Source organism: Pinus tabuliformis, chromosome 9, assembly GCF_031772625.1.
Source record: "Pinus tabuliformis cultivar Carrire ecotype Pingquan chromosome 9, CPIR1, whole genome shotgun sequence".
Taxonomy (NCBI): domain Eukaryota; kingdom Viridiplantae; phylum Streptophyta; class Pinopsida; order Pinales; family Pinaceae; genus Pinus; species Pinus tabuliformis.
Genome location: NC_142307.1, coordinates 1135775944 through 1136064301, shown reverse-complemented (window position 1 = coordinate 1136064301; position 288358 = coordinate 1135775944). Strand labels below are relative to the sequence as shown.

The 288358-nt window shown below is 38.4% G+C and overlaps 1 protein-coding gene across 2 annotated transcripts; it reads right to left on the bottom strand.

Moving 5' to 3' along the window:
* Window positions 1–63387: 63387 nt before the first annotated feature.
* On the bottom strand, window positions 63388–217782 carry LOC149152637 (uncharacterized). Of its 2 annotated transcripts, XR_016262543.1 has the most exons (5): window positions 216241–217782; window positions 194220–194369; window positions 69741–69926; window positions 63902–64133; window positions 63388–63790 (listed from the first exon to the last, which is right to left on the bottom strand). XR_016262543.1 is itself a non-coding variant. In XM_089439506.1 (4 exons), the coding sequence occupies exons 1-4, from the start codon at window positions 217369–217371 to the stop codon at window positions 64041–64043; spliced, it is 1560 nt and encodes a 519-aa protein (XP_089295632.1). In that variant the 5' UTR covers window positions 217372–217782; the 3' UTR covers window positions 63388–64040. The 2 variants fall into 2 exon arrangements, 1 of the variants encoding a protein (XP_089295632.1); XM_089439506.1 differs by having other exon boundaries at window positions 63388–64133.
* Between the last annotated feature and the right edge of the window lie 70576 nt (window positions 217783–288358).

Genomic DNA, 288358 nt, shown 5'->3' with positions numbered 1-288358 from the left:
ATTTTCAGAATGACATATTTTTCCATTCACACGATCTTTGTGAAACATACGATTTGCTTTGAATTGTATGGTCATGCTACTTCATTTTCATTACCAACTAATGTCTTATATACATTATGCCCATAATATATACACTCCACTCTACTAACATGGGCATAGCATGTGCATAGAGTGAGCAAGTGAGAGAATCATTATTTCAGTTCCATGCATTATGATTTATCATTGTGATGTTACTTATTCTTTTGAGCTTCATGCATTGCCTAAAAATAAAAATGGGAACATAGATATGAATCAAAGGATAATTACATGCAGCCAATAAATACCATCATTAGTAGATGAAGGAAAAATTAGAAACATAGATATGAATCACAGGGAAAATTGAAAACATAGATATGAATCATAGGATGATATGATGATAGTGAGCAAATGAAAGAAATTTTGGAAACATAGATATGAATCATAGGATGATAGTTACATACAACAAATAAAATACCATCATGAGTAGATGAAGTAAAAATTGGAAATACCATCATGAGTGAATGAAGTAAAAATTGGAAACATACATATGAATCACAGGATGATGGTAAAATGAAATCAATAAAATATTATCATGAGCAGATGATAGTTATTGGAAAAATAAATATGAATCACATGGTGATAGCTATTGGAAATATAAATATGAATCATACGATGATAGTTCCATGTAGTCAATAAAACACCATCATGAGAAGATGAAGGAAAAATTGGAAACATAGCTGAGTGAGATTAAATTATTGAAAAACAGAAAACCTAGTAATATAGTGTTGGCATTATGACTCAGGTTTGGCGCTATGGCACAGGTGTTGTCCTTGATGGCAACTCACTCAAGTGGCAAATCATTATTCAAGCTCTCAAAATAATAGAAAATGAGATACCCGCAGGTGTGCCTAACAAAAGTTGTGGACTTGCAGGTGCCCCGAACAAGAAGTGCGGACATACCCGCAGGATCTCCGAACAAAAGGTGTAGATGTCAAATTCACTCACTTCCATGTAGAAAAGAGCGCACACGTGGGAAATTTTATGATTGATCCATGCTATTTAGTCTATAGTTTTTGATCCTATGGTTTTGGTCTGTGGTATTGCATTCAAAAGAGTTGAACCCAAGTATTGAGTCCTTGGTATTGTTTCTCAATGGTTTTGGTCCATGGTTTGAGAAAGGCCTAGACTATAAAAAGGGAAGGAGATCATTTGGCCCATACACTTGTGAACATTGAATATCTTAAGATTTGAAATTTTGTTGATCAGTTTGTGAAGCTAGATCTGAATCAAGGAGAAAACCATGAATTAACAAGCAGATCTACTGATAGGTCGAGGTCTCTTTGGCGCATGATCAGATCTGTGAATTTGACAGACTGGGTTACAATTGAGGACTGTTAAAGTGTTTATATCTAGAGGTCCGCAAGCGAGATACGGCTCAAGTGCGGAGGTACGCAATCTAGTAGACGACGCAGGTGCAGAGGTGTGCAGTCCAGTAGATGGCGCAGGTGCGGAGATACGTAGTCCAATAGACGGCGCAGGTGTGGAGGTATGCAGTCCAGTGGACAGCGCAAGTGCGGAGGTGCACAGTCCAGTAGACGGTGCAGGTGTGGAGGTGTGCAGTCTAGTAGATGGATCACATGCGAAGGTGCGCAGTCCAGTAGACGTATCAGGTGCAGAGGTGCGTTGTCAAGTAGACAGAGCAGGTGCAGGGCTACGCAGGCCAGACACAACAGAAGTGCAAATATTCGCAAGTCTCTATTAGTGAAGTTGCGGATTTTTCTTGAAATATATGTTGGCTACCTTTTGTCTATTGCTGCAAAGTTCTGGGTTTAGAATCTGTGTCTGATTACTAGTATTGCTTTTCCGGTTACTGAATTCTGAGAAGCTATTGGTTGATTCATTAGTTGATTGTAAAAGGAGATTGGTTGATTCACATGTACTTGATGATTATTTGATGTTCATGGATCCAGTCTAAAAATTTATGAAACGTGGTCCTTGGAGGAAAAGAAGTAGGTTAGCACCAGGGAAAATTTTAAGAACCCCCCCTAAATTTACATGTATAATAAATGGGCGAATCTCCATGGTATATAGGAAAAATGGAAGGCGATTTTATCAATAATATGATATGTATATATAATTTCTTAGCGAATCTCTCACCAGGCATGGCGAATATTTTACTCAATTATAAAATCTTGTGTTTATTGAATACACAAATGAAATCATTGCATTTCTTTAAAATATCTTTTGAAATCAAAATTATCGAAATTACATATCGATAACCTAGTGGGTGTAGGATAAAATTCACCCGTGCCATTCACAGAAAGAATGAGAAAAAACCTAATACTATATATAAAACCAAGAAAAATTCAAATTCATCACTTCTAGAGACCTCATAACCACCCTGCCAATACACAAATATGTTCCTGTTTGCAATTAGAAAAATTACCCAAATTACAATCTGTTTACTCCACTTCTAGGGACCTCGTAACCACCCTGCCAATACACAAGTATGTTCCCATTTGCAATTAGAAAAATTACCCAAATTACAATCTGTTTACTCCAGCATATGTTGGAAAGTTATAGAAGGATGACTAGTGCAATCAATCCATTCCTTTTAGCCCTGGATTTGTTTCAATTTAAAACAGAATTATACAAATATACTTGTCCAATGTCTATGCTTTAACCATTCACCTTAAGATGTTTTTACAATATAATTTCCTAGGTCTATTTAATATCTTCATTATCATAAAAACCAACCTATATCCATCTTAACTCCACATTTACCACTCTTAGGGGGATGAAATCTATTTATCCCTCTGAGCACTTGGTAGACCCAGAATTAAGATGGATCTAAGATATAATTTCCCCTTTAAATAGTCTATGCTCACATGAATACCATGGGTTATGATAAACCTGGAGCTTAAAAATTACTATTAGTAATTTTAAAAATTAATAAAATTAATAGTTGATTTTTTTTTTATTTTTTTTTTAACCAAACTAAAATGTTTAACATACATTAAATTACAACATCCATTTTTACTCTTGATCGGATCAAATATTTTTTCACTCTATGCTAGTTTGCATATCACGATATTTGATATCTCTTGGGGGTTAGTAGATCCAGAGTAAAGATGGATCTATGATGGTTTAATTTCCCCATTTAAATAGGCTACATTCCAAGTGAATACCATGGGTCAATACCATGTGCCATTTTGGTGAATACCATGGGTCAATACCATGTGCCATTTTTATTTTTATTAATACTAATATTAGGGTTAATAATGTTTTTTTGCATGGTATTAATAACAATCTAGTCCATGGTATTTGTCCCATAGTATAAATATAAGGTGACTTATGGAGTAAATATAAAAAAATGTTTTATTTGTTTACCATACCTCTCGTTTATTTATATTTTTATTAATTTACCATACCATTCATAAATACAAGGTGACTTATGGAGTAAATATAGAAAAATGTTTTATTTTTTTACCATACCTCTCGCTTATTTATATTTTTATTAATTTACCATACCTCTTTTACAAATATGGTATTTGACCCATAGGATTCACTTAAATAAAACCTCTTTCTTGAGCCTTCATAAATAGAACGAGGGTTATGGACTAAATACAAAAAGAGGTTTTTATTTATTTACCATGCGTCTAGTTTATTTATATTTGTATTTATTTACCATACCTTTTGAGTAAGTATAAAAATATGTTTTATTTATTTACCATACCTCCACTTATATTTTTATTTGTTTACACCCTTGCATGTATATAAGGTGACTTATGGAGTAAATATAAAAAATGCTTTATTTATTTACCATACCTCTTTTATAAATATGGTATTTGGGCCTTTGGCCCATAGGATTCACTTAAATAAAACCTATTCTTGAAAATGGGCGAATGGATTCACTTAAATAAAACCTATTCTTGAAAATGGGCGAATGGATTCACTTAAATAAAACCTATTCTTGAAAATGGGCGAATGGAAGGTTGTAACTCCTAATTTCAAGGGCTAAATTTACCTTTTTTACCCTCTCCCTTAAAATAAGGTGGGCTATTTGAGGTGATTTGTAAAAATGTACTATGATACAAAATATTCGCCCACTAAAAATTTAAAACCCCTTAATTTCGCCAAAGGGCAAACATTGGCCCCTAAAATCACCCCTAGTTAGCACCCACGTACCAGTAGCTCAGCTAGTACAAGAGCTAAGGGGGTTGTAGCTCCCTTCTAAGAGAGTCTGGAAAACGAGAGAGGGTTGTAGCTCTCTACAGGTTGCAGCCTGCTTACTGGTAAAGGACTGCACCAGTACAAAATCATTGTAAAAAGAAGTTTCTAATTGAAATAATATAGAGACATATTGCAGCAGGTGGTTTTCACCCACATTGGGTTTCCACCTTATATCTAGTGTCCTTTCGTGTGACTATCTATTTTTCTTGTTCTTTTTCATTATTATATGGTACTGACATACAAATTAATGGTCAACATCTGAAGAATAAATTGAATTATAAATCTGGAAGGTATAGTGAAAAGAATTTGATAATACTGATTCACCACCCCCCCCCCTCTCAGTATTATTTCCGACAATTGGAATCAAAGCAGGTCCTTCTGAAGAAGCTTGATCACTTGAAGGAAGATCCATCATCATGAGCAACTACGAGAGAGAAGCATCAATCGGGCCACCAATTTTTGATGAGACCAACTTCTTCTATTGGAAGGTAAGAGTCACAACATATCTTCAATCTCTTGGTACAGAAGTCTGGGATATCATAGATACAGGGTACATTTTTCCATCCACAACTCCTACAGATTCGGCTGGTAAGAAGCAATATGAAACAAATGCAAAGGCTGTCAATACTCTATTGGGATGTCTATCTCAATCAGAATTCGTCAAAGTTATGCAGTATAAATCCACAAAAGAAATATGGGACAAGGTTGTTTTGAGCTATGAAGGAGATGAACAGGTAAAACGAGCAAAACTTCAAACCCTCATAATTTAGTATGAAAATCTCATAATGCACAATGATGAAAGTGTGGCTAACTATTTCCTTCGTGTATATGAGATTGTTAATTGTATGAAAAACTTGGGTGAAGAAATAAAAGAGGCTATTGTGGTTGAAAAGGTTCTAAGATCTTTGTCCCCTAAGTTTTAATCTAAAGTTTCTGCAATAGAAGAAAAAGAGAATCTACGAAACCTTACCATGTCATTGCTGCACGGAATTCTGACTACTTACAAAATGAGGAAAGGAGGACCATCAGATAGAAGAGAAGTTGCATTCAAGGCTTCAGGCAAAGGAGATTACTATGAGTCAGGACATCTATCAGAAAAAGACGAAGAATCAAATTTTGTCAAGAACCTTTAACGGGGTGCTAGAAGATTCAGAGGTAAGTTACCTTTCAAATGCTTTTCTTGTGGAAGAGTCGATCACTATGCTGCAAAGTGTCCTCATAAAGATAATCTGCATAAAGGTAAGGAACCTGTCATATGGAACAAGAAACAGAATGTAAATAAGAAAAGCTATTACACTCATGAAGACAGTGATGGACTCTCAAATAGTGATGAAGATGAACTAGGTAACAATTATAGACTTTTAATGCTTTTGAAGATGATGATTTCATGGTTGCTATAGATGAAGAAGGTCTATATTAAGAGATTTCTACACTCAAAATTTGTTTAGAAGAGAAAAATATGATTATTGATACTCTGCAATTCCAATTGGCTGAAAAAGAAAATCTTCATGAAAAATTAGAATGTGAAATTGTTGGTCTTAGAAAAGAGATTGAGAAAACAAAAGCTCTTAATCTTTGATTTGTTAAAGGATCTGAAACTCTAGATGAGATTATCAATGTGCAGTGTTCTCCACTAATCAAGACAGGTCTAGGATATAATGAAGAATCATCTCAAGCACAACAACCATCCACTTCCAAAAGTTATCTTGATGCAGCAAGGAGGAATGAGCAAAGGTCAAATAGAAATCACCAGGTAAATCAGGGACAATTTACCTCAAGAATGAAAAAAGACTACCAAGTAAATCAGGGGCAATCCACCTTAAGGATGAACAGAAGCTACAACTAGCCACAGGTAAAATCTTCCCAATTTGCCTCAAGAATGGATGTCAGTAGAAACTACAATCGGTTGGTTGGTAGATTTGATAAACGCAGGAGTTTATTCAATGGGCAATGTTTTTCTTGTCATAAATTTGGTCACAAAGTAGCTCAATGTGTTGCCTATAAGACAATCATGACTAGAGAAGCTCAAAAACAGAGAAGTATGATTGGGATCAAGAAAAGAACCTACAATAACTTTTCTGCCATTGAGAATGAAATTGAATGTTCTATTTGTAACAACTTCGGTCATGAAGATTCTGAATGCAGGAGCAGGTTTCGGCAAACAAAGGAACAAGCCTCAAATGCCAAAACATGGAGAATGAAAGACCACAACCAAAAAGATGTGGTATAGCCTTATATACAGAAGGGCAAGAAAATCAATGGTACATCGACAGTGGATGTTTGAAACCTATGACGGGTGATAAAGAAAACCTTCAGTCATATAGTGCCTTAGAGAAGGAGAAGAAGGTTTCATTTGGAAATGACACCCCTGCGCTCATAAAAGGTAAAGGTTATGTTCAGTTGAAAGAAAAGGTCAAAGCTAGAAATGTTATGTATGTTGATGGGTTAAAGCATAATTTATTGAGTGTCAGTCAGATGTGTGATCAAGGAACGAAGGCAATATTTCGATCAAATGGACGTAGTGTTCGTGATCTTGATACAGGAAAAATAGTGATCAAAGGCATAAGGACTCCAAATAATTTATACATATTCAAAGAAGGACAACATCAATGCTATCTAAGCAAGAACGATGAACACTACTTATGGCACAAAATATTGGGGCATCTTAGCTTCTCACAGATAAGGAAAGCATGTAAATACCAGGCAGTTCGTGGTCTTCCAAACATCAAAATTCCAGACAATACAATTTGCAAATCATGTCAGTTTGGTAAGCAAGCCAGAACTAACTTCCCTGAGAAGGAAGGATCAGCTAGCAGGCCACTTGAACTTGTCCATACTGATGTATGTGGCCCATCTAGGAAAAGGTCACCTCGAGGAGAAGAATATTTCATATTATTCATTGATGACTTTTCCAGGATGTGTTGGATATGACTTATGAAGCACAAAGACAAAGCCTTTGAAAAGTTCAAATCATTCAAAGCCTTGGTGGAGAATGAATCAAATCACAAAATCAAATGCCTCAGGTCTGATAGAGGTGGGGAGTTTACCTCGGATGAATTTTTCAATTTTTGTGAAGAACATGGAATAAGAAGGGAATTTTCTACAGCTAAGACTCCTCAGCAAAATGGAGTAGTGGAAAGGATGAACAGAATGGTTCAACAAATGGCTCGTGCTATGCTTGATGAGTTTGGAACTCCCGCAACCTTCTGGGGTGAAGCTGCATTTGTTGCAGTTGTTATTCTCAACAAGACAAATATCCGGGTGAATAGCACTCAAACTCCTCATGAGCTCTGGTATGGTGATACTCCTTCAGTAAAACATTTCAAAATTTTTGGAAGCAAATGATATATTAAAAATAATGATGAAAATCTTGGCAAGTTTGAACCTAGAGCAGATGAAGGCATTCTCCTTGGTTATTCTCCTCACAGCAAAGCATACAAATGTTACAATAAAAGGCTGGGAAGAATTATCAACAGCATTGATGTAGTGGTGGATGAAAAAGAAAACACTCCCAGGCAGGTAAGATCTGAAGACTTCGAAGATGATGAGGACTATCCATCAACATCAAATCAGATTCATGATGAAGAAGAAACCCATGAGACCCTAGAAGAATAGATAAGGATAGAAGATAAGACTCCATCCAGGTACGTTCAGAAGAATCATCCAGAATCTCAAATTTTGGGGCAGAAAGAGGCAGGTATACAAACAAGAAGAACAATTGCAGAAGCTTCAAGCTATTTGGCATTACTCTCCTCCACTGAACCACAAAATGTAAGAGAGGCATGCAAAGATGAATGTTGGTTCAAGGCAACGGATGAAGAACTTGAACAAATTGAAAGGAATAACACTTGGGAATTGGTTCCTAGACCAAAAGATAAGAATGTCATAGGGACAAAGTGCATTTTCAAAAATAAACTAAATGAAAATGGAGATGCGGTTAGAAACAAGGCAAGACTTGTTTGTAAAGGATATGCGCAATAAGAGGGCATATACTTTGAAGAAACCTTTGCACTAGTTGCTAGACTTGAAGCTATAAGAATGTTCCTTTCTCTCTCTAGCTTTCAGAAGTTCAAAGTATTTCAAATGGACGTAAAATCTTCCTTTCTGAATGGAGACTTGAATGAAGAAGTGTACATTGAACAACCAGATGGGTTCATCCTTGGAAATGATCCAAATCTTGTATGCAGGCTCAAAAAGGCTCTCTATGGTCTTAAACAGGCTCCTAGGGGGTGGTACTATCAGTTGGATAAATATCTTCATCAACAAGGTTTTATAAAAGGATCAACTGACAACAATCTATATATAAAGGTTGATAATGAAAAGTTGCTAATACTTGTTGTGTATGTAGATGATATCATCTTTGACAGCAATGAAGAAGACATGAGTCAAAAGTTTGCCTTGGTGATGCAAAAGGAGTTTGAAATGTCCATGCTTGGTGAGCTCACATATTTCCTTGGCTTGCAAGTCCAACAAAACAAAGACAGTATTTTTCTATCACAAACCAAGTATCTCAAGCAGATCTTGAAGAAATATGGGATGGAGGATTCGAAACCAGTATGTACCCCTATGGTGACAGGATGCAGCCTCAGCGCAAATGATGAATCAACAGTAGTACATCAACCAACCTATAGATCCATGATTGGTAGTCTTCTCTATCTAACAGGTACCCGACCAGACATTATGCATGCAATGGGAATAGTTGGAAGGTTTTAGGCAAATCCAAAGAAAACTCATCTTCAGGCAGTTAAGAGAATCTTCAAGTATCTTCAAGGAACTCAAAACTATGGCTTATGGTATCCTAATAGTACATACCTCACACTTCATCCATACATAGATGCGGATTGGGCAGGGAGCGTGGATGACAGGAAAAGCACTAGTGGTGGTCAGGGAAAATTTTAAGAACCAAATTTATAAATATAATAAATGAATCTCCATTGTATATAGGAAAAATGGAAGGCGATTCTATCAATAATATAATATGTATATATAATTTTTTGGCGAATCTCTCACCAGGCATGGCGAATATTTTACTAAATTATAAAATCTTGTAAGATCTTGGCGAGTCTTTCACTAAATAATAAAACTTTGTAAAGTCCTAGTGAATCTTAGCATAGGCTACATGCTGGTTTAATTCCCCCATTTAAATAGGCTACATTCCAGGTGAATACCATGGGTCAATACCATGTGCCATTTTGGTGAATACCATGGGTCAATACCATGTGCCATTTTTATTTTTATTTATTAATTAATAATGGTTTTTTGCATGGTATTAATAACAATCTAGTCCATGGTATTTGTCCCATAGTATTTTGGCCATAGGTTTCACCTAAATATAACCCATTTTTTGAGTGTTCGTAAATATAATGTGACTTATGGAGTAAATATAAAAAAATGTTTTATTTGTTTACCATACCTCTCGTTTATTTATATTTTTATTAATTTACCATACCTCTTTTACAAATATGGTATTTGGCCCATAGGATTCACTTAAATAAAACCTCTTTCTTGAGCCTTCATAAATAGAACGAGGGTTATGGACTAAATATAAAAAGAGGTTTTATTTATTTACGATACGTCTAGTTTATTTATATTTTTATTTATTTACCATACCTTTTGAGTAAGTATAAAAAGACATTTTATTTATTTACCATACCTCCACTTTACTTATATTTTTATTTGTTTACACCCTAACATGTATATAAGGTGACTTATAGAGTAAATATAAAAAAATGTTTTATTTATTTACCATACCTCTCATTTATTTATATTTTTATTAATTTACCATACCTCTTTTATAAATATGGTATTTGGCCCATAGGATTCACTTAAATAAAACCTATTCTTGAAAATGGGCGAATGGATTCACTTAAATAAAACCTATTCTTGAAAATGGGCGAATGGAAGGTTGTAAGTCCTAATTTCAAGGGCTAAATTTACCTTTTTTACCCTCTCCCTTAAAATAAGGTGTGCTATTTGAGGTTATTTGTAAAAATGTACTATGATACAAAATATTCGCCCACTAAAAATTTAAAACCCCTTAATTTCGCCAAAGGGCGAACATTCGCCCCTAAAATTATCCTTGGTGGTGGTGCATTCTTCATGGGTCCTAGATTAGTATCTTGGTTCAGCAAGAAACAAAGCTCTATTGCATTATCTACAGCTGAAGCAGAATATGTAGTTGTTGCATCTTGCTGCACACAACTCCTTTGGATGATGCAAACATTGCAAGACATGCAAATCACTTGTACTCCACCTATATCCATCTTCTGTGATAATACAAGTGCAATCAGTATTTCAAAGAATCTTGTCATGCATTCAAAGACCAAGCACATACCAATCAAGTATCATTTTCTTCGGGAACAAGTGCTTGAACAAAAGGTCAAGTTGGAGTATGTTCCCTCTAAGGAACAAGTTGCTTATATTCTCACCAAACCTCTGCCCAGGGAGACCTTTGAATACCTCAGACAAAAGTTGGGGGTAGTTGATGCATCATCTTGTTGTTGAATATTATCTGTTTCAAAAATTGTTGGTTGTACAAGAGTTTCATATGGAGTATACGCATACATTCGTTGGTTTATGGATTGGTCAAAGAACAAATGGCATAGGTTCAGGGGGAGCATATATTCTTCTAATAATGCATTGTTGACATTATTGTAGAAGATCTTGGAGGAGCAAGTACAAAAGGATAACATGGATGCTGATATGAATATTGATGCTAATGTTTTGTCTTTGTCTCATATTTCTTTTGTCAAGGTCATGTAACGGCCTATATCTGGGATGAATGATATAATGTACTTGGTTGTCATATGTAAATTTCTGATGTAACCCCACTTGGTTGGGTGGATGATCCCCACTTGGTTGGGTGATGAATGTATGTATAGAGACTTTTGGTGATAGGAAGGTCATTTATGATGTATGGTGGATTATGGTTCTTCTTTTGCAGATTTTGCCTATAGTCAGGAAGAGCACGATCCCTACAACAGAGCAGAGTTTTCAGCATGTTCTCAGGGGGAGCATAACCCTTTGCCCTTAATGAAAAAGGGGGAGAATGTCTTTAAGGATCTTGGGGTTGCCATCAAGTCCAAAGGGGGAGATTGTTGGCATTATGACTCAGGTTTGGCACTATCACACAGGTGTTGTCCTTGATGGCAACTCACTCAAGTGGCAAATCACTGTTCAAGCTCTCAAAATAATAGAAAATGAGATACTCGCAGGTGCGCCTAATAAAAGTTGTGGACCCACAGGTGTGTTATAGACATTTTTGTGCCTTACAGCTCTAAGCATGAAATGTCCATAAACCAAGGGATCCTAAGTCCCTAAAAGTGTTGTTCCGACACCTAAAGGAACAAGGTCAACAAATTACAGCTTCTCCCAGAAGTTCTCCACCAGAAATTGCTCAGAATCAGTCAAATCAGGATCATTTCAGTTGCTCTACTAGCTAGCTGCGTTGCATAGCACCCAAGTACACTAGCTAGGTGCGTTGCAATGCACCTAAATGCACTACCAGGGTGCATTGAGCGGGAAATGACAAATAGCAGTGTCATTCCGCGAGGTGGACAGACAATGGAAGCTTCCAGAATCTTCCCCAATGACACTTGCCTCACTGAGTTCGACCAAGGATGAGTAAGAGGCTCTCAGTCTCCAAGTGGAAGCAAGAACTGACAGAGAGAAGACACTAGTCAGATCATAAGCTGACTCATCCTCTTTGCATACATCTATATATGGATCCCTCATCCCAGAGATCCAGGGGCTGGAATTTTGTACATTGCAGAGAATTGTTGTTGGTTTTTAGATAGATATCAGAGTATTGGGTGATTTATGCTTTGTTGGAGGTGAAGAGGGGCTTCTTTGCTGGGAGGTTGATGCTAGATCAGGAATCATCGGTTGTAACTCCTCCTGGATCTTCTTGTTATATCAATAAAACTATTTGAGTTTCTCCTACATGCTTGTGTATCATTGATGTTTGTTACATTTGTATGTTTAGCTTAAATCTGATCCTAAGCTATTTATGAATATAAATCCATGTCTTTGTGTAGTTTTCTTCTTTTGTGATCTTACAGGAACTCGGTGAAGCTGGGCAAGTAAGGGAGCAGATAGCTGGAAGCTGTCAAAGAGGAGAGAGATTGGATCAAAGGACTAGCGCAAGACACAGGTTGGTTCATCCTATTCCTCTTCGTTTGTAGTTCATAAAGAAGAATACAAAAGTAGTTTTCTCTGTTTGTTTCTAAGGTCACTATCACACCTTAGTGGGATAGGGTCGTTCTGAATAGACACTTTTCCCGTTAACAAAATGGCAACTCCACTGGGGAACGTGTCTAGTTAGTTTTTTTGTGTTTCTCTTGTTGTTTGTTTCATAAACATAGAATTAGCAATCGAACTGCATTTGCCATTAACAAATGCAAAGTAGACATCTGCTACTTCAATCCATTCACTGGATCTGTTTATGATCTGAACAGTTGATTCACAAATGATCTGATTACCCTTTGTGATAGCTCTTAGACCTCCTTTAAATCTACCCTCTGATTGTGCATTACTGATTGCTTTTACTCGGCCAAAAACCATAGATTAAACTGCAAACCGTGACCCAGAACCGGGATAGAATCCTCGTTTCTGCCCCAGCGCAGGCTCTGTGAAGAGATTTTGCATTTCAACGCAGTTCCCGAGAGGGCTACCTACGCTGCAATCCAGTTTCTCTGTGTAACAGGTGCGCTGATCAACCTAGCCTTGTGCAGCTGAGGTTCTTTGCTTCATTTTTTCAGTTTTGTCTCTGATTTTTGCAGCCTGTGATCAGTGTATGTGTCTGTTTAAAAACCCCTTTTTTTTGCCTTAATTCCGCCTCCTTTGTACAAAAAGATTGTATATGTTTTTGTGTGTTTGTTACAACATTTACAGTTTTCCATTGAAAAATTAGAATAGTCATACTGTCGTCCTTTGATTTAGATCTGTCGTAAGTGTCGATTTTGATCTTAGGAGAAAGTTTATTTGCTGTTGACAGTTGATTATGCTTTTACTTTTGCCTTTGGTTTGAATTTGTGACTTTCTAGTGTCGAAACGAGTATTTATTTCAAAATCATAAAGTGTCGTAATCATCTCTACCTTTTGATTTCGAAAAGAAGCTTGTTTGTGTTTGTCACTTGAAAGCAAATTCAGATTTGTACATCAACTTTCTTTTTAGGCATCAATATTAAGAAAGTGAAAAACAAATACATGCACATGTGCATTTGCATATTGACAGTCTGTTTGGCTTGATTTAGGAAAAATGCATTTACAGTGTGCTCTTTGCTCTTTGAGAAAAGATTGTGTCTTTCTTTTCCCCTTGTAGCTAGGATTTTCATTGCTGAAAAGAGATAAAAGTTTGCTTATCATCTTTAGATTGCATTTTAGGAATTACATCTACATCTCGTGGTGAACCCAAAAGGCAAACTTCATAAGAAAGATCAACTTAAAATAAATTGAATGAATCTAACAACGCTTTGGAACTTAACGCAAAACATTTAGAGGTCTAGGCTAGAGATGTATTCCGGCGTCGTAAAGCCTGGTAACTGTTGTCCTCACTGATGGTTGGGTGATTCCTCCACTTTGAGACGATAAGTGCAAGTACGGACTTGTGCTCCCACGTACCGTCGAGTATATATTGGGAGACCCCTATAGGCTTAAAACCTTTTATCCATAGGAAGCCGTGTCGACCGCCCTACTGATCGCAATGCACCGAACACAGCATTCGGGAAGATTGACTGTCGTACCGTAAAAAGTATTATGCAGTTTTGCGATTGGTTTGGTACTCCCTCTACCTAGATCTCCAGAGCAATCCCTTTCGTTCCTTTTCAGACTCCTTAACGGAAAAGGTCCATCTGAGCACTTGTCACTTCAGGCTCATTAAAAATCGAAGGAGACTAGAGTCATCTTTTGTTTTTTCTCGACTCTTAAAAATTGAAAAAACAAGTTGTGTCAAAGCGTCTAAAAATTTATTTTAAACGAAATATTCATACCTTTTCCTACGTTGATCTTAGGTTGAGAAAATGAAGTCTACCAACCAAGGAATTCCCCTTGGTGGAAATCCTAGTCCCTTCTCCTCTTGGGGAGATTTTGGTGCACCCCATATGGCCACATTGTCGCTTCCAGGACTGACAATTGGCTTGCCAGTCTGGCTCTTCTCAACCAATGTCGTTCAGAACACCACCATTCCTGAACAATCGAATCAGCAATTAGACGAGTCCAGAGTTGCCCACCAACCTTCTACTTCCTCTAATTCTTCCTCTCCTCCTTCCTCTTCGCTTGATGGGGCTGGCAAAGCCAAAAGTCAAGTTCCTAAGGAGAAGAAGGAGAAGAAGAAGAAGGAGCCAAAGGCGAATGGGGGAAAACGAGTGTCGTCTAACGAAAATCCACACACTGCACCGACCAGGCCTAAATCGCCATGTGTCATTTGCAAAGGAGACCACTTTCACAGAGATTGTCCTTGCATCCCTCGGATACTAAGGGACTGGTCTCCTCGTTTGCACAATCCGGTGTCATCAACCTCTGATGATCATGTTGAAAGCACACCGTCAACTAGCGAAAGTGAAGCCCCAGGACAAAAAGCGAAAGCTAGATTTCCTTGTAAATTGTGTGAAGGCAATCATGCCGTCCACTGTTGTCCCTTCTTAGACGAAGCGAAAAGAGTTTTGGATGATCGTCCAGTTTCACCGTTACGACTTCCTCCTGGATATAAAAAACTCTTGCTGAGTCCGTCGCTAGTTGAGAATCCAGCTGGCCCGCTCAAGTGGTCGGCTGAAGCGCCTATCATCGAAGATAAACCATCTGAATCCATACCAGACGAAAGTCAAAAGGTCGAGGCGGCAGTTGACCCGGTCTTGCCTTCAGAGGTTTTATCTTCGGATGATACAGTCACTGAAGAGAACAAGGATAACACCGTCCAAATTCTCTTCATCAACACAGACTCCGACGAACATGGGGGCAATCTACCCATTCCCTTACCGCAGGAGGGAAGTTCGTCAGAGCCATACCCGGCCGTCTACTCAGTCCCACCTCCAAGCAACCTAGTTGTCTCCTTCGACTGGAATCAACTAGGCAGACCCCATTTACCAGCAAGTGTACCATTCCGAATTATCGTTCAAATATATAGAATGGTCATGGCTGGTACCATCATAGATGAGGGGGCTTCTGTGAGTATCCTTTCCTATATTGCTTGGAAAGCGCTTGGTTCGCCATCACTGTTGCCTGAGATGAGAAATCTAACAGGCTTTGATAAAGGAACCAGTCGACCTTTAGGGATCCTTCCCGATGTGCCCATAACATTGAGAGGGAAGACAGTTCGCATGAACGTAATGGTAGTTCAAGGACCCTTGGATTATAACCTACTCCTTGGACGAGACTATATTTATTGCATGGGAGCCATCGTCTCCTCACTCTTTAGAGTAATGTGTTTTCCGCACGAAGGAAGAGTGGTCAAGCTCGTGGACCAGCTTTCATTTCCCGAATCACGCATAGCAAATAGTCATATACCATCCCTAAATGGTCTCTTCACGCAAGAAATGTCTCAACCCCCAGTTCGTCCTCCCGATGAGCGCGAGTGATTCGGAGGGATATGACTAAAACCCAGGGGGCATGCGTCCTAGTCTGCTTCGGCAGGAAAACTTCGGGTATAGGGTAGGTTTCCGCGGGAGAATATGACTAGTCTGTACCCCGTCCGTCGGTGGAAGAGGGGTTATTCTAGAATAAGATTCTCTTGTCAAAGTTATGTGAGTTGGCGGACGTCGTCACTCACCTTTGTTTATCTCGGTAGACATCGCCGAAGAAGTGTTTTGTTTGCACCGCGAATAGAACAATCTTTGGGTAACCTGTAAGAGGTAGGCCTTTCCTGATAGAACAAATGTTTTGTCTACAAATTGAGGGGTAACTTTGAAACCATATTTTATACCTGGGGGCATGCAAACCTTTTGGAGTGCAAGCAAGGGGCGGCTATTTATTTTTTTAATTTTTAGGACCTCTAACCCTTTAAACTCGTAGGATTATTCGTCACCTAACTTGCATAAAGAAAGGATGTGGGGCAAAAATCTAAAAGTTGTCGTTTTATATGAGACATTCTTATCATATGACTGGATTAATCGAGCAGTTTTAGCACATAGTTCAAGCTCGTTAAAAAATAAACATAAGACATGAGCAAATGTTTCCACCCGCGTTTAAGCTCGTTAAAAAATGAACTATTCCCCGGTAAATAACCACCGTGAATGAAGCATTTCAGCCATTAAAGCCTTGGTCGTGTTTGCACCGTCACCTCCACTTTTCCATTGGCCGATCATTCACCTCCATTTGATTGTTTACCCATTTTGAGGAACAGCTGCGAAGAGTGATTTCACTAGCCATCCTTGTGACACTGCCGTGATTGGAAAATTCCAAACCTTACCTGGAATCAGCTGCTACCCATTTTATCACTCGTTCCTCAAAAGACGAGTCTTCTTTAAGCTCTTTTCAACTGACTCGTAAAATATGAAAAGATTGCCGAGTTTTGGCCTTCCAGCTCGTTAAAGCGACCGGAAGTGTTATCCCTCCTCTAGATTTTAATCTTTTTGGACCTGAGGGATTATTGCACAAAAAGATCGAGCGCTTGTTTTGTTCGGCTCGTTAAAACTATCGAAAATTCATCCCTTCTGTATTGTTTTATACTTTTTCAGACTTAAGGGATTAGATGACGAAAAAGGAATTTTGGAGTTACCTTTACGTACCTTTTCAGACTCTCTAAAAATGAAAAGGACCGAGTTATCTTTGTCGTTAGACTCGTTAAAAAGATTAATAGCGACAAACTTGTCTTTAGACGAGAACGAGTTTCACTATCGCTAGACTCGTTAAAACATAGCGATGGGTTTGCCCGAAGGGCAAATTATAGAACAAGCATATGTTATCCTCCTCAAGCTTGACAAAAATAAAGAGGTACTGGTCAGCAATGACTCGGGAAAAATTGGGAAGAAAACTCAAAGAATCTTTATTGGTAGCAAGTCGCTCTTGAACAGGACACTTCCACTCCGTGTCCGAATCGAGTTGGGTTGTTTCATTCACCGGTCACATCACCATGGTCACGCCATACCATCCACATTTGGGGTAAATGCTACCAATCCATCACATAAGTGTCGCCGACATGTTCAAGAGAAGTCATCCAGAGAAGTCACCCGTGTCCCATCCACTACCATACATTATACTTCATTCTTTCATGACCGCCATCCTGAACCATATATCATCAGATCGTTTTCACCTCCATCAAAATCATTTGCTCCGTTCCGTGTCATTGATGTGGGATTCATTAAGGCCCTCCTTTGACGAATCGCTTCTTGTCGACATCAGCTCATTATCCAAGAAGTTGATCTAGGAACAACCCCTTCAGTACTTTGAAGCTTGCATGCCTCAATGGCAAGTTTCTCACTTCCGGCGACAGGTATACATCAATGACCTTCGACCGAAAGATTTTGCGTGGTGTTCGACGCCAAGTCCTTTATTCACACCACGTAAATTGTACTGCAGTACCTTGAGGGTCATCATCATTATCGGTGATTCCTCTCGCGCTTGTTAACAGTTTACATCATTGACTGGTAATCAAGCGATGTCTTTCCATGTTCGACTTCAAAACATTTCTCACATGGATCGACTTGTACTTCGAGTGAAGATCGGACGAGATTGAAGACCCCAGATCTAGTTTCATCCATCCGGGCTGCGATATATATTCAGGAAAATAAAGACATTGAAATGTACAGCACTACAGCACAGATAATCATCCTACCAAAAGGATGATGGCTCTATCAGAATCATCAGTCTACCATCAGACGATTGTCTGTCCTATGTACATGAAAATGAATTTATAAAGTTGAGCATGGGAATGCCCGCCTCAGCTAGATCATGAAAACAGTATGAAGATAATGTATTGTATTGTATCTTATTACGGGTCTCCTCCCAGCATTGAAAGAACTTCGGATCCTCCTAATAAAGCATTTCACCCGATAAACGGCCTCATACTTTAGGGGGCAACTGTTATACACATTTTTGTGCCTTACAGCTCTAAGCATGAAATGTCCATAAACCAAGGGATCCTAAGTCCCTAAAAGTGTTGTTCCGACCCCTAAAGGAACAAGGTCAACAAATTACAGCTTCTCCCAGAAGTTCTCCACCAGAAATTGCTCAGAATCAGTCAAATCAGGATCATTTCAGCTGCTCCACTAGCTAGTTGCGTTGCATAGCACCCAAGTACACTAGCTAGGTGCGTTGCAACGCACCTAAATGCACTACCAGGGTGCGTTGAGTGGGAAATGACAAATGGCAGTGTCATTCCGCGAGGTGGAAAGACAATGGAAGCTTCCAGAATCTTCCCCACTAGTCAGATCATAAGCTGACTCATCCTCTTTGCATACATCTATATATGGATCCCTCATCCCAGAGATCCAGGGGCTAGAATTTTGTACATTGCAGAGAATTTTTGTTGGCTTTGAGATAGATATCAGAGTATTGGGTGATTTATGCTTTGTTGGAGGTGAAGAGGGGCTTCTTTGCTGGGAGGTTGATGCTGGATCAGGAATCATCGGTTGTAACTCCTCCTGGATCTTCTTGTTATATCAATAAAACTATTTGAGTTTCTCCTACATGCTTGTGTATCATTGATGTTTGTTACATATGTATGTTTAGCTTAAATCTGATCCTAAGCTATTTATGAATATAAATCCATGTCTTTGTGTATTTTTCTTCTTCTGTGATCTTACAGAAACTCGGTGAAGCTGGGCAAGTAAGGGAGCAGGTAGCTGGAAGCTGTCAAAGAGGAGAGAGATTGGATCAAAGAACTAGCACAAGACACAGGTTGGTTCATCCTATTCCTCTTCGTTTGTAGTTCATAAAGAAGAATACAAAAGTAGTTTTCTCTATTTGTTTCTAAGGTCACTGTCACACCTTAGTGGGATAGGGTCGTTCTGAATAGACACTTTTCCCGTTAACAAGGTGCCTCAAACAAGAAGTGTGGACATACCTGCAGGTTCTCCGAACAAAAGGTGCGAACGTCAAATTCACTCACTTCCATGCAGAAAAGCGCGTGCATGTGGGAAATTTTATGATTGATCCATGGTATTTAGTCTGCAGTTTTTGATCCTATGGTTTTGGTCTGTGGTATTACATTCAAAAGAGTTAAACCCAAGTATTGAGTCCTTGGTATTGTTTCTCAATGGTTTTGGTCTATGGTTTGAGAAAGGCCTAGACTATAAAAAGGGAAGGAGATCATTTGGCCCATACACTTGTGAACATTGAATATCTTAAGATCTGAAATTTTGGTGATCGGTTTGTGAAGCTAGATCTGAATCAAGGAGAAAACCCTGAATTAACAGGCGGATCTACTGATAGATCGAGATCTCTTTGGCGCATGATCATATCTGTGAATTCGACAAACTGGGTTCCATTGAGGACTGTTAAAGTGTTTATATCTGGAGGTCCATAGGTGAGATACAGCTCAAGTGCGGAGGTACACAGTCCAGTAGACGACACAGGTGCGGAGGTACGTAGTCAATAGATGGCACAGGTGTGGAGATACGCAGTCTAGTAGACGGCACAGGTGCAGAGGTACACAGTCCAGTAGACGACGCAAGTGCAGAGGTGCGCAGTCCGGTAGACGGCGCAAGTGCGGAGGTGCACAGTCTAGTAGATGGATCATGTGTGGAGGTGCGTAGTCCAGTAAACAGATCAGGTGCAGAGGCACGTTGTCAAGTAGATAGAGCAGGTGCAGGGCTACGCAGGCCAGACACAGCAAAAGTGCGGATATTCGCAGGTCTCTATTGGTGAAGTTGCGAATTTTTCTTGAAATATATGTTGGCTACCTTTTATCTATTGCTGCAGAGTTCTGGGTTTAGAATCTGTGTCTAATTACTGGTATTGCTTTTTTGGTTACTGCGTTCTTAGAAGCTATTGGTTGATTCATTAGTTGATTGTAAAAGGAGATTGGTTGATTCACATGTACTTGATGATTATTTGATGTTCATGGATCCAGTTTGAAAATTTATGAAACGTGGTCCCTGGAGGAAAAGAAGTATTTCAACACCTACGTACTAGTAGCTCAGCTAGTACAAGAGCTAAGGGGGTTGTAGCTCCCTTCTAGGAGAGTCTGGAAAACGAGAGAGGGTTGTAGCTCTCTGCAGATGGCAACTTACGTACTAGTAAAGGACTGCACCAGTACAGAATCATTGTAAAAAGAAGTTTCTAATTGAAAGAAGATAGAGACATATTGCAGCATGTCTTTTTCACCCACATTGAGTTTCCACCTTATATCTGGTGTTCTTTGGTGTGACTATCTATTTTTCTTGTTCTTGTTCATTATTATATGGTACTGACATACAAATTAATGGTCAACATCTAAAGAATAAATTGAATTATAAATCTGGAAGGTATAGTGAAAAGAATTTGATAATACTGATTCACACCCCCCCCTCTCAGCGTTATTTCCAACATATAGGTTCCAAGAAAAGTTAATTGTTTCAACATAACGACAGATCCTTGACTATTAGGAGGTGAATTAAGGGCTGCCACCAAAGGCTTATCAAACTAAGTACATATGTTCACAAAGAAAAATGATAAATTAATTTTATGAAACAAAAATTGAGTAATGAAATTGGAAGCATGATCCGTTCAGTACAGAATAGCCTAGTGTAATAAATAAATAAAAACACTCAAAAGATTGTCTCTATATCAAAACTTTATCAAGAAGAGCCCAAGGTTTATTCAGAAACATCCATGTAAAGAGAAAATAGTGTAAACATATCATCTAAAAGTGTACCAGACACCAAAAGAAAGAGGATATAAGATCCAAATTCATCATTTTGGACATGAAATTCAGCAATAATACAACACAATTTCTTGGACCATTTAACCAGCAAAGTTCCATGGTTTGGAATCATGATTCCAAATTAATACACTTTAGGAAAATGTAAATTCCAATGCAACCATTTTGAAAATCAATGCTAAAATCAGGATTGACCACCCTGACTTGTACCCTTCTTGATTAAAAATAACATCTTGACATAATACTATTCTCAACAGCTAGCTTTTATGTAATAGTAATGTGGGGTAGATATGTGCTTCCAAGTTCCACCATATATGTTGGCACATAAGACCGAGTTTGAATTAGATACAATTTGCATAAGAAAGAATGGAAGAGGCCTGGATTAGAAATCAAAGTCATGATCCCTCCAAAGCACCCCTATTTTTTAATAATTATTTTCATATTGTTATACATGCATACATACATCCCATTCATTTTCCACTAGTTGGATACTTAAATGACATGAGTGAACCAAAGTGAGCGAGAAAAAAATAAATTGTATTAACTATAATCTAGTTCAAGTAGAACATGCCCAAGTCAAACAAAAGTACATTAACTATATTACAAAAGAAAAATTGGATTCTATAATATCTTAAAGAAGTTGGCCTGGAAAAGAGATAGGCATTTTATACATAATTTTTAATTGATCTGTATAAGGAATGGAACATTCTAGCTATTACATTTTTTATTTGTTACTTGAATGGGAGTAAAAAAAAAAAAAATACACACTAGAACATAAAACTGATTAAAATTTAAAAATTATCTACAACAACGATGAGCGCAAACTTCTAGTGTCCTTAATAGTCTTGAATAATGAGATAGACTTCCCAAGTTATCGACTTCAGAATGACATGAAGAGAACAAATAAAGGAATTAGACATATGCAGGTCAAAGTTGCTATTATAAAACTTCGCAAAAATGTGGCCATATTTTCATTCATAAGTACTCAGCATCTCAGAAAACTCAGCTCCAAGACTCAGATAATAGAAAAAAAAGGAGGAAATTTCATGTAGAGAAAATAACATTGGCATTTCCAGTCCCATAAAATATATATACTAAATAGCAGTTCTTCTATCAAGTCATCTCATGAAATGTGAATATGATAATCAAAAAGTTAAACTTGTAGTTAGTCAAAAATGTCTAAAGGATAAACCTGAAGGTTGACACGTAAATCATGACATATAACTTCACATGGGTCAGTTACACCCACATGTAACTTTAGTTAAGTAACACTGAGATTATTTGGTGCATTGTCGACAATGTCCCAAGACATTCCACACTATCATTGGGTAGTAATTGATTATTCTCAAATAATAGGAAAATTTCATATGTAATAACTCAACATCTAGCCAAGTGGAACCACCTTTCTTTTCTTGTTTGTGCACTTTATTCCCTTTGAATCTAGCAGTGTAAGCTTTTAGGGGAGAAAAAATACTCAATAGCATTTATAGTTGTGTTGTTTACCCCTGGTTTATCGAGTGATTCAGCAACACTATCTTTTCTAGATATCTTGTTCATCTCGCTTTAGCATTTACAGCTGTCCAGTTTAGCTATTCTTTATTTGTATAGTTCAGAGGAACTTCCTTTTCTATATGTCTCATTCATCCTCATTTTTTCAAGAGTTTCAGTGGCACCTCCCCCAGCTTGAGGAGGAAGTTACAATTAATTAGATACACCATATTTCTTAGCTAACAAAACCCCTAATTCAACCCAAAGCCATTGAAACCCCTTTTCTCATTCCCAGTTGGGGGAAAGCACTAAAGGGAGGGTATTACCTAAATTACAATTTAACTCATGTTGTTATTCTTTTTGTGCATGAAACAATCTATCTGTTAGTGCAAGAAAATATCAATCCCTCTCCCTGTATAAGACATTACAGGGGGAAATCATGCAAATGAAGTAAGATTTAGATTATGTTTTACTAAAATGGTCATTGATTTTTACCAATGGAAGGTACCTCTCAGATTCCATTAGCTCTGGAAGATCCAACTAGTCATAGCTTGAAGTTGAGGCTCATTTTCACGGCACGACTAATTAGTTTCAGATTGAAGTTGAGGCTCATTGTCACAGAACTTTTAGGAACATTGGTAGGATGTTACATCGACATTTCCTCCCCTTGAAATATTGGTATATAAAATAAGCATAACATGGGTTATTCTAATGAGTTAAAGAGGATCATTTATGTACCTACAAGTCCTCGAGGAGCTGAGACATTTCCTCCAGCAATTATGAGGGTCGAGACTAATTTGTATCTTAGGAGACTCTGTAGCGATCCAAGCCAAAACCTTTCTACATGGAAGGTGAAAAAATATTTGGCAGTATTTATAGTTGGAATTCAACAAAAGGACACTATGAATGAATGTGTTTCCCTTTTTTTAGAAAAAAAACATGATTATGATCTTCCATTATGATAGGAAGAGCATTGATTGGGACCATGAATTCGAGTGGTCAATGTAATCCATTCATGTGAGTGTGATGAAATAGACCAAGTGGTTGTTTTCCAAGTATTTTTTGCATTCAGACATGGAGGTTTCATATGAATATGCTTTTATCTAGGATGACAACCTAGGTCTCAAGCATTTCAATGCAGAAGAATATATCAAAATCATGACTTGATGAGAAAGAGGATACTCCCCATTTTGTGATGGAAAATAGATGAGATCCAACGAATGAGAGGCAATGTCAAACTTCACTAAAATAAAATAAAAGGAGAGTTAAAAGAAAACATTCAAATTCAATGGTCCATAGGTCTTAAGGGTTGAATCTCATCTCTGATACTAAGTGTAGGGACTGCACCAATAAAGTTATTTACCCACAATATTTGTTTTTAATGAAATAGGGAGAGACAATGCTAAGATATCGTGTTACCAAGAAGGAGACAAATTAAGAATTTCCATTGGCATTCATGATCCATGAACAATAAGTGAATCACATAAATAAACCATGCATCAATATTAAATATACATAACAATTTAAGGTCAATTCATCAATAATTCAATTATACATTTGAATGCAATACAATAAAAATATAGTAGAAATTTATGTAATCTGAAGTATTGTTCACCAAATGGATGGAGACTCGACTCGAATTTGTTTATTATCACACTCCCTTGTGGTTTTCCACCTATGGGTTTCAAGGATATAGTGTCCCTTGGTGAATGTTGCCAACTCACTGGTTTACCTCCCATCCTACTCCTTGGTTACGCTTCTTCCCCTCGTAGCCTCAAGCTACAATGGAGTTGTAAGATAGTGGAGAAATGCTAGATACTATAGGAGAACACTCTTGTCTCAAGATTCCCCCTCTCAAAATAAAACCTCCACTATACTGAACTCACTATAGTCGTATTCACTGTCAAACTAGCATTATCTATTTCATCCAACAATAGGGAAAAAAATTCCCTCTCCCATAGCTTGCCCCTTATTTTATAGAAGGCTTCATAGGTGACACTTGGCACTTCATGCATGATTAATTATTTTTACTAATCCCAGATTTTTATTATTCATACACCCATGTGTCACCCTCTCACAAAGGATCTCCAAGATTATTTACTTAAATTTTAATTCAAGAATAATATTTTCCTCACCCTAACATGACCCTTTATTTCTTCTCCTAGTTGTCTCTTTATTCCCCCTTTATGTTCCTTGATTTGAGTCCATCATTGAAGTCAACTGGTAGGTCTCAAATTCTTTCCCCCAACTACACCCTAGTTTAACTCAATTTGACTTTTAGATGGAAATCCTTGTGTTGGCTCTTGCCACATAGAGGTTCTCTCATGAAACTAAATTCTCTAATTTAATTTATTATTCCTTATTTTCATTCACCACCATTTTTTCTTGATGAGGTTAAACTATTTTAGGATTTATATTTTTAATTAAATCTATGTCCCTTTCCCCCCCTTTTCTTATTATATCACTTATGCACTTTATGTACCTAAGGTTTCCCAAACACGAGAACGGTAGAGTTTTTAATTGGTCCAATATTTTATTTCTTCCTATTCTCCTTTACCCAAATTTTTATTCTTGATTAGATGGTTTTGTTCTAAAACCTCATTTACCACATTATGTGAATTAGTACTATTATCATATCTTAATTATATTTCAATAGTTTCTTCATGATGCCTAAGACACCAAGTCAGTCATTCCCTTCAAGAACTTCTCTTTGAAGTTCCAAGGGTGCCATGCCAATCAGTTTCATCTTGATTCCAAGGGTACCAATTTGATCATTCCCTTTAAGGACTTCCCTTGAAGTTTCAAGGGTGTCACATTGGTTTCCCTTCAAGCATCCAATGACTACGAGGGGAAGATACAAGTGCAATGATAGATACCTTTATCCTATCATATGTTGCCCTCTATAGTGAGACTAATGGTGCCAAGGATCGAGGAATGTCTCAATGCGCATCCCCAGTAAAATCATTGTGAGATACCCAATCTGAGGCCTACCCCCATGGCATCATGATATTCAAGGTGAAGGTATCCCACACCTTCCATCCCAATTAACGGTAGTAGTGCTAGCGAGTGAAATCAAAGACATTATCCCACCCCTCCCATGAAGTTCCATCTATTTATACAACCCCATCAACCATGTGTGAGTCGTTCGGCCAAGCAACTAACTTGTGCATGTAGCCACTATCATGTCATTAGAATTCACAACAAAATTTTAACTTTAAAAATTTCTTGAGACAATAGTATGTAAATAAAAAAAACTTGAGGTTGTCAACTCATCATATGCAAGTGCATCTAGGTGGTGTCCTACCACACTCAATGATCATCAATAATATTTGCTTATGTTATGAAACCAACTCACAAAAAGATAGAAAAGATAGATCAATGCCTTAGAATTCAGCCTCTTTGAGGGGGAAACCTCCTTTACATTACACAAATGAATGATTCTTGGATGATTCAAATGACAAAACCACCTTTATATATATAGGAGTCTAAGGAGTCACAATATAACCCAGCCGACCTAACAATAATAATATAAAGGCACAAAAATAACAGTAGAGGGATTCTATGGGGCATAGTAATAACAATATGGGGACAATAGGGGCACAACAATATTAATAAGGGATAAAACTACAATAGTAATGAGGTAATCACTAGTATTATAGGGACCTAACATGTCCCTCTCCTTCAAAAAGGTGTTGTCCTCAATGCTTGAGTAGTTTTGGATGCTTCTATATAAAATTCTCATCCTCCCATGTGGAATCTTCAACGGATAAGTTCTTCCACTTGATGAGATACTCTGAAATTGATTGATTTTGTAGTTGTCTAGTTCTTGTTTCTATGATTGCTTCCGGTTCCAATATAATTTTTCCTTCCTCGTCAAGTTCTGGCAATATTGTTTGAACTGGGAGCTTTCGTTTATAACCTTCTTTAAACATGAAACATGGAAAACTGGGTGCACTCGAGAAGCTGCAGGAAGCTCCAATTTGTACGTCATAGTACCAATCTTTTGCAACACCTTGTATGGACCAAAATACTTTGGTGATAATTTATTATCCTTCTTAGCTTGCTTGAGGGACATTTGTTTATATGGTTGTAGCCATAGGAATACCCAATCACCTACATCAAAACTTCTTTCGATACAATGTTGAACTGCCTATTGTTTCAATTTATTTTGCACCAACACAAGGTTATCCTTTAAGAGTTGGAGGACCTGTTGTTGATGCTCGATGTGATGTTCCACTGCTTGAACCTTAGAATTTTCTCTTAAATATGATGTGATGGATGGTGGCTGATATCCATAAAGTGCCATAAATGCGGTCATTTTTTTTGTTTTATGGAAGGAAGTGTTATACCACCATTCAACCAGAGGCAACCATTTGACCCATTGTGTCTGTTTATCAAATACAAAGCAACAAAGATATCCTTCCAAAAATTTGTTTACTATCTCAGTTTGCCCATCATATTGAGGATGATAAGATGATCTATGAGCTAACTAAGTACCGAGACAAGAAAATAAGTATGTCCAAAAATTTCTAGTGAAAATGGGATGTCTGTCACTTATAATAATCTTTGGGTTTCTATGTAGCTTTTGAATTGTTTCCATAAATGCAGTAGAAACTGTACTAGCTTTAAATGGATGTGATAATGCACAAAAGTGTGCATACTTGGTAAGTCTGTCAACTACCACCATGATGACACTCTTTCCCTCAGACTTGGGTAAACCTATGATAAAATCCATTGAAACCTCCTCCCAACGTTGACTTGGAATGGATAAAGGTTGTAATAGACCTAGGGTCTTAATTGTTTCAACTTTATTTTGTTGGCAAAGCAAACATTCCACCACAAACTTTTGGATATCTGATTTAAGGCCATCCCAAAAAAATTCCTTCTTAACCCTGTGGTAAGTTTTTAAAAATCCTAAGTGCCCTCCTAAGGGAGAAGTGTGCAATTCCATAAGAATATTTTGTTTGAGTTGGGAATTCTTACAGAGGTATAAGCGATCTTTATACCATAACGAATCATTTTGCTAGCTAAATGTATCAGATGTACTGGAATCTTGTTGTAACTTTCGAATAAGTGCCCACACTTCTTCATCATTTTTCCATTCATCCCTTGCTTCATTTATCCAATCTATTTGGATAATAGAAATGGCACACAACAATGCTTCCACATCCTCATCCTTTCTTGAGAGTGCATCTGCCACCACATTTTGCTTCCCTTTTTGTAGATGATTTCAAAGTCATAACCCAACATCTTTGTGACCCACTTTGGTTGCTCTTCAGAGGATAATATTTGTTCTAAAAAGTATTTAAGGCTATCATGATCTGTTTTTACCTTGAAGTGTCTTTCCATTAGGTAGGGTCGCCATTTCTTAAGTGCATGCAGTATTGCCAAAATTTCCTTATCATAAATAACTTTGTGTAAAAACTTTCCCTTGATTGGAAAACATTCATAAGCAATGGGTCTTTCATCTTGCATTAAGACAGCACCAATTCCATTTCCTGAAGCATCAAATTCCACAATAAAGGTTTTTGTGAAGTCTGGTGTAGCTAAGACCGATGCTTGGCACATGGCCTCTTTAAGATGTTCGAAGGCCTTTGTTGCTTCTGGAGTCCATGAAAATGCATCTTTCTTCAATAATGTTGTTAGAGGTGTTGCTATTTTCCCATAATTCTTAACAAACTTGCGATAATACCCTGTCAACCCGAGAAATCCTCACAGATGCTTTATGGATGTGGGGATTTTCCATTCCTTAATGGCTTTAATTTTGCTAGGGTCTACCTTAACTCCTTCATGAGATACAATATGACCCAGATATTCCACCTCTTGTACTCCAAAGAAAAATTTGGATCATTTTGCATATAATTGTTTCTCCTCCAATAGTTAGTACCTTGTCAACATGTTCAACATGATCCTTCCAAGACTTGCTGTAGATTAGTATATCATCAAAAAATACTAAAACAAATTTTCTAAGGAAGGGTTTGAAAATGGAATTCATCAAACTTTGAAATGTAGAAGGTGCATTGGTAAGGCCAAAAGGCATGACCAAAAATTCATAATGACCTTCGTGAGTTCTAAATGTTGTTTTTGAAATGTCTTCAGTCTTCATTCTGATTTGATGATATCCTGAACGAAGATCCAACTTGGTGAAGTAAATTGATCCATGCAATTCATCCAGTAATTCATCAATGACAGGAATGGGAAACTTATTTTTAATAATCAGCTTGTTGAGCTCCTTATAATCCAGACACATGTGCCATGATCCATCCTTCTTGTGCACCAATACTACTAGAGCAGAGAAAGAACTTTGACTAGGTTGAATTATAGCAGCCTCTAGCATTTCTGCAACCATACGTTCAATTTCACTCTTTTGGGCATAAGGATATCTGTATGACCTGATGTTTGGAGGAACACTTCTTGGAATCAGATGAATAGCATGATCATGATCACGAATAGGTGGTAGACCTTTCGAAGTCTCAAATACCTTGGAATGATTGTCCAAGACTCTTTGGAGATCTGGAGAAATAGATGATTTCAATGTGGAAACATCTAGCGAACATAATTGTGCAATTACGCCTCTTTGTTCATTTTTTAGAAGTTTTATCATACCATTAGAGCTGATTATCTTTCCCAGTTTCCCTATAATACCCCTTAATTCAAATTCCTTTCCTTCCGTAGAAAATTTCATGAAAAGTTCTTGAAAATTGAAAGCTATTGTACCCAAGGATTGTAGCCATTGGACTCCTAGTACAACATCAGCACCTCCCATTGGAATGGAAAGCATTGGGCTAGTCAATACATATTCCCCATGGATAGCTTGATATTATGGCACTTTCTAGAGCAATTTATCATTCCTCCATTTGCAACCATCACTTGACACTCTAGTGCTAGATATAGGAAGTAATTCAATTCTTTTGCTATCTTACAATGAATAAAATTGTGGGTACTTCCTGAATCAATCAACACTATTACCAAATGTTATGAAACCAGCTCACAAAAAGATAAAAGATAGATCAACGCCTTAGAATTCAGCCTCTTTGAGGGGGAAACCTCCTTTACATTACACAAATGAATGATTCTTGGATGATTCAAATGATAAAACCTCCTTTCTATATATAGGAGTCTAAGGAGTCATAATATAACCCATCTGACCTAACAATAATAATATAAAGGCACAAAAATAACAATAGAGGGATTCTATGGGGCATAGTAATAACAATATGGGGACAATAGGGGCACAACAATATTAATAAGGGATACAACTACAATAGTAATGGGGTAATCACTAGTATTATAGGGACCTAACAGCTTCATAATATTAGTCACCAATATAATTTTGTATGTTAAATCATCACCATGACATAATCATCAACATATTTGTAATTGTGAGCAAGAATTAATGTAAACAGACACATAATGAATCCATCATATGATTAGATCTAGTCCTAAAACACATCCATCATAATTATTATCATAACATCAAACTAGAAAAATAATTATTATCACATCCATTCATAGTGAGAGACAAATATTCAGATCCTCAACCTTAAGTCATAATAATGTATCAAGGCTAATGTCAGGGTCCCTCAACCAGAGTAAGGCACTACATAATTTTATTTACCGAAAATATATTTTTTTAAATGAAGTAGAGAGATACAATCCTAAGATATTGTATTACCAGGGATGAGGCAAATCAAGAATTTCCGTTGACATTCATTTGTCCATGAATAGTAACTATAAGTGAATCACATAAATAAACCATGCATCAATATGCAATACACATAAAACTTTAAAGTAAATCCATCCATAATTCAAGTATACATTTTAATGCAATACAATAAACATGTAGTGTAAATATATGTAACCCAAAGTATTGTTCACCGAAGGAATGGAGACTCAACTCAAATTTGTTGATTCTTTCACTCCCTTGTCGTTTTCCATGCACATATGTGAAGGATGTAACATCCCTGGTCGAAAGTTGCCAACTCACCAGTTTACCTTGCATCCTATTCATTGGGTACTCTTCTTCCCCATAAACCCTCGAGATGCCATGGGATTGTAAGATAGCAAAAAGGTGCTAGTCAGTGGAGAAAAGCACTCTTTTCTTAAGATTCCCCCTCTCAAAAGAAAACCTCCACTATACCAAACTCATTATATTCATATCCACTTTCAAACTACCATTATCTAGTTCATCCAACAATAGGACAAAAAGTCCATTTTCCCATAGTTTTCCACATCATTTATAGGAGGCGTCATAGGTGACACATGTCACTTTATACATAATTAATTATATTTATTAATCCAAAATTTTGATTATTCACCCACCCATGTGTCACCCACTCACCAAGGCTCTCCAAAATTGTTTACTCAAATTTTAATTCAAAAATAATATTTTTCCCACCCCAACATGCCCTCCTATTCCTTCTCCTAGTTGTCTCTTGATTCCCCCTTTATGTTCCTTTATTTGATTTCATCACTGAAGTCAACTAGTAGGTCTCAAATTTGGTCCTCTAACTACACCTTAGTTTAACTCAATTTGACTCTTAGATGGAGATCCTCATGTTAAATCTTGCCACATAGAGGATCTCTCAAGAAATTAGTTTCTCTAATTTAATTTATTATTCCTTATTTTCATTCACCACCCACTTTTCATAATGAGGTTAAACTATTTTAGGATTTATATTTCTAATTAACTCTATGTCCCTTTTCACACCGTTGCTTATTAAAACACTTATGCACATTACCTACCTAATATTTTTCAAATCAGTCCTGATGATGAGTCTTGGTCAAGACTCGAAACATCGACAAATTAAAAATCAAAACTGTGGAATATATGAATTCATTGTCTCAAAAACCACACCACAAAAATCTGTAAACCATAAAGGGTAGAGTTTTTAATTGGTCCAATATTTTATTTTTTCCTACTCTCCCTTTACCCCAAGTTTTATTCTTGATTAGATGGCTTGGTTTTAGAATCTCATTTACCACATTATATGAATTAGTATGATTATCATATCTTAATTATATTTCAATAGTTTCTTCATGATGCCCAAGGTGCCAGGTTAGTGATGCCCCTCAATAATTTCCCTTTGAATTTCCAAGGGTTCCATGTCAATCAGTTTCTTATTGACACCAAGGGTGCCAAGTCGATCGTGCCCTTCAAGAACTTCTCTTGAATTTCCAAGGGTGCTACATCTCTTATCCTTCAAGCACCTAGTGAATACTAGGGGGAGATCTATGTGCAATGATGGAGACCTCTATCCTCTCATATGTCGCCCTCTATAGTGATACTAATGGTGTTGGGGATAAAGGAATCCACCTCAATGCATTCCCCTTAGTAAAATCCTCATCAACGACCCAATCTAGGCCCTTCCCCCTTGGCATTGTGATCTTCAAGGAAAAGGTATCCCATACTTTCCAGCCCAAGTCACAACGGGAATGCTAGCAAGTGAAATCAGGGACATTGTCCCACCCCTCCCATGAATTTCCAATTATCTGTATAGCCCCATCACCCATGTGTAAGTAGTTTCCCAAGCAACTAACCTGTGCTTGTAGCCACTATCATGTCATTAGAATTCGCAACATAATTTTAAATTGAAATTTAAAAATATTCTTGAGACAATAGTATGTAATTCAAATCAAGCTAAAAGGTTTATGAAGCATCACATGCAAGTGTGTCTAGGTCGTGTCCTGCCACACTTGATCATCAACAATATTTTCTTCCTAATATTAGTCACCAATATAATTTTGTATGCTAAATCATCATAATGACATAATCATAAACATCTTTGTAACTGTGAGTAAGAAACAATGTAAACAGACACATAATGAATTCATCATATCATTAGATGTAGACATGAAACACTTCCATCACAATTATCATCACCATAACATCAAACTGGAAAAATGATTATTATCACATCCATTCATAGTGAGAGTCAAATATTCAGATCCTCAACCTAAGGTCCTCAAATAATAATGTATCAAATCTAATGTCATATCAAGGTCCATCATCCAGGACAGGCACTACAAGATACCTCGTTCAGGCCTGAGACTAAAGAATCTCAAGGGCCCAAGTCTTGCCCATGGAATACATGCAGTAACTTTGTGATGATAAATTTTCCCATAGGATATAGATCCCGTTATAGATAATCTCATGGAGTATACATTAAAAGAAGGGGTTCTCGAATGATGATATCATGAAGAATAGTGACCTGTAGCCATAAGCATTGAGAGGAAAATAGCATGTAAATAAGAACTTCCAAGCTTATTTCAAAAGGGATAAACCTCCACAAAATAACTTTAGAGTGAAATTTGTGCACATTATATACTTTTATGCAGACACAACAATGTAACCTAGAGGGATATGAAACTTGTATAAAGAAAGAATTCTATGGAAAGTTTAACCAAGTTACAACCTTGACATATAAATCTTGTCTAATAGAAGTAAGCTTGATTTTGGGACATAAAGTACACAGAGTTCAAAAATAGCACATAGAAAGGGAGTTTGCAGGGGATCGAGGTTTACCTTGTGAAATTCCAAAGTAATCAAACACTACATTTTTTACTTACATTCCATAATCATGAAGAAATAAAATTCATACCTTATTTTTTTGAGCCCTTGTGTAGTAATGAATCGGTTGTGTCAATTTCTATAGCTTAAAATTCTTGGTGTTTCCTCTCCATAGCTTTTATGGATGATTCTCAACTCACAAAAAACCACAACTACTATCAAATTCCCAAGAGTATCCAAAGTATGCATTGTGTAGTGGCCCATATATAAATTAATGTTTAGATTCAATATTGCTCATGAAATTTACTAAATCACAAGACTTGAAGCAACTTTGCTGATCTACGAAAGTTAATTCACCATATATAACAAGAATCATAGAGATGAAAAAGGAAACATCACACATTCAAAGATATTTATCTATGGGAAAGAAACTTCTCAAAACCTCTTACTATCTATATTGCATTAATCAAAGAATAGAGATGAAATACATATGCTTGCTCAAGCATGATCACACCTTGAGAGTGTATAGTTTATCCCTCTGCCTAACTGACTAACTGAATCTAGCCAACACAACCAATTTTCAAGCCCTCCAAGCTCCTATTTCCTTGTTATGTTCCCTTGAGAAATTGGCCCCTATTTTTTTAGGAATTTCCCACCATGAAATTGCGCAATTGCCTAATTTCTTTCCTCTGAATGGATGCACCATCTGTACACATTGGAATATGTTACAACCAATAGTACATTACCTTGGAATATCCATCTCAACAGGGTAACTCAAATTCTCTACATGCAACAATTATTTTTGATTGATTGATCAGTTAACTAGTTGATAATTGAGTGTGGTTGAAGTTCCACTTCCACAACTTGACCTCCACTACTTCTTCTAACAGTTAGAACTAGTTAAAATGTCAATAAATCAAATTAACTGAAATATATTGCTAAAAATTAGAAATAAAACATACTGAATTGAACTCAATCTTCCCCAACTTGAATTAACTGAGTTAACTAAGTGACAAGTGCCATGTCACCTCAGTTAATTACCTCCAAGATTTCTGCTAAAATAGAAATTTGAATTTTCTCTAGTTTGACAAAGGTAGAGTCAAACTAAGATTTTCTTGTTGAATTTTCAACACTCCCTCTCAGTAAGAAAGGGATTATAAACCACCTCTATCTTGCACCTATGGAACTCGAACTTCCCTCTTAACAAGGCCTTTGTTAAAATATCAGCGTCTTGTTCCTCTGTCAGAATGTACTGCAACAACATAATCTGCCTCTACATGCAATCTTGTAGATGGTGATATCAAATATCAATATGCTTGGATCGATCATGAAAAACATGATTCTTAAAGAGTTTGATGCAATAATGATTATCACAGTAAATAACAGTAGCATCCATCATCTGACCAAACAATCCAACAAGTATCTTTCTCATCTAGATCACCTCACATGTTGCTTGACTTGTAGACATGTATTCTTCTTTTGTTGAGTTGAGTGCCACAAAACTTTTCTTCCTGTTGTACCAAGAAATCATTAAGGACCCAACACTATAAATTCCACTTGACGTACTCTTCCAATCTAATGGACTCCTCACCCAATATGCATCTATGAATCCACACTTCTTCACTCCCTTTTTCCATCTATACCATAGTCCAAACTGGGTAGTGCCTCTAAGGTACCGTAAAACATGCTTAGTTTCCCTCCAAAATAGTTTGGTTGGCCTAACCATAGCTTGACTCAGTTCGTTGGTTGCAAAGCACATGTTTGGTCATGTGTTCACAAGATACATGAGTAAACCCACCAATTACAGGTAAATAGTGGCTTCCACTTCCTCACCTAAAGTGGAATCCTCTTTCCTTTAGTTGGTCACTAGAGGATTATCCATGGGTTTGCACCTTTCCATGCAGAACATCTAAAGTATATCATTCGCATGCTTGCCCTGAGATAAAAATAGTTACCCATCACCTTTCCATACTTCCAATCCAAGGAAGTAGTGAATGAGACCCATGTCATTTGTCTCAAAATCTCTTGCAAGATCTGATCAGCTACTCATCACCAGTTAAGATCAAGTCATCAACATATATAACAATAACCAACAATTTTCCTTCTACCAAAATATGATAGAGGTTTTCATCCGCTTCACTTACGGTGAAGACCAACCTAGTGAGATAGTTATCAATCCTAGTGTACCAAGAACAGGGTTCTTGCTTGAGATCACACAATGCTCACTTGAGTCTGCACACACGAGACTCTCGATCAAAATTCTCGAAGCCTTATGGTTGTGTTGCATAGTATTTTTTCACACTTCCCGCACTTCCCTATGACATACCCTGAAGTGCCTAAAACATGACCATGATGCAGTGTACTCATCCAAATATGTAGCTCATATCCTCCCTAAAACACTTATTGTAAAATGCCTTGAGCTTCCCTTGAAGGAAATGACTCTAAAACCCTAATTTTAGTATCATCGATCTGCTGATACTGAAGATCGTGATGGTCGCTAGTTGCACTATACTAGCCCCGCGATGCCATTGTACTTTTGGCTTGGATACCAGTGATGATCCCTAAAAGGAAATTTTCCTAAAGAGGACAAGAATATTTGTGATCTAGAGGCTTCGGGAACGATGAGTTGGAGGTTGTTTAGTGTGGATGAGGTTGAGTTATCTCAACTTGGAATTTTGGTCTTATCCCTATGAGCTACCTCCTTGAGATGAGGGCCTTCTCCTACCTTTGGAGAGATCCTAACTCCCTTTCCCTGTCTATATATTCATCCTCTCCCATTTCCAAATGGTTTGTTTTTGGCTATTTGCACCCTTATGTTGAGATTGTGCCTACATGCTACTCATTTGGCTTGGAGAAGGAGTGCTTAGGGAGCTTGATCTTGGACTTGGACATTCACTCAAGGAGAGCTTATTGACATCAAGGCTTGGTTGTATTCTTCCTCCTTTATTCTATTAATATATACAACTACTGGATCATTTTCCATAAATGTGTATGTTGATGTATCATTGATCTTAACGCTCCTTGATCTGTTAAGTAGGTTACTTTTGATTATGCTATTTGTACTTGTATGATTTGTTGTGTATTGATATCTTCTGCAGACATCTAAATGATGTGAGTAATAGGACCGAGCCCGTGACGCAAGTGATTCAAGGTATTCAACAAAGAAGGACATTATAGCATCAGAATGAGGTAGGCCATCTTCCTCGTCTCTTATTTCAATTGTAACTTAGGAAAGTTTCCAATATGATGTCACGTGGGTTGCTAGTCCCACCCATTGGACTAGAGGGATCATCTCTGTCCACCGAATGAGGTAGGTCATCTTCCTCGTCTCTTATTTCAATTGTAACTTAGGAAAGTTTCCAATATGTTGTCACGTGGGTTGCTAGTCCCACCCATTGGGCTAGAGGGATCATCTCTGTCCACCGAGAGGATTTCCTAGACAATAAGTTGCTCAATACACCTCAATAACTCGATTGAGGAATGTTTTTTCACATCCATCTGGTGGATCTTTCACCCCATCTATGCAACAAAATAAAGGATTGGTCTTATGGATGAGTACCTTGCTACAAGAGCAAAGGTCTTCTCATAGTCAATCCCCTCCACCTGACAATACCCCTTGGCCACAAATTTGGCCTTGTACTTTTCTATGCTTTTGTCTGTTGTCTACTTCACCTTGAAGATCCATCTCAAACCCATAACTAATTTGTCTACTGGTCTTGGGACCACTTCCCAAGCATTGTTCTTCACAATGGATTTGTAATCCTCCACCATTGCATCAAACCATACAGGTTTATCTACTGCTTCCTCGAAATAGGATGGCTCAGTATCTAATATCTCAGTCAATATAGCCATCTAGCCAATGTACCGATTTGGTGACCTTATCTGATTGCACTAATTTGAACGAGCACCCACATTATCTCTCTCATCCTGCACAAGTATCTTAGCTTCTCTGGTTCTCTTCTTGCATTCTCTGGATGGTTCTACTTTAATGATTATCTCCACCCTCTACTCCTCAATGTTTCACTGCTCCAAAACATCCTGGCGTTCCTCTTTTGGAGCTAAAAGAATTTCCTCTTGTGGGATCTTAAGCTCCCTCTCAAGAAAGAATTGCATGGCTTTGTCTTCGTCAAATTTGACATCCCGTTGCACAGCTATCATTCTAAGGGATGGAAAATACACATGGTAGTTGCAGGTAGTTTATGTGTAACACACAAATATTCCCAACCCTATTTTTGGCTCTATCTTCATCCTCGATTCTTTTTGGACATGGAGATAAACAGAGGCTTTAAAGATCTTGAAGTGCAACACATCTGACTTCCTCCCCAAAAAATACTCCTCTACTGTGATGATGCCAAGAACCTGATGAGGACTCCTCTTCTGTAAATAGACCGTTGCATTTTATGCTTTAGTCCACAAATGCAAAGGTAGGCTTTGGTCATGCAACATTGCTCGTGTTGCTCCCATAATGCTTCGGTTCTTCCTCTCAACCACCCCATTATGATGTGGGTTGTGAGGTGTCTCATCAAATGCCTTCTTTTGCATAAAAAAAATTAAACTCATTCGACACATACTCACCTCCATTATCACTCCTGAAAGCCTTCACCTTATTTCATGTTTCTTTCTCCACTAGTGCCTTGAAATCTAAGAACTTGGAGAAGGTCTCATACTTCTTCTGCATGAAGAAGATCCTGCACTTTCGCAAGTATTCATCAATAAAGATGAAAAAATACTTTTTCCTAGCAGTGGAGGATATCGAGAAAGGTCCATAAACATCAAAGTCGATCCTTTCAAGGACTACATGTGCTCTATTGTCTTGATCATGGAAAGTGGATTTTGTATACTTCCGCAAGGTACACCCTTTGCATGTGTCATTCTGCTCTAATGCTCATTTGGGAAGGCTTGTGGTAATATTCAAAGCACAATGATGAGACCAAGTTTTCTATGCCAAAGTTCACTTACATCATGGCTCTACACCTTCTTTGCCTTTGTGCCCAATTCAACATAATCCTCCACATATAACTTGTAGAGGTTCTTCACACGGACCCTAATCTACTTCACCTTTCCTGTGGTTATGTGTCTCAGGAATTCATTTCATTTTTCTAAGATCACATCATAACCACGGTCTTCCAAAACCGCAACGAAGACAATATTATTCTTTAGACTTGGAACAAACATCACATTCTTAAGCCTAAGAGGGGATCCTGACTCCCTCTTAAAGGTAATTGTACCAATCTTGATTGCATTTTACCTTCCATCGTCTCCCATATCGATGTGCATCTAGAGATCCTTCTTCTTCAGGGACATTAACACCAATCCATCCAATTTCATCACGACACTGTGTAAACCTGCTCAGATACTACAAAATTTTGTCATTCTTCTGCATCTTGAAACTTTGAATATTTTCCTTGAGTACTAACTTCTTGTGGTCACTATTATTCTCGAACAATTCTATCAATGCTTTCCACATTGTGAATGGAGTCTCTTTTCCATGGAGATTCAACGCAATATGATCCATTACTCCCTCCAATATGATTCTCCTCGCTTTGGCCACACCTTTCTTCCACATAAATATTTTGGACATCATATGTTTGGGTTTTTCTACATCTGTCTTGATGTATTCTAGCAGCCCATTTTCATCCAATAGTGCCTCCATGCAGTCCTTCCATGCAACAAAGTTTGAGGTGCCTTCCAAGCCATACTCAAGCCTGAGTCCATTGAAATACATCCTCTCAGTCCTAAATAAAAGATGCAACACTGATCTTCAAATTCGAACCTCCTACAATGTCAACTTCGAAATATTTGTTCTATAGTGATTCCATCTCTGATACCATGCAGAAATTAATGTGTAGATTCAATACTACTCATGAAATTTACTAAATCAAAATACTTGAAGCTACTCTATTGATATGCGGAAGTTAATTCACCATCTAGAAAAAGAATCATAGACATGTAAAAGGAAACATCACACATGCACAAAAATTTATCTAGGGGAAAGAAACTACTCAAACCCCCTTACTATCTATATTGCATTAATCAAAGAATAGAGATGAAATACACATGCTTGCTTAAGCCTGAGCACACCCTGCAAGTGTATAGTTTATCCATCTACCTTACTGATTGACTCTAGCCAATATTTGGCCAATTTTAAAGCCCTCCAAGCTCCTTTTTCCTTGTGTTATTCCCTTGAGAAATTGGCCCCAATTTTTTTAGGAATTCCCCACCATGTAATTGTGCAATTTCCTTACGTCCTTCCTCTCACTGCATGAACAACCTATGCACAATAGAATATGCTACAATTGATAGTACACTACCTTGGATTCTCCATCCCAACTGGGTAACTCGAATTCTATGCATGAAACAATTATTTTGGGTTGATGATCAATTAACTAGTTGATCACTGAGTTTGATTGAAGTTCCACCTCCACAACTTGACCTCCACTAGTTCTTATGACAGTTAGAACTAACTAAATTGACAATAACTCAAGTTAATTGAAATAGATTACTAGAGATTCACAATCAAACATACTGAACTGATCTCAAGCTCCCCCAACTCGAATTAACTAAGTTAACTGAGTGACAAGTGCCATGTCACCTCAGTTAAATACCTACAAGATTTCTGTTGAAATATAAATTCGAATTTTCTCTAGTTTAACCAAGACAAAGTCAAACTAATATTTTCTTGTTGCATTTTCAACAACCTATAACTCGGAACGACACTATGCGCATTTATTTCCTAAAATGACAAGTCATTAATCCAAAGTACCCTACTAACTACCACAGGACATGTCAGGATATAATGTCTTTCATATGAAACATGCACTAGGGTAAACTGTGTTTACCACATTATGACTCGTGACTATCAATTGGTCCAATGAATACATAAACCTCAACATGTAAGTAGGACCATATTTCCATGTAATCCTCAGTTATAGTTTTCTAGGATGAGTTCATTAACTGCTTAGCTACACACCGTCAATGGGGTGATATTATGATCTCAATTGAGTTGATGTGTATTAAAAACCCTAGCTCATACTTAATAGGTTTCAAGATGGTATGTTCAATCAAATATATCATATACTATAGCCAAAGATAATAACACGTGTGGATCTCAAAACAAATATGTATTTCTTACATGTATTTTTGTGCATTCCTAAAGTACTAATAAATTATGGTTTTTAGCATCGTTTAGGGCTTTGAAATACTTGGCAACAATGCTTAGTACCTTTGGATAATCAGGAGTGGGACCATTATTGCAATGTGGACAATAGCTTACTCCATCAAACTTTCATATGATAATAACTTTTGTGCATGTGTACGAAGACCTATGGGTATAGATTTCAAGTGATAACCCCTCTTTTTATTACATTTCTAAAGTAAACTTTTTAAAGGAGATTGTAATTTACTTTGTTGTCCTTTATTTTAACACGAATCCCATTTGAGTACAACCATCTATAATCAAAACTTTGTTAATGTAAAGAATAATTTTCCATTTGAATAATGCTCTTACAATCCATTGTCACACAGGAAGGCTTGAGATTTTGATATTTCTTTGCAACTTATATCAATCATTAGGGCTAGGGACTAAACTTACCATTTGTTTTGATTTTATATTATATATTTTAGTTGAAATTTTGTTCTTCTAGGAGAGAATTAACTAGTCACACAATGGCTTGCGAAATGTGGAATTAATGTGTGTGAAGAATACCCCAGTTTCTCCTCAACTATTCATCATTTCAAACCCTACAACAGTTTAGTTTCTTCATTTTTTCCACCACAGCCATAACCAAATCCCTCTTCATTAGCATAATTTTTTCCTTCATGGAATATCAAGTCTCCTTAGTACATTGGAATGGAATTCTAGTGAGCATTAGGGACCTTTGTGACTACTACATGAGAGTACATAATCATGTAGTATCCTATAGAAATCCTACAACCTCAATTTCTAAAATAGAAAAATAACTCTTAAAGAAGACCACATCCTCTAGTAAATGTCAGCAACTCTAGATCAACAACATCAACAAGTCACTCACTCCATCTTTAAAAAAATGCCTAAGTAGCTACAGGATTGTTTGTTCACCAACAAAACCTTGAGAACACTTGAAAATGAACAAATCTTATGCTCAAGTTCCATGAAAGGTAAGCATCAGGTATGAAATTCTTTGATACTCACCTTGTGATTCATTCAAAGCATATAAAATCATTGTTTATGCAAAAATGGAATGGTTTAATAGCCAACCAAACTAGTAGAAGTCTCAAACAATTTAGCCAACAACTCCAATTTGTCTAAAGTTGTTCCCATGCATGGGAGGGAAAATGAGACAAATTGGATATATTTTGAAATGTGGATGTTGTTTCCTATTGATGATGGGATGAGGTGGATATACAATTTGCATGAAGTTCAATGAGGATAGGTGGGCCATCTTAGTGTGCCTTCCTCCTCCACCACTTGATATCATCTCCAATTAAACAAAATTTGCCTTGATCTTACCACCTATTTCCATTTAACATTTTACATGAAAAAAAGTATTGAGAAGCACACGATGAATTTTCCATTGCTACATGAAGTTATGGGCTATCAGACTCAAAATTACAGAGCGACATGATACCGACCGCAGGTAGATATAGGAGAGATAAAGGGTTTGCTACAGTAGTGAAAATAACCATTTATATCACTCAAAAATACCTATGATTAGGATAAAAGAGATTTTTTTTCTCAAAAAAATTGCATCTAAATTATTGCCATCGCCCTGCTCATATTTGGCATTAGGCTTGTTGCTTAATTGTGGGAAATTATTAGTCCATTCATCAAATTTCTTGTGCAAAAAATGTAAATTAAGGGAAGAGGAACATTCCATGATTTTTTTATCAGTCTTCATACATATCTAATTATGGAGAGATAAGGATAAGTTATGTTGTTTCTTCAATCTTAGTTAAAGACTGTGCATTTTTAGAAATTGCAAAAAACCAGAGTCCTATAGAAACACAAGAATAATATTCTTCCCTGCATAAAAAATTACCCAAATTTTTGAAATCTAATCCTAGACCTTTGAAAACTTTTTTGTACACCATGGGGGTGGATTTAACATAAGAGAACCAATTGATACAACTAGAATTCATCAGAATATTGAGGTTGTTGTTATCCTAGAAAATTATCAATGGTTAGGCTTATTTTAATTGCTCACAAGATTCAATGATGAAGTTCCTTTAGAATTTCCACTGAACTTGCAAAACCTCGGAGGCCAAGAATTTATCACTATAGTAAAGGGACTAGTAATATATGTTAATGAAGATTCCATTAGTAGGGTCACTAGTCTACCTAAGGGGGTACATTGGATCAAATAGAGAGACAAGAGGCTATCAATGCCAAGAGAGGATTCTTCCTCCCTAGTGAATTTCTAGATGAGGATAAGAATGGAATTAGAAGAGAGATCATGCCTTAAACTTGGGATGAGATAGAATATCATATTCTCAAATACATTTCCTATGAGGGTAGGCTAAGCATAGTGTAATCCTACCAATTTAGAATCCTTTATTAGCAAATATTTCAAGCTAACCTTCCAACTCATTAAATTTTGAGTATGCCATACTTCCTCCTTTAATCTATTAAGGATATGAGCACCAGATTCAAGCAAGGTAAGAAGAATTACTTGACCTAACACTACCTGATTAAATTTCTTGTCATAGATGCATTAGAAAATCTTTAGCATCCCATTCCTAGATGGATTTTGTAGATATGGAAAAATATGCCTTCTTAGAGGCCCAGAAAGAATTTGAAAAACTTCAGAAGACTTCAAACAAGAAGAGGAAAGGGAAGGAAGTCGCTAGCATTGTACAATAGAAAAAGGAGGAAACCCTCGAGGAAGAGGAGAATAAAATTGCAGCCACACTCACAGGCCTTAGCACTTGACCCACCAAGCCAAAAACAAGTAGGTCTTCTCAACAAAATTTTTACACCAAAAAGGAAAAGCACAAAGATAAGGTAAAGTAGCAAGTCAAAACCCCCTTCTACTCCTATTATTATTGAGGAAACTCCTAATCTAGAAAAGGAAATGCTACTGAATGTAAAAGAGCAAGAGCTACAAGAACCAGAGGTGCAACTAGAAGAAATGAAAGCACCCCTTGAAGAAAAAAACTAGTATGTACAGTAACAGGGGAAAGCTTCCCATCTACAAGAACATGCTTCCCTATTACATGAGTAGTTTACATAATTATAGGAAACTAAAAAGGAAGCCAAGAAACTAGCCCCAAGGAGGCATGCTTCCTTTTTCTCTTGGTTTGTTATAGGAACATCAGGAAGAGAACTTTCTAAGAACCTAGTGCCCCACTTACTACTCAAGGTGAATAAATAAAAAGTAGAGACTCATTAGTGGAAGATAATATTCCAATCTAAACCAGTAGCTAATATTGTTGAAATGGAGGATGCTATGAACAGAATGAGGGAAATAATGGCTTTCTTAAGGCTTGATGAAGCAAATAGGATGGAATATCTTGAGAAAAATAACAAACAACTAAGAATCTAGCTACAATAAGCACAATTGTTGCTACAATAAAATGAAACTTAGATTTCATCCTTGGAAACAACTTTAGAGACTATGGGACACATCTCCTTAGAGGAAATTAACTGCAAACATCCTTCAAGGGCTTACTCATTATTTTTTAAAGGATAATGATGTTGATTTTATAGAAACCATATTTGAATAAAAATGGGGCATCCCTCTTCAAGAAACAAGAGAATTCATTGATTTTTTCCTACAATGCAATATGGAGGACAAAGCCAAGGTTGTTGAATTCTACCTTCACAACCTTGTGCTAACATATTTGATTATATGGGATCCAAACCCATATCTAGGGGATGCATAATTATTGGCCCTAGCATATTAATTAAGGAATGAGGAGATTAGAGTTGAAGACATAAATAATATCATGGATGAGGAGCTAAAAGATCCATGCGGATCAGGCCTGAGCACCCAATTCCATCCATCCTCATCTCAACTCATGTTATTCATGCAGAAGACTTTAAGGTAGTGGAAATTTACCAGTAGAGACAAGTGGATACCATCCTCCAATTTGAATAAACCTTTAGATTGCTAGGAGAGGAAAGCTCACAAGCTTTCCAAAGGAGATGGAAAGCATTTTCCCATAGCATGAAAATCAGAGAATACCATTCTCATGACCAGTTACAAGCTACACTTGCCAAGACTCCATTGTACTAAAGGATTATTCAGAGGCTGGAAGTCTATTTGGTTGGATTTAGATTCAATCCACACCTACTGTGGGAGCTACAAGAATATCATGATCAGGAAGAGGAACCCAACGAATAGAATTCCATTAAAGAAAATGTAGGTTTTCACCAAATAAACATAACCACCTCTAGCTCAGCATGGGATGTTAGGCAATTTGTCAGGGAGATGAATCAGAAAGTGAAAAGGGTGGAAGAAGAGTATTTTCTCAAAGGGTGAGCAAAAATTCCAGTAGGGGAGTATCACATGCCTCCCAAATAGGTCAAACATAGGGCCCACCTAACCATTCCTAGGTAGATTAAGGCTATATTAAACCTACCTCTTTGCACTTAATGAAACTTTCCTATCTTAATGAGTTCTTAAGAGAGTCAAAGAGATTTTTATACCTTAGATGCGTAACATGAATATTATGCAAGATTTTGAAAGGATTTTGCATAGATTTTGAGGAGATCTAGCTATAGATATCTATCTGCCCTACTCCCTACTATAGAAGGATCTCAACTAAGCTATCTAATGGAAATAAATACTCCTTCTTGTTATTGTGTACTGACCCAAGAAACAAGATCCACTTTTCTAGTGATTTTTGGAGGGAAAGTAGTCCTCCCCTCAAGGAGGCTACCCCCTACTCATTTTTTTAAATAAGAGGCTCAAGTAGCCCAATAGGTAGTATAAGAAAAGAATAAAAGAGAATGTGAAGAATAGGACAAGTATAAATTAGTGATCTAAGCAAGCTTTGTAACTTTGTCACGTACAAGAAAATTTTCAATTAATGGAAGTGATATTTGATTTCAACTCTTAGTCTATTTTTCTTCTAAGGGTTTTGATATTCCTTGGTTTAGGTCCTATCCTAGCTAGTTGAGATACCACTTGTATCATTTATTTTCATGCAATTTTTTATTTCTACAAAGTAGTTCTGAAAATTAATTTCATGCATGGTTAATTAGATGGTTTTATGAGCAGTGTTTTCTTACATGTTATCTTAGAATTTTGTGATGATAGTTGAAGCGGTTATATTATTAAATAAAATTTTCACTTTGGATTTATTTACTTCTATTTATTTGTTGTTAATTGCACACTATTCATTGTTTCTTACACTGTACTTTTTTTGTAGCTACATGAAACCCTACAACCTTGCATTTTGCTAGGTTAACCTTATCACAAGTTGTTGTGATGACTAGGACAACTGTATTTTTTCATTTTCCAACTTCTCCTTGTATTCCTTGATCTCCAATCTCACACATAGCACATTCACCTACTCGTTGGATTGTCTCTTCTAGCAACATAGGGACTCCTATAGAAATTTGCAACCCACCTTCTAAACTTCTTATATTTGCACTAAACTCATGATTTAATTCCTTAATGTATTACAACACTCCTAGAACCCTAATATTAGAACTTGGAGGTAGAGATACCTTGTATATGCCTTCATTTGGTTTTTTGTATAAATCGTTGCTTTCTAGAAGATTAGGGTTTATTGTTTGCAAGCTTTCATTTTAGCAGTGTGTTTTCTTTCCTTGCAAGATAGAATAGTGTGTTTTCATTTCACTAAAGATAGTGTAGTTTTCCTTTCTTTATTAAAAATAGTCTAGGTGTTGCATTCTATCTTTCTTTCAGTCATTTATTTCCCACAATATTAGTTTTCTTATACCATAGATTAGTCAAATTGGTCTTTATACATTTGGATTTAAGTTTATTATTCCTGCCTACATAAAAGTTAGTAAAGGGAAGAGATAGTTCCTACTATATGATAGTGTCGGCCCCTCTTAATTATGTTTGAACTCCAGGTTGACAATTAAAGTTGAGAGCCTTGGGTGTTGCAACTTTGTTGCTACAATATTGAGGGCCATCAAAAATCATCACCATAACTAGTAGTGACACATAAAAAATTAAATGGAAACAATAAGGAATAGGTCATTCTCCTAGTTTAGGCACTATATTTGAATTTCCTATCTCTCTTTGGGTAAAACTCTTCATCTATAATAAACCGCTACATATAATTTGGTCAATCATTACAGTATATTACTTTCTATTTTTTTCTAGAAAGTATATAATTAAATTAATGTATTAAAATAAGATATTCAGTTGCTTTCTTTGGATCATCATTGAAAAAACTCTAGTGAAACTTGTCCTTTAAATTGTCTCAAACTGTCATGAAACCTTTCAACAATATTGAGTTGCACAAATTTTTTGTTGAATATACTCCATCTAGTTATCAAGTGAAATTATTGTTGTTTTTAATTGGAAACCATTCTTCAAATAAAAAACTCTCCATCTCTTTCATCTATAGGAAACCCCATCACATCATATTTCTCGTTGAATAAAACATTATAAATTTTTTTTTAAATGGGAGTGGGTTTTATTCATAGGGATCATATAGATACCTATAGGATCTACCAAATACTATAAGTGGTTGATATTTTTGAAAGGAACCATTGGATAGACTATTTAAATAAGATGATGGGATATGATGATGAGGTGACCATTAATTTGCTATGAACTTCCAAAATATTGGAGAAAATTAGTATGTCATTATTATAAGAGGCGTAGAAATATTTCTGAATGAAGAGATTATTAGTAGTGTCTAAAATCCCAATAAGTCTACCTTCGGGAAAAGATGAGGGGCAATAGACCACTATTACTAAGAACAATTTCTTCCTTGAACATGAGGAGTGCTTGGAAGATTAAAATAGAGTAAAAAGAGACAACTTACCTTCCCCTTGGAATTAAGTGGTTGCTATATTCAAAATATATTTCATGTGAAGGTAGATTGAATGTGGTATATTCTTATCAATTTATGATTCTCTACCAACTACGACATAAACACCAACTATAGATCTAGTTTGGATAATTATATTGTTTTTCATCCATATTGATCCTTTCAGAATGGAAAAAGTGGAGAAATCGACTCACAGGACCATTTTTACACACAAGACCCAGTTTGGAAAATCGTGGTCTCCAACCTTTTGTGAGCATTTTTAGGAATAAAATGGAATTTTTTTGGGGTAAAAATTTTACGCTTTAGGATAGCACATTTTTTCCATATTCTACCCACAAATACCTTTCCAATGGTAGAATAATTGTGTTAATCAGAATCTGTATGAAAATAGTATTCCACTCAGAAGTTGACCTTCCTGTTTTCACCACCATAATTTGAGACGATGCCAAGTCAGCCCCATTGTTGATGGAAAATGGGATAGCCACATGATTATTATGAATAATACTCTATAATATTCCATATTGTAGCTCTGGTTAAGAGTTTAGGTAGTCAAACCTAACCACGGGTAGGCTATCGAGTTGTGTTATATCCGAACCACTAGATAGAAAAAGGGGTTCCATTATTTTGAGTGCATTTATTCCATAAATGAGAAAAAAAGTCGAGATGGATAGGATATAGAGAAAACAGAAAGGGTTTGTGCATTTTAGTAACCCATGAGCCATAGGCCATACTTCTTCATACTCACAACCATTTTCTATTTAGAGAAAGAGAGCAGAGTGGCCTCACCTTCCAATTGGATTTTTCTCGTGAAAGGGTTTCCTGAGTCATATCTTGTGTCAATCGTGGTTTGTGAATTTTTATTAATTATTCTCTATTTCCTACATAATTTTAATTTTCACGCACACACAATTAACAGTAATGTATAGATCCAAAAATATAAAGAGAAATAAACCCTAATAATGTAGATTTAATATTTTTAAATATAGTTTTACCAAATATGTTGTGACGAATTGTCCAATGGAATATCCACGTAAGATTACAGATCATTTAGTATGCACAAACTCTCAATGTACCATATTTCTTACTACAAACATTGAATGAGATGAGTACCAAAGTAAAGGGAGGAAAATAAGAAGCATTATCCCATCACAGTCTCATCTAGCTAATAGTCTACCACACAATGTAAAAATATAGAACATAAAGTCCCATGGTCTGATTTTAGGTACATGGACAAGTAGGACTTATTGGAAACCTAGGAGGTCACAACAGCATAATAAATCATAGTAGAAGAAAGGGAAAACTTAACAGCCTAAGTCCTAAAAAAAATCTAAGAAAAAAGGTTAAAACAGAGCCTTCAAAAAAGGAAGTAGCTACCACCTTGGTTAAAGTAAGAACAATCCAAAGCAAAAGAGAAGCACGCTAATTATATATTTGGGCACCCAAATATATAAGATAAAGAGGACTAGATACCAATGAGCCTCTAAGAAAATAAATTCACCCTCCATTACAGTGATACATATTAAGGATCCACCCAGATCTATAAAATCACCTACAACAAAATAGGAAGTACCTAAACAAGACAAGGCACCATAGGTAGGAAAATATCCAATGGTAGTAGCAAGAATTTCAGGAACAGGGAGAATTACACTAATGTTTCTCCTACCCCGCACCATGTTTGGAACTTAAGAAATACAAAATTGAAGCACATAATTGGAGAAGAGCAACAACAAACAAAGGGATAGGAGATTATATGAAGCTACATGAATAGTTAAAACAACTAAAAGAAGATATGATGGTTTTGAAATTGGAAGAAGAAAGCAAATAAGGACAACCAAGCACTCAAGTAGGAATTATAGGAGGTTAAAATGAAGTAACTATCATAGATAATAGAATTAGAGAATTGGAAGCTTTCCTAAGGACAATGGCTCTTTTAGTTATGGAAATGGTAAAATATAGGTCACCTTTTAAGACAAGTGCCTTGTTCCTTAAAGAGAAGTGGTACAAGAACCAAATTTCCAACCTAGCACAACAAGGAGACTTTAACTTTTAAACACCACAAACATTAATTCAGACATATTAGAATAGTAGTGTGGAGGAAAATGAAAGATTGTGAATTCTACTGTCACAATTTTATCCTTTCTCATCCATTCACTTGGGATCCTAATCCCGTGAATAATTAAAGGCTGAGGAAATGAAATTTTTTAGGGAATAATAACTATCCAACTCACTTTAGATAAGAGTTGAGCCCCATAAACTATAGATAATCATCGCAATTCATGAGAAATTATCTTTTGATTAAGTAGTGGCTCCCATTTGGAGAAGTAAATAAGAAGAGGTTATTTCACATTTGGAAGCTACACTTAGGCTATTAGGAAATGAGGTCACCCTATCTTGCAAAATAAGTTAGTAATATATTCCTTATAGCCTTCAAATAAGAGAACCTCACTCCCTTACTAATACCAAAGTTGTTATAACAAGGAAAACACTATAAAATAAATCAATATGGACTATGGGTAAAAGTAGGGTTGGACTAAAGTTCAACCCACCTCTCTTGCTTAGGCCAAAATCATACTTTTATCAAAAGAAGGAAGAGTAGAAATAGAAAGGAATTGAAGAATCAGTACGTTTATACCGTTAGGGAGACTTCACTAGGTACATGGATTGGGAAATCAGGAAAGAATGCAAAGAGTAGCATGACTAGGAACAACAATAAAGGGGACAATAGGACTAGAAGGTATAGTTTCCAAAGGGTGTGTAAAACTCTAAGTGAGGGGGTATGATGGTCCCTTTCAACGAGTACTTTGTGGGCCCATCTACAATTCCATTTTCACACACACACACACACACTGTTATGAAACCAGCTCAAGAAAAGATAGAGAAGATAAATCCACGCCTTAGAGTTCAGCCTCTTCGAGGGGGCAACCTCCTTTACATTACATAAATGAACAATTCTTGGATGATACAAATGACAAAACCTCCTTTCTATATATAGGAGTCTAAGGAGTCACAATATAATCCAGCCGACGTAACAATAATAATATAAAGCCACAAAAATAACAATAGAGGGATTCTATGGGGCACAGAAATAACAATATGGGGGTAATAGGGGCACAACAATATAAATAGGGGGTATAACTACAATAGTAATGGGGTAATCACTAGTATTATAGGGACCCAACATGCCCCTCTCCTTCAAAAAAAGTGTTGTCATCAACGCTTGAGCAGTTCTGGATACTTCTGCATAAAATTCTCATCCTCCCATGTGGAATCTTCAGCGGATAAGTTCTTCCACTTGATAAGATACTCTGAAATTGATCGATTTCGTAGCTGTTGAGTTCTTGTTTCTGTGATTGCTTCCGGTTCCAATATAATTTTTCCTTCCTCGTCAAGTTCTGGCAATATTGTTTGAATTGGGAGCTTGTCACCTATAACCTTCTTTAAACATGAAACATGGAAAACTGGGTGCAATCGAGAAGCTGCAGGAAGCTCCAATTTGTATGCCATAGTACCAATCTTTTCCAACACCTTGTACGGACCATAATACTTTGGTGATAATTTATTATCCTTCTTACCTTGCTTTAGGGACATTTGCTTATATGGTTGTAGCCGTAGGAATACCCAATCACCTACATCAAAACTTCTTTCACTGCGATGTTGATCTGCCTGTTGTTTCATTCTATTTTGTGCCAACACGAGGTTATCCTTTAAGAGTTGGAGGACTTGTTGTTGATGTTCGATGTGATGTTCCACTGCCTGAACCTTAGAATTTTCTCTTAAATATGATGTGATGGATGGTGGTTGATACCCATAAAGTGCCATAAATGGGGTCATTTTTGTTGTTGTATGGAAGGAAGTGTTATACCACCATTCAGCTAGAGGCAACCATTTGACCCATTGTGTCTGTTTATCAGATACAAAGCAACGAAGATATCCTTCCAAACATTTGTTTACTATCTCAGTTTGCCCATCAGATTGAGGATGATAAGATGAGCTATGAGCTAACTGAGTACCAAGACAAGAAAATAATTCTGTCCAAAAATTTCCAGTGAAAATGGGATCTCTGTCACTTACAATAATCTTTGGGTTTCCATGTAGCTTTTGAACTGTTTCAATAAATGCAGTAGAAACTGTACTGGCTTTAAATGGATGTGATAATGCACAAAAGTGTGCATACTTGGTAAGTCTGTCAACTACCACCATGATGACACTCTTTCCCTCAGACTTGGGTAAACCTGTGATAAAATCCATTGAAACCTCCTCCCAACGTTGGCTTGGAATGGATAAAGGTTGTAATAGACCTGGTGTCTTAATTGTTTCAACTTTATTTTGCTGGCAAACCAAACATTCCGCCACAAACTTTTGAATATCTGATTTAAGGCCATCCAAAAAAATTCCTTCTTAACCCTGTGGTAAGTTTTTAAAAATCCTGAGTGCCCTCCTAAGGGAGAAGTGTGCAATTCCATAAGAATCTTTTGTTTTAGCTGGGAATTCTTACAGAGGTATAAGCGATCTTTGTACCATAACGAATCATTTTGCCAGCTAAATGTATCAGAAGTACTGGAATCTTGTTGTAGCTTTTGAATAAGTGCCCACACTTCTTCGTCGTTCTTCCATTCCTCCCTTGCTTCGTTTATCCAATCTGGTTGGATAATAGAAATGGCACACAACAATGCTTCCACATCCTCATCCTTTCTTGAGAGTGCATCTGCCACCACATTTTGCTTCCCTTTTTTGTAGATGATTTCAAAGTCATAACCCAACATCTTTGTGACCCACTTTTGTTGCTCTTCAGAGGATAATCTTTGTTCTAAAAAGTATTTAAGGCTATCATGATCCGTTTTTACCTTGAAGTGTCTTCCCATTAGGTAGGGTCGCCATTTCTTAAGTGCATGGAGTATTGCCAACATTTCCTTCTCATAAATAGCTTTGTTTAAAAACTTTCCCTTGATTGGACGACTTTCAAAAGCAATGGGTCTTTCATCTTGCATTAGAACAGCACCAATTCCATTTCCTGAAGCATCACATTCCACAATAAAGGTTTTTGTGAAGTCCGGCGTAGCTAAGACCGGTGCTTGGCACATTGCCTCTTTAAGATGTTCAAAGGCCTTTGTTGCTTCCGAAGTCCATGAAAATGAATCTTTCTTCAATAATGTTGTTAGAGGTGCTGCTATTCTCCCATAATTCTTAACAAACTTGCGATAATACCCTGTCAACCCAAGAAATCCTCGCAGATGCTTTATGGATGTGGGGATTTTCCATTCCTTAATGGCTTTAATTTTGCTAGGGTCTACCTTAACTCCTTCATGAGATACAATATGACCCAAATATTCCACCTCCTGGACTCCAAAGAAACATTTGGATCTTTTTGCATATAATTGTTTCTCCTCCAATAGTTGTAACACCCTGTCAACATGTTCAACATGATCCTTCCAAGACTTGCTGTAGATTAGTATATCATCAAAAAATACTAACACAAATTTTCTAAGGAATGGTTTGAAAATTGAATTCATCAAACCTTGAAATGTTGAAGGTGCATTGGTAAGGCCAAAAGGCATGACCAAAAATTCATAATGACCCTCATGAGTTCTAAATGTTGTTTTCGGAATGTCTTCAATCTTCATTCTAATTTGATGATATCCCGAACGAAGATCCAACTTGGTGAAGTAAATTGATCCATGCAATTCATCCAGTAATTCATCAATAACAGGAATGGGAACTTATCTTTAATAGTGAGCTTGTTGAGCTCCCTATAATCTGGACACATGCGCCATGATCCATCCTTCTTGTGCACCAATACTACTGGAGCTGAGAAAGAACTTTGACTCGGTTGAATTATACCAGCCTCTAGCATTTCTGCAACCATACGTTCAATTTCACTTTTTTGGACATATGGATATCTGTACGGCCTGATGTTTGGAGGAACACTTCCTGGAATCAGATGAATAGCATGATCATGATCACGCATAGGTGGGAGACCTTTGGGAGTCTCAAATACCTTGGAATGATTGTCCAGGACTTTTTGGAGATCTGGAGAAATAGATGATTCCAATGTGGAAACATCTAGCGAACATAATTGTGCAATTACACCTCTTTGCTCCTTTTTTAGAAGCTTTGTCATGCCATTAGAGCTGATTATCTTTCCTGGTTTCCCTGCAATACCCCTTAATTCAACTTCCTTTCCTTCCACAGAAAATTTCATGAAAAGTTCTTGAAAATTAAAAGCTATTGTACCCAAGGATTGTAGCCATTGGACTCCTAGTACAACATCAGCACCTCCCATTGGAATGGAAAGCATTGGGCTAGTCAATACATATTCTCCCATGGATAGCTTGATATTATGGCACTTTCCAGAACAATTTATTGTTCCTCCATTTGCAATCATCACTTGACACTCTGGTGCTGGATATAGGAAGCAATTCAATTCTTTTGCTACCCTACAATGAATAAAATTGTGGGTGCTTCCTGAATCAATCAACACTATTACCTTTTTCTTCTTGATTTGTCCTTCTATCTTGATGGTTTGAGGAGTGGTAATTCCCGCCAATGCATTACAAGATATGGTCGGATTTATTTGTTCTTCATCTAGGCTTTGTTCCTGGAATATATTCTCTTCTTTTGACCTTTCTTGCTCCTTTTCTTCTTCCTCTTCACAATCTATGTAGAATAATTTCTTCTCAGCACACTTATGACCTTTTGTGTATTTGCTATCACAATTGTAACAAAGCCCTTTTGCTCTTTTTTTCTTCCAATTGTTGTGGTGTCAACCTTGTAGGTTGTGGAAGACTATGGGCAACAACACTTCCGTCTTTATAGTTGTGAACGGTATGCTTCCTAGTTGCCATAATTTTGCTTTCCATTTTTCTTGCTAACCTGAATGCCTTCTCTAATGAATCAGGTTCCCAAAGGCGCACATCATGTTGGATATTATTTTTTAAAGACCCTATGAACACATCAATCCTATGCTCCTCTGGAATATCTTTTACCCTTATGTTCAATTTTTGGAACTCCTCAATGTGCTCCATTATTGAACCCTTTTGTTTGAGACTTATCAATTGGCTAAAAAAAGTGTTGCTTTTTGTATCCTCATAATGTGCTATCAATTCTTCCGTAAAAATTGCCCAAGTGATAAATTGTTTACGAAAACAAAGCCATTGATACCATACAAACTGATTTGGTTCCAAATATAAAGTTGCCATACGTACCTTTTGTGTGTTTTGCACATTATTGAGATCGAAGAATTGCTCCATCTGTAATATCCATGTGGCGGGATCCTTGCCATCAAACTTCCTCATATCGATTTTTGGAACATGGTGAGTCTTCGATCCAACATTAGAGTCTATGGAATCATGATTAACATTTCTTTTATTCTCATCATGAGTTTCCTTTACTACCTTTTCACCATTAGTGACCCTTTCTTGTAGCAACTTCTTCAATTCATCCATCTTATCATCCATGCCATCAATTTTAGCGTCCATGCCATTCACCTTAGCTTCCATGCCATCCATCTTAGCTTCCATGCCCTTTATCTTAGATTCCACGCCATTTACCTTAGATTCCACGCCACTTATCTTAGCTTCTGTTAGCTTTTGTGAGCGTGACATTTGTTGCACTTGTTCTTGTAATTTTGATATATCATGTAGCATTTCTTCCTCTTCTTCATGAGTCATGCTAGAGCTTTCAGGTTCCTTACTAGGTGTTTGCATTTTCTTTCCTCGGGGCATCAGTTACCGATAATAATGTTTTACTATACCCTTTAATTCCGTTAAACCAAGCTTACACAAAAATTTAAAAAAAACTACACACCTTTTTTCACTTTATAGAAGCCTGATATTGAATCTGATGTATCTCTGTAATTTTGGATCATCCAATTCTGAAATTGCTACCTGCAGTAGCCTTCTGCGTCCTCTTTCCAATGCCACAATTCTGAGCCAAATTGGATTCTCCAAGGAAGAGTTATGTGAAATCTCCCACAGTGACTTGCTTTTAGACTGGTTCAGTAGAGCGAACTTGTACGACGTGCCACGAGTCACTGTTTCAACCTTTGAATCTGAAACACACATACAAGAAACTACAGTCCGTCCTCTTTCTGTACCTTTTTACGAAATTTCAATCCGATCCTCCGAGAGAGAGTTATGACGATTTTCCCTAGGTCACCTGTTTTGAATGTAATTCAGGAGTCTGCAAAAAGGCCAACTTCCTCAGATCATATCTCCGAAAATATCGCGCGAAAAGCTCTGAAATTCGGACCCAAGGTTCACCGCCAATTCTTCTCAAATGGGTTTTTTTTGCGACTTCTGAAACGTCACAGAAAAAAAGTTATAGCGAAAATGCCACGATGACCTGTTTGGAGCAGCGAAACCCTAGAATCCAAAGCTCTGATACCAAATGTTATGAAACCAGCTCAAGAAAAGATAGAGAAGATAAATCCACGCCTTAGAGTTCAGCCTCTTCGAGGGGCAACCTCCTTTACATTACATAAATGAACAATTCTTGGATGATACAAATGACAAAACCTCCTTTCTATATATAGGAGTCTAAGGAGTCACAATATAATCCAGCCGACGTAACAATAATAATATAAAGCCACAAAAATAACGATAGAGGGATTCTATGGGGCACAGAAATAACAATATGGGGGTAATAGGGGCACAACAATATAAATAGGGGGTATAACTACAATAGTAATAGGGTAATCACTAGTATTATAGGGACCCAACACACACACACACATATATATATATATATACAACCTTTTTTTATGTGCATTTTGATGTTAAATGATGAATTCAAGTAATTTTCTCAGTTAGTATGGCCATGCTCATGATTTTGTTTCTTTGGGTAAAAGTAGGGCATTGAATATGGAAAGATACTATGTGTTGTGTAATTTAATTGTTGGTTAAGTTACTTGCATTATATTATTAATCCAGGGTTCATTTTCTTGTAAAGTATACTTGCACTATATATGCTAGGCTATTTAATTTCAATTGAGAAGAAGACTAACTAAATTATGGAAATGATTGCGAGATTAAAATAAAACATATTTATGAAGATATCCAAATGAGAACACACATTTTCTTTCCTAAAGACTATATCTAACGGAGCATCAAATTCATATCTTGAAAAGTAAAGGAATTCAAAACAAATCTACTCTAAGTCTATACTATGAAGCTTTCAAATTCTAGTCTATTGAAAAATAAACAAAACTTATTCTATTGATATTTGAAAATAAATTTGAGTTATTAAACTTTTGAAACAAATATAATCTATTAAACTTGGAAAGAAATTTATTCTATTGAACTTGAAAGAAAATCTGACCTATTATACTTTGGAAGTAAATCTTGGACCAATAGTCTCTTCAAGACAAGCTAGCTATTCACATTCAATTTACTTTTGTTTTTCTTGGTAATACCAAGTAACATTCCCCACAATCTGATTGATGCACTGATATTTTTTGTCAAAACCCCATCCTGGATTCCTCTGTAAAACATTTAGAAAGCATTACATCAATAATTTATAAATCCAAATTAATGGCTATATATAAAAAAGCAGCAGATCAACCACAATGAAATAAGCTTTCCCACCATGTTTTCGATATGCCAGAGCATGGGAGCGGGGAAATGTACATGGGGCATGTATGGAGACAGCCCACAAATTTTAGCGATGGGGGAGAGGGAGATGTCAGGATCCCTAAAATAGTCGGGCCCATCTCTAAAAGTAGAGAAATGGAAAATAAATATCCAAACAATAACAATTCGTCCCATATAAATTCATCACAGTGCAATGCAAATACTAAATTCAAATTTGTAAATGATATAAACACAATTTGGATTCATAAATAAAATACATTGATTCAGATTCATGGTATCTCACTCTTCTCATAGAAAACACAAAATGACTGCAAATGAAGTATTAGAGAGAGCACTGGGTATTAGAAGGCTTTATGCCCTTGGAGGTGGGCCACTCCCTGTTTTGGGAGGGAGCCAGGGGCCAGGTTTTTTGATGCGGGTCACCCAGGTGCTCCTGCTTCAGGGGGCACCCAAGCGTCCAGCTTTTTGAAGGGAAATGCCCAGGCGCCCCATTTTCATGTGTGCTTCCACTGCTGGGCAAATAAGGGACAGACTTTCTGAAGGAGAACAGGACCTTGACGCTGAATTTGATGCTAGAATATCCTCTGAGAATTCGCTGAAGGAATTAGGTCAATTTTAGGCAGCAGTGAATTACAGGGCCCCAGGAGCCACAGTCAAAACTCTCTGGTTCTTTTGTGAATCCTCCTGATACAGAACAATGCCATTTTCTGAAGCAGTCCGAAGTTCTGAGCATATATCCTTGAGGCTGTTTCGGGTGGTTTGACTTGAGATTTGGCAGACCGAATCTCTTGGAATAATGGCAGGCTCTGAGACAGATTTAGAATAAGATTTCCTGAGGCAATGAGAAGATGGAATTAGCAGAATTGACTAGCAACCTGAGGAGTTTATCCGTGATCAGTGACCCTTGGTTAATCTCCTTGTAGCAAACTCGGCCTGAGGATATTCACCATTTCTGCTGCCCAGAATCTGCAATGGTTCACTAGCTGGGCACTATTTTGTCTGTGAACTTGTATACACCGTCCAGGTCAATATTAGATAGGGCATAATATTTCATTGGTTACATTCTGTTGGAATTGGAAACGGTTATTGATTGACTGAACTACAAAAACTATTGATGAACTATTGCATTATCTGTGGTCAAAAGAGTAGTGATATTGTTGTGATTCATATCATCTGTACTGCTAAAGAATTGTTGTGTCAATACTCAATGGGAAAAAAATGTTTATTGAGAAACCCTAGCTATTTGAGAGAAAACCCTAGCGCGAAAACTGCCCTAGAATATTACATAGAGTATACTTCAAATTAGTTTACATTATAGTGTATTGCATATAATATATGCTAACATTGTTCGGCATCTGCTGTTAATTGTGCCACCTGCTTTAATTTATTACCAATTTACCAACAAACAGTACATATACTGGAAAAACGATCCATTTAAGTTCTTCAAATACAACACCCTTTGATCATAACTTTTTTCTATTTTTCATTTGAATATGACCTCTGATGCATAGTAATGACCTCTAATGCATGGCAATTTTATGTACGTGCAAGTATAACCATATATATAATATATACATATAAACTTTAAAGGAGGCAATCTAAACTTCCAACTTAATTCCTAGGCTATCCTAGGTTTTCCAACAGCATAGCATTCCGGGGAGCACAAGTAAATTGTAGTGGACTCATTAAATGTCTGTTCATTTAATAATTTGTAGTATATTGATACATACAATTCCATACCTAGAATTTGAACAATCTGGCTAGGGAAAAAGTAGAAGTTGACTGCATAGTACTAAAATATACAGGGTAAAGTCTCAAACAATTTTCTGTGGGTGGCTGTAAGATTCCTATTTAGAAAAAACCTTCCAACTTTTGATAAATTTCTGAGTTTGCAATTAAAACTGCATAGACAAATTTCTTCAAACAGTTTACATGTGCAGTGCTGTAGATGCCTTTTCATACATTCAACTTCTGTAGGACTGTATTAGGAACAGTGGGCCCTCAGAATAACTCTCAATGGATTCATTAAATATCTCTTGACTCGGAAATTTCATTTAGGACAGAAATATGAAAACTCCTCACAATAAGAACACAACAGCAACCATTTTCTTTTTCATTAATCACTGTGTCAATACATTCTACATGCAATGGATTAGAGGAACCTTTTAATGTAGCTCCAGTGAAGTGGACTGCAATTTGCCAGCTGTCCTCATAAGAAAACAGCTCCACATATCAACTCATATTTGACTCGTTTAGCAGCAATAATTTCCCTTCAAGTGGTCCTCATTCAAACAGAACTTGCACCAGTAACTCCTACGCTCAGCTAGACAAATTTAATAACTGATATTCACTGTGCTTCTGCCTCAGAGTTGATTGCTGTTTGCATGGGTTAACAATAGGCACGTTCTAGACCTTTCCCAGTTGATATACAGTCACCACGTCCTCAACACATTGGAAAACCAGTGATAAACCTCTGCTCCTAAGCAAATACACAGCAAAGCATGCAGTGCTGGTCTCCTAGACTTATGTCCGCCAACTTAGTATTATTTCATGACCCCCACAGAGTAAGAGTAATCTCCATGCATTAGTGTAATCTCAGTTACATTTCACAAAGGTAATACGCCTGATCAAAGTCACAAACAATGCTCACGGACTTCCCCTAAATTTGATTATTTGGCATCTATGCACAAGGGTAGGCCCCACGTCCAGCAGAAAGGTGTACGACCTGGGTATGACAGAGAATGGGTCCCACAAATAGCTTATTCAGTCCAGGCTCCTACACTCAGTCCACAAGAAATTCGTTCAGTAGATGAAATAGCTCGTGGGTTTAGCCAAGTCCCTTTTTGTGGCTTCAGAAACAAATTTTCTTAGAAATATTGGCTTCCATGCTTATTGAAACAGCAATCTTGTATACCAACTGGCATTAGTAAAATTGCATTCTTCTACTAATGGTATTAATAATTAATGTTCTGTACATGATCATTAAATTTGTTTGGATGATTTTAGTAGTTGCCCAAGTGTGCATTTTAGAATGCTTGACAATGTTCAAATGTTAACAATTTATTTGCAACCTATATATCATAGTTGAAAATTTTCAATGTGCTTGACATGGTAAGGAAACTGACTTTGTAGAAATGTTAGTGTTACAAGCATTTCTCTGGTGGACTTTTTTCACTTGTATCAGTAGTACAAGGGTACGTGGTGTATCCACACCTCAGGTACACTTTCCTGACAGGGATGCTATAGTTGGGATGTGGGCCATATCCCAGATGTGTCCAGGCTGTACTAGATTCGTTAGGGGATGCAGTGTGGTACCTCTCTGTCTGTAATCCCAGTCATCTTGACATGTGGACATACCCTGCAGGATGAGGGATGTCTACACATCCCTTATTTGTGGGTCATGCTCAAGGAAAGAAAAACAAAAAACTAAACCCTATTAAAGACATTTATTAAACAGAACAGACCCTCTGGGCTTCCTTGGAGAAAACCTTGAGAGGCATTCTAAAAGACCTTTGTACCAACTTGGAGAGTTCTTGGGGCAGTTTATTGTAGACACCTTGTTGAACCAATATTGAAGAACCTTTGAAGTGTTGAAGACTTGCTTGAAGATACATCTTGAAGGGGATTTGGAGTTGTCTTGAGATATCCTTGAGCATACCTTGGAGAGTACCTTGGAGCTGACATTGAAGATCCATCAAAGGGAATTGGAAGCATAATAGAAGTTGATCTTGGAATCTTGTAGATGTTGAAGAGAAGCTGGAGTGTATCTTGAGCATACCTTGGAGAGTCATCTAGAAGCCTATTGAGACATTATTGGAGACCATGATGCATTGTTGATGTCATCATGAGGTGACCTTGGAGATCTTTGTTTGGGTACCATGACGAGTTGTGGTGGCACCATCTGAGAAGACAAAGTTGTCATTAATGAGTTAAGTGCCTTGGAGATAGTTTGAGGTGATCTTATCTTGATGGATTGAAGTTGTGGGTTGGAGCCCTAGACGATAGAGTCCTCAAAAAGACCAGGTCGGTGCCTATACCAAAGATAGGGTTGAAGCCCTAGAGGTTGGAGCCTCAAAGTGACAAGGTTGGAGCCTTGGGAAGATAGGGTTGGAACCCTAGAGGTCAGAGCCTCGTGAAGTCCAAGTCGGTGCTTGCTAAAATACAAGTTGGAGCTTGGTGGATTGGAGATTGGTGTCTTCATCTAGGGTTGGAGCCCTATTATTATTATACTTGATTAATAAAATTATTATTCTATCATTGTTCATTTTGTGTTTTAATTATAAGTGATATTAACTGGTAAAAATAACAATTGAAAAGAAATATTGATTCACCCCCTCTTAGTATTTCCTACATTCTGGGCCGACTTGTCATTTCAAACATCAAATTTTATTTAATTCTTCATAATTCTTCTAGGTTGACTTGGGCATGCGGGAATACCTCCCAATGCCACAAAAAATCAACAAATACTTCCCTAAGCCGTGTTGCCAAAGTTATCAGCCCTTCAATGAGTAGGACATCAAGGTTTGCATATAAGAAAAGGATTAAGCCCCTCAAAATATGATAATAGAAATTTGAAGTTGAGTTCTAAAACTTTGAATCTTGAACAAGCGAAGGATTTCCATGTAAGTTTGCTCAAGGACAAGACACAACATTCAAGATGCAATTATTATCAAGGTTCTCTCATAATATATCTTTCATTCAATGTTTTAAAAAAATGTCCTGTGAACTTCCTAAAATTTTCAACTCACTAGTATGCACTGAAAATTTCAGAGTGGACCCTACTCAATTATGGTAGTGTTGATGGGTCAATGGAGTTGTCCAGCCTTCAATGGACAATTCTACCCCATGAATATGAAGCCTTTGTTAACCATTCATTGAGATTGTTGTTGCATTTGCTTTGACTGAGACTTCTCCATCCATTTTGAGAGGAGCCCTTTCCTTGGCTACCCTATCACATCCACAAACATGAACCAAGAACTCTTTCCTTTCAACATTGTGCAACACTCCAGGGTATTAAATTATATTTGCACAAATATAGTGGTTCCTTGCCCTTCACTTTTGAGTGACGTGATCATTCTTTTGTTGTTTGTTTCAACTGATTTGTTGTTTGCCTTCCTCTTGTGCGTTCCTTGCAATGAGAAAATATAATGTTGCAACTAGATTTGTAATGATGTTGAAAACAATTTATGTTGCAATGAGAAAATATAATGTTGCAACTAGATTTGTAATGATGTTGAATACAATTTAAGATACACAGTACAAAAGTTGATTATTATAAAGTATAAACCCATAACTGGCCATTTTGGATCAACAAATTTTTCAAGATAAAGCAAATTCAATAGGATATGGAATACAAAGAATTATATATACATATTAATTATCACTTATTGAACCATGACCGCCTCTTAGATAAACATATCTTTCAATGAAAGATAAAGCAGGTTCAAGTAAAAATTCACAATTCTTGATTAAAGACCAAGAACAAACCTAAAATGAAGGAAACTGTTCAAAGACAAACTTATGAACATTGACTTAGCAAAATTAAATTACCATAAAGAACATAAATTTTAAAAGTCACTAAATTTGCAAGCTTCATTGATAACCAATAAATATCCAGGATTTATTGGTTTTCTCGAGTTTTTGGAAGCTTCAAAAGCAGTTTTGCCTTTGACAAATTTGCTTACATCCACTGGCATGAATGGTAATATAGCCTTGCTTTTCTCATATTCAAATCTAGTTTTAAAAGGCATGGTTGTCCCAACGCATGCGATCGTATAACCAGGTCTGCCATATGTGGGTTCAATATTTTCAATGCATATAATCGCATTTTCATATCTGGTTAAGATGAAACTCATTTTCTTTTTCTGAATACAGAGGGTTCAATATTTTCAATGTATATAATTGCATTTTCATATCTGGTTAAGATGAACCTCATTTTCTTTTTCTGAATACACAAGGTCGGATGTTCAAGCCTACTTCATGTGTCTAAATTTTCTCATCGTGCAAGACCTAAGTGGCATTCAATCATATTCTGTTTCTAGGTAAAATATATTTACTTTTGAAAAAAATGAGAGACCATTAGTTCTCTGTGGAAATTTAAACAAACAATAAACCTTATCATGCTACTGTAATTTCTTAATATAGTGTACTCATTTTCTTGAGCTTTTTTACTCTTTAGTAAATTTTATCGGCAAACAAAACTTCCCAAGTAATATTCTACTACTTCACGTACGGAAGCTGGAGCAAAAGTGGCCAAGTGATTGACAAAAAAAATCTCATAATAGCCATCACATATTTGGAACATCACAATACAATGGTTTATACAGTTCTACTTATTTCTTCAAACATTTCCACTTCCAGAATTTTGGTCTCTTGGACACGGGATCCTTCAACAAAAAACGACTAACCTGTTACATGCAAAATCTAATGACCCTAAAATAGTAGAGTAAACAAGTTTGGTATTTACTGTTATTTTCCAGCCTTACAGCTTGCATTTTTTACTTCCTTTATTCTTATTTTGAACAATTTTCATACTAGTTATCGGAGGGCCAGCCAATCTCAACTCACTTTTCAATGCATAAGAGAAAAGAGGATGCTTTTTCTCAATGGTTGTTCATCATCTCGCCCATTTCCCTCTCTTAGTTATAAGGAAAATAACGAACTCCATCATCACAGTTTAACAGCAAGAAACAAGGAATCTTAGAACAATATCATGATTCTCAACAAAAAGAGCTCATGAAAGTCTTTCTTCAAATTCAACCATTTCCCAGTGTGGCAATAGTAATTTCTCTTCACCCATTAAAAGAAAAAAAATTGAGGCCCCTTCTATTGCAAAGGCATCTCTATACAAATTAATATGAATTTCAATATGATTTAACAGAAAACAATAAGTATACTCTGAACTGATAGGTGCATCAAAGAACAAAAACAAATTATGGGCTTAGATATTCATAGAATGAAGCATAAGATTCAAAAACAAATGTAATTTCTTGAATCACAGTTACAGTTGTTTGTTGAATCACATCACAACTGTTGGTAGCAATGTTGAAAGAAGAATAAAATCTCTCAATGTTGAAAGACAAATAAAATCTCTCCTCTGTAGTATGAAACCTTTCTCGCCTTATCACAACAAAAGAATCGTGATTCATTCTTAGTCTGTAAAATAGCTGCCATACAGGATTCCTCTCTGAAATTTCATAGCCCCTGTAGACCAGATACCTCTTTCAGCTTGATCAGTAAGATGATCAGTCTTTAAAATAGTCAGTATTCCAAAAAAACAAGAAGGGGGTGCCTCAGAAAAGAATGGCTCATTACCTATCACCACCATTGAGTGGAATCTTATTAGCGATACTTGCATTCTTTGCAAATGAGAACACTCGAAATGAAATACCTTTCCTATATAGAATCTTGGACCAATAGTCTCTTCAAGACAAGCTAGCTATTCACATTCAATTTACTTTTGTTTTTCTTGGTAATACCGAGTAACATCCCCCACAATCTGATTGATGCACTGATATTTTTTGTCAAAACCCCATCCTGGATTGCTCTGTAAAACATTTAGGAAGCATTACATCAATAATTTATAAATCCAAATTAATGGCTATATATAAAAAAGCAGCAGATCAACCACAATGAAATAAGCTTTCCCACCATGTTTTCGATATGCCAGAGCATGGGAGCGGGGAAATGTACATGGGGCATGTATGGAGACAGCCCACAAATTTTAGCGATGGGGGAGAGGGAGATGTCAGGATCCCTAAAATAGTCGGGCCCATCTCTAAAAGTAAAGAAATGGAAAATAAATATCCAAACAATAACAATTCGTCCCATATAAATTCATCACAGTGCAATGCAAATACTAAATTCAAATTTGTAAATGATATAAACACAATTTGGATTCATAAATAAAATACATTGATTCAGATTCATGGTATCTCACTCTTCTCATAGAAAACACAAAATGACTGCAAATGAAGTATTAGAGAGAGCACTGGGTATTAGAAGGCTTTATGCCCTTGGAGGTGGGCCACTCCCTGTTTTGGGAGGGAGCCAGGGGCCAGGTTTTTTGATGTGGGTCACCCAGGTGCTCCTGCTTCAGGGGGCACCCAAGCGTCCAGCTTTTTGAAGGGAAATGCCCAGGCGCCCCATTTTCATGTGTGCTTCCACTGCTGGGCAAATAAGGGACAGACTTTCTGAAGGAGAACAGGACCTTGACGCTGAATTTGATGCTAGAATATCCTCTGAGAATTCGCTGAAGGAATTAGGTCAATTTTAGGCAGCAGTGAATTACAGGGCCCCAGGAGCCACAGTCAAAACTCTCTGGTTCTTTTGTGAATCCTCCTGATACAGAACAATGCCATTTTCTGAAGCAGTCCGAAGTTCTGAGCATATATCCTTGAGGCTGTTTCGGGTGGTTTGACTTGAGATTTGGCAGACCAAATCTCTTGGAATAATGGCAGGCTCTGAGACAGATTTAGAATAAGAATTCCTGAGGCAATGAGAAGATGGAATTAGCAGAATTGACTAGCAACCTGAGGAGTTTATCCGTGATCAGTGACCCTTGGTTAATCTCCTTGTAGCAAACTCGGCCTGAGGATATTCACCATTTCTGCTGCCCAGAATCTGCAATGGTTCACTAGCTGGGCACTATTTTGTCTGTGAACTTGTATACACCGTCCAGGTCATTATTAGATAGGGCATAATATTTCATTGGTTACATTCTGTTGGAATTGGAAACGGTTATTGATTGAATGAACTACAAAAACTATTGATGAACTATTACATTATCTGTGGTCAAAAGAGTAGTGATATTGTTGTGATTCATATCATCTGTACTGCTAAAGAATTGTTGTGTCAATACTCAATGGGAAAAAAATGTTTATTGAGAAACCCTAGCTATTTGAGAGAAAACCCTAGCGTGAAAACTGCCCTAGAATATTACATAGAGTATACTTCAAATTAGTTTACATTATAGTGTATTGCATATAATATATGCTAACATTGTTCGGCATCTGCTTTTAATTGTGCCACCTGCTTTAATTTATTACCAATTTACCAACAAACAGTACATGTACTGGAAAAACGATCCATTTAAGTTCTTCAAATACAACACCCTTTGATCATAACTTTTTTCTATTTTTCATTTGAATATGACCTCTGATGCATAGTAATGACCTCTAATGCATGGCAATTTTATGTACGTGCAAGTATAACCATATATAAAATATATACATATAAACTTTAAAGGAGGCAATCTAAACTTCCAACTTAATTCCTAGGCTATCCTAGGTTTTCCAACAGCATAGCATTCCGGGGAGCACAAGTAAATTGTAGTGGACTCATTAAATGTCTGTTCATTTAATAATTTGTAGTATATTGATACATACAATTCCATACCTAGAATTTGAACAATCTGGCTAGGGAAAAAAGTAGAAGTTGACTGCATAGTACTAAAATATACAGGGTAAAGTCTCAAACAATTTTCTGTGGGTGGCTGTAAGATTCCTATTTAGAAAAAACCTTCCAACTTTTGATAAATTTCTGAGTTTGCAATTAAAACTGCATAGACAAATTTCTTCAAACAGTTTACATGTGCAGTGCTGTAGATGCCTTTTCATACATTCAACTTCTGTAGGACTGTATTAGGAACAGTGGGCCCTCAGAATAACTCTCAATGGATTCATTAAATATCTATTGACTCGGAAATTTCATTTAGGACAGAAATATGAAAACTCCTCACAATAAGAACACAACAGCAACCATTTTCTTTTTCATTAATCACTGTGTCAATACATTCTACATGCAATGGATTAGAGGAACCTTTTAATGTAGCTCCAGTGAAGTGGACTGCAATTTGCCAGCTGTCCTCATAAGAAAACAGCTCCACATATCAACTCATATTTGACTCGTTTAGCAGCAATAATTTCCCTTCAAGTGGTCCTCATTCAAACAGAACTTGCACCAGTAACTCCTACGCTCAGCTAGACAAATTTAATAACTGATATTCACTGTGCTTCTGCCTCAGAGTTGATTGCTGTTTGCATGGGTTAACAATAGGCACGTTCTGGACCTTTCCCAGTTGATATACAGTCACCACGTCCTCAACACATTGGAAAACCAGTGATAAACCTCTGCTCCTAAGCAAATACACAGCAAAGCATGCAGTGCTGGTCTCCTAGACTTATATCCGCCAACTTAGTATTATTTCATGACCCCCACAGAGTAAGAGTAATCTCCATGCATTAGTGTAATCTCAGTTACATTTCACAAAGGTAATACGTCTGACCAAAGTCACAAATAATGCTCACGGACTTCCCCTAAATTTGATTATTTGGCATCTACGCACAAGGGTAGGCCCCACGTCCAGCAGAAAGGTGTACGACCTGGGTATGACAGAGAATGGGTCCCACAAATAGCTTATTCAGTCCAGTCTCCTACACTCAGTCCACAAGAAATTCGTTCAGTAGATGAAATAGCTCGTGGGTTTAGCCAAGTCCTCGAACTGCTCTTCCTAAGAGAGAAATTGAGCCATTTCCCTTCACAATTTAATGGCCACGATGACAGTGGTGTTCCCCCGACTCAGACTTGACCTCTGTTTGTTCTTGAATTCGATTTCCAAGGTACCAAAACTGAGCTTGTTCTCTCTGACTGCAAGGAAGCTTCCCAACCTGCAAAAATGTATAGAGAATATCCAATAAACTCTTAAACCAACTAAAAGCACATAAGTATCTCAATTGTTCCTGTAAATATTGCTCTCCATTGAAGCTCAATGGTTAAATCTGAATGACTTCACTCTCACATCCAAGCTAGGGGGTCTTGTTGCAACACCGAAGTCTGCTATGGCAGCTAGGGCTCCAAAAGCCCTCAGCTTCCTCTTTCCACTCTCTCCAAGAGCTCTCTCTTCAAACTCACACAATGCACGAATGAATTAGAATCTCCTCAATTCCCTTCTTTAATGAGTTTAGGATTGTCTTTTCATCTTCACCTTCCCTTTTGTCTTTTCATCTTCACCTTCCATTTTCTCTCTTTATTATTTTTTTTCTTTTTGTTAAATTCACTTTTATAAAGTCACTTTATAATACTCCACTTTATAAAGTTAAAGTGACATCCAACTTGCCTAGGAAATATCATCCTTTATTTTTCTTTAATAAAGTCTCCTTAGGCAAATTTAAGTCCCCTTATTAATTATTTCACCGCTTTAGCCTACAGGAACCACTTTAGGCTAGCGGACTCCATCATAAGCTTCCCATGGGGGCGGGGACATTACAGTGGCAGGCATGCGGGGTTCATCATAGACCCTAGTGGAACAATAGGAAATCCTTCATATAGGGAATTGCTATGTCACGCGACAATCAAGCAGAAGCCCGCGCTCTGTTGAAAGGATTGAGAATAGCAAAAGATTCAGGCATACAATCTCTAATTGTGGTTGGTGATTCGAAAACAATCATAAGTTATATGATTCTGAACTCTAATCCCAGGGACAATTCTTCAGCATCTATCATAGCTAGAGCTCAACAAGAAGTTGAATACATCACCAAATTTTCATTTTATCATGTACTGCAGGAGAATAATAGTGAAGCCAACCAGTATGCTAACATTGCCTTATTGTTAAAAAAATTGTGGTCTCGATGTTAATGGAGTTATTAACCACCATCTAATTCCCTAAGCATGAATACCAAGACAAGTAGCAGTCGTTCAATTCTTTGCATGACTCACACCAGCAGGCATCAAACCAAGCACGGTGCAAATTATGTAATGAGACACCCATCCTCCCCTGCGCATGCCTGGTGTAATGGTTTTACATGCATTTGAATTCGAGACTGGTGATTTCCCTGATCGCAGTGGGAATAAAACAATTCTAAAAGGGAATCATCTGTGGAAAGTTTGGAAGGAACACAGTGTGGTCTGGAACAAGTTTTTGTTTATCACGAGTGGTTTTCTTCTGGTGTAATGGTTTTACATGCATTTGAATTCGAGACTGGTGATTTCCCTGATCGCAGTGGGAATAAAACAATTCTAAAAGGGAATCATCTGTGGAAAGTTTGGAAGGAACACAGTGTGGTCTGGAACAAGTTTTTGTTTATCACGAGTGGTTTTCTTCATTCCTCTGTTTCTAGCTGTAGCCAGTTTTCAGGGGTGCATTCCCCTCTGAGATTGCTCTGTGCAAGAAGTTTTCCTGAGGTTCCAAGCTATTCTTAACACAGCCTCAAGAATAGCAACCCACATTCTTATCCAAGTACCTATCTGTTCATCTTTGTCCTACTCTTTGCAGTTGAAATTCAGTCCACTATCACTCTAGAGCAGTCGGATACCTGGGTTAGCATGGGCATGCAATGTGTGACAATGAATCTGGGAATTGGGAGGTTGCAGGAATCCAGATATAACTGTGGATTCTGGTATTGGCACAGCCTCGAGGGATTACAGAGAGCTACAAGATATCAGAAGAGTCCTTAGAAGTCATGAGGAGCAACTCCAATGCAACAGGTCATTTGTATAATCTGTCACCTATAGAGTTCATGAGAAAGACAGCCAAGTCAATTCTCAAATTGGAGTGATTAAGAATAACTTTGGGAATGCAATCTACTAAGGAATATGGTGATAAACTTGACCAAGGGAGATCAATCAAAAACATCTAGTCAAAGATTGTCAGTTAACTCAAAGATGAAACTGTGCACCAGCTTGCTGAATATATGGACATAGTAAAGCAGTACTCTGCCTCTCCAAAAGCCATCCAGGAAGAACGTGCCAGTCGTCATGCTTTTTGCTAAATAGAATATTTTTCAAGGTTCTTAGAAGATTAGGTCTATGTTATGAAACACATAGTGTACAGATATTCTGGGGATTTTGTATACGGACAAGGCATTTTGTTTGCCAAACTCAAACCAGACTTTTGATGTAATCTTTCTGCAGGCCTTTTGCAGATTTAAATAAAAATAATTTTCCAGTTATGGTTTAAAAAAAAAAAGTCTCAAGCAATTTTGAATGCAACAATGCATAAAATTATCTAGTTAAAACTAATATAGGTAAACAAAAAGGTGTAAGATCAAATGCTTCAGATAGATCTCAAAATAAAAAATATATATATAGGAACCGCTTCGCAAGCATCATCCATCTTTAGCATACTAGATAGAAAATTTATGATGAATAAACAAACCTGAAGAGATAAAAGAGCACGATCCATAAAGTTTTTCACAGATGGATGGGCCTCATGAGGAAGCTGACTTCCAATAGACTCCAGTTCTTTCTGCTCCTGTCGAGCAGTCATTCTGCCATGACCACTGTAATAATGTAGAAGCTGCCTCAAATGTGGGGCTCTCTCCATTGTTTCCTCTAAGTACCCCTGATAAAAGTTTTCAGATGGTGGAAGTGAGTAGGAAACACACAAGGAAATTAGCAGAACAAATTTAATCAAACCCTGAATATAAACAAACACAGAAAGAAAAACATATAATTGAAACAAAGTCAGTGAGGTGAGCGGCTTCAATATATAAAGCAGTGTTACACCAAATTTTTCTATGTGGGGATGCTGGGACATGTACCCAGTAGGTGTGAAGGCCCCCCAAAACAAAACAGGGAAGGGCAGAGGTACAACACATAGGGGACTGTCTCCCAAATATATAAAAATAAAAAATATACTAAATAATTGATAATTAAACATTCAACTTGAAACTAATCATTCTCAATTGAACAATGAAAACCATGAAAGCAATAGCATGATAAATCATGACATCGCAGTTCATGAATCACATTTCATTTGCACATTTTGTTATTTCATATCCAATGAATTGTTGTATTTCTAATTCACAATGTCTCATGTCATACTCATGAGTTATCACCAAAAAGAATAAATCAAAATGAAATACAATGACATAAACAGTAATTATTAATAATTCTAAAAGTTTCGCCCATGGGGCTTTGGATTGACGGTGAATGGGTGCGCTGTTAAGGCACTCCTTGCGATAGGTTGCCGGTTCAAATCCCCCGTGGATACTTAGGTTAGTCTTACAAAAAAAAAAAAATTCTAAAAGTTTCTAATGTATTAAAGAAAGAAAAGTCAGAATCACAAATTTCAAATGCTTGGTCTTCTACTTCCATCATCTATGTGCTTGAAACCTACCCCAACATCATCCATGCCAACATCTGCTGTGTAAAGTCAGTGAAGTCCTCTAGAACACAGTACACCACAGGAATCCCTCTCCAACACCACAAGAGAGCCCCTTCAGCTCCATAAATGTCAAATCCAAGAAAAACAGTCAGAAAAACAATGCAAGCTTTCAGTTCCAAATGAATGCCCAACAGCTAAGAAATGCCCAGCACTGTGGAAAAAAAGGCAAAGGGTAAAATCGGATAAGTGAGTTAAAGTAGAGGATATGTGGAGAGATTAGGGTTTGCAGAAATGAGTTGAATAGCTATTTATATAAGTAGACAGCAGGTGATGTTAATAGGGTTTAGTTTTTTGTTTTTCTTTCCTTGAGCATGACCCACAAATAAGGGATGTGTAGACATCCCTCATCCTGCAGGGTATGTCCACATGTCAAGATGACTGGGATTACAGACAGAGAGGTACCACACTGCATCCCCTAACGAATCTAGTACAGCCTGGACACATCTGGGATATGACCCACATCCCAACTATAGCATCCCTGTCAGGAAAGTGTACCTGAGGTGTGGATACACCACGTACCCTTGTACTACTGATACAAGTGAAAAAAGTCCACCAGAGAAATGCTTGTAACACTAACATTTCTACAAAGTCAGTTTCCTTACCATGTCAAGCACATTGAAAATTTTCAACTATGATATATAGGTTGCAAATAAATTGTTAACATTTGAACATTGTCAAGCATTCTAAAATGCACACTTGGGCAACTACTAAAATCATCCAAACAAATTTAATGATCATATACAGAACATTAATTATTAATACCATTAGTAGAAGAATGCAATTTTACTAATGCCAGTTGGTATACAAGATTGTCGTTTCAATAAGCATGGAAGCCAATATTTCTAAGAAAATTTGTTTCTGAAGCCACAAAAAGGGACTATTTGTGCCCGATGGCATTCACTTGACAGATCAACTTGTTCTATCTTGCTAGAATATAATTACCAACCTTAGTGGGAGTCAGAATGTGCACCTTATTTGAGCATCCAAAAGAAAATAGGATATCAGAAATGGTGAATGTCTATCGTAGGTAATGGCTGTTAAATACTAATACATCCAAACAAATCTCCCCACTTGCAGGGGGGACTTTTCTACCTCAGAGGTAATCGCATAGCTGGTCAGTGACAGTTGCAACCACTAATCCCCAAACAAATATATATAAGTAACAATTATCAGCCATTATCATACAAACACAAGATGAGACTTCTTATACAAAGATTATAAACTCAAAACATAAAATAAGTGATGAATATTCAGAAATTGCCTATTTTCATAAATCTTCCAAAACAAAATTTTCAAATCCATAGAACTTGCACCAGATGTTCGCCCAATCCTTTTATATAGAATGCCAACTAATAGGATAGGCTTTGTGGCTATGGTTGACACTCACCAAACCATTCCAGTCTGGATTATGCTTCCTAGGCTAACTTTAGCAGTCATGCATGAATCTGTGTTTGAAATTCTGAATCAATTTGTAATCCCTGAGCAGCTGCACTGCAATCTCAGAGTTCACAAATAAGTCACAACACAAAACTGGTAATTACAATATGCCAGATTGTATTCCCTTAAATTTACAAGAAAAATGACTGTTTGGTAAACAGAGTATTTCCACACAGGTTGAACACCTTAAGCGACTGCTCACACATGCAGATCAAATACCAGTACACAAACCCTCAAAGAGAAAAATATCCATGGCCCAGGCCAACGCAACCACTCGATACAATATATTAATGCAAAAAGAAAAAGAAAAATATGCATGACTTTCTCAGAAAGTATCAACAGCAGATGACCCTCCATGCTCTTTAAATAGAGATCATAGAACAAACGTTAAGCCACAGATCAATATAGCCGTTCGTATTAAGGAGATTATGAAACCTCAGATTGCTTTAAAGTTTATATCTAAAACATACTGTGACCATCATATTAGATAACTACAAATGCATACTAAGGAAACACACTTTATACATAAAGATGCATTAGCTCAAGCTGATCTTGACTACCTCCCAAGTGTCTAAATATCCTCACAATGACTTCTAGTCTCGGGAACTCTTAAGCTCTCAAACCTTACTTCGAAGAGCCAGCGGATTATGAAAATATACCCTTTAAGTGCAAGGTATCTTTACATTTTGCCTCTTGGATGAGGCAAGATTCGAGGATGGCTGGGGGCCTGGATCCCCCATGTGGCAAGGTACAGGACAAATAGGATCCCGAGAAAATACAAGAAGAAATGTAATGGTTTAGGGTTTTAATATGGGTATTAGGGTATAATAAAATATTATAGGGATTTTTGGTGAGGAAATCACCCCACAGCATAGAGGATACTGTAATGTCAGTCAACCTCCATCAAGGAAAATGAGATGTCAATGGGACATCCCTGGGATGCCCCCTCAATCAGGATATGGCTTGGGACCTCAACTAGCCATTCCCTGCATCTCAGGGCCAGTAGGGGACATTTCCTAGCATCCCCACGACCCATGGATGCAAGAAATGCAAGTACATCCCCATGATACATCTGGTGACATGTTGTGATTTATCCAAATATAGAACAAGAAGACTTCCCAGAAGATGGTAAATTGCAACATGAAATAGAAGAAGATGGAAGATGGCAGAAAAAGTAAAGGAACTCATTCAGGCTATTGCATTCCTCAAAAGTTCTGGCAACAACCCAAGAAAAGATTCACAGCAAAGATAAGAATGGGATCAGAGAACAGGATCACTAACTCCAGAAGGTAAGACAGCTCTCCGATGTTTGGAAGCTTGGTAGAGTCCAGTGGAAAACCCACTTCATTCAGAGGCTGATCCTGCTTAAGAATTCAGTAAACACTTGCATATGGAGGTACCTTGGTTGACCGAAGGCTGGGCAAGAAAAACTCTTTACTGAGATGAGTAATTGCTTGGTTGGACACAAAGGTCTCCACAAAAATGAAGAGTAGACTATGGTAAAATGGGTGGAAATCAAAGAATGAAACTCTAGAACATAGACAAAACGTTGTGCTTCGAATTACCAGCAAAATCTGGGGCAACAAAGCTTCATTTGGAAGAAAATGTGCTAGTGGATCAGTTTAAGCTTTATTATTTTGGCCTGAACAGCAAACTGCTTTTCAGATGGGACGAGTGCCCCTGTTTGTAAGTAAGATATTAATGAGCTATTAGCAGAACTGACAAATCTCAAGACTACAGAAAAGGGTTCCAAAAGACCCTGACAGCATGCTTGATTCCTACAACAATGATGCACGAAGCTGTTTTTGTAATGAGCATGTAAATGTCACAGAAAACACAAAACTGCTACAGGAGACATGAGGTAAACAGACATGACAAAGAGAACTGTGCTTGACTCTTAAAAGAAATTATGAAGGCACAACAACAGAGGATTTAAAAAAATTAGCCACATGCTGTTCACTGTCATTTTTGGTTTAAGATGGTAAAAAAATGGTGAGCTGTGTTCTATTTAGTGTCATTTTTGGTTCATGACAGGTAAGATAAATTTATTAATGTCCAACAAATGACCAGAAAAGTAGGTCAATGGTACTGAAAGATGCAATCCAGTATCAATAAAATGTCGGGGTGCAAAAGCAACTCCTAGATCAATACTGAAAGAAAGGGGATGTCTATCTAGGAACTAAAAGTATTTGCCTAACAAAAGGATATAAAAAGTGTAAAAAGAATAGATGTTGCAAATTCAAACCATAACACACAGTGCCATTATAGAATCAAAATTAGCATGGGAATTCCAATCACCATTCATGATAGAAGTCATGTTTGAGCTAGGTTGACAAGGAATGGGTATGTGAGAATGGGCACAAGTAACTATACAACACTTTTAAAACATGGGACAAGGGTACATCAACAAGAAATAAATCAAATTTTACATATACAACACAGTTGCAAAGGAACAGTTCTTGAAGTTTGCAAAACACATTCCTAGCATTCCTTATACCTAGGAACTTGGGTACTAGAATGAAATGTTCCAGATTGGGCAAGAGAAATTCCAAGAGTTTGAGAAACACTTCGAAAGCTTTCCAGTTAGTTGAGCCACTATCCAAGGATATTACCACCTTGTTACCTACAATCGAGAACCTCCAAATCGTCCTAACAACTTGTGAACTCAACTACATTCTCAACCACATTCGCCCCCGAAAAAGCCAAACATCTAGGTTTTAAGCATTGTTTGAAGGCCACATCATCACTTTTGGGTCTTGTTACCCACCAAAAAGTGTGTAACCCATAGGAGAAAAAGTTATCCCCCTTGGACAACCAGCCAGCCAACAACCCTGTATGATTAGGACATGACAACGATGCCAAGATCCTCCACTTCTTGCTCAAGTCAGATTTCTCTCCCCCATCCAGTAAACCTGCTTGAAGAAAGGTGGGTCATCCATCGACAGGTACTTTAACCATTTTTGCAATCATGTGCTTTCACTTAATATTATGGGCATACTAATATGGATCAAGGGGCAAACTGGATGATTGACCAATCTTGATTTTATTCTTGTTCCCTCGCTTGAACTAGGAGATTGGTCTTTGACTCTAGTCTGATGGGACCTCAACTAAGGCCTTGGGATTTTAGGAAGTGCACTATTGGGAAGAATATAATTGAAGTAGCATGTCCAAGATATTCTATACTTATCACTTTCCATCTTTCCCTTTATTCATCTTCGTTCCTCGAGCTGGTGGTCATTGGTCATTGGGATTATCACTCTTTCATCCTCATCCTTGAGTCTACTCCTAGAAAACCTTGCCCTAGAGGTTGATGCAACTAAAAGAAAGATAAAATCATAAGAAAGCTACAATGAAAGATAAATGAAAAATGCAAAAGATGGTTGGAACATTTGATTAGTGCGTGGGCAAAAGCCTAGCATGAGCTCTAACCCCTCATTAGCATCACCCATTTCCTCAAGCACATGATGCTTCATCCATAAAAAGGAACACTTGTATTGTCCCAACCCTGATGAGCAATAAACTGACTCATTCTTAAGACGTAATGGAAAATATCAAAAGTTTGGGCTCCTGAGTTATGCACTCAAAGAAAGATAAATCATAAAGAAGTAAAAGGTGCACCAAAGGAGTGGAAAAAGCAAGCCGAGGAAGGGATAACTCATGCCTTCACGATTTCTCCCTCCTTACACCTATACACTCATAATGTTGGACTCTATTAGTTGGTCACATGGCTATGGCACCTTGCCTTGAAGTCTTTCCCACTCTACAACCACCATTCTCACAGACACCTATGAATTGATGGGTTAACTTGGGATGTATCACTTTGCCTTGGGGGTTGGAAACACCTAAAATGTTTATCCATCTAACCATCCATATCATAAGGATGTAACATGTTAACGGAACTTCATCTAGTTAGACATTTGAAGTTGAGCTTCCAGTGAAGAATTACTATGCCCCCAGCATCAAGTATGGCCCACTATGATGCATTTATGGTTATTGTCCCTCATGATTGGTGATTTCACTTGATTTTGAGTAAGGTTTTGTCAAGTGGTATTGTTACAGTAGCACAGGCCTTTTGAGAGATGATTATTAGCCTTCTTAGTGGCATTCCAAAGGCCATTTTACATATCCAAGAGAGCATATGACCTTGTTGATGCAGCATTGCCTACCCAGAGCAGAGCATTAGGCTATGTGATGGCTCCACATGGTACTTGACACTTAGAAGTACACCCAGACGTTGAAACGCTAAGCCAATGAAGCTCGGTGTTGGATATACTGATAATGTGCCCAAATGGACCTAGGATGCTCCCAAGTTGACCTTGACATTGTTTGTGATGTGTGTTGCTTGTTCTGAAGCTCGAATGATGATTGTTATCCTTGAGATGATTGGGGAGGGCTTGCACATCACTATTTGACCCAAACGCTTGAGCATATTGATGCCATGTCACCATCTTTCCCTTTAGAGGGTGATGTAGGGCACTTCGGTGACAACGTCTTAGTTTGGAGGCACTTTGGCGACATACCAATGGAATTTGAGCTACCCATTTGGAGTATGGAGCACATATTAGCCTATTTGTCATTTGTGGCATTTTGAGCTCCTCTGGAGAATGATGTCTTAGTGAAGGAGGCTTTTTTCCCACGCATGTGGGCTCTTTTGGCATTATTTGTTATGTTTTCGAGCTATTATGAGGTTGTTTTGTAACCTCACACTTGTTGAACACTCAAGTAAACTCGTAATAAGGATTTTACTTGTATTTTTGTAAAAATAAGGGTTCTAAGCCTCATATAAAAAGAGGATCCCATTATTTCATTTCTTCATCACATTTTTATAACTCTTCTCTAGCAAAGAGTGCCACTTAATCCTTTTTCACTACTTGGGCAAAGATGTGACTTTGTTATGGTGTGAATCCTTACAGAGATGGTCTTTTGTATGGAGATGTTTTTCTTAGGATTGAAATAATTGTTTCTAGGAGAATGTTGTATGTTTCATGCTTTATCGAAAATTCAAATCATTATGTTTGCTAATATTCGATATTAACATAAATTTCCTCATGTCTAAAAAACCAAGTGTAGGAGGAGGAATGATGGCGAGGGCAGGGTTCGATCCTGGACCTCTAGGCCCTAGGCCTAGGTAGCACAGGACCCTGCAGGCTGACACGCAGGTACGGGTGGTGTAGCGCTGACGGATGCAGAGGGGATGGGATGCCGTCGTGGGCCAAGCGGTATGGCGTCGTAAGTCAAAGTTTTCTCTCTCAGGCGGGCGGTTTTGTTTTTTCCGGAAAAGGGCGGAGTGCGCGGTTTTTCCTATGCAACCCGTGACTTAACCCTGGAGCTGTTTGGTATCCTGTTATTAGCTGCTTTGTATGCAATTCCTCGGTCTGCAGGCGGTTTTTTAGCTGTTTTTCTCGGGCGACGGTTGGAAGGTTTTTTTTACCTTTTACGGCCTTTTTAGGTTTTTACTATGGTTCATGCAAATGAGTCGGTGGAGCTCGACCCATCGCCAGAAGACTTACTCACGGTCTGGGGGAAAGATATCAATGCGCAAAACATTGGAGAGATGCTCGGAAAGCTTGAAGGGAGTGGAGCTGGTTTGATCTTGGCGTCGGGTACGAGAACCTCAAACTTTGCTAGAGGTCTGCTGGATGAGAGCTGGGATCTGTATGGAAACCTAGGCATCGTTGGCAAGAGTTTTGAGAAGGAAACCCCAATTCCAGATGCGAGCTCGTGGAGAGGAAAAGGTTTCTGTTGCGCCGACTGGTAAGGCTTTATCCCCATCAAAGATCTTTTGTCCGTCCGGGGGCTTAGAAGATATTATCAACTCTGTTCAGAACAAAGGGGTATGGAGATCGGTTGGAGGTCTCAAACCCTCTGGGAATGAGGTCGGGGGAGGTCTTCATTCGTCGACTGTAAATAGGGGACTTTTTCAAAAGAACCCTCATCAAGGGTTCAGTGGGTCGGAAGGATTGCTTACTGAAGCAGGCGGACATGCAAACCAGAGAGTGAATTCGTCGCCCCTGGGGGTAGGGAAAGATAGGGGAAAGGAACCCTCGGAGGAAGAGGGGGTTGGCAGCCCAGTTGAGGGACTGGTCGAAACATCTTTAAAGGATGGGGAGGTTCAGGCAGAAAGGCCTGAGTCTGGGACACAAAGGGAGGAGTTTTTCCAAGCCCCAGACCTCGGCGCTAAGAATGCAGATCCGGAGGTGAGAAGGGCAGGAGAAAAAAGGAAGAAATCTAAACCGCTGAAGACAAAGTGTTTCTCGGAACTTGTTCTGGATATGGACATGCAGGTGGATGGCATTCTGGAGGTGGCAGAGGTCACTCTTGTGGGTAGAATTAGAGGGAGACCCGTTTCAGGCAAAGCTCTTAGGCAGTGGGCATCGAGCCAATGGTCGGGCGCCCCAGCGACCTCGTTCAAATTAAACTCACTGGTAAAAGGATGGTTCATGGTCAGTTTTAATAGCAGGGAGGCTATGGAATGGGTTGAGGGACAAAATTGGCATTTCGAGAACAGGCCTGTTTTCTTCAAAAGATGGACGCCATTGTTCGATGCGGCAAAAGAGAAAGTTGATGAGTTCCCGGTTTGGGTAAGGGCCCCAAGTTTACCTCCTTTCCTCTGGGCGGATTCCGTTTTCAAATCTATTGGGAACTTGTTGGGAACCTATCTGGATGCAGACAGGTCATATTTAGACACCTATGAGAAGGCAGTGGCAAGGATTCTGGTGAGGCTAAATCCCAAGGACGGCTTGGCAAAATCCATCACGTTGCGATATAAAGAATATGTGGTAGAACAGCCTTTGGACTATGAACTTCTACCGTTCCGCTGCCACATCTGCCATGAACATGGGCACCTTGCGAGGGATTGCCCGTTGGGAAGGAGGAGGAGGAGGACCCATAGAGATGAAGAGGAGTGGAATGGGCCTAGACCGCAGGTCGCGAGATCACAGGGGGAGACTGCACCACATGGGAATCCTGTGGAGGAACAACTGCAGCAGACAGTGGAGGGGAAGCTCATGGACGATGGAGAAGCGAGGAGCGAGCCTGAGAACCAACCGATACCGGACTTTCCTCCTTCTGCACCGGACATGACCACTGCAGAAGAACAACCGGGTATGCACTCTCATAATACCTCTGCCTTTTTATCTGAATCTGTTGAAGGGGGGGGTTCTAAAATTAACAAATGTAAGACTGTAATGCAAAATATTGAAAAACTCACGGATGATATGCCCACCTTAAATCTGAACTGTGAGGAGTTCCCCCCTCTGGGATTGGGTACTGAGCCCCCTTCTGTAGGTTGTCAGTATAACCTTAGATCCCATAGTAAAAAAGTGGGGTGTTCGAAGGAGATCATGGACCCTGTTGGCGGTTTGGGGACTGAAACCCCAAAGTCTTGCCCTAAGAAGGGTAGAGGCCGGAAATCCATGCTTTCAAAAACTCAAGCAAAAGCAGTTTACGATGTAGCTGATGGGAAACAGATGACAATCCCCGGGGCGCTTAGAGCAGCAAAACCCCCTGAGACGGTTATAAAATGATTTGCCTTTCTTGGAATTGCAGGGGTTTAGCTAGTAAACCCAAAAAACTAGCGTTGAAAGACCTCATTGCCCGTCATAACCCGGATATTGTTTTTCTTCAAGAAACTCTGGGCAAAGGAATGGATGTTGAAAGTGCACTGGGCTCTCTGTTACCTGGCTGGGTTTTCATAGCTGCTGATGCTTTTGGTCACTCAGGAGGACTTGCTATGGGTTTTAAGAAGGGAAAGCTGAAGGTCTTAAATTCTTGGGGCTTATCAAATGTTTTAGGGTTGGAGGTGGTATCCCCTGATTTTGACATTCCTCTGTTGCTCGCCAATGTTTATGGCCCTTGCCAGGGTAGGGTTCCTTTTTGGAACGATCTTCTCTCAAAAAATCTGTTTAAAGATAAAAATCTTATCATCGGGGGAGATCTAAACTTTTCAATGGGAAGTGCGGAAGCCTGGGGGCCTCTGGCGAGGGAGGACCCCCTGACTGATTTCTTTTCAAATGCTCTTCTATCAAACCACTTGATAGATGTCAATATCATAAAAGCAAAGCCCACTTGGAGGAACAGAAGAACGGGGGAGGACAGAATTGCAAAAAGGTTGGACAGGTTCCTTATCAACGAAAGGCTGGCGGCCTCTATACCTCTGTTCCGACAATGGGTGGGTGATGGGGGGAACTCAGACCATTTCCCTATTTTTCTGGATTTCTCAAAACCACCCTCAAAACCGGCTGCGCCTTTCAAATTTAATGCTTCTTGGCTTCAGGAGGAATCTTTTATTAAGCTCTTCAATGAAACCTGGAGACATGCGGACCAGGAGGTTTCCGAGAATAAAGCAGGCCGGTTCATGGAAAATCTTAAGAGACTTAAAAAAGCCACTATTGAATGGGCATCAGCACGAAGGAAAAAGCAATTTGAAGAACTAGTAGGCATTGATGAGGATCTGGGGGTTCTTGAAGACCCAGCGACTGATGCTTATTCAACTCAAGAGTCGAAAGAAAGAATTTTGGCTCTGGAAAAGAGGAAGGCGAAGATCCTTTTGGATAGGGAAGAGGAGTGGAGATTAAAAAGCAGAGCTATTTGGCTGAAAGCAGGGGATGAAAATACAAAAAATTTTCATAATTATGCAAAAGGGAGGAGGAACGCAAACACTATATGGAAGTTGAGGGATGCCGAAGGCAGGGAGGCTTCAACCTTTGAAGATCTGTCCACTATGGGGAAAAACCATTTTCGTTCTCTTTTCTCTGATCCTGGGGGGATTTCTTTGCCGGAAATAATCAGAACTGCCCAGGCTTTCCCTCGTTTTGTGGAGGAGGAAGATGCGGAAGACCTCTTTAGAGAAGTGACAAAGGAAGAAGTAGAAAGTGTAATAAAGTCTATGCCAAAAGACAAAAGTCCAGGGCCTGATGGATGGACTATAGAGCTTTTTTCTCACTTCTTTGAATCCATCGGGGCAGAACTTACAGAGGTGGTGGAGGAATCTCGTGTAAAAGGAGAAATCTATGGTCCCTTCAATGCAACTTTCATTGCTCTCATTCCAAAAAAAGAAGATCCTACCTCCTTTGAAGACTTTAGGCCTATCTCTCTGTGCAACACCATTTACAAGATCATAGCAAAGATCATTGATGTTCGATTGAAACCCCTTTTATCTGGCTGTATATCAAAGGAGCAATTTGGTTTCTTGGATGGGAGGCAAATTCATGAAGCTATAGGGGTAGCTCAAGAAACTATTCACAGTATAAGGCAAGCAAACAAGAAGGGGGCAGTGCTCAAAATAGATCTTTCTAAAGCATACGACAGGGTCAGCTGGTCATACTTAAAGTTACTTCTAACACACCTCGGGTTCCCGGTGGGCTTCATAAATTGGATTATGGGATGTGTCACAAATGTAAATTTTGCGGTTCTGATAAATGGAGCTGCTTCCCATTTCTTTAGAAGTCAAAGAGGGCTGCGCCAAGGATGTCCTCTCTCCCCTCTTCTTTTCCTTCTTGCTGCAGAAGGTTTGAGCAGACTGTTAGCAAAGGCAAAAAGCACAGGTTTGATAAAAGGTTTGGAAGTTGCTGTTAACCTGTACATTACTCATCTGCTTTTTGTTGATGATATTCTCCTTTTTACAAATGGGAACCTAAATGAAATTTTAGAGATTAAGCGTATTCTTGATCAGTTCTTGAAAGCTACAGGGTTGCAAATAAACGAGAGGAAGTCTCAGCTAATTTTTGAAGGTTTCAATAGACAAGAGGAGAATGTGATTGCTGCCCATCTGCCTTTCGGACCTTGTAACATGGAGCAGCCTTTCAAATATTTGGGCTTTTGGCTAAAACCATCTGCTTATAGAAAGCAAGACTGGAATTGGCTAATTGCAAAAATTGAACAAAGAATTTCTCATTGGAGCTTCAAGTGGCTTTCTAGGGCGGGAAGGCTTACATTGGTAAATTCAGTCCTTCAGGCTATCCCGGTCTTCTGGGCAGCGTTGACATGGATTCCAAAAGGGACTCTTCATAAAATTAAACAGATTTGCAGCAGGTTTTTGTGGTCTGGGTCGAAGGAGGATTCCGTTCTTCCATGGGTTGCATGGGATAAGATTGCTAGGCCAAAGGACTGGGGTGGATGGGGGTTGAAAAGTCCCTCTGACTTCAGTCTCGCTCTAGCAGCAAAATCGGGCTGGAGAATAATCACTATGGAAAATCTTTGGACGAAGGTTGTTAAGAGAAAATACATCGACCCCATGCCGCTTGAAGATTGGATTAGAATGCCAAACAAAAAAGGAAGGAACTGCTCAGTCATTTGGAAAGCCACTTCTGAGGCTTTTCGGGTAATTGAACAAGGGCTGGCTTGGCGGGTTGGGAATGGAGAAAATGTGAGGATTGGTAGGGACCCATGGGTGGGGTGTAGTGAGGCTTATGCTCTTTCTCCTGATTTGCTCAATCACCTGGATGATATTGGGATCAGAACCTTAAGGCAGATAGCTAATTTGGAGCAGTACTCTATTTGGGGGCAGGTGTGGAGGTCTGAGGCCAGCCTAGGCATAGATCCCGTCTGGAGAGATGATTGGCAGTTATTCATCCAGGAGCTCAAAAGATCAAATGTGAGAATATCGGACAAGCCAGACTCTCTGGTTTGGGTGCATGCGGAGACTGGGCTTTATTCGCCAAAGGCTGGCTACAGTTTACTAATGAAGAATAAAGGATGGAACCCTCCTGTTTGGTGGTCAAAACCTTTGTTCAAACTAAAATGTCCAAAAAAGCTAGAATTTTTTTCTGGTGCGCTTTAAATCATAGGATCCCAACATGGGAAATCCTGCAAGCTCGGTTCAAACATGGCCCTGGTAGATGTCCCCTGTGTTTTTCTGAATCCGAATCTGTCACCCATCTATTTCTATCATGCCCTTTTACAAAACAAGTTTGGGCTGAAGCGGAAAAACTTATAAATGTTAGAATAAAATGGGAAGGAGACTGTTTGGCCACAGCCTGGGAATATTGGTGGAATCATTTTCAAGAGAGGAATTTGAGAAATTTACCTCCCATCATCTGTTGGGGTATCTGGATCGCAAGGAACCGAAGTATATTTCGTGAACAGGCGACCCCGGGGACTGCTATTGCCATTCAAAGCAGCGCCATTCTTGAGAGCATTCCTGTAAAGGAGGAATCGGCAAATGCGGCCCCGCGGAAGGAACCTATTATCAGAGAAGGGATTCCATGGGCCTTTTTTGACGGGGCAGCTCAAAATGATGTCACGGGAGCCGGTTTATCCATTCATCTTAGCGGTTCACATTCTCTAAAAGCCTCAGTGGGAATAGGAAGGGGGACAAATAATTTTGCTGAACTCACTGCTCTAAAGTTGCTCCTCTGTTGGCTTGTTCACAAACACATCCTCACAGTTCAGATTTTCGGTGATTCAATGAATGTTGTAAACTGGGTTTTGGGAAAACACCGATGCCAACACTATATGCTGATGCCGTTACTTGAAGAGATCCAACTTTTAAAACAGCAGTTTAATGTTTTTACTATTGATCACATCTACAGGGAATTCAATGAGGAAGCGGATCGACTATCTAAAGAAGGCCTGCAGCAAGCTGTGGGCTCTTGGAGAGTAACTGAGCAGGACCATGATCAGATCCGTGTGTCGGATCTCCCTCCAGACATATAATTTCTCTTTTTGTGCTGATTTATATATATGCACATTGTTCTTATCTGTTCTTTTTGTTTAGAAAACGATGGCATATGCCAAACAATGTTCTAAAACTCCCATATTTTAAGCTCTGGTTTAAAGAGCAGACTGTGTTTCGAAAAACATGGATGTTTCATTGCCTGGGTTGTTTTCCTCATGAGAGGAGGCCCAGGCGGCACTGAAAGTTTTTTGGAGCGTTATCGGTCTTGATTGTGGCTGAAAGCCGAGTATAGAAGATGCTGTTAGTGCTCTGTAGGGGCGCTGAAGATCATTTCAGAGGAGCTCTAGTTCCTAAGCAGGCAGTTTTTGTTTACAGAATGTTAACTCATATGCACTGTAACTTTTTTACTACTTATAAAAAAGTTCGTTTTTTTTCCTGGAAAAAAAATGTTTCATGCTTTATCTCATATTTTGCATATTGCATTTGTGCTAGTAGGGTTTCTATTTTTTGCCATGACTAAATACTAAATCTATGTTGAAATCCTGAAACTCTAATTGTGCATTCATTATATATAATTTCTCCCCTCACAAGGAAAATTGCTAAGGCATTAACGGGATGCCCTAACCATCCTCCCCTTCCTTCATCAAGGTCATTCTCAAAGATTTAGCCTATAAAATACTCCATTTTCCCAAATAGGATAAGGCACTAATCATTATTGTGTTGATCATCCATAAAATTTAATAAATTTCTTCTTCTTTACCTTGTTCCTAGACATCTAAGGTTATAAGGTAGAAAATTGAAATTGAATAAAAGTGAATTTATGGTGAATGTTTATGTTTCAGAAATTATGAATTGCATCAATAAGCCACATAAAAGCAAAATCTCGCATCGTGCATTGATAAATGTCATCTTTATTTATTGCTTATGCATGTTTTTCAGCCCTAAATTCCCATCAAGTGACCCTAACCCTAGGTGTTTATTGGAAAGCCATCACTCCCTTTTGTTGATTATCCTTGAAAGGCCTTTTCTTTGGTTGCTATATGACATTGTGCACCCTATCATTGCAAACCAATCAAAGCCTAACTTATAGCAGCGATATCTTTGGTCCTAGAATAGAGAATTTGAATTGAGGTATAGAATATTTAGGTATATCTAGGATTTGTCGATACTCTATTACATATTATAAATCTCTTATCCTTCACCTTAAGCCATAGCATTAGAATGTCCTTTAGATGATCTAGGGAAGCCTCTCTTGACTCTTATGGTCAAACAACACTAAAGAGCAACAGCTAGGTTGTTGAGGTGATAGTGGCAACCCTTTCTCTTTTTTCCATAAGTCTAACTCTGCTTGGTGGGGCTTTACACTAGGCCTACTATATTTTGCAGCAATGTCTTTAGTGTTGTTTTCAGGGAGGAGTTGGGTCCACCTCCTTGTGATCCGAAGTCTAGGTTGGATTCTCTTATTTGAGCTTATCCCGTAGACAAGGATTAACACACTTGTCTAGCGACTCCATTGGAAGAACAAAGCCCTAGTTCTTAATTGAGCTTCAATTGTTTTATGCTTGTAGGGTGAAGTGAGCATTTATTAAGACATTTTGCATTCACCCCGGTGACTCCCTATTTTCATATTATGATATTATGGGATAAGAAATGGCTCATTGGGATTTGCATAAGAAATACCCTGCCTTGGACATTCGGGATATCCAAAGCATCTTTGCCCAAATTGCTACGAAAATTGTCCCAAATTTAATTGTATTGCTTCTTCAAATATTGATCACGTGATAAGATTCATGGAAAATGCTTCAATAAATAATGTGATTATAAATAAGCATTGATGAGATTATTTATGAAATGTTTGAAGAAGATCAAAGAGAGTGGGATAAGTATTTTTGCCACCAAAAGAGCATATCTTTCAAAAGCAGTTTTATTAAGGATTTTATCAAGTGTTGGGAATCCAAATCTCAAAACTATGAAGACAACCTTCAAGACCTAATCGAGGCCCTCGAAAAGGAAGATCTTGTCGAAAAAAATGTGTAACTAGGTTCGGCCTTCATATAGATGAATTGAACTTTTGATTCTTGTAAAGTGTAAAATGAAAGAAAAGAAAAAATTATTCTTTTGGAGCATGGGTTTCATGCTCAAGGTCTTTTATTTTAGGTCAAGCACCCATTGAGTGCTTCTAGAGCTTTTCCTAGGTCAAGAAGTCAAAAGAGTCATTGTCATAAGTGGAAGACCCCATCAGGCACATTGTAACTAGTAAAGAAAATAATTTTTGTCTCAAAAATTTTCCAGATACCCTCCAAGACAAAGTCAGTGTCGCAGCTAGCAAGTCGGCCTAAAAGGAAGATCCACTTCCACCTTGAAGAGCCTATATATAGGAGGGAACTCGTCGTCCTTGGGACACACTCACTCATCTCTCATTCTAGCGAAGAAGAAGGAAGAAGAAGGAAGAGAACGAAGAAGATCTTTGTTTGGGTTATCTCTCTCTCTCACATGCTAAGGAGAAATAGGTTTTCTGCAGCAAGACCTAGGGTTTCTATCTACAAGTTCGATCTTAGAGAAAATAAGACAAGTAGGTCAAGCAAAGGTCACCAAGGGTAATCCTCAAGCTCCAGAAGTGAGGGAAAGGCAAGCTAAGGTCAAAGGAAGGCTCAGAAGGCAAATTGAAGGTCACACGTGTGGCAACAGCAACTGCTAGGGGGGCCGAAATTTCAAATCTGCAGTAAAGGCCAAAATTCAGCAACTAGAGGTCGAAGAAGTGCTACTGGAAGAGATTTGAAAGGGTTTGACTGGATCAAGGTTAACACGTCATCTGGAAAGGTTGGTCTTGGTCTTGGAGGGTTCTAAAGTCAGTCTTAAGATCTTGGAATTCGTCAATTGAAGAATCTATAAGGAAGAGGAGATTTGCAGATTTTCCTCTCAAGTGGAGAGGTTTTGGCCCTAGCTTCTAGCCTATATCCTTTGTTCTTGTTCTTCTTGTTTTGGTGGTTGTTTGATGATACACACATATAATAATAAGTCATAAAGCTAATAAGTAAAAAGACATCACAAGCAGTTATCAAAGTAAAGAGAAATATCTATAATCCTTGCCCTTTAGATTTCTCAACATGGTATCAGAGCTAAGGTTAACTAAGGGCATTATGAAGATCTCTACTACATTGAGGAAGCTCTTCAAGAAGTGTTCAAAGATAGAAAGCCATCTCAAGAGAAGCATCAAGGAAGCATGGAATCTTCTAATTGTTGAGAATTCAATAGGGCAATGTATATGTTAATTCTCTTAACTTAATAACTGTTTGTGTTACCTTTTTACTTATTAGCTTTGATCTTTATTATTCCAATGTGCAATACATCAAACAGCGACCAAAACAGTAAGAATAGTGACACAATATATACGCTGCAAGCCAGGGCCAAAACCCCTCCTCTTGAAGGGAAAACTCGAAAATCTCTTCTTGTCTTTCAGATACCATGACCTAGACTCAGACAAATACCCTCCAAGATCAAGTCTTCCATGACCTCTTGCTGCAATATCTTCGACCTCCCAGTAGATCCGAAATTCTGCTCCCCAACAACTACAGCCACTATTGTTGCTTCTCTAGGAGACTTCGATCTCCCTCTAACAGCCTTCCTCTTGACTTCGCTTGCCTTCACTAGATTCCTAGGGCTAGTAAGGTGCCCTAAGAGACCTACGCTTACCTTCCCTTCTCTCTTGCTTCCAAAATCGAACCTCAAACTATCCAGCGTAGAAACCCTAACTTCGCACTTCCAGAAGAATAAAGAGAGACCCAAACAATTCAACTTCTTTGTCCTTCTCTAGTTCACACTTCCTTCTTTGATCTTCTTCTTCTGTCTTCTTCGCATAAGAGATGAGAGAGTGAGTGATCCAAATGGAGGACCAGTTCCACTTATATATAGGCTCCCTTAAGGGTGGACGTGGCTCTTCATGTAGGTCGACTTGATCTTGGAGGCATTGTGACACTTTTAAGACAAAATAAAGTTTTCTTTACAATATACAATGTGCCCATGGGTCTTCCATATATGACAATGACTCTTATACCTAAGACAAACCCTAGAAGCACTCAATGGGTGCTTGACCTATAAAATAAAAGAACTTGAGCATGAAACCCATCCTCCAATAATAATAATAATAATTTCTTTTTCATTTTATATTTACAAGAATACATTTCATATTAATGAACACCAAACCTAGCTACACATTTTTTTCAACACTCCCTCTTAACTAGGAAGGTATTCATAAGAGGTACATGGTCATTCCCAATATGAAGAGATCTCATAAGAAGAGTCGGATTGGTAACCCATCTGTCTAGCATCATAATAACCAGCATTGTCATATAGCAATGGCCTTGACTAACAGCTCTATCTCTCCACAAGATCAAAGCACAATGCTGGCGAGACCAATGATGAATAGACACCATCATCATGGTCTCTCCAAGGTACATACTCCACACGGGTGTTCACAGAGTATGACCTCCCTTTGGACTATTCTTATCTTGGGTAGCTAATCCTCAAAGAATATCGGTCCATGACTACTCTTATCTTGAATGCCCTACCACATTCTCAAAGAATATCGAATGCCAGATAGTTACCCAATCATCCATTCTTTCTTCCCAAGTGAAGACAAGAATGTTGTGTCTATCTCTCCCTCTCAATTAGCAAGGACAAATCCACCAAACCAAGCTTGTCCCTTAAGTATACAAGCTTCTTGTTCGGAAGTGATTTCGTCAATATGTCAGCTACCTGATCATCAATGGACATATATCGTAGCTACAACACACCATTTTGTACTAGCTCTCGAATATAGTGATACTTGTTGTTGATATGCTTTGTCTTCCCATGAAACATTGGGCCCTCAAACAAACGAATACAACTGGTGTTATCACAAAGTATCACTATAGGGTTCATCAGTCCTTCAAACAAAGTCGGACAGCAGCTTCCTTAACCACACTGCTTCTATGCTTACTTCACATGCTGCAACATATTCAGCATCAACACTACTCAAAGCAACGGTGTCTTGCTTTCTGCTCATCCATGAGACCATGGAGGATCCTGTTGAAGAAAGTGTAACTAGGTTCGGAATTTACAAATGTAATTTTGATCTTTGTACTTGTCAAGAAAAGGAAATGTTGTTTTGTGAATTATAAGAATGAGTTTCTTGCTCATTTCTTAGGAAAGTCAAAGAGTCAATGTCTTGCTCTTCTTGAGCTTATATGAAATGTAAAAGAGTCAACCTAGTGTCTAGATCAAAGCCCTCCAAGACAAGCACCATCTCCTTGAAGAAGGCAGCAAGCAAAATGAATTAACAAGCACTGCAAGTCGGCTAAATGAAAACACAGTGATCTCTTTGATAAGTTGGCATGACTTATGGCAGTGATCTCCTTGATAAGTCAGTCTGACTTATGGCTCACATGCCGGCCTAATGGATGTCAACCATGACCCATATGTATAACACATGGAGTGACATTTCAAGGAGAGCACCTCGGATGATCTCAAAAGAGGAAGAGCAAAGGAGAAGGATACATAGAATCTCGAACATCCTGCAACTGTGGATAAGGAGCAGAGATATCTCCGCATACATCTCTGAAGTTTCGGTCAAAGCACAGTGGCATACGATTTCGTATAAAGTGCAAGAAAGTAAGCACAAACCTCTGCAACTTCGGGTGAGGACAGAGCCTTGGCATCCTTCTGAAACCTCGATCACAATTGCAGTGATAACTTCAGACTCCTCTATCAGATTGCATACAAAGTAACAGTGGTATAAGAAGCTCGAATGAAGGTAGTAGACCAACACTTCAAATCGATCACTATGATCTTAGACAAGCATTACAGTGACACTTCTCAGCACCATTGTGATCTCAGTGCAAGGAGAATGTTGTCATAAGACTCAGTACAACAGTGTGGCAACAACAGTAATCTCAGGGATAGCCTTTATAGTGCAGCAAGTACAAGACCTAGTTGACATGGTAAATAAATCAAGATGCAACTATAAGGATCTTTGTGATATTATGATCATGACCTCGATGAAGTAGTAACAATGATGATAATGATCTCAACCATAAAGAAGAGGATGGGTGTCTTGATCTTGGAGTGGCCTAGTAGGTCAAGGGTCATGGTCTTAGTGTTAGTCAATTGAATCTCCATAAGAAGAATTTTGTGTGGGTTTTCCTCTCCAAGAGGGAGAGGTTTTGGCCTTGGCAGAAAGCCAAACATCTTGTGTTTGTGTCTCTTTGTTTCGATAGCAATTTGATGAAGCAAACACACACACTAATAAGAAGAAGAAGCTCAAGCTAAGATAAATTGCAAAAACACTTCACAAATTGTTATCAAGTCTAGAAGAATCACATTAATCCCACTTGCATTCATTCGCGCATCATATAAGCATAATAAAGGAACTTCATACATAAAATAGCCAAACACATCAACCGAACAAAGACACAGAAATTGCAGAATAACTCATTTTATTAATATCTTCCAAGTGTTTACAGACTCTGTCCACCCTGTGCACACAGCTACAGGTGTCCGCGCACTCAGCTGCGGACTTCTACCCTGACCTCTGCGCACTCAACTGCAAAGCCTCTACCTACGCTACGACCCAAGACTTAAACTTTTTCTTCAAAACTATCACTCTATTACATGATCTGCCATTCTATTCCTTGATTGATGTCTAAACTACTCAGAGCTTAGCTCTTTTTATACGATTCCATGGTCCATGGACCATGGGTAGATTTCTTACAGCCGACTTTACTTTACAAAACTAAGAGTGGACTACCCTTTTTGACACATACACCTTCACCCTCCACGACCACAAAATGCAGAGTCTTTTAGAATTATATTACAAAAATTGACTTAAACATGGACTTTTAGCCCCAAAAACTGCCCTTGGGGGATCCCACTCCCAACAGGCCCCCAACACAAACATCGTGACTCGTCCTCGAGTCACTCAGTAGGCGTGGAGATCTTTGCGCGCAGCCCGTACAACTCGACCCAAATGACCGCAACTTCAGTCGTGCACTGAGTTGTTGCCTGCGTCACATCTTCAACTGTCTTATCGGTTATTGCTCCTATGCTGTCAGCCTGAAGTTGTTGTTGCATCGCCTGCAGAGTCGCAAGCTTGCCTTCAATGTTTCCTGTGACTGCGTAAGCTTCCTCCAGCCAAGGCTTTAGTCGCGCCTTCAGCACTGCTTCCTTGAGCAGCGTTGCGTCCACTTGTTCCTTCAGCTGCTTGGCTTCCTGCAGCTTGGTTAACCTCTGTGTTAGCCCGACGGTTCGTGCTATGCCCTTAACTTCATCATAGCATTGTTGGAGTTCGCGCGCTTCTGTCTCTAGACTTTGGATGTTTGGGTCATTCTGCAAGCTGGTCAGGACCATAAATGATTGCTCGAACAACTGTGTGGAGTTTGCTACTGCATTCTCCACCGCCACGACTGCTTCTGTGACATCGGCCACCCGTTGCTCCTTTACCTCTGGCGGTGTTGAAGGCTGGGCCCTCAACTGGAGCTCTGTAATCTGTAGGTTCATCTCCAACTGAACCCGCGCCATCTTTTTTCGAGTGTCGCGCACCCTTGTGGCCATTCGACCTCGACTAGCTCCTCCTCTGGAATGGTCAACTCTCGGACCATTATGCATGCCTCTTCCATGACCTGCATGATCTTCTTGCTCTGGTTGGTCGCCTTGGCCTCAGCGGCAATGGCAGCATTTCTCTGTAGAGTCATTTGTTCGTTGTTTATCCTTTTGTTCACTGATCACCTGGAGGGTGCGGTGCTCGCGGGCCCTCAGCTCTGCAATTACTCCATCCTGCAAGAGGTGGAGTGCTTCGCGCGAAAAGAGACATACAAGGATCTGTCTTCAAGGATATCAAAGAAGGTTGAAAGAATTAAAGGAGCAAGTATACAATAAGCAAGTCAACAACAGTCATAATTAAAATCATACACTGGCTCTGTTTGATGAAGTATGTCAGTAAGCCTCACTTCTTGATCACTGAACTTTGCCCATGCCATAAAAGAGTCTCAAGTATGTATATATATTTTAGAAGTAATCCAAGGAGTAACTCTTACAATCCCTGATTACTTCACTGTCTCAGTATAGTTATTACGTCAAGGCAGTTTCGGTGATGTGACAGTCTATCTATACAATGCCACCCACACTACAGTTATGTTATTCATGGACAAGCTTGGGCTCTCAGTACATTGCCTCTCTACACAATGCACATAAACATCATTGTGCAATGCCATACCAATATACTTATCACAGTCTCGAATTCTGTCTATGATTATGATCTCAATAGCATGGTGCTCGGATCGAATCATAGTATCACTAACATATCAACAATATGTTGAAGTCAAAAATACCTCAAAAAAATGAATCGGGAAGGTCGTGAAGCAGTCTTGGTGATGTCAAGACCATTGATGTCATGGTGCTAGAAGGCCTCCAAGGAAGTCGTGCTGAAAAGATACTAATGATGGGTAGCTCAAGCAAAAGAAGCATCAAGGTGAAGATCTCCTCTTCACACACCAAGTAAGTATCTTGCAATTCTATAATCAAATTTGGTTAAGTGATTTCTTGATTGCAAGGGGATTTATAAATTGGTTAGATAATCAAAAGTCCTCGGATAGAATAAGGAGGATTGTCATAATCCTCATAGAAAAGAGAAATCATTGATGTCTATGCAAAAGGTCTATGAAGGAGAAACATTGTCTAAGAAACATTGTCTGAATCCATCAAGAAGACTCGTAGGATTCATATGAAATCACTTAAAGGTCCTTGCATGGAAAAAGGAGGATTGTAATCATCCTCATAGTTAAGAGAAGTTAGTGAACATATCAAGCTCTCCTTTAAATTCGTGGGAGGGAACTCTTAAGGTTCTCTCATCCCTGTGTAGCAAGAAAAGAGACATAAAAGAGATATGTGAAGTACTAGAAGATATACTCTCTGAAATGAAGTAAAGAAGATCATATCACTGAAAGATGGAGGAAGCTAAAGAAAAGGGCCAATGAAAGAGGTAGTATCAATCAAATCTCTCCTATGAGTAAGATAGTATCCCTCACAAAAGGGTCATATCATCAGCTCCTAAATCTTGTAGTATAAGATATGACAATGATAATAAGATGCATCATGGCATCACGGAAGCATTAGAAACAAGAGATCGTGACATCACCATGGGAGTCATGAAGGACAAAATCCATGGCAAACAAACATGTAGGATATAAAGCTCTTGGGAACCTCAGTGGACATTGAAGAAAAGAAAGAAGTCACCTAAGGCTCATCATACATCAAGACAAAAAGGAAACATCTGCCAACTGGGGTATATACAAGATCCTCAAAAATTCTCTGATGGAATCCTCATCATAGGGTTCACAATCTAGAGAGGAAGCAAGTGTTTCAACAAGAACTCCAACTTATGGAATCCATGAGATAATAGTGTGATGACATGAAGCAGATCAAGAGATTGAAGATCTCTTCAATCAAGGAAGCTGTTGGAAGAAGCCGAGATGACCTAAAGATAAAATGAGGCATATATGCATGTATTTAATTTTATAATGTCATGTCGTATGGTTGTAGGCAATATATATCATCACTTCTATCTTAAGAAGCATGATCAAGAGAAAAGGATCTCCTCCTCTAAAAAGATGCAGAAATGCATAAGTCACACTAGATGAAATCAACATAATATGTTCTCATATGAGGTATGATGTAGTTGACTAAGAAACTCTGATTGAAAGCTCCTGGAAATGGAATGTGTGAGGAAGGAAGGGATCATGAGATATGAAACCATAATGAAGGCAATCAACATCCAAAAGACCAAGAAGATTTGACTAGGAAATCTCCTGGAAAGATATGAAGACTCTGATGGAAATCTGAAAAAAATGTAGACCCTTGCAAATAGATATCTTTGGAGATGTGTCAACATGTATGCAGGATGTTGATACCTACAGGAAAATGTCATGATGAAGAACCATCTCGAAAGGTACAATTTGATTTAATGTTTTAATTTCTTGAATAATATCTGGATGAATTCATGCAAGGCTACTGACACAAAAGTTGTAAGTACAAGTACAACTTGCATTTATGTGGTGGATGGAAATTCCTGAAAGGAGCATGGAGAGAAAAGAAGTAGCCATATGAAGAAAGTTCCAGATGTATGCCAAGAAGGCCACTTTCCATGAAGAAAGGAATGACATGACGGAATAAGAAGGAAAGTGATCGATGGTTGTTGCCCTACAAGGAAGAAGCTCAACTAAATTTCATGACATCAAGGAGAGAAGTTGATCAAGCAGCTGAAGAACCCAGGAAGAAGAAGTTGTTGATGTATAGAAGAGTTCCTAGCTAAGAGGGAGCTCTAATAGGTCCCTGATCAAGATGAAGTTTGAATTAAGATCACCCCTGATTACAAAGGAGTGACAATTGTGTTTTTCATGTCATGTTTTATGCACTAGACCAGGACTAACAATCGTAAGTCTAGATGAAGGCCATGAATGGAAATATAGACACATGATAGACACAACATTCTTCTTTTCACTAAGGAAGAAAGAATGGGAGGATTGGGTAATCATCTGGCATCCAATACTCTTTGAGGATGTGTAGGGCATCCAAGACAAGAGTAGGCAAGAGGACAAATATTCTTTGAGGGATGGGAACTGAAGATAAGAATAGTCCTAGAAGGTCATACTAAGTGAACACCTGGTGGGTATGTACCTTGAGGGAAAATGATGAAGGTGTCTATAAATCATTGGTCTCGCCAGCCTTGTAGCTCATGGTCTCATAAAGAAATGGGATTACCAATCCGATTCTTCTTATGAGAAATTCTTCAGATTGAAAATAACCAAGTACCTAAGTTGCACAAAACGAGGAAACGGACATGGGCACGAACCCCCCCCCCAAATTTTGGAAACGGGGAAATGAAATATATATATATATATATATATATATATATATATATATATTAGGACATTTAAGAAATATGTGCAATCATAAAGCATATATGATACATTCTAATTTATTACATTATAATTAAATTGTCAATTGTCAATGCATAAACTATAAGTCTCTAAATTTACATCACATTTACTCATGAATGATCACATAATGAAAATAGCAATATCCAAAATCAGCCACGAGAAATTTCTAATTTCTTGTCTCATACTTGATTGGGAGTCTTCTCCTACATAATCGAACGACCTTAGTGCTCTTGATTAAATACAAGTTCCATACCCTAGTACTCTTGATTATTGGGAGTCTCCCCTGCATAGAGGGCTTGGCTCTCTTGATTAAATACAAGTTCCATACCCTAGTGCATGACAAAATCCGATGGAAACATTGCAATCCCCCCAATCCTAAAATCCTGAAAAAAAAGATAAGTCTGTTGGATTTTGAGTGAGATCTAAATTCTACATTCTCCATATGGTTAAGAGCTTGTGTTTCCTCCTAAGCGGTCACAGGTTCAAAACCAGAGGGGGGTAGAGTATGTATGCCTTCGTAGACTTAGCAGTCGAATCGCTGCGCGGAGGTGGGTCCCTTGTCCCACAAACAAGGGGGTCTCATACACCAATTTGGTGTCTGGCTTGGCCGTGACCTTAAAAATGGATATAATTATTATTATTATTATGAAATCCAATGAGGGCGAAACCACTCTCAAACATCCCAAGTCATTTCATGGTAATATTAAAAATTTAAGTAAAAGCATGAAAATGAAAAATAAAGGAGAATGTCACTTTTACTTTAAGAATTTAACATTACCATGAACTGCATATCAACACTAGGGCCATAGACTTGAACATTAGGCTGCCCCACTCAAAAAAGTCCTCTTTTTTATAACTTGAGAGGCATCTAGAAGCATCCAAAAGATATTTTAGTCGTCCAATAAAAAATTAGGAGCAAAAAAAATTAAAAAAAAATACAAGACAAAGTCAAGTTAGAAGAGGAAACTGCACCGTACGGCCTAGAAACGCGTTTCCGACCATACTGGCCACATTTCCTCCTCGAAAAATGGGCCAGTACGGCCGAAAATGAGTTTCTAGGCCGTACGGTACGAGTTTCCTCGTTTCCGTTTCGTTTCTGGTAGGAAACAAACCCTTCTCCAACGTTTCCTGCAACTTAGCCAAGTACCATTGTAAATACCTCCCTAGTTAAGAGGTAGTGTTGAAGAAAGCGTAACTAGGTTCGGAATTTACAAATGTAATTTTGATCTTTGTACTTGTCAAGAAAAAGAAATATTATTTTGTGAATTATAAGAATGAATTTCTTGCTCATTTCTTAGGAAAGTCAAAGAGTCAATGTATTGCTCTTCTTGAGCGTATATGAAATGTAAAAGAGTCAACCTAGTGTCTAGATCAAAGCCCTCCAAGACAAGCACCATCTCCTTGAAGAAGGCAGCAAGCAAAATGAATTAACAAGCACTGCAAGTCGGCTAAATGAAAACACAGTGATCTCCTTGATAACTCGGCCTAACTTAGGGCTCACATGTCGGCCTAATGGATGTCAACCATGACCCATATGTATAACGCATGGAGTGACATTTCAAGGAGAGCACCTCGGATGATCTCGGAAGGGGATGAGCGAAGGAGAAGGATACACAGAATCTCAAACATCCTGAAATTGCGAATAACGACCAGAGATATCTCCGCATACATCTCTGAAGTTTCGGTCAAAGCATGGTTGCATAGGACTTTGGATAAGGTGCAGGAAAGTAAACACAAACCTTTGCAACTTCGGGTGAGGACAAAACCTCGGCATCCTTCTGAAACCTCGGTCACAATTGCAGTGATATCATTGGACTTTTCTTCGAGATTGCAGACAAAGTAACAGTCGTATAAGTAGACCAACACTTCAGATGGATCACTGTGATCTTCGACAAGCATTACAGTGACACAAATTCTCAGCACAACTGTGATCTCAGTGCAAGGAGGATGTTGTCATAAGACTCAGTACAACAGTGTTGCAACAACAGTAGTCTCAGGGATAACCTTTATAGTGCAACAAGGACAAGACCTAGTTGACATAGTGAATAAAGCAAGATGCAACTATAAGGATCTCTGTGATGTAACAATGATGATAATGATCTCAACCAGAAAGAAGAGGATGGGTGTCTTGATCTTGGAGTGGCCTAGTAGGTGAAGGGTCATTCATGGTCTTGGTGTTAGTCAATTGTATCTCCATAAGAAGAATTCCGTGCGAGTTTTCCTCTCCAAGAGGGAGAGGTTTGGCCCTGACAGAAAGACAAACATCTTGGGTTCTTGTCTCTTTGTTTTGATAGCAATTTTATGAAGCAAACACACACACTAATAATAAGAAGAAGATCAAGCTAAGATAAATTGCAAAAACACTTCACAAATTGTTATCAAGTCTAGAAGAATCACATTAATCCCACATGCCCTAGATTCTTCAACAGATCCTAAATTGAAACATCCTCCCGTAGTGCTTCTCCCATCATGTTCACTGCCTCCCCAGTCGGAATCTGTATAACCAATCAATTGCACATCATTCCTTCTACCATACTTCAGGCAGTAGTTGATGGCTCCTCGCAGATATCTCAAAATATGTTTTGCTGCTATCCAATGATCGTGCTTCGGCTCCACTTGGAATTGACTGTGTACATTTACTGCAAAACATATATCAGGTCTAGTATTCACCAAGTACATCAATGAGCCAATGAGTCCTCTATATCTGGAAGGATCCACAGGGCTTGATTTAGAATTTCTTAGTCTTTTCAGGTTTGTGATCATTAGAGTGGTCATAGGTATAGAGTCCATCATGTCGAACTTCTTCAGCATCTTGATCACATACTTTCCTTGACCTAGATAGACTTCATTCGGTTCCTGCCAGACTTCTAGTCCCAAATAGTAATGCATCAGCCCAAGATCCTTCATGTCAAATTCTGCTACCAGTTGCTTCTTACATTCTTCAATTCTACCTTCTACAACTGTCGAGAGAAGATCATCTACATACAGAAGAATGATTACAAATTCACCATTCACAACCTTAATATAAAGGTTTGAGTCAGCAGAACTTTTTGTGAAGCCTATTCTCTGTAGGTATGCATCCATTCTAGCAGACCATGCCCTTGGTGATTGTTTGAGGCCATATATTGATTTCTTCAATCTGAAAACATATGTCTTCCTGTCCTTTGCTTCAAATCCCAAGGGTTGTTCTATATAGAGTTCTCCATCTATTGTTCCATTCAGAAATGGAGTCTTGACATCCATTTGGTGGATGTTCCATGCCATCGATGCTGCCACAAAGACTAATGATCGAATCATAGTATATCTTGTTATTGGAGCAAATGTTTCCTCATAGTCGAGGCCTTCAAGTTGAGAGAAACCTCTGGCCACAAATCTTGCTTTACACTTATCTATACTTCCATCAACTGCATGGTTGATCTTATACATCCATTTGGAACTAACCACAGATTTGTCTTCAAGCCCAGGTACGATCTCCTAGAGTCCAATCTTCATTATAGATTGATATTCCTCATTCATGGCATCTTTCCATTCTCGATGTTTTATAGTCTCCTCAGAGGTGGATGGTTCTACTTCTATTAACTTTGTCATGTAGGAAGCATACCCAGAATATCGCTTGGGTCTCTTACTTTCTCTAAATGATCCTTGCATTGCCCCATGACCTTCTGCATCAAGTAGGGTGGATTTCAACCAATTAGGTCTTTTCCTTTTTTCTAGAATGACCACGGGTTGAACAGGTTCATCGAGCCCTTCTTCTTCATGGTGAGATCCTTCTCCTTCCTTGTCAACTTCTTCCTCAAATATCGGAATTCTTCGTCATCAAAATCTATAAAAAGTTCTTTTGACTTCTTGTATGTTATACTCTCATCAAATATGACATCACGACTGACTTCAATGTGATGTCCATCTTTCATGTAGATTCTATAGGCTTTTGATGAGTTAGTATATCCGACAAATATACCCTTCACACCGGTAGGATCCAGCTTCTTTCTTTTGTCCTTTGGTATATGAATATACACAAGACACCCAAGGATTCGTAGATGATCTACAAATGGCTTCCTCCCAATGAACACTTCTTCCGGAGTCTTGTTATCTAGAGATTTGTGAGGACATATTTTGAATGTAGATTGTTGTCTTTGTTGCCTCACCCCACAGAAACTTAGGTAGACCTTGATCGTGTAACATTGCTTTTACGCTTTCTTCAATGGATCTGTTCTCTATTTCTGCAACTCCATTTTGCTAGAGATTGTATAGAACTATTAGCTCCCTCTTAATCCCAGACTCTTTACAGAATGTTATAATCTCTTTGGATGTATATTCTCCTCCATTATCAGATCTTAGAATCGTGATTCCTCTTTCTGTAAGGTTCTCCACTTCAGCTTTGAATTCTTGAAATTTAATAAATACTTCAGCCTTGGTTTTCATTAAGTAAACCCAGGTCTTTCTTGAATGATCTATGAATGTGACATAATAAAGATGGCCTCCAAGTGATTTTTGAGTCATGGGGCCACACACATCAGAGTGAATGAGATCCAAGATTTCTTCTGACCGTGAAGCACTGCTTCCAAATGGTTTCTTGGTATTCTTGCCCAATGCACATCCTTTCAAACATCTTCATGATCCTCCTTTAGATTTGGTATTCCATCTACTATGGAATTTAGCGTTGGAAGTATTTCGAAATGTAGATGACCAAACCTTCAGTGCCAAAGTTCACATGGACTAATCTCAGTGTGGACTAGGGCTTGGTTTACAGGAGACATTAATCTGTAGAGCCTTCCTTCTCGAATACCAAGTCACTTTTGCTTGATTTATGCTTGAGCCTTACATTAAAACATTATAATAAAGCTTTATTGCATCTGCATATCATATCGACAATCGGAGGTGACACCATATCGTAAGTTTACAAAGTGTGTCATATCATGACCTCTGATTCCTATCCACGATTGCCACCTGTCACACTATGGTTTGATCGTTGTTATAAAGTCTATACTGACATTGTTTTAAGGTTTCGAGTCGTTATTATGGTTAATATTTGTGTGATTTATAATAAAACACTTGTTGCTCTGTTTTATTCTGATTTCAGGGATAATCCAGGGGGTCGATTCTGGGAGATCTTGTACTTCCGAATTTTATCAGACAGTTGAACTACTTCAATGCTAAAGAAAGATGGAAGTTGTTGATAAGGCTATTTAGGGAATTTGTTGAAAACAATGCTTTGACTTATTCAAAATATGTTAGAATCGGATTCAGAGTTAGTTTCTGATATTTGTTAAGATTGGGCCAAAATTATCCATCGGATATTAATGTATTGTTTGGCTTTCCTTTTATGTAATTTTTGGTTGAGATATTGGGAAAAATTGTTATGCTTTCAAATGTATAAATACACATCTCTGATTGTGAGAATGGGATTCGAATCCGAGAGGAAAGAGGCAGAGTAATACTTGGGTTTATAACCTGTTTGTAAGGAGGGAGTTTGTGATTCATTTACACTATTGTAGTGAAAGTCAATTCATCTTTGCAGGTAGGAAATCGAGTTTAGAGGCAGCATACGACTTGCACCATTGTAACTCTCTATTGTTTTCTGTAACTTGATTCATCTTCATAATAATATTTATTTATGTAATTGCATAGCACTATTGATTGCTCAGTTATTGGAAGTAAATGCTTCATTTTGCAGACATCATTTTTGGTGTATGAATATGTATGTAGCTTTGCAGCGCCATTGTTGACTATTTACTAAAGTGATCATTTATAATCCGGTCAAGCTATCTTGCAGGGTTAATCAGAAATGAGAATTTGAAATTGGAACTTGCATAAAGACAGACCTTTATCTCCTTAAGTTGCTAGCTATCCAACAGTTTAATCTTATAGATGTCCCGCTTTCCACATGTCATGTATTTGAACTATTTCAGTATTGTGACATGAATCTTTTGTTCTTATGCATTTGTTGTATTAGGAATTGGAGTTATTTACAGTTAGGTGTCTAGTAACTACTTATTAGGCATTTAATTGTTCATAATTGTTTTAACAAGGATTAGATCTTGTGAACTATTTCCCTGATCTATTTCCTTTATCTTATTCTAATTTCAACATACTTTTGTTTCTTTTCCTTTCCTTTTAACTTGCTCTTGATTGAGAGAAGGACTAATCCTTCCTTCAATCAAGATAGGTTTAGTATTAGATGCATCTTAGATTATACTTTGCATTTAGTTCTATTTACTGCATTTTAGAAGTCCCCTCATACAAGAGCGAACTTTAGTTGTGGCTTGGCTGAGCCCCAAGTCAGCTTAAGGATCACTTTCTTGCTTGATCAGCAAGAAGAGTTGATCTGATATCTCTTCTCTATTTTGGAAATACTGAGAGGGAGGTGAATCAGTATTACTTTTTCCCACTAATGTTTTACTAGTTAAAACATATATATTCAGAACACAAAATGAACAGCAAGAGTAAATGCTTTTATTAATATAATTGTGCAGTAAAATAAATACAATAAATAGATGGTCACAATTGGTTGCCAAGCTCCAACTTGGACTTTGGTGAGGCTCCAACCTCCAGAGCACCAACTCTACTTTGCCAAGACACCAATCTCGGACTTAGGAGCTCCAACTCCCAAGGACTTCAATCTTGTTCAATTCTGAGGCTCCAACCCCTTTGGTATACAGTGGTGTGCTGCTGCACTCTTTTCAGCTTCCACTGCTTCTGCTGCCCCCTTTGCTTCTGCTGCTTCCACTATCTCATACTCAGGTTATACCATATCCCAACCCCCTTCAGTTCTCTGTTTTTGCTGCTTTTATATGCTCCATGCCTTTGTCCCTTCATTTCCTCTTTCTCACTGGCTCTTTGACTTCCTTTCGTCACAGGCTCTTCGGCTTCCTTACTCCGCAGGCTCTTCGGCTTCCTCGGCGCTTGCTTGCCCTGTCAGTTACCTCTGTTTGTCCAACCGTTCCAATAATCACAGGGATACATATATCAAAATTATAACAACACTCCTGTTTTTGCTCATGATTGCAGACATACACTGGAGCCGCTTCATTTAACAGACCGCCACATCTTATCCCAATCATAATTGCCATGATTTGGTCTCCCGCACTATCGGGACTGTTCCTTACAGTGTTTTTGCCTCCACACTTTAGAATCAGAGCCACCTTTTTATCGGCGCTTTCTATCACCCATCAAAAGCCACCACCCGAGCATTTCTATCAACCATCAGAAGCCACCATTTTATCGTCGCTTTTATGTCTATCGGAACTGTTATCATATGCATTATGGCCCTTTAAACCGCGCGCAAGGCAAATATGAATTACACAGGAAATATGAGCAAAACAGGTGAAAACGCTGAAGAGCGGACTTCAAGAGTTATTCACCCGTAACTATAATGTATCGGGTCTGCAGCATTCATCGCAATCGGCGATTGCAAAGGGCCGATGGGCCGATCCTCCTATGGACGCGATATTCCATTGAATTATATTGTATATGCCTGTCGGGACCACTGCTCCTATTGCTATCGGCGATTGCAAAGGACCGATGGCCGATGAGCCGATCCTCCTATGGACGCGATATTCCATTGAATTATATTGTATATGCCTATCGGGTCCACTGCTCCTATCGCTATCGGCGATCGCAAAGGGCCAATGGTCGATGAGCCGATCCTCCTATGGACGCGATATTCCATTGAATTACATTGTATATGCCTGTCGGGTCCACTGCTCCTATCGCTATCGGCGATCGCAAAGGGCCGATGGCCGATCCGATGGACCGGATGCGATATTGTATGAAGCCATAATTTATATGCCCGTCGAGTCCGCATATATTGTCGCAATCGGAGGATTGGGCGGTGGCACAAGGCTGAACCCCCGATTAGCGATGCGCCGATATATATATTAATACTCATGTAATTGGGATATATCCGCCGAAAGGGGAAAATGCATACATCCTATTGCTTATTGAATAAAGCATACATATATGGGTTTTACGCACCCAAACAACTCCCGATAATATTAATGCATGCATATATGGGTTTTAATAAGCCTGATACCTCCCGATATGCTGTAAAGCTCTTTGGCATATATATATGGCTCCATTTTGCTTGCTTTATTTGCTCCTGTAGCTCCGCTAACTCTATCTGCTCCATTTGCTCCTCTGGTGGCTTCATGCTCTGTTAGCTCCTCCGATAGCTCCTTTTGATCCTCTCGGCTCCGATATGCTCTGTTAGCTCCTCCGATAGCTCCTTTTTATCCTCTCGGCTCCGATATGCTCTGTCTCCTCCTCTTGAATATTGCCATATTGACATCAATGACAATCTGTGTCCAACACTCTATTGGTAAGTGAAAGTCATACTTTAAGCTAGTAGAGATAGACTCTAGAGAGAGGGTAACTAGACCCAATTGAACCAATCAAAACCACCATTTCAACGGAAAAGGAGTTGTTTTAAGTTCCCAACTGGGTGGTCTCCGCTAAAATGTTGAAAGGTCATTTTTGTCGATCAACAGAATGTGACATAATAAAGATGACCTCTAAGTGATTTTGGGGTCATAGGACCACACACATCAGAGTGAATGAGATCCAAGATTTCTTTTGACCATGAAGCACTGCTTCCAAATGGTTTCTTGGTATCCTTGCCCAATGCACATCCTTCGCAAACAACTTCATGATCCTCCTTTAGATTTGATCTTCCGTCTACTATGGAATTTAGAATTGGAAGTATTTTGAAATGTAGATGACCAAACCTTCGATGCCAAAGTTCACATGCACTAATCTCAACGTGGACTAGGGCTTGGTTTACAGGAGATATTAATCTGTAGAGCCTTCCTTCTCAGATAACAATCACTTTTGCTTGATTTATGCTTGAGCCTTTTGCCCATACAACTACTTTACCATCAATGAAGGATATTCTATCTCCTTTGCCTTCTAAGCATGAAATAGAAAGTAGATTTTTGTGCAAACCTAGAACAAATAGAATGTTGTTGAGGTGGATGTTGCTTCCATCTTCTAGCCTTATTGATGTTGATCCAATACCTTTCACTGGAAAGCTTTTGTTGTCTCCAAGTTCCACAGAGTATGCAGATTTTCCTTTTAATAAGGTCTTCAATTGGTGGGAGTGACCAATCATGTGCCTTGATGCACCACTATCAATCACCTAGATGTCTTCATCTTGACATGTCCTAGAGAGAGCCAAGAAGAGTCCTTCATCCCTTTCTTTGAATGATACCTTCTATGAAGAGAATATTAGATTCCATGCTTCTTTGATACCTTTCTTGATATGGCTTGCAATCTTCTTGATGACTTTCTTCATAATAGAGGAGATCTTCATGATGCCCTTAGAGAACCAAAGCTCCGATACCATGTTGAGAATTCAATAGGACAATGTATATGTTAATTCCGTTAACTTGATAATTGTTTGTGTTACCCTTTTACTTATTAGCTTTTATCTTTATTATTCCAATGCGCAATACATCAAACAGCTACCAAAACAATAACAACAGTGACATAGTATATACGCTGCAAGCTAGGGCCAAAACCCCTCCTCTTGAGAGGAAAACCCGAAAATCTCTTCTTATCTTTCAGATCTTTCTATTGATGAATATCATGACCTAAACTCAGACAAATACCCTCCAAGATACTTACTTTCTATTTCAATTCGAGAAGATAAGGGTGATAGAGTAGCTCTCATTGATGGAAGAGTTATAGTATAGAGTTAAAACTCAAGCATAGAGAATGCTAGAATAATTGGTACGCGTGAAGGAAGGCTTTACAAGTTCATATCTCCTCTTGCACAAGCTTTCGTTCACAATGAAATCAGCCCACGTGAACTATGGCATAGAAGGTTTGGCCATCTTCATTTCAAAATCCTTCCAAATCTAAGTTCTATAGTAGAAGGAATCCCCGAACTGAAAGAAGATCACGAAGGAGAATGCAAAGGATGTGCATTGGGTAAGAATACCAAGGGAGCATTTGGAAGCAGTGTTTCGCGGCCAAAAGAAATCTTGGATTTTATTCATTCCAATGTTTGTGGTCCTATGACTCCAAAATCACTTGGAGTTCATCTATATTATGTCACAGTTATAGATGATCATTCAAGGAAAAATTAGGTTTACTTGATGAAATCCAAGGATGAAGTATTTACAAAATTTCAAGAATTCAAAGCTGAAGTGGAAAACCTTAAAGAAAGGAAAATCAAGATACTAAGATCCGATAATGGAGGAGAGTATACGTGCAAGAAAATTATAGCTTTCTGTAGGGAATCTGGGATTAAGAGGGAGCTAATAGTCCCATATAATCCAGAACAAAATGGAGTTGCAGAACAAAAAAAACCGATCCATTGAAGAAAGTGTAAAAGCAATCTTGCATGATCAAGATCTACTGAAATTTCTGTGGGGAGAAGACATGAAGACAGTTGTATATATTCAAAATCATGGTCCCCACAGGTCACTGGATAACAAAACTCCCGAAGAAGCATTCACTGGGAAGAAACCACCTGTAGATCATCTCTGAATCTTTGGTTGTCCTGTATATATTCATATACCGATGGACAAAAGAAAGAAGTTGGATCTGTCAGGTATGAGAGGAACATTTGGTGGCCTATAGAATCTACATAAAGGAAGGACATCGTATAGAAGTCAGTCGAGATGTCATATTTGATGAAAGTATTGCGTTCAAGAAATCAAAGGAACTTCCCATGGACTTTGATGATGAAGAACTTACAGTATTTGAAGAAGAATTTGACAGGAAAGAAGAAGAATCTCACGATGAAGATGAAGGTCCCAGTGAACCTATTCAACCTGTGGTCATCCCCGAATAAAGAAAGAGACCTAATTGGTTGAAATCAACACTACTTGATGTAGAAGGTCATGGAGCAACTCAGGGCTCATTCAGGGAAAGCAAGAAGCCCAATCGATATTATGGGTATACAACTTACATTACAAAACTAATAGAAGTAGAGCCATCCACTTTTGAAGAAGTTGTCAATCATCAAGAATGGAAGGATGCCATGAATGAAGAATATCAATCTATAATGAAGAATGGAGTCTGTGAGATTGTGCCTAGGCCCGATGACAAATCTGTGGTAACTTCCAAATGGATCTATAAGATCAAACATGCAGAAGATGGAAGTATTGACAAGTAAAAGGCAAGATTTGTGGCTAGGGGTTTCTCTCAACTTGAAAGCATTGACTATGAAGAGACATTTTCTCCGACCTCAAGGTATACAACTATACTTTGTTGGTCTCTTTGGTAGCATCGATGGGATGGAACATTCACCAAATGGATGTCAAGACTGCATTTCTGAATGGCACAATTGATGAGGAAGTCTATATAGAGCAACCCTTGGGATTTGAAGTTAAAGACTGAAAGGCATATGTTTGCAGATAGAAGAAGGCATTATATGGCCTCAAATAAGCACCAAGGGCATGGTATGTTAGAATAGATGCATAACTTCAGAGGTTAGGCTTCACGAAGAGTTTTTTTGGTCCGAACCTTTATATTAAGGTTGTTAAGGGTGAACTAGTAATCATTCTTCTCTATGTAGACAATCTTCTCTTGACAAGTGTAGAAGGTCGAATTGAAGAATGTAAGAAGCAATTAGGCAGCAGAATTTGACATGAAGGATCTAGGGCTAATGAACTACTATTTGGGATTAGAAGTCTGACAAGGACCTAATGAGATTTATCTAAGTCAAGGGAAGTATGTGATCAAGATGTTGAAAAGGTTTGACATGATGGATTGAAAAACAATGACAACTTTGATGATCACAAACTTGAAAAGACAAAAGAGTTCTGAATCGAACCCGGTAGATCCTTCCAAGTATATACAATTGATTGGCTCACTTATGTACTTGGTGAATACTCGACCAAACATATGCTTTGCAGTAAATGTTCTCAGTCAATTCCAAGTGGACTTGAAGCATGATCATTGGATAGCAGCAAATCATATTCTGAGATATCTGTGAAGAACCATCCACTACTGCCTAAAGTATGATAGAAGGAATGATGTCCAACTAATTGGATATATAGATTACGATTGGGGAGGCAGCGAGCAAGATGGAAAGAGCACTACAGGAGGATGTTTAGGTTTGGGATCCTCCATGGTCTCATAGATGAGCAAAAAGCAAGATACAGTTGCTTTGAGTAGTGTTGAGGCTGAGTATATCGCAGTCTACGAAGTAAGCAGAGAATCAGTTGGTTAAGGAAGTTGTTATCTGACCAGTTTGGAGGCAATATCGGTCCAAACTGACCCTCTAAACCGGAAAAGACCATTCGATACTGAACCAACCGGTTCGAAGACCAGTTCCACCGCTTCACAAGGCATGCGGCCGCGCGACCTGCGCATAAAAAAATGCTTTTTTTCCTAGTTTCTAACGCTACTCTAGCCCCCCCTAAAGCTATTTAAGCACCCCCACCACCTTTATTTTACTCACACTATTCATTCGAGTCTCTTGCAATTCTTAAGCTAAATTTAGAGAGTTTTTCACAGGGTTATTCTGAGGGAGATTTCTTGCATATTTGAAGAACTGATTGGAGTTTTGGAGAGTTGTTGGAGAGTGTGTTGAGCATATACGCACTAAGAAGAGGAACAGTGTGGAGCAAAAGCAGTGAAATGACATGGCTTTTGTTCAGTACAAAATTAGGATGACGCGCAACCAATTGTTGTATAAAACCCCTGAATCAAGCAACATTGTCTTGGGTGACTTTGATCCAACATCAGAATGGGTTGTGGAGAGTCAAGCACCAACATTTGACAATGAAGACCTTTCTTGGTTGGACTTGGACCCACCTCCACAGGATGCAAAGGAAGATATATCAGAAGCACCAGTAACAGCTTTAGGGCAAGGGGAATCAAGCCATAATCCCATTGCAGACTTGGATGCTACTCATTCTTCAAATGAGGATGAGGAGGATGACCAGGAATCAGATGATGATTTTGATGATGATTGATGATTTGATCATTGATTTGTTGTAGTTGTGGCTTGTAGTATAATACTATGATCTATCATGTTATTTTGGACTATAAATGCCTTTTACTATTTAGAGCTTGCTTCTTTATGTTTGTAACATTTTTGGTTCAATGATGTTTTGCACTAAGTGTTATTTTGGTTATATTCACTATTACTTGCTATATAAATGAGAACTTTTGCATATTTGTGCATAAATGGTTTGGATTCATATGGATGCACATGAATATATCTGTTTTTCTTTAAAATATGAATATTTTGTGTTTTTGGTAAACCGGTTTTTTTGTTGTTTTTTTCCGATTCTGGTCTGGTACCCAATCCACAAGGTTTTCCTATTCGATGATCGGTTCGATTATGATAACATTGATTGTATACATTTGTTTGAAGACCCAGTGTTTCATGGAAAGACAAAGCATATCAACAACAAGTATCACTATATTCGGAAGCCAATACAAGATGGTGTATTGCAGCGACAGAATATCTCCACTGATGAGCAAGTAGTTGACATATTGACAAAATCTCTTCCCAATAAGAAGCTTGTGTATTTGAGAGACAAGCTTGGTTTGGTTGAAGTATCCTCCCTAGTTGAGAAAGAGAGATAGGCACATCATTCTTGTCTTCACCTGGGAAAATAGAATGGAGAATTGGGTAAACATCTGGCATCTAATACTCTCTGAGGATATGGTAGCGCATCCAAGATTATAGTAGTCGTGGGCCGATATTCTTTGAGGAATGGCTATCCAAGATAAGAATACTCCAAAGAAGGTCATACTCTGTGAACACCCAAGTGGAGGATGTACCTTGAGAGACAATGATGATGGTGTCCATAAATCATTGGTCTCGCCAGCATTGTGCTCTGATCTTGTGGAGAGATAGAGTTGTTAGTCAAGGCCTTGCTATGTGACAATGTTGTTGGTATGATGCTATTACAGATGGGTTACCAATCTGAATCTTCTTATGAGATCTCTTCAGATTGAGAATGTCCATGTACCATATATGAATACCTCCCTAATTAGGAGGGAGTGTTGAAAAACTATGTAACTAGGTTCGGTCTTCATATAGATGAAATCTACTTTTGATTCTTGTAAGTGTAAAATGAAAGAAAAATTATTATTATTGTTTCTGGAGCATGGGTTTCATGCTCAAGGTCTTTTATTTTAGGTCAAGCACCCATTGAGTGCTTCTAGGGTTTGTCCTAGGTCAAGAAGTCAAAAAGGTCATTGTCATATGTTAAAGACCCCATCGGGTACATTGTAACCTGTAAAGAAAATGATTTTTATCTTAAAAATTGTCCAGATACCCTCCAAGACCAAGTCGGCCTGGCAACTAGCAAGTCAGCCTAAAAGGAAGAGCCATGTCCACCTTGAAGATGTTGAAGAAAATGTAACTAGGTTCGGTTTTCATGACATTATAATTATGATTTTTGTAAAACAAGAAAATAAATTTATTATTCCTTGCTGCATGGGTTTCATGAACAAGAGGTTTTATAGATGGCTCCCACTGAGAGCCTTGGGATTTATATTTAAGGTCAAAGAGTCAAAGTCATGAATAAGGAGATCTTCATGAGCCTATGTAAAATGTATACAAGACTAGAGCAGCCCTCCAAGACCAAGCACAATCCTCCAAAATAAGCACAAAGAATTCTGCGAGCAAAACGATAGGGAGAACATCGTGTCGGCCTCAAATATATATACAAATGTCATGTCAGCTCATATAAAAGACACAACAGTTCACTTGTTAAAGTCAGCTCAAAAATGGAGACATAACCACTATTTATACCCAGCTGGGGTATCTGCAAAAACTCAGATAGAATCTCAAACTTGTCTGAAATTTCGGAGGTGTGGTACAGAATCTCGGATGGCCCAGAAAGGACAGTATCTTGGACAAGGTACAGGAGTATAGCATCTTGGTTGAGCATCATAATTACAGTTTCGGTTGAGCATTTCAGATGATCATCATGATTACAGTTTCGGCATACTAGGACAGTCTTGGCATATATATCATGATAAGGATCCTAGTACAAGAAGCTCTCAGCTATACACACTAGACATCATTGAAGCATTCACATATCTCAGTATGGAAGTCTCATCAACATGATGATGATCTCAGTAAGAAGTGCGGTAATTATCTACGAGAAGATGGATATATGGTGCAGGAGTTATGTTCTCCTTATTGTGATGAATATCTTAGTGAAGGTGCATGAATGATGAACTCGATGAAGCAGCAGTGTTGATGATAACCTCAATAGTAAGAAGGATGGGTGACTTGGTCTTGGAGTGGCCTAGTAGGTCAAGGGTTATGGTCTTGCTGTTGGTCAATTGGAATCTCTATAAGAAGAATTTTGTGCAGGTTTTCCTCTCCAAGAGGGAGAGGTCTTGGCCCTAGCAAAAAGCCAAACATCTTGTGTTCTTGTCTCTTTGTTTTTGGTAGCAGTTTGATGAAGTAAACACACACAATAAGAAGAAGAAGATCAAACTAAGATAAATTGTAAAAGCACTTCAAAAATTGTTATCAATCCTAGAAGAATCCTACTATTACTAATCATCTAAATATGAGATCTTAAAAAAATATAAAGGTATTATAGACTCATGTGCAGGAATGCCTATATTACTTAGTGCAATGGATCGAAAGGATTGCAAATAATATAGACAATGAGCAGTTAGAAAACATAACAGTCACACACATTAACATAACAAAATAATCAAGGAGTTCACCAGACTTCCTAGCTACGTCTCTTGGTCCAACTTTCAATGTTTGACCTCTATATTATGTCTTCAAGAACAAATTATTACAAGTGTGAGCTCAAATTGAGACTCAACACAACAGTGACAAAACAACAGGGATTTACTTGAAATCCTCAAGTCTACAAGAGTACACAGATTCTCCCTCTTGCTCTTTGTCTTCTGCTTTCTCTCTATCTCAGCAACTGCCTCCTCTGTCTCTGCCATTGAATGGCTTTTAAGCCTATCGGCGCTTGTCTGTTCGTCTCCCCTTTCGAGCTCTCTGGCTCCCAGTTGCTGTCCGTTCAAATCCCTTTTTGAGCGTTAAACAATCATTGTAGAACGCCCTCAGGTATGGTGGCCACCTGTTTTTAAACGGAAAGGACCACTGGCACGGTTGAAATCCCCGGGAACACGTTTCTCTATTTACACAGAGAAATACACTAAAAACACTGAAAAATCTGACAAAACGCTTTCTATCGGACTTCAAATAATATTGAATCCGCCCTATAATCCTATCGGGTCCGCCTTTGGTTTTTGTCGCAAGCCCACCATTGATCTGTGTGATCTCCGATCCAACGGCTAATATTCATTTCGGGTGGCTTATATGCGCGGAGATTACCCGCCCGAAAAGGCGGTTTTCTCTCTCCTACACCAAGCCACGTGTCGGCCAGTGTATGGGATCGGGTGGAGCCCATCCAATACCACTTACCGCCTGAGGCCCGCCCGAAATCCCACTTACCACGGAACTCAAATAATATAAAGCTGCATTTATAAACCTTTCGGGTCCGATTTTATCGCTTCGGGCGCATTTCCTTTGTATTTCGGTTTTATAACAGAAATGTGTAAATACATAGAAAAACCCGACAAATCCCTTTTTATCGGAACTCAAAATTTATCAAGCTGCATCTATAAACCCCGTCGGGTCCGGCTTATCGCAAGTCGCATGTTGTGTCGGCCCCACTCCTTTGTATCACTACGATGCGATATTGCGATGCGATATATCACAATCGCATATCGCATGGTCTTTGGGCCTCCAGTAAGTCTTCCCTTATGTTTTAGCGATGCGATATTGCGAGTTAATCTGGCTCGTTGATCTGCGCAGTCGATCAACGGTCCTCGTTAAATCGCGTTGATCGCTATTGCAGTTTCCATAGGGATGCCTCCAATGTACTCCGCTGACTTCTCCCAATTGCGATATTCCAATTAGATCTGGACCATTGATTGGTCCGATCCGACAGCTCCTGTGCAGCGTGGCTTCCACCTTCGCTTAGCTCTGTTTTCCGCCATTCTTTCACTGTTTTCCCTTCCGATAGTGCTTCCAATAGTTAAGATATATGAAGACTTAGAGGTTTTAGGATCCATTTTGGATCACGCCTTCCCACTGAAAAGCTTTTGGACCACCAAAATTTGGGTTTTAGGCATCGATCAAGTGAGGATACAGCTCCATCACTTTTTTAACTTCTATCCATCGTGCTTTGCTTAGATTTGAACCTTTGAGCCCTATTCTTAGGTACTCAACATCCCCTCCACGCATAGTTCTCACCTTCCTGTCCAAAACTCTATCTTCCTGTAACTCATTGAGACATTCAAGCAACAAATCCTCAATAGAAGGCAGCTGACTTTGCTCTTCAGAATCTCCAATCAATGAAGGTTCATACAATCTCAAGTTTTCTGCATTAGCGACTGAATAGATCTGCATATAAGCTGGTAAATCAAGGCGAAAAGCATTTTCACCAATTTTATCAAGTATCTTGAAAGGTCTATACCTTATTGGTTTTAGCTTCTTACCTTCACCTTGCATTCTGTCTTTGCTGATGTACAGCCAGACTTGATCACCAACTTGGAAACTATGCTCAACTCGATGCTTGTCATGTCTTGCCTTGTACTTGGCTTGACTTCTTTCCAGCTGTTCCTGTACTGCCTGGTGAATTTCTTGGATTTGTTCAATGAACTTGGTTGCTTTGTCCACATCACTATGTCCATCAACTGCTATGTCTTTACCAAAGACAAAATCCAAGGGAGACTTTGGTATAAAACCAAAACAAGTCTCAAAAGGAGATCTCTGAGTAGAAGAGTGCTTGGCACGGTTGTAAGCATGCTGCACATAACACAAATGCTCATCCCAAAGCTTGGGATGCTTGCTGCAATAGCCTCTGAGCAACTGGATCACTGTCCTGTTGACCACCTCTATCTGACCATCTGTTTGTGGATGAAATGTTGTGCTCTTCTTCAACTTGGTGTCCATCAACTCCCACAGATTTGACCAAAACTTCCCAACAAATCTAGAATCTCGATCAGATACAATAGAAGTGTGTAAACCAAAATGAACCCATACATTCTAAAAGAACAACTCTGTTGTTTGTTCAGCTGTTACTTGCTTGTTACAAGGTATCGAAATACACATTTTACTGAACCTATCCACAAAAACATACAAATAATCATGACCCTTTCTAGATTTTGGCAATCCCCCAACAAAGTCCATGGAAACACTTTCCCAAGGATGATAAGGAATTGGAAGTGGAGTGTACAAGCCTAATTTTCTATTATTGGGCTTGCTTGTAGCACACATAGTACACCCTTTGATATATCTAGAAATTGTCTCATGCATTCTTGGCCAATAACAGAACCTTTGCAATTGTGCAATTGTTTTACTTACACCAAAATGACCTGATATTAGAGAAGTATGTGCTTCTCGAATTATGTTAACTCTTTCAGTTTGTGGAATGCATAACTTTCCCAAATGATATAAGAGTTGGTCCTTTATGTAATAATCCAATTCTTCTACTTGTTTGCCATGACTTAAAGTTGCATATACATCTTTAAAATCTACATCTTGAGAAAATTGTTCAATGTGACTTTCATGCATTACTGAGTTATGCTTAAATATAATAGATGCATTTATGATTGGTCTTGATAACATGTCTGCGACCTTATTGTGTATTCCCTTCTTATATCTGATGACAAGATGAAATTGTTGTAGAAAACCCATTCACCTATAATGTCTTGATTGCTGCAATTTAGTTTGTGAGTGCGAATATTGAAGTGGTCGATGATCTGTATGTATGATTGTTTCCTTACCCATTAGGTAATGTTTCCACTTTTTCACACTTTGTACTAATGCATACAATTCTTTATCATATGTGGGATAACTAACTACTGCAGAAGTAAATGTCTCAGAATGATAACATATGGGTTTACCGTGTTGCATCAACACTGCTCCCAAGGCATAGTCACTGGCATCTGTCTCAATCTCAAATGGATGTTGAAGATCTGGCAGTGCTAGTACTGGTGTTGTACTAATTTTCTCTTTTAAGGTGTCGAAGGCTTTCTATTGTTTGCCTCCACACTTAAACACCTGTTTCAATCCTGTTAAGCATGTAATGGAGCTGCAATCAATGAAAAGTTAGAAATAAACTTTCTCCAGTATTGTGCTACCACTAGGAAACTTCTAACCTCTATAGCAGATTTCGGTTTAGGCCAGTTCACAATGACTTCAACCTTAGAGGGATCTATCTTCAATTCACCACCCCCTACAATATGACCCAGATAATTTAAAGATGTTTTGCCAAATTCACATTTTGACAGTTTTACATAGAGATTTTCTCTTTTCAAAACATCTAAAGTTGGCTTTCCATGGTCTTCCCATGTCTTACTAAAAACAAGAATGTCATCTAAATAAACAATTCCAAAATCATCAATAAAAGGTCTGAGTACATCATTCATAACTCTCATAAACGTAGCAGGAGCATTAGTTAAGCCAAAAGGCATAACTAACCATTCATGCAGTCCTTGCTTTGTCTTGAAAGCAGTATTCCATGCATCTTGTTCTGCAACTCTGACCTGATGATAGCGACTCCGCAAGTCTAACTTAGAAAAGTAAACTGCTTCTTTCAATTGATCTAATAGATCATCAATACGAGGAAGAGGATAACGATTCTTGATCGTTAGTTTATTCAGTGCTCTATAATCAATGCACATTCTCCACGATCCATCTTTCTTTCTCACTAGCACAATTGGAGACCCACATGGTGATGTGCTTGGTCGTATAAACCCTTTTTCGAGCAACTCCTATACCTACTTCTTTATCTCTACATTCTCTAAAGCTGACAACCTGTGGCTGTAACTGTTCTTTCATCGCCTGAATCTGATCCCAAGTCCTGCTGAATCGCTGCAACATTCTTTCTCTCCTTACCACCGAACTTCTTGGGTTTCAGTTCTAGATGCAAAGACCAACAGTGTGCCTCATCGTGTCCTTCTTTCTTGCAATAAGTGCATGAAGGTTTATCCTTCTTTACAGTGTTTGCTTTCCTCTCCTTCCATTTCAGTTTCTTCTTTTCCTTGCTCTTGCTTACAGAATATTTAGATGTTCCCCCAACCTCTGGGTTTACATTCTTACCTTTAGCTTCTAAATGTGTTGCTTGAACTAATACATCATCTAAGCTAGTGGGATTAAACAAGAGTATAGTATGCTTTAAATAACCATGCAGACCACCTATATACCTCAATAAAGTCTCAGGTGAGTCTAATGATATTCCTAGAGTTAAAGCTCTTTTCCTAAATTCCCGAGTATAACTTTGTACACTCTGACCCATCAACTGGCGAAGAGTTTGCCAACTCATCATTGCCTGTTGCATGTAAGCTAAAGGATAGAATTGCTTTTTGACAGAAGAAACAAAGTCTTTCCAAGTAGAAAGAATTTTACCATGTTTTTTTCAGATCAGCTTGTGTCTTTCCTTCCCACCATACTAGTGCAGTTCCTCCAAGTCGAAGGCTAGCCAGCAATCTTTCTCCTTTCTGAATCAATGTTCTACACCCTGCAATATACATCAATCTGTCTTATCCAATTATCTAACTTCTCTGCATTTAGTTCTCCATCATAAATTGGCAAATCAAACTTCACATCTAATTTAATCAAAGAAGTTTTCTTCTTTTTCTTTTCACGGCTAGTTTTATGTGAAGAAGATGATGAGGATGATGAAGGTGATGCTGGAGGAGTTGGTGGAGGAGGCATTTCTCCTTTTCCCTTGCCTCCTGGAGAGAAAACTAGAAAAGGTTTCTCTGCTCCTTTGTCTGATTTAGGTGTTGAGGGGCTTTCACCTCGACCCTTCTTAAATTCCAGATACATCTCTTCCACCATGGCTTGGAGTGTCTTAAAACCTTCCATAAATTGAGATTCTAATCCCAATGGAGTTTCTTCTGCCATTCTCCTCTAAGAATAGACTCTTCCAATCTCTGGATTAGCCTCAACAAGTTCTCCTTCTCCTAATCTGAGCTTTAGTCTAGTTAGCATTCAAATCTAGCACAAGCTTGTCTAACCTTAACAAAACCAAAAGCTCTGATACCACTTGATCTGAAAATGAGATCTTAAATCAATATAAAGGTATTACAGACTCATGTGCAGGAATGCCTATATTACTTAGTGCAATGGATCGAAAAGATTGCGAATAATATAGACAATGAACAGTTAGAAAACATAACAGTCACACACATTAACATAGCAAAATAATCAAGGAGTTCACCAAACTTCCTGGCTACGTCTCCTGGTCCAGCGTTCAGTGTTTGACCTCTATATTATGTCTTCAAGAACAGATTATTACTAGTGTGAGCTCAAACTGAGTCTCAACACAACAATGGCAAAACAACGGGGATTTACTTGAAATCCTCAAGTCTACAAGAGTATACAGACTCTCCCTCTTGCTCTCTGTCTTCTACTTTCTCTCTGTCTCAGCAACTGCCTCCTCTGTCTCTGCCATTGAATGGCTTTTAAGCCTATCGGCGCTTGTCTGTTTGTCTCCCCTTTCGATCTCTCTGGCTCCCAGCCATTGTCCATTCAAATCCCTTTTTGAGCGTTAAACAATCATTGTAGAATGCCCTCAGGTATGGTGGCCACTTGTTTTTAAATGGAAAGGACCATTGGCGCAGTTGAAATCCTCGGGAACATGTTTCTCTGTTTACATAGAGAAATACACTAAAAACACTGAAAAATCTGACAAAACGCTTTCTATCGGACTTCAAATAATATCAAATCCGCCCTATAATCCTATCGGGTCCGCCTTTGGTTGCTATCGCAATCCCACCGTTGATCTGTGTGATCTCCGATCCAATGGCTAATATTTATATGTGTGGAGATTACCCACCCGAAAAGGCAGTTTTCTCTCCTACGCCAAGCCATGTGTCGGCCAGTGTATGGGATCGGGCGGAGCCCGTCCAATACCACTTACTGCCTGAGGCCTGCCCGAAATCCCGCTTACCACGTAACTCAAATAATATAGAGTTGCATTTACAAACCTTTCGGGTCCGGTTTTATCACTTCGGGCGCATTTCCTTTTTATTTCAGTTTTATAACAGAAATGCATAAATACATAGAAAAACCCGACAAATCCCTTTTTATCAGAACTCAAAATTTATCAAGCCGCATCTATAAAACCCGTCGAGTCCGGCTTATCGCAAGTTGCATGTTGTGTCGGCCCCGCTCCTTTGTATCGCTGTGATGCGATATTGCGATTGCGGTAAGTCTTCCCTTGTGTTTTAGCGATGCGATATTGCGAGTTAATCTGGGTCGTTGATCTGCGCGCTCAATCAACGGTCGTCGTTAAATCGAGCTGATCGCTATCGTGGTTTCCATAGGGATGCCTACGATGTAATCCGTTGACTTCTCCCGATTGCGATATTCCGATTAGATTTGGACCGTTGATCGGTCCGATCCGACGGCTCCTATGCAGCATGGCTTCCACCTTCGCTTAGCTCTGTTTTCCGCCATTCTTTCATTGTTTTCCCTTCTGATAGTGTTTCCAATAGTTAAGATATATGAAGACTTAGAGGTTTTAGGATCCATTTTGGATCAACTAATTACCGTAGATTCTTCAACAGAAGAGCCTATATATAGGAGGGAACTCGTCCTCCTTGAAACGCATTCACTCATCTCTCATTCTAGCAAAGAAGAAGGAAGAAGAAGGCAATGAAGAAGGAAGAGGAAGAAGAAGATTTTTGTTTGGGTTATCTCTCTCTCACACGTGTTAAGGAGAACTAGGGTTTCTGTAGCAAGACCTAGGGTTTCTATCTACAAGTTTGATCTTGGAGAAAAGAAGACAAGTAGGTCAAGCGAAGGTCACCAAGGGTAATCCTCAAGCTCCAGAAGTGAGGGAAAGGCAAGCAAAGTTCAAAGGAAGGCTCAAAAGGAAGATCGAAGCTCACACGTGTGGCAGCAGCGACTACTAGGGGGACGAAATGTCAGATCTGCAGTAAAGGCCGAAATTATGCAACTGGAGGTCGAAGAAGTGCTACTAGAAGAGATTTGGCTAGGTTTGACTGAATCAAGGTTAGCACATCATCCGAAGAGGTCGGCCTTGCTCTTGGAGGGTTCTGAAGTCAGTCTTAAGCTCTTGGAATTCGTCAATTTAAGAACCTATAAGGAAGAGAAGAGATTTGCGGATTTTCCTCTCAAGCGGAGAGGTTTTGGCGCTGGCTTGTAGCCTATATTTTGTGTTCTTGTTCTTCTTTTTTTGGTAGTTTTTTGATGATACACACATATAATAATAAGTAACAAAGCTAATAAGTAAAAAGACATCACAAGCAGTTATCATATAACGAAAAATATCTATAATCCTTGCCCTTTAGATTTCTCAACAAATCTCATGTACCTCTTTGAAGGTATTGAAGAAGAATCTGATGAAGATTACCATGAGTAAGAAGAAGAGACCCTTCTAGAAAATATTGAAGGAGAACTTAGAGAGGATGATCTAGGAAAGGACTTTGGTGCTAATGAAGAAGGTCCTACTAAAAGTGATGTCATGCCATGTGGAGATGAATTAAGCTCCATCCTTTTCATATATATTGAGTTTAATTGCACATCTTGGGAAACCCTTGAAAAAGATGATCCCATTAATCCCCTAGAGAATTGCATTGTTGGTTTTCTGCATATCGAATAGGTGAAGTGGGATGTGAGTGACAATCATTTTTAAGAGGATCCAATTTATCACATTGATATTGATCCTAATGATGATCTTGTCTAGCCTTGAGCATTATATGATGATCTGGAGGATATGATTACTGATTTGTTTATGCCAGCTTTGTTGCCTTCTAATATCATTCCTTGGTCATTTTCAAATTCCATGCATTATGAACATGATCAACTGGGATGATAGATCTCTCAGTGTTGTAAGGACTCAAACTATTCATCTAGACAATGGTCAATTTAATGATGTATTATGTGTTCCTACCTTATCCTGCAACCTTCTATCTGTATATCAGATAACTCATTCAGGTGAAGGTAAAACCGTTCAAATTTCACCTCATGATGTTGTAATTAAGGACCTAAGAGATCCTAGACAGAATTTAGCTTCTGGCATTGTTGATGATTCTACAAGGTTGTATAAGTTCAACAACTTTGGGTCAGCAACTCTTCCCTCAGTATTTGTTGCTCATCATGATGAAGTGAGCAAACTTTGGCATAAGCGATTTGGTCACTTAAACTATCGCTCCCTTCAAAATCTATGTAAATAAAATATGGTGATAGGTCTTCCTATGGTATCTTGTAGAGATGGTGTTTGTTCCGGATGTGTACTCAGAAAAAATCATCGGGATAGTTTTGAAAAACGTGCCTCTTGGCACGCCTCAGCCCCTTTACCACTTGTGCATAGCGATTTATGTGGTCCACTTCCAATTGTTTCATTCTCTAGCTACAAGTATTTCTTAACTTTCATTGATGATTTCTTCAGACGCACTTGGATATACTTCTTAAAACTCAAGAGTGAAGACTTTAACATGTTATAGGCATTTGAGGCCTTTGTTGAGAAACAATTTGGACATCAAACTCTTAAGCGAAGATTTGATAATGGCAGAGAATATGTTAACAGCAAATTCATCAACTTTTGCACTGAACATGGAATTCAATTGCAACATATTGTTCCATATACACCACAGCAAAATGGTATAGCTGAAAGGAAGAATCACACCTTAAAGGAAATGGCTAATTGTATGCTTCAATCTAAAGAACATAGTCTTAATTTTTGGGCAAAAGCAATTAACTGTGCAAATTACATAGTAAATCGCACTCCTCCTAAGGTTTTAAAGAATATCACTCTAGAAGAAGCATTGAGCTCAATTAAACCGAATGTAAGTCACATTCGTGTTTTTGGAAGTGAAGCATGGGCCCATATTCTAGATGAAAAACATAAAGCCTTAGAACCTAAGGGTGAAAAATGTATTTTTGTTGGATATTCTGAAGATGTTAAAGGATATATACTTCTTCAACCTAAATCCAAAAATGTTATCATTAGAAGAGATGTAAAGTTTGCTGAAAATATATCAGCCTACGAGCCTAGTTCAGCGAATGTGCCACCTCTCTCTATCCCTTCTACTACTAAAAATATTTCTTCTTCAAATGATGACAACGAGGATGACAATCCTCCCCTACCTTCTCAGGATCCTCCTTCAGCTCCTTAGCTTCCAAAATGGGTTTGTGCTACTCGTGATGCAGCAAGTGCTCTTGTCGATGATCCTACAGATCAGCGACGTACACATTTTCAGTTTGATAGAGCCTCTCCTTTACTGGCTCAAGCTTCAGCGAATTATGATCCTAACACCTTTGCAGAAGCTTCAGGCCATCCAGATTGGGACGCAGCTATGAATGAAGAATATCATTCACTATTGGCAAATGATACATGGGACCTTGTTCCTCTTCCAAAGGGACAAAAACTTGTTAGATGCAAATGGGTTTACAGAACCAAGTTTGGACCAGATGGAAAAGTTGATAAACATAAAGCTCGTCTTGTTGCTAAGGGTTTTTCACAAGTTGAAGGCATTGACTATATTGAAACCTTCTCCCCTGTTGCTTCTTTCAAATGGGAAGTTCATCAGATGGATGTTAAATCCACCTTCTTGCATGGGGACTTGCATGAATAAATCTATATGGAACAACCTCTTGGCTTTATACAAACAGAGTCCAGCCCTGTATGTCGGCTTAAGAAATCCCTTTATGGTCTCAAGCAAGCCCCTCGGGCTCAATATGCCAAAATGGATAGCTTTCTTTTAGATATTGGCTTTTCTAGTTGTCATTCTGACAATACTGTCTACACCAAGAAAGTGGGTAAGTCTCTTGTCATTCTTGTTCTTTATGTTGATGATCTTATCCTTATTGGTAGTGATCCCAACCTTATAAACCATGTGAAGTCCAGCCTTAAAAAGAAGTTTGAAATGACAGACTTAGGACACTTTCATTATTTTCTTGGTCTTCAAGTTTTGCAATCCAGAGAAGGTATTTCCTTTTCCCAGTCCAAGTAAGCATGTGATCTTCTATGCCACTTTCACATGGAACACTGTAAGTCAACCCCTTCTCCCTTTCAGTTTGGAGCCAAACTTTCAGTCACTTGTACTTCCCCTGAAGTTGATACTACCTTATACCGTCAGCTTGTTGGAAAACTTTTGTATCTGACCCATACCCGTCCTGACCTTTCCTTTGTTGTTGGCCTTGTTGCTCGGTTTATGCAAAACCCACATGAAAGTCATTAGAAAGCAACTAAAAGAATACTTTGTTATGTTCGAGGAACAGTTTAGTTTGGGATTCATTACAGTGCAGAAGCATCTCCTCTATTGGTTGGTTTCACTGATTCTGATTAGGTTGGTGACCCTGATGATCGGAAGTCTACTGCAGGTTATGTCCTCACTCTTGGTTCTAGACCTATTACATGAGCCTGCAAGAACAAAGTGCCATTTCTCTTTCTTCAATAGAAGCAGAGTATCGTGGCGTCGTTGAAGCTAGTAAGGAAGCCCTGTGGCTTCGTCAAATCCTGTCAGAGTTTGGTTTTTAGCAACAGCATCCGATTACACTTTGGTGTGATAATCAAAGTGCCATTCAACTATGCAAAGATCCAGTCCAACATCAGCACAGCAAACACAATGAACTACACATGCACTTCATCAAAAAGCTCATTCATGGCCATTTTCTTGAAGTGCAATATTGTTCAACTGATCATCAAGTTGCAGACATCTTTACAAAGGTTGTCACAGAGGTGAAGTTTACTAAACTTCGATTTATGGTTGGAGTCCTATTAAGATTACTAATGTGTGCATATCAATTAGAGTGATTCATAACTAAACTATTTATAAATATGGGACTAAGCAAATTAAAGAGAAATGCAATAAATGTTTTTGACTTTTTTTATTTTTCTCAAGCGCTTGACCTGTGGAGAATAAATGAAAACAAATGCATAAAGATAAGATAAAATCTAGATTATGAAAACAAATTATCAATCTAAATGTGTACAAGGTAGAGCATTAATCGAAATGCATGAAAAATAGAGCATAAAGAAATCAAATGAAAAGAAACTATACTATTGATCTCACACTTTTGCAAGGGGCCCTTCGAAGATGTACGAGGTGATGGAAACTTTAGACCATGAAAGTAAAATCACTAAAAAGGATTACAAAAATTCCATAACAAAGGTTTGTATTAATTTCAGTGCATAAACACAGTTTTCCACAACAATAAATTGTTAGGATATTCTGACACATAGGAAATAATTAGGTACAACTTGGTCTAGCGTATAGTTAAGTAAAGTGTGTTTCTTTAATATGTACTTTTTGTAACTTACAATCCGAAGGTCAAGATACATGAAGTGATCTAACGGTTCATTCTCTCCTCGGTATTACTAACACTTGATCGGTGGCTTAACACCCGATTGGTCCATGATCTCTATTTAAAGAGCATGGAGGGTCATTTATCAGGTTATTGTTCATGAGAAAAGCTTATGTAAATTTTCTTTCTTTTACATTAATAAATTGCTTGAAAGTGCCACGTTAGCTCAGGTCGTGCATTGTTTCCTTCTTTGAGGGTTTTAACCACGTCAAGAATACTGGTGTACTAGTATGTGATCTGTTTGTGAGCGGTGCCCTTTGGTGTTCTATCTAAGGAACTTACCCTGTAAATTCCTACATACGAGAATAACATGTTTAAAGATAAACATTTTTTGTGGTGAGAACTTTGTTTTAAAGGAAAAAGTATATGATCAATGAAAACCTTATTTGAGTTCTTGTTTTACAAGAATATGTGTTTGTGATATTTTTTTAGGGAGAAACTGAAGGAGAGTCAGATCACATTTTGATGCATTGGAATTGTTGCATGATTTAGAAACTTAAGATTATTGCATTGTATGTGGAATGGAAGAGATTGTTGGATTTAGGAATTTTGTGCTTGGATGTATAGTTGCATGAGCAGCCCTACAAAAGGTTGTAATCTTTTGAGATGGTGGTAATTCTCCCTACAAAAAAGAGAAGCTTAGCTTTAGGCTAGAAATTCCCTTGTGATAGTTTAAATCTTATTCTTCATAGTTTGAGAAGTGTATTGTTTCCATGGCTTGTTTTTGAGTATGTATTAATAGTAAGGAATAAGACCTTAAACCAAATGAATTGATTAATTATTGAATAAAAATCATGAGCAATTTTATAGTTGGAAAACAAGTTGACTTGCAGTTATCAAAATAGATTCAATAATATAGATATCATATTTGCATAATTATGAGAGTTGTTCTTGATTACAAGCTTGCAAAAAAAATATCCTTAATTGTGTTTGTAATGAAGATCTTCTAACTGAGTCATTCATAATTGATTCTCAAGTAAGAGAAGTGAATAATAATGAAGGTTATGGGAATTCAAGGCATGGTATATAATACAAAAGTGGGTCACTGAGAAATGTATGGAACCTTAGCTTATTAGTTTACAAAAAAAAAAATATCACGCATCAAACTATTCTTCTGGTGTGCTCTCAAGGATATTGTACCTACGGGAGAACATTTAACCCACAGAGCGATATATGGTCCAACATGGTGTATACTGTGTAAAGCAGATTCGGAATCCATTGTTCATCTCTTCTTGCAATGCACAGCTATAAGACATATCTAGCTAAACTTATGCACGTCTATCGATTTTGCTGGATCTTGGAATGGCGGAGACTTACAAATCGCATGGGAAGACTGGAGTAGCAGATACTCTGGATCTAAGCTTCTGAACCTACCCTTGGTGGTCTCTTGGCATATCTGGAAGGCGCGCAACAGAAATATCTTTGACAACCAGACTACATGTTGGTCCAGAACAGAAGCCAGCATCATCTCCTCTTATCTAGAACTTCCTGAACCCACTCCCTCTAGGGTGCGGAGCTTAAATCCACCCCCTATCATTGACAGATCTGTCCCTTGGGCCTTCTTTGACGAATCCTCAAACCAAAACAGTTGTGGGGGGGGCTTTATACTTCACATCAATGAAAACCATAAATATAAAGTCAAATTGGGGCTTGGAGTGGGTACTAACAACTTTGCTGAACTTATGACTTTACGTCACCTTCTACATTTCTCTTTGGGACACCAGTGTCTATCTCTTAACATATTTGGGGATTCTTTGAATATTGTGAACTGGTTCAATCATTCTTCAACACTGTTGATAATATCGGCGATATATCGGCGATATTCGAAAATATCGCGATATTTTCGGCAAAACGATATATCGCCGAGAAAATATCACGATATTTTCTGTTTTGATAATATCGCGATATTTTCAAAATATCGGCAAATATCGGAAAATATCGGCAAAATATCGCGATATTTTGAAAATATCGGCAAAATATTGGCTATATTTAAAAATTTGGAAAAAATATTTTTTATGCTTGCTGATATTTGCCGATATTTTCGCCGATATTGCCGATAAGATATTTTCTGGACCCTCGCCGATATTTTCCCGATACCGATATTATCAACACTGTTCTTCAATATGTCATATACACACACTCAGCAACATATTGTATGAAGCACACAATTTCAAGGCTGCATTTAACCATATCTCTTGTACTCACATATACAGGGAACATAACAGCAGCGCTGATCAATTATCCAAGGAGGCCACGATACTACCCAGAGGCGAATGGATAATACTGGAACAGCAAGGATCTGAGGAATACAGATATTACCACAGGCCTTACATAGATCAGCGATACCAAAGGGACAACAGTCCCTGATCTGCACAATGATTTGAAAATTTGATGTCATAAGCTATTTTGTTTTTATGATATATATAGAATCAATACTATGGACCCTGCATGGTCATGTACAGGCGCATATTAGCTAGATGTTTAACTGACTGTATATAATGCTATTGGCACAAAACCAGATCACCCTGCGTGGCATATCTGAATTGAAGACTCTGATAGTGCATATGCTTTTTGCATCTACTATATGTAATTTTCTCTCTTAATGAATATTACAGATTTTTCCAGTGGAAAAAAAAAAAAAAAAAAAGTTTACAAAAAAAAAATGTGTTGAACCTCAAATTTTGATTTTTCCTAAGTAAACATTTAGAAAAAATTGTAGGTAGATCCTAAAGATTTTGATTGCAAGGGTGTCTTATGGAATGAAAGCGGATTGAGAAGACATAAATCAAGTGTGATGTAAGAGTGGTTTATATATATTACATGTTTTGTTGCGTAGTTTCAATGGAAATTGTTAATTTTAGGTATGTTCTATGCTTAGAGCAATTTATTTCAATTTTCATAGTTAGCTCAATATCTTTTTCAAATTAGAATCACATCAGCATTAAATTAAATTGCAGATAGAACATAAACATAGATCGCATAAAACAAGCCAAGACAAGAGGACACAAGATGTGGCGCTAGCCAAGGACAAACCCCAATGTGCGGAAACCCTTGATCAATTCTTCTTATATGTTCTTCAATAGTTCAGCAGAGAGAGAGAGATAGTACATATACAACAGAAGTCAACACTTTGAATTATAATAGCATAGATCAACTTTAAGAAGATGATACATGAGTTAGCTGAGCTCAATTGGAGACACGTTGCTTCAGCTGATTCTCCAGGGTGACTCCATCACCTATCATTGTGCTGCACCTCGTCATCATGTTGCACCTCATTATGCTGCATCGTGTTGCACCTTCCGGTACTGCAACATCTTGTTGGACCTTATCATCTTGTTGCACTTACCAGCGTTGCATCATCTTGTACCTTACTGTACCCATCATGCTGCATCTCATTGTAGCATTTAATATCATTATACTATACTAGCAAGTGCTGCACACAACATGCTACACTCCACATTATCATGATGCCCATCATTGTGTTGTAGCATTTCACATCATGTTGCCCCTTATCACAATGTTGTCACAGCTCATACTGTTGCACCTTCTTGTTGTTGCTGTCCCGTTGTGCCATCATTGCACAATGCCATTGCTGTTGTCCCATTGCTCCATTGTTGTACCATGTCATAGTTTGATGTCCCACTGTTAGTGACATTGCCATTCCATGTTTGCCATATTGTTGTCCCACTGTTAATTGTTGCTCCTATGATAGCTTGTTGTCCCATTTGTGTTTGCACCACCGTGCTTGTTGATGTCCCATTGTAACCTACAGCAATCCAACAATCATGCCCCAAAACATACCTTGAACAACTGCGGCCCAGTCAAGGTAGATGGTTGCCTCCTCATGCTGTTGTTTTGAGCATATGGTAGCCCCTAACACTTCCACGTTGGCCTGTTTTGGAGTGGCTAGGCCTGTGGCCTACCATATACCTCTGTTGCACACTAACAGCCTTCTGAAATAGTGTTACCTTACCTCAGCCCTCTAGCAAAGCTTCATGGTCCTCCTTCCAATAATTCAGTCACCTGAAATGACCTTAAGACAGCCCTTCAAACCCTCGCTAGAATGTTGCCTTAACTGCGGCCCAGTCACAACAGGAGGGTCCCTTTACTCGGCCTGTTGCAAGAGAGAACGATCATCAAAACATCCACTGCTCGGCTTCCTTAATCTCCTCCACATCACGTTATCTAGAATCTCCTCGGCCTTCTTAATCTGATTGCGGCTAGGCTTTAGACAGCTAGGTTAGGGCTGGGCAAACTTGCGGTTAGGGCAGATTAGATCTGCGTATAAGCGCAGTGAGTAGGGCCTCCTCCATCATGTTATTTCCCCATCCTAGGACTGCAACTAGGCTCCTTTGGGCAGCGTATAGAAGTAGGGTCTCCTCCTTTGAGTTGCTACTAGATCATCCTCCTTAGCACTGTGTTAGGGCTTGTAGAGACCAACGTATGGGGCAGCGTGTAGCCTTCCTTCTTGACTGCGTCTAGGGCTTCATACTAGGGCTCCTTACCTTCTACATTTTAGGGCTTCCTCTCTTAGATTTCTCTTCCACTAAAACCTAGAACAAGTGGAGAGAAATCAAGAGTGAAGTGAGTGTGAAATGACTCTCAAGTCATCTCCTTTTATAGTAAAACGTTGAGCACATGTCGATGTAATTTAGTTGTTGGCCGACCTTGACGAATTGTCTTATAACACAAATAAATTCATAACTCCATGAATATTTATCGGAATTAGATGATCTTTAAATCAATCCTACACCTCTCGATGAGAGGGATACAAGAAAAATATCAATTGCCATAAATAAGATGACCCACATGGAGTTTGGCCCTAGTTGCCAAATTTAACAGAAATTGTATGTAGATGATTTGATGCTTAATGTATGCAAATTTGATTGTGAAATGGGATGGACCATCATTGTTGTTTATACAACTAATGTGGGAGTTGTTTGTGAGTTGGCAAGCTCAATTTTTTCTATAGAAACCTAAGAGAATGACACAGAAAAGATTATTGAATTCTTAATGCATTAGATAGGGAAAAGACAATCAATTGTAATGTGAGATCATTGTCATATCATTTACAAATAATAGTATAGTATCTAGATATAAAATGCTTGATTAGATGATTGTTTTAATATAGTATGTATAGTAGTGTATGCCAAAACCCATCTAGTATGGCATGAGTATACATGGTACTTGATTAAAAATGGCATGTTCTGTACTCATGGGCAACGTGATTGGATTTTAGAAAGATATATATATATATATCCAACAGCTATAAGAAAACTTTGGGCCAAGTTTAGCCCAAGAGGGGGAGTCTGTAGTGTCCTTTTGTGAGATAGTTTTGATGACACTTGGAGAGGGTGATTTTAGGGTCACACGATTGCTACGTGCTTATGATAAAAACTGATTTTGGTTAAGTGCATATTATCGATGTTTTCTCTTTTGGTATCCTAGTTTGGACATAGGTGTATGACATGAATGGTGATCCAATATTGAGACACATAAATTGGATAATCATGGTTATATGGAACATATGGTTAATTATAATTTATGGATGATATACGATTTATATGATTATATATGCTTAATCTTGTACTGAGCAGGATGTTGCAGGAGACCTGGATATTGGAAAACAAGGATGTTCAAATTATAAATGACTGTGGAAGTCATGAAACATTATTTGTATGATTATATATGCTTAATCTTGTACTGAGCAGGATGTGGCAAGGGACGTGGTTATTTGCAAACAAGAATGTTCAAATTATAAATGACTGTGGAAGTTATTTCTTCAAAACCAAAATGTCTATTGAAGTCATGCACAATTCTTGGTCTTAGAACTACACCTTACCAACAAACCATCAAATGGGTATGATCTCACAATCAGTACCTTAAAGTGAAGTGTCAAGTTTCAAAGCAGAGTAGATGAGAAGTCATGGAAATTAGGACACGGACTCTTGAATATTTAAAAAGATTAAGGTGTGGAATCTTGGATCTTTGGAGTAGATTAGGGCGCGGAGTCCTCAATCTACTAAGGCAGGGAGATGCATGCAATAAGGTTGTGGAATCCCTATTTTCTAGAAAAAAAAGTACCACTCATGGGTAGCTCAGGGATGAATTTCCTTAATAAAATTTCATTTCTGACAATTCTTGAGTGACTTTCTAAAAATAGAAATTCATGTCTAGCATCTCAAGTATGACCTTCCAAAAATAGTAAATCGCCTTGCATCAATTGGCAATCAAGTATAGTTGAAGGAAAATAACTTAACTTATCTATAATCAACCTTAATCATTCAATCTTAATCATCAATATTATTATTATTATTATCTTCTATGAGACTATGATATTATTATTAAAAAGAATTACAAGTCACCTTCATCACTTCAATCACTTCACACCTCTCTCCTTGATGACTCTCATGGATCTACATAACTCTCTCTCTTAATGATACATTACACTCTTACGCACTCATCAAAGACATGGCATATTGCTCTTACACTCATTAAAAGCATGTCATAAAAGATTCCTCTTGAACTCTCTTTAATACATATGTTACACTCTCCTTAAAGGCATGCATACCTCTCCTTAATGGCATGAGTTACACTCTAAATGGAATATGTTACTCTTTCTCAAGGCATGCATATTACTCCTTTATGACAAGAATTTGTCACTCCTATATATGTGTCTCATGTCTTCTCACTTGGGGGTGAGGTGCATTGTGATACCAAGGAGTTGGAGAAATTTAAAGAAGATTGTGAGAGGGAGAGACTTGGAAAGTAGCCAAATGCTAATCTAAATTACTAAGTAGCTCTACCCAATGGAGTTGACCATGAGCGGTAGTGAGAGGAAGTGAAACTTATCTTCCTCAACTTGTTGTGTATATCCCTCTGTTGTTATATTTTGGTACTGCTTGTGAGCTCTTACAGCTCGACGGTTCCAGGGGGAGAAGTTCTCCCTGGATATAGTTGGGTGGAAAACCAGATGGTTCAAATGAGTTGGTTAAGGAATCAGAGATGGATCATATTCTCAGCGATTGGAGTTGAATATCTCATCAAGTATAATTTTAATTGTCCTAAAATTGTAGTATAGCATTAGCATAAAAGAAAAAGTAGAAATTTAAATTGTTGTAAGCATCTAATTTTGGTTTAAGCTTATGTTATCTGGAATCTTATTGGCTAGTTGAAAATGAAGACTAAGAGCGTTCTATATGTATGGATGCCTAGATCTCAAGATTGGAATTATTATTTGTGTAGTTTGTTGTACTAACTTTGGTATTGTAGCATTTGAGAGACGAAAGCAAATATTGTTGAAGGTAATTGCAATAAAGAAATGTTAAAGAATGTAACTAGGTTCAGTCTTCATAATTGTACTTGAGTCATGATGACATATATTTATCAAAAGAAAGAAAAAGAAATTTTCTTATTAATACAATTGACTTAATAAAGCATGGGTTTCATGCTTGGGTCAATTATTTTTAGGTCAAAGCCTCCATTGTTGGCTTCCAGGGTTTGTGTCAACTGTCCTTGTCCAAAAGGTTACGGACCAAGTTTTCAAGCCATACTTTGATTGGCTCATTGTATATATTGATGATGTGTTAATCTTCTCTAAATTTGTAGAAGAACATTTCAAAAATGCACAGATTTTTACACAGGTAGTCAAGAGAAGTGGTCTTGTATTAAGTAAGAAGAAAATGGAATTGTTTCAAACAAAGATCAAATTCCTGGGACATACTATTGAAGATGGCCAAACCACATTACAAAAGAATGCACTTGAATTTCCTGATAAATTCCTAGATATGATCACAGATAAAACACAACTACAAAGATTCCTAGGTTGTTTGAACTACGTCAGCAATTTCTACAAAGGATGTGCCCATGACAGAAAATTGTTAAATCAAAGATTGAAAAAAGATCCAGCACCTTGGACTTCAAAACATATCAATGCCAACAGGAAAATAAAATCCAAGGTAAAAACTTTGCCTATCCTCTACCTTGCAGATGAAGATTTGCCAAAAATTGTAGAAAGTGACGCCAGCAACATTGGATGGGGAGGTATTCTCAAGCAAATTAAAGAAGGTGAGGAACAAGTTATACAGTTTGCTTCAGGCACGTGGAACCAAGCAGAACAAAATTATTCTACAATTGAAAAAGAGGTAAAAGTTGCATGGAATTGTATAGACAAATTTGACATCAACCTCATACATAAAAGGTTTCTTCTCAGGATTGATGCTTATGCTCTAAAGAAAGTATTAACAAAAGACATTAAAAAGCCTAGAGAATCCAAGTTTACTAGATGGAAAGCTCTATTTGCAAATTTTGATTTTGATGTCGAGCATATAAAAGGAGAAAAAAATTGTCTACCAGAATTTTTGAGTCGGGAGTATCTGAAAAGGGAAAACCATCTAATGGTTATTGTAACTGAATGGGATCCTATAACACAACAAGAAGAACTCAGAAATATCGCAGACAACACCTCATGGCCAATCTATGTTGAAAAATGGAAACCCACTTGGCAATTAAGAAACACCAAAGTGATGGATGCAAATCTACAGCCTCATAAGGACTTACAGCTCCTTGTACCAGAAAGAAAGATTTACCCCAAGTCCAGTGCTTGGATACATGATATGGTGTATAAGAATTCAATGATGTATTCTAATCTTGCAGACGAAGCATTAAGGGAAAGTTTTCATGATATCAGTCTGATATGGAATGAGGGAAGCAATAGAACCAAAACATTTCATAAATATTATACCATCAATAGAACCAAATATCTTGAACATCCTACAAGGATAATGTGGCCACAAAAGGATCTGAGCCTTGTATTTCCCGACACTGTCTATAATTTCCAGGGCTATAAAGATCTCTGGTGGGATCTCTTATGCAGAGAAGAAAGATCAGAAATACATTATACATTATTAAAATTTGGACCTGTCTTCATTACAAAGTTACTGTTACAACCAGTTTGGTTACAGGAATGGTGGAGATGGTATGGGATAAATAAGACTACTATGGATCCAAAGTATTTTGAAAGAGACTTTCAAAGTGATTGCCAGGAGTGCATGGATTGTTTTCACCAACCTTGTAAGACTATTGCAGATCTAGAAAAATTCTTTGATGATCGCATATTGGGCTACTTTATGAGAGGACATCATCATTGGTTAGTCTTAACCAAAATAAACCATCAAATTATCCTCGGGAAACCAATGATTGTCCGAAGGATTTATACAAAAGCATGGGAAACTAGTGGGGCATATCATCATAATAATGGCAAATTCCCTGGTACAAATCCATTGGGAACATAACTTAAAGGACTCGAATGGTTCTCGTGGGCTTCTCCTAAAAAGCATCCATAGTGTACAATAATGACCTGTCACTTGACTTTGATAGTGACCGATTTTCATGGGATTTCCAACAAAATCTCCACATTGTAAAGAACCCTTCTTGGGATTTATTTGTCAATGAAGAAATTTATTTTATTGTAAAATAGGTCAATTAGGCCTCCTCCACCAAGTTGGCCTCAAAACTAGACAAATCGGCCTAAACTGCGCAGCAGGATCACTATATAAAGGTAGGAACTCGACCTCATTTGTCACTCACTCACAAGTTCGATCTACAATCACTGGGCCAAGAAAAACTGTGAAATTCAAGGAAGAAGGAGAAGAACGATAGCGAAGGAGGACTCTTTCAAGCATAAAAGTCAAAATTTTCTCTTTTTCTCACACATGTGAAGTTGTGCAGCTGCTGGAAAGGGCCTGAAATTCTCCAGTAACTAGGAGGTCGAAATTCTGTTGTTGGGGTCAAAATTCTGCAACTAGGAAGTCAAATTACTAGATTGTTGTTGGGTTGAAGCTGCTAGATAAGAAGAGACTACTACATCATCTTGGAAGGCTGACTTGGTGGAGGAGGAATGTTTATTGGTCTAGGGTCTTGGTCCATCTCCATTTGAATTACTGAAGGAAGAGTTTTTGATTGAGTTTTCCCCTATATAGGGGTTTTAGCCCTGGTTGTTCGCTTACATCTGGTGTCCCTGATCTTCATATTTTGTTTTGATAATTGCTTGATGAACTAAGATAAAAGAAGAATATAAGAAAGATACAAAGAATTCAAAGATATCGCAAGTAATTATCAACTAAAGAAAATCCGTTTGCCTTTCTGATTTTTTAACATGGTATCAGAGCTAGGGTAAAGAAGGAAGAAAAAGGCAGGTTGAAGATATATTGAGTAAAAGAAGATCAAAGGAAGATTATTAAAGAGGATCATATAAAGAGACAAGCCTACTATCTACAAGAAATATGTCGAACTTAATGAAGGGAGAAAACAAACTAGAAGGAGCCTCCAACTATAGGGCCTGGAAAAAGATGATAGGTCTCATTCTTAAGAAGAACAAAGTTTTTGATCTTGTTCAAGGAAAAATCAAGAAGCTTACAAATGAAACAAATGAAGCAAAGAAATCGAAGTGCAAAGAAACTAAAATCTTGGCTATGAACCTAATAATGGATGGAGTTAAGGATAACTTAATTCCATATATATCCAACATAAATTATGCACAAGAAATGTATGAGGCTCTCTCCAAGTTATTCACAATCAAGAACATTGGTCAAATACCGAGCCTCAAGAATGAATTAAGAACTATCAAGATGACAAATGATGATACAGTTTCATCATATTTTATAGGGATATCTAGAATCAGAGCTGAACTCCAAGCAATAGATGAAGTTGTCCCAATAAAGGAGCTTGTAATTACTGCCCTTCTAGTACTACCAAAATCTTGGATTGTTTTTGCATCAGGACTTAACAGTTGGAAGGATACTCCAACATTTGAACAAATGTGGAAAGCCTGTAGTCAAGAAGAAGCCAAAATATCGTTAGTAAACAACAAGGAGGAGGATGAAGAAGAAAACACCTCAAATGCCTATTCTGCTCATCACAAGAAGAAGGGAACCTTCAAGAAGTTCAAAGGACCAAAGAAGAAAATGGACCTATCCAAAGTCGAATGTTACAATTGCCACAAGATGGGTCATTACAAGAGTCATTGTCCTGAGAATCCAAGAAATAAGAAGAGAGATAGGGATCAAGCAAATGTCACTAATGAAGCTCCATCTAAGAAGAACAAGACTGAAGAAGAATCAGAAGTCAAGGACTTATACTACTAAGTCCTCCCTTTCACATATCCTCCCTTGGTCTTCTATTCTAAGTTCTAAATTTCCTTTATGTTTTGATTTCTAAAATTTGTAGGTCTAACATGTTGTGTTAAGACATTTTTGAATTATTTTTATAAGTTGTAGGTATCCCTCAAAGATTGGATTAAGAGGGAGCCTCCATCATTTACCAAAAGATAAGTATCTTGTTCCTTGTTTCATCTTTTCATATTTAGTTTCTTCCTCACATTAAGGTTTGTTTGTATTATATGCTAATAACTTGTTCTTCATGACTTTCCTTGGTAGGAAAAGCTTGCAAAATGCACAAAGGCTATGGAGGAGACCTCAAAGGATAAACTTGAAGCATGAAAGAAGTTCTGGAAGTCCATCAAGAATTGATGTCCTACAAGGTTTGTTAAGAAACAACTCAAGGTATGTCTTAGCCTATAAGCTTTGTTACAAAGTTCTCTTCATGAAAAGTATGTTCATTCTCTTTTAAATTTTTCTCTACATTACTAACATCGTTATGTCCACTGTTTTGAATCACAAAGATTCTTGTTTGGGTGATTAATCATTAGATTAAATCTACCCTCACTACATTATCACTATTATGGAACCCTAAAAGGTTCTCTATAAAACCCTAACCTAAGGGTGTGTTAATATTGATTATGAAACCCTAGTCTACTGAGGGTTGATGATGAAGTCTAGATATCTTATTTTCTTTATGTACTATAATCCTAGATCTTTAGGGTTTGGTAAATTCGGGTTTATGAGCAAAACCCTTGTGATGTCTATAGTAAGATTCTAGGAATGAAACCTTAGGCGTGTATTCAAACCCTAGTCTTGTCAAAATTATTATATATCTAACTTTAATATATTTATGATTGTATCTTGGGTTTACCTAATAGATATCGTTATAAAATGCTAGTGCATGATTATATTATTGTGATATATCTAATCCTAGCTGTAAGTAAATATGTTAACTGAATTGTTGATTGTAACATAACCTTAGTAAAGATTGATATTCTAGGACTCGATGATATTATTAATATGTTTTAGTTTTGATGAAAAATCTAAGGTTTTCAACAAACCCTAGTAGAGTCTAACATGCACGGTAGAATTGTTATTTGATATCTAAAGGCTTTATGTCACAAAAGGTAGAATCTTGGGTTTGCAAGAGTAAGAGTCTAATATCTTGATTAAGTTGCTTTAATAAAATGATCTAGGGTTTATAAAAATAATTCTAACAGAAGATTTAAATGTGTTTCTTTTAGGTTTAGGTATCAGATGTCTAAAGTTTGAATGGTTTAATGCTTCCATTATAATATCTTGATTTTTGGTATAGTTAACTTCATATTTGTATTTGATTATACTTGTTATTGAAGGATTTGCAAGTACACAATCTTCAAGGTGATGAAGATGATAAGCATGATGAAGGAAGATGACCTTGATATTGTAAGAAAGAATGAAGACAACAGATTCTCTGGTCTCCCTAAGTTAAGAGGGAGCCTAGATAGAAGGAAGGATATCTCTCCCCAAGAGGGGGGGGGGCACATTATGATAGTGAAAGAACTTCAGATGAATTGGGAAAGAATTAAGGATATATTAGGTGTTGAAACAAGAAGGAGAAACACTTGGAAAGCAATCTTGGACAAATGGATATATCTAGTTTATTAGGGAGAGTTGAAGCATCTAATGGCGGATGCTTGGGAGGACATCTAGCCAACCTGTGTGTTGATGTCTACATCCCAAAAAAGGACGGTGGCGTTGGTCATAAAGCTCTAACCTTGGATACGCACTTAGATCCCTAGGTTGATGGTTAGCAAGTAAGTTTGATGGTACCTAGACTAACTGAAAGCTTGAGTCCATCTTAGTCCCACCCAGATAGATAACCCAGGTCAAGTATCTAGTCTAGGGCATTGAGTGTGCCAAAACTCTTTGGAGTTCATTTTGGAGATCTTCCACGTACTTTCATATATAGGTAATTATGAATACCTCCCTAGTTAAGAGGGAGTGTTGCAGAATGTAACTAGGTTCAGTCTTCATAATTGTACTTAAGTCATGATGCAATATATTTATCAAAAAAAAGAAAAAGAAATTTTATTATTAATAAAATTGACTTATTAAAGCATGGGTTTCATGCTTGGGCCAATTATTTTTAGGTCAAAGCCTCCATTGCAGGCTTCTAGGGTTTGTGTCAAGTGTCCTTGTCCATGTCATAATGTAAAAAACCCTTTTTGGGATTTATTTGTCAAAGAAGAAATTTATTTTATTGTAAAATAGGTCAATTAGGCCTCCTCCACCAAGTCGGCCTCAAAACTGGACAAGTCGGCCTAAACTGGGCAGCAAAATCACTATATAAAGGCAACAACTCGACCTCATTTGTCACTCACTCACAAGAAGTTCGATCTGCAGTTACTGGACCAAGAAAAAGTGCAAAATTCAAGGAAGAAGGAGAAGAAGTATAGCGAAGGGCTCTTTCAAGCATAAAAGTCGAAAATTTCTCTATTTTTCCCACACGTGTGAAGTTGTGCAGCTACTGGAAGGGGGTCAGAATTCTTTAATAACTAGGAGGTCAAAATCCTGTTGTTGGGGGTCGAAATTCTGCAACTGGGAACTCGAATTGCTAAATTGTTGTTGGGCTGAAGCCACTGGATAAGAAGAGGCTACTACATCATCTTGGAAGGTTGGCTTGGTGGAGGAGGAAGGTCACCTGGTCTAGGGTTTTCATCCATCTCAATTTGAATTATTGAAGGAAGAGTTCTTCACTGGGTTTTCCCTTATATAGGGGTTTTAGCCATGGTTGACCACCTACATCTGGTGTCCCTGATCTTCATATTTTGTTTTGATAATTGCTTTATGAACTAAGATAAAAGAAGAACATAAGAAAGATGCAAAGAATTCAAAGATATCACAAGTAATTATCAACTATAAAAAAATATTTTTGCCTTTCCAATTTTCTAACAAGAAATTCCAAAGGACTTGGGTAAGAGTTTCATGAGTTATGGCTTTGTTTCATTTTAATTGAAATAGGTAATTAGAGGCATGTTTTAGAAAGGGTTTCAGGATATGTTGCCAAGTGTTTAGCAAAATCCTTGAATGGGCAACGTTATTATTTTTTTTAAATCATTATGCATGAATAAGTGTTAACTTGCAGCCTACCAGAGAAGTAGGAAATGGATGGATACCAAAAATATACCTAGAGGAATCACTAGATCTGCCCTTAAAATAAAAACGCAAAAAAATGATGGCAGCGAAGAGTTTCAAAGAAAATTATTGTGGTAATTTCCAGTCATTATGTGCTTGCAATCCTTGCAAATGTAGATAACAAGTAAGGATACATAATGCATTAAAAGAATCATCACCGGTTAAATCTTATTTTGGAGTGTTCCTCTATATTTATTACAATAGCTCAAGATTTTTGCCATGTGTTTGTAGGAATGATTGAATGAAAATAATGTTTGATGAATCTCAAACCCTTCAATTCACTTACAATGGATGAGATGGTTTAGAAAAGCATTTAGACAATGCATAAGTAATTATAGCTTAATTCTATGTTGTTATTTTTTTATGCATGGTTGTATATTAAAGTTTGCATGCCATCTGTTTGACAAAATTTGTAAATGAAATTCCAAGAGTCGGAATATTTGATAGTTTAAAAAATTGCATCCATGGGTGGTTTCGTAATGATTCAGGACAACATCAAGGGTATCCGTACCACATGGACCTATAACCCCTGATTTGATTCCAAAAACATGTTTTTCAAAACCTATATCGTAAATCTGGGCCATTTTGCATATTAATGATACCAATTATGTGCGTCTGTTGTCAAGTTTTTGGTGAAAGAACAAAATGATTTAATCCATGTTTTAATATTCAGACATTTGAAGAATTAATTATAAATTTTATGAGCTAAATAGGTTGAAGAAGAATCTTAGAGATTATGGCTTCCAAGTGTTTGACAAAATGTCTCAATGGTTGTAGATTACATACTTGCAAAGTGTTTGACAAAATGCCTCAATCATTGTAGATTGCATGCTTACACAGTGTTTGTCAAAAGGCCTCAACAGTTGTAGATTGCATGTTTGCAAAGCATTTGTCAAAAGGCCTCGATTGTCGTAGTTTTTGTGCATATAAATTGTTAAATATCTTACTAACTGTAGTTTCTATGTACTAGAAATTTATGAATAGATTATTTAATGGATGTAGATTCCTATGTTTGCAAGTTTTTGTATGAATGTGAAAATGAATTTAATAAGTTGTTGAAGTGTGAATAGAGAATAGGATAGTTGTTACTTTTATTATCTAAAGCTATCATGAAAAAAAGGGGGGTTGTTGTTGGAAACAATTTTACAGTGACCAATTTTGTAGGATTTAATTACTTGTGCAAGTGAGCATAATAAGTTGTCTGAGTTGCATGTATTCATGGGTGTAGTCTTATGCTTCAATGGTTGTAGCAAAAAACTATTTGTGCCCAATTTTGGTAGGTCCATTGTTTTACTTGGCACTTTTTGAAGAATAATATGCTTCTAAATTTGTAATAGTAGTTGCTCTTGCTGAAACATTTATTATACAAGTCTCATGATTGAAGCAATGCCATTTTGCAAATAATTGTTTGCCTTAGTAATTGGGATTGGGAATTTTTAGTCGATGAATTTGGAAATGTGGTTGGGTCAATATCTTTTGTGATTCCATTTTTCCATTTCATACACATCATATTTATTAGATTTTCTGATGAAGAGAGGCATATTCCTCCTTCAGTTACCTTGTTACAGGTAGGTTAATACTCATGCCCTTATATGTGATTTTTGTAATAGAAGCATGATATTTTAGGTTCTTGTGGCATACTTTTGTGGTTATGATATCAAAAGTCAATAAGTGGAGCTTATTTAGCATAATCTAGGAAATCAAATAAGTTGATCTAGCTTAATGTTCGCACATGGCATTATGGTGGAATTTATTTCCAGTTTTACTTAGAGCTCATGTATAAGTATGAAAAGAGCACATGCTTCTTTTAAACTTGTGGACAAATGTGTTTTGGAATTGGTTTTAAGGGAATGTTATCCCTTACTCTTCATGTTGAAATAGATGAAAGAACATTATTACATGAAAACTAAGTTATTGAGGGTTCAACATTACCTTCACTGCTCTATGTTATTGAGGGTTGGTAAGGGGGACCTTACAATCATCAGCTACTAATGCTTTTGTAGTGTCATTCTTGAATTTCTTTTGATGTGGATGCTCATCATCATCTGTTGGAAATACTAACGGGGGGTGAATCAGTGTTTCACTTTTATTTACAATTTAGTATCAAAAGCATTGACGAAAACACCACATCAAGACATACACCAGAATTATTTCAGCAATTTATTTATATTACAAGGGAAGCTACAACTTCTAATTTATTAGCTAAACTGGAAGGGCTACAACCCCAAGAAATTTACGAGTCACTATTGGAAGGAGCTACAACCCCTAGTTTACCAGCATCCATTGTAAGGAGGCGAAAACCTCATGAAGGAAGCTACAACTTCCTTCCCTAGCACCACCCTACCACCCTTAACAATAAAATATAGAATAATAATTTTGGCTCCTGTACCAAGGACAATGGCCCACTTACAACAATGCTCAAATATCTCAACAATCATATAATATTGTCCCTATCCTCTTACTCAACCACTGTTATTCATCAATTGTTGTCTTACTGTATCATCACCAATAAACTTGTACTCATGCAAAACTCGTGTCCTCAAGTTGCTTTCTAAAACACAACTCAATGTGTCTTTGGACTTGGTCTGCCCTACGACTAGCTTCTAACTGCCTCAAACTTAGTGTATAACTCCACAAACTCTTATACAAATTATCACTTGCACCACACATTGTCATATGTTTGTTCAATCCTACACATCATTTACATAGTACACATACAAATAGGCATCATAATGGTATGCATTAAATTTTGCAGCGCACGCAAACATTGAAAAGAGTTCTTCTTGTAGAAAAGAATAGAAAATTGATTGTAGGAGATGACATGTAAGTAAACTGCCCTACAACTTTCGATAACCTCCCAGACAAGTCTTGAAGATATTCCAAGATTTTTATATGGCTTTATAACACGAAGAGTTAGGATATACACTAGTGTTCAATTTGCATATCAAAACTTAGCATATCTTTCATCTCATTTTCTATTGCTACCACAATATGTGAAGTTACAAACCGATAGGATCATCCCCATGAGCATTAGGCCTACTAGTTTCAACTGCTACCCATGATACAATTCATTGACCACATTCAAAAAGAATTCTAATTCATAACTGATTGGGAATAGAGCTTCATGAATCTCCTAGAGGTCCTTCAAATAGAGCAATTATCTGTTGAGAAATCTAGGGCATTAGTATTGGATGATTTCTCTTCTTTGGTGACTGCTTATGAATGCTTTTTACCTATTTAGATTAGGATCTTCTTCATGTTAGATTATTAGTGTTCATCTTCATCAAACAGTGATCAATGCATGAACATAAATAGATAAGAGACACAGCATGTAGGCTATTGATGCAAAAGCATTCAGCCCAGAAGAATCATTGTATTTTAGTAGACATAGGGAGGTCTTGTGTTTTAAGGAAGTTGGTTTCCTAAGTGCTGAATTAATGTAATTATTAAGGTTTTGAGTGATAGAAGCTAGAATGGGGATTAAATTAAGTATTGTGAGGCATATTTGCAAATGTTCTTGAATGTAGGAGAACATGAGAGAATCAGAATAGTTGAGAGATTGACAGATTTGAGAATTAATTGCAAATCTTAGATTAGGAGTTAGTTCATGATTTTGTGGATTAGAGAGGATCCTTAGAGATAAGGAGATATTTTAAGATTTTGTTGAGAAGGTTATGGATCTAAACCAGGAATTGGTTGTAGAATCCTTTTATATAAATATAAGCCTAAAAAGCATAGTCAGGGGTTAGATAGCTAGTCAAGTTAGTTAGGGAGTTAGAGTGTGAAGAATTGACTATAACCCTACAGGCAGATTGTGAAACAGAGGCCACTGCTATTGGAAATCAGGCCTAAGAGAAGAAACTATGTAAATACCTGTTTATTAATACAAACAACTTGATTCTGAGTTTATGTGTGTGTATGGAGTAATTTAGTTATAATTTGTGTGTGAACTAGAGTAAGTTCTATGTAACAGAAGTTGCATGTGCAGAATGAGAGGCGAAATACAGAGAGGTGTTACGGCTTTGTACACACCGAAAATATAGGAGGAAACCTTTAATGTTACAGTGAAGGTGAAAGAAGCATAAAGGCGCGAGCGGAGTTAAGCTCAGGAGGAAGTTGTGATGCAGAACAACTAAAGGCCAGAACCCTGGAAGAACTGGAAACCACGAGAACACTAAGAAAAAGACTAAACACAAAGTAGGCAAAAAAGAACAAGAACCATCAGATCATTTAAATCGACGGATATGAATGGCAGGATAGAAATGGCGGAGGAATAGACTGCGGGGAATAGGAGTGTATGGATGTCTTTATCATGGTCGAAGCCCCGCATTAAATCCCAGCCGTCGATTTAAATTTCAAATGCTTATGTCGAAGTCAACTGCGGGGGTTAAGCTGTTGGTAATCCGTGTGCTAGGAGAAGCCGTCGATTTAAATTTCAAACGCTTATGTCGAAGTCAACTGTGGGGGTTAAGTTGTTGCTAATCCGTGTGCTAGGAGAAGGGCTGCAGACCGTAGGATTTGATGGCCTCCAATATCCAACGGATATCGAGCCACAAAGAGATCGAACTTTAACCTCAAAGGTGGACCCAAACTTTTATAGATTAAGGATTTATAATCGTTATCGGCTCTGTAAGGGTGGTTAAGTGTCACACAAGTTTCTCGTGCGATATCGCTATTGACCGTTAGATCAAGCGTGCCTTGATCAAATGGTGGAGGATGGTGATTGGGCTTGTTGATCGAGTGGATCAACGACAGTCGGATTGAATGGTAAGATCAACGGCATAGAGTGAAGCGCCTGTGCAAAAAGGAAAAGTCAACGTGGGAAGTCAACGTGGGACCAGTTGCTGTTCAATTGTTGTTTACTTGCCGAGCAGACCAGGGAATTTTATCGACGCGAGTTAAAGTTATTTGAGTTCCAGAGGATGAGTGGAGATCACGTGACAGTCGTTGATCAGATGGAATGAAATCGATGGTGGATATTGAACCGATAAAGGTGGGCCTCGGAAAATGTGTCAAGGCCATGGAAAAAGTGGAAAGGTAAGGTTAATGCGGTTTATGTATATTTCTATTATATGAGGTTATTATAGAAATAAAGTGGATTAAGGGCAATTAACCATGGTATGATTAGTGTTGAGTAAATCCAAGACCAGAGTAAGAGGGTATGGTTAATATGCGCGGGTTTAAGAATTAACCAAAGTTTATGAGGGTTGAATAAGATTCCACTGGAGAGGTTAATTAAGGTTTAGACTATTGAATAGTCTTTGAAACATTTCCGCATGAGATTTTATTAAGGGGCCTTAAACCGTAATTTATGAAGGGATGACTAGGCAAGGAGATTGAAATTCCTGGGATGAATGACATTATGCATATTGTGGGTATTGTCGGCTTAGCCCAGCACCATTTTGGTATCAGAGCAGAATTGTGTTTGAGACATTTGGTATTGGAACAGCACAAAGAAATCCTGTGTGAAAATTTCTTTGAGAAAATTTAGAACAGAGTTATGTGTTAAGATGTGTATGCAGGCAAGAGGAGATCAGATTCTAATCTAAAAAACAGTAGGCACACAGGGATAAAGTGTAGCAGAACTTGCAAATGCAAAGAAACAAAGGACAACCCATTCAGAGTGCAGGTGAATGGTAAAACAAGATCATGCAGAGGTCTTGAAGGTGAGATGATATGTTTTGTTTTAATTTGATTTGAAGATTGGAGAGTGTGTGGTCTTTATATTGCAGTACAAGTAACAGCATAAGAAGGTGAAAAGATTGCAGCAACCTAGAGCAAGGAGTGCTCAATTGGTTCCAAAGGAAAGAACCAGAGAAATGCTAAAAGATTGAGCTCGGAGGAGAGAAGCTTAGTGAGGCATATGTAGCAAGAATGAAACTTGTTACTGCAGAGGTATTGTTGCAACTCACAAAGGCAATTCCACAAAGGATGTGGGTAGAATTGCTAAGGATAAGAGAAGCTAGTAAAAGTTTTTGAATAAAAACAGAATATGGCAGAACCTTGAGGAATTTCAACAAAGGTTGGATAAAGAGGACAGTTGTGTTCTTAGAAGATGCAAATGAGTTGAAGCCTACAAGGAGCAAAGAAAAGTGCTCAAATGAGTTTCCAAAGATAGAGAACCAAGTGCTTGCCAAAAGACCAAGTACAGAGGAAAGCTTGGTGAGGTAAGTGGCAACAGGGAGGACTTCTTGTTGCAAAGGCTTTAATGCAGCTCATATAGTGAATGAGTGAGGAACTCATAGAGATGGAGAAGAATATGACTACTGATAGTCATAGTGGAGGTTCTGAGGAAGACCACAGCAGAAGAAAAGTAAAGAAAGAGAATGTGAAGGCAAATGGCAAGAGAATGAGTCAAGAGGAAATTGACAAAGAGATTGTTGAGATGAAAGAACAACTCATTGTATTAATAATGATACTTGAGGAAAGCCAAAGACTAGGTTGGGTCTTGATGAAGAAGCCAATGAAGTGGCATAAGTTACAGAGAAGGCTATGACAGAAGCAAGTAAAGTGGCTGACAGAAAAAACTCAGAGAAGCTGAGTTGGAAATGGAAGTGTCCATTTGTGAAGCAGAACAGGGTGAAGTTCTGGGTGAAGATGAAGACTTGAAGACTGAAACTTCAAGTGAGACCAAAGGGTCACATGATTTTAAATCTGATAATTTGTGTATGTTTGCAGGTGAAACATGTGAAGAAGGACAATTTGTTGATATTGACATAAAGGAGGAAGAAGACAGGCAGAATCTAAATTCTGTTCTGAAAGAAGAAGTAGAGAAGGATATCAAGCAATCAAGTGAAGGACTTGATGAGATTGAAGAGAAGACCATTGAAATATTTCTGCGTCATGTAAAGGACTTGGAACAGCAGGAGGACTTGGTGATTGAATCATCAAATGAGATCATGAGGTCTTGTGGTTTTACAACTGACAAGTTGTGTGTGAATGTAGGTATTGTAGAAGACAAACCATCTTATGGAACTGTCTTGAATGACGCTGAAATTTGCCAAGTAAAGTATGATGAAGATTGTCTTTCAAATGAAGATCAAGCTGAGTTATCATAGCAAAAGGAGTTCATAAATTCCTTGCTTAGTGGAAGAAATATCTTCAGTAGAGATGAGACAGTTATGTCTTATGATAAGGAATTTGTTATTGATGAGGACAAAGAGGAATTGATTTTCTTAAATGGCCAAAGGGAAAGTGATGGACAGACATCAAAAACTATCACAGCGATGGAGGATCAGAGTGAAGAAGTAGTGTCAACAAGAAGTTATACTTGTGACAAAGAAGAAGATAGTGAGGATTTTACAGAGCTTTTAAGAGAAATTCCAAGTGAGATGGCAAATTTATGGCATGAGTTAAGTCTTTTGGAGAAAAGGCTAGAAAACCAAAACGTAAGTGTTCAGGTTGTAAAATCAGAACTGAATGAGAATGAAAGTTCACTACAGTGGACAAGGACAGGGAGACATCATTGAAACAGATGGTGGTAAGCAGAGACTAGCTGACAGTCTCGTGAATTCTGTTGAGAATTCAAATCAGCATACTGATGTGCTGACAGAGGAGGAAGAATCAGAGCAGCATACTGAAGTGTTGCCAAAGGAAGAACAGGCACTGAGGCCTTGTGTTTTTTCATTTTAATAATTGTTTTGTGAGTGCAGGTTTAGTTGCAGATGCTGGAGAAAAATTGGCACAGATGAGTAGCCAAATAAAAATGAAAGAGGAAGATTTTGTAGAATTATTTAATCCATGGAACAGAGATGTTCAATTGCTGGAGAGAATGTTGGACAGTCAGGATTCAATACAAAAAGAGATGATCATGAAAGAGGGTAAGGATGAAAGGGAGATAGAACAAGTAAAAATAAGCGAAGAAAAAGTATGCATAGGAAAAAGAGTAAGTGATAGAATTCGACAACTTCAAAGAGAAAAACAGCAGTTTGAAGAGTTAGAAGACAATAGCAACAACCTGAAACAAAGAGAAAGAGGTAACAGTAAGTGGCAGAATATGGACCAGCGCAAGGATGTGTTGGAAATGGAGATTGAAGAATTATGGTAGTTGATGATGAAACAGTCCATATGGAGAAGAATGACAACAGGAAGGATGATCAATCAAAACTTGAACCTGATTGACAATGACAGGAAAATAAAACAGAAGACAATAGACATACAGCAGCAGCAAAGGTGTAGAGCATTCAGACAACTACAAACTAAAGTTTGGGACACTAGAGGTTTTCTATCAACATACGAAGGCACATGATCAGGAGATCATGAATGTTTTTTACTTTGGGAGTTTGATGCAGGAGCATTCAGCCCAGAAGAATCATTGTATTTTAGTAGACATAGGGGGGTCTTGTGTTTTAAGGAAGTTGGTTTCCTAAGTGTTGAATTAATGTAATTATTAAGGTTTTGAGTGATAAAAGCTAGAATATGGATTTAATTAAGTATTGTGAGGCATAATATTTGTAAATGTTCTCGAATGTAGAACATGAGAGAATCAGGATAGTTGAGAGATTGACAGATTTGAGAATTAATTGCAAATCTTAGATTAAAAGTTAGTTCATGATTTTGTGGATTAGAGAAGATCCTTAGAGATAAGGAAGAGATTTTAGGATTTTGTTGAGAAGTTATGGATCTAAACGAGGAATTGGTTGTAGAATCCTTTTGTATAAATGTAAGCTTAAAAGGCATAGTCAGGGGTTAGATAGCTAGTCAAGTTAGTTAGGGAGTTAGAGTGTGAAGAAGTTGACTGTAAGCCTATGGGCAGATTGTGAAACAGAGGCCATTGATATTGGAAATCAGGCCTGAGAGAAGAAACTGTGTAAATACCTGTTTATTAATACAAACAACTTGATTTTGAGTTTATGTGTGTATGGAGTAATTTAGTTATAATCTGTGTGTGAACTAGAGTAAGTTCTATGTAACAGAAGTTGCATGTGCAGAATGAGAGGCGAAATACAGAGAAGAGTAACAAAGAGGTGTTACAGCTTTGTACACATCGACAATACAAGAGGAAGCCTTTAATGTTACAGTGAAGGTGAAGGAAGCATAAAGGTGCGAGCGGAGTTAAGCTCAGGAGGAAGTTGTGATGCAGAACAACTAAAGACCAGAACCCTGGAAGAAACCTGAAACCACAGGAACACTAAGAAATGGCCTAAACGCGAAGTAGGCAGAAAAGAATGAGAACCGTCAGATCATTTAGATCGACGGATATGAACGGCAGGATAGAAATGGCAAAGGAATAGACTGCAGGGAATAGGAGTGTATGGATGTCTTGATCATGGTCGAAGGCCCGCATTAAATCCCAGCTGTCAATTTAAATTTCAAACGCTTATGTCGAAGTCAACTGCGAAGGTTAAGCTGTTGGTAACCCGTGTGCTAGGAGAAGGGTCGTAGACCGTAGGATTTGATGGCCTCGTTATCCAATGGATATTGGGCCATAAAGAGATAAGACTTTAACTTCAAAGGCGGACCCCAACTTTTATAGATTAAGGATTTATAATCCTTATCGGCTCCGTAAGTGTGGTTAAGTGTCGCGCAAGTTTCTCGTGCGATATCGGTATTGACAGTTAGATCAAGCGTGCCTTGATCAAACGATGGAGGATGGCGATTGGGTTTGTTGATCGGGTGGATCAACAATCGTCGAATTGAATGGTAAGATCAACAGCATAGAGTGAAGCGCCTGTGCAAAAAGGAAAAGTCAATGTGGGACTGTTCTCTGTTCAATTGTTGTTCAATTGCCGAGCGGACCTGAAAAGTTTATCGACGCGAGTTAAAGTTATTTGAGTTCCAGAGGATGAGTGGAGATCACGCGACAACCATTGATCTGATGGAATGAAATCGATGGTGGAGATTGAACCGATAAAGGTGGGCCTCGGAAAATGTGTCAAGACGGTGGAAAAAGTGGAAAGGTGAGTTTAATGCGGTTTATGTATATTTCTATTATATGAGGTTATTAGAGAAATAAAGCAGATTAAGAGCAATTAACCATGGTATGATTAGTGTTGAGTAAATCCAAGACCAGAGTAAGAGGGTATGGTTATTATGCGCGGGTTTAAGAATTAACCAAAGTTTATGAGGGTTGAATAAGATTCAACTAGAGAGGTTAATTAAGGTTTAGACTATTGATTGATCTTTGAAACATTTCCGCATGAGATTTTCTTGAGGGGCCTTAAACCGTAATTTATGAAGGGTTGACTAGGTGGGGAGATTGAAATTCCTGGGATGAATGACATTATGCATTTTATATGCACATTGTGGGTGTTGTCGACTTAACCCAGCATCAGCTATCAGCCAGGGCCAAAACCTCTCACTCTTTGAGAGGAAAACCCGCACAAATTCTTCATCTAGAATTTCCAATTAATGAATACCAAGACCAAGACCCTTGACCTAGTAGCCTCTCCAAGATCAAGACACAAGTTCTTTTGACAATCAACCTTCTCCTTTACTCCTCTTCCACTTCGAACTTCTTTGTATCTATACCTTCTTCATGAGATAATACCGAGACCTTGTCACATACTAGTGATCTTCTTCCAAGATCATCACTGTGGTATAGCACGGAGACAGAGGGGATGTCACTATGATATCAAAAAAATCTTGCCAAGCTTCTCTGCTTCAATCCGAAATATGATCTCTACAATTATACCGAAACTGTGAGAGACCCTTCTTGTACTTATACCAAATAGTGATTACTGTAGTCTTCACCGAATTTTCTCCTTGTTGAACCAAGACAGAGTTTTATTGTAATCTGATCTTGTTCTTCTTCTTTGTCATTGTAATGTATCAATCTGAACTCTGAAAAGGATCTGAACTTTTGTTTAACTAAGATTAGCCTTCTTCACCTCTTCGTTGTCCCTTTCATCTGAACCTATCTTATGTGCTACCCATTCGAAAAACTCAGAGACGTGTCGAAATTCTATTTCTATGGAATAGGTCGAGGTGCCTATTTATAGTGGTTTGCCTGTCATATTAAGCCGACATGAACTTATGAAGTGTTGTCTTCAATCTCTGAGCCGACATGAGTTTGTTACTCCTTTTTGAAGGTGACATGATGAGGACTTGTAGTTGTGCTTATTGTTGGAGGGCTATTTGACAATGGTGATGACTCATATATATTTGACACATGCCCAAGAAGGGCTCTTCATACATGACATTGACTCTTTGACTTTTAATGACAACTCCTAAGGCTCTCAATGGGAGCCATCTAAAATAAAATCACTAGCTCATGAAACCCATGAAGTAAGGCTTATAAAAATAATTTTATTTTCTTCATTACATCATTTACAAAAGTCACAATGACATGTCATTATGAAGACCGAACCTAGTTACACTTTTCAACACTATCAAGTGGAGTGTGCATACAAAATGAAATTGCAAAAACCTTATACAAAATTTAATATGTGGATACCCAATAGCGCTAGCAGATAAAGTGAAATGATCACAATTGAAGACGCATATCCCAACATCCCTTTTTTTCGTATGCATGAAATGTCTCTAGAAGAAGTAAAAATATAAAATGAAATGTGCTTTCTTTCTACCTCAAAAACCTTGGAACTGCTTTTACCTCAGACAGCCACAAAGTCATATCTTGTGAAGAATTCGGATCTAGCCCAGGGGACATTTGAGAGATTCAGCTTCTCTTCTTAGACTAAAATCGACCAACAACAAGGCATTTTTCTCCATCAATAAACCCCACATCAACAAAACGTCGTGGAAAATGTCCTGTGGTAGAAAATTAACCAAAACTCGCTTCAGAAATTTTGGTCTTCATCAAATTCGATGTTCTTGGCTCGGCTTGTACAGAAATGAAGGATTTCTTGTAAATAGAACAATGCTTCAATTCGATACCTTGGACTTATTTATATGAGATTTGAAGGTTTTTAATTTTTTTCCTCTGGAAAAATCAATATATATTTCAATAATAAGCAGTTTTACATAAGAGTCTGTTATATACAGAGTTTCTTCAAAAGCTGTCTGTGCAATACCACGCAGGGCATGCTATCAGTTCATTCTATTAAGCTGTTCAAAAACCAAAATAACAGTATTATCTGTAGTGAGCTGTCAAACAATAAATACATTTAGTGATCTATTTGCGGATCCAGGGTTGGGTATCCTGGATCTATATATGGCCGATGATAGAATTTTTGCTCCTGTTGATCAATAATCTCTGTAATCTCCCATAGTCCTCTGTCCATCAGCGCTGCCTCCTTGGAAAGTTTGTCGGCACCCTTATTGTGTTCCCTGTATATATGAGAGATTGAAATATGGTTAAAAGCTGCTTTGAGATCGAGTGCTTCTTGTAGAATAGTGCTGAGAGAGTGCATGTGACATGTAGCTGTGCCATTAATCCAATTAACAATAATCTGAGAATCTCCATAAATATTGATGCTAATGCAATGGTGTCTTAATGCAAAGTGTAGAAGGTGTCGTAGAGTAATCAGTTCAGCATAGTTGTTTGTTCCGACTCCCAGGCCAGCCTTGATGTTGTAATGATGGTTTTTTGTGACATGGAGGATGAAGCCTCCTCCGCAGCTTTGATGGTTTGCAGCACCGTCAAAAAATGCCCAAGGCATGCTTGGGTCGATGGGAGGAGGCGGAACAGGATGTCGAGAAGGCGGAGGGGTAGGATCGGGCAGTTCCTTCAGGGCAGCGACAATGCTAGCTTCGAGTAAGGGCCAGTGGATGGGCTTTTCATCAAAAATGGCTCGGTTTCTTGATTTCCAAATAGCCCAGTTAACAATGATGGGGAGGTTTATCACTTTGGTCCCTTTGTTTTTCTTTTCCCAATCATTCCATGCACTAGTGATATCCTGTCCCTCCCATTCTCCTGTGTAATTTATATGCGCCCTGAGATTTCGCCATAGGTCTAATGTTGCTCGACATCTCATGAATATGTGTTCTGTCGATTCCGATGCTTCCTTGCAGAGCACGCACCAAGTGGGTCCGTGTATGGCTCTTTTCGCCAGCTGATCACCTGTGGGAACTTTGTTCCTTAGAATGCACCAACTGAATAATTTCGATCGGGGGGAGGCAGCGTATTTCCATATGTTCTGCCACCAACTTACGATATCTTCAAGCTTTCGATGTTCGATGAGGTATATATAGCCTTCCTTTGGTGTGTATACACCGTGCTCTGCTCGATGCCAGACAAGTTCATCCGGCCCCTCCGAGATGCGAATATGTGCTTCTGTTAATGCATCTCTGTACTCTTCCCATATGGTGTGCCATCTTCTCGGGATATTTAATTGATTTGCCGATTTCCATGCTTGATGGAATATGTCAGATTGTGCTGGGTCTGCTATCTGCGAGATGACCTTTATGTTTTGTGCTGCTAGAAATGCAATTAGCTCTTGTGGGAGTGTATGTCTGCCACCGCTTCCGGTCCAAGGATCCAGTCCAATTCTTGCACTGTTACCGTCTCTGATGCGCCATATTAGGTTATCCCTGATGAGAGGTAAGGAGTGCAGTAGGGCTTTCCAAATCGATGATATACCTGCTTTGTTCCAGGAAGGCAATCTAACCCAATCGATGATGCTGAGAGGCCAGATATATTTATGGAAAGTGATATTTGTCCACAGGCTGTGGGAAGTCAGGAGAGCCCATCCCATTTTTCCGGCCAAAGCTTTTGCAAATATCGGGAGATCCTTCAGCCCCCATCCTCCCCATTTCTTGGGCAGGGCAATCTTATTCCATCCGATCCAAGCGAAGATTCGTTTGTCTTGATTCCCAGCCCAAAGGTATCGATTGCATAATTGTTGCAGTTTTGCCAATATGTTCCGGGGTATCCAAGCCATAGCCATCCAGAATACAGGGGTTGCCTCCAGAATAGCTTTTATCAGGATTAGTCTCCCAGCCCTTGAGAGATATCTGTGACTCCAGCATGTTAATCTTTTTTCTATCTTCGCCACGAGCCATACCCAATCAGCAATCTTCTGACTTGTCGGCTTGAGCCAGTACCCCAAGTATTTGAGCCCTCTATCCAAAGGTTGAGGGATGTATGGAAAAGCCGTTCTAGCAACATGAGATTCATTTACAGTGGTGCCAACCATAGTGATGGAAGATTTTGATCTGTTTACTTCCATACCCGTTGCTTTTGAGAACAGGTCGAGCAGGCGTGAGAATGTTGTCGTGTCCTGTATGCTTCCATCCAATAATATCAGGACATCATCCACAAATAGGAGATGAGTAAGGTAGCAGATGTCTGATATTTTAAGGCCCTGAATATTACCCTCCCTGTTAGCAGAAATCAGGAGCCTACTAAGTGCTTCGATAACCAAGAGAAAGAGCAGTGGCGAGAGTGGGCAGCCCTGACGGAGCCCTCTTTCAGCGTGAAAGAAGTGGGAGGCAGATCCATTGATCAGAATACTGAAGGTGGGGGAGGTGATGCATGCCATAATCCAATTTATTAATGAATGAGGGAAGCCAATATGAATGAGGATCATTTTGATGTACAACCAGCTAGCACGATCAAATGCCTTGGAGAGATCAATTTTCAGCAGAATACATTTGAGGTGTTTGGTCCAGATGGAGTGGATTGCTTCCTGAGCCGATCCAATGGCTTCATGTATCTGTCGATTCTCAAGAAAGGCAAATTGTTGAGGAGAGATATGCCTGGAGAGAATGGGCTTGATCCTGTTAGCAATGATCTTAGATATAATCTTGTAGAGCACATTGCAGAGGGATATGGGGCGGAAATCATCGAAGGATGATGGATTGTCGGATTTAGGGATGAGGGCTATAAATGTAGAGTTAATGGCATGATAGATACTTCCCGAGGTCCTGCTCTCCTCCACAACTTTGAGGATATCTCCTCCCAGAAGTTCAAAAAATGCAGTGTAGAACTCTATAGTCCATCCATCCGGTCCCGGACTCTTCTCCTTCTTGAACCATTTTATGGTGCTTTCCAATTCTGCCATGGTGACAGGAGCTTCCAGATCCTCTAAATCTTCATCTTCTACAAATCTAGGGAATTTGGAGGCCACATTGATGATTTCCGCCAGATTTGCGCCCACAAGGCTCTTGTATAGGTTTCTGAAGTGTGAGGTACCCAGATTAGATAGCTTGTTGAATGTATCAGCTTGGCCTCCCTCGGGGAGGGGGAGGTTCCAAATGGTATTTGTCACTTTCCTTCCTTTGGCGAAGTTATGGAAGAATCTGGAGTTCTCATCTCCAGCTTTCAGCCATATAGCTCTACTGCGGAGTCTGGTAGATTCCTCCCTTCCCTTTAGGATTACATTCTTCTGATTTTCCAGATCCACCAGTCGATCCTTGTCATTCTGCGATAGGAACCCTAGATTTCTCTCGTCCAGAAGGCCCTTCAATTCGTCCTCCACCTTGATAAGCTGCTCATCTTCAGTCTTCTTTTTCTCTTTAGCCCAGTTGACCACTAAATGTTTTAGCTCTGTTAGGTTTTTTACGAATCCCCTTGCCAATGAAGATTCTCTATCAATGGGATGAGCCCTCCAATATGTTGTGATCAGGTTGATGAATCTGGGGTCTTGTAGCCACAAATGGTTGAATTTATACGGCGCCTTTGGTTTCTGTTCCGGTCCCCGAATTTCCAGAACTATAGGAGTGTGATCAGAGATGCCTCCATTACTTACCCACTGTTTGTATGAATGCAGCCGGTTAATCAGAGGTTCTTTCATGAGGAATCTATCCAATCTTCTGGCCAAGGCTGCCTCCCCTGTTCTTCTATTTCTCCAAGTAGGTTGCAGCTTCTGTACAGGGATATCAATGAAATCGTGCTGCTCCAATAATTGTCTCATGTAATTTGTGATGGGGTCAATCTGGGCCGCCTCACCCCAAGACTCATTGAAGCCTAAGGAGAAATTCAGGTCTCCCCCGATGATGGTGTGTTCGAGTGATAGAAGGTTGCAGCTGAGCATTTTTCTCCAGAATTCTTCCCTCTGATGACAAGGACCATAAATATTGATTATCCGGAGGGGAAGCCCAAGTTCGATGGAGATGATGTCTGCTCCTAGGAATCCCTGTCCGCCCCAGGATGATACCAGTTTGATTGAGCTGGGGTTAATACAGAGCGCCAAACCCCCCGATCTTCCCATGGCATCCATGGCTATGAAATTCCATCGAGCCCCTACAGAGGCTAATGTGCGAGAACAATATTCTGCCGATCCAAGGGTTTCTTGTAACATAATGATATCCGATGACTCGACCTCAAAAAGTCGTTTAAGGGCAAGCTTTTTTGGGGCGCTTGCCATCCCCCTACAATTGAAGGAGATGTACTTCATGGTGGTCCGACTTTGGGGGGATTTGTAGCTCTAAGGACCCCTAAAATGGTGGCTTGTCGCCCAGCAGCAACTTCTGCGCCCGCATGTCTAATGGCTTTATTGAGGTTTGATTTACGACCCCGGGAGGAATGGTACCCAACATCAAGGGGGACAATACCCAGACCAGCAAAGGATTCAGATGCCGCCGGGCGGGGAGCCCGCGGGCGAAGGGAGTAGGGATGAGATGAAGTCGACCGAGGTGATATGGGCGAGGGGAGGAGAAGAGAAGGGCAGGGAAGGCGGAGCAGGTGAGGTCGACGGGGGGGGAGGAGGGATATCACAATGTACCATAGTGCATGCTGATGAATCATTGTGCACAAGAGAGATATCAGGTGATATTGAATGAGAGATAGGAAAATTACCCGGATCTTTCGCTGCCGCTGCTGCAGCCCGCGCCCGGGTCATCGGAGGTGCTATCGGACCTTTTGGATGCTCATTCACTTTTGCAGGAGATCCTCGGGGCTCCGCACTGTTCTTTGGCGAACAAGGATTTGGTGGAGGAGCATTATTCCTTGGTGGATGCGGCGAAATTGGGGGAGCCCTGACCGCGTCCGATGGTGCTTGATGAGGTGATCCATTCTGACTGAGGATTAATGGGCAATCCTTATATACATGACCAACTTGGTGACACTAGTTGCATCTGAAGGGAACTCCTTCATAATCCAAAATCTGAGATCTGCTGAATTTTCCCCATCTCAGAGTCATTTTACCCACGAGTCCTTCCCTGGTATCCAGATGTACCAGGATTCTTGCCATAAGTTGGTCATTTGACTCCTTGTATGATCGATCGTGGTCTAGATATGTTCCCAGTGCATTTCCAATCTTGATGAATGCCTCCTCCGTCCAGTATTGTAGAGGTAGCCCTGGCAATCGAACCCATATAGGACCTGCTCCGATCTGCTCACGTTCCGGGTCAAATAGACCACGATCTTTTCAAGAGTACTGGTGCCAATTCTATGTGCCAGAACGGTGTTCGTGTGCTCCTCTTTTGCGAAATGAAGTGAGAACCAGCCTCTAGGATGCCTTTGTACCTCCGGCAACTCCGTAAACAGTTCTCCCCAAATTTCTTTTACCCAAGATTTCAGTCTTTCCGCCGTGAAAATTCGCCCTCTCACATGGCCTACCAGAGTCGTTTGAGCCAGTGCCATTGTCTCTTCAAAATTGGATGGATCACCAAATGATACTGATATGTCCTTTGCGATTTCTCTGATGCACTTAGTCTTCTTTGTGCGAGGAGCAGTGGGGTGATCGACGAGCGGATTTGATGACCCGACCCCCACGGAGGGTTTAACAAGATGGGGGTGAATGGCTGGTGTGCTAAAGCTGCCCGAGGGCCTGATATCTGCGGTACTCAAGGGGATTTGCCCCGGCGGCCTGATATCTCGGGGATGATTTAACAGATCGGCACCGGAGGGATTCAATGAATGGGCAGAGGGATGGTAATCATCGGCCCTAACCCCCGCAAGATCGGCGGCAGGGAGGTTATCTACTGGAGCAATAGGGGGGATTTCCTCAGCCCTAGCTTTCGATGGAACGGAGGGTTCATTGCTGCGGGACGGCGAGGTGAAATCGAAAGTGAAATCATCGGGCAGGTATGATGATAAGAGAAGGGCGGTACCTGGAGAGAGGGGAGGTGCCTCCAATGCGGGCTGTATGGGCGAGTTTTGTAGTGAAACCACAAGGGTAGAGAGTTGAACGTCGAAGTTTGCAGCAACTAGTGCAGGAGGCTGTTTAGGGTTACCAAAAATGGCTATGTCTTCAAGTGGGTCCGCCGAATAATCAACCAGCTTGTCTTTGAGTCGGCCTATGAATTTATCCCAATTTGTAACCAACTTGAGTTTAATTAGAGTCAACCTAAATCTGATTAGGTTTGATTTAGATTAATCATTTTATCTTGAACGTGAGGAGGATTATCTTGTATTTAATGTAGGCCATATTTTCAAAATTAATGGACCACCATGATTAAGGTCTGGACCATATTAACATTGTTTGTGTCATGCAATTTTTGCAGGGGCAAACCCAATCAACATGGGGCAGAGATCTTCAAACTTCAATATTTCTTCGATCAAGATGACCCACCAAGCATGCTACCTGTCAAACGAAATAGCGTGACAAAGGCTACCAACCTATAGTGTCCTTGCATCCAAATTTGTTGAAATGTGTACGCAAATCACCAAACAAAAGTTGGCCCATTCACCCTTTGACATCAACGACAATTTTTCCAACATCATCACTCTCTGCAGCTAAGACATGATGCTTGCCCTTCCTCTTCCTATTATTATTTCCTACAGGACACTTGCCTTGACAACGGCCATACTTGTTGCAGCGAAAACATTGAATTTTCGACATATCCTTCTTTCCTTGAGAGGGAGTAGGTCTTCTTCCTACATTTCTTTGAAACCTTCCAAATTTCTCCTTCCTCTGTCATCTTTAGAGTGGGCTACAAAAGCTTGAGAGTCGCCATCATGAGGTCTTTGAATCTTCCCCTTTGAGACAAGTCTAGATTCCTCGAGTACATGAAGTCCATAATTCCTCAAAACTTGGAATATCCTTTCTGCCACAAATACTTGAAGCAAACAAATCCCACAAGTAAGGAAAACCATTAAGTGTTGTAGTCACAAGTTCTATATCAAAAATAATTTCACCAATAGCTTGAAGTTGATCTCGTAATTGAGAGATCCTCGTTGAATATGAAGCCACGGTATCATCCTTTGTTATTTTAAAATCACGAAGTTCATTCTTCAAACTCATTTTCTGACCAATGTTATTGATGGTATACAATCCAACTAGGGCATCATATATCTTTTTTTAAGAGTCCAAACCTAAGACATACGGAATCAAATGATCTTTGATGGATTCAACAACAATTCTCATGGTTGTGATTTCATTCTTCTTGTATTTTTCTTTTCCTTCATTATCTTGTGGTCCAGTAACCTTGCCCTTCACATACTCCAAAACATCATTCTCTATAAGAATGAGATCAATCCTTCTTGTTTATGACCTGAATTTTGTAACACCTTCCAACTTGTTTTCTATCTTAGTATAGGAACCCATGGTCATAGATTTTGTCAAACAATCAGCTTGCAGATGTCGATACCTTCAAGAGTGATCTTAATGCCCTTTTTCCTTCACCAAAGCTCTCAAACCATGTTGATTTTTAAGGTGCAATTACGACAAGCCAAATTTTCTACCATAGAATTACTTCCAATGATACAATTATATCTTTAGCACATTCCAAATCATTAAGCAATTACACCAGAAAATTTCAACCATAAATACAGTTGGGCAGTAGAGATCACTGTAAAACAATGATGCCAAGAGACAAAAAAATTATCCTAGGAAAACCCAAACTGTTAAAATTTGGTAGCTCAGGGATGAATTTTTCCTAGAAGAAATCATATCTTTCAATTTTGTTTGAACCACCTATAATAAAATTTCATTTCTGACAATTCTAATATTATTTTCCAAAAATAGTAAGTCACGTCTCAATTTGGAAGTGACTTTCCAAAAAATAGAAAGTCATGTCTAAATGATCAAGCATGATCTCAACATATGGAATCCACTTTAAAATCAAAAAAAATCATGATTATACAAGTCAAGAATTAATATATTTATCTTTACTAGTATTATTATTATTATGATATCTATTATTTATAAAATAGTTTAAAGTCATGTATCTTTAATGGATTAATAAAAAACGAATTCTTTCATGGAATAAGTAAATTAAATTGAAAATCTCTTAATTGAAAAATTGAAACTCTCCCTTGGAATAAAATAGCAACTTCACACTTAAGAAAATGTAACTCTCCCTCGCCAATTCAACGTAGAACAAAAGTGTAACTCCTCATTAAATGCATTTGTAACTCCCTCATTCAAATCAATTTGTAACTCTCACCAAATATTCTCTCATGTCTAAGTGTAAGTCTCTCTCTCCATAATTCGAATTGTAACTCCTCAAAACAAATGTATCTCTCTCTCTATTCTTGGGATGAGTTACACTTCTCCTCAAGTAACTCCTTCCTAAAGGAATTCAATTTTCCTATTATTAACTCAAGGCATGAATTCATTTTGTAACTACTCTCCTTTCTCATCTATTTAAGCAAGAGCAAGTGAGAGTTGAGAGTAGCATGTTCATTGTGAAGAAGGATAGTTAGTGTTGAGTGTGTGCAAGAGAAGTGTGAGAGCAAGTGAAGAGTAAGAGCAAGGGAAGAGCTAGAGCAAGTGTGAAGGGCAAGATCTGGTCAAGAGAAGGAGATCTTCATACAAAGAGCAAGAGCACTTCAGTTGCAAGTTGATCAGACATTGGCGACTTTATTCACTCTCTCTCTCTCTCTCTCTCTCTCTCTCTCGCTATACTATGTTGAACAATTGAAGAAATCTAATAAAAGAAAAATCATTTGGATTTTCCCCTTGTGGGTTTTGCCCTGGTCATTGGACCTAACTCTCAATGTCTTCTATTTGTGCTTGGTTGTCTTTATATGAACCTTAAGTTTATGTTTTATCTATAATTGTTGATCTGAAAAGTTTAGAAGAATAAATCTGCATTCTAAATAATTGCAACAACATAGAACACTTAGTTTTCTACAAAGTACATTCAGTTTTCTACAAAGTACATTCAGCTTTTTGCAAAGTACATTCAACTCCATTCAATTTTCTGCGAAGTACATTTAGTTTTCTACAAAGTACAATCAGTTTACTGCATAGAACTTTCAAGTTTATACAAAGAATTTTTAAATTTCTATATAGAACTCTCAGATTTTAACATGGTATCAAAAATCCTTGGTGAAGACAAGTCCAAGGAGATGAGATCACTTGAAGAAACCCCACTTGCTGCCAAAGTTTTCAGAACAATACGACTTCGTACTTCAAAGTAGATGAAAAGCTAAATGATGCTTCAAACTTTGGTCCGTCGAAAACAAGGCTAGACATCACTCTTGAAGAACATGAAGTTCTGGAATGTGTTGAAGACACAATAGTTGATACACCAAAGAATTCAAGTGTTGTTGTGAAATCCAAACATAAAAAGAGTAAAATCAAAGCTAGGAAAATTATCCTTGATTATCTTGGTGATCATCTCATTACTTATGTTTTTTGTTAGAAGAAAGCTAAAGAAATGTATGACAAACTAATTTGCATGTTTGCAATTAGTAACTTGAACTAGATTATTGTCTTGAAGAATCAGCTAAAGGACATCAAGATGAATAGAAGAGAGACAATTAAAGCATACTTTCTGAGAATGACCAAAATCAGGAATCAACTGTCAACAGTTGGTGAAATTATACTCGACAAAGAAATGGTGTTGATTACGCTTTGAGGCATTTCTCCTGTTTGGGAGACTTTTATTACCAACATCAGCAATATCAACATTATTCACACATTTGATGAGCTCCTGGGAAAGTGTATCCAAGAAGAGGCCATAATGATTTCCAGAGGGAGAATATCACATCATGAAGAACAAGAACCTACTGCATTTTCAGTCTATGACAAGAGAAAGAAAGGTAATTAAAAAAAAAATGTTTTCAAATCAAATAAAGGGAATCTAGACATGTTAAAAGTTAGATGTCTTAACTGTCAAAAGCATGGTCACTTTTCTTGTGATTGTAAAGAAAGAAGAAGAGCACCTAAATTCAAAAACAAATATGATTATAGAAAAGACTCTTCTGAAAATCAAATAAAATGGCATCCTAAGAAAACAAGAAATCCAAGATATAGAAATAATGCAGCAGAAACTCAATCAGAATATTTTCTTGTTTCTGCTCTTTCTAGTTCTTCTTCTGCAGATTCATTTGATAGTTAGTTAGTTGATAGTGGTGCTTCCAAACATTTTACTAGTTACAAAGAGGCACTCTCTAATCTAATTGAGAGGGAGACTAATTTAAATGTTATCCTTGGAGATAATTCTACTCACCAAGTTAAAGGTTATGGTTCAGTTTCATTTCAGTTAGATGATGGCAAATATTTTTTCTGCAAAAAGTTTTGTAAGTCCCTAGTTTGAAAAAAATCTTGTATCCATATCTACTCTAGAAGATAAAAGAATGAAAGTTGTTTTTATTAATAAAAAAGTTCTAACCTAATGTTTGAACTTAAGTATGAGAAAAGCCTTCACTTTTGGATCAAGATGTGAAGGGATTTACAAAGTCAATGGTAAACCCATTCATGCATTGGTCCATGATATTGATCTTCAGTGTGAGCTATGGCACAGAAGATTTGCTCACCTGCACTACAAAGCCTTACCTCATGCAAGGAAGATGGTCTATGGAATGCTTGAGATCAAAATGGATCATGAAGGAGTTTGTCCAAGATGTGCAAGTGGAAAGCATATATATGGACCATTCCCTTCAAGCAGAATAATATCTAGTCAGGTACTTCAACTCATACATTTTGATTTATGTGGACCTATGCCACTTCTCTTAGTGCCTACTTGTATTTCATGGGTTTTGTTGATGATTTTTCTCGCAAAACATGGATATTCTTTTTGAAAAAGAAAGGGGAAGCATTTAACATGTTCAAAGATTTCAAGGCTCTAATTGAAAATCAAACTGAAAAATTGATCAAAGCTTTCAAATCTGATATTAGGGGATAGTTCACCTCCAATGATTTTAATTATCTTTGCAAAGACGCCGGAATAAATAAAGAAACCACTATGTCGTTCAATGCACAACAAAATGGTGTGGCTAAGAAGAAAAATAGAACCATTATGGAAGCATTCAAAGCCATTTTGTATGATCAAAAGCTACCAAAGTTTCTGTGGAGAGAAGTTGCAAATATCGTTGTTTATGTGCAAAACAGAACTCTTCATAAGGGCTTAAACAATAAGACTCCTAAAGAAGTCTTCACTGGTAAAAGGCCTGAGGTGAGTCATTTGAGAATCTTTGGATGTCATGTATACTTCCATGTGTCGAAAGAGAAAAGGAACACGCTGGAAGTTTCAGGTAAGAAAGGTACGCTTGTTGGTTATTGTGGTAATTCAAAAGCTTATAGAATTTACATACCTGGTCAAAGAACTATAGAGTTTAACAGAGATGTAACATCTGATGAAGATGCAGCTCTTAGAAAAGCATGAGACTCTCCTCCTCTTGCCATTGTTGAAAGACAAATTGTTAATGAAAAAGAAGTTGTATCTAAGTTTGACTCGAAAACTGAGAATGAGCTTGTTGATAATCCAATGTGTTCCATGGATCCTCTAGATCCTCCACCACATGATCCTCCTACCAGAAAGAAACCACTATGGTTGTGAGATACCTTGCGAGATGTGAACAACACGCTGCCCCAAGAGGAATGTTCATAGAAAATAAAAAGCAAGTCGGTTTCAAGGATATGTTGTTGCCATGAGCAACATCATTCAGGCAGAACCATGCACCTTTGAAGAAGCTGCAAAAGAACAAGTCTGGAAAGATGCCATGACTGAAGAATACGAATCCATCATCTAGAATGATGTCGGGGAAGCGATTCATAGACCTCAAGGTAAATTTGAGGTCACTTTCAAATGGTTGTTTAAGATTAAACATGGTGCAGATGGTAGTATTGAAAAATATAAGGCTAGATTTGTAGCTAGAGGTTTCTCTTAGAAAGAGGGAATAGATTACGATGAGATTTTTGCACCTGTAGCTCGATATACTACTATTTGATCTGTTGTTGCCTTTGTTGCTATCCAGGGATTGACTCTTCACCAAATGGATGTGAAAACTGCTTTCTTGCATGGTTTCCTCAAAGAAGAGGCATTTGTGGAACAACCACAAGGCTTTGAAGAGCATGACAGGGAAACTCGTGTATGCAGACTAAAAAAAATCATTACATGGGCTGAAGCAAGCTACAAGAGCTTGGTATGCTCACATTAATAGCTACTTGATAAAACTTGGTTTCACAAGAAGCAGTGCAGACCCAAACCTCTACTTCAAGACAGTCCAAGGTATACCTTTGATTTTAGGATTGTATGTTGATGATTTATTCTTAATAGAAGGAGAACCTTTTATCCTCCTGTGTAACAGGGAGTTAGCTTCTGAATTTGAAATGAAAGACTTTGGTTTGATGTATTAGTTTCTGAGTCTAGAAGTCTAGCAAAGACCTAGTGAAATTTATCTTTCTCAAGGAAAATATGTTGTGAAGCTTCTTGAAAGATTTGCTATGGTAAAATGTAAGTCCATGCATACTCCTATGGAAATGAACTTTAAAAAATTATGTGGCAAAGTTGCAGGACCTAGTTTGGCAAATCCTACAGAGTATAGACAACTCATTGGTGCTTTGATGTTTTTGGTAAACACTGGGCCTGACATACGCTTTGTTGTAAACAATTTAAGTCAACATATGATTGATCCATTTTATGCCCACTGGATTGCTGCAAAATATGTACTCAAATACTTGCATGGAACTATCAATCTAGGATTGAAAAACACTGCTAAAAATGTAAAACTTCATGGATATATTGATGTTGATTAGGCTAGTAACTTTGTCGATAGAAAGAGCACTTTTGGGTGTTGCTTTAGCTTGGGATCTGCTATGATCTCTTAGATGAGCATAAAGCAGAAGTCTGTTGCATTGAGCAGCTGAAGTTGTGTACATTGCTGCTAGCATGGCTAGCTGTGAGGCAGTTTAGCAGAGAAAGCTTTATGGGGAACTATTTGAGCAAGTTTCAGACACAACAGTTATATATTGTGACAATAAGAGTGGGATTCGTCTTGCAGAAATTCTTGTGTTTCATGATAAGTCCAAGATATTCAGATCAAATATCACTATATCTGGGATATGGTATAGAGAGGAGCAGTGAAGCTCCATCACATCTCCATTGATGATCAGATAGTTGACATTTTTACCAAGCCTTTACCGAAAGGAAAGTTCTTGGCTTTTAGAGAGCAACTTGGACTTATGGACGTGACCCTTTCGAGAAGCGGTCACAGCTGTTTGAGCATGTTTCAGACACAACAGTTATATATTGTGACAATAAGAGTGGGATACGTCTTGCAGAAAATTGAAGCGAACAAAGTTCCTTCTTAAAATTAATTACTCCAAAAGACTTGGAATATCAAATTATCCATTAAGGATATAAATATTATATTAAATAAAATGAATAAGAATGATGATTTACAAATGAGAACGAGAGGCTTGCTTATATACCAAGCAAGTGTCTCTTTATGAAGAGTCATGTCCTATTAGACATGCCTCTTCAACCTAATTACTAGCTTACCTAACTATTATTTATGATTATTATCTTTTACATTATATTTATATTATTTATATATTTTATTCGTTACATTGCCTCCTTCCTCAAAAAGCTTTGTCCTCAAAGCTTGTCGATGAAAAAGGCTTGATCTTTTTTTCGGCTTCAAAAGTCTCTCTCTCTTGGAACAGTCATCTTCGTCGATACAAGCTGATATGATCTTCTTAGTGACAAACAAAATTGTCGCACTGAGAAGGGATCATACCATCCTAGATTAATCTTCTGTATAGCATTCTGATCATTAAAACTTTGTAACGACTTGTCCTCGTAGCACTGGGTTGAGGTTACATTACTCTTTTTGGAACATTAGTTTGTTGTTTCGGTTCTGATTGGTTCAAATATGTAACATAGTTGATTTGTGTGTTCTCATGATTTGGATGCCGATATGGAACCTTTTTTGTTTGATTTTTCCTCACTGTGCATGTGCCAATTTTTATATTTTCTTCTGGCGAAGATGTTGTTGAGTTGGTTATGAAACGTTCACTGGGGATGTTCATTGTTTGAACTGCAACATCCAAGCGCGTGTTTTCTTCAACTTTCTCATCTTCTTCCTGAGTTGTGACATTCACTGAATCGATATTTGTTGTTTTCTCATCTACTTGAATTCCTACATTTGATGCTCCCTTCTTGATAAGTAGTTGGACCTGGCTTTCTAATGACTTCTTATCCTTCTTAAGTTTCTTAATTTGTGTCAGCAATTTTTCGCTATGGTTTTTAAATCGAGAAACTTCTTCATTTTTGTCAACATTGATTTTGTCAATTTCTTTTTGCATATTTTGTAATACCTTTTTACTTTCTTGAGACATTACTTTTGAAATATCTAAGATATCTTCTGGTGTTACTGAATTTGGTTTTAGTGTAAAATCTTGGAGCGTTATTTTCTTCTTCTTGTAAGAAAATGTTAAAAACTTTTTCTTAGTATTTAGAATAAAGGAACCTAAAGTTTCCATCCAAGGTAAACCCAAAATAATGTCCCCTTGATTGTTCCATAGGGTCTGAACTGAGAATTGTGATACAAATGTATAATCTTCAATGTTTAACAGTAAATTGGCTATGTCATATATTTTATTGCGAAAAAGGTCTAATTCTAATTTTTCAGCTATATTTGACTCTGGAATCACTAGTTGGTTTGCGATTTTAGGTGTTATATAATTTGCATCTTCTGCCGGAGAAATAGAAATAATAACATCTTTTCCTGCGAGAGTTCCTTTAATGTTAAATAACGCTTTACCATCTCTGGGTGCGGTTTCTGGGAATCTTATGGCCTTCATTTTTGTATTAGACTCTATTTTTGCTTCTTGAATATTAAATATTTTTTTTTAAATTACTTTTTTTTTAATAATTTTTTTTTCAACTTTTTAAAATACCATGGGTTGTTTTTTAAAATGGTGGGCTTCTCCACGTAAAAGTTTTAAATATACTTGAAAAGATTCCCGCTTATCTTTATTATGCACTTTTATCAATAAAGTAAAACCCTTTTTTTATATATATATATATATATATATAAAAAAACTAAAACCCTTTTATATTTTTTTTGTTCAGAATATATTATTTCCTTTCCTTTTTTCTTCTTTATTCTTTATTCTTTATTATTTTTATTTTTATTTTTCTAAATAGTAGCAAATGGCCAAAGACCTAAAAAATGGAGAATCTCCCAATGTGTAGCGAAATGCTTCAATTATTACAGCAACAAGGTTGATGATAGGTGATAGCCAAAGGCATGGTGATCAGCCAAACGTGGCTCTGATACCAAATGAAGCGAACAAAGTTCCTCCTTAAAATTAATTACTCCAAAAGACTTGGAATATCAAATTATCCATTAAGGATATAAATATTATATTAAATAAAATGAATAAGAATGATGATTTACAAATGAGAACGAGAGGCTTGCTTATATACCAAGCAAGTGTCTCTTTATGAAGAGTCATGTCCTATTAGACATGCCTCTTCAACCTAATTACTAGCTTAACTAACTATTATTTATGATTATTATCTTTTACATTATATTTATATTATTTATATATTTTATTCGTTACAAAAATCTTGTGTTTCATGATAAGTCCAAGATATTGAGATCAAATATCACTATATCTGGGATATGGTACAGAGAGGAGTAGTGAAACTCCATCACATCTTCATTAATGATCAGATAGTTGACATTCTTACCAAGCCTTTACCAAAAGGAAAGTTCTTGGTTTTTAGAGAGCAACTTGGACTTATGGACGTGACCCTTTCGGGAAGCGGTCACAGCTGATTGAGAACATTGAGTTGCCTTTCCCCCCTGTCAGAGCTCACAAGATTAGGGAATGATGTCGGAAAGCTCTTGAGGATGAGGGACCTCTTGTGTAGTGTGTGCCACAAGAGTAGGCCTCAGTATGCATCCGACCCACAGTCTGGGACGTGGGAAGAGCCACCTATCTGGCCAATAAGTGTAGTGAGACTTGTCTGTGTGACTTGTCTAGGATGCAGGTGTTCCACCACTTGACACTTGGTTGTGTTTGATTCTTGTCTATGTGACTTGTTTGAGTCTTGTCTATGTGATGTATGTGTTCAATCATCATCTTGTCTATGTAATGTCTATGTTCAATCACCTAATTTTTTTGAGATGGAAATTGGTTGAGTGTAATCCTTGTCTATGTGACATGTGATGATCCTTTCCTTTCCAAATTTGTGTCAAGTGGATGATTCTTCTTTAGATTGTGACTTCATTGTTACAGATATTTCAGAGCAGAGTTGAGTTGAGATGAATGAAAGAGATGAGCGAAACAGAGATCTTTTATGTAGAAACAAATTCCTCCCTAACTGAGAGGAAGTGTTAAAATTTGGCAGCTCATGGATGAATTTTTCCTAGAAGAAATCGTATCTTTCAGTTTTGTTTGAACCACCTATAACAAAATTTCATTTCTGATAATTCTAATATTACTTTCCAAAGCCATATCTCAATTTGGAAGTGACTTTCCAAAAACTAGAAAGTCATGTCTAAATGATCAAGAATGATCTTGACATATGGAATCCACTTTAAAATCAAATCAATCATGATTATACAAGTCGTGAATTAATATATTTATCTTTACTAGTATTATTATTATTATTATTATTATGATACTACTATTTATAAAAATAGACTAAAGGCATTTACCTTTAATGGATTAATAAAGACAAATTCTCTCATAAAATGAGTAAATTAAATTGAAAATCTCTTACTTGGAAAATCGAACCTCTCTCTTGGAATAAAATAGTAACTCCACACTAAAGAGAATGTAACTCTCCCTCACTATCTCAATGTATGACAAAAATGTAACTCTTCCTCACTAAATGCACTTGTAACTCCCTCATTCAAATCAATTTGTAACTCTCACCAAATATTCTCTCATGTCTAAGTGTAACTCTCTCTCTCGATAATTCGAATTGCAACTCTTCAAGACAAGTCTATCTCTCTCTCTATTATTGGGATGAGTTACACTTCTCCTCTAGTAACTCCTCCCTCATGGATTTCAATTTTCCTATTATTGACTCAAGGCATGAATTCATTTTGTAACTCCTCTCCTTTCTCATCTATTTAAGCAAGAGCAAGCGAGAGTTGAGAATAGCCTGTTCATTGTGAAGAATGAGAGCTAGTCTTGAGTGTGTGCAAGAGAAGTGTGAGAGCAAGGGAAGAGCTAAAGTGTGAAGGGCAAGATCTGATCAAGAGAAGGAGATCTTCAAGCAAAGAGCAAGATCACTTCAAGTCCAAGTTGATCAGACATTGGTGACCTCATTCATTCTCATTCTCTCTCTCTCACTCTGTACTCTGCTGAACAATTGAATAAAACTAATAGAAGAATACTCATTAGGGTTTTCCCCTTGTGGTTTTTGCCCTAGTCATTGGACCTAACTCTCAGTGTCTTATATTTTTCCTTGGTTGTCTTCATATGATCCTTAAGTTTATATTCTATCTACAATTGTTGATCTGAAAAGTTTAGAAGAAGAAATTTGCATTCTAAGTAATTGCAACAGCATAGAACATTTATTTTTCTGCAAAGTACATTTAGTTTTCTACAAAGTACATTCAGCTTTCTGCAAAGTACATTCAGTTCCATTCAATTTTCTGCAAAGTACAATCATCTTTCTGTAAAGTACACTCAGTTCCATTCAATTTTCTACAAAGTACATTCATTTTTCTACATAAAACTTTCAAGTTTCTACAAATAATTTTTAAATTTCTGCATAGAACTTTCAGATTTTAACACAAACCAAGGAAAAACCCAACAATCTTTTCTTAGGAGATATTGTCCAATTCCACCAAATGTACGTCTGAATTTTCTAGTCAAAACATAATCAAATTGACCACACCACCTTCCAAGTCAAACTTGGTCAAAGGAGAGAGAAAAACCATTCTATTCGGCTAGTCAATTCTAGTCAACAGGTCGAATTTCGGCCTTAGCTGCTCTTGGTCAACACAGTAAAAGTGGTCAAATTTCGACCCTGCAACTCCCTTAGAAAATTTAGTCAAACTATCACAATTGACCTGTGACCAAAGTTAGTCAAACAGGTTCCGTCAACGTCTAGATTTCAGCGCAAAAATTCGATCAACGTCCAATCAAAGATGCTTAGAATATTCGGTCTAATAACCAATCAGAGATTTAAGTCAAAGCAACCCAAAAAATGTGAAGTCATCACTGGTCAAACTTCGCTAGTCAACTTCAAGTGTTCTCCTTCTCCTTCACACATGTGAACAAAAGTCTTCTTCTTGGACAGATCCAAGTTGATGAGATGCCAAACAAATGTCAATATATAGGAGTCAAACCATGTGGGTTTTGACCAAGGGTCAAACCCCTTCAAGAGGTGGCACCGACTTGTCAAGTTGGGGCCGACCTGAACAGTAAAATAATATTTTATTTCTCTGACTTTGTTGACTTAAACACTGACCACAACTACAAAATTTCATCATCCTTTACTAAACAGTTTTAGCCTTTTACTTGACTATTTAAGCTGACCATCTAAATATCAAGGATAATGATATATGATAATATATCCAAGCATAGATCCTCAACCTCACAAAGACTACAGCAAAGAATATGCTTTGACTACATAACATCATACATGGACATATGTGCTAATGATAATTATCAGTGTTGCGAACGTCACGATCGAGATTAAATCGACGATGGCCCGAAATTGGAAAAATTTGAGAATATCAAGAAAAAATTGGTAAAAATCGGCAAATACAAAAATATTCCTTTTTTTTTCAATTTTTTTAATATCTAAAGCATCCACAACATAAAATAAATGCATTGACACATAAATATTATAAAAGAATTAATATATAAGATGTGTAATATCATTTCTAGTGCTACATCACACATAACAATGAATCATGTCCTGAATACTAAGTGATAAGTCCCAACTCAGCCTCAAAATATCAACAAAAATATAATATCATATCTCATATCATGAGTTATAATGTCATATACAATGAAATGAACCAAATAACTAATACTATTGATTTCCCTTATCCCTCTTGCGAGAAAATGTAACAACTTTCCCTCTAAGATGTAGATAGCGGTGGAGCTACCAGTGGACTCTGTTGTGCTTTAGAAGCTGATGAACCAGGAGCTATAGGAGGTAGACCACGTACTCTACTAGTGACAAGGGTAGGTGGTGTCACCTCCTCCTCCTCCATTACCTCCTGCTCTAACCAATCAGCAGTCGACTCCATGATAGGCCTCTCGGCCTCAACCCTCCATGCAGCAGTGGTGTCAATCCCATCCAACGATACAGCCTCCACATCATATGTCCTCTCAAGTTGCCTCAGCCACAATCGAAGATTGTAGTATATGTAGACCATGTCATTAACTCGTTGGGACTCCAACCTGTACAAGGGTCATAAATTAATAAATTATAAATAATAAAATGATAATTATCAAAAAAAATATATTATTTAATGAATTCAAAAAATGAATTGGAAATTGGAAATTTGAAATATTTTAACCTATTGCGCTTCTTGGTGTGTATTTTTTCAAATATACTCCAACTGCGCCTGCATCCTGAGGAGCTACATGTTTGGCTGAGCACTCAAATGGCAAGCCTTTGGAAATTGGCTACTCTACCACCATAGCTTCTCCACCATGCATCTACAACAAATAAGATAAACATAAGAAAAAAAATGAAATTTGAAAGTTGAAGCAAAGTATGAAGTTATGACCTTGATGAGACAATGAAATTTGAAACAAACTAAAGCTTACCTAGCATTTTAGTCTCCCTATCCACAATAGCCATGTCAAAGCTAAACGTGACACCTTCCATCTTGTATATCTCCATTTATTTGGAGATTTTTGCACGTTCTGCTGGAGATGGCACCATCCTCTGAACACAAGTGAAGAATCCATCCATAACCTCAACATCAAATAAGAAACCACAAGCGTAAGCAAATGTGGGGTTCAAGTAGATCCTTGCAGCATGAATGGGAGGATGGAGTGTATTGTTCCATCGCTCATCAATCACTTCCCATAGGAATTGTTATTTCTCAAACCCCTCATCCCCCTTATCATCATAGTAGGTCTGAATGAATTCTTTGGCCCTATCCATGACCTCATACAAGTAGAGCCCATTACGACCTTGTTTCCATCAAATAATCGAAGAACCTTTACCAAAGGTTCAGTAATGCTACACACCTCCTGCACTCTTGCCCAAAAGCTTTCCGAATATGAAACTAACCTACATATGGCCTCTCCCTCTGGTTTGCAGTTAAATGCCAAAGCACGCCACTCCTCTAAAAGAAACATTCTCTTCATATCCCATATACAATACAAGAGGGATTGAAGAGATATGAAACTGGTGGAAAACCGTGTAATGGCAAGGCGCACCAACTCCTTGTTGTTGGATAATGTTCTCATCAAATGAAGCACAAATGCATGATTATATATAAATTTTGTAATGTTTCTTTATGACTCAACAATATCCTTGACAAAAGGAATTTTTCCTATGTTGCATGAGTTTCTGGAACGTGGGAACATTAGGAAGGTGGGTATGGGTGTCGGGAACGGCTAGAAGTTTCCCCAAAATTTACAGGAAACAACTAATCGGGAGCGGTAATATTATATAATAAAAAAATTAAAAATATAAAAATATAAAATATTTTTTTAATTATATAATTTATATAATAATCAAAATTAATATTGAATCAAAATATTCAAATCAATTTAAATATATAATTTCTCTTATATATAAATATATTCTCTGCCCCGAGTCTCTCCCTTTTATATATATAAAATATTAAAATGTCAAGTTCATTATCAAATTTCAATTCTCTGACACATGACCAGTCTTTGAAACAATCTGGCTTAAAAATACAAAGGAACAGTTTTACATATGTTTCTCTAGTTATTCTTAAGAGAAAAAAGTAAAGAACCTCTAATGTTTAAGCATTGACTGCCACACACAATATGCACACACAATCTTCTGTGATGTATATACATAAACAACAAAAGAATACTCATCAGCATGACATCCCAGATATCCCCCTTACATCAAGGTGCCACACGCTTCCTTAACCCATCAAGGGATTGCTCCAGTTTCTCAATTAAGGATATCAGTGTTAAGGATGTCTTTGGCCTTTCTTCCTGTGAATGTTTCAACATAAGCTCATGTTTTTTGGGCAGTTCAGCATATTTCTCTACAAGCTTTGTATTCTCCAACCCCAGGGAACGTTGAAACTCTAAAAAAAAAACATTCTTCAAAGCTTCCAGAACTTTCCCTAACTCCCATTGCAGCTCTAGCTGAAAAGGAAACGTTCCCATACAGTTCCAAAGCTCCCGAGAGCGTGGGAACCATTGGAATGGATTTCCCATCTCTTGGGAGCAGTTCCAGTGTAACACAAAATTTTTCCTATGTCCTCCAACATCAAAACAATGTAGTGTGCAGCACAAGGTGTCTAAAATAAGGTAGGATGCCTCTCCATAAGCATCTTGCCAACAGAAACATAATTTGCAGCATTGTCTGTTATGACTTGGACAACATGTTGTGGACCCACCACCTCGAGAATAAACACATCCAACAAATCACATAATAATCGTGCATCTTTGATATGTGCAGATGCATCAACAGATTTCATAAACATTGTCCCCTTGGGACAATTAATCAAGAAGTTAATAAGGCTTCTACCATTTTTATCAGTCCAACCATTTGACATCACAGTGCATCCTATGTGTGCCCATGATGCCCTAAACTCCTCCAATCTGTTAGTGCAGTCAACTTTTTCATTTTGAAGAATGTGCCCTCTAAAGTCATCATAAGAAGGGACTTTGTACCCTGGGCCAACAATAACAATAGCATCAACTATGGGCTGGAAAAATGGATTGTCCCTTACAACACTGAAAGGAATATCACTCCAAAGAAGAAACTTGCCCAACAACTTGTCCGCTTCTTCTTTCTCCCTTTTTCAATAACTGAAGAGATAGATGGTTGTGAACCAGGTGTGGTTCTAGGAACAAAAAATGATGAGGCATCTATGGGATTGGATATAGATGTTGATGGTGAAGTAAAACCAGTACCACTCTCATATTCATCTCCCAATCCTAACACTCTACTCCCTGCTAGTTGACTCTTCAAAGCTGACTTGAACAATTTGGTTTGCTCTATTTCTTCAAATGATTTGAGGGCTCTTCGGATGATTTCTAGATTTGTATTTGTGCAAGGCCCTACCTCATGTCCAGGAACTTGTGTAAAGTGATACTTCAATCTATATACCCCCTCTATCATATGACGCCCAGATAACTTTCAAGTCAAATTTGATTTGTCAAACCCTCCATCGGGTTCACCAAATTTCCACAGAGTGTCCAATTTCCTTGGCATGTTTGTAACTTTGTTGAACTCTTGAGTTTTAACGTAAGATGAAGTTTGAATTTGAACCTAGGGCACAAGAAGAATTGCAAGTTAAACAAATAAAATTAAAATTTACATACTACATATGGAATTTTGGACAAAAAAAGCCCTCAACTCAATGCAACGATAATAGAAAAAAATACATATTCAAACCCAAGCAAAAATGATGAAAAAACCAGGGCGCAAGGAGAAATTAAACCAATAAATCTAACAATCAAATTTTTGCATTTTTGACCAAAATAAACCCTCTCCACTATATGCAACAAAAATGAAAAAAAGACACAATCAAATCCAATAAAAAATCATGGAAAATAAATGGGTGATAGAAACCCCAAGAAAAACAAGAAAAAAGCAAACAAAAAAATGCCAAATTTGATGTCCACACTTGAAAACCACGCTTTGTTGAAGAAACTTGGTCCAAACTTGAATTTTTTTCTTAGGATGCTAAATTTCTTCACTTTTCTCTTCTTGCCCTTGCAGATGAGTTCTCCTCCTCCTTAGCTCTCACTCTTGCCCTCTATTTATAAAAAAAGAGGGGAAAAAACCACAAAATCACTTTTCTAACTCGTTGTTCCGCGGTTCCACGATTTTTACATGTCGGATCGCAATTTTTTTTTTACAAATCGTGTTTTCTTGGTGATTTTTTTATTTAAAAAAAAACAGCAATTAAATCATTTGAGCGCAAACAAACAAACCAAAAAAAAAAAGATTTAATCGCGATGTTCGCAACACCGATAATTATATATTTGAATTCACAATGAATATAGTTAAGCACAGCTCCTCAATCTCACAAATAGTACATCAAAGAATAAACCCAAGAAATATATCAAAGACTAAACCCCACAATGAGGGATAACCAAACCTACATCAAGGTGGAGAGACCACATTATCATTCAATTTATTGATGATTGGAAGCCATGTTATGCTAGGAATTAGACCATCATGCCTACGAAGGCAATTAAGGCTCTTTATGATCTCTATTGCCTCCTTGGTCCTTCTTTCAAACCAATTATCAATTCATACCAGGAGCTTCGTTTCTTCAAATTAAAAGTGTGTCTTTTTTATGCGATCTTCAACAAGAGATGATCTTTTTGTTCTATTATGAATGATGTATGTACTGTGCTCCATGATTCTTGTATGAATGGATCTCCTTTTTACACCAATTTTGGTTTCCCACCTACGCATGGGTTTTGGTAAACTCCCATGTACACAAGTTGTTAAGATTCATACAAATAATTCCTGGCATAATCAATTCAGCAACGATGTACACCAAAGTGAAAAGTACGGTGTTAAATTATGGGATGTTCTATGCTTAGTGCAATTTACTTCAATTTCTTCTTATTAGCCCAATGTCATTCACTGTTTAGCAATCACATTAACATAAAGTAAAATGTTGATAGAACATAAATAGATCGACAGAAAACAAGCCAAGACAAAAGACACCAGATGTGGCGGCTAGCCAGAGACAAACCCCAATGTGGGGAAACCCTTTGATCAATTCTTCTATAATATTCAATAGTTCAGCAAAGAGAGAAATAGTACAAATATACAGATCTGTAATTTTATGACAGCGGCAGCAAACCATAACCAACAAAGTCAAAGCTGGTCAAATAAGATAGAATTGACCTCCAATCAACTTGGTCAATATCCCAGTAAACTCGGCCTCCAACATCAAGAAGAGGCAGCCCAAAAACAGTATGAAAAACTCAGTCAAATGAAGTCAACAAAAGTCAACCTGCTACCAGCACTTAGGGCAGTCAACGTTGGTCAAACTTGAGGTCAGATTGCCTCGATTTGCATGCCAAAATCTATGGCCTGCCTAGGAGAGACGGCCACACCAAAACCGCAGTCCTAGAAAGTCCACGTTGGTCAAAGTTGTTAAAAGAGACCTTCTGCAGCCCCAAGTCAAACTCAGTCAACGCAGTCAAACAGTTATGTGTCCTCCTTCTTCCCACGTGAGAGTTGCTCCTTGTGTGTACCCAATCATCCAAGGAGAGAGAGAAGAATGTGAGAGATGAGATGAGTGACTAATGCCTCAAGGTAACTTGTATTTATATGAGTCGTTGAGGATGTGTGGCACACATTTAGTTGTTGGCCGACCTTGACAAATTGTCAAGTAAATACAAATAAATTCATATCTCCATAAATACATGTCGGAATCGGATGATCGTTAGATCAATCCTACACCTCTCGACGAGAGGAATCCAAGAAAAATACCAGCTTCCATAAATAAGATGACCCACATGGAGTTTGGCCCTAGTTGCCAATTTTAACACTCCCTCTCAACTAGGGAGAACTCCATCTGCTAATCCATTGGACTGTCGGTACTATCTCTGCTATCAAATGCACTGCCCTGCACTACTCAATTCTGCTCTGCTGAACCATGAAGAAGAAGAAATGATCGAGGATGTATCATATCATCCTCTACTGACCCGAAGTCAATCCCAGAGAGTGTGTCATACCAATCTTACTGATCCCAGATCAGTGCCAAAAGAGAGTGAGCTATATCACTCTTACTAACCCAAAGTCAGTTCCAATTGATCCCAGATCAATGGAGGTCATCCTAGCATAGGGAGTACAGTAGATACAACGATGCGTCCATCGATAGTACTACTATGGTCCCTAACCCCATTTCCCTACTCACTGGCCAAATGAGAGGTACTTCCCATGAGTCCCAAACTGCATGGGTAGGATGCCTTGACAGGAGAACCACTCATCCCGTCCATAAGTCGCCACAGGGTATCACAAGGGAAGGCTGAACCATTCACCGTGTACACAGCGCACCACTAGGGGAGGGTGAGTCGCCCTATGGTCACTTGTCGCTCCAAGAAGTACCCCAAGCCCCCGGAGCTCCCAGAGCTCAATGCATTCATCATACAGGACCTTCATAAGAGGGTCTCTCAACGAATCCAAGTTGTTCTCGGAGAGTCAAGAATTTGACCTTTCCCAAGGGCTTTCATCAAAATGTCGGCGACCTACTCATCTGTACCGATATGATGGAGCCTTATTGCTCCTCGTTGTACCATATCCCAGATAAAGTCGTACCTGATATCGATATGTTTGGAGCGATCATGAAATACGTGATTCTCTGATAAACGAATCCCACTCTGATTGTCACACGGGATCACAGTAGTATCCAATGTATATCCAAACGGCTCACTGAAGAGCTTCCGCAACCAGACAACCTCACAAGAGGCCATACTCGCAGCAATGTACTCTGCCTTAGCGGTGCTCAAAGCCACCAACTTCTGCTTCCTGCTCATCCAGGATATCGAGGCAGATCCCAAAGAGAAACAACACCCGGAAGTGCTCTTTCGGTCCACCACACTGCCTGCCCAATCAGCATCGGTATATCCATGTAGTCTCACATCTCCAGTAGTGTATCTCAACCCATGAGTGATTGTGCCACGAAGATATCTCAACAAATTCTTGGCACCAATCCAATGTGAGTGGTAAGGCTCAACCATATGTTGGCACAACGTGTTGACTACAAAACATATATCCGAATGGAAGTTCACCAAGAACATCAATGCTCCTATGAGTTGACGATACTCAGTAGCATTTCCCAAAACAAGTCTGGCAGCACTACCACTTAACTTCTTGAAGTCAAGCACCATCGGGGAAGTCACGGGCTTGCAGCCCACCATACCGAATCTCTCCAACATCTTCACCACATATTTTCCTTGCGTTAGGAAGATCTCCCCTGGCTTCTGCCATGCTTACAGCCCTAGGAAATAGTACATCAGTCCTAGGTCCTTCATTTCAAACTCGGAAGCCAACTCCCACTTACATTTGTGAATGAGAGGGTCTGCACCTGTCAGAAAGAGGTCGTCAACATACAACACCAATATGAGAGGCTTATCATCTTCAACCTTAAAGTAAAGGTTTGGATAGGCTTCACTCATAGTGAATCCTAGCTTCATCAAGTAGCTATCAATCCTCTCATACCAAGCTCGGGATGCTTGCTTTAGCCCATAGAGGGCTTTCTTCAACCTGCACACGTGAGATTCTCGATCATGAATCTCAAATCCCTCGGGCTGTTCCACATAGACTTCCTCTTTGATCGAACCATGCAAGAACGCGGTCTTGACATCCATCTGATGTAGGTTCCATCCTTGCGAAGCAGCAAGGAATATGATTGAGCGGATGGTGGTGTATCAGGCAACAGGTGCAAATATCTCGTCATAATCTATACCTTCCTTTTGAGAGAAGCCATGAGTGACAATACAAGCCTTATACTTTTCAGCACTTCCATCAGCTCCATGCTTTATCTTGTAAAGCCATTTCGAAGTGACAACTATTTTGTTATAAGGTCTGGGGACCACATCCCAGACATCGTTCTTCATGATGGACTCGTATTCCTCAGTCATAGCATCCTTCCATACTTGATGCTTCACGGCTTCTGCGAACGATGAGGGCTCATTTTGAATGATCGTGCTCATAATGGTCAAGTATCCCTGATACCTGGTCGGCTTCTTACTTTCACGGAAAGTCCCTCTGGGTGCAATGTGTCCTTTGGCATCATCAAGTGTCCCCCTAAGCCATGAGGGCTTCTTCCTAGAAGAGGAAGGCTCTTGCAGAGAGGGATCAATAGGGTCCATAGGTTCTTCCACTTCGAGCATCGTCTCATCTTTCTTTTCCTCTGGTTTCCGAGTGTCAGCTTCTCCAATTTTCCTTAGTATAGGAAGATTGTCAGCTTTGCTAAGAGCCATATCTTCGTCAAAGGTGACATCATGGCTAATCTCCACTTCCATTTGACCATCCACATAGATTCTATAGCCCTTAGTATTTTCGCTATTGCCCACAAAGATTCCTTCTTTGCAGATGCACCCAATTTATTCATTTTCTCTTTCGGCACATGAAAATAAACAGGACTTCCAAAAATTCTAAAATGAGATACATTAGGTTTCTTACCAGTGAACATCTCTTCGGGAGTCTTGGAATCTAATGCTTGATGAGGGCATCGGTTTTGAACATATACAGCGGTATTCGCAGCTTCAACCCATAGAAACTTTGGAAGCCTTTGATCATGGAGCATGGAACGAACAGCTTCCAAAATCGTACGGTTCTTCCTTTTCGCCACGCCATTCTGCTCAGGAGTGTATGGTGTTGTGGTCTCCCTCTTAATGCCAGCTTCTTTTCAAAAGTCATGGAACTCATTGGATTCATACTCAGTCCCATTATTAGTCCTTAAGATCTTGATCTTCTTCTCAGTTTGATTCTCGATCAAGGCTTTGAAGTGACGGAACCAAGGGAACACTTCATCCTTCTTTTTCAAGTATATCCAAGTCTTGCGAGAATAATCATCTGTAAAAGTGAGGTAATACAAATATCCTCCCAAAGAGTTCACAGGCATCATACCAGATATGTCGAAGTGAACCAACTGCAATATATCGGAGGTCTTGCTATGGCTTGAGGGGAATGGTCCCCTTTTGAGTTTTCCTTCGGCACACCCCGGACATACACCTTCTTGCTCCACTTTAAACTCGGGCATACTGGTCACCATTTGTCTCACATCGAGTAGAGCCTTATAGTGAAGGTGGGCAAACCTCTGGTGCCATAGTTCAAACTGAAGAGTTGTGTTGCAAGACATGACTCCCAACGGACTTCCTTCGACTTGATATAGAGAGTCAACCCGAAACCCAAGAGTGAAAGCATCTTTAAAATTCTTTTTCCATACACGTACCTTGCCATCGATGAAGGCCACCTTGTAGCCTTTGTCTTCCATTACCGAAATGGATATCAAGTTCTTCTTAAGATCAGGTACATATAGGACTTCTTGCAAATGAATTGTGTTACCTTAATTCAATTGAAGAGTAACATTCCCCACACCCTTCACAAGATAGGTGGAGTTGTCTCCAAGAATAATTTCTAGGTTGGTCTCCTTCTCTATTAGATTAGAGAGAGTTTCCTTGTAACCAATGAAGTGCCTTAAGGCACAACTATCAATAAGCCAATTTCCCAACTAGTCCGGAGGAGTAGTAGTAGAGAGGGTCGATATCAGATAATATTCATCTTGCTTATTGTTAACAACATTAGATTCATACCTGGAGTTTCTTGCCTTCTTGGAGTGTTGACCACTTTCTTGATTTTCGACATTCCTCTTTCCTTTGCCATTGAACTTGCCATTCCTTTGATTGTGGTTGGAATTGCCTCGGGAGTGATTTTGATCATCATCGTGAGATGTGTCCTTTCTATTAGGACACTCCCTTGCATAGTGGCCAATTTTGTTGCAAACGAAACATCTTCCTTTCCTTCCACCTTTCGATTCAGCCTTTCTTTTAGATTTAGACCCGAAATTATTTCTCCTTTTAGCATGAGAGGAGAAAGCAATGGGGTTGCCTTTAAATGTAGGGATTCCCTGCTCTTCCATCCTTGTCTCTTCTTGAATGCATCTCGCCACCAATTCCTCAAATCCTGGAATTATATTATTATTGAAAAGAGTGGTTCTAAATACATACCATTCGGATGGGAGCCCTCCAAGAGTTGTGATGGTCAGTTCCCTATCAGGAATGACTTCCCTAATCGATAGGAGATCATTCTTGATCTCGGTGATCCTTAAGAAGTAGGCTTGCATATTCTCATCTTTCCCTTCTTAATTTCCTTCAGCTTATTCTTAAGGAACAAAACTTGATTTGCATCACTAACTTTAAACAAGCTTACCAATCTATCATAGATTTCTTTGGTGGTGTTCAGCTCGGAAACGTAGGCCACCAGGCGCTTGTCAATAGAGTCCCAGATGATCTTCTTTGCTTTGACTTCACCCCCGGTCCACTTGTTCCTTGCAGCAACCGGTGCATTATATGGAGGCTCAACAATTTTGCCTCTCACATAGTCCAACACTTCTTGCTCTTCCAATGTTGGATCAAGACACATCTTCCATCCATGATAGTCAGACTTCTCACGGAGCTTGTCTTCGGCGGGGAAGTGTGATGAGGAACGCATGAAGTCTTATGAATTGTTCCAACAGTCTTCAATGATTGCTCTTGCTCTTGCTTGGGCTTTTTGTCTTCACCTCAGCTCGGATACCATGTTAAGTTATGGTATGTTCTATGCTTAGTGCAATTTACTTCAATTTCTTCTTAATAGCCCAATGTCATTCACTGTTTAGCAATCAAATTAACATAAAGTAAAATGTTGATAGAACATAAATAGATCGACAGAAAACAAGCCAAGACAAGAGACACCAGATGTGGTGGCTAGCCAAGGACAAACCCCAATGTGGGGAAACCCTTTGATCAATTCTTCTATAATCTTCAATAGTTCAGCAGAGAGAGAAATAGTACAAATATACAAATCTGTAATTTAATGACAGCAGCAGCAAACCCTAATCAACAAAGTCAAAGTTGGTCAAACAAGATAGAATTCACCTCCAATCAGCTTGGTCAATATCCTAGTCAACTCGGCTTCCAACAGCAAGAAGAGGCAGCCCAAACACAATCTGAAAAACTCAATCAAATGAAGTCAACAGAAGTCAACCTGCTACCAACAATTAGGGCAGTCAACGCTGGTCAAACTTGAGTCAGATTGCCTTGATTTGTGTGCCAAAATATGCAGCTTGCCTAGGAGAGACAGCCACACCAAAACCATAGTCCTAGAAAGTCCACGCTAGTCAACGCTGGTCAAAAGATCTTCTGCGGCCCTAGCCAAACTCGGCCAATGCAATCAAACAGTTTTGCATCCTCCTTTCTACGTCCTTCTGCATCCTCCTTCTTCCCACGTGAGCTGCTCCTTCTGTGTACCCAATCATCCAAGGAGAGAGAAGAATGTGAGAGATGAGATGAGTGAATAATGCCTCAAGGTAACTTGTATTTATATGAGTCGTTGAGGATGTGTGCCACACATTTAGTTGCTAGCCGACCTTGACAAATTGTCAAGTAAATTCAAATAAATTCATATCTCCATAAATACATATAGGAATCGAGTGATCGTTAGATCAATCCTACACCTCTCGACGAAAGGAATCCAAGAAAAATATTAGCTGCCATAAATAAGATGACCCACATGGAGTTTGGCGCTAGTTTCCAATTTTAACATATGGTCATTTAGCAACGATACGAGGAAGAAAAGTACAAAGAGGCATAATCATTGCCCTAGAAGAAAAAGAGGAGTTGTTAATCCATTGTAAGTCCAAGAGAATCAATCAAACACCACCATTGTTAAGGAGAAAAAAGGTAATATAAGCATTGCTACCAAAAATCACCAACCATAAAACTCTATTTTATCATGGGAGTTAATGGGCACTATGAATTCAAAGAGTTCTCAAAAAAGTTATCATTCAAAGTTTGACTCTATTGTGATAGCAAAAAAAGGCTCGAGTAAAGGTAAGTGTTTATGTTGTAAAAAATTGGTCAGTGTCATAAACTGTGTGTGTGTGTGTGCGTGTGTGTGTTATCATGGGAGTTGATCGGCACTATGGACTCAAAGAGGTTTTAAATAAGTTATCATTCAAAGTTTCACTCTATTGTGATAAGCAAAAAAAGGCAGTAAAGGCAAGTGTTTATGTTGTAAAAAATTGGTTAGTTCGATAAACCTGTTAAATTTGGACAACTAGGTCCAAACTCCATGTTCTGATGCTCAGATTAAGAGGCTAATATTTTTGTTGGATTCCTCTTTCTGAGAGGTGTAAAATCCATATAAAAATAGTCTTAATCCGATGAGCAGAACTTATATTTTGAATTTATTATTCTTAATAAATTATATGTGCAAAGGTCAGCCAGTTTTGTAATGTAGGCTCACATGCCCAACAGATGTGTCACACACCCTCATTGATGGATATATATATATACAGGAAAAGTTGGAGAGAATTTGATCACAACAAAACTCACATCTTCCTCTCTCATCCTTAAAAGTACGAGCTACCTGGAGGACGAATTTCAGCCACACGTGGGAAGGACGAAGAGGATTTTTCTGCTGCTAGGGTTTCTGCTGTTAGGGTTTCGCAGAAGTTTGACCAGCGTTGACTTTGGTCAACGCTTGGTCCAAACAAGCTGAAAACTTGTGGGAGGTTCGATTTTTGAAGGCCATACTACCTGGCACAAAAATCGAGGTCAAAGTGTTGACCGTTTTGCTGCTGCGTTGACTTTTAGCTTGCTGCCCCTGCGTTGACTTTTCAGGACAGCGTTGACTTTTGTAGAACTGACTGGGGTTGACTCATCTACTGGTTGGAGGGTTGTTGTGACACATGCTGGGCTGGCTGACCAAAGGAGACTTTGCTGGTTGAAGCATCCTGTTGACCGCCGAAACGAACACATACATTTTTCTTGTTTCTGATTTGTCTTCTGTAAGATCTGCTTATATGTTCTATCTGCATTTTGCTTATCTACTTGTATGATTGCTGTGAGAAAAGTGAAATTGCTCTTAGCATAGAACATCTCCAAAACTTAACATGGTATCAGAGCTGAGGTGAAGACAAACTCTATCTATAGCAATAATCATCGAAGGTCAATCAACTCAACGAGTCTTCTATCGGTCTCTCGCATAAGAAGGAGACGCAGCTCGATTGGGAGGTTGGAAGATGAGCCCGCGGGCCGGGCGAAGGCCGCAGGTTTGAAATTGGTTTCGGTAACGAGTTCAGGCTTGGACTGGAGGTTACATCGGCGAATTATAACAAGACTGGAGCAGTGGTTCAAACATATATCTGCGCGGTGTTTGGGTGTCCTCTCTTGGACTAACGCGCAGAGATTTATGTGAGAACAGGCTGTCGGGTTCTGAGTATGTAAATCGCGCAAGTCTGTTGACGGTTTGGCACGTGGACAGAGACCAGCGGTAGAACGTAGGTCATTCGTTGGGCTGTCACGTGGACAGATATCTACAGCGCAGAGATCTACATATATTATGGGCTGTCGGGTTGATGCTTCGGTCGAGTGGTTAAACTGAAGATTGATCCGTAGTTAGGTTACGCAGGTCTACCGGTGGGTAGACACGTGAATAAGGATCTACAATAACCGCAGGATCGCTGGTGGATGGACGCGTGGAATGTGATATATATACAGATTTATATATATACGCCGATGCGTTTGGAGCAAACAGCGAAGTGGTACGCAGGTCTGTCGAGACGACGCGTGGGCTGTGATATATATATGCAGGTTTATATATATACGCCGGTGCGTTTGGAGTAAAACAGTGACGAGAATTGCGCAGGTCTACTGAGACCACACGTGGACATAGTCATACACGAACGCGCAGATTGTATAAGTGCTGGTCACTTAAGTCAATAACGCGGAAGTGGAAGACGTGTTGGATTTCTGTTAACAAATTGGGACAGTAGTGAAACGTACAAGCGTGCAGGACGCGGAGTTTGTATGTATCGCAGACTGTCTGGTTCCAATAAAAGAACTAAAGTTGGCTGCGGAATTGACCGGCAGCATACTCTAGTTGTCTATTGTAAACTCTGGTATTTGGTGCGGCCGTGGTTGAGCCCGGCGCACTGTTTGTAACAAATTGTAAGAGTTTAATAAAACACTGCTGGGCGAACTCGGGTTTGAGTTGCCCTTCCATATACTTTGGTGCAAGCGTCATTATTGCTGTTAATGTGGCCGATTGATTTAATGTATGTTGATTAATGCGGTTTGTTTAATCAGAAGACCTAGACATCAAAGAAGGGCTAGAGGGAGACCTAGACATCTGAGATATTGCAACTGGTCCATTCTGATCTTTCCGGTATGTTGCCTGTAACATCCCTGGGGGGATGTTCTTACTATATGACATTCACTGATGACTTCTCTCGCAAAACCTGGATATACTTCTTGAAGAAGAAGGATGAGGCTTTCATGTGTTTCCGTACCTTCAAAGCCTTGGTGGAAAATATGACCGGAAAGAAGATCAAGATTTTGAGGACTGACAATGGCACTGAATATGAGTCAAATGAGTTCAAAAACTTTTGCAGAGAAGCTGTCATTAAGAGGGAGACTACCACTGCATATACTCCTGAGCAGAATGGTGTTGCTGAACGCAAGAATAGGACTATTGTGGAAGTTGCCCGTGCCATGCTATGTGACCAGGGTCTTCCAAAGTTTCTGTGGGGAGAAGCTGCAAATACTGCTGTGTACATTCAAAACCGATGCCCTCATTCCGCTTTGGACTCCAAAACTCCCGAAGAGGTTTTCTCTGGTAAGAAACCTGATGTCTCACATTTTAGAATTTTTGGATGTCCTGTCTATTTTCATGTGCCGAAAGAAAAGAGAAGTAAGCTGGATGCTACTGGGAAGAAAGGAATGTTTGTGGGCTACAGTGAGACTTCTAAGGCATATAGAGTCTATGTACCTGGTCAAAGGAAAGTAGAGATAAGCCATGATGTCACTTTTGACGAAGATGCTTCCCTGAAGAAAGTAGTAGATCTTCCTAGATCTAAAGAAAACCATGAAGAAAGACCTGGAAATCTGGAAGAACCCCAGGATGAGACTATGCCTGATGTTGAAGAGCCAATGGACCCTATTGATCCTTCCCCTTCTCTAGGAAAGAGGCCATCATGGCTCAGGGACACCCTCGAAGATGCTGAGGGTCATGCTGCCCCAAGGGGAACATTCCGAGAAAGCAAGAAGCCGTGTAGATACCAAGGGTATCTAGCTGCCATGAGTACTATTATACAATCTGAACCTGGATCTTTTGAAGAAGCCATCAAGCATCAAGTCTGGAAGGATGCTATGCATGAAGAATATGAGGCTATTATGAAGAATGATGTCTGGGATGTGGTCCCGAGACCGAAGGACAAATCTGTTGTCACCGCTAAATGGCTCTACAAGATTAAACATGGATCTGATGGGAGTGCTGAAAAGTTTAAGGCAAGATTTGTTGCCCGTGGCTTCTCTCAAAAGGAAGGAATTGACTATGACGATATATTTGCACTTGTGACTCGATATACCACCATCCGATCCATCATAGCCCTTGCTGCTACGCAAGGATGGAGTCTTCATCAGATGGATGTCAAGACCGCTTTTCTGCATGGTGCAATAAAGGAAGAGGTGTATGTGGAACAACCTCTGGGATTTGAAGTTCAAGATCGAGACACTTATGTCTGCAGGTTGAAGAAAGCCCTCTATGGGTTAAAGCAAGCACCCAGAGCTTGGTATGAGAGGATGGATAGTTACTTGATGAAGCTGGGCTTCACTCGAAGCAATGCTGATCCAAACCTTTACTTTAAGGTTGTGGAAGGAAAGCCTCTCATTCTAGTGCTGTATGTGGACGACCTCTTCCTGACAGGTGATGACCCTCTCATTCATCAATGTAAGAGGGAGCTTGCTGCTGAGTTCGAGATGAAAGACCTAGGACTGATGCACTATTTCCTAGGCCTGGAGGTCTGGCAGAGACCTGGAGAGATTTTCCTTTCTCAAGGAAAGTATATTGTGAAGCTTCTGGAAAGATTTGGGATGGTGGACTGTAAGTCCGTGTCGACACCAATGGAACTCAACTTTAAGAAGTTGAGTGGCAGCGCTGCAGGGCCTATCCTGGCCAATCCTACTGAGTATCGTCAACTCATAGGAGCTTTGATGTTCTTAGTGAACACCCGTCCGGACATATGTTTTGCAGTGAATACTTTGAGTCAACAGATGGTTGAGCCTCATCATTTTCACTGGGTTGGTGCCAAGAATCTTTTGAGATATCTTCGGGGCACGATAAACTATGGGCTGAGATACACTGCCGGGAGTGTGATACTCCGGGGATATACTGATGCCGATTGGGCTGGCAGTGTGGTGGATCGTAAGAGCACATCTGGATGCTGTTTCAATCTTGGTTCTGCTTCGATCTCATGGATGAGCAGGAAGCAGAAGTCGGTGGCTTTGAGCACCGCGGAGGCCGAATACATTGCTGCTAGTATGGCCTGTTGTGAAGCAGTTTGGTTGAGGAAGCTCTTTAGTGAGCTGTTCCAACATGTGCTAGATACCACTGTAATACTCTGTGATAATCAGAGTGGGATTCGTATGACTGAGAATCCTGTGTTCCACGACCGATCCAAGCATATTGATATCAGGTACCACTTTATCCGGGATATGGTACAGCGAGGCGCCGTAAGGCTCGATCATATAGGAACTGATGAGCAGGTCGCGGATATTCTCACTAAGCCCCTGAGGAAGGTCAAGTTCCTAACCTTTCGTGAGATTCTTGGTGTCGTGGAAAGACCCTATGATGTGGGTCCTGTTGGACGATGAGCTCTGTGAGCTCTGGGGGGCTTTGGGGATAGCTTCTCGGAGCTATAAGCACTCATAATGCCTCTGCCCCACCCTTGTGATTATTGAACTGGTTCGCCACTCATTTAATCTGTGCCCCGTATGCATCCTACCCATTGAGTTCAGGGCTCATGGGAAGTACCTCACATTTGGCCAATGAGGTGTGGAAAAGCTAGAGACTATTAGCAAAGACTGATGGACGCATCAGAGATTGCCGTACTCTCTATCTAGGATGGCATGGTCCAACCACTTGATCTGGGATCAAGATTTGTGAGGTTTGGGACCTCTGGACTGATTATGTCAGTCAAGGAATGATGTCTTTGTGACTGACCCACTTCTGTTCTGAAATAAAGAAGCCAGCAAAGCAAGTTTCGGCTGGATGACTCACGATGTTAATTGCACTAATAGATGGAGTTCTCCCTAGTTGAGAGGGAGTGTTAAATTTGGACAACTAGGTCCAAACTCCATGTTCTGATGCTCAGATTAAGAGGCTAATATTTTTGTTGGATTCCTCTTTCTGAGAGGTGTAAAATCCATATAAAAATAGTCTTAATCCGATGAGCAGAACTTATATTTTGAATTTATTATTCTTAATAAATTATATGTGCAAAGGTCAGCCAGTTTTGTAATGTAGGCTCACATGCCCAACAGATGTGTCACACACCCTCATTGATGGATATATATATATACAGGAAAAGTTGGAGAGAATTTGATCACAACACAACTCACATCTTCCTCTCTCATCCTTAAAAGTACGAGCTACCTGGAGGACGAATTTCAGCCACACGTGGGAAGGACGAAGAGGATTTTTCTGCTGCTAGGGTTTCTGCTGTTAGGGTTTCGCAGAAGTTTGACCAGCGTTGACTTTGGTCAACGCTTGGTCCAAACAAGCTGAAAACTTGTGGGAGGTTCGATTTTTGAAGGCCATACTACCTGGCACAAAAATCGAGGTCAAAGTGTTGACCGTTTTGCTGCTGCGTTGATTTTTAGCTTGCTGCCCCTGCGTTGACTTTTCAGGACAGCGTTGACTTTTGTAGAACTGACTTGGGTTGACTCATCTACTGGTTGGAGGGTTGTTGTGACACATGCTGGGCTGGCTGACCAAAGGAGACTTTGCTGGTTGAAGCATCCTGTTGACCGCCGAAACGAACACATACATTTTTCTTGTTTCTGATTTGTCTTCTGTAAGATCTGCTTATATGTTCTATCTGCATTTTGCTTATCTACTTGTATGATTGCTGTGAGAAAAGTGAAATTGCTCTTAGCATAGAACATCTCCAAAACTTAACAAAACCATATATATATATATATATATATATATATAGAGAGAGAGAGAGAGAGAGAGAGAGAGAATCATTTACATATTTAAAGAAGAAAAGGCATACAAATGACTATGTTAAAGAGGAAATGTCTCAGCGGTGGACGTGGTGAAGAGTACTAAAATCTCTCCTACTTCATATAAGAATGAGAATGGAACAAGAGACGTATGGCACACGACAAGAAATGGATTGCCATATTGAATGACAGTAAAAGTGAAGAAAAATGTTGCATTGAAAAATGAGAATAGACATGATAAAAGGTCAGTGTACTATGCCTACAAAGATACCTTGTGAGGAAAATAAGGAGAATGGTGTACTGTATATGCCAACAATGACTAAGATTTTTTATTTAATGAGCTCGATCACCAAGTATCATTTCAAGATTGTATGTAGTATTTCAGAAAAAAAATTGGGTCAATTTCTTGGATAAGACTCAAAAGCAAAACTCAGTAAAAATTGGACCCAGTTTAGTTCAGAAATTTTCACTTGAACAATATTTGACCACAGCAAATTCTCGATCCCACTAGCATCCTTCCAAGCATGATAAATAAGATAGTGAATTTTTTATAGAAACTGTGGTTGAGACAATATTTCCTTGTCATTATTTACATGCAGCTACTTTTAAATATCCAGTTATAACCCCCTCAATTGCATTGAAAACAGTAACTTTTCCCTCATGTGATCTAGATTCTCCAACTTTACAATGTCACCCTGTTTTGTTGAAATTTTCCTCAGTTCTATAGCATGAAAATGGGCCACACAGAATCTAGATCTCGCCAAGGTGATCCCGGGTTCAACAATTTTAAATACATCTGCCCCATCACATTCAATTCACTTTGTGGGCATGTGTGTGCCATTGATGTGGTTCCCCGAAACCAAGATCATGGCTTAATTTTCTTATCAGGTAAACCTGCTGCCAATTTAGATGAAATCTATGGAGTTCATTGAAGGACCATGGTCCATATTTCCTGGTGAAATTTGATAGTAAAAGTAATCAACTTTAGTCGTGTATTTCTATTTTTCCTATGCTACATTTTATCCTTGGTATCATCACAAGAAATCAGCCTTCTTCCCTATCTAACATGTATTTCTACGTTTTCAATGTTTTCTGATGCTCCTTGCTTAAATCAGATTGTTTAAGAATGACCAGTACAAAATTCAATTGGTGATGGAGAAAAACAAAGAGAAGAAAACTATCAGATAATACAAGATTAAGTCTTGTGACATAAAATCCCTAAAACTTTGAGATCATAAGCAAAGAGAACCAATATGGAATTCTCAACAGAAAAATATAACTTAGTCGACTTTGCTTTCATTAATCTGAGATGCTACTACATAATTCCAGTACAAATAAAAACAAGTCTCAAAGGACCGAACAGCATGTGGATCACTGTCACTACTCAAGACCTTGTTAACTTATCAAGCTATGAAACTGTTGTTACACACTAAGACGATTGGTCAAGAAGACAAGAAAGTTTGGATGCTAAAGAAAAGTGAACAATGGCATTGATGATCAATCCCCTTGTATGCTTCTTTTATACTTGTGGATGCACTCGAAATTTGAGGTCTTGTTTCAAAATTAGCTTGCTTTTCTAAAGATGGATGTAAACTGAATTTGGCCATCCCCTGATCTGATTGTGCATGTGGTTCTCCTCAAGAAAAGGAACGCCTTTCTTGGCCAAGTTGATCCTCTCAAATGCATTTCTAAAGATGCCTCACCATGCCATATATAACAGATCTTCCTCGTGACCATACACAGTGCTAAAATGAGTGCTTCCAAGTTTGATTTTAGGCCCACATAGAAACAGCACTTAAAGTTAATTTGTACCTTCAAAACCCAGGACCTTCCCTTTTATATGTGACTTCATATAAGCAGTAATAACACTTAATGACAGCAGAAGCACCTGGCTCCAAACATAGCTGAAGCTTTTCTCGCAAAATAAATTGTTCTGGGATCTGTTTACAACTAAATATAGCATCCTCAAATCAGCTTCTGAATCCTGATCCATTATTGACACCTCTATTTTTATCCTTCAAGCAGTGCCTTATCTTCATGTTAAATTAAGCCCACAAAGATGCTAAATATGGGACAGAGTGGTGCCCCGCATGTTGAGAATTCAGTTGGGCAATGTATATGTTAATTCTCTTTCTTGATAACTGTTTGTGTTACCTTTTTACTTATTAGCTTTGATATTTATTATTCCAGTGTGCAATACATCAAACAGCTACCAAAACAGTAAGAACAGTGACACAGTATATAGGCTGCAAGCCAAGGCCAAAACCCCTCCTCTTCAGGGGAAAACCCGAAAATCTCTCCTTATCTTTCAGATCTTTCAATTGACGAATACCATGACCTAGACTCACAGAAATACCCTCCAAGATCAAGTCTTCCACAGCCTCCTGCTGGAAGATCTTTGACCTCCCAGCAGATCCCAACGCAGAAACCCTAACTTCGCACTACAACTGTTGCAACTGTTGTTGCTTCTCTAGAAGACTTTGATCTCCCTCTAATAGCCTTCCTCTTGACTTCACTTGCCTTGACTTGATTCATAAGGCTAGTAAGATACCCTAAGAGACCTTCACTTGCCTTCCTTTCTCTCTTGCTTCCAAAATCAAACCTCAGAGTATCCCAACGCAAAAACCCTAACTTCGCACTTCCAGAAGAATAGAGAGAGAGACCCACACACTTCGACTTCTTCGTCCTTCGCTCCTTCACACTTCCTTCTTCGATCTTCTTCTTTTGTCTTCTTCGCATAAGAGATGAGAGAGTGAGTGATCCAAATAGAGGACGAGTTCCTCTTAGATAGAGGCTTCCTCAAGAGTGGACGCGGCTCTTCATGTAGGCCAACCTAATAGCTCATTAGGCCGGCTTGATCTTAGAGGTATTTTGACACTTTCAAGACAAAATAAATTTTCCTTTACAATTTACAATGTGTTCATAGGGTCTTCCATATATGATAATAACTCTTATACCTAGGACAAACCCTAGAAGCACTCAATGGGTGCTTGACCTATAAAATAAAAGAACTTGAGCATGAAACCCATCCTCCAATAAAATAATAATTTCTTTTTCATTTTACAATTACAAGAATACATTTCATACTAATGAAGGCCGAACTTAGTTACACATTTTTCAACACTCCCTCTTAACTAGGGAGGTATTCATAAGAGGAACATGGTCATTCTCAATCTGAAGAGATCTCATAAGAAGAGTCGGATTGGTAACCCATCTGTCTAGCATCATAATAACCAACATTGTCACATAGCAAGGCCTTGACTAACGGCTCTATCTCTCCACAAGATCAGAGCACAATGTTGGCGAGACTAATGATGTATAGACACCATCATCATTGTCTCTCCAAGGTACATACCCCACCCGAGTGTTCACAAAGTATGACCTTCCTTTGGACTACTCTTATCTTGGGTAGCTAATCCTCAAAGAATATCGGTCCACGGCTACTCTTATCTTGGATTCCCTACCACATTCTCAAAGAGTATCGAATACCAGATGGTTACCCAATCCTCCATTCTTTCTTACCAAGTGAAGATAAGAATGTTGTGCCTATCTCTCCCTCTTAATTAGGGAGGACAAATCCACCAAACCAAGCTTGTCCCTTAACTATGCAAGCTTCTTATTCAGAAGTGATTTCGTAAATTTGTTAGCTACCTGCTCATCAGTGGAGATATATCGTAGCTGCAACACACCATTTTGTACTAGCTCTCGAATATAGTGATACTTGTTGTCGATATGCTTTGTCTTCCCATGAAACACTGGCTCCTCAAACAAATGAATACAACTGGTCTTATCACAAAGTATCACTGTAGGGTTCATCGGTCCTTCAAACAAGTCGGATAGCAGCTTTCTTAACCACACTACTTCTCTGCTTACTTCACATGCTGCAACATATTCCGCTTCAGCGCTACTCAAAGCAACGGTATCTTGCTTTTTGCTCATCCATGAGACCATGGAGGATCCTAAACTGAAACATCCTCCTGTAGTGCTTCTTCCATCATGGTCATTGCCATTGCCTCCTAATCAGAATCTATATAAACAATCAATTGGACATCATTCCTTCTATCATACTTCAGGCAATAGGTGATGGTTCCTCGCAGACATCTCAGAATATGTTTTGCTATTATCCAATGATCGTGCTTCTGCTCCACTTGGAATTGACTGAGTACATTTACTGTAAAACATATGTTAGGTCTAGTATTCACCAAGTACATCAATGAGCCAATGAGTTGTCTACATCTGGAAGGATCCACAGGGCTTGATTCGGAACTCCTTAGTCTCTTCAAGTTAGTGATCATTAGAGTGGTCATAGGTTTGCAGTCCATCATGTCGAAATTCTTCAGCATCTTGATCACATACTTTCCTTGACCTAAATAGAATTCATTCGGTTCCTACCAGGCTTCTAGTCCCATACAGTAAGTAATGCATCAGCCCAAGATCCTTCATGTCAAATTCTGTTGCCAGTTGCTTCTTACATTCTTCAATTCGACCTTCTAAACCTGTCAAGAGAAGATCATCTACATACAAAAGAATGATTACATGATCACCATTTACAACCTTAATATAAAGGTTCGAGTCAGCAGAACTCTTTGTGAAGCCTATTCTCTGTAGGTATGCATCCATTCTAGCATACCATGCCCTTGGTGCTTGCTCAAGACCATATAATGCTTTCTTTATTCTGCAAACATATGCCTTTCCGTCCTTTACTTCAAATCTCAAGGGTTGTTCTATATAGACTTCTTCATCTATTGTGCCATTCAACAACGCAGTCTTAACATCCATTTGGTGGATGTTCCATTCCATCGATGCTGCAAGAGAGACTAATGATCGAATCGTAGTATATCTTGTTATTGGAGCAAATGTTTCTTCATAGTCGATGCCTTAAGTTGAGAGAAACCTCTGGCCACAAATTTTGCTTTATACTTATCTATACTTCAATCTGTTGTGTGCTTGATCTTATAGATCCATTTGGAAGTAACCACAGATTTGTCTTCCGGCCTAGTTATGATCTCCCAAACTCCATTCTTCATTATAGATTGATATTCTTCATTCATGGCATCTTTCCATTCTCGATGTTTTATAGCCTCCTCAACGGTGGATGGTTCTGCTTCTATTAACTTTGTCATGTATGTAACATACCCAAAATATATCTTGGGTCTCTTACTTTCTCTAAATGATCCTTGCGCTGCCCAATGACCTTTTGCATCAAGTAGAGTGGATTTCAACCAATTAGGTCTTTTTCTTGTTTCTGGAATGACCATGGGTTGAACAAGTTCACTTGGCCCTTCTTCTTCGTGGTGTGACTCTTCTCCTACTTTGTCAACTTCCTCCACAAATATCGGAAGTTCTTCATCTTCAGAATCTATAGAAAGTTCTTTTGACTTCTTGTATGCTATACTCTCATCAAATATAACATCACGACTAACTTCAATGTGATGTCCATCTTTCATGTAGATTCTATAAGCTTTCGATGAGTTACTATACCCAAAAAATATACCCTTCACACCAGAAGGATCCAGCTTCTTTCTTTTGTACTTTGGTATATGAATATACACATAACACCCAAAGATTCGGAGATGATCTACAGATGGCTTCTTCCCAGTGAACACTTCTTCTGGAGTCTTGTATCTAGAGATCTGTGAGGACATTGATTTTGAACGTAGATTGTTGTCTTTGTTGCTTCACGCCACAAAAACTTAGGTAGATATTGATCATGTAACATTGTTTTTACACTTTCTTCAATGGATCTATTCTTTCTTTCTGCGACTCCATTTTGTTCGGGATTATATGAAACTATCAGCTCCCTCTTAATCCCAAACTCCTTACAGATTGTTATAATCTCTTTGGATGTATATTCTCCTCCATTTTCAGATCTTAGTATCTTGATTCTTCTTTCTGTAAGGTTCTCTACTTCAACCTTGAATTCTTGAAATTTTGTAAATACTTCATCCTTGGTCTTCATTAAGTAAGCCCAAGTCTTTCTTGAATGATCATCTATGAATGCAACATAGTATAGATAGCCTCCAAGTGATTTTGGAGTCATAAGGCCACACACATCAAAGTGAATGAGATTTAAGATTTTTTTTGACCGCGAAGCACTACTTCCAAATGGTCTCTTGGTATTCTTGCCCAATGCACATCCCTTGCAAACAACTTCATGATCCTCCTTCAAATTTGGTATTCCATCTACTGTGGAACTTAGAGTTGGAAGTATTTTGAAATGTAAATGACCAAACCTTCGATGCCAAAGTTCACATGGACAGAACTCAGTGTGAACTAGGGCTTGGTTTACAGGAGATATTAATCTGTAAAGCCTTCCTTCTCAGATACCAATAACTTTTACTTGATCTATGCTTAAGCCTTTTGCCCAAACAACTACCTTTCCATCAATGAAAGCTACTCTATCTCCTTTGTCTTCTAAGCTTGAAATAGAAAGAAACTTTTTGTGCAAACCTAGAACAAATAGAATGTTGTTGAGGTGGATGTTGCTTCCATCTTCGAGATTTATGAAAGTTGATCCAATGCCTTTCACCGGACAGCTTTTATTGTCTCCAAGTTCCACAGAGTAAGCAGATTTTCCTTTTGATAAAGTCTTCAATCGGTGGGAGTGGCCAGTCATGTGTCTTGATGCACCACTATCAAGTACCCAGATGTCTTCATCTTGAAATGTCCCAGAGAGAGTCGAGAAGAGACCTTCATCTCTTTCTTTGAATGATACCTTCTTTGAATAGAATAAGAAACTCTGTGCTTCTTTGATACCTTTCTTGAGATGGCTTGCAATCTTCTTGATGGCTTTCTTCATAGTATAGGAGATCTTCATGATGCCCTTAGAGAACCAAAGCTCTGATACCATGTTGAAAATTCAATAGGGAAATGTATATGTTAATTCTCTTTCTTGATAACTATTTGTGTTAACTTTTTACTTATTAGCTTTGATCTTTATTATTCCAGTGTGCAATACATCAAACAGCTACCAAAACAGTAAGAACAGTGACACAGTATATAGGCTGCAAGCTAGGGCCAAAACCCCTCCTCTTCAGGGGAAAACCCAAAAATCTCTTTTATCTTTCAGATCTTTCAATTAATGAATACCATGACCTAGACTCAGACAAATACCCTCCAAGATAAAGTCTTCCACGGCCTCCTGCTGCAAGATCTTCGACCTCTCAGTAGATCTGAAATTTTGCTCCCCAACAACTGCTGCAACTATTGTTGCTTCTCTAGGAGACTTTGATCTCCTTCTAATAGCCTTCCTCTTGACTTCGCTTGCCTTGACTTGAGTCCTAGGGCTAGTAAGATGTCCTAAGAGACCTTCACTTGCCTTCCCTTCTCTATTGCTTCCAAAATCAAACCTCAGAGTATCCCAGCACAGAAACCCTAACTTCACACTTCCAGAAGAATAGAGAGAGACCCACACACTTTGACTTCTTCGTCCTTCGCTCCTTCACACTTTCTTCTCTGATCTTCTTCTTTTGTCTTCTTCGCATAAGAGATGAGAGAGTGAGTGATCCAAATGGAGGACGAGTTCCTCTTATATATAGGCTTCCTCAAGAGTGGATGTGGCTCTTCATGTACTAGGCCAACTTGACAGCTCATTAGGCCGGCTTGATCTTGGAGGTATTTTGACACTTTCAAGACAAAATAAATTTCCCTTTACAATTTACAATGTGCCCATAGGGTCTTCCATATATGATAACGACTCTTATACCTAGGACAAACCCTAGAAGCACTCAATGGGTGCTTGACCTATAAAATAAAAGAACTTGAACATGAAATCCATGCTCCAATAATAATAATAATTTCTTTTTCATTTTACATTTACAAGAATACATTTCATACTAAAGAAGGCCGAACCTAGTTACACATTTTTCAACACCACTGGCCATAGAATTAACAGCAGAAATGACAGCGCCCTCATAAGCTAAATTTAGCAGAATGCTTTATTTAGGAAAGCAACCCTCTTACTCTAAAGTACACGTCATTCATGTGCAAATTTAATCTTGGGATAAAGACCACATTTGACGTAGTTTCACCCTCCAAAATAACTCTTCAAGCGCTAAATCCAGTCTTGTCAAATATTGATGTGGATGCTATAGTTCTTGTCATGGGAACTTTCATCTGTACTTGTTGACTCACACATTGAATTAGCTCCAGGGAAAGTGCTGGTAATCTGCAGAGATGGATCCCAAAAAAAGGCTATATGCAGGCTGGCTATCCCCTCCATAGAGACATTGTGACAAAGTTTAACAACAGGCATTGATTCGATTTGGTGATGCTTGAGAAGCGCTTGATTTGGTGATGCTTTCAGCTTTATAGTGTTAAAAATAGGCCTTCACGGGTAATTGTTTAGCTTCTAATCTAAGTCATCTTAAGAATAAAGCAATCTTGGCATTAGCTTAATTTCTCAGCAAACCCCTACTCAAACCTTGTCCTCATTCAAATCTTCAATCTAATCACCTTCAAGATGAATGTGGAAGCTTCTCATGGTAGATGAGGAGAAGGTGATAACAATAGTCATGTCTTTTAATGTGATTAATGTCAAGTTCCTTTACACCAAGAATAACAGATCTCCATGTGCAAGATCAAACAAAATAAGGGCAGAAATTTGTCACCAACTCAACCAAATTTCAACACACCAGAATGACAGGTACATGGATAGACAACGCTCATAAGTAGAAAATCTTCAGATACAAAGGGCATATCCTCATTAGTTATTACCTTCCTCAATCACATACTAGTTTTAAGCTGCTCCTCCAACTATGAATATTAAGTCTTCTATTCAAAAAGGATGCTACCTTTAAAACAAAAATACATTATAATAACTGTCACATACATTGCAGAAACACAACCCTTCATCTAGAACATTGCTGGAAAACAGGAAACAAGGTGCACCTAATTTTCAAATGCAATACAAATATAAAATTACAAATAAAGAACTACAGAAAAATGCACATACCTTCCATTCTTCTTCATTTTCTATTCCTTCTGTCGCAACCAAAAGGGGTTTCATTTTCAACAGAAACTCTCTAAGAGAAATTGGAGGCTTTTCATCTATATCGGGATTTTTCCCAAATGACTCCATCGCATATTCAGGTTCAAATTCTAACTGCATCCAAGAACATGTAAAACATAAAATAGTCAGCATACAGAATTTGTCAAAGTGTAGAGTATTTGATGCGCCTTTACATTGCTGATCAGGGGGAAATGTTGGATAATATTTTAAGGGCCAAAGAGTAGCACGAGGTAGAAAATAACAACAAATCATTTTTATTTTCCCTTGAATATTCAAGTAAACATAGACTTACAAGTGCATCAAGATATTGCCAAAGTATAAGAGAAGGCAAAGCAATGTACGAATCATCAGACATTTATCCTTGAAGGGAAATCCTTTAACATCTCTGTGGTTGTCCTACTTTCAAACTCTATACATGACGAGAATGATTCATGAGGAACATGGACCTAATGCTTGGACAATCAGAAGCAAGGTTTGAGATGCAAGTCCCTAGCTGATGTGTTAACATTTCACCCACCCTGCTGTACTAACAACACTTGATGGTGCCAGTGTGTTTGTCTGTTTTCATTTGCTTGTGGCTGGGATACATATGTCTGGTCATATATTTCAAGGGCCCGGAATAACTTATAGGCAATTTCAGGAAAAATATTGGAAAATATCAGCCAACTTAGAAACAATAAAATTATTCGACAATCTATCGAAAGACAATGTAAAATATCAACAAAATATCATTTTTGAATGTATCTCAATATATTAGGGGCAGCGGGTGTGGGAAGGATCCTCATTGATCCTGGAGGAAAAGCAGTAATATCCTACAACTAGAGATTGGGAATCTCATCCAATAACCAAGCAGAAGCATATGCATTATTACAGGGATTGTGTATGGCAGTGGATGCATGAATTCAATCTCTTCCAGCTGAGAACAAACTTTCCTCCATATTGGCATGAACTCAACAGGAGGTCACTAGAATTCAAAACATATTTTGTTATCAAGTCCTAAGGGGGAACAATCATCAAGCAAACTCTCTTGTTAATGAGGCTATTGGTTTCAAATTGAGGGAGCTCACAGTTAATTGTTTATTAGCCTCAGAAACTATACCTTAATCAATCTCATGCACTAAATGAAAAGTACTAGCAAATTAATATACCATTTGTCTATCACGTGCCAATCCCACTACGAAGGTGAGATAATAAACGCGATGAGACCTGAGCTCCCCTCACACATGCTCAAGCTTTCAGGGAATTGGAAATTTGAATGCCGGAATAAAATGTATCCCAAGCAAGGTGAGAGATTATGGAGCATTGTGATACTGCAAGCAGCGGAAGACTCCCCACGTGGTCAGCCATCATCTAGAACGTGCTGTGGTTTTCAACTTGGTTCTTCTTAGCATGGTTGGTTATTTGCAATTCTGTTCGTGATTGTCTCTGGTTCTATTGGCCTAGAAATTTTGAGTGCTGGGGGTTCTGGTTAACTAGGCCTGATACGTCTCAGCTGGAATGGAACAATATCTGTTAATTGTAGGGGTTGGCAGTCTGGTTATGTGGGCGTTCTGTTTGTGAAGTTCATACCCCAAGAATATGCACATCTCTGGCTCTGGTATTATGTTCTCTGGCGTCTCTCCTCTAAGTTCACTGTTGGCTTCTTAAAAGAAACCTCGTGTTTGGAGTTGTGGGTCCATTGACCCACCAAGACACGGTTTTTCCTTGTGGACTGGCCCTATCACTATGTCTCTCTATTAGCATTTATGGATTACAGAGATTCACAAGAAATCCAGAGGATTGTTTGTTCTCACAAAGAAATGAAGCAAAGCAACAGAACTTCTATTTCCTTTGTTAATTCCAAAGCTCATGACAGTGAACAACAGGATCTCACGTAAATTTCATCTATAATATGTTCTGGTACAGGTGGAACATCAAATTCCCATTCTTGACGCAGAAAGTAACATGATAAGGAACCTATGTTGAAGAATGTAACTAGTGTCGGTCTTCATAATTGTATGAGTCATAATGCAATGCATTTGTCAAAAGAAAGAAAGAAAAAAATCATTGTAAAAGAAATTGACTTATTAAAGCATGGGTTTCATGCTTGGGTCAATGATTAATAGGTCAAAGCCTCCATTGTAGACTTCTAGGGTTTATGTCAAGAGTCTTTGTCCATGTCATCATGTAATAGACCCTTCTTACGCTTTGAAAGAAATTTATTTTTATGTAAACTAAGTTATTTAGGCCGCCTCCACCAAGTCGGCCTGATTGGGAGGCAGAATCCACTATATAAAGGCAGCAACTTGACCTCATTTGGAACAGACATCCAAGCAAATTCGATCTGCAGTTGCAGGAGGACAAAAGAAGTGTGAAATAGGAAGAAGGAGCGAAGAAGCCTAGAAGAAGAAGAAACCCTAAGCGAAGAAGGAAGAACCTTATTTTTCTCTCTCTTGTGTCTCACACGTGCGAAAATCTGAACCTGCAGAAGGGCCGAAGTTGCAGGGCTGCAGTAGGGCCGAAATTCTGACTTGAAGCTGGGTTGAAGCAGTTTGACAAAAGCTGACTTCTAATATTTGGTTCAACATCTGGAAAGGTTGACTTGGTGGAGGAAGGTCTTTTGGTCTGGTTTAAGGTCTTGGATTGTCTCAAGTTTGATTTGAATCTACTAGTGGAAGAGTTTGACTGCGTTTTCCCCTTCTTAGGGGTTTTAGCCCTGGCTGAGTGCCTATATCTGGTGTCCTTGGTCTCATGCTTTATTTTGATGATTGCTTGACGAGAAGAAGATTAAAGAAGAATATTAAAAAAAAAAAGCAAATAAGAACATAAGTATATCACAAGTCATTTTCAAGACAAGAAAATATTTCTGCCTTTCTGGTTTTCTAACGTGGTTTCAGAGCTAAGGTGAAGGAGGAAAGAAAAAGGCAGCTTGAATATCTATTGAAAAGGGTCAAAGAGAATGTTAAAATTGGCAACTAGGGCCAAACTCCATGTGGGTCATCATATTGATGGCAGCTGATATTTTTCTTGGATCCCTCTCATCGAGAGTTGTAGGATTGATCTAAAGATCATTCGATTCCGATAAGTATTCATGGAGATATGAATTTAGTAGTGTTATGGGACAATTCGTCAAGGTCGGCCAGCAACCAAATAAACCCACTTGTGCTCAATGTTTTAGCATAAATAGAGGTGGCCTTCAAGTCATTTCTATACACACTTGGGTTCTTTTCCTCTCTACTTGTCTTTGGAATTTAGTAGGAGAAGAGATCCTAAGGGGTAACGCTGCCCTAATGGAGAAAGGCTCTACGCTGCCCTAATGAAGAAGCCCTAACGCAGTTAATCAAGAAAGCTCTACACAGTCAAAGGGAGACCCTCACTGCTGTCATGAAGGAGATTGAAGTAGGCTCCCTCGTTGTCCTATAAGGGTTTCCTATATGCCCTAAAATGCTATGCGTTCAAGCCCTAGCCCTAGCTGTAGGTCTAAAGGGAGATCTCTGTTTTGAGGCCACAGCATGGGAGGCTAAGGCAGCATGGGTTGGAGGACTGTTTCATGGGTTGAACAAAGTCCGAAGTCTGTTGTAGGAAGCCGTGATGCTTGTTGTGCTAGGTTGAGGCCTTGGGAGCTGAATGCTAGTTTGTTTAAAGGCTAACAGATGGTTTGTATCATTGTTGGAGGGTGTCGTGAGCAGCAGTAGTGTTGTGTGGTAGGCCACATGGCAGATTTGAGGGTTGTCTTGAGCCCTTACCTTCAGCGTGGAGGAGGAGGATCTCTCCTTGCCTAGTCCGCAGTTTTTGAAGGGTTGTTCGAGGAATGTTGAGAGGAACTTAGGGCTGCAACAGTATGCCCAAGTGTCCTAAACAGAACAGTCAGGAACAGCAAAGTGCCAAGCAGATTTGAAGCAGTGTTAGAGGTGCATTGGGTCAAGGATATTGACCAGATTTGGATCAGACTTGGAACAGCCTGTGGGATCCACATGTTGGGTCAACATGGAGTGTTGAATACCCCAAAGGAGTGCAGCCTGATGTGATGAATGCTGTGACATAGACAGCATAGTATATGACAGCTGTATACATGGTACAGCATAGTGCTATCAACATACAGTGATGGGTAGCAATGCAGCATAATGTAAAAGGGGTGCAGCATGGTATGATGCATAGTACAGCACTATGTATGATGCAGCTACATGCTCGGATGCTACATGTCTTCATGCAGCAGTTAAATACAGCAAGCTTATACATGGGACAGCTGCAATGACACTAGGACAGCTGCAAGTGGGACAGCTGCAAGCTTGGTGTCACATGGGACAGCTGCAAGCATGAAGAATCATGGACAGCAGCAGCATGGTAAAGCATGGACAGCAGCAAGTACATTGGGACAGCAGTAAGCATGGTCCAGCAGTGGCACTATGTACAGTGTTTGCACTATGTACAGTAGTGCTAAACAATGGGACAGCAGCAGCATGACATCCAGCATTGTGATGATGGGTGCAGCATGGTGCAGCATGGTGAGGTGCAGCATGATGACGAGATGCAGCACTATGATAGGTGAAGGAGTCACCTTGGAGAATCAGTTGAAGCAGCATGTCTTCAACTGATCTCATGTATCATCATCCTAGGAGATGGTCTATGCTCTTATCTAGATAAGTCAAAGTGTTGACTTTTGTTGTAAATGTATTATCTCTATCTCTCTCTCTCTCTCTGCTGAACTATTGAAGATCATATAAGAAGAATTGACAAAGGGTTTCCCCACATTGGGGTTTGTCCCTGGCTAGTGCCACATCTCGTGTCCACCTATCTTGGCTCGTCTTCTGTGATTTATATTTATGTTCTATCTGCAGTTTACTTTAATGTGATTGCTAATCTGGAAAAGATATTGAGCTAACTGTGAAAATTGAAATAAATTGCTCTAGTATAGAACATACCTAAATTTAACATGGTATCGGAGTTGAGGTGAAGACAATGCTCAAGCAAAAGTGAAAGAGCAATCACCGAAGACAGTTGGGAAAGGACAAAAGGATCAATGGATTCCTCATCCCTCTTCAAATTCACCAAGAGTGAAGTCGAAGCAGAGTATATTATGGCGGAGCGGAAGCTTCTAAAGGCCTACCTACAGATCACTTCAATGGGAAGTCCGGATCTCAGGGTGAAAGGAAAGGCAAATGCCTTGCTTACAATAAGTTTGGCCATTATGCGAAGGAGTGTCCAAATGGTTGGGACACATCTCTTGATGAAGATAAAAATCATTCTAGGGACATCTTCAATGATCAGAGGAATGACAGGTAATGCAGGTCATCAAGGAAACGGTCAACTCTTTAGAGAAAGCAAGGAACCCCAGGTATGAAGAATCAAATGTTGTTTCTGATAAGATAAAGAAGTGTTATCTTGTATTGGCCCTCTCCTTCAAATTCTTTGAGAATCTAGCGTATTGATTGTAGTGCTTCAAGACACTCCATCAAATAGAAGGTTGCTCTCTCTAATTTGGTAGAAATGGAAACAATCATGGGATTATACTTGGAGCCGCTGCCACCTATCCCTGAAAGGGTGTAGGAAATGTTACCCCTCAATTGAATGAGGGTAACTCAATTCATCTACAAAATCTCTTTTATGTACCTAATCGCAAGAAGAACCTGGTGTCCATTTCGGCAATGAAAGTCAAAGGTTACAGGGAAGCATTCCTCGATGGAAAGGTACGTGTTTGAAAATAGAATTTTCAAAAGATGCTTTTTCTCATGGGTTCAGGATTGGCAATTTGTATCAAGTTGCAAGATGGTCCATTGGGGATCATGTCAATTGACATATCTCATCTATAACACCGGAGATCTGCTTATGGGGCCCTACCCGATGTGAGTCAAATGGTGACAGGGACGCCTAAATTCAAAAAGAGCATGAAGGTACATTTCTGAGATGTATGGAAGGAAAATCCTACAAGGGGACCATTCCCCTGATGTAGCAGGTCCACGGGCTTGGAACAACCCAAGGAGTTTGAGATTCATGATCAGGAATCTCATGTATAAAGGTGGAAGAAAGCCCTCTATGGCTTCAAGCAAATCACCCCGGGTTTGATATGAGAGGATTGATAGTTGTCAGATGAAGCTGAGATTCACTAAGAGTGAAGCTGATCCAAACCATTGTTTGAAGGTTGTGGATGATAGACCTCTCATACCGGCACCTTCTAAGAACGATCTATTTCTGATAGGTGTTGACCCTCTCACTCATAGAAGTAAGAGGGAGTTGGATTCCGGATGTGAAATGGTAAACTGCAAGCCTATGACTACCTCGAGGATCTTAAATTTCAGAAGTTATATGGTGATGATGTCGGTTGGGAAATGCCTCTGAGTTTCATAAACTTATTTGCATTGATGTTCTTGGTGAACTTCCATCCGGATATATGTTTTGCAGTTAGCATGGTGAGCTCATATTTGGTTGAGCCTCACTGGATTGGTGCCAAGAATCTTTTGAGATATCTTCGGGGCACAATCTCTCATGGATTGAGGTACACTGCCGAAAATATGAAGCTGCATGATTATTTGAATGCTGACTGGGCAAGCAGTGTGGAGGACCACTAGAGCACTTCTCAGTGCTAGTTCTCTTTGGATCCTGCTTCAATATCATGGATGAGCAGGAAGCGAAAATCGGTTGCTATAAGCATCGTCGAGACCGAATACATAGCTACGAGTATGATCTCGTGTGAAGCTCCCTAGTTGTGGAAGATCTTCAATGAGTTGCTTGTACACGTGACGAATACCATTGTGATCCTTTGTGACAACCGGGGGGATTCGATTGTTGAGGAATCCCATATTCGATGATTGCTCCAGCAAATAGGCATCAGATACTACCTTATCTAGGATATGGTAAGTCGATGAGCGAGGAGGCTCCATCGCATGGAGACTGATGTATAGGTCGCAGACATTTTGTCAAAGCCCCGGGGAAAGGTCAAACCTGTGACTTTCCCGAACGACTTGGAGTCGTTGAGAGACCTTCTTAAAAGGGTCATGCATGTTGCATGCATTGAGCTCTAGGAGCTCTGGGGGGCTTGGGCTACTTACTGGAGCAACACACGACCATAGGGCGACTCACCCTCCCCTAATGGTGCATTGTGTACAAGGGTAAATGGCTCAACCTTCCCCTGTGATACCCCGTGGTGACTTTGGGACATGATGATTAGTTCTCCTGTGGGACAAGATGATTAGTTCTCATGTCAAGGCATCCTGCCCATGTAGTCTGTGACTCATAGGAAGCACCTCTCATCTGATCAATGAGCAGGGAAATGGACTTAGGGACCATAGTAGTACTATCGATGGACGCATCGTTGTATCTACCATACTCCCTATGCTAGGATGAACTCCATTGATCTGGGATTAATGAAACTGATCTAGGATCAGTATGAGTGGTTTGAGACACTCTCTTGTGATATTGATCTGGGATCAATAAAACTGACTTCGGGTCAGTAAGAGTAATATGACACACTCTCTTCAAATGAAACTGACTTCGGGTCAGTAGAGAATGGTATGAGACATTCTCGATCAATTCTTCTTCTTCATGGTTCAGCAGAGCAAAGCAAAGCAGTGCAGGGCACTGATGGTAGAGATAGTACAATCAGACATATGGATCAGCGGATGGAGTTCTCCCTAGTTGAGAGGGAGTGTTAAAATTGGCACCTAGGGCCAAACTCCATGTGGGTCATCTTATTAATGGCCACTGATATTTTTCTTGGATCCCTCTCATCGAGAGGTGTAGGATTGATCTAAAGATCATCGGATTCCGATAAGTATTCATGGAGATATGAATTTATTAGTGTTATGGGACAATCCGTCAAGGTCGGCCAGCAACCAAATAAACCCCACTTGTGCTCAACGTTCTAGTATAAATAGAGGTGTCCTTCAAGTCATTTCTACACACACTTGGGATCTCTTCCTCTCTACTTGTCTTTGGGTTTTAGTAGGAAAAGAGATCCTAAGGGATAACACTGCCCTAATGGAGAAAGGCTCTACGTTGCCCTAATGGAGAAAGGCTCTACGTTGCCCTAATGAAGAAGCCCTAACGCAGTTAATCAAAGAAGGCTCTACGCAAGTCAAGGGGGGACCGTCACAGCTGTCATGAAGGAGATTGAAGTAGGCTCCCTCATTGTCCTATAAGGGTTTACTATATGCCCTAAACCGTTATGCGTTCAAGCCCTAGCCCTAGCCGCAAGTCTAAAGGGAGATCTTTGTTTTAAGGCCACAACATGGGAGGCTAGGGCAGCATGGGTTGGAGGACTGTTTCATGGATTGAACAAAGTCCAAAGTCTGTTGTATGAAGTGTGATGCTTGTTGTGCTAGGTCAAAGCCTCGGGAGCTGAACACTAGCTTGTTTAAAGGCTAACGGATGGTTTGTATCATTGTTGGAGGGTGTCGTGAGCAGCAATAGTGTTGTGTGGTAGGCCACATGCCATACCACTATAGCAAACCTAGCATGGGCAGATTTGAGGGTTGTCTTGAGCCCTTACCTTCAGCGTGGAGGAGGAGCATCTCTCCTTGCCTAGCCCGCAGTTTTTGGAGGGATGTTCGAGGAATGTTGAGAGGAACTTAGGGCTGCAACAGTATGCCCAAGTGTCCTAAACAAAACAGTTAGGAACAGCAAAGTGTCAAGCAAATTTGAAGCAATGTTAGAGGTGCATTGGGTCAAGGATATTGACCAGATTTAGATCAGACTTGGAACAGCCTGTGGAGCCACATGTTGGGTCAACATGGAGTGTTGAATACCCCAAAGGAGTGCAACCTGATGTGATGAATGTTGTGACATAGACAGCATAGTATACAACAGTTGTATACATAGTACAGCATAGTGCTATCAACATACAGTGATGGGTAGCAATGCAGCATAATGTAAAAAGGGTGCAGCATGGTATGATGCATAGTACAGCACTATGTATGATGCAGCGACATGGTTGGATGCTACATGTCTTCATGCAGCAGTTAAATACAACAAGCTTATACATGGGACAACTACAATGACACTAGGACAGCTACAAGTGGGACCGCTGCAAGCTTGGTGACGCATGGGACAGCTACAACATGGGACAGCTGCAAGCATGAAGAATCATGGACAGCAACAGCATGGTAAAGCATGGATAGCAGCAAGTACAGTGCAGCGAGTACATTGGGACAACAGTAAGCATGGTGCAGCAGTGGCACTGTGGCACTATGTACAGCAATGCTAAACACTGGGACAACAGCAGCATAAGGTCCAGCATTTTAATGGTGGGTGCAGCATGGTGCAGCACAGTGAGGTGCAACATGATGACGAGATGCAGCACTATGATAGGTGAAGGAGTCACCTTGGAGAATCAGTTGAAGCAACATGTCTTCAACTGATCTCATGTATCATCATCCTAGCAGATGATCTATGCTCTTATCTAGATAAGTCAAAGTGTTGACTTCTGTTGTAAATGTACTATCTATATATCTCTCTCTCTTTGTTGAACTATTGAAGATCATATAAGAAGAATTGATGAAGGGTTTCCCCACATTGGGATTTGTCTCTGGCTAGCGCCACATCTTGTGTCCTCTTGTCTTGGCTTGTCTTCTGCGATTTATATTTATGTTCTATCTGTAGTTTACTTTAATGTGATTGCTAATCTGGAAAAGATATTGAGCTAACTGTGAAAATTGAAATAAATTGCTCTAGCATAGAACATACCTAAATTTAATAGAGAAGGATCACATAAGAAAAGGAAGACCTATTATCTAGTAAGGAAAACATTATAAATCTATGGCAACTTCAATGAAGACGAGGAATAAGTTAGAAGGAGCTACCGACTATAGAGCATGGAAGAAAAGGATGGATCTCATCCTTGCAAAACATAAAGTATTAAAATTTGTTCAAGGGAAAGTTTAAAAACCAACAAATGATGCAGTGAAAGAAAAGTACAGGGAAACTGACATCTTGGCCATGAATCTAATTGTAGATGGAGTAAAGGACAATTTAATCCCTTACATATTCAACATAGATACTGCACAAGGGATGTATGAAGCTTTCTCCAAATTATTCACCATCAAGAACATTGGACAAATAGCCAGTCTCAATAATGAACTAAGAACAATGAAGATGACAAAAGATGATATTGTTTCTTCATATTTTGTGAGGATCTCCTAAATAAGAGATGAGCTCCAAGCCATTGATGAAGCTATACCAGAAAAAGAACTTGTGATTGTTGCACTATTAGGACTACCAAAATCATAGAGCTCTTTTGCATCAGGTATTAGTAGTTGGAAGGACACACCATCTTTTGAACAAATATGGAATGCTTGCAATCAAGAAGAAGCCTGCATTTCATTCACAAACAATAAGAAGGAAGAAGATGAGGACAACACCTCCAATGCATACTCTGCTAATCACAAGAAGAAGGTTGATCTATCAATGATTAATTGTTACAATTGTCATAAGATGGGACATTACAAGAGTCAATGTCTTGAAAATCCAAGGAATAAAAAGAGAACATGCAAATGTTGTTGATGAAGCTCCACCAAAGAAGAACAAGACTGAAGAACCCGAAGTAAAAGACTTATAATATTAAGTCTTTCCTTGCATATCCTTCTAGATCACTATTCTAAGTTCTGTAAAGTTTGTCTTTTATATGTTTTGTTATAAATTCTTGATTTGTTTTGTTAAGTTATAGGTATCCCTCAAAAATATTGGATTAAGAGGGAGCCTTCACCAATTTACCAAAAGATAAGTAAATTGTTCTTTGTTTCCTTTTTCATGTTTGATTTCCTCCATACACTTAGATTTGTTTGTACTATATACTCATAATCTTTTCTTTGTATTTTCCTTGGTAGAAAAGCTTGCAGGAATACACAAAGGTTGTGGAAGAAACTTCAAGAAAGGACTTGTGTCATGAAAGTGGGCTTGTTGCTAAAGAAGCTCTACAAGGTTTGTTAAATAACAACTCAAGGTATGTTTGATTTGATTTAATTTGTTGCAGAAGAAGGTATGAATGCTCTTAAGTTTGAAATTTGCTTTATATATGACTAACTCTCTTATGTCTAGGGTTTTTGAATCATAAGGATTCTTTGTTTGGGTGATTAATCTTTAGATTAAATCTACCCTTATCACTCTATCTCTTGTTATTTGCTCATTTTGGTGAAACCCTAACCTTTAGGGTTCACTGTAAAACCCTAGCCTTTCGATGCTTAAGGTATGCTAATGATGAAACCCTAATCTTCTTAGGGTTTATCACTTGTCGAAAATCCTACTCTCTTAATGTTTAGGGTTTTGGTTATGTTATGGTAAACCCTAGCCTTTTAGGGTTTGTTGTTGATGTCTAAAAACCCTAGTTTTCTTAGAGTTTGGTATATTAGGGATTATGACTAAACCCTTGCAATAGTCAATGCTACGAATGAAAATCCTGGGCATATGTACTTCCATATAATTGAAACCCTTGCCTAGATAAGATTTATTGTATATCTAATTATGGAGTTTGATGGGATTACAATAAGAGCCTAGTATGAGACTGATATAAGTTTCTAGAAAGTATTGATGGAACCTTAGAGATGAAATGATAATATGCTAACTTGATGGTTGATATTCATGTTTTAGTTTTTGAAATCTAGGGTTTTAATAAAACCCTAGTAGTTGATTTTCTAGGGCATAAAAATGAAATTCTAGAAGTATAATGTTTTTTATTATTGATATGATCTAGTTTTCATGATAAAATCTAGGGATTATGTCGAAACACTAGTAAATGTTGCTACAAGAAGACTAATGGATGAATTTCTTGATTGATAAAACCTAACTAGGTTTAGGTCTTGAATGTCTAAAATTTGATTTATTATGCTCCTATTATAATGACATGCTTCATGTTCTTATACATATATATTTGTGTTTGGTTGCACTTCTTGTTTACAAGTACATAGTCTTCAAGATGATGAAGATACTAACTTCATATTTGATGATAATTTGATTGTGATGTTGCGCATGATGAAAAGAGGGAGTTGTGAGAACCTCGATTACATTAAAGTTCGATAGATGATCTTGTTGCCATGTGAAGGAAGATCTAAATTCTCCAATGAATTGTTGTTTCAAAAGGAAGAGCTTGTATGACTAAAAGAATCAGATAGTTGATGGACTTGTCCTTGGGTAAAGGAAAGTGTATATTTCCCTAATTGAGAGGGAGCTTAAAGAGAAGTGAATAACTTGATGAAAAAGGCCATGAAGATGTTTGCAATTGGAAAATAACTTAAGCACTATTAATGGTTATTCATAATCAATAAAGTTAGATGTTTTTGAAAGAAGTGTTGAAGCTGAGTTGGGTGCTGCTGAAGAAGTTAAAGAAGATAGTTTCTGACGAAGATATGTTTGGATTATATGATGATGACCTAAGCAGCATCAGTATATTTGCAGATTATGTTTTGAGGCTTCTGAGATTTGTACTGTGTGTAGTTTTCTTCTGGAGTTCTCGCATCCATAATTATTTGAATCGACGGTGTATGGCTCGAAACATCGATTCAAATATTTGAAGATCCCAAAGGTTTGTGTTAACTTGTATATATATTTGAAAGTTTGTTGCTAATTGGGATTGTGATTGTAGAGGATCTCTCCATAAGAAGATTGAATGTTTGAAGCATGCTTGGATTGGTGGATATATCTAGTTTAGTTAATAAGGAGAGATGAAGCATCTTGGGGCAACAAGATGCTTGGGAGGACATCTGGTTAGCTTGTTATGATGTCTAGATCCCGAAGTAGGGAGGGTGGCATTGGTCTTGGAGCTCTGACTTTGGATATGCACCTAGATCCCTGCGTTGTGTTAGAGCTAAAGCCTGATGGTACCTCGAGTGGCTAAAGCTTGGAACACAACTTAGTCCCACATGGTTAGATACCCTAGTCATGTATCCAATTTGTAGCACTGTGTGTGCTATGACTCTTCATAGAGTATATCATTTTGAGATCTTCCATGTACCTTTGTATATATGTAATTATGAATACCTCCCTAGTTAAGAGGCAGTGGTGAAGAATGTAACTAGTGTTGGTCTTCATAATTGTATTTGAGTCATAATGTGATTTATTTGTCAAAAGAAAGAAAAAAGAAATTATTGTAAAAGAAATTACCTTATTAAAGCATGGGTTTCATGCTTGGGTCAATGATTAATAGGTTAAAGCCTCCATTGTAGGCTTCTAGGGTTTATGCCAAGAGTCTTTGTCCATGTCATCATGTAATAGATCCTTCTTGGGCTTTGAAAGAAATTTATTTTTATGTAAACTAAGTTATTGAGGCCTCTTCCACCAAGTCAGCTTCAACCTAGACAAGTCGGCCTAATTGGAAGGCAGAATCCACTATATAAAGGCAGCACCTCGACCTCATTTTGAACATACATCCAAGCAATTTGATCTGCAGTTGCAGGAGGACAAAAGAAGTGTGAAATAGGAATAAGAATGAGTGAAGAAGCCTAGAAGAAGAAGAAACTCAACAAAGAAAGAAGAACCTTATTTTTCTCTCTCTTGTGTCCCACATGTGTGAAAATCTGAAGCTGCAGGAGGGTCGAAGTTGCAGGGCTGCAGTAGGGTCGAAATTCTGACTTGAAGCAGTTTGACAAAAGTTGACTTCTAGTGTTTGGTTCATCATCTTGAAAGGTTTTTTTGGTGGAGGAGGAAGGTCTTTTGGTCTCGTCTAAGGTCTTGGATTGTCTCAAGTTTGATTTGAATCTATTAGTGGAAGAATTTGATTGGGTTTTCCCCTTCTTAGGGGTTTTAGCCCTGGCTGAATGCCTATATCTGGTGTCATTGGTCTTCATGCTCTATTTTGATGATTGCGTGATGAGAAGAAGATAAAAGAAGAATATAATGAAAGTAAGTAAGAACATAAGTATATCACAAGTAATTGTCAAGACAAGAAAATATTTCTGCCTTTCTGGTTTTCTAACAACCTAATGGTGAATTTGCACAAAGAAGCTCACTCTGGGACATCCAACTGGCAGCTCTCTGTGGATTCAAGTCAAGGGGTTCTAAAGGAAGAGGATTCTGCACTAGCTGGTTGAGAATATGGAGACTGGGGATCAGGAAACCATTCGAACCAACATAGGCTTGCAAGAGGCCACAAGCCATCATATATTTCATTAAGTAGATGCCTTTTAAAGTTATCAATATATTAAGCACCTATTATAGAATCTGTAATAGCAGTAAGTACTGAGAAATTTTTCCAGCAGACATGTAATTTTGTATTTTGTTCAGGACCTTTGCATCTTCTTTGAAACCAATGGACATTCAGTACGCTGTAACAGTGTTGTCTAGCTTTGCTACAGCCTTTTGATAATATAATTTATATATATATATATATATATATATATATATAATATATATATATATATCGTTTGGGGTAGTTTAAATATCTGGATTCAAAATTGTTTGATCGAGTAAAGGTAACTTCATAGGATTCATCATTGGCTTTATGTCATTTTGTACTTCCCTCCCCCACTCGGAAATTAAGGACCATTCCAATGTTCCTCTTCGCCACGCATGGACTGAACCAACGATGAAAATAAGCACGAGAATTGAAGCTCCTATAAATGCAGATATACCCTGTATACTAGAACTCATAGCCCATAGAGAAAGGGAGACTGTTCCAACATCAAGAACAACAAGAACTGGAGCGAACATATAATGATCTTAGATCGGATCCAAGTATCTTCCCATTGGTTCGATACTTGATTCGTAACTAGTAGTCCGGTTCTTGACCAATGGGAGCCAAAGCTCTGGAAATAAAGGATGCAAGAATAGGAATGAGACTATATATTAATGAAAATATCCAGCCAGAAAGTATTATATTAGGGAAATAGGAACATGAATATACTCCTTTGAAATAGATCAAATTCTTATATTTTTACGTCAACTTCTTCATTATTATCCCACCCACTTATATATATATATATATATATATATATATATATATATATATATATATATATATTATCAAAAGGCTGTAGCAAAGCTAGACAACACTGTTATAGCGTACTGAATGTCCATTGGTTTCAAAGAAGATGCAAAGGTCCTGAACAAAATACAAAATTACATGTCTGCTGGAAAAATTTCTCAGTACATCTGTGTGTGTGTGATATTATCATACCTTGAAAATCTTGCAATATTGCTGTTGACACCTAATCCTCAGCGGTTGGGTGTACCCGGAATGTGAACAGTCATCAAGAAGATGAACTGATCAGTCACATTCATGTATATAAACAATAGCTACCTAATGAAATACACCAATCAGTTTTTCTGAATTGTTCTGCCAAGTTTGGAGTTACTCCTAGTCTGACATGGTATCAGAGCCAGTCCTTAGAATAGTCGTAACTCCTTTTCTCTGCGCATGAATACCTGAGCGCTACCTCTGTCCTGCGTGTCATTGGGTCTCTGCGCATCGGTTAAAAGTCATTAATTGTCCTGAGTGTCATTGATTCTCTGCGCATCGGTTAAAGTCATTGATTGTCCTGCGGTTCATTGATTCGCTGCCTCTCCACACCAGATGCACCGGCTCTGCAACAGATCATCGAGGACGTTGTGGAAATACTGAAGACTAATCCAAATCCTTCCGTTGAGAAGATTTCAAAGGAGACGGCGTACACGACCTCCTGACTGTCAAGGAGGCCTCTTCTGGCTCCACCTCAGACCGCCTCTGTCGTTGGCTCTACGGCACCTTCCTCTCCTCCGACGCCGACTTGCAGCTCGTTGTTCTCAGGTACATTCCCCCGTCGTACTCCTTGAGCTTCCCTATGGCATATTCATCGATAGCATCCACCGCCTTCTTGCTCTCGCCGGTGACATAATAGATGTCTTTCTGCCCCTCTTCCATCCGGGTCTCAGTTGACATCCCTCGTAACAGTGAACGATCCCATCTATTTCTCCTATCTTGTATCGGGCATCCACTCCCTCCACGAGCCCCTTGCCGGATTCGAGGCCGTCCACTAATGTTAAAATATTCAAAAGCTGGTTTCAGAAATTGATACATGCCCGTATCTTTTCTTCCGAGATCAAGGTACCTTTAGCTACATCTTGTGCTTTTCTTGACAGAGAATCCGCTTCCGTATTCTGGTTCTCTACACCAGTGAAGTCAAGAGCAGAGGTGGTAAGCCTCTGCCTGAGGTGTTGCGACTTGGACATCCTCAATATACGCGCTTCAGCTGTATCCATTCATTTGATCTCCGTTTCTGTGTATATAACCCTCGGCGATGTCGACACAGGGTCAGGTCATCGCATGCAAAGTTGTTTTTGCATGTTGGTGAGGGTGTTACTGAGGTTCAACCATAGAGAGAGGGCTCGGATAGGTCCGCATAAAGATATTGTATGTGACTCATAAAGATGATATTATTGTATGCATTATCATCTATGTATTTGAAACGAGTTATTAGTTGTCAGCTGTATAGACATTGAATATTATAGTACGCAATATCATCTATGCCACACAGATGCTTATACTTGGAGCGGAAAGGATCCAGAGGGTCGTTTTCCATGCATTCTTGGACACGAAGCTGCTAGGATAGTTGAAAGTGTTGAGTATTGTGCAGTATCATTCAAAACATTTATATCATTCAAAGCATTTATATATTGCGCTGCTTTCAAAGTAATATTACATGATATATTGATATATTGAAGTGATATATTAATACATTGAAGTGATCCCTTGCGCATTTTTTAAACATAGTAGTATTGCATGATATATTGAAGTGATATGAAATGCTTCTAGCAAACATTAGAGGGATTTGAAGGCTGTAACGCAAGGAAAAAAAAAATTATCAGCAGAAGTAATTTTTTTTTTACAGAATGCATTCAATCGTCTCTATGGTAGGAATAGTTCTCACTGGCAAGGAGAACTATCCTGAATGGTCCCGGATGTTAAAACACACCCTCATCTACAATGAGTTGTGGAAAGGAGTGTGTGTCGGAGAAGAAGACAAAGACCCTGTGCAGCCTACATCAGATAAAAAGCTTGTCATTTGAGAAAACAAGAACAGCAAAGCCTATGCATTAATCGCAGCATCTGTAAATGAAGAAGTAAGTCGCCATATTTCATCATATTCAACTGCCTTTGAAGCTTTACAAAAGCTGAAAGAACTCTATGACTCACATTCTGCACTTGAAGTTGTTCAGCTCATGATTAAACTCTTCACTTGAACTGAAAAATAATGATCCTCTTGCTCTTGCATCTGAAGTTAAATCCATAATGCATGATATCAAATCCACTAAAGTTGAGCTGGATATCCCTCTTATTGTTTTTCTCAAGGCACTCTATCCTACTTACTCCAATTATCTTGAGTCTTTACAAGCAAATGGAAATCTTAAAGACATAACCTTTGACTCTCTTGTGAAAAAGTTTGCTGAAAGAGAGAAAGCCTTTGGAAAGAAAACAGTCCCTGAATCTTCTGAAGAGACTGTTTGCCTTGCTCATAAAGAAAAGCATCCTGCTCAAGATTCTACAAGAGGAAGAGGTGGACGAAGAGGAAGAGGAAGATACTTCAGAGGCAGGGGGGGCAGACACTCTCAAGCAGAAAAAGCAGATCTGCATTGCATTCGCTGCAAACGAAATGGATCACATGATGCTTCTACATGCAAGCTACCATGGGACAAAATTGAGCAGAGAAGAAATCAGCAGAAAGGTAAAACTGGTGATACAGACAAAGGTAAAGCACCTGAATCCGCTCACTATATTGAGGCACAATGTAACATTGGAGTAAATGAAGATTTGTTTAATGCTTCACTTACTTCTTCGAAAAATGATTGGTTGCTTGATTCAGGAGCAACCTGTCATATGACTCATAGGAAAGATTTTTTTGAAGATTTCACTGACAATGTTGATGGAGCAGTATACTTTGCAGATCAGTCAAAAATCAAGCCATCAGGGCTTGGCACAATCAGGCTTAAACTGCCTGGTCTTCGAGACTTTCTTCTAGATCATGTTCTATATCTCCCACAGCTCAAGAGAAACTTGCTGTCCTTGGTCCACATCCGCCAGCAAGGTCACTCCATTCATATGTTTGATGGAAAGCTTGAGGTAAGAAAGGCATCTGACCACTCACTTGTCATGAGGGGAATAGAAGAAGAAAGACTTCTTAAACTGCAAGGAACCTCTGCTCATGCACAACATTTCTCATATATTTCTCATCATGAAGAAGGTACACTTCCATCAAGTTTATTATGGCATGCTAGATTTGGACATTTAAACTATGACAGTCTTCGCTTATTGAAGAAAAATGGTGTTGCTGATTTGCCTACAATTCCTAGAAAACATAAGCAATGTGATGCTTGCATTCTAGGAAAGCATAGCAAATAGTCTTTTCATGATTCACATTCAAGAGCACATAGGAAGCTTGAACTCATTCATTCAGATTTATGTGGTCCAATGCCTGTTCCTTCTGCAAATGGAAATAAATATATCATGACATTTATTGATGATTACACCAGAATGTGTTGGGTTTATTTATTGAAGAACAAATCTGATGCTTTTCAAACATTCAAGAATTTTCATAAGTGGATTGAAAATGATGCACAATCTCATATTGGGTCTATTCACACTGATAATGGAAAAGAATATACATCAAATGAATTTGAAAACTATCTTCGCCAACATGGGATCAAACATCAAACAACTGTGCCTTATAATCCCCAACAGAATGGTGTAGCTGAAAGAATGAATAGAACAATCTTGAATATGGTACGATCCATGCTTTTCTTCAAAAATGTAAAGATAATGTTTTGGGCTGATGTTGTTCTATGTGCTGCATATATAAAGAATAGATGTCCATCTAGTGCTATAAGAAACAAGACTCCTTATGAATTGTGGTATGGACATGTTCCTTCGGTAAAACATCTCAGGATTTTTGGTTCCACCTGTTATGCTTTAATACCAAAGGTACATAGAAACAAACTTGGTGCTAGAAGTCGTAAGTGTATCTTCCTGGGGTATTCAAACACCTCTAAAGCATATCGTCTCTATGATGAAGTAAATAAAAAGTTTGTTGTATCTAGAGATGTCATTTTTCTTGAATCATCCAAATCTGACAGTGTTGTTGAGCGGCAACTTGATCGCTTGGATAGATTCACAAAAACGAAATCATTTCAAGAGTTTGATAATCAGATTCCACATCTTGAAGGGGGGATTCCTATACTAGATCAACATGTGGAATCTTCTTCTGAAGAACAATCTCCCTTGCATGAAACTCCAACACCGAATGATCGTTTAAGTGATGTAATTGATAGAATTGGGAGACTCAATCTTGATTCAATCCCAACTCAATCAACAGAGCAGCCTGGACCATCTCAGAAAGGTCCCCCAAAGTGGCTGACAAAGACACTTGAAAGTGTTCATCCTGATGAAATTGGAAAAACAGGAACCAGAAATACAAACCGACAAGATGGAGGTGATGTAGATAACTCTAATTCACCTGTTGATATGGATGTTACTTATGATTGTGAATTGAACTTGTCTACAGATTTTGAACCAACTTCCTTCAAAGAAGCTGCTTCTCATGATGAATGGAAAGAAGCGATGCAAAAGGAGTATGATGCCCTCATAAAGAATGGCACTTGGAAGCTGGTTGATCCTCCATTTGGAACCAAACCAATTGGCTGCAAGTGGGTCTACAAGAACAAATACAAAGCTGATGGCTCACTTGACAAGCACAAAGCTAGGCTTGTGGCAAAAGGTTTTGCACAGAAGGAAGGGGTTGATTATGAGGAAACTTTTGCCCCCACAGCAAAATGGGCCACCATCCGGACACTCTTTGCACTAGCTGCTCAGAACGGTTGGAAAGTCCATCAAATGGATGTAAAAACTGCATTCTTGAATGGAGATCTAAAAGAGAATGTTTTTATGTCCCAGCCTGAAGGATTTGCTGTGAAAGGACATGAACATAAAGTATGCAAACTTGTGAAGTCCTTGTATGGCCTCAAACAAGCACCACGAGCCTGGTATGAAAAACTAACTGAGCATCTTCTGAAACTCAACTTCAATCATTTTGATCTTGATGATGCAACTTTATTTGTCAAGAAAGTTGGCAAAACAGTTGTATATCTTGTGGTATATGTAGATGATCTTTTAATGACAGGGAACAATGAAAGCTATATTGCATCCATAAAGAAAGAATTAGGAAAAAATTTTGAAATGACTGATTTGGGCTATGTTCATTACTATCTTGGCATTGAAGTAACCCAACATCCAAAATCCATATTTCTTTCTCAAAAGAAATACATTGGAGATTTGTTAAACAGATTTGGCATGACAGAGTGCAATCCTCTTTCTATTCCAATGGAACAAAACTTAAAGCTCACATCTATTGAAGGAAAAGAATTTGAGGATGCAACAAAGTATAGACAGCTTGTAGGAAGTCTCATCTACCTCACTACTACCAGACCAGACATTTCATTTGCTGTTGGAATCCTCTCCAGGTTTATGCAAAAGCCTTGTGAGGGACATTGGTCTGTTGCAAAAAGAGTTCTAAGGTACTTGAAGGGAACTCAAGACCTTGGAATCAAGTATACACAGGTGGACGACTTCAGGTTGATTGGATACTCTGATTCAGACTTCGATGGAGACAAAGAAACTGGGGTATCTACTTCAGGATATGCTATGAGTCTTGGATCAGGAGTTGTCTCCTGGAGATCACGCAAACAATCAGTTCCAGCAGATTCCACAACAGAAGCAGAATACGTGGCAGCAGCTAAAGCAACGAAAGAAATTGTGTGGCTCAGGAAAATTCTTGAAGATTTGCAGGTAAAACAAGTACAATCAACTCCACTCATGATTGATAACACCTCTACAATAAAGTTGGCCAAGAACCCAAAGTTCCATGATCGTACTAAGCACATCAATACTAAATATCATCTGATCCGACATCATGTTGAGGCCAAAACAATCCATCTCCGTCATTGTTCCACAAATGAGCAAATTGCAGACATCTTCACCAAAGCGCTTGGAAGAGAAAAGCTTGAAAGATTCAGAACGATGCTTGGACTCACCAACATCCCTTCAGATTAAGGGGGGAATTGTTGACACCTAATCCTCAGCGGTTGGGTGTACCCGGAATGTGAACAGTCATCAAGAAGATGAACTGATCAGTCACATTCATGTATATAAACAATAGCTACCTAATGAAATACACCAATCAGTTTTTCTGAATTGTTCTGCCAAGTTTGGAGTTACTCCTGGTCTGACAATTGCCAATATTATCGCAATAAATGCAACAACGGTTTAAACTACCCTTCTTAGCTCATTCAGCTCTATTCCAAACACTTACATGTCAAACAAACTCCAACATATTTTCAAGGGAAGAAACAAGGAGGACTAATCAACCTGAAATGACGTCATCGTTTTCATTTTCAATCAACTTTATCATCATACAAGTGAAGGTTAATTAAAAATATCCCTATTGTTTAACAGAGAGCCGTCTAGTATTGTAGTTCCCTCCAGTTGCTGGAACCTAGAAATGTAGAAAGTTAGAGTTTCCATCAATCCAGAACTCTAATCAATTTTTTGACGATCTAGGACGATTCAGAATTGGGCAAAACCCCAGTGGTCCACATTGTTCCACTATGCACAGGCCTTGGATCATAGTAGAACCTCAAATTTCTGCCGGATTCTTATTAGATTTGTGGCCAGAAAGAGGGTCCGTTTACAAAATGAGCTTATTCCATTTTGTAGTAGTGACATGCCGGTAAAAGGCCATTTGTATGTGGGAAGTGGATGCTCAGGTAAACAGTTTAGATTTGAGCCAATGTTTGTACGTGGGTATCCAATCCTATCAGTCTGTGTTCTCGTGAGAGATGTTGGCAATACGCTATCATTTTTTAACTATTCAATTCCATTGAATTCAACTCTATTCTCAAAACTCTCATCCCAAACAAGGGTGTCCAATAACCTTAAAATTGACAAAAATCCGTACACTATCAATGCATTATAGCACTACACACATGAAGGCTGGTACATGAGGGGGGGAAGCCATCTGCAATCATGTAACAAACTTACCATCATATTGGTATGCAGCGCATCCTCGTAGATATCTTCTGCTGGATCTGGAACAATGTCTCCACTGACACTATCAATCGCTTCGGCAATCTGGTTCCACTTCTCCTCTCCAATCCGCTTCACCAACCGATCACCGTCGGCATCGTCCCCAAGGAATAGGTCCCCGGTATCATCAACCGCAGAAATCTTCCCCGCATCGCCCCGGCCACGGCCCCGTCCCCTGCCTCTTCCCCTACCCTGCATTGCACCCCTACCTCTGCCTCTGCCCCTGCCTCTGCCCCTCCCGCCAGGCCCGCCAGGCCCACCTGTAATCCCGGTTTCCTCCGCCCGCTTGGTCAATATGTTCAGTGCCTGTTTCACAGCATCCTCGCCCACAAGTCTAGGAGTGGCAGACACAGGCGCCGGCCCTGGCCTAGCCTGCTGCCCACCTATGACTCGCCTCACAGGACGGGCGTGCCGATTTTCTTCGGTTAAATTTGTTCCAGTTTGTGTTGGCCGAGGGGGAACAGGCATACCTCGTCCATAACCCGACGTTCCTCTAAATCCAGGCACTGAAGGCAGCGCGTCTGCAGGTTCTTCTGAGCTAGGCATTATGGGTTGCTCCGACCGTTTGAGAAAGATGGCCTTCGTGGGGGACCGGGAAGGGCTTTCTTGCGAGGGTCTTGACTCGGTCTCTTCTGCAGATGGGGGTTTTCCGCTTCCTCGCCCGCGGCCCGCCCCGGAAGCAGGGAAAGGTTCAGCTCCCCATGCTTTGAAAGGATTGTATGCAGCACCTTCTGGAGCAGAGGAGGAGCCATCGCCCGGCGTTTGGATTGGGGTTACCAAACCTCCGCCTCTCCCTTGGCTTACACGACCGGAAACCTTGCTCGCCTGCTGTCTCGGCAATGCTCCTCCGTGGCCTCGTCCGGCGGGTAATTGGCTCCGCGAGGGCTCCTCTTCATCATCGTCTTCCTCTTGCTGTTGCTCTCCTAGCTTTGCAGGTGGCTTGCCGATGGCATTGCTGCTGCTGCCGCCTGAAGGGATCGATCCTCGACCTCTGCCAGTCCCCGACGAAAATGGGGAACTCCATACCACCGTAGAAGAAGAATAGGGGAAGTTTTTAGTTCTCAGTACACTACCAACGCCTCTCATTGTACCTCGACAGTTGAGAGATTTAAGTAGGGTCTAAGGGATCTCTGCTAATTCCAGCTGATATAACATATTCCGCTCTCTGGCTTGATTTGATTGCAGTGCCATGGATGTATTTGCATGTACAATTGTGAGAAGCCCATGGCCCCAAGTGAAACTAGATTTCATCATTTGATTTCCAATTCCAGTTTGGTTTATATATATAACTAATACGGGAAATGGTGCATTCTGAGATATTTAGTGCAACACGAGAACTCATAGGAGCAGGAATCCAGCTTCATTCCAGAAGCACTTGCAGCCGGCAAAGCATTAATATTACCTCTTTTCAAATTATGATGAGAATTCATGGTTATTTTCATGGATCAATTGGAATTTTCATTGTTATGCTTAGTCTCATTAGCACAAAATAACAAATATAAAGTGCGTTGCTTTTCCATTCAAAATTTGAAGTGTTATGCTTAGCCTCATTAGCATAACTAGCCTGGCATAAGAAGCAATAAAGTTAGCTCGCTTTTCAAATCTCGAGAGAATTCAGTCAAAATTATGTTGTGATTCATGGTTATTTCAATGGAACATTCTTATGTTCATTCTTATTAGCAAAAATAACCAAAATGAAGTGTTTTTCCTTTAGATTGGAATTTTAAAATAACCAAAATAAAGTGTTTTGTTTTCTGTTGGAATTTTAAGTGTTATGCTTGGTATTAATTAGTATAATTAACATAAAGTGGTTGTGGTTGAGGCTAACCTTAGTTTAATATTGGATTTACCCAAAGGATTAAGATCATAGTCTCAATGTTGGATTTACCCAGAGGATTATGATTGTGTGGAGCTCGAACTTTGTGGAGCTTGAGCTCAGTTCGTGGTTGAGGCTAACCTTAGTCTCAATGTTGGGTTTACCCAAAGGATTATGATTGTGTGGAGCTTAGTTTGTGGTTGAGGCTAACCTTAGTCTCAATGTTGGATTTACCCAAAGGATTATGATTGTGTGGAGCTCATTTTGTGGTTGAGGCTAACCTTAGTCTCAATGTTGGATTTACCCAAAGGATTAAGATTGTAGTCTCAATGTTGGATATACCCAAAGGATTATAATTGTTTGTGGTTGAGGCTAACCTTAATCTCAATGTTGGACTTACCAAAGGATTATGATTGTGTGGAGCTCGGTTGGGTCTCGACATCCCATGAGACTCTCACCCTCAATCCCTCTCCAAAAGATCTGAAGTTGTGACATAATGGGGACTAAACCCCACACAAACCAATTAATCAACACCTCATGAGTAACAAACATAAAGTGTAATAAGTATCATATATCTCACATCTTATGATAATTGTGTTTTAAATTATATTAATTTGGTATATTAATAATAAATAAATACATACACATTAGCTTATAAAAATTTTGAATGATTATTTATTAAATTTTTATTATTTATAATGGTTAATAATTCATTTTTATTTCATAAATAATAATGTTGTGATTTAAAAAATAAACATAGAATTAGGTCAAGACCAACGCCAATGTTGGATGGAATAACAATATAGCCACATGTGATATGTTGCCACCAAGATTGTGTAAGGTTTAGTTGAACCTAAACACCGAGTGGAACAATTTTTACCCCACACAAGTGTCGGCGATTCCTATTTCCACCACAAAATTTTAATTAATGCCCCCTGACATGTGGGGGAGATAAAGAAATATAACGCGCCCGGTCATGACTGGAGGACAAAAAAAACCGGCGAGCGCTATATTTCTTTATCTCCCCCACATGTCAGGGGGCATTAATTAAAATTTTGTGGTGGAAATAGGAATTTCCCACAAGTGTCTCCCACCATAAACACCTTCCCATAAGATTTGAACCAATGATCTAAAGGGGACTAAACTCCACACAAACCATGTGATCTACACCTCATGAGTAATAATGACATTACTAACAATAATGTCATGATGTTATATTCAAAATTGTGTACTTTGTTTTTTCCTTGGTGATGTGGTGGTTATTTAATGATGTATATTGTCTGAGTTTGAGACACACACTAACCAAGGTTAAATGTCATGAGAAACACCAAAGTTATTGATGGTCATTTTTGTGATTTATTATGGATATAAAAGAAATTGAATATTACTAAATTGAGTTGCTTTAAGGACCCTACACGACAATAGCAAACTATTGGCAACAACTCAAATTAAATTATTATTAGTTGTTGAGGATGGTGCACTCTCAAAAATGTAGCCTCTTTCTTAGGTCTAGTGTTTATTGGAACCTAGATTGACCATGGGGAACTATTGTGTGAGCATCGACACCTTTCTTTTTACTTTTTTATAATGATGTATTTTAAGTATCTAAAAAATAGTAAAGGGGGCTCCTTTATTGGTGGATTGCAAGATTATTTTGATCAAAGTTGAAGTCGATTCTCCTTATCATAAGTTTTATTTTTCTTTTGGGCTATGTTCTAGATGTTAATGAACTTATTTTTTCTCTCTAACTGTGCTTTTGGGAAATATTCTCTTGAGTTGTTTTTTTTTCCTTTTTTTTATGTTAAGCAATATAAAACAAGAAAAAAATCATTGTTCTGGTGATACATCACTAGAAAAGATACTTTCTCGATGATAGAGTGCAAAGGACGTGTCTTTCTTAGTGACATAGTGCACAAGAAATATCGTTTGTTGCAACACAATGTAAAGAAATACTCTTTCCCAATTAATCACCACTTGAAAAGTAGCTTTCTCTGTGATACATAGCCAGAAAAGACTTATTCTCTGTGACATCACACACAAAAATATACTCTCATAGCGACACACTGCAAAAGAATTCACTTCCTTGGTGAAACCAACCCTAGGAAAAGAAGCTAGCCATGTTTCATTTTTCGTCAATCTCCAACCTTCTTTACCATTTCACTAAGAAGTTGCTTTCTCGATGACACATTATTAGAGAAGTTACTTTCTTGGTGACATGTCAGTAAAGAAGTCCCTTTTGATTTCATCACTGAAGAAGTGTCTTTTTCAGCACCTTGGTGAAATAAAAAATGATTTATCTTGTGATAAAGGATCTCCTCATTAATTACGTGATTTTTGTTATAAACATTAAAAAAAATCATAAAAGGGGATTTATGCCAGTTTGTTTTCATTATTCAAAGAGTCTGTCATTGGCCACCTGGCATATGTTTGGTAATCAATCACCCTTAGACATGTAAATTCTAACCTTAGTCATACTAGCTCATATTCCGCACTCCATGTCATTAGTAAGAGTCTATTCCTCATTTTGCATGATTTCACTTATGTAGACGACATGGTGAATTATGTTTTATTTTGCATTGGCCTATAACTAAAAGGCAAGGCAAAAAGGGCTTAATTCTTCCATCTTTTAGACTATAATGTGCTTGTGGAATCCCTCAGCCCCCTTTATCAAAGTAGTACAAAATGTAGTTGCATCTTTTCCCCCCAGAAGCTCATCTGAAACAGGCCTCAGGTTTAGATTCAAAGCAAGTCGACTTAGCATTAAACCAAAGCAAATCTAAAGTTTGTCCAACATATGGAAATTTGGCCTAAATAAGAGGTCAAAAATACAAAACACCTAGAAAATAATGTGTGTGTGCCCACACACACACACACACCCCCACCACACACACATATGTGTGTATATATGTATGTGCGTGTACACATATATATAGGTCTACAAGCTACCCTAAATTGGAGTTGACATGTATGGCATTAAGTTATGGCCTATATAAGATAGACCTCAATTGTCTCGACCTATCCTGGCAATTTGATGATTAATATTTGGAAACATAGAGGACAAACCCATCTTAAATGATTAATGTGTGAAAGGCCCATCATTTGGAGGTTTAAGGGTAGGGTTTCATTTTGAAAGCCCATGTCCACCCATATAAAAATACAAGATCTCTTTTTGTCCATGTTTGAAGGTTGAACCAAATTTGGCTAATTTGGAACCCACATGTCCAAGTGTAATAAATGGATGGGGGTTATTTATTAGGCCAAGTTCTAAAGGAAACATGAAGGGCCACTTGTTTGAAGAAGCGCCCCAACTTGAAAGGTTCATTATGTCCATGTTATGGGATGAAATTCTACCCTTTGGAGAGCTTTAAATGTTGTTAAGCCTAGGTTGCCCCACTAGAAATTATTGCTTATAAGTGATCCATAAACTGTTGTGGATATTCTATTGGGCAGTTTGTCACAACAAATTTGATAAAATATATCCAAAATCCAAAATCTATACTATGAGGGTTAATTTTCCTTAGACGGATTAATTAAATTAGTGTTTTTGTGTATGCATGCAATATATTAAAAGTAAAAAATAGATAACAATGAAAAAATGAACACTCACAAACCACAATAACACACAATATGCTTTGGGAAACCCTTAAGGTGGAAAACCCAACTGGCATGTGAGGTTGATCTACTTTATCTTTCTTTGAATGGAAATGGATGTAAGTACAAAGGAGCAAGACCTATGACCTGTGGATTGCTACAAAACACAAACCCTCTTTTTTCGCTCTATTTCTCTCCACTCACAACAATGGAGCAAAATGCACTTGAAAAGAATGAAACCCCTTTTCCTCCTAGTCACCTGATAATAACACAACTTGATAGCCTGCCAGTGCTTAAGTTTCACTCCTACTCTTAACTAGAGTTACAATATTAACCCTTCTAAAGTCTTCTTAATCATTCACATGGCTAGCCACTTTTCCATGAGTAATGGGGATGACATGGCATCCTCTTGAATCATGATGGTCAAAACAATAAATTTAACATATGAGTGGCATGCCTTTTGCATACAAAATTCGTTTGAGGTCTTTCTTGCACCATTGGAAAGGTATCTAAGTGTAGAATGATTCTAGGGGGTCTAGCACAAATGGGAGTTTTTGGACCACAAAAAACTTAAGGAAGTGCCTTAAACTTCCTCTAGAATGTTCAAAACCCTAATTCACCAAATTGGGACCCACTAATAAAAATGGCCCTGTGAGACGATTCCTCCAATTTCTCCACTTTGAAAACATCAAGATGGATGAAAAAATGATATAATGATCCAATTTGAACCATACCTCCCAATTTTGGGACGATTTTGGTCTCCAAAAACTTTTACTAAATAAGGTGAGGAAATTTTTCTTATACCTTCTCCTCGAAGTACCATTAGCCTTTATTGGAAGTTGTCCTTTCAAACCAATCTTCCAAAGCTCATGTTGCCCTTGTCCTATAGTTTTGGACCTCTTATGCAAAAGTGTATCCTTTGTCAACTCTCCTTGAGAATTTGGTGTTGAATCCTTTACAAAAGGTAGGACATGTTCCTCCTCATAATCCAACATGGAAGGCTCATAGAGTTTCAATTTTTCTACATTCAGCATTAAGTAAATGTGCATGTATGGGGGTAGAAAAAGTTACAACATCTCAAAGGGACCATATCACAAACTCGTGATTTTCTTACCAAGACCCTATAGCCTCTCCTTGTTAAGTTGTAACCATACTTTGTCTCCCACTTTAAATGACATTTTGTTCTATGTTAATCATGCCTAGCCTTGTACTTTTCCTGTGAATTTTACAACATCTCTTATGCCTATAGCTAGATCTTCATGATGTTCTCAAAAAAAATTCTACCTTTAAGGCATCCTCTATAAGATCCCCCTCACTCCTCCTCATTGTCCATATGCAACATCTAAAGGTGAAGATGGAAAATATCCAGAACAAGTTTCAAATGGGAACTTACAAATAAAAGTGTGGATTGCTTTATTACAAGAGTGTTGCATATGTTGGCATTATGACACAGGTTTGGAACAGGTTTGGCTCTATGACATAAGTCAATGTCCTTGATGGCAACTCACTCAAATGGCAGATCACAGTTCAGGCTCTCAGAATGAAAGAAAATGAGGTGTACACAAGTTTCTTGTAACAAAGTCTTGTATACACGCAGGTGTACCAATTAGAAGGTGCATATACGTATGCACGCACTTTCATGCAAAGAAAAGCGCGTACATGTGGGAAAACTTATGGTTGGTCCATGGTATTTAGTCCAACATATTGGAACCTATGGTTTTGGTCCTTGGTATTGCATTTAAAGAGCTGAACCCAAGTATTGGGTCCCTAGTATTAGTTTTCAATGGTTTTGGACCATGGTTTGAGTAAGGCCTCAGACTATAAAAAGGGAAGGAGATCGTTTGGCAAGGGCATTGACTTATGTGTTAAATATCTTAAGAGGAGAAAGATCTGGAATACTGGTGATTGGTTGGTGAGTTACAGCTGGATTTGAATCAAGGAGGAACCTGAGCATTACACGATGGTTAAGATCTATTGATGGGTCGAGATCTAAAGGCTTGAATAGTAGTATCATTGTGTGATTTTGATCTATTATATTTGGCGCATGATTAGATCTATAAATCTGATAATCTGGGTATAACTAATGTTTGATTAAGTAAAAGGATAAATTATCTTTTATAGATCTGTACGCAGGTTCGACACAGCGGAGGCGTGTATACATGCAGGTTAAGAAAGTGAAGACTACGTATACGCTGGTTGGCTTTGGCATAGCTACATATGTACGCATGTTTCTCTTGGTGAAGTAGTGTACGTCTCTTGAAATATGTTTTAGCTGCTTCTGTTTATTGCTGCAATGTTCTGGGTTCACAATTGGTGTCTGGTTACTGGTACTGTTTTCTGGTTACAACATTCTAAGAAGTTATTGGTTGATTCAATATTTGTACAAAGGAGATTGGTTGTTGAAGATCTACTTGATGTTTGATTGATATTCATGGATGCAGTCTGAAAATTTATGAAACGTGGTCCCTGGAAGAAAAGAGAAGGTTGTAGCCTTCTGTAGGTCAGCACCTACGTACTAGTACCTCAGCTAGTACAAGAGCTAAGGGGGTTGTAGCTCCCTTCCAGGAGAAGCTGGAGAACAAGAGAAGGTTGTAGCCTTCTGTAGGTAGCAGCCTGCGTACTGGTATAAGACTGCACCAATACAAAATCATTGTAAAAAGAAGTTTCTAATTAAAAGAAGATAGAGACATATTGCAGCAGGTGGTTTTCACCCACATTGGGTTTCCACCTTATATCTTGTGTTCTTTTGTGTGACAGTCTGCTCTACTTTATGTTCCTGCTTACTGTTATATGGTTCTCACACATAGATTAATGATCAACATCTGAAGAATAAATTAAATTCTAAATCTGGAAGTTATACGAAGTTTCATTAGTCAGAGTTGTGCATACACGCTGTTTTAATTTACTGAAGTAGCGTATACAAATCTTTGTATAAATTGAAAAATAATTTGACTTAATAATACTGATTCAACCCCCCCCCCCCTCTCAGTATTATTTTCAACAATTGGTATCAGAGCAGGTCCTTCAGTAGAAGCTTGATCGCTTGAAGGAAGATCTATCATCATGAGCAAATACGAAAAGGAAGCATCAATCAGGCCACCGATTTTTGATGGGAGCAACTTTGTCTATTGGAAGGTAAGAATCACTGCCTATCTTCAATCTCTTGGTACAGAAGTTTGGGATATTGTGGAAACAGGATATATTTTTCCTTTAGCAACTCCTATCGATACGGCTGGTAAGAAGCAATATGAAACAAATGCAAAGGCTGTCAATACCCTTTTAGGGAGTCTATCTCAATCAGAATTCGTCAAGGTTATGCAGTTCAAAACCGCAAAAGAAATATGGGACAAGATTGTTCTGAGTTATGAAGGAGATGATCAAGTAAAACGAGCGAAACTTTAAACTCTCATAATTCAGTATGAAAATCTCATAATGTACAATGATGAAAGCGTGGCTAACTATTTCCTTCGTATAGATGAAATTGTTAATTGTATGAAAAACTTGGGTGAAGAAATAAAAGAAGTCATTTTGGTTGAAAGGTTCTAAGATCTTTGTCTCCTAAGTTTGATCCAAAAGTTTATGCCATAGAAGAAAAGCAGAATCTACAGAGCCTTACCATGTCACAGCTGCACGGAATCCTAACTGCTTACGAAATGAGAAAAGGTGGACCATCAGACAGGAGAGAAGTTGCATTCAAAGCCTCAATTAAAGGAGATTACAATGAGTCAGAACATATGTCAGAAGAAGAGGAAGAATCTAATTTTGTCAAGAACCTTCAATGAGGAATTGGAAGATTCAGAGGTAAGTTGCCTTTCAAATGCTTTGCTTGTGGGAGAGTCGGTCATTATGCTACCAAGTGTCCTCATAAAGATAAACTTGACAAAGGTAAGGAACCAGTTAGATGGAACAGAAAACAAAATGTAAGAAAGAAGAGCTATTATACACATGAAGACAGTGATGGATATTCAATTAGTGATGAAGATGAATAACGTAATGATTATAGACTTTTGATGGCTTTTGAAGATGATGATTTCTTGGATTCTATAGATGAAGAAGCTCTCTATGAAGAAATTTATAAACTCAAAATTTGTTTAGAGGAAAAGAATACGATTATAAATACTATGACATTCCAACTTGCTGAAAGAGAAAAACACAATGAAAAGCTAGAATGTGAAATTGTGGGACTTAGAAAAGATATTGAGAAAACAAAAGCTCTTAATCTTAAATTTGCCAAATGATCTGAAACTTTAGATGAGATTATCAAAGTGCATCGTTCTCCTCTAATCAAGACAGGTCTTGGATGTACTGGAGAAGCATCTCAAGCACAGAAGCAAGCACAAAAGCCATCCACCTCCAAATGTTATCTTGATGCAGCAAGGAGAAGTGAACAGGTTGACAATCCACAGCAAAAGCATAATGTAGATCACCTTGTAAGTCAAGGACAATTTACCTCAAGAATGAACAAAGACTACCAGGTAAATCGGGGGCAATCTACTTCAAGGATGAACAGAAGCTACAACCAACCACAGGTAAATCATTCTCAATTTGCCTCAAGAATGGATGTCAATAGAAACTACAATCATTTGGTTGGTAGATTTGATAATCGCAGGAGCTTCTTCAATGGCCAATGTTTCTCTTGTCATAACTTTGGTCACAAAGCAGCTCAATGTGTTTCTACAAGACAATCATGACTAGAGAAGCTCAAAAACAAAGGAGTATGACTGGGATCATGAAAAGGACCTACAATAATTTTTCTGCTCTTGAGAATGAAGTAGAATGTTCTATTTGTAACAACTTCGGTCATGAAGATTCTGAATGCAGGAGCAGGTTTCGGAAAACAACTCAGAAGGAACAAATTTCATTAAGTCCCAAAACATGGAAAAAGAAAGAATTGCAACCAGAAATATGTGGGATAGCCTTATATGCAGAAGGACAAGGAAAATCAGTGGTACATCGATAGTGGATGCTCAAAACATATGACAGGTGATAAAGATAAACTTTAGTCATATAGTGCCTTAGAAAAGGAAAAGAAGGTCTCATTTGGAAATGACACCCCTACACCCATAAAAGGTAAAGGTTCTGTTCTTTTGAAAGAAAAGGTCAAGGCTGGAAATGTTATGTATGTTGATGGCTTAAAGCATAATTTATTAAGTGTCAGTCAAATGTGTGATCAAGGAAATGAAGTAATATTTTGATCAAATGGATGCATTGTTCATGAGCTTGATACAGGAGAAATAGTGATCAAAGGCATAAGAACTCCAAAGAATTTATATATACTCAAGGCAGGACAACAACAATGCTCTCTAAGCAAGCATGATGAACATGTTGGAAATACTGAGAGGGGGGTGAATCAGTATTTCTTTTTCCCACTATTGTTTTATTAGTTAAAACATATATATTCAGAACACAAAATGAACAACAAGAATAAGTGCTTTTATTAATATAACTGTGCAGTAAAATAAATACAATAAATAGATGGTCACAATTGGTTGCCAAGCTCCAACTTGGACTTTGGTGAGGCTCCAACCTCCAGAGCACCAACTCTACTTTTCCAAGACTCCAATCTCGGACTTAGGAGCTCCAACTCCCAAGGACTTCAATCCTGTTCAATTCTGAGGATCCAACCTCTTTGGTATACACTGGTGTGTTGCTGCACTCTTTTCAGCTTCCACTGCTTCTGCTGCCCCCTTTGCTTCTGCTACTTCCACTATCTCATACTCAGGTTATACCATATGCCAACAACAACTACAGCTCTCTGTTTTTGTTGCTTTTATATCCTCCATGCCTCTGTCCATTCGTTTCCTCTTACATGCTGCCTCTTTGGCTTCCTCCTCAGTCGCTATCATTTCCTCTGACTCACTTGATCGCTTGGCACTTCGGCTTCCCATTCCTTTGCTTCTTCTTACAGGCTGTTTTGGAAGCGTTCTTTAGGCCGAAAGCCTTTAATAACCATGGACTTATTAGGAATCGAAGCCACCTTTTATTGGTGATTTATAACCACCCATCCGAAGCCACTACCTAAGCATTTTATCAACCATCAAAAGCCACCACCCGAGCGCTTTAAATCAACCATCGGAAGCCACCACCCGAGCGTTTTAATCACGCATCGGAAGCCACCACCCGAGCGTTTTATCAACCATTATAAGCCACCACCCGAGCGCTTTAAATCAACCATCGGAAGCCACCACCCGAGCGTTTTAATCATGCATCGGAAGCCACCACCCGAGCATTTTAATCACCCATCGGAAGTCATATATTATATGCAATATATGGCCAACACTGTAAACACCCCGCAACCACATATATTTTAACACACAGGAAAATAACGTAATTCCTGTTCTCATTCAACAGACGCGGATCTCAAACTTTATAATTATGCCTTTATAAATTTCGGTGGTCTCCATAAAGTCTTAACCCCTGACCTCCGACGAGGTGCGGACCCGACGCACTTTTAGATTGCCTTTTATTATGATTTCGGTCCCGATGGATTTCGGCGACTTCCCTTCCGGCAGTTTCAAGGTCTAACGGACCTTGCGAACCCGACAACCCATTAAACCATCCTCTATATAATACTTCGGCTCCGAATTTCGGAGCTCGTCACTTAATCGCGCTGAGGTTCCTTTCGGACCCGAAAAGGTTTAGATTGCACGCTATATATTTCGGCGGGTCCGCTTATCGGCGGTTGCCACAAACAATAACACTCCCTCCTCCGAAAACGACGGACCCGACGCTTTATAGGGAGCGTTGAATAATATTTCGGCTCTGATATATATCGGAGCTTTCATATGATAGTTCCAAGCCACTCCTCCGATGCGATATTGGTTTCGGACCCGATATGGGTCTGGACCAATCTAAATAAGAATTCACGTCCACCCAATGTCCCGTTTAATGGTTTATCCGCCTTGGAGGGATTTCTGTGTTTAAACACAGTTCCGCCACATCTCTGCCTCCGATATAGTATTCATTAAGCACTATTGCTACGATAACTGTGATTGCTATGTCCCATGGTTATATGGCTCCTGATAGGCTCCCGATAACTCTGTCTGCTCCATTTGCTCCTTTGGTGGCTCCTCTTGCTCCGATATGAATCCGATAGCTCCTCTGATGGCTTCATGCTCTGTTAGCTCCTCCGATAGCTCCTTTTGATCCTCTTGGCTCCGATATTCTCTGTTAGCTCCTCCGATAGCTCCTTGTGTGCTCCTCTTGCTCCAATAGCTTCTCTTGCTCGGACACTCCTTCGATATGGCTCCTCTTGCGCTGGCACTCCTCCGATATGGCTCCTCTCAGCTCCGATATGCTCTATCTCCTCCTCTTGAATATTGCCATATTGACATCAATGACAATCTATGTCCAACAATCTCCCCCTTTGTTATTGATGGCAATATTCTTCTGCCTTCTCCCCCTTTGACATCAATGGCAAAGGAATGCATACGAACTCCCCCTGTCAAGCTGCTCCCCCTGTCCTGCTGCATCTTTATGAATAAACTTGAGTGATGACAAAGAAATAACCCCCATCTTTTGTCGCAGATGTTCGAATGCTTCCCGAGGAAGAGGTTTTGTGAAAATATCGGCGATCTGCTCCTTAGTACTGATATATTCCAGAGCGATGTTTTGTTCAGCTACTTGCTCACGGAGGAAATGATACTTGATTGGTATATGTTTGGTCCTTGAGTGCATCACTAGATTTTTGTTGAGACTGATAGCACTAGTGTTGTCACAATAAACAATAATGGGTTGATCTGTACATATGTTGACATCTTTTAGCTCTTCCTTCATCCATAGTATCTGAGTACAACAGTCTGCTGCAGCAATATACTTGGCTTCGGTTGTGGATAATGATATGGATGACTGTTTTTTGCTGAGCCAGGATACCAAACAGTCTCCCAGGAAGAATGCATTTCCACTAGTACTTTTCCGATCATCTATATTTCTAGCCCAATCAGCATCGGTGTATGCAGTTACAGTCAGTGTTGAGCTCCTTGGGTACCAAAGACCAAAATCTGAAGTTCCCTTCAGATATCTGAGGATTCTTTTTACAGCTAATAAATGGGATTGTTTGGGAGCCGATTGAAATCTTCCCACCATTCCTACTACTTGCACTATGTCCGATCGTGTAGCTGTTAAGTATAGGAGGGCTCCAATCATTGACCTGTAATGAGTTGCATCTACTAGAGGGGAGTCATCATCTTTGCTCAGTTTGCAGTTTGTGGTCCTGGGAGTGCTCATGGGTGCACAGTCCTCCATTCCATATTTTTTGAGCATGTCTTTTAGATATTTGGCTTGAGATATACACAATCCTGCTCTGGTTTGAGATACTTGAAGTCCAAGAAAGTGGGATAGTTCACCTATCATTGACATCTCAAATTCTTTTGCCGTGCTTTGAGAAAATTCATGGCTCATTTCATCATTATTACTAGCAAAAATCAGATCATCGACATAAACAAGAGCAACTAGTAACTTACCTTGATCTGTCTTTATGTATAGATTACTTCCAGCCACTCCCTTTTTGAAGCCTTGTTGTTGGAGATAGTTATCCAGTCTTGCATACCAAGCTCTAGGAGCTTGTTTCAACCCATACAAAGCCTTTTTCAACTTACAGACTAGGTCCTTTCCTGCTGTCAGATCAAAACCTTCTGGCTGCTCCATGTAGACTTCCTCCTTGAGTTCCCCATTTAGAAATGCTGATTTCACGTCCATTTGATAGATTTTGAATCCTTTTGAGCAAGCAAATGCTAAGAACATCCTGATAGAGGAGTTTTGTCACAATTTGGTCTTAATTGAGTCCGGTTCAGTGTATAGACAGTCGTCCCTACTACTTCCTTCCAGAATTTAGGTTGTAGGTCTGCTGCTAACAGCATGGTTCTTGCCATTTCTTGGACATTTCGGTTTCGTCTTTCAACTACTCCATTTTGTTGAGGTGTTCTGGCAGCCGAGAATTCCCTTTTAATTCCATGAGTATTGCAGAACTCACTGAACTCGTTTGATGTGAATTCTCCTCCTCTGTCTTTCTCCTTGGAGTGCTTGATTTCTAGTTGGCCCACACACATCAGCATGGATGATCTCCAAGGGCTTTGATGTACAGTGTGGTGGGCTCCAGTATTGTAGCAATAATGCTACAACTCCTGGAGCTTCCTTCTCTAATTTTATCAACCCGGTAGTTCGTAACAAACTTGGAAGCGACGGTGTTGTATGCACAAGTACTAGCTCTTGTCGCAGCTGTCACTTGGTCAGCTGGCACAAGTCCGCTAGGGCTCAAGCCAACTTCTATGAGTTCTCAGAAGAAGCTTTTTAACCGATGAACGAAAGCTATCTCAAAGGAAATTAACCTACTGTAGGAAGGAACTGAAAGCCAACAAGAAATGAAAAACCCTAGCAAACCCTAATTCTACCAGCTAGTCCTACCGATGCAAAGGTGGGAATGCAAACTACTGAAAGAGGTGCCATTACTTCTAGGAAGGTGAGATGCATGTGTCTAGACTACTTTGATCTAAAGAAAGCATATTTTTGTATTTTTGTTCAAGTTGTTGGAATTATTATGTGTGTGCTTCTAACTGGGTCTTGACTGTGCAGGGATAGATCAAGGAGGGAAATGCTTGGAAAAGGTCAGGAAGGCTCGGAGAGGGTCTAAGGAATCCCTAACATCCTTTCAGAGAAGTTCATAAAGTTCAGATGCTTGGCAACCGTGTTTACAAGCTTCTACAGGAAGTCTGCAGGGGTTCTACAGGATGTTCAGGATTTCTACAGGAAGTTCACTAATTCCTACAGGATGTTCTGCAATAGGATTTTTGGGTGATGGATGAGTGGAAGAGGCTATATGGATGGACAGGGAGGTAGGAGGGGAGCTTGTGATGGCTTATGGAGAGAGAGATGAGATGAAGAGGGGGTGTGCAAAGCTGGTTGGTCTAGAGGAGGTTAGAAGAAATGGAAGGCCAAAAAGGTAGAGTCACGTGGGTGATAGAAGAGTTAGGAGGCAAGGGGTCTAACTGAGAGATGAGTGGACGGTCTAGGCACGACTTAGAAGGATAAGGGAGTGAGGGAGTAGGACTGCACAGTGTAAATGAAACAAATCATCCATGTCTTGCACATAACCGAAATTTCATCACCCTATTCTAACTGTTTTTATAAAACCACAGAACAACAACGTGATTTTGTAAGGAAACTCTTGCATGGTATTGAAGCAAAGATTCACTCCACAAGATCTGAATGCATGGATGCTGCTACGAACGAGAACATTGCATCAAAGCTTGCATGAACGTATAAAACAGTGTTTTTGGTGGGTGGCACGGTCTGCAATTCCAGTCTCTAAACAGAGGTGGAAGTGAGCGTGCAGTCAACCCTTTTTGGAACTCTGATTACTCCAATCTCCTTATGCTAATCTAAACTACTGAAAGCAACTTTGTTCACAAAACTAACCTACCTAATCACACCAAGAAGTTCAACTCAGCAAACTGTGTTTCCAAATGCATGTAAAGGAAAAGAAATACAATGCTAGAAGAAAAGTAACAATACAAAGGAAGGAGGCCTATTGCTCTCAGGTTGGGCCCAACCCCGAGAGCTATGGCTCCTCTAAGAACTCAAAACTGAACTCAAATCTGCCTGCTTTTCATTAAAAGATAATAGTCATAAGTCAAATAACATGCCAAAAATGGCTTACAAAGAGCAAAACAGAGCTATCAACTCGTAATCCAGAATATGCAACAAAGTTTCAAAAGTCCCCATCGAAGGCTACAGCCTCATCATTTATACATTACGAGGGCCAAGCTGGCCTCCTAAATTAGTGGGGTTTGGCTGACCAAACTAAGAGTAATCTGTTGCTTCCTCAAAATCCGTTTGGCTGCCTTCTAGCTCGGTGGTGGTGGTTGTTGGAGCTCGGAGTTGGGGTGGATATCACGAGGAAGGCCATTCAATGCTGTGGACAACCTTCCTACAAAACCTCAATCCCATCTTGGCTATCTCCTAGCCCTCATCTGCGTGGTTTTGCTCCATTAAATGTCAAAAAAACCTGAAATAAACATGTGTTAGCCACCTAGGAATAGTGACTGCCCTCATTCGTACAAATGACATAAATATACTAAAAAAATGATGCATAAGTTATGTAAAATGAAGGGTTGAGCAAGGGTAGTTAGGCCAAATGATCCCAAAATGTTACCAAATTTGGGGCTCATCACTGTGCTCCTTTGTCTTGTGGCTGGTTCTGGTCTGTTTTCCATGTTGACATGGACCACACACTGCTTGCTTTGGTTTGGACAACCTTGGGATGTCTTATACAGCTCTGATCTTGCTGATATTGACGATATTTTCGAAGCTGGTATGTCCAAGTCTCTTGTGCCACAACCAACTCTCATCTGCCTGAATCAAGTAGCATTTGTTTTCCTGAATCTTGTTCAGAACGTAAATATTGTCTGGTGTTCTCACTCCTTTTGCCACAAGTTTCCCTGAGGCAGAGTTCCTTATTTCACAGTCTTTGGTGCTGAAAACAACCTTATGTCCTTGATCACAAATTTGGCTGACACTCAGAAGGTTGTGTTTGAGTCCGTCAACCAGCAGAGCATCTTGAGCTTTTCCTTTTCCATTGATCAGAGTAACTGTTCCTCTTCGTGCAATTTTGCCAGTTCCGTTTCCAAAGGACACATTCCCTTCCTTTTTGCTCAATGAGATAAATTTCCTTTTGTCTCCTGTCATGTGTCTGGAGCACCCACTATCCACAAACCACTGGTTTCCATTATTTTGTGCAAATAGAGACACGCCGCATTTGTCCATTTCAGAGTTCTTGCTACTCGTCTTTCTTCCTTTGAGTGGGCAGTCTTGTTCATAATGTCCATTATTGTAGCAAAAAGAGCAAGTTAGATCAAATTTAGTCAAGGGATCAAATGAATTGAAGGTTTTGATTTGTCCCTGTCTTTTGGGGGCATATGAGTTGATTTCTCGATCCTTTTGTGTTGTCTTTTCACTTCTACGAGCCATACAGTGTCTAGCTTGGTGACCGAAGTTTTTACAGTGAAAACAGTGTCCAAGAAAGATAGTTTTGAAGCAACCACGGTTTAATTCGCTTTCCTTTCTGAGAATTACTCCTCCCTCGTCCTTTGGATTTTTGATGGGCCCTTGGTGGAGTACAGGTTTTTATTTGCTGTAATGTCCATGATTCGACTCCACATTCTTCTTTGGAGTAACTCTTTCTTTATTCTTGGAATCTGGGATGCACTTTTGATAGGATACTTTTTCATCTTTTGGGTTGCAGGAAAGTGCATCGGCATAGCTTTTCGCACTATTCTTAGTGCTTGAGGATTCTCCATTGAAACCTATTCCAGACTTATCATGTTGAGGTTTTTGATTTTTCAGAATAGTATCAAGTATTTGAGAGCTTTTATAGCCCTTTTTAATTTGCTCCAACTCCTTTCTCAGAGATACTACTTCGGCCTCCCGTTTTTCACAAGTCTCTTCTTTTTCCTTAAGCTTTGTTTCCAAGAGATCTTCTCTCCTTCTTATTTCCTCGTTTTCCACTTTGAGAGAGATAATTTTGTTCCGTAGTTTCTCGTTCTCTTCAATGGCACTTATTAACAGTTCTTCCACATTTCCTTCTGGCTCCGAGTCATCATCATCTGTGAGTGCCATGAATAATGCTTCTTGGCTCTCATCATGATCGCTTTCCTCATCTGATTTCTTTTTGATGACCATAAATTCATCCTCATCAGACTCACCTTGCTTTGAGAGAAGGTTTTTCTTATTGAATCCTTTCTTTTTGTATGTCATTCTTTTAGAATTTCTTTCATCATCACTGTCATGAGGACATTTGGCTGCATAATGACCTATTTTACCACATTTAAAACAGATAAGAGGATACTTGTCTTTAAGCTTAGATCCTCTCTTCAGCTTTCGTACATATTGAGCCAATTCGGATTCCACATCTGACTCATCACTACAGTCATTCCTTTCTTTCCCTTTCTTTGACTTTGAGGCCTTGAATGCTGCATCTTTGGAGCTAGGACCACCTTTCCTCATTTCATAGGCAGTGAGAATTCCATGGATTTCATCCATTTTGAGGGTATCAAGATCCTTTGATTCTTCTATAGCACTTATTTTGGAGTCAAATCTGTCTGGAAGAGACCTTAATACCTTTTGTACAATAGTTCTTTCTTCAACTTTTTCGTCCAATCCTTTCAGGGAATTTACCACTTCAGCTACTCGGAGGAGGTATGCTGCAATGTCTTCTTCCTCTTCCATCTTCAAACTTTCAAATTGTCTTCTGTGAGTTTGAAGCTTTGCCTTTTTGACTTTTGAGTCTCCATCATACAAGCTGACTAGCTTCTCCCACATTTCTCTGGCAGAGTTACGGTGCATGATTTTTGTAAACTCGGAATCAGTGACTCCACTAGTGAAAGAGTTCATGGCTTTTGCATTTGCAATATAGGCTTTCCTCTCGTCTTGGTCTGTTGGAAGAGTAGAAGTCGCTTGATATTCAGTTTGACAAAAATGCCAGACTTCAGGTCCAAGGGACATTAAATAGTAAGTCATTCTTTTCTTCCAAAACCCAAAGTTAGTGCCATCGAACAAAGGAGGTTTTCCTGATGCTTCATGATTTCTCATCATGGTTGCTGATCCTTCTTCAAGCTGTTAGGCTAGAATGAAGAAGCCTGCTCTGATACCAATTGTTGGAAATACTGAGAGGGGGGTGAATCAATATTTCTTTTTCCCACTATTGTTTTATTAGTTAAAACATATATATTCAGAACACAAAATGAATAGCAAGAATAAGTGCTTTTATTAATATAACTGTGCAGTAAAATAAATACAATAAATAGATGGTCACAATTGGTTGCCAAGCTCCAACTTGGACTTTGGTGAGGCTCCAACCTCTAGAGCACCAACTCTACTTTGCCAAGACTCCAATCTTGGACTTAGGAGCTCCAGCTCCCAAGGACTTCAATCCTGTTCAATTCTGAGGCTCCAACCTCTTTGGTATACATTGGTGTGCTGCTGCACTCTTTTCAGCTTCCACTGCTTCTACTGCCCCCTTTGCTTCTGCTGCTTCCACTATCTCATACTCAGGTTATACCATATGCCAACAACAACTACAGCTCTCTGTTTTTGCTGCTTTTATATCCTCCATGCCTCTGTCCATTCGTTTCCTCTTACATGCTGCCTCTTTGGCTTCCTCCTCAGTCGCTATCGTTTCCTCTAACTCACTTGATCACTTGGCACTTCGGCTTCCCATTCCTTTGCTTCTTCTTACAGGTTGTTTCGGAAGCGTTCTTTAGGCTGAAAGCCTTTAATAACCATGGACTTATTAGGAATCGAAGCCACCTTTTATTGGTGCTTTATAACCACCCATCCGAAGCCAATACCTGAGCGTTTATCAACCATCAGAAGCCACCACCCAAGCGCTTTAAATCAACCATAATAAGCCACCACCCGAGCGTTTTACCAACTATCAGAAGCCACCACCCGAGCGCTTTAAATCAACCATCGGAAGCCACCACCTGAGCATTTTAATCACGCATCGGAAGCCACCACCCGAGCGTTTTAATCACCCATCGGAAGTCATATATTATATGCAATATATGACCAACACTGTAAACACCCCGCAGCCACATATATTTTAACACACAGGAAAATAACGTAATTCCTGTTCTCATTCAACAGACGCGGATCTCAAACTTTATAATTCTGCCTTTATAAATTTCGGCGGTCTCCATAAAGTCTTAAGCCCTGACCTCCGACGAGGTGCGGACCCGACGCACTTTTAGATTGCCTTTTATTATGATTTCGGTCCCGATGGATTTCGGCGACTTCCCTTCCGGCAGTTTCAAGGTCTAACAGACCTTGCGGACCCGACGACCCATTAAACCATCCTCTATATAATACTTCGGCTCCGAATTTCGGAGCTCGTCACTTAATCGCGCTGAGGTTCCTTTCGGACCCGAAAAGGTTTAGATGCCACGCTATATATTTCGGCGGGTCCACTTATCGGCGGTTGCCACAAACAATAACACTCCCTCCTCCGAAAACGACGGACCCGACACTTTATAGGGAGCGCTAAATAATATTTCAGCTCCGATATATATCGGAGCTTTCATATGATAGTTCCAAGCCACTCCTCTGATGTGATATTGGTTTCGGACCCGATATGGGTTTGGACCAATCTAAATAAGAATTCACGTCCGCCCAATGTCCCATTTAATGGTTTATCCACCTTGGAGGGATTTCTGTGTTTAAACACAGTTCCGCCACATCTCTGCCTCTGATACAGTATTCCTTAAGCACTATTGCTACGATAACTGTGATTGCTACGTCCCATGGTTATATGGCTCCCGATAACTCTGTCTGCTCCATTTTCTCCTTTGGTGGCTCCTCTTGCTCCGATATGAATCCGATAGCTCCTCTGATGGCTTCATGCTCTGTTAGCTCCTCTGATAGCTCCTTTTGATCCTCTCGGCTCTGATATGCTCTGTTAGCTCCTCCGATAGCTCCTTGTGTGCTCCTCTTGCTCCGATAGCTCCTCCAATAGCTTCTCTTGCTCGGACACTCCTTCGATATGGCTCCTCTTGCTCTGGAACTCCTCCGATATGGCTCCTCTTGCTCCTCTTAGCTCCGATATGCTCTGTCTCCTCCTCTTGAATATTGCCATATTGACATCAATGACAATCTGTGTCCAACAGAACACTAGCTATGGCACAGAAGATTGGGGCATCTAAGCTTCTCACAGATAAGGAAAGCATGCAAATATCAGGCGGTTCGTGATCTACGTGACATCAGAATTTCAGACAATACAATATGCAAATCATGTCAATTTGGTAAGCAAACCAGAGCTAATTTCCCTGAGAAGGAAGGATCAGCTAGCAGGCCACTTGAACTTGTTCATACTGATGTATGTGGTCCATCTAGGAAAAGGTCACCTCGAGGAGAAGAATACTTTATATTGTTCATTGATGACTTTTCCAAGATGTGTTGGATAGGACTTATGAAGCATAAAGATGAAGCTTTCGAAAAATTCAAATAATTCAAAGCCTTGGTGGAGAACAAATCAGATCGCAGAATCAAATGCCTCAAGTCCGATCGAGGAGGAGAATTTACCTCGAATGAATTTTTCGATTTTTGTGGAGAACATGGAATAAGAAGGAAATTCTCTACTGCAAGGACTCCTCAGCAAAATGGAGTAGTGGAAAGGATGAACAAAACAGTTCAACAAATAGCTCGTGCTATGCTTGATGAGTCTGGAACTCCCGCAACCTTCTGGGGTGAAGCCGCATTTGCTGCAGTTATTATTCTCAACAAAACAAATATCTAGGTAAACAACACTCAGACTCCTCATGAACTTTGGTATGGTAAGACTCCCACGGTAAAATACTTCAAAATTTTTGGAAGGAAATGCTACATCAAGAATACTGATGAAAATCTTGGCAAGTTTGAACCTAAAGCAGATGAAGGCATTCTCCTTGGTTACTTTCCCCATAGCAAAGCATACAAGTGTTAAAATAAAAGACTTGGAAAAATTGTTGAAAGTATTGATGTAGTGGTTGATGAAGAAGGAAACACGCCTAGGCAGGTAAAATCTGAAGATTTCGAAGATGATGAGGACTATCCATCAACATCAAATCGGATTCATGATGAAGAAGAAACCCATGAGGCACCCGAAGAACAGATAAGGATAGAAGAAAAGACTCCATCTAGGTACGTTCAGAAGAATCATCCAGAATCTCAAATTTTGGGGCAGAAAGAGGCAGGTGTACAGACAAGAAGAACCATTTCAGAAGCTTCAAGCTATCTAGCATTGCTCTCCTCCACTGAACCACAAAATGTAAGAGAGGCATGCAAAGATGAATGCTAGGTCAAGGCCATGAAGGAAGAACTTGAGCAGATTGAAAAGAATAACATTTGGGAGTTGGTTCCTAGACCAAAAGATAAGAATGTCATAGGAACAAAATGGGTATTCAAAAATAAGCTGAATGAAAATGGGGATGTGATTAGAAACAAGGCCAGACTTGTTTGCAAAGGGTATGCTCAACAAGAAGGGATAGACTTTGAAGAAACTTTTGCACCAGTTGCTAGACTTGAGGCCATAAGAATGTTCCTTTCTCTTTCTAGCTTTCAGAAGTTCAAAGTATTTTAAATGGACGTGAAGTCTGCCTTCCTGAATGGAGACTTGGATGAAGAAGTATATATTGAACAACCAGATGGGTTTATTCTTGGAAATGATCCAAAACTTGTATGCAGACTCAAAAAGGCTCTTTATGGCCTTAAACAGGCTCCAAGGGCTTGGTATTATCGGTTGGATAAGTACCTCCATCAACAAGGTTTTATAAAAGGATCAACTGATAGCAATCTATATATAAAAATTGACAATGATAAGTTGCTAATACTTGTTGTGTATGTTGATGATATCATCTTTGGTAGCAATGAAGAAGACATGAGTTAGAATTTTGCCTTGGTGATGCAGAAAGAGTTTGAAATGTCCATGCTTGGTGAGCTCACATATTTTCTTGGTTTACAAGTCCAACAAAACAAAGATGGCATTTTTCTATCACAAACCAAGTATCTCAAGCAGATCTTGAAGAAATATGGGATGGAGGATTCGAAACCAGTATGTACCCCTATGGTGACAGGATGCAGCCTCAGCGCAAATGATGAATCGGCAACAGTACATCAACCAACCTATAGATCCATGATTGGTAGTTTGCTCTATCTAACAAGTACCCGACCAGACATTATGCATGTGCTGGAAATAGTTGGAAGGTTTCAGGAAAATCCAAAGGAAACTCATCTTCATGCAGTTAAGAGAATTTTCAAGTATCTTCAAGGAATTCAAAACTATGGCTTATGGTATCTTAGAGGTACAAATCTCACAGTTCATGCATATACAGATGCGGATTGGACGGGAAGCGTGGATGATAGAAAAAGCACTAGTGGTGGTGCATTCTTCATGGGTCCTAGATTAGTATCTTGGTTCCGCAAGAAACAAAGTTCTATTACATTATCTACAACTGAAGAAGAATATGTAGATGCTGCACACAACTCCTTTGGATGATGCAAACATTGCAAGACCTTCAAATCACTTGTACTCCACCTATCTCCATTTTTTGTGATAATACAAGTGCAATCAGTATTTCAAAGAATCCTATCATGCATTCAAAGACTAAGCACATACCGATCAAGTATCATTTTTTGCGGGAAAAAGTGCTTGAACAAAAGGTCAAATTGGAGTATGTTCCCTCTAAGGAACAAGTTGCTGATATCCTCACCAAATCACTGCCTAGGGAAACATTTGAATACCTCAGACAGAAGCTGGGGTAGTTGATGCATCATTTTGCTGTTGAATCTTGTCTGTTTAAGAGAAAAGTGGTTGTACACGAGTTGAATGAGGAGGATCCGCATACATACGTCGGTTTATTAAGGTACAATCACATATATGTTGGTTTGAAGAAAAGCAGTGGGGCCAAGCTCAGGATGAAAAGAGTTTGATATGGGTCTGATAGAGACCATATGGTATAGGTTCAGAGGGAGCATATATTCTTCTAATAATGCATTGTTGGCATTATCTTAGAAGATCTTGGTTCAAATTCACAGTTGGTTTGATTTCAGGTGGAACAGGTGCAGAAGGAGAACATGGGTGTTGGTCTGAATAATGATTGACAAATGTTGCTGATGTTTGTTGTTGATAACTGTCAGAGTCTTGCTGTAGATATTTTGTCTCTATGTCTTATATTTCTTTTATCAAGGTCATGTAATGGCCTATTTTGGTTTCCCCACTATGCCTGGGATGAATGATGTAATGTTCTTATTTTATCATGTATCCCCACTTGGTTGGGTGGATGAGTCAATACTAGTATATTCCCATTTGGATGGGAGATGGATGTATGTATGAGTCTTTGGTGATAGGAGGGTCATTTATGATGTATAAAGTCATGTTTCTTTTATAGAACATCTACTTGCAGACCTTGCCTACAAGTCAGGGGGAGCTTGGACAGCATAACAGAGCAGAGATTTCAGCATGGACTCAAGGGGAGGATAACCCTTTGCCCTTGATGTCAAAGGGGGAGAATGACTTTGAGTGACTTTGGGTTGCCATAAAGTCCAAAGAGGGAGATTGTTGGCATTATGACACAGGTTTGGAACAGGTTTGGCTCTATGACATAAGTGTTCTCCTTGATGGCAACTCACTCAAATGGCAGATCATAGTTTAGGCTCTCAGAATGAAAGAAAATGAGGTATACGTAGGTTTCTTGTAACAAAGTCGCGTATACACGCGGGTGTACTGATCAGAAGGCGTGTATACGTATGCACGCACTTTCATGCAAAGAAAAGCGCGTACATGTGGGAAAACTTATGGTTGGTCCATGGTATTTAGTCCGACATATTGGAACCTATGCTTTTGGTCCTTGGTATTGCATTTAAAGAGTTGAACCCAAGTATTGGGTCCCTAGTATTAGTTCTCAATGGTTTTGGACCATGGTTTGAGTAAGGCCTCAAACTATAAAAAGGGAAGGAGATCATTTGGCAAGGGCATTGACTTATGTGTTGAATATCTTAAGAGGAGCAAGATTTGGAATACTGGTGATTGTTTGGTGAGTTACAGCTGGATCTGAATCAAGGAGGAACCTAAGCATTACACGATGGTTAAGATCTATTGATGGGTCGAGATCTCAAGGCTTGAATAGTAGTATCATTGTGTGATTTTGATCTATTATATTTGGCACATGATTAGATCTATAAATTTGATAATCTGGGTATAAATAATGTCTGATTAAGTAAAAGGATAAATTATCTTTTATATCTCTGTACGCAGGTTCGACACAACGAAGGCGCGTATACATGCAGGTTAAGAAAGTGAAGACTACGTATACGCTGGTTGGCTTTGGCATAGCTGTGTATGTACACATGTTTCTCTTGGTGAAGTAGCGTACGTCTCTTGAAATATGTTTTAGCTACTTTTGTTTATTGCTGCAGTGTTCTGGGTTCAGAATCGGTGTCTGGTTACTGGTACTTTTTTCTGGTTACAACATTCTAAGAAGTTATTGGTTGATTCAATATTTGTACAAAGGAGATTGGTTGTTGAAGATCTACTTGATGTTTGATTGATATTCATGGATCTAGTTTGAAAATTTATGAAACGTGGTCCCTGGAAGAAAAGAGAAGGTTGTAGCCTTCTGTAGGTCAGCACCTACGTACTAGTACCTCAGCTAGTACAAGAGCTAAGGGGGTTGTAGCTCCCTTCTAGGAGAAGCTGGAGAACAAGAGAAGGTTGTAGCCTTCTGCAGGTAGCAGCCTGCGTACTGGTATAAGAATGCACTAGTACAGAATCATTGTAAAAAGAAGTTTCTAATTAAAAGAAGATAGAAACATGTTACAGCAGGTGGTTTTCACCCACATTGGGTTTCCAGCTTATATATTGTGTTCTTTTTGTGTGATTGTCTGCTCTACTTTCTGTTATGGATTTGAGACTTCTGCGACTTGCATTCTGTGTGGTTGCATCTTCCGGATTCATCGCATCTGTTGTTTTAGTGCATCGACGTTTCGAACCAGCCACTGTGGTTCATCATCAGGATGAGAATAATTCTCATCCTGATGATGAACCACAGTGGCTGGTTCGAAACGTCGATGCACTAAAACAACAGATGCGATGAATCCGGAAGATGCAACTACTTTCTGTTCCTGCTTACTGTTATATGGTTCTGACACACAGATTAATGATCAACATCTGAAGAATAAATTCAATTCTAAATCTGGAAGTTATACGCGAATTTCATTAGTCAGAGTTGCGTATACACGCTGTTTTAATTTACTGAAGTAGCGTATACAAATCTTTGTATAAATTGAAAAAGAATTTGACTTAATAATATTGATTCACCCCCCCTCTCAGTATTATTTTCAACATCATATATGCCAAATTTTCATCCCAAGTCTTTGGATGCTTCTAATTGTAACCCCTCAAAAGCTACACTAAAGTCCAGTTGAATATTTATGTTTGCCCATCTATTTGGGGATTGAACGTTGTAGGCATTTTCAACTTTGTGTCCACCTTCTCCCACAATGTAGTCCAAAATGCACTAAGAAATGTCGTGTCTTTGTATGAAATAATGCTCCTTTGGATTCAAAGGCACACCTATAACTTGGCCATTGTCTTCCCTACCTCGAAAGGCCCTACAACCTTGGAGGTGTAAACCTCTCTCATTAGCTACAAGCATTCACCTTTAGGAACAACTACCTTGACAAGCCTACAAAGTAACCCATTCTAAATATGGTAGTCAACTTTGTTGTCACAACACGTACATGATTCTAGGTCTACAACTATTGGTCACCTCTTGAAGTCCTCATCTTTTGTGTATGCCTCTTTATATGCATCATTGGTGAAAGGCTCCATGTGTATCACAATTCCCAAATCTGTTATCTTTGATGTGTGTGGCCTTGAAAGCATGTAAACTAACTTGTTTATGTTTCCCTTCTTGTACTTGATTGCTAAATGAACTGTTGTAAAAACCCTAGCCACTTGTAATGCCTAGTATGTTGCAACTTACTCTAGGCCTACAAGTATTGTAGCAGTTGGTGATTTGAGTGGATTATTGTCTCCTTTCCTATCAAATATTGTTTACACTTTTTAACAACTTGCATTAGAGAATATAGCTCCTTAACATATATCAGGTAGTTGAGAACCACCCCATGAAACACTTAGAAATGATAGCATCCAGTCATTCCTCCCTACGTCAAGGACACTCCCATAGCATATCCACTTGAATTTGTATCCACTTAAGCAAGTTCGGCAATGCAATAACTGATGCTTAAATGATTTTCTTATTTTCCTTTCCCCACTAGAATTTTTTGTCCCTCGTTGTGATGGTGTGGAGTGGTGTTACTATCGTTGAACACGAGGTTATAAATTTCCTCAGGTACTATGTTGCTCCAAAGAATCTCCTCACCTCGTGAACTTTGGAAGGTACTAACCACTTCATTATGGCCTCCATCTTGGCAAGATCTATCTTCAACTCCCCTCCACTTAACACATATCCTAAATACACCAAAGACTATTATACAAACTCACACTTGAGATTTGTCAACAATTGGTGCTTATTCAATTTCTTTAGCACTATAATGGCCCACACTTAAACATATACAAATAAAAAATTACTTATATAAATTCAAGGCCATTAAACATCAAATACACGAAAGATTTTAAGTAATTAGTATATAATCTACAAGAGTAATGAGTGATGAGATCTTTACCTACAGAACGAAAAACTTAGCTTACTTGAGATTTCATCATTGGTGTGCTATTATGTTCTTGCTTACCACAACCAATGTTTTAGGGATGACTCTTGGCCCAACCGAAGGCTTAGTGGCACTATGTCTCTCTAAAAATAGCCACCCCTAAGCCTCAATCAACTACCTCTGTGAGTGAATCCTTCATATACCATAATTATCCTAGGAAAAGAATGTCTCACATCCATTAAATAAAAGAATTTGTTCAAAAATTGGAATGGAAATCTTCATGCACATGTGTCATCATGCAAATTTATATTTTTTGTCTTGAATTTTTCTTAACTTAACCTTTTTCATAATTGACTCTCACTTATTTTATTGTTTTACTTTTTCTTAACTTGACTTCTCAACAAGTTTATTCTTACTACTTTTATAGTTGTCTTTATTTATTTATTTTAAACTTCACTTTATTTTTTTCCAGAGAAAAAATCAAACTTTATATTAAGGCAATAAAAAGTTACATAATATATGCACTAAAGCATTCGATAAACAGTATGTTCATTGAAAAACATAGAGCGTAAATCTGGGTTGAAAAGTGAAAACATAATACTTTCCACACCCCAAAATATGCAAAAAAAACTTGATGCTGGTTCCCGGGCCTCCTCATCTGTGAGGAAAATAGGCCAAACAGGAACCGAAACAATTAAGTGTCGTGTTGAAAAAAAAATAAAAAATATAACCAAAGATTTTTAATTGTTTGTCCTAAAAATCCATGTTACATATAGATTAGAGTATGAGCATGGAGATACAAACAGAAAACCATAAAAGGAAAATGCAGATATATTTAAACTTCAATGCACAAAAGGTGGTTGATCGAACACACGGATCATATCCTTGTATGTTTCTTTTATACTCCAGATGTCCACAACTTGTTGTACACCCTCCTTAGATAGGAGGTTTGCATCAGTATTTTATTCCCTGTGAATATGGCACACTGTGATAAAATTAAAATGTTGTTTCAAAAGTAAGACTTCTTCAAACGAGGGAATCAACATATAGTTTTGATATCTGAAATCTCCATTAAACCATTTGATAGCATTATGTGAGTCTCCAAATAGTTGAACCGATCTCAAACCTAGATGTATAAGCCAGCATAGTAACAGTTTTAAGGATTGTAATTCAGCATAATTATTGGTTCCTACTCCAAGGCCCACCGAGGCTTTGAAATTTTTTTTTGTGCATTTGTATGGATAATTATTCGTGCCCCACATATATTCTGTTGATCATAAGCACCATCAAAAATTTCCCGAGGGATGTCTCACCTGATCTGTTCTTCCCTTATATCCCTCTCTTTCTTTTTTGGATTTGGTAAAGGGATACTCGCATAGAACTGTAATGTGCTCATGGGAAGGAACCAGATCCTTGAAAATACTCATATTCCGAGCCAACCAGGTGCCCCATGAGATTATCAACGAAAGGTTTCTCAAATTTTCCTCTTGAGAATCATTCCACCATTTTTGGCACGCTTCTCTAATTTTATCTCCACCCCATCCTTGTGATTTCTTTGTTAGCCTCAAAGTCTTTTCCCATGCTCTTTTATTGAAAGGACACTTGAGAAATAGATGTTGCACTGATTCCTCCTTTCCCTTACACAAAGAACATCAGCATGTCCCTGTCTTATTCCTTTTCTAGAGATTGTCCCAAGTTGGAACTTTATTCCTTAAGATACACCAGAAGAACAATTTAGATTTTGTTGGGCATTTTAAATTCTTGATGGATTTACACCACCACTCCGGCTCATCCCATCCCTTCCTCAACATTAAATAATTATATCCATACTTTGGTGATTATATTCCAGAGGGGGCGTGAACTCATCTCAGTAAATCTGGACGATCTCTAAAGTTCCTTAATGAAATTCTGCCATTCCTCTAACCATTTGGGCTCCATTTGTGAATCACCACTGTTTTCCAAGTTTGCTACCAAATTGTCGACTGACCTACCTTCTCAATCTGGCTGAGTCTATACACCACTCTCAAGTTTAGATGATCAATGATCTCTCGGGATAAGGGATATCCTTCATTGCATCCAACCCAAGGATCCTGACCCAATCTAATTTGCTCTCCATTCCCAACATGGCAGGAAAGCCCTTATTCAATAATCTTGATTGAGTTTAGTGTAACTTTCCACATGACAGAGGCTTGGGGGTATCTCTTTTCTGGGTTTCTGAGCCACTCATTCATTGGGATCGGGTTGATGCATTTTCTTTTCACCACAATCATCCACAAATTTTCCATAGATATAAGTCGCCATCCCAATTTTGTTGCTAATAATGGAGCAAATGTTAAAAGGTCTTTTATACCCCAGCCCCACCATTACTTAGGTCTAGCCACTTTCTCCTAGGCCACCCATGGGAGAACTGAGTCCTCTTTTGTTTCGGTCCACAGGAATCTACTGCAAACTTACCTTACTCGCGAGAGTATTTCTTTGGGTACCAAAGTTAATGCGGACCAGTAGACCGAGATCACCATGATCATTGACATAATCAATACCAGCGTTCCCGCTCTTGATAGTCATTTATAGCTCTAGTGCTTTACCATGTTCTCATTTTTCACCACTAGCCATAACCAATCATGAATCCCGTATGTATCTGGCTTCAGATGGAAACCCATATATTTAAAATTGCCCTTCATTCTCTTTGTTTCGAAAGGGAGGTCCTCTCATATCCTTCTAGTTTCAGCGCTTGTGAATCCTTCAAGGATCAAAGAAGATTTTTGTGCATTAATGCACATTCCAGTGGCTATAAGAAACATATCAAGTATTGATTTTATCTAGCGGATATCACTCCTACTTCCATCACTGAAAAGAAGTATATCATTAACAAACAACAAGTGAGATGTATGTAAGTTGATAGCCACTTCAATTTGTTTTATATCGCCTCTTCTCCTTGCTTCTAAAATCATTTGACTAAGGCCTTGTACTGCTAGGAGAAAGAGAACGGGGGATAGAGAGCAGCCCTAACGAAGACCTCTGTGGCTCTAGAAGAAAAAGGTAGTCGCTCCATTGACCAGGACTGCAAAACTAATGTTTGTGATACATACCATCACCTAGTTTATGAATCCAATGTTAAACCCCAAGTGAGTTAGGAGCATTCTAGTGTAAAGCCAACTGATATTGTCATATGCTTTTGGGAGATCGATTTTAACAATTACTCCCTTTTTTCTGACTCCTTTTTATGCTATGTAAGGTCCTCGGTGCTACCCCCACTGCTTCATGGATCTATCTACCATCCAAAAACCCAAATTGCTCTTTTGAAATGTTCCTTGAGAGTATGGGTTTCAATCTGACAAATACAATTACATAGAGAGATAGGTCTGAAATCCTAAAAAGACGAAGGATCCTTCGTCTTAGGAATTAAGGCCAAGAAAGTGGAATTGAAAGGTTCATATATCTATACTTTGTTCGGAGATTCCTCTACCACCCCAGTAAGTTCATCCCCGATGGTCTCAAATAAATGTTGGAAGAACTCCACAGTCCACCCATCCGGCCCTGGGCTCTTATCCTTCTGCATTGACCTTAAAATCCCTTCTGCCTCCCCTTTGTCACTGGCCCCATGATAATATAATTCTCATCCTCCTCTACATACCTTAGGGAATTTTTGTGCAACCCTAATCACCTCATCAATAGAAACCTCAATTGGGGCTTTAAAGATATTTTTGAAATGGTTCCTTCCCAGAAGGGACAGATCCTCGAAAGAATTTTCAGTATCGCCTTCCTCCAATTTTAGGCCCCATATAGTGTTTATATTTTCCTTCCTCTAGCATAATTTTGGAAGAATTTTGTGTTTTCATCCTCCACTGCCAACCAAATTGCTTTAATTTTTAGTCTCCACTGCTCTTCTCGATCAGTGAGAATTTTTGTCGATTAGATTTCAGCAGCTTAATCCTATCCCTCTTCTCTGTTGATTCATAGCCATCCTCTTTTGGGCTCTCTAGAAGGTCTAATTCCTCTCCTATCTTTATTAGATCAGCTTCTTCTAAGACTTTATTGATTTTTTTCCCATTCAATGGTTGCCTTTTCATATGTTTTAGGTTATCCATGAAGAAATAAACTATTCCTGACCTGATCATCAACCCTTAGCCTCCATATTTAAATAGGATATTAAAATATTCATCCTTGAGCCATAATGGATTGAACTTGAAAGGAGAGACATGTTTTTTATTTTGGCCTTTCATCTCTAGCAGGAGAGGGAGGTGGTCTGAGTCTCCTCCTTCCCCCATCCAATTTCTAAAAATTAGAAGTCTAGACACCAGCTCTTCTTTAAGTAGAAAGTGATCCAATCTCTTTGCCACCCTAGCTTCCCCTACTCCCTTATTCCTCCATGTTGGCCTCAACTTAATCAAATTGATGTCTATAAGCTTCCTAGAGTTGATCTTGTTCATGAAAAAAGATGCTAGAGGGTCGGCATGAGCTAAGGGTCCCTAGGTTTCCAAAAGGCCCAAAGAGAGATTTAGGTCCCCACTTATCACCAGGTTTGGACTCTCCATAAAATATTTTGAAAAAAGGTTATTCCAAAAAGAGACCTTGTCCTGACAAGGCTCATATATGTTTAGTAGTAATAAGTTCAAGCACAACTCCAACGAGTATACCTATACTCCCAAAGATTGTTCCAATCCCCAATTATTTAAAACCTTCAGTCTTCCTTCTTTGACACCAGTCCCCAAACCCCCAGATCTTCCTTTAGCATCCATAGACTAAAAATTCTAGTCTAGAAACATTTTATTCAACACCCCACTAATCTCCTCTCCAACTCCAAGGGTTTCTTGCAACATTATCACATCATGTTCATAGGTTTTATTTAATGCCTTTAGAGCTAGTTTTTTTGTGGCACTAGCAAACCCTTGAAAATTAAAGGACATTATAATCATTTAAAACCATGGGAGGGGTTATGTGGTGCTCTAAGCACCCCTGAAAGTGATAGTTATTTCCCGTCTGCAATGTCAATTTTTGCTCTTTGTTGGGCCTTTGATAAATTTGATTTCCTTCCTCTAGGTTTGCAAGGGTCAACTGAAATTGGATGGGTACCCAATCCACCCACAACTTCCCAGGGAATAATTTTTTTTTCTCTAGGCCTAATATTATAGTGAGGTTTCTCTAAAGGAGAACATGAAAGGCTAGGTATTTCAAGGCTCGAAACTAAAGAATGGTTCAGATGAATATCAGGAATAGATGTTATGATGTTGTCAAGAGCTTCATTTACAAAATCAACATGTAAATTATTTGTGTTCAAAATCCTAGAAGGATTAGGCCTCGAAATTGAATTGAGCATAGACAACAAGGATGAAGTACAAGAAGGGATAGGTTCTAGAACCGTACCCTCTAACCGAGGCACATAAATAACTTCTTCACATTCCACTATCTCTGCCTGAGTTGACTCCCCCAGATGCTCATGTTCCTGAACATGTCTCTCCTCTATTAGCATGTCCTGTGTTTCTTTTACTTCCCTCTACATCTTGTCCCCTTCCTTCCTATCCCCCTTCCCCTCTGTATAGCCCTTTCCCTTCTCCTCCTCCTGATTTATCTCTGCCACTCCCACTTCACATCTCTACCTTCTTCTTCTTCTAAAACCCAAAGGGCACTCTCTGGCAAGATGATCGTATTTGTGGCATCGATGACAATGGAAAGGCAGTTGTTCATAATCAATCATCTAGGTAAAGGCTAACTCCTTATATTTGAGGTGAATTTCCTCTACTAACCCTTCCCTTGGGTTTAAACTTACCAGAATTCTTTCTAATCCTTTATCCATTTTATGCAAGAAGGACATATCAGCCTCGAGGAACTGACCCAACGTATTCCCAATTGCTCTGAAGACTGACTATGTCCAGAATCGTGGAGATAAACACGAAAGCCTCACCCGAACCGGAGTCTCCTCCACCTTCTTTGTTTGGGCATCAAATAGGGGGTTCCATCTTTTAAATAAAATTGGGCTTTTCCCAAAACACCAATTATGTTTTAGAACCCATTCAAGGGTTTCACCCTTATTGAATTTGATCATGAACCATGCCCTAGCTAGGGTGGATACCTCAAAAAATTGGTTGTGTGCCTACTTCCAAGTCGTTGTAGTCCATTCCTTGTTGTAATTTGTTGAGTATTTTTTACCTTTGGCCCTCCTGACCAATGTGACTTTTGTTGCCTCCATTGTTTCGTATACCTGTAAGTCTACTCCCAACACCAGATTTAGGCTTATCTCATTTTTTTTATCATCTTATTTTTCTTTTGCTTCTCCCCTGTAATCCATTTCCTCTCCCCTTCCCCAGTGCCTTGTGAGGTCTCCTTCGCATTGGTACCTATTGAGTCTTGAAAATGTCATTCATTTCCATTACACTTTCATTATTATGTCCATTATATCACCTCCATTTCACTACTATGTCACCACATTTATCCCACTTTCATTATCATTGGGCCACATTTATGTTTTTCCAATCTGTATTAATTCTAAGCCTTTTAAGTGAATTTGTGGTTAAAAATTAGAAAATAATGTGCATATGCTTATACCTAACAAATGGGTTGAGATTGTTGACATGTGTAGGTTGAAAGGAGGCTTCTAGAAGACCCTTATGTGGCACTCTAAGGCCAAATTCGAATTTGAGTGGAAAGAATCATGGGATCATGAGGATATGTGTCACATCTCCTAATTATATTATAACTCTAAGAAGACATGTGTCTTATCAGTTCCTATTTTGATTAGGACTCTAGAGGTGGAGGGAGAGATTCATGGACTCTCATTAATGAGACGGCTTCTCATATTTTTGTATAAATAGGAGATCTCTCTCCTTCATTTGTTAGTCTTTTAGCTTGTGAGTTCTTAAGTCTTTCAGCTTGTGAGTCTTAGCTTGGTAGTTCTTAAGCTTGTTAGCTTGTGAGATGGCTTAGGAAAGCTTTGGAGACCTTTGTTGTACTTTGTAATTTTGAAGAATTTGAATAAAGCTTTGATGTTTTCAACATGGAAGGAGATGTGAAGTAGATGTCATGGAGCATATTAGAATGTAAAGTAGAGTAGATTTCATTTTGTAATTTTTCTTTGATTTCATTATGTCATTTGATTGCTTTCAAGTTTGATAGATTAGATTTTCCATTCATGCAATTTTAATTCATGTAAGTGTGTTCAACCAGTTGATTGTAGATTAGTTTTTCTTTATATGTTTTTGCATCAACTAGTGACATGAGATTTACCTCTCTCATGACTTTATTTTTTTTAGCTTTTCAATTTCAGTTATGCTTTGATTTCAGTTTTATTCATTTGCTTTGTTAGTTAGTTTAGATATCAGATTGCTCAAGTTATTGATGATTACCTTCGAAAGCCATAGCGAGACTAACTAATGAGGGGTCAGACTATGAATTGATGTGATTTGATTTTAAGTTTACTTTTCTGCAATTAGATATCAGATTTCTCAAGTTGTTGATGATTACCTCTGAAATCCATAGCGAGACTAACTAGCGAGGGGTCAGACTATGAATTGATGTGATCTGATTTTAGTTTTACTTTTCTGCAATTAGATATTAAATTGCTCATAACATTGACGGTAACCTTCGAAAGCCATAGCGGGACTACTAGTGAGGGATCGAATTAAGAATGTGTAATTTGATTTTAGTTTTACTTTTCTGTAATTAAATATAAAATTGCTCATATCATTGACGGTTACTTCCGAAAGCTATAGCAGGACTACTGGCGAGGGATCGAATTATGAATGTGTAATTTGATTTTAGTTTTACTTTCTTTGCAATTTTTTATTTCTTTGAGCGCAGTAGCTTAAATTGCTTTTCTATATTTAGACAGTAGCAGAGATAATAGTTTCATGATCAGTAGTTCATTATTTACTTGTTTAAATAGTAGCACATTTTCCATTCTTGTTCAAGCATTACTGTCATCACTAGTATATTCTAAGACCTTCTGAAGTGTTAAGTTTTGGAAATCATTATAGAGGACATAATTGCCTTAGAATATATATCCATGCTTGCCTTCTAGAGACTTAGGAATAGGATTTCCATTTGCATTAGACACTTTGGGAGATCAACAAGAACAAAACCCAAAACAAAACAAAAACTACAAAAAAAAGAAGTAAGAAAAAGGTTAACTAAGCACATATGGTGCACCACACTTCATCAGTTTATGATACCCGGATTGATAATTTATGTAGAGCAATTTAAGACGTTAAATTGACTAGACATTTTGGCGCCGTTGCCGGGGAAGTATAATTAGGAAACCTTATTTCTTACATCTAAAAAAAAATTAATAATTCTTGAGTATGCTCTCCTCTTGCACTTTGTGTGATCTGGAGGATCAGAAAAATGATTGTTATGTAAAAAAAAAAAAAAAATTCTTGAGTATGCTCTCCTCCTGCACTTTGTGTGATCTGGAGGATCAGAAAAAGAATTGTTATGTAAAAAAGAAAAAAAAAGGGAGACAAAATAAACTTCATCATTTCAATTGATTCAATAATAAAAATAAAAAACAAATTAAAAAAAAATGTAACCCAACTGCTTTGATAGGTTCAACTGTCCAAGATTGACTGGTTATGGTCTGTAGTGGTCCTCAAAACATTGCATCCTGTTTTAATAAGGTTTTGCAACTTAGCTGTGGAATGTAGCCTGATTCCGCAGCTAATTGAGAATTCCGCAGTTGATTTCAAGGTTTAATAGGTTACAGGCGTCCAATGAAGAAACTGACCACATGGGCATATCCGGAATTGTTCCGACATGAATCCTATCCTAGTCACCCAGCCCAGATTGATAAAAAAATCAGCCTAAGACCTCATTCAAAGTCCTGCTTTTAGCATGTTTTACTTGAAGTCTTTGCTACCTGAAATTGAAAATAATTAATCTTTCTTATAAAAATTTATAATTTCAAAGAAAAAAAAAGAAAAAGAAAAACAATCTATGGTTATCTTCAATCCGAGCTTTCACTTTGGCCTCAGTAGAAAATCCGCGTTCCTGCTTGAGCTTTAAACAAACCTGCAAAAACATTTAAAAAATAAAAAGTGCAAATTCAACACATCAAGTTGCATGGGTTGTTGTAAAGAAAACAAGATGAGGTCCAAAAAAAAAAAAAAAAAACCCTTGTGTCGCTTTCAAAAGAGTGTATGTGGCATCCAATTTATGTGGATTTTTTTTTTTAAAACCTCCTAATGTCAAAACCTGAAAAATATGCATACACATTGATTTGATGTTCTGGCCTCTTCATGATTTCGTTTCAGTGCATCCTCAGCCCTTTGTAAGCAATCCATTTGCGTTCATTTGAACTGTGCATCTTATTCATATAGGAAACTTTTGGTTTTGGAATGTTTTTGGAAAGCCAACATAGGAAATTTCTCAATCATAACAAAATCTGAAACCTATAGATGGCCTACATAAACTATGCAAATAGATTGAAAATAGAAGCTTAAAGCATGTTGCAGTCACCAATACTCAGAGAAAATGTTGAGCTCATGATCTCCATTGTAAGCCTCACAAACTTGTTTGAATTCTTGGTTATTGGCAATTCGCTTGTTCACCATATTTGTTGTTGACTGTATTTGAAAACAATCTTTCTTTGAAATCGATTTTACAGAGCATTCCACTTCACGAATTTCATTTAAATCCCTGAGGCTAAAACCAAATTATGTGTTTCAACATCGTGCATAATACCGCTGGCAGATAAAGACGTATCGTCCTACCTCTAATTCGAAAAATTTTACAGGCCGAATGCATTAACTCAGAAAAACATAAACAGAGAAAAACGTCAAACTTTGAGAGCACGATTTGGCCAAACAGAGACGAATCTTAAAAGAAGAAGAAGAAGAAGAAGAGGAACGAAGGTTTTTTTTCGCGAGTAGGGTCAATTAGATAACCCAGAAACAATTTTTAGAAATTCGTGGTGGTTTGGGAGATATCCTTGGTTCTTTGGAGCACATTTTTGCCTATCGCGTGAAAAAAAAAAAAAAAAAAAAAAAAAAAAAAAAAAAAAGAACCAGAATTTTAATTAATGAACAGGCTATGATTTAATTCGGCGTCCCTGAGAAAGGGGAATTCTAATTTGATTATGTGCTGACACTTACTCCACCACATCTTTTGCCCTTAATGCCACCAGTTTGTAACTCATTAACACATGTTAACAAGCAATCTCAATTGAATACGACTCTGTTTAACTCCATTACGTGAACCAGTTCAGTACGCCTCTTCCGAACTGATCTGTCAAATCGAACTACTCCACCTGTTTTAACGGCTATTCCCTTGTTCTTTTTGATGGATTTTATTATTTGCATAGTCACACGCCTTGCATGATTCAATATGCAATGATAAGTCCTCGGTGTTTGAAGCTTCTGGAAACACTCAAGTTGAAGGCAAAATGCTAGCTTATATTATACAGAACCTGCAACAAGATGGGATTATATACGCTGTTTTGTACACATCAGAGCCATATGAAATGGTTCCACTTAGTGGATTTCATAAATTGGAAAGGTTTCTTATTTCAAATGATTCTGGGAATGGTTCTACGAATTTGACTTAGTGTGATGCTGTTTGTAGATCAAAAGCATCGATATTAGAAGGCTTTCTTGTTGCATCTTTTACAGATTCTAGCTTCTCAATGGCATTTCCATATGTGACTTTGTCTGGGGACAGTGAGCCTCTCGCAGATTCGTTGCTCTCAGGATTTATAGAAAATTGTGACCATGGCTTTAGAAATAATGAAATTGCTTTTGTGGATCCATGCTTTGTGGAGGGTGCCAACATTACGAAGGTAGGAAAACCTCGAGGCTATCAGTGATTATGTAAATGCAAGGAAAGAAATAAGAATGAGAGGAACAACATATTTGATCTTTTAAAGATTTGAATTACAACAACATTCTCGTGAATGGCAATATTGGATTCTTGTGAATCATAAGCTGATTGCATATGACTCTTAAACCCTTATTAGTTGTTCATTACACTGAGTTTTTTTCCTTTTCATATCTTTGCAGCCTCTTTGCATACTCAGTCACCTTGTTTTCACACAGCTTATGCATATATTCACTCTGTCTTCACATACTCTGTACATACAATTGCTTTAGTCACAGTCATCTGCTTCCATATACATTTTCATTCCATTTCCATATCCATAAATGTCTGATTTCTATCCCTGCAGTCACTCCATTTCTCAGACAATAAAGGGAATTCTGAAGAGTAACCGGGGAAAAAAATGATGGGGCTCATTGGGAGAGCTAAATCATTTGAACACACTTAGACTTGGACTTTCTTTAGCTAGATAAAAGGGGCAGTCAGGGATATGCATCTGATGGTTGACTGTTTCAGCCACTTTCCACAATTGATTCAACTTTCCGCAGCTGGTTCAACTTTCCGCAGCTGGTTCAACTTTCCGCAACTGTTTTTGTTAAACTCTAGGTTGCAGGTGTCATCAAGCAAAACAAGCCACATGGGTAGCTGGGAAAATGTCAGTACATGGATGGTGTCCTATTTATTTGATCCAATTCGATGAAAAAGACCCCGGTCAAAGGGAAGTCAAGTTGTGTGTTATCACTAAGTCGTTGCATGTTAAGAAAAAATAATAATTTTGAATCAATGAAATGAATAAGTTATTTGCTCACTTTTCTGAAGGTATTGATTAATTTTGGATTGATGATGAAAGATGAATGGCTAACTTTGTATCAAGATTTTTAGCTACAGAAACCATGCACATTCTACAGCTGAAGTCCAACTCTGCCTCTGAAAAAAACCTCATTGTTCAAATTAGCCTAACTTTTTCATACGAAATCAGATTTTGATGATTTAAGTACCGTTGGAAAGATCTCAACAAGATCTACACAATGAGAGATCCATAATTAGAGTTTGAAATGGAAAATAATGAAATAAATTGCTGAAAAGAAGCAACATTCAACTTGGGGCACCAATTCCAAAGTAGGTATAAATTATTTTGATTCTTCCTTTGAAAACTTGTTTCATTAATACAAATTCTTAGTTTGTGTGTAAATATCATAACTAAAGAGATTTATCACCTCTCTCCTTTGATAATCTTACATTCCATTGCAGAAGAAGTATTAGTTTTTTTTGCAGTTCCACGAGGAAGGACAAATGACTACAAGAGAATGGTGTCTCTCTAAGAGACTAATTTGTTTCATAAGAGGATGATCATCAACAAAGAGGAAATATGCTGATGTAAAATCAGATCCAAACACTTGAAAAACTTTCAGATACTATTGTCTCCATCACATTCATACTTCATAATAAACCATTCACCTCATTTCACTCCATATTTTCCACTTATATTCACATACACTTGCCATCTATTTTTGTCCATTCATAACCCACAAATAAAAGCAAGAGATTCATTCACATGCTTATTTCCCATTGCCATTTCTGTTCTCCATTGCCATCTTCCATTTTCGTGTTCCATTCCTGTCATTCTCATTCCTCAAATAAGCCCTGCTTCAATGCAAATTATTGAGTCCATAGTCCTTTGAGTCTAAGTTCTTTGTAAAAACATCTTGAGGCTTGCATGCCTTAATGGCAAGTCCTCATGTTGACAAATAATGGGAATACATTAATGTCCCTTGTTCGTCAGATCTTCTAGGTGACTCGGCATCAACAAAATCATTCGTACATAGCAAGATGTGTTTGGGCATCTTGACTCTCATTGTCATCAATGGTGAGAGTTCTCGTGTTGACTAGTGGCATCCATTAATGGCCACTAAGTCAACAATTTCCTACTATGTTCGACATTAGAACATCTTTTCACATAGTAGGAATTGTGCCAATGAGTTTTGAAGACATGAAGACTATTATTTTCAGCATTTTGGAGCAGATTCAACAATTTTTAGTAGAAGTAATAAAAAGTCATCTCAACTCTTTATCCATGACTCCTCTTGTTCAGCCACTTGAAGAAGAATATGATCAAAATTTTGCAGCCACCACACATACAACTCATCCATTCCAAAGGATAAGTTAAGGTACATCATTTTCTAACTTTTGACCATATAATTCCATAAAAAGCTAGAATGATAATTGTTGGAAAAACATTTCTCTTCCTCATTTCATAAAATTGCCAATACCATCAGTTGGGCGGGGGATACATTCATATTCATGTCTTGTCATGTCCATATCATACTCAGGAGCCCACATACTTCCAACATATATTAACTATTACATTGTTATTATGAGCATACAATGGCTTTTCAAAAAGTGCTTAAAGGACAAATTGGATACAAACAAAATCATGGTTGTCACACAAGAACCAACCATCATGCGATCCAATAAAGATATATTTTGCAACAATAATCAAAATATCATTATGAAAAGTTCAAAGATCAAAATAAAATGCAACAACAACAACAAAAAATTTGGTTGTAACACAAGAACCAACCATGTTGCAATTCAAGTAAAACACTTTGCAAAAATATGAAGTTATCAAATGATATCATGCAAAGTTAAGCCAAAGCTCAAGGATCAAAAGAGTTAATGTAATATATATTGCATGAGGACATGCAATAGCTTCAGTTGGGGGGTATGTTGAGTCTTGAAAATGTCATTCATTTCCATTACACTTTCACTATTATGTCCATTATATCACTTCCATTTCACTACTATGTCACCACATTTATCCCACTTTCATTATCATTGGGCCACATTTATGTTTTTCCAATCTTTATTAATTCTAAGCTTTTTAAATCAATTTGTGGTTAAAAATTAGAAAATAATGTGCATATGTTTATACCTAACAAATGGGTTGAGATAGTTGACATGTGTAGGTTGAAATGAGGCTTCTAGAAGACCCTTATGTGGCACTCTAAGGCCAAATTCGAATTTGAGTGGAAAGAATCATGGGATCATGAGGATATGTGTCACATCTCCTAATTATATTATAACTCTAAGAAGACATGTGTCTTATCAGTTCCTATTTTGATTAGGACTCTAGAGGTAGAGGGAGAGATTCATGGACTCTCATTAATGAGACGGCTTCTCATCTTTTTGTATAAATAGGAGATCTCTCTCCTTCATTTGTTAGTCTTTTAGCTTGTGAGTTCTTAAGTCTTTCAACTTGTGAGTCTTAGCTTGGTAGTTCTTAAGCTTGTTAGCTTGTGAGATGGCTTTGGAGAGCTTTGTTGTACTTTGTAATTTTGAAGAATTTGAATAAAGCTTTGATGTTCTCAACATGGAAGGAAATGTGAAGTAGATTTCATGGAGCATATTAGAATGTAAGGTAGAGTAGATTTCATTTTGTAATTTTGCTTTGATTTCATTATGTCATTTGATTGCTTTCAAGTTTGATAGATTAGATTTTCCATTCATGCAATTTTAATTCATGTAAGTGTGTTCAACCAGTTGATTGTAGATTAGTTTTTCTTTATATGTTTTTGCATCAACTAGTGACATGAGATTTACCTCTCTGCTGACTTTGTTTTTTTTAGCTTTTCAATTTCAGTTATGCTTTGATTTCAGTCTTATTCATTTGCTTTGTTAGTTAGTTTAGATATCAGATTGCTCAAGTTATTGATGATTACCTCCGAAAGCCATAGCGAGACTAACTGGCGAGGGGTCAGATTATGAATTGATGTGATTTGATTTTAAGTTTACTTTTATGCAATTAGATATCAGATTGCTCAAGTTGTTGATGATTACCTCCGAAAGCCATAGCAAGACTAACTGGCGAGGGGTCAGACTATGAATTGATGTGATCTGATTTTAGTTTTACTTTTCTGCAATTAGATATTAAATTGATCATATCATTAACGGTTACCTCCGAAAGCCATAGCGGGACTACTAGCGAGGGATCGAATTATGAATGTGTAATTTGATTTTAGTTTTACTTTTCTGCAATTAGATATTAAATTGCTCATATCATTGACGGTTACCTCCGAAAGCCATAGCGGGACTACTGGCGAGGGATCGAATTATGAATGTGTAATTTGATTTTAGTTTTACTTTCCTTGCAATTTTTGATTTCTTTGAGTGCAGTAGCTTAAATCGCTTTTCTATATTTAGACAGTAGCAAAGATAATAGTTTCATGATCAGTAGTTCATTATTTACTTGTTTAAATAGTAGCAGATTTTCCATTCTTGTTCAAGCATTACTGTCATCACTAGTATATTCTAAGACCTTCTAAAGTGTTAAGTTCTGGAAATCATTATAGAGGACATAATTGCCTTAGAATCTATATCCATGCTTGCCTTCTAGAGACTTAGGAATAGGATTTCCATTTGCATTAGACACTTTAGGAGATCAACAAGAATAAAACCCCAAATCAAAACAAAAACTATAAAACAACGAAGTAAGAAAAAGGTTAACTAAGCACATATGATGCACCACACTTCATCAGTTTACGATACCCGGATTGATAATTTATGTAGAGCAATTTAAGACGTTAAATTGACTAGACAGTACCTGCTATAGAGAGTGGCTCTAAATGCCCCTCTGCCCAATTACTTTGGTGGATGGAGAAAAAAACTTCCCCTGTTTGGCCCTCCTCTCCCACAAAGCGGGGTATCTCCCTCACCTCCGGATGTTGCGTTATATAATTGAAACCTTATTGATCTGCTGAGAGGAATGAAAATAGTTCCCCTCCAAACTGCTCACTGCTAACCCCCTACTCGGCCTCAGAAACCTTCTGAAAACTCCTCAAACCCTCCTTTCGACTAACTTCCCCTAAAACCTCTGAATTGGGATTTCCTTCTTGATGGGTGGTCTCCCCACTCTGCAAATGCAATGGACTCCTACATGTAGTTGTATTGTCTAGTCGTTTCCCCCTTATTACTTATGACAACCCTAAATCCTCTACCAGGAAATATTTCAAACCCTCATTTCCCTTGATCCCACAACTAATGACAATATCTTCTAGCCTACCTGAAAAGAAGACTTGGTCTTTGTAAAAACTAGATGAAAAATTACTTACTTGTTTTCCACCCGCTTCCTCCCATGCAAACTACCAATGGAAGTAATTGTTCTTGCCTCCCCTCTGGTTCCTTGTCTGTTTCCCAACCTTCTTGTTTTGTCATGCATAAACTTTCTTCCATGAGCCCTAAATCTCTTCCCTGCCTCTAGCCCTCCCCCGAGCCTTACATCTTCCCGCCTGGTAGCCCAGTTTGACGAATAAATTTCTCAATATTTTGTTATGTGACATCTAAGCCCCACATTGACAGAATGTCTCCAAGTTCGGGATCCAGATCAAAAGAGTCTCTTTGGTTGACCATGGTTTCTCCCCCTGTCTGTCGTTTGGAATCTCTCAAAAAAATGCTAGTAGTAGACTCCTTCTGTGGGTGCATGCAGTCGCTTACTATCGGCAGCAAGATGAAAATAAACAGTAAAAAAGAACTCCTCCATCTTCCTTTCTCCCTAAACCCCCGTTTACCACCATCTTCATTCCCGATGCAGGCAGACCTGGTGACAAGTATTGTCCAGTTGTCCGCCGTCTCCTGACACCTACCTCCAAGTGTCGTAGTCACCATAGCGTACGGCCTCCGCTACCATTCCCTTGCAGATATTCAAACCCTATCCCCATCGTTAGGGTTTCAAGCTCCCCGAAAATGCGAAATTTCTTCCTCAAGCTCAATCAACTTCACTTTATTATTTATCATTTTATTTATTTATTATTATTCTCACTTTTATTATTTATTATTTTATTTATTTTGTTTTTATTGTTGTTATTATTATTATTTATTAAGTTGATAATATGGGGCATTACATACTCCCATTCTTCAAGTAACTTCCTCCTAAAGTTAAGTTTAATCATATAACTTATAAGTTATTTATTTATTCATTCATTTCTTCTCTCCTATCCAACACCCTTTGTTGTAACTAGTATAAGGGGCACCAAAGTGACCCTAGCAAACATCAAAAGTTACATCACATCATCAGGGAAAGCACAAGTACTCTCAAGCTCTTCTTTTCGAACTTTTGGAACTAGGTTTAAAGCCCCATCGATTTATACTAGAGCCCCAAGGCTCAAACCTCACCCGCCCTAAGGCAGATATCCAGTTTGGTACTCATGTAACCCAAGCATTTTGAAAGGCCAACCCAAACTCCCTCCACCACTCCTACCAGTTACAACCCTAGGCATCGAAGTCCCACTCACAACTACATCCTACTTCTAGAATTTTTCATCATAACTCCAATATTACACACTCAACCTTCTCAAGATAGTCCCATAACCTATTCAAAGTTCTACAAGGCAAAAGAAACATTGACATAAGTAGTGATTGAGTTTGTCTCTAGCCCATAAGATGTTACATATTCTCCCTCGTGGTTATGGGCTCCAACAAGATCATCAAAGCAATTGGCCTTATGCTTGTTATCTTATATAATTGCAATGTTGATACCATGTGTTATCTTTTCTTTTCTTTTTTTTTAACTGGAAAGAGTATTTGTATTGTATAATCCTACGTCTTGTTCGCGGTAAATACATCAGTCATTATAGAACTAATTCATCAAAATATTCTAATTTTTTTCTCCTTTCCAATAGGAATAAATTATTTTCTTGAGGAGAATATATCTAAGCAACAAAAAATGGGTTTTGTAGGTGAATACCTTACAAAAATGCCCCAACAAAAAATAAAATTTACAACACATAACACTAATAATTGATTATGAAATATTTCATGATGGCTTGTTTGCAAGCATGTGTTTCCTCAGGGTTGTCATGAAGTCACTTGGGCCCCCTAATTTTCTGGTATCAACTAATTTAAATTTAGTTATTTTAATAAATTTCATCTACCATTAGGGAATCATAACAGACCCAATTTGGCCATTAATATTTAATTCACATATCTTCAATTTACACCTCTCGTTAGCATGCTTGTATACTTTTCTATTGAAGTCTCTTAGAACATGGAAATATGCTTTGGATGGGATATCTTCTGCAATTTTCATGATTCTTTTCATGACGTTTTCCATAGATTTCTCCTTTGGGGAAGATCCTTTTACTAGATGATCTAGGATTAGGAGAGAATCTTCCATAACCACAAGTATGTGTACCTGATGTTCTTTGGCTAGCAAAAGTCCCTGGCAGAGGCCATCTATCATTGCTTGATTATTTGTCATATGACCAAGACCCCATGAGTACCTAAACACTTTGTCCTCCTCAGGGCCATTGAGTATCACTCCTCCTCTTTCCACCCCTAATGGCCCAAACTTAAAACATATACAAATACAAAATTACTTATAGAAATTCAAGGTCATTAAAAATCAACCAGAAGGAAGATTTCAAGTAGTTAGTATATAATCTATAGGAGTAATGAGTCATGAGATCCTTACCTACAGAATGAAAAACTTAGCTTACTTGAGATTCCATAATCGTTGAACTATTCTGACCCAACTGACCGCAATCAATGTTTTGGGGACAACTCCTCACCCAACCGTAGGTTTAGGTGCACTATGTATTTCTATAGTTGGCCATAGTTGAGCCCTTAATCAACTACTTATGCTAGTGAATTCTTCTTATCCCATGATTCTCCTAAGAAAATAATGCCTCCCATCCTACTTCTCATCAATTAAATAGAACAATTTGTTCAAAAAATGGAAGGAAAATCTTCATGCACATAATCCATATGTCATCATGCAAATTTATATTTTTTATCTTAATTTTTTTTAACTTAACTTTTTTCTATAATTCACTCTTACTTAATTTATTCTTTTACTTTTTATTAACATGACTTTTCTATAAGTTTATGCTTACTATTTTTATAGTTTCCCTTATTCTTTATTATTTTATTTGTTTTGTTGTTGTTGTTATTATTATTTAGTAAGTTGATAATATGGGGCATTAAAAGCACTTCCATCAAATGTGAGATGTGCTCTTCCCAAGTAACATTGTATACTGGTATATTATCCAAATAAACAATAACAAATGAATCTATAAAGGGCGCAATAGATCATTCATCAATCTCATGAATGTAGTTGGTGCATTACATAGGCCAAATGACATAACTAAACAATCATATATACATTGTCTAGATTTGAAGGAAATCTTCAAAGTATCTCCTATTCTCACTCAAACTTGATGATACCTTTAAGTCCAACTTGGTGAAGTATTTTACTTGGTGCAATTGGTCCAACAAGTCATCTATCATGCACAAGGGTACCTATTCTTGAGTGTAATTTTATTTAATTCCTTGTAATCAATACACATATGCTAAGTCCCATCCTTCGTTGGCACAATTATATTGGGTGACTCACATGGTGAGGTACTTGGTTAAATGACACCTTGTTCCAGTAGTTGTTGCAACTACTTCTTCACCTTGTTTACTACTATGATGGATTTCATGTACGACCCATTGTTTGGAAACAACTAGATCTTATGCTCCACTTCCCTCTTGGGTGGTAGCCCTTTAGGATACTAAGACACACCAATTTATGGTTGTAGTAACTCTTCTACAAATTATTTTCCTTGTAAAAATAACATAACATAGTTCATGCTAGAATTTATCAATTTCTTGGCCTAATTGGCACTTACCTTGAAGATCTTTAACTTTCCATTGTGCAAGTTGATGATGAAGGATTTTTCATCCTTGATGAGGCTCTCTAGTACTGGTTGTCTCTCTGCATCAAGACAACTTACTGCATGTATATATATGGACTTCTAGGCACAATTCCCTATACATCAAGTGTAACTACATCCAATTCTACTTCATTAATAAAGCCAACGCTGATAGTAAATATGACTTTATGCTGTTTGTTTACCTTTATTTCAACCTCTTTGTTGACCATACTAGTGGATATGGGCTAGGATATTCATGGAACTCTAATTTGAATTTGTTGACCAACTCTACGATAATAATATTAGCTATGACCTAAGTCAAATAGAGCATGGCTTTTCATTTTCTTGACCTTTATATCCATATGGAAGAGTTTGGTCATCTCCTTATCTTCTTGTTGTTGAAGGATACTCAAATTCACCCCCTTCTGCAATGATGTGAAAGCACTCTTCTCATCCACATTCGAGTTTTTTTTCCACTTGAGTACTCGAGTCTGTGGCCATGAGATTTTTCTTCTTCCTATACTTCTTTCAGTTTTTTAGATTGAGTTCTGAATGTAGTTTCCAATGCTTTAATCGTGTATGACCATTAATGTTACAATGGTTGCTATGATATTTACACTAGTGTGTTGTCGTTTTTATCTTTTTTTTCCTTCCCCCCTTTCCATTTCTTCTTCCCTTCTTGGGAAGCGTCTTGTTGTTCCTTCTACTTTGGCCAAATTCATTACCCTTTCTTATGGCCTATATTTTCCAGGCATTGTTCCTACACATAAGCCTCATCCACCATTTTGGGTTTGAACAACATTGATTTCTTTAGTAGATGGTTGTGTAGACCTCCTAGATACTTGAAGAGTACATTTAGGTTCTTGGGAAATCTGCCTGAATTATATGGTGTACTCCTTTACAATTTGCCCCTATCTCTATTCGATGTAATGCCACTCGATCCACTAGTCCTCTAATTTCCTAATTGTGTAGAGTTGGGACATTATGAGAGTTTTGGAATCCTCCCACTTAGTCATTAGAGGACCCCCCTCCAACCTCAAGGTTTCGGTATGGATTTTCCACTAGGTTAGGGCATGGCCCTATATTTTCAAACTGGCGAAATAAGTTTATTGCTCTTTCTCTATGTGATTAACAATCAAATAAACCTCTAACTACTACAACCAAAAATTTAATTACAAATTGTAAATATTATCTTGATATGGCTCGATGTCAACATTTTCTTCCATCTTAAATAAGAATGTGAATGGTTAATATTATTTGAACTAGGTTGTTCTCTTTTAGGTTTTCTCTTAGCATCCTTCATTCCTTCTTCTTGATCCCCAAATTTTCCCTCTGACATAACATCTAAGTTGGAACCTTTGTCTTCTCCATTTCCAGGCTTATTTGTTAGATCCGCCATGGGAAGGTTCATATTATGTCTAATATCTATGACCTAGTCTTCTAGCCTTGCAAATCTCTCCTCTACCAGATGGGTTGTCAATAGATTTACCCATGGTTGGGGTTTTATCACTTTCAACTTGATCGATTTGGATCTATTGCAATTCCCCACAATACACCCAAAGAAACCAACTCTGATACCAATATGATTTGTAAAATATCATTGATATTCCATTAGATAATTCATCACAAAAAATGTGATAAAATATATAGGTGGATAGAAGGGTAAAAATTTGAAAACTCATAAAATAAAAAATGAATTAACATAACAAAATGAACCCTCACAAACCACAATGACACAGGATATGCTATGGAAAACACTTACGGGAGAAAACCCAATTGGAAGGTGAGCCTGCTCTACTCTCTCTTTCTTTGAAAAAAAATTGGATGCAAGTACAAAGTAGTGAGACCTATGGCCCGTGGGATGCTATAGAAAATAAAACCTCTATATTTTCTCTCTCTCTCTATCCATTCACAACCACTATGCTCATATATGGAGAAAAATGCACTCAAATAGAATTGAACCCATTTTCCTCCTAGTGGCTTGATTTTAACACGACCTGATAACCTATGGGTAGTTAATTTTGACTCCTTCAGCCCTTAATGAATTAAAATATTTACCCTTCTAGAGTATTCTTCATTGTCCTCTTATGTCTACCCCCTTTTCCATGAGTAATGGGGTTGACATGGCATCCTCTCTAATTATGTTGGTCAAAACAAGAAGGTTAACTTCTAAGTGGCATAACTTTTGCATACAAACTCTGTTTGAGGTCCTTTTTTGATTGTTCGAAAGGTACTTGAGTATAGAACATCAGTGGGGGGTCTCATAGAAGCAAGAGTTTTTGGATCACCAAAACTTTATGAAATTCCTCAAATTACCTCTAGAATAATTAACACCATAATTAACTAAACGAGGACTTGCTAGTAAAAATGGCCTTGTAAGTTTATTCCTCCAAATTTTCCACTCTAAAAACATCAATATGGATGAAAAACAATATAATGATATAATATATATTAGTAAGATGAGGTTTGCTATTTGTTGGCCCTCAAGGCTAGTAGGCCCACACTGTAACCACACGTTTCATTTTTGGAAGGTTGATGAAGAGTTTAAGGGGATTGATCATTGGTAAAGTGGACATATGGAAATTTTGGATCCTCACATGTCCCCATTGTTTAGGCATGTTGTACCATTTGTGGATGGCTTTTCCACCCACTTTGGAGCACTAATAGATTATTTAGTGGAGTTTCCACTTTGTGGGGATGAGTATGGAAGATGGGGAACCCTTATACACATGTTGGAAGCCATTTGGAGGTTGTGTACCCAAATTTAGAGGCTTTAGGTGGCAGGTTAGAAGATTGTTGGAGCATGTCATGCATTTGATTGGCTTTTGAAAGATGGAATCTACATCAACACCCATTATTTGCCCTTTGTTTGTGGAAAATGGCCATATTTTGAGGGATTGCACCCATATATTTTGTACACGTGGCTTTGCAAGCCCAAAATTGTGTTATTTTTTATTAATTAATTTGCAGATAGGGCCTTTTTCCCCTCCTTTTTTTTTCATGGACTTCGAAGATCGGTCATCGCTACATCCATAGAATATTTGTACCAAGCAGATGCACCGGAAGGTATCACTTCTTGTTGGCTCAACCACAAAGCCTAAACCAAAGAGTGTTGAAAGAATTGAATCCGTGACCTCTCAATAGCAAATGCACTCTAACAATTGGGAATTAACCAATTGAGCTAACCCTTGAGGCTTATTTTACCCCTCCTTAGGCTAATTTAATGGATTTTAGCTTTGAAAAATAATATTTTATCACGGGGGAATTTTAGCACCTCTTATATAAATAGAGGTGCAATTCCTCTGATTTTATCATGGAGTTTTGGGGGATAAATCCCATAGCAAATTGAAATTTATGCAATTTTTCCCTCTAAATTTGGCTTTGGATATTTCAAGTGAGGTGAATTGTCTTGGGGGAAGATATTTTTTGAATGGAGGAACTTTTTGTGGATTAACAGAGTGGTGCTTGGATGAATGGTGATATTTTATTGTGAGTATTATCCAATTGTTACACTAGGATTTTTCATGTGTAACATTAAAAGTTGCAACATCTCTTATGAACTCTATTTTGTTCATATGCATAATTTGTCATCGTGTATCCATAAAGGAAATTAGATTCCATTCTTTGACCTTAAGTCTCCTAATTTGGAAAGTTGTTAGGTTTGGGTTAAGTGGTTATCCCTCTCTCTTTCCCTCTCCATCCAAGGTCTTCACATATTGGCTAGCTCCTTATCTAACTCCATATGCATATAAATTTAGTAATGAGCCAAGGCACTGGTCCTCTTTTCTCCATCACTTTATACTTTTTTTATGAATCATTGAATTTAAAGTTGCATGTGTTTCGAAATTGGTTTGAGCATGTCTAAATCATATCTTGAGTGATCGATTCTTTGATCTATCCACTTCATGTTATCTATAACCATACTTTATTGAACTATTACGAGGTATAAAATTTTCAAGCTCCTTAGAGAGGCATTTGACTAGGATAACTTTAGTCATTTAACCTCTAAGTCTTATCAAGGAAGCCTCACTTCATGTTATCTATAACCATACTTTATTGAACTATTACGAGGTATAAAATTTTCAAGCTCCTTAGAGAGGCATTTGACTAGGATAACTTTAGTCATTTAACCTCTAAGTATTATCAGGGAAGCCTCCCTTGTGGGGATAACATTTTCCCTCAAAACAATAGGGGAATTCACTACTAAGGTGGCAGTGGTGGTGGATCATATTGTTGTTAAGGATCTAGTGTGACCTAGTACTAGGGTGCTAGATTTTACAGTAAAAACTGGCATGAATGCATTCCAAGGTGAGCCATGGGCACATATCATGGAAGACAAGAAAGGCCCCCATTATTGAAATATCGAAGGCAAAAGAAGAAACACCCAATACTCCTATACCCATTTTAATGGTAGTCAATGTGTCATCAATAAGAAAATTTCCTATCATTGGTTTTATTCTTACCAAATGTTCTAGAGAGAAAATGCCACATAACTCCTTGAATGTGACCCAAGCATGGATGCATATTGGGTTATTAAATGATAATGGTTTATTAAAGTGGCATCTCGTCCACTAGATTTTCCATGCTCTGAAGTAGTCTCATGGATTATCAAACTCATATACATATTGACAACCTAATGATAAAAAACTCAAAAGGAAATCCATTTGTATCGCTCGATCCCTATGATGTCAACACTTACTATAACCTACCACCTAAATAGATCTATCTAATGAATATTGGCTAAAGGGATTTGATAATAATCCTACAAAACTAGTGAAAAATGGTGGATCAACCAGAAGAGCTTACAATCAAGACTTGCATGAGAATATCCGACCAACTTGGTCAAAACCCCATATCATTGGTAGTGGCCATACTATATAAATTATATGGAAGGCCAAATGTTGAGAAATTTGAAGAAGCGTAGGTACCCCTTATTTATTTTGTTTTTGTATGCAGGAACAAATTCAATTGGGCAAACATTCTTTCAACATATTTATAAGAAAACATAGAAAATGCACATAAAGAAGATCCAAGGTAACAACCTGAATTCCATATGGATCTCTACTTGTTGGATGCAATATGTGTGATGTATTCATTCCTAAATATGGGGTGACAATGGTCTACAAAAGACTAGCCTATTCACATATACTGTAAAGAACTATGGGATTCCAAATATCACTCATCAAGTGCCAATATATGTCACAATTATCTCATTCCTCTCTATGAAATGTTATTTTATGCCCAAGCACCTTGCATGCCGGAAAGGGCTAAGTAAGTTGTTGAGATAGTTGGAGACTGGTACATGCAATAACATGGAACCTATCTAAGGATACATGGCACTACAAAACCACCTCACTAGTTACCTAGGTTCATCACAAATAAAGTGATGTTGTAGGAGATTACATATCAAGTAGTAATTGGAGTAGGAGGAGCCTTGTTTAGAGACAAGAAAGCACCTTAGCCTCCAATTATTTTTAATATAAGCTCTTATCCATTCACAGATATGAAGGAGGCATAGTAAGAGTTTAACAATTTGACAACTTTCCATTATGGTGAACGCACATAAGGAAGATCCAAGGGAACAACCTAAATTCCATATGGATCCCTACTTGTTGGATGCAATATGTGTGATGTATTCATTCCTAAATATGGGGCGACAATGGTCTACACAAGACTATCCTATTCACATATATTGTAAAGATCTATGGGATTCCAAATATCACTCATCATATGCCAATATATGTCACAATTATCTCAACCCTCTCTATGAAATGTTATTTTATGCACAAACACCTCGCTTGTAATAAAGGGATAAGTAATTTCTTGATATAGTTGGATATTGGTACATGCAAGAACATGGAACCTATCTAAGGATATATGGCAATGCAAAACCACCTCACTAGTTGCCTAGTTTCATCACAGAGAAAGTGATGTTGTAGGATATCGCATATCAAGCAGTGATTGGAGTAGGAGGAGCCTTGTTGAGAGACAAGAAATCACCTTAGCCTCCAATTCCTTTTAATATAAGTTCTTATCCATTCAAAGATATGAAGGATGCTTAGTAAGCGATTAAAAATTTGACAACTTTTCATTATGGTGACCTATGATACCATAGATATGATCCTCTGCCAGTGGTGAGGGATCATTGCATCCAATAAATATAGATGGAAGTACCAATATAAGACTTGGTCAAATGAGGAGAAGTTATAGAGATCCTTAAATTACCAAGAAGTATCGCTCAATATGGGAAGCAATACCCAACACAATTATAAGGACAAGGAAAAGTTTGCAACAAAAAAAAAGGCCTTAGCAATGAAAAGAGCATCCCAAGTAGAAGTTGCAGATGGAAAAGAAATCAAAAGAAGATGAAGAACTAAAAAAGTAAAGAGAATATGAAGAAGTAAATAAAAGAGAAGAGGATGCCACAAGGAAAGAAGAAGAGGAAAAGGCATAGGAAAATGCTCAAGCCAACTAGATAGAAGAAGAAATTCTAACTGGGACACAATGAACATGGATAGTGCAAACACGTCGACTCCAACGATAACAAGAGGTTACTTTTCTCTTAAGGAGCTAAGCATCACTCCCACTAAGGACCAAAATTTTATTACCCTTATCTCTTTTAGATTTTATTGGACCTCAAGGATGATAGTGGTACAAACTAAGAAAACCCTACCGTTACCTAATCTGTCTCATGTATCGATGACCACAGAGAAAGTTATGGGGCAATACACACACTCAAACCCAAAGGAAATAGCCTTAGCTAGTGCAGCTTTCTCACAACCAATAGAACATAACGTGAAATATATTTTGGAGGAAACACATAACTATAAAAATAAGGTTGTAGAATTTGAACAAAAAAATAAAATGCTAAGAACATAAAACAAGGTACTCAAAATGGAGGAGATTAAATAAATGAGTACAAGGCTTGTGGTACTAAAGTGCGTGAAGGATATAAATCCATGGTAAAATAGGTTTATTCATGCCTTCAAGAATAGTAGAAAACATTAGCAAAATTGCTCCCATTATGGGAGAAAGAAAGAGGCACACAACTAAAAGGGGTACTTAACGATGTTGACCAGCTAAAGAAATGGCCACATGTGTATGTCAACACCCCACCAAATTTTCCTAGGATAAGTAAGGATGAACTCATGCTCAATTGTGTAGTGAATCAAGCATTAAGAATCCAAGATAAGATAGAAAAGGGCATATCTAGGTCTATTGGCCTCTATTAAATAAATTATGCATTGTCCTAAAATTTGATCAAAATGAATGAGCTACCATCCATTGACAATCTTAGGGAGCCAACGCCTGAGCAAGAAATATCTAAATAGTTGGAAGAAATGTTGAATGTTAGGGAGCTTTCCTTGAACATTTTCACCATAAAGTGACCATGGTGACATTAAAGAAATAAATAGTATATCCAATTAGGAAACAAACAATGTTGAAATCTTTCCTAGTTTCCTTGGAGAAAGATGTGAAAAGCCTAGCCCAAAGTATAGTAGATTATCATGTTACCTTAGAGAGCTTATTGCCCAGTGGGATAAAAATGATTTCATCAACTTATCAAGTTCGGTTAACATATTTGGTTGAAATACTCATCATTACTATTAAAGATCCAATAAAACTGTAATAAATGAACCACCCTCTATATTTGAATATTTGTATTATTTATTTTTGTCAATATAGAAGCAGACAAAAGAGAGAAGTTTAAGAGTTGAAACCACCCTTGTGAAGCTAAGAAGTCCTAAGAAGCAATTGTTAGTTGTTACTAAAATGTTTAAGAACTCTAAGGAAAAATGGATTATGGATATAAAATCAAAGGCCCTTGGGATAATTCTTGAAAAGAGGATCAATTTTGGTGTTTTTTGTGAGTTGTTTTGAACTATTTTGCAGTCATACATTGATGTTAATACTTATGTGAGCTTTCACTTTCAATGTGGATATCTTTTCTCTTATTAGTTAGTATAATCTTGCATTTTATCTTATTTCTTTTAGAATTGCTCTTGTATGGTAAATGGATGGTGTTGGTAGGTTTCATATATAGACTATTATGTGTCTTGAATCAACTTAGATTTTACTATTTCTTACTTGTTTGAAAAATAACTAACTATATTTCACCTTTGTAAGTAATTATTGGCCATTTAAAATTCATTTATTCACTATTTGTCATTCTTAGCTAGAATTAGTTAGCATAGATTTCATATTTTCTACATTTAGAACAAAAAAAAAACAAAATCTCATTTTGCATTCTCCATTTAATTAACAACAAATCAAGCACCCAATAATGGCTTACTAGGCCAGAATTTGGATGGATCTCTCATGCGAAACCATGTGAAATATAATTGGGACTTCACATCGGAGAGTACCCATTATATATTGTAAGGGATTCCACCCCCAAAAACAAGTACCTAATTGAGGACTAAAAGTGGATCTAGATTTCAATTATTTGAGTTATTTATGCAAAATTACTTACAGCTTATCCAAGATGTGGACCAAGAAGGTTCTTTTTCGAAGAAATAATCGTTAATTAAATTTAGGGTTTTTAGCCCAAGAGCTAATAATATGAACTTTGATATGGATTATGTTGAGAATGGAATGAAGATATCTATAACAAATAAATTAACACATAAATATTACAAAGAGAACATTAATACAAACCCAAACTATATCATTGAATGAACTTAATGAAAACTATACAATATGGAAAATAATACTAGCTCGCTAGAATGGTGGTTGCTTATTTATGGGAAGAGATGTGTCGACTATGCTCATCATCAGGTACTGAAACTATCTTTTAAAATAAATTCTAAAACCATAAGATTCAAAACCCTATACGCAAAGACCTTAAGGTGTCAAATGGAATGTGGACCCTAAGAAGCATAATCAATACATCGACTTCTTGAGGCCATAACATTAGTATACAAACTCAGTTTGGGGTGTATCTTGGATCCTTATCGATCTCATATTGAGCTCTGTGTTTAGTCAGCCTAGTAATATAACATTGCCACATCATGTGTATCAAATATTTCAAACCATTTCAATCACCAAAAAAGCATGGGAAGTGCCACAAAAAAGTGTCAAAAATTCAAGATTTATAAGTTGGTTATAAAACTAACAAGGTGTAATATCACTTTTGCGTTGGTGGAAAATTTTGTGCAGCCACCTATGTCCACTCAGGTTAATCAGACCCCTCTAGGAAGTAATGGTCTCACTTATTTATGAGGCAATTTGGTCAATTATAACTTGCTCAGTGCAATAAAGGTTAAGTTCCATAAGGGAAAAGTACTATGCAATCTTTGAGGTGTCCAACGAAGGTTGGAAATATGGTCGAAGTGTTTCCACATTAAATGCATCATGTAAGCCAAGGATGGGTTGAATTCTCAATTCAAAAACATCATAATCTGTAGCCTTGGTGATGGTGTAAGTGCCATGTAAATGTGGTATGAACTTCTTGTGAAGGCTTGTGAATTACTCTTTCTGCAAGTGTAACCATACCTTATCTCTAACTTAAAACTTGTCATCATTAACATCTAGCATTAGATTTCAACAATATATCATGAACTCATTATTTTATGCATTCATTTCATTCAAAATATTTGGTCCCTTTGTTTTCGTTAGACTGATCACATGAGGACTCTTCCCATGCAGATGCAACAAGTAGATTATGTCATTTGTAGCTAATGGTTGGAATTTTAGGTGCACTTGAAAAGGTTGCGACCAATAAAACAATGCAGGGCTTTATTGTAGCTATGTTGAACATGAGGAAGGCTTGTGTACATGGATGTTTGGAGTTATACATTATGAAGTTACCCATAATCATCTTGTTGATTACCTCTTGTTGTTGCTGCAACAAACACCCTCCAAAATTTTGCTTACACTTGAATTTTGGAGCCTACTTGTAATATTATGATCTGTTGTCCCTCAATTTCTCAGTCACTTCATGGTCGGTTAATTAGATTCTATCTCAAAGTTGCTTCTTTACACGTGCTTAGATTTCAATGCATTCACAAGCACATCTCTTTCATTCAAGCCCAACAATCAATATGTACCCTAGAAAGTCAAGCACTGCACAATCATTGTTGATAGTATTTTCAAAATCTTTGAGGATAATGATTGCACAGTTCCTATAGAAATCAAATACACAATCCTTGTAGACATTCAGTGTACAATCCCAAGATTGACAGTTCCCTCATTGTTAATTGCGATCGTATCATCTCTCGAGTGATTTTTCTCAACTGTCGCTTTTGTGCACTTTGGTTTTCATTAGTGTCATTGTCACTTTTTCGACTGTAATTTTTTCTTGCTTTCACTTCCACAAGTGTCACTTTGTTGTCCTCTTTTCTATGGAATGTGTCATTTTCACTTTATTTAGATTTTGTAGGCATCGTTTTCATGTTTTTCTTACTGTTGCAAGTGTTGTCCTACGGTTAGGGAAGTGTCACATTTGGTCAGAGGGAGTCATTTGTACACCCTTGAAGGGAAGTTCTAATGCATTCTCCTACATTATTGTGTTTTTTCCATCATGAAGACATGTAGTAGACACGTTCCCCAAGTATAGAGCACTATTTCACTAGTGTTGTCACTTGCATTGCAAAGTGTATCTAAAGTGTTGCACATTGTGAAAGCTGATTTTTGGGTTTATTTCAAGGGGAAAATTTGGTGTTGATGGGTCCTATTTATCATATAGAAATGTATTAGACTCATTCCCAAAGTTTCATGCATTGCCATACTAGTGTCGTAATTTTCATTGCAAAGTGTATCCTAAGTGTCGCACTTGGAGGTAAGTGTTGTTTTGTTGTCGTTTCAATGAGGACATGTTGATTGTGGATGGTAAGTTATTCATAGTCAAGTGGTTGATCATCTATAAGTGTGTGATCATGTTCAAGTCATTTTATGACCCCATTTTTCTGCTCTTCGATCCCACACTTAATTATTTTTTGTAATTGACCCTTTTATGGTCAACCTCCTTCCAAACTTCCTCCCTGAATTGCACATTACGTAGTCTCAATCTAGAAGAAGCCTATCCTACCTCCTAGAACTACGCAATGTGTAGTCACTGCCTCTAAGGACTGCACATTGCGTAGTCATAGTGCTCAAGATAAACTCCTACTCCCTAGAATAATGCAATTCAACCTTCTAGTTAGTTTCTTTCTATGCATTGTATAGTTACAACCATCAGTCTCTCTCTCTGCTTCCATGAATTGCACAACTATGCAATCCATATGCCTAGTCTCCCTCTAGAGTTGCACATTGTGCAACCAATGTGGGAAATCTTGCCTCACTGTAATCCTCAACTGTGCAGTCGTCCTTCTCAAGCCTCGAGAATTGTGCATTGCATAATTGCAAGCCTCAGCCCCTCACTCCTTCCCTCTGGAGTTGTGCATTGCACAATCCCTGAGCCTTCCTCCCCGTCCAATACCCAATTATAGGTCAATTAATGGATTTCATGAAGAGAATTAGACTAGGATATTTTTGGAAGGATGTTGTCTTATCATGAGTAGATTTCACTTGCAAGTAATATACCTTGACATGACAGGATGATGCTTGGAAAGGAAGAGAAGGAGACTATGCTGGAAGAAACTTCTGAAGTTGGAGCCATGGAGAACTCATTGAGGAAGAAAATGAAGGGACACCAACTTACGACAGAAGATCAAAGATCAAGATTGCATGAAGACTCCATGTCAATCAACCCCTTGAATGGGAAGACAAAGCACATGCAAGATCCATCATGAAGATGCCAAAAAAGTGGCAAAAGGAGCAACTTGGAAATGCCATGTCATCATCAAGAGTCATCTCAAGAGCCACATGTGTCATAATGTTCTACCACATCATTTGTGGAATGTAATTTTCCAAAATAAGAAAATGTAAATTATGTAGAAGACCAAGGGTCTTACATGGAATACAAAGAGTCACTATTGAGTTCTAAAGTCACATAGAAGCTCAAAGGTCATGTAAGAATTCAAAAAGTCATTGTAGAAGCTCAAGAGTCACATGGGAGGTGGAGAGTCACCTCATTTGTTATAAACACACCCTTATAACTCAAGCCAATGGACTTTTGGGACTTGAACTTTCACTTTGGCTTCTCTAGCATTGGCATAGGAGAGAAGATCTTTCTTTGAAGGAGAAAGTGGTGACTTAATGTTCCAATATTGGTGCTAGTGTGGCAACATTGTACTTGTATATCTTGGCACTCCCACCTAATATTGAAGCTCGATGAGACAACACTTTTTCATGCATGTATCGTGAATATCATAGCACTATTATTTAGATGTTTGTGGTATATTTTTCATTCATATGTATTAAGGAAATTAAACTATTTCGGTGCTTTTTTATTTATCTTGTTGAAGGTGTGTTGTATTTGGTTTTATGGTCATGGTTGTCTTGTGAACTACTTTGTAGACTAGCTTGAAATCCTCTTGTTCTCTTGTGTGTCTCTTTTAGGATGGTACTATTACTTTTCTTCTAGAGGCTCCATTGAAGTACCTTATATACATCACAATTGTATGTCTCATAATCTCAACTTACTTGCTTGTTTCAAAAAATGTTTATATAACCTCTTATTTTAGTAATGGCATCCAAGTAAAATCCCTAAGGACAATGGAAACCAACCGTATTTATGGTTAAGGCTCCTACTCTAAATGGTGTGAGGTCTAATTAGGACTTCACATCAAGGAGATCCTCTTGGTTGACATATTTTTAGCACCGTCAACAATTGGTGCTAGAAGGAGGCCATACGACAAGTTGTGCCCGTTGAGTCTGTTTTGAATTTCTCATCTTAAATGGTTCATTCCCAAATCATGATCATGGAGTGTTTCCCTAATAGATCAAATATTTCAATCTCCGTTGAAACACCCTCCTCGCACATCTACCGAAGCAATTGGCCAACCGGGGTAAATAGGTGATGAGAAGTTACTACGATATGATTCGACCTCCTAAGTCACCTTAAGGAGGTGGAACTGATGGAAACACACCATACATACCTTCCACATCAACAAAAAGGCTCCAATGAAACATCCCCACCTCTCAGGTAACCAACCCTTGGGTCCCATTGAGGTTTTAGACGAATTAACCCCCGGATGCTCCCATGATATAGGCATGATAATGTCCAAAAGTATTTGGAAGCTCCCATAGCATGGTATGCCAGTGTCCAAGGACTTTTCTGCTAAGTATTGTGCCAAAGTTCCTAGGATTTGATCCACTTTTCAGGCCCATATCCCAGGTCACTGCCCAAAATTCAATAACACTTTCAGAATTCATGATTTACATAATAACAAGTCTTACACATCAAAAACCGACTCCAAGACTAGATTGACCATCCTCAACCTGGACTAACATTCTGTCAAACACGTGGCATCGATGCAATCTACAGGAAATGAATACAAGACAAAGCATAAATGATTGATAACTCATATGAGACTTGACAAGAAGGATGACATGTTGAGAAATAGCAACAAGAAATTCCAGTTTAATTTGTCCTTTAATTAAACTGAGAATTAAAATCGAATTCTATTCTCATAACAACTTGTAAATAATTAATTAAGTTTAATTGACTTAATTAGCTTACGAATTTCGAGTTGGAAGTATTTTGGAAGGCATGTATATGTTTTCCCTAAATTTTAAGGGTCTAGGATGAGTTTAGTTGAGTTGTAATTAGATAACTCAGTTTGAATGAGTTATAGACAGTTGAACTAGTTCTAACTGTTGGTGGAGTTAATAGAGGTCTAGTAGTGAGTTGGTGCACTGGTGCATCCTCAGTGCTACTCTAGCTAACTGAAGATTCGCTCATGAGAAACTCATGCATGTTAGTTCAGAGGAGACCCAGTTGAGACTAGAGTGCAGGGACAATGTACTATCATTTGTATGATTTTCCGAGTTGTACATATCATACATGCAATCAGAGAAGGACCTAAGTTTGGATTGCGAAGTTATGGAAGAAGGATTTCCTCATTAAAAAGAGGCTAATTCCTCTAGGAATTGTGCAAGGAAATAGGGTCTTGGAGAGTAGTAGAATAGGCTAAGGTTTGGGTTGAGCTAGCTTGTGAGCAGAGAGTTGATTATACTTGTGCAAAAATTGTTCTAGTGAGAATAAGCTTTGTATTTTATTCTTAGATTTTTTATTAATGCAATGTAGATAGTATGGGTTTTGACCTATGGATTTCCCCGGATAAATATTGTGTTATGTTCCATTGATGTTCTTCCTCTTGTTGATTATTCTTTTCATCGATTCTTGGGTTTCATTGTTTAAAGAGTTGAGTAGATTCTTGTCTTGTGTTTTAGTGCATTACATGAGCTGTGAATCTACAGGAAAATCTACATGGTATTAGAGTTGAAGAAAATATACTAGAGGAGATTTCGAAGTGTTGAGTTTTGGGTTACAGTTGAAATTCAAATTTGCAATACATACTTCAGGATCGATAGATGGTGTTCTACAGTTTGCGGCTCAAGTATGCCTTGGAAGGAAACTCGAATTATATAGTCTGGAAGGACATAATGGATGTTGTGTTGGAGGATAATGTCTTGAAGGAATTCGTTGATCAAAACATTCCTAAACCAAAAACATTAGATGTGCAAAATCTGGCCGAACGGAAGAAGTGTGTGGCGAAGGTGAGGCGATAATCCTTGAGGGAGTTCGAGACTATTGTCTCGAGTCCCTATGGGAAGGAAACACCATATGTTATGTGGAAAGCATTGATGGGATTATTCCAGAACAACAATGACCATAGGAAGTTGGCACTGAAAGACAAACTTAGAAAAATCAAGATGGAGAAAGGCGAGACTATTCCAGAATACTTGACCAAGTTCACTCACTGTCGTGATGAGCTTAGAGGTGTTGGAATAACTATTGTCGAGGAAGGTGTTGGAATAACTATTATCAAGGATGATATGGTGAGCCTAACTCCCCTAAGCCTTCCTAAGAGTTGGAATAACTATTAGGACTATGTGAATGGAAGGGATAAACTGCCAGATTGGGAATGACTGTGGTTGGGTTTGATGTGGGAGGAGATCAAAAGGAACATTAGAGATGGTTCCTCATCAAAGACTGATGATAATGAAAATTGTGCCTTAGCGAGTAAGGAAAGGAAAGGGAAAGGGAAGGCATCCCATTCCAAATCAGATTCGTGTCATGGAGGTAGGAAGAAAGACATGACGAAATTCAAGTGTTTCATTGTCACAAGCTGGGCCATTTTGCTACAAATTGTCCACTTAAGAAGTCCAAGAAGAAGTCCTCGGGAGGAGCGGCAGGTGAGGCTTTGGCCTCTCAATTTGAATTGGACTTTACTCTCATTGCATGCATGGTGTCATCAATGATGGGTAGTGTATGGTGCCTTGAAAGTGGAACTTCATTCCACATGAATGGGAGTTGTTCAGTGACCTAAAGGAGAAAGATCTCCAGATGCATATCGAGATGGGTGACGATGGGAGGTATAGTGCTACTGGATTGGGCACAGTTACTTTTCAGAGGGAGAAGGGTGCTCCTCTTACATTGAGGGACGTTGTGTATGTTCCTCGGTTGAAGAAGAGCTTAGTATCGGTCACCATGATTGAGGATAGAGGCTATGATGTGATCTTCTCAAAAGGAAAGGCATTCCTTTGACACATAGCCATGAGTCAAGTAAAGAAGATAGGGATTCGAGTTAAGAATCTCTATAAGATGGAATGAGCACAAAAGCATTGAAGATGCAAAGCTGAGACATTAGTGAGTTGTGGCACAAGTGATTGGGCCACTTGCATCATGGGGCTTTGAAAGTCATGCAATAGATCTCTAATGGTATTCCCAAATGTACGCTTGAGTAAGTTGATACATGCAAGGGGTGTACTTTGGGAAAATACTCCAAGGATTCCTTTCACGATAGAGAGAGTTGAGCAGAGGTGATTCTAGAGTGATTCCATTCAGATGTGTGTGGACCATTCTCGAAAGCATCCATGACCAAACATAGGTATTATGTTATCTTTGTTGACAACTTTTCTCGTAAATGTTGGATATTTTTCATTCAGAAGAAGGATAAAACTTTTACATTTTTTTGTGAATTTAAAGCATTGGCCGAGAAAGAGTCCAGTAAGAAGGTGTAGAGGCCTCGAAAATTGCAACATCAACACGGGGGAAAACCACCCAGTCCAGAGCTTGAGACAACTCCTTTTTCGTTTAGGTAGTGGCTCCGACTGGGGATAATGGGACCAGTTTCCCAATGAAAGATGATTGAATGAATGCGTAATGCCTATATTGGAGTGAAATATATGGATTTGTGGTAATGAATCAAATGGAAAACATATGTACTAATCTAATCTATAACCCGATATTGTTTCACATTTATCTAGATGCGAGCTATAATGATTTTCCTTAGTAAATACAATAGAGATTGCTCAAACACCAATGGAAATGAAAATATTTCAAGATGATTATGTGAATATCAAAGCAATTTTCTTAACATGTATTTACAAATATCAATGGAAACATGATCAGAAATGAATACATGTAACATTGTTCTTTAAATACCATGTAATAAAAAATCTGAAAAGATAAATTCATTGTTTATTTATGAACAAAACAAAAGTGCAAAGATAAAAATACCAAATGAATGTTGCTTAGCTCATAAAAGAAATAGCCGCAATTTATTCCTTCTCACAAAGATGATTTCAGATGTACAGAAATGCAACTTCTCAAAATTCTTTATGAAAATTCCTAAACAATGTTCCAGTCATTCTATTGAGAAAAGTATGAAAGTACAATAGTGCGAGCTTTCGTAAGACTTTCTTCATAGAATATTGACCTTAATTTCATACAAAAAATAAGCTTAAATAGCATAAAAACAACTGAATGTATTGTGCAGAGCATTAAGGGAATTTAAACAGATCCCTTCAATAACGTTCAAAGGAAAACAATTTTTTGGTAGAAATTTCTGAATGTGATTTGTTGTCTTCATAGGCTTTGTTTGTTCCATCAGATTATTTGGATGTTTGTCCGTCTGTTTGAACTGAAATGCCGCTTATCAACACAGCTGTCTTCTTTTGTCATGATCCTGAACACGGAAAACATGAATCAATAAGTAAAAATTAAATGAGATTGATAAGCAAGTTTTGTTTGAAACAAATCACGTTTTGCAGGAAATCATGAAAAAATGTAGAGCGTAATAAATCCCGAACACAAACATCATGGAGAGGAATGCAGAGTGAGGTCCGTGATAAGAGAGGCAGAATTTACGATCTTATGACTTTATTGTCTTATCGCAAATCACAAAACACAGAGATATCACAACCGCAGTTATGGAGTGGTAGACTATAAGAAATGGCTGAAAGACTTACGATTTGCGATATGCAGGATGACATGATGATGATATCAGTATGACATGGAAAATCCATGTGGAAATATGACTTGGCAGATGATATGGAAGTGGAAAGAGTCTTATTGTAGATTGAAAAATAGACGTTGATGAAAAGGGGAGGTTTAGCGGTTTTTTCGGAGGGGGTTCAAAATGGTAAGTGGTTTGTGAAGAGGGGAGTCTGAAAGAAAAAATGAGTGACACATATATATAGGGCTCGACAGAAAAAACCACTTTTCAGACTCCCCCTTTGAGAAACTTAAAATTGAGCATAGGGGGGTCCGTAATCTTCTTTGTTGTTGATCTGGGCAGTTTAGATCTGAGTTGTTTAGACGAAAATCCAAATAAGACCAAATCCCAATTGGAATGGGCAGAGGAAGAATGGCTTGAGTTTCATGGCTTTTACGATTGCGTGGACACGGGGGATGTATGAAATGGAATTTATAATCCTATCGGGTCTGGGGCTTTATTGCATATTGCAATCAACATTTGGCTGATCTAATCACAATCGCAAATTGGCATAGGTAGTGGGGCATGGACATAGATTTTTTAATTATGTTGATGTGCGATGCGAGGTATGGCAGAGAGACCGAGTCTATAAAGATTTTGACCTTTAGGAATTTAAAAATTACGATTCAAATTAAATAACCCGTATTTGTTTAATACATAAGGTTTTTAAAGCCTGAGTATAGTTTTGTTCTCGGGGGCTATTTTAAATTTGGTTTTTTGGATAACCAAGGTTTAATACTTAGGTTTTGGTTAAAAAACCTAAGTATTAAACCTTTTTTTTTTTTCTTTTTTTTTTTTATTACAGAAACGGGTAGTGGATATATTAGATACTTGGCCTTAATGCCAAAAAGCGGATTACAAAAGGAGAGCCTAATGCCACAATTACCACACAACCTTGCAAGGCTGTGTTATTTATTCTTAGCTCATATCTCTTTTTAGTTGCTACTATGTGGTCAATTTTAGAGATTTTCCCAAGTTTGTGGATACATACATACTAATTTAACAATAGGAAGTAAAACATAATAGCTTTCTAAATTAAGGAATGGGTTACCATGTTTCCTGTCCGCCTCTGAGTAAAGCTCTAGCCGTAAGAAGGGTTGCTTTGTTGGCTTCAATGTCTGCATCCTTGTTATTAGCTCTCAACACGTGGTAGTAATTCAATTTCTGAAATGAGTCTCCGAGATCTGTTATTCTGAAAATCAACCTTGCAAGCCTTAGGTCTGTTGGCTTAGCATGTGTCACCATAATGTTAATGATAACCTGAGAATCCCTAATTACATTAGCCTCCCTGATGTTCAACACTTTCAAAAGCTTGAGCCCTTGGAAAAGAGCCAAAGCCTCAGCTTGAATACTAGAAGTGATGCCCAAACCCTAGGCGAAACTGTGGATCCTGATGCCATCTAGATTCAATATTACACCTCCTACGCTAGCTCTTCCAGGATTGCCCTTTGCAGCCCCATCAAAAAATAGAGAGTGTCTCGGCTGATTTGTAATCCATTGTTGAAACTCTTTTGCTGTAACTCTTATTTGCCAATCTTTGGGGAGGGAGATACTATTTGCAATTTTTTGGAACTGAAGATCAAGAGAAGAGCCCCAATTTATATCTTGCTGGCTTAGGCTCAAATCGTCTTTATACTCTCTCAGGCACTCTTTTAATTAGCATTTAATCTTAACTACCACGAGCTTGGCATCCTGTTCATGGTTTCTGAAGATCCTTTTATTTCGCTCAAGCCAAATCTGCCAACAGATAATTTTATGGAGAATAGACCAAGCAGCTCTGATAATTTTATTTTTTGGAGGGGGACCAGGATATCTTTGCAGCCATTTAGTAAAAATATCAAGAATGGAGGAAGGCAAAGCGAAGCTGGAACTCAAAGATCCCAGCAGCTCGGTCCAAATATGCATTATGAAAGTGCATTCAAGCATCTGGTGAGTTACACTTTCCTGGTTTTCCTTGCAAAGGCAACACCTTAAAGGGCCATGGAATCCTCACTTCTGAAGATTATCATCAGTCAAAATTTTGGAGTGGCGTAGCAGCCAATTGAAGAAATCGATTTTTGGCAAGGAGGGATTATGCCATATCCCTTTCCACGGTTTTGGGTTCGTGGCCACATGAGGGTGCTCACACAGCTTGGCATAACCATGAGATACTGTGTATCCACCAGCCTGCGCACTCCATCCTCTTCAGTCACGATTTCGTGCCAACGTTGGAGCCAATCTGTGGAGCTTGGATAACAGGATCTCGCACTCCATAAACAATTTTGGGGGCGTTTGAAGATTCCAGCCAGCCCAACTTGAATCTTGCCAGACGGAAATGTCCCACAGGGAACGCATTCTTGTCCCGTTCATCCATCTGCGCAATTCTTGGAGTGAGCTACAGTCTCGCATCAGCTCATTGTTCATTATCCTATCTGTCCAGAGGTTGATCCTTTTTCCATTACCGGGAATCCAATAGGCATGAGCATTGATGAGAGGGAAGGTTTTGAAACAAAGCTTCAGAGAGGGCGTATTTGGGTGCGTCTGAGGGTGGTCTAGGTAGCAGGAGCACTGGCCTTTGAAATATTTTTTTCCAAAGAGATAATTGCACCCAGCCAAGGTTAGGAGCAATAATTCTCCAGATTAATTTAGCTCCCATTGCAATATTGTGGATGCCACGATTTTTGAAATTCAAGCCTCCTTCCAATAGAGGTTTAGAGATGGATTCCTAGTTGAATAGCAGAATCTTTTTCTCATTCTGCTTACCCCCCTTCCAAATTTTTTTCGAATGATCTCCTCCATTTATGAGAATGCCAGTGGGAGCAAGAAGGACAAAAAATTAAAATAAGGGAAGGCTGTTAAGAACAGATTTTATGAGAACAAACTTACCAGATATGTTAAGCCAGGAAATGCCCAAGGCAAGCAATTTGATCTTGAATTTCTCCAATTGGGGGAGCCAATCTTTGCTGTAGGCTCTTTTGAGAAAAATATGGAGGCCCAAGTACTTGAAGGAAGTCTAATTTGAGGAAGCTGCGAAGCCAAAGGTTCTGGAAATGGAGTTGAGCAAGCTGGGAGTGGTGTTCCAGCAATAGATATGAAATTTGCCATAGTTTAGACTGCTTCCCGAGACCATACAAAACTCATCCATAACTCCTTTAAATTTGGAGGCCATGAGCACAAAAGCAGCTCCGAATAACAATGTGTCATTCGCAAAGAGGACATGATTTATGTTTTTAACACCTCTTGCTATGTAGAGTCCAGTGATTTCCTGATCCATCATTTTTTTGTCTACATAAGAATTGAGAACTGAGGCTTGAAGAAAAAATAGAAGAGGTGAGAGAGGGCACCCCGGCCTGAGCCCTCTCGTGGCTTTGAAGAAATCAGCAGCTCTGCCATTTACTAACGGAGCAATCCAAGGCTCCGAAATGAAAACCCGAATCCAGTTTATAAATTTCTTACCAAATCCAAGCTTATGTAAGACTTTCAGCAGAAAATTATGCCTAAATCGATCAAGTGCATTTGCTAAATCAAGCTTGACAACCATACCTTTTTCATTATGGCTAAGACTTGAGTGGATTGCCTCTTGGACCAGAATGAAATTGTCCACAATCTGTCTACCTTGAATGAAGCCTCCTTGGCTTTCCTGAATGATTTTGGGGAGAATGAGCTTCAATCTATTAGCGATAACTTTGGTAATCAATTTACAACCAATATTACAAAGCGAGATTGGGCGAAACCTGCTGAATGAGTTGTCTCCTTTCTCTTTGGGGATGAGAGCAAGAAAAGCGGAGTTCGTGCTGCCTCCGATTTTCTGGTATACTTGGGACTTTAGAACCATTTTGTAAAGATCTTTTTCCACAATTGACCAACAAATTTAGAGGAATCTGGCTGAGAATCCATCCAGCCCAGGGGCTTTGTCCGGGTCCATGGGAAAGAGGGCATCCTTGAATTCATTCTTGGTGACTTTAGCTTCGAGGAGATGGTTCATTTCAGTAGTAATCAAGGAGGGGACCACATCCATCATATTAGAGTTTTGGTATAGATTTATATCTTCACTATACAAACTTTTAAAATGAAAGGAGGCTGCTTTTTTTTATGTTTGTATTATCCTTGTGGATGGTAGTTCCATCTTTGATTTTGAAGATGGAGTTGGTACATTTCCTTGCCTAAGCTTGTTTGTGAAAGAAGGAAGAGTTCCTGTCCCCTGCTTTAAGCCAGAGGCTACGTGACTTAAGCCTCCAATATTGTTCCTCAGCTAGACAAGCCTTGTGATAGTTTTGCTGGAGCTGGGCTTCTTTATCTAGAATCTCTTTTGTTATATCAACTTTTTCAGCCAGGAGATGGTGAATTTCTAGTGTGCATTGATTTTGTTTTTTCTTTCGTTGGCTGGATTGGGCAGAGATTTGGCCCAACTTTTCCAAGACCTTTTCACTCTTCTGAGCTTCTCCTCCTAGACGAAAAAGGGGGAGCCTTTGACCTATTGCGACCAGACGTCCTCAACTAATTGCATGAAGCCAGATTCCTTAGCCTAGAGCGGGCTAAATCTGAAGGGAATAGGATTGAGATCAAGCTGAGACACGAGTTCCAGCTTGATGGGTTTATGATGAGAAGTGCTGCATGGGAGAATGTGGACTCTGGCCTCTAATCCAAGCATAAGAAAAGAGCTTTCGAGAAAGAATTTGTCCAACTTGGCAGCGATGTGACCAGGTCCAATTCTTTTATTAGTCCAAGTGTATTTGCCAGAAATTAGCTTAATGTCCAGCAGATCCTAGTCCTGCGTAAGGTCCTCTGCCCATTCCCTTGCCGGGTCGCGAACAATGCTGCCTCCTCTCTTGTCAGCTGATAGGAGAGTGAGATTAAGATCTCCGGCAATGATGGTGTTCTCAAGATTAACGAGGTCTGCTTGGTTTCTTATGGGTTCCCAGGAGGCCTTTTTTCCCCCAACGTTCACAGGGACATACACATTGAAGAGACTAAAGATCTCTTTTGAGTCTAAGTGCTGCAATTTTAAGAACAACTGATGAGCCCCAGAAATGGGTAACTATATGGGCTCATTTTGCCTATTATTCTCATTTAATCCACTATTCTCCATAGTTTTATGCATGCTTTTGAATATATTTATGTTAATTGTGTGAATGGGAATAATCACTTTACCACAAAGTCTAATACGTGCTTATTGCAGATTTTTGGAATTTTTGGACCAAGATCACGTATTTATGAGCAGATTGGCAGCCAAATTCGAAGAAACAAGGCTGAGGATTTGTAGGAGGGGTGTCTCCTGCACTGAATGACCCCTTCCTCAAGTTCTCCATCATCAGCTTGGAGTTCAACAGCCCACCAAAGATGATTTCAAGGGGCAGCCGAGCAGGTCTAGTGAAGTGGCTGATTAACTAAAGTTTTGGGTAGGCAAGCTCCTAAAGTTAAGGAGGACTGTTGGGAGTCCTTGTTTGCATAAGTAGGAAGGCTTCAAGCCTTAGTAGTTTAGTCATTTTGTTAGTCTATTTTCGCACTTTAGTGCAGCCCTGTATCAACACATTTTCGAGCTTCTTCTTGTAGACAGTTTTGTGATGTAACTATTATTTTTTTTATCAATGAAGATGAATCTAGATTTGAACCAGCTCTGAGCTTTCTTAGAAGGTTGTAGCTCTTGGGGTTGGGCCCAACCCAAGTGCCCAGTACCTCCTTTGTGTACTTTTATGTGTTTTTCTTGCATTCATAGAATAATTTCTGTTATTTAGGTTAAAATCTTGCTTTATTACTTAGGTTGTTTTTTATGATTAAGATAGTTGTTCATGCTTCAGGTTGATTTGACAGTTTGGTAACAGAAAAGATTCACAAAAAGGCCACCAAGCAGTCCTTGATCTCATTTCTCCCTCCTTGGGATCATGAATTGAGACCAAGGTACACTTGCTACCACAAAAACACTGTTTTTGCCTTCCAATGCAATTGCTAGTGTTAGATTTTGAGTTGGAAAAGTTGATATCAGTTGTGTTTTCATGTTTAGATTTGTTCTTGCTCAGTTTCCATAGCTCTCTTGCATGATTTTCTGTTTATAAACTTCTGTTCATCATATTTCTGGTTTTTAGGGCAGATTAGGTCAAAATATATAAATCTTTGTTTTTTGTTCTTTGTTTGGATCAGTTTTGGAAAGTAGTGTGCAGAGCACCTGTAAGACATTCCTACCTACCCTTCCTCCATCATACAACCTACTCCAGTCCCTCACTCAAGATTTCTTTCCTTCATTCCCCACACTTTCCCAACTTGCTCTATTTTCTACATTTTTGTGCAACATTTATTTCTTCATCCTTGAACAAATCCAGCCATCTTCATCACTCCTGAGCTTCATTTACGAGGTCCCACACCTCTTATCACCCTTATCCACCCTTCATTTCCACTTTCCCACCGTTTTTCCACCATCAATCCTTCAAAAACCACTTTCAGCCTGTTTCTATAGAACTTCCTGTAGATCCCCTGCAGCCTCCTGTAGAAGATAACGCGAGCGATTTTTCGAGATCTGAGCGTGGTGGAAATATCTTGAAGGGTGCTAGGGACCCCTTATGTCCTCTCCACACCTTCCCAACCTCCTGCAAACCCCCACTCCATTTTCTTTCGCCAATAAACCTCTGCACAGTAAAAAATAATTAAAACACATGCATAAAAATTCTGCATAAAATTGCTCAAAAATACAAAAATATGATTTTTCCATATTTTCCTTTAGAAGTAGCTTAAAGAAATTTATTTTACCTCTAAAATAATCCATGGCATCCATTTCAGTAGTTTTACATCTCTTTTCTTGTGCAAGTAGGGTTAGTCGGTAAAACTAGGGTTTGTTAGGGTTTGCATTTCCTTTCAGCTTTCATCTTCTTTCTGCAAGTAGACTAGCCTCTTTTGAGTTAGCTTTCATCCATCGTAGTTAAAAGGTTCTTCTAAGAACTCATAGAAGTTGGTTTAAGCTCCTAGCGAACTTGTACCAGCTGATCAAGTGACAACCTGCAGTAAGAGCTAGTACTTGTGCATATAGCACCGTCACTTCCAAGTTTGTTGCGAACTACCGGGTTGATAAAAGTAAAGTAGGGAGTCCCAGGAGTTGCAACATCATTGATGCAATACTAGAGCTCACCATCTTTTTGGCGCCGTTGTCGGGGAAGCGTCAGAGTATTTTGTGATTACTACTTTTCTTCTATTTTCTACTACAACCTTCTGCTAAGTAGTTTATTTCAACAAGAGTAGAGTAGTTGTTTCATTTTAGTTCTGCAATTTCAATTCTACAAAAGTAGATTAGACCATTTCTTTCTTTCTTTTCAATTCCGCAATTTCATTTCAGCAAGTTAGATTAGTCCTTTCCTGCTTTCATTTCAATTCTGCAATTTCATTTCAGTAAGTTAGATTAGTCCTTTCCTACTTTCATTTCAATTCTACAATTTCATTTCAGCAAAATAGATTAGTCCTTTCCTGCTTTCATTTCAATTCTGCATTTTCATTTCAAAAAGATAGATTTAAGTTAGTTGCAGTTCAATCTATTTCAGTTTTTGCAGGTACAAGCAGGAAAAAAAAACAACAAAAATCACCCAAAAAAGAGATTTCATTTCATGCCTCGTAGGAATAGAGACAATTCAGGAAAATTCCTACCCAACACCCCCACCACATCACTGAGTCACCCTTCTCTCTTCTTTGGTGGC

Excerpts from the sequence above, each read along its gene's own strand:
- LOC149152637 (XM_089439506.1), bottom strand. The coding sequence starts at position 217,371 with ATGAGAGGCGTTGGTAGTGTACTGAGAACTAAAAACTTCCCCTATTCT. Across the intron at positions 194,370-216,240 it reads CGCTGCATACCAATATGATG|TTAGAATTTGAACCTGAATA; the intron begins GTAAGTTTGTTA and ends TCTTGGATGCAG. Across the intron at positions 69,927-194,219 it reads AAAATGAAGAAGAATGGAAG|GGGTACTTAGAGGAAACAAT; the intron begins GTATGTGCATTT and ends AACTTTTATCAG.